This window comes from Triturus cristatus, chromosome 12, assembly GCF_964204655.1.
Source record: "Triturus cristatus chromosome 12, aTriCri1.1, whole genome shotgun sequence".
NCBI lineage: Eukaryota > Metazoa > Chordata > Amphibia > Caudata > Salamandridae > Triturus > Triturus cristatus.
Window position 1 is genome coordinate 614,704,168 of NC_140595.1, and position 288,358 is coordinate 614,992,525.

A 288,358-nucleotide genomic window follows, 5' to 3' on the forward strand; every position below is an offset into this window, starting at 1 on the left:
CCGATTAGCCAGCACCTTGGCGAGAATTTTCGGCTCCGCATTCAACAACGAGATAGGCCTATAAGACGTGACCCGATCCCGCGGCCTCCCCTCCTTGTGAATAACTACAATAGTGGCAAGACGCTGGTCCAGCGGGAGGGAACCCGCCGACCGGGCCGCGAGGAACATATCACGGAGATGCGGAGCCAGCGTGTCCGGTCGCAATTTGTACAATTCGATGGGCAGGCCATTGGGACCCATGGCCTTGCCAGAGGCGACCGAACGTATGGCGAGGGCTATCTCATCAGATGTCGGAGCCGCATCCAACAACAGTTTATCCTCCTCCGAGAGGGAAGGCAGCGCAATGTCTTTAAGCAGGTCATGGGAATCCTCTTCCGAGCGGGAAGATACCGGGGAATACACCCCCTGGAAATACTCAGCAAAACAAGCAACAATTTCCTCCGGCTCAGTGACACACACACCATCCAGTCTCTCAATCAGCGGGACCACGCGACTCGCTCTCTCCCTTTTATCCAACCACGCAATCAATTTACCAGCCTTATCACCCACATCATACAGCCGCCCCTGCTGCTCTCTACTCAAGCCCCTGGCCGCCTCCGTGACTAGGGCCCTGTAGTCCGCTAGCTTAAGGTCTGAGAGCATGCAATTTGTCGTCCGCGACCCCACACTCCAGATCCCCCTCCAACTCAGTTATCTCAGATTCGATACGGGTCACCTCCTCCTGCGCGCGCCTCCGGGAATGGGAGATGAGGGATAGGGCCTCCCCCCGGAGTACCGACTTGAAGGCCTCCCACAAAGAAACAGCAGACGACACAGATCCCACATTGTCTTCAAAATATCGCTCAAGAGATTTAACCAAATCTGCGCGAATTGTGGGGTCACGCAGGTACCAGGGGTTGATCGGGACCACCCTCCCCTCCCCCCTCGGGACAATGTCGAAGTGCAACAGGAGCGGGGAGTGATCTGAAATACCCCGAGCTAGGTGTCGCACCTCTCCAACCCTCCCCGCCTGTGCTGCTGGCATCAGGACATAATCAAGCCTTGAAAGACTGCCATGAGCCCCAGAATGAAAGGTGTATTGTCTCTGCGTGGGGTGTTTCAGCCGCCAACAATCCACCAGCCCCAGGGTATCCAAGAGGCCAGCCAACCAAGCTTGGGCGCGGGGGAGATCTCTGGGCGGGTGACGATCCTCAGTTCCAGAAACCACAGCGTTAAAGTACCCCCCAACCACCAGAATCCCCTCCGGCAGCCCAAGAAGAAGGCGCCCCAAGTCGGCGAAAGTAGTCGTCTGCAACCCTGGCGGGACATAAACAGAAACTAAAACAATTACTTTACCCTCCAGCCTACCCACCAGAGCCGTATATCGTCCCCTGTCATCATGGAGCACCTCATCAACCTCCAATGGGAGCGAGGCTTTAACCAAAATGCCCACACCCCTCGAACCAGATGTGAAGCCCGAGTGAGCTACAAGGCGGTAGCCCCGTCTGTTCATAGCGTGATAGGAATTTCCAATGAGGTGTGTTTCCTGCAGAAATACTATTGCGGGTGAAATCCGTTTTAAGAACTGCAGGACCACCCCCCGTTTTATCCTGTCCCCCAGTCCATTAACATTCCAGGATAAAAGGCTCAGTCCCCTACCCCCATCATAGTCAAAGCCAATCAGTCCCCCCCCCAGAGAGCACCCTGAGGATAACACAGCAACACTCCTGCCTTGTGGTACAAATAAACAACATCCAACCCCAACCCTGCAACCCAACCAAAACTCCCCCCTCCCTGCACCCCTGCATGAGCCCAAACAGCCCCCCCAACTTGCAGTGTGCCTGTCGCCCCGTTGCAAACTACGCTACAAAGACCCCCTAGAGGAGGAAAGAGAACCCCCGCGAGACACAGCACAACCTCCACTGGTGGGGGAACAAGACACACCAGTCAAAAGTCCCCAAGCGTGGCCAAGGCGTGGCATCATCAAGAATGTGCACCAGTGTCAATACCTCATACCCGGTCCGGTGGGCACTCCCCTCCCGCTGCCCCCGTCCCATCCCGATCGTGCCTCCCAGACAAAGTGTCCAACCAGTCCCCGGCCGGCTCAGGCTGGTCAAAAAAATGAGTGCGACCATCAACCTCCACCCGCAGCCTGGCCGGGAAAAGCATTGCGTATTTTAAGTTCATGTCTCGAAGCCGCCGCTTGACGCCCATAAAACTCAGTCTCTGTTTCTGGACCGCCTGCGTGAAGTCAGGATAAAAGTTCACCTCCGTGTTCTCCAACTTAAGCGGCCCGTGCAATCTGGAAGCTTGCAAAATCGCATCCCTGTCCCGAAAGTTGAAAATACGGGCAATAAGAGGCCGCGGGGGAGCTCCGACCTTCGGCCTGCCACCGGGAACTCTATGGGCCCTTTCCACCGCAAAGAATTTACTCAGTCCTCGAGGCTGGAGATGGTTACAAACCAGGTCCTCCACAAAGAGATCCGCTGCCGAATCCTCCCGTCCCTCAGGCACTCCGATAATGCGGACATTATTCCTCCGGGCCCTGCTCTCGGAATCCTCCAGGCGCCGATCCGTGAGTGCACTTGCCTGCCGGAGCCGGCGCACCTCCGTCTGGAGGGCCGCTACCTCAGTTGTGAGACCCGACGCAGTATGGGCCAAAGAGTCAACACGGTCATTTGTCTTGGAGAGATCAGCTCTCACAAGGTTGACATCGATGAGGACCGCGTCGAGTTTGTGCGCCAAAGTGTCGAATTGTTGGCCCACTGAGGTCTTCATCTCGGCAATGGCGCCCATGACGTCCTGCAAGGTCAGATCCGCAGGCGACTCCTGGGCATCCGGGAGGCACTCGGAAGACTTATGTGATCCGCCGGGAGACCCCTTCGGGAGGGTGTAGCGATCCATAACGTTGACTTGAAGTGCGGTGCCACGCCGGGTCGATTTGGCCTTCGACCGATCTCCATCCTGCTTCGTGGCCATTGTCGTATATCTCACACCCTCACCGGTCTCGCAGCGGAGAGCCAGCAATCAAGGCCGGAGGTCACCTCGGGAAGGCGGAGTGGGTCCCCGCAAACAGGCAGGCAGGGTCCCACAGCGAGGCCACCACCACACAAAGAAGCGCCGTAATCCCACTCGCGATGACGGCAAGGGGACTCAAAAGCGAAAGTGAAAGTGTGGGGTACGCGACTCGCCGGGCTCATCCTGCCGTTGTTATTCACTTCTCCACTGGGTCACCCCCAAACTCGAGTCCGGGGTCAGGAGAGAAGCAGGCCCCAAACTTCAGTCGGTGCTCATTCCGACACCCGAGGTCCGATGCAAAAACGGAGAATGGGTACCACCTCAGCTCAGGTTCACCGACACAGTCCCCTCAACCAATTCAGGATGAAGACAGGATAGACGTAGGAGGTTGCGGAGGTCCTCGGGAGCCTCGCACCTACGCAGCCATCTTGGATGCGCGCTAGGCTCCTCCCCCCGACACTGCCATTTTTAGCAATTTCCGTGAAGACCACCTGAGGCTAGGTTAGGATATAGAAAGCAAAAATGACCAACAAGACAAATAAGTGCCAAGTGGGACAGTCTCCTGTAGTCTACCTTGGGCAATAGATGGGCAATGGGACGATTCGCCTGTTGGATGCTGAGGTGTAGTCTGTGTTAGAGTGGGAGGTTCCAACAACCCATACTCAAGTGACAGCCTTTCTATGGCTCACTGGATATTATACAAACTTTGTGGCCATTTAAGGCACCATATTTGTGCCCATGGCAGGTCTCACATCCAAGAAGCAGCCTAAGAAAGTGATTTGGACTACGGAATGCCCAAAGTCCTTTGAGGACCCAGAGGTATTGCTATGAAATTTGCCTGTGTTGAAGGCTCTGGACCATGGTCAGCCCTTCATTGTACAGACTGACGTCTCGGATAAATGAGTTGGAGCAGCACCGTCTCAACTTTATGACAATGGCGGAGAGTGTCTAGCGGTGTTTATCAGCCAGAGACTGCTTCCTATGGAACAGAATTTGGTGGCAATTTAAAAAACTGTGGTTTGTATTAGTGTGGGCCCTGAGGAGGTGCCTGCCTTACTAGTTTGGTGCCAAGCTTGTGGTACAGAAAGATTATAGGCTACTCACGTGGTTGCAATAAAGGGTGAGAATTCCAAGCTGCTCTTTGCTGTGCTGCCCTTCAGGGCAGGGGCAAGTTGTACCCCGTCCACAGAACCATCCTTCTTACCACTGTGCAAAAGGTGAGGAAGTGGTTCTTTATCTTCCTCAACCGTCCCTGTCATTGCCATGATGTTTCCAGAACAATCTCTCTGGATTTATGGTTTAATTTGGTTCACACAGAATACCATATTTGATTCCTGTGTGGTACCTGTGTCTACCAAGTAGTTCTGTTCAGGAACTGTCTGCACTACCTTTGTGTGACTCACACCGCGCAGCTTCCAAAAATCTGCTTTAGCGCCACCACCTCCCAGTATCCAGTTAGCAGCGCTTTCTGGTCATTCACTTCTTCATTAGATTTTGGCTTGCCTGAAGTTTAGCCTTCGCCTAACTCATGTATTGTGCCATCAATCTCTTAAGGCCAATAGCATAGTCTTTTATTTTCTTTTGAGGTGACTCTGAAGTTGCTTCCCACCATTCACTAAATTAAGGTGAGTGAGTCACGCACTTGGTGCCCAAGCAGAAGTTCGAAGGGACTGTACCCAACTCCTTTCTGTACAATTTCTCTGCAGATGAACAAGAAACATGGTGGAAGAAAGTTATCCAGCAGAGTTCTCATCATACTCTTAAGGGTCTTGTTAAACCTTTCCACAGGCTTGCTTGTGACATACCATGGAGAAATAGATCACCATACCAGCTTCTTCCCACATCACTCTCATATAAGATGATATACAGTTTGTCCCCCTTTCAGATATCATTGTAGGTAATCCATAGCTAGAAAGAATCTCTAGGAGTACCATAGCTACTACCATCTTAATCATACTCTTCAGAGGTCCCAAATGTCGGCATCACAACAAGATATTCTTATTGCCTCATACAGAACGGGAGTCAGGTGGACCAGTAATGTGAATGCCCATCCATTTGAAAGGAGCACCTACTACTGGCAGGGGCAGTAATAGTGTCTTGGCCTTATCTTCCTATTTACTACTCAATTGACAAGTAGGACAGATTCTACTGAACCTCTCTATATCGCTGGACATCCCTTGCCAGTAGAACAAAGAGTTCAACCTATCTAGGTCCTTTGCATACTTTAATGTATCTCTCTAAGGACACCTTATTAGCCAATGAGATCAGAAAATTCAATTTTACTATTGGATTAACATCCCTTTTACTCATTCCTGGCTCAGGATTTGTGGCCTCACTATATAGCAGTCCATCATCCCAGGCAAGATAATGCTGCCCAACGACTTTCTTGCTGACCTATTCCTGGGCTTACTTCTGAAGTCCCAGACGGGTAAGCCCCTCATCTCGTGTCTGGTGCATTCCTTCATGGGTAAGTCCTCCAGCAACTAACGGAACTTGTAGCTCTGGTAGTAAAAAACCCTAACACATGGTCTGCTTCTGGTGTATCATCCTCCTCCTCTTCTGGAGCAGTGGTGATGGACGCCACAGGCTATGTCTTCTTGGAGTCCTTATGTATCTTGCTCACTACCTTTCTCTGCTCCTTGCAAATCTGGGATGGTACCAGTCTCTTCCTGATACTGGCCTGCAGCCTCTACTCGGATCAACACAGCTGATGTGAAACAAGCCACATTGCCATCTGGTCCTGGTACTAAATCAATCCAGCACGTTGCTTCTCTTTTTTTTTTGAGAGCGCAAGCAGTAGAAAAACTTACTGCATGTAGAATATTAATCTTATGACATATGGAAAATTAAATATTAAATAACCCCAGTGGACATAAAAATCATAATAGACATCATAGGTACTTAGCAATATTCCAATAAATCACTAAGCAGCAAACAATCAAAATAAGCAGAGTAAACAGCGATCGCTTAGTCTGCCGCTAAATAATCTCCTAAAATCCCCCAGATACGATAATACTTCACCATAGATCCTCTAACCTCTGCTGTCTGGCATCCCAACTCATATGCTTCCATTACCTCTTTCCGCCACTCCTCTTATTTGGGCGGGAAAACAGATTTCCAGTTCCTTGCAATATTTAACCTTGTCAGAGAAAGGACATAAAAAGCCCAGTAAGTAGTGCCTTTTCCCAACAACATCGTCTCATGAGTATTTATCAATCGACGAGTTTATATGACAGATATTTGTCGCTCGACTGAGGACCAGAATGATGAGAGTTTGGGGCTAGTAACGAACAGATGGGTAGTATCGGCTGCTCCGGCAGAGCAATGTGGGCAGCTATATAATCTATTGTACCATTTTGTCAGTTGGGAGAGGTTGATGTAAAAATCAAACAGTGTGCAATAGAGCTGGCCTCTCAGTCTGGTAGGAGTAATGACCTTACAGCATCGTCCTAAAATTCAAATGAGTTCTTGCTCTGTGACCGTCTGTCTTGCTTTACTCTCCCACATAAAAGAAATTCTGCACTCCCAAGAAGAGTCACTCTGTAAAATAAGAAAAAAAAACACCTGGAAAATGAGGCACATCAGTAGACAGTTTCAAAATAAAGCGTGGGGTTTTATTAATGTGACACTCTCCAACAGAAAGACTTTCCCAGATGTCAAATGAAACACGTAAAACAACATGCAGAAGTATATATATATGTTCACAAGCAAGTAATAATAAAACACTCAATATAAAACACAAGCAGATAATAATAATAGAACATTCACAAGTAAAATGCAAGGGAATAAAACACAAGCAGATAATAATGGACGTCCAATGCAAGAAATAGGAACTAACCAATGCAAGCAATCAAATACAAGAAACAGACACTATCAAATACAAGAAATAAGCACTGTTAAATGTAAGGAATGAGCAAAGAAAAATAAGTAACAATCAAGAACACAAATACATCACCAAATGCGATTACAGCATTCTGGTCAGCTCAACCGGGAAGCCCTTAATGGTCAGAAGTTTCAATAGGGACAGCAAAAATGTGTCTGTGATGCTGCGTCCGCCCCATGAATGAGCTTCTAATTCAGCACCAAGTGATCCTCTCTAAATACCTTTTACTAACACGGAGAGAGACTTCTAGAAGCACCCCCTCCCTTCATCTATTGTAAAACCAAAGCTGACCGTACCAGTCTGTTCCAAAGTCAAGACAGAAGCCGGACGAACCTCCGTGTTTTGACTGCGATACAGAGAAGTACATTCCGCACATCTCTCTCTCATGTTTTCAAACAAACATCGCACACATTCTGTTCCAGGTAAGACTGGTTTGTCCTGTGCCCTGTGCTGTGAAGAAAGTAAACAATCTACTCTGAGGCCGCAAGAAGACATGAAATTAAGCACACATTAAAACAGTAACTTAATAAAATCATGACACATTTTGCTATGAAATAACCACCTAAAATAATCCATATATATCCAGTAACAACTCAGCTACAGAAATAAATGTCTTATGAATACACAAATAAAATCAAACATGTTAACTTATTAATGCTCCTAGTGTTATAAATGGCTAATCCTCGACTTCTACTATTGAAGTGCCTAAGGTTGTATATTTTGTCTAAGACAATGAATGAATCTCAGAATAATAAAACACCATCTTCATCAAGCTGAACAGTTTCTCTTGTACTCTAGTTACATAAAGCTGGATTCAATGAAAGCATTATCCATCAGCCCCAATTGTGTGAATGTACTTGTCATTCAAAAGTATGCTTGGAATCACCACTTTTATCAAGCTGGACTTATATTTCACCTTCAGAATCTCATTTGAGCACATTGAATATAACCTGTAGAAAACAGTCTGTGCTATATCCTTATGTTGTTTTGGCAGAAGCATGAGTAAAAGGCATCAGTCTGTGCTGTCAGGTGGTCATTTCGGTGTTGGGAGCTCCCACACACTCACGGCCCCACTCAGACACAAGCACCCACATGCAGGGCAGGGTATCCAGGGCACCGACACTTCGCAGTATGCACTAGGAAACAAACAGGTATAACGCTACTTGTAAATGATGTTTTTCAGAAAGCACATGTTCTTTTGTAGGTCGAGCCTAGTGTTGCAGCGCATGCACTGTCTCTTTGCGAGGCATGCTGTATTAGGGTATGTTTTAGAAGTAGAGTGAAAGCCCCGTCCATATTTTTCATTGGCTGGCGTCATCATCCATTGTAAATGCTGGCTTCCAATTGATAATGAGGCTTCTTAGTCCCTCCTTGTTACTGCCCTGTCTCCTTTGGGGCCGCCCATCAGGACTGGATCATTTACTTGCGGCGATAGTCTGTCTCCTTCATTAGTCGGTAAGCACTCATTTTTTTGTTCATTCGACTTTGGCTTCACTGACCGCCATGTACATAACTTAAGTAGGCACAGGCACAGCACTCGCTTTATTTTTTGTCTACTGCTTTTTTTCTATTTATTTACTTTTTTCATGTTGGCGGCACACCCGCTTTACCTTTAGTCATGTTAAGCTAAAGCGCGGGTGCCGCGATTGTTGAAAAAGTAAAGAAATACATTTATTTTTCTATTTCTTTACTTTTGCAGCAATCGCGGCACCCGTGCTTTACTTTAACATGGTAAAGCGTGGGTGCCGTGATTGTAGCAAAAGTAAACAAATAGAAAAAAAGAGTGGCCCGCCATTTCTTTCTATTTGTTAACTCTTGTTTACAATGCCATTGGTTACAAACTCGCAATTACGACACCTATAGCATTGTGAACGCTTGTTATTGAAAGAGTTGCGTCTGTGCACTTCCTGTCTGCATGCGCACAGAATCAATGCCATCAGTGTAATGGCGCAATGTTTTTGCCAGGCCTGATTCAGAAATCCATTTGAGCACCTAAACTCTACATGGGATGCATGATTTTCAAATGTGTTTTAACATTTTATATTTACGAAAATATATTTTTTAACCCCTTCGGTGCTCATGACGAGCTGGGCTCGTCATGGCACACAGTCGCCGTGTGCTCATGACGAGCCCAGCTCGTCATGACACCCACCCACGGGGGAAGCGCTAGCGCTCCCCCTGTGGGCGGCCGATCGGGGTTTTTTTCCTGGGGAAGGCAGGGGAAGACCTTCCCCTGCCTCCCTCCGCTTCCCCCTCGCGTCATCAATGACGACAGCGCGCGAGGCGCACTGACGTCATTGTGGGTTCCCTTGGATCACCGACGCGCAGGAAGCCATTTGCTTCCTGCGCGTCGGTGAACTAAGAGGTGAGTTTGGGGGCTGGGGAGGAGGGGATTTTCTTAAAAGACACATCGAGGGAAAGGAAAGGGTTTTTCTTTCCCTCGATGCCTCTTTTGTGCATTCCTGCTGCACGATCGTGCGATCGTGCAGCAGGAGTGCCCACTAGATGCCAGGGATTTTTTTTTTTTAAATGTCCACGATTGTGTTGTTTGGCCATTTAACTTTGATGTAGTGGGGAGTGGCCCCTTGGGCAAGGGTCACTCCCCTTTGGGAGCCATTTTTTTTAAAAGTTATTTTTTTGGGGGGGGGGGGGGGAGCGGCCCCTTAGGCAAGGGTCGCTCCCCTTTTTGAGGGCAATGTAATTCAGGCTTTGTCTGCCCCCCTGGGGGGGGGGTGCAGATTTTCTTTATTTAAAAAAAAAAAAAAAATGCAGCAGAGGTCAGTTAAATACCAGAATCACTTCAGAATTCTCTAGTTTTCAGTCCGTTGAAATTGTCTTCCACGAGCACCCATAGACAATAATATTTTTTTTAAATCTTGTATTTTCAGTGATATGACCACCGAAGGCCCAGATTTTATATTAAAAACAGAGCTTTGGACTATACCATTTCACGCTGAAAGGCAATATTTCTCCCCGTGTGTTCCAATACTTGGCGTATCACGCAGTTTAGTGCTTGCTTTCCCTCCATGTCAAAGAACAGCAGATGTTTCAGGGCGCAGGCTAATGTGCTGCATAGCTAAGTACATATAAGGTCCCAAAGGCGAGAACGACTTGCATTGTAAATGCTTGTTTAATGTAGGGCCCACTAGGCCACCAGGGAGTTATTTGTGGAGAATGACCCCTTGGGCAAGGGTCACTCTCCTTTGGGGTCATTATTTGTGGCTGTGTCTGCCCCGCAGGGGGCCAGATCGCCATTTAAAAAAAAAAAATTGGGCCCACTAGACCACCAGGGATTTTTTGGTGGGGCTTGGCCCCTTGGGCAAGGGTTGCTCACATTTGGTAAGCATTAATTTGGCCTTTTCTGCCACCCTGAGGGGGCAGATCGGCTGATTTGTTTTTTTGTAGGGCCACTAGGCCACCCGGGTTTTTTTTTATGTTGGGGAGCGGCCCCTTGGACAAGGGTTGCTCCCTTTATGGGAGGATGATTGTGGTCATTTCTGCACTCTTTGGGTGGCAGAATAGCAGTATGTTTTTAGGCCCATCTGCCATCTAGGGGGGCAGAAGCCACTAGATACCTGTTTTTTAAAACAAATGTGTGTTTGGGAGTGGCCTCAAGGGCATGGGTTAATCCCCCTTTTATGGGGGTGAATATTTTATTTATACTCTTAGGCTCACCTACCCCTTAGCTTGGCTGGTGGATTGTGCGTGGACTGGTGCATTATTTGCATATGTGATTGTAATGTTTTATTCTCCTTTTCATTCTAGTGTATAGCTTTTGATTCCTGTTTGCGATTTCGACAGTGGTGTTCTGCAGTTTTGCGCAGTTGCATTTTTTTGGTAAGAAAAACATTTTTGTTGTATTTTCTCCAAATGAGTATATTTGTCATGTATGGGTGAATTTTTTTGTAAGTGGTGTCATAATAGCAGCTTATTTAGTTAGTGTTTTGTGCATGGAATTCTTTGCGATGTGTTTTGCATTGTCTTATGTGTAATTTTCTTTTCTCTTTCTTTTTTAGTTGGATATTGTTGATCCATACTGTGTCTGTGCAGAGTAGGTGGTGGTGAATTTAGCTGCTTCTGGCAAGTGAGTGGTATCATTTTGGAGTATATAGGTATTTCTGATAAAGGTGCATTTTGTTTATAACTTATTTTTCAAAGTGTTTGTTGTTGTTGACAAGTTACTTTTATTAGTAAGCAGTATGGCTAGCCGTAGAATGACTGCTCAGCAGGTGGTTGGTATGCTTCTTGAATTTTCCTCTGAGCAGGATTATGAGACTGACAGTGCGTCTGAGGGAGAGGAGGGAGGGGAAGATTCAGGCAGTGAGTTTTCTCTCCACATGGAATCATCGGATGATGAAGGCACTCTCATTGCAGATGAAGCTACTCTCAGTGCAGATGAAGCTACTCTCAGTGCGGATGAAGTGCCTGTTTTAGAGAAGGATACTGCTGTGCTGATGGTGCAAGAGGCATCTGGATTGCAGCCTGAGGTTGCTAGGCTTCCTACTGGATGTGCCGGACTCTTGGTTGATCCAAACATGGTGCAGCCGGTGTTGCCTGCCTTTAGTGGTGATGCAGGGTGTAGAGTGGATTGTGAACATTTTTTGCCTATACAGTTTTTTAAGTTGTTTATGGATGATGTATTTTTGGGTGAGATGGTTGAGCAGACTAATTTGTATGCTGAACAGTTTTTGAGAGACAACAGTGACAAACTTAGGCCCCACTCTAGAGCTATCCGGTGGACTCCCACAAATTTGGAAGAGATGTAGAAGTTTTTGGGTTTGACTTTATTGATGGGCTTGATAAGGAAGCCGTCCATGGCTTCATATTGGTCTACCAGTCCCTTGATGGCAACGGCCATATTTCCTGCAGTTATGACTCGTGATCGGTATTTACTTTTGCTACGGATGCTGCATTTTGTTGATAATTCTTTGGCGTTGCCACGAGATCACCCTGAATGTGACCGTCTTTTTAAGATTCGGCCTGTTCTTGATCACTTTGTAGATCGATTTTCAGAGATCTATACTCCAGGGAAAGAAATATCTATTGATGAGTCTTTGGTCTTGTTCAAGGGCCGTTTGGTTTTTAGGCAGTACATCCCTAGCAAGAGGGCATGCTATGGAATTAAGCTGTATATGTTGTCTGAGAGTAGGAAAGGATATGTTTTTAATTTCCGTGTGTACACTGGTAGTGATTCCACTATTGACCCCCCTGATTGTCCGTCCACTTTTGGAGTTTCTGAGAAAATTGTGTGGGATCTTGCTAAAGGACTGTTTAACAGAGGCCACCATTTGTACCTTGATAACTTCTACACTGCTGCGCAATTGTTTAAGGAATTGTTCAAAGTGGACACTTTTGCTTGTGGCACAATCCACTCTAACAGTAAAGGTTATCCAAAAGAACTTGTTTGCAGAAAACTTCGGAGGGGACAGTGCAGTTCCTTGCGTAGTGATGAACTACTAGCTGTGAAATTTGTGGACAGGAGGGATGTGTACATGCTGACTACCATCCATGATGAGAGTACTTCACCTGTGGCTGTTTGGGGTCAGATTTCTGAAGTGCGCAAACCTGTGTGCATTTTAGACTACAATAAGCACATGGGTGGTGTTGATAGAGTAGTTCAGAGGTTGGAACCTTACACTGCTATTCGTAAGGCTTACGTTTGGTATAAGAAGTTGCCCATCCATCTCTTTAATTTAGCAACTTTCAATGCTTTTGTTGTGTTCAAGGAGTGTTCTCCTGCATCAAAGTTGACTTTTGTTCAGTTTCAGCAATCTGTGATAGGCAGCCTTGTTGTTGTGGAACAGGCAAGTGTTCCTAGAGTTGGAGTGGTGGAGGATGTGGCTCGATTGAAAGATCGCCACTTTCCTGATTTCATTCCTCCCACATCCTCAAAAGACTTTCCCACTAGGAGATGTAGAGTCTTTTGGCAAAGAGGTACGCGTAAGGAGACTCGTATGTACTGCCCGAGTGTCCTTCTAACCCTGGGCTGTGTGTCCCTGCTTGTTTTAGAGCTTACCACACACAAAATAATTTTTGGGAGCATCCATGAGTGGTAAAGTGAACTGCCTGGTCTGTATTCTTTAAAAAATGTGATTCTGTTTCAAGGTTGGCATTAATGCAATGCATTTAGTTTCAGATTTTGTGTTAGTAGATTTGTATCTATTTGCAATTTGTTTGTGTTTTTATTTTGTCTAAAAAAAATCCTAAATGTGATGGTGGTGTACGTGGACTGGAGCTTGGCTGGCGGTGTGCGTGGACTGGTGCTTGGCTGGCGGTGTGCATGGACTGGTGCTTGGCTGGTGTTGTGGGTGGACTGGCGCTTGGCTGGCGGTGTGCGTGGACTGGTGCTTGGCTGGCGGTGTGTGTGGACTGGCGATTGACTGGCGGTGTGCGTGGACTGGCGATTGGCTGGCGGTGTGCGTGGACTGGCGCTTGGCTGGCGGTGTGCGTGGGCTGGCGCTTGGCTGGTGCTGCGCGTGGACTGGCGATTGGCTGGCGGTGTGCATGGACTGGCGCTTGACTGGTGGTGTGTGTGGACTGGCGCTAGGTTGGCGGTGTGTGATTAGTGACTTGCTGCTGGTCACTACACACACTGCTAGCTGAGTGCCACTCCACGCAATCCATCAGCTTGTGCGGTTGCTGTGTCAGGAATGTGGGCGTGTGAAAGTGATGGGCCCTTGAATGGCGCTGTCTGCTGGTGTAAGTGTTGTAATGTGATGGGCCCGCGGCTGGTGGTGTGAATGGTTTTGTATGTGTCACACATATGAAAGGTGTATGAATGGCCTGTAAAGAGGTTGGTGCCTTGTCGTGGCTTTACAGCTCACGAGCTTTGAGTCAATGGTTCAGTTTCTCGCCCTTTCAATTATTAACAGTGCATTTCATTTTTGTGAAATCACTTGCTAATACAATTGTATATACTGAACCATCAGTCACCCTCGCGCCAAATCCAACCAGTATGTGTGTGCTTGAGGATTAGATGGCTGTGCAGTTATATTTGTCTTTCTGAAGCAGGGTGTACCTTGTCCCTTTTTGTGAATGTTGTAATGTGTTGTTTTTGTGCCTGGTGGTGTGAATGGTCTTGTGTGTATCATGTATGAAAGGTGTGTGAATGGCCTGTAAAGCGGTTGGTGCCTTGCCGTGGCTTTACAGCTCACGAGCTGCGAGTCACTGGTTCGGTTTTTTGTCCATTTAACTATTGACAGTGCATTTCATTTTTGTGAAATCTCTTGTTAATAAAATTTTATATACTGAACCATCACTCGCCCTCGTGCCAAATCCAACCAGTATGTGTGTGTGTTTGAGGAATAGATGGCTGTGCAGGAATCTTTGTCTTTTTAGTTTCTCTGCCAAGGTGTACATTCCATCTAAGAATAACCTACCAACTGTAGAAATTGTCGTAAACCCATGGGAGTTCATGGTGATGTCTCTCTTGTGAATTCCAAAAAGTTATTTTATCCACAATGTCCTGCAAACCTCAACATGTCTGTCACATTTTCCTTGCAATGTTGTGCCGAAATTCTCACGCTGTAGAAGCAAACAACTAATAATTTAGGCCCTTGCGACAGGCAAGGGCCCAAAACATTTTTTGATAGGCAATGTTGATGTCGCCTCACTATGTTTTGGGCCCTTGCCTGTTGCGGGTCCTTGGGCCTCCCACACAAGTGAGGCACCATTTTCACCAGGAGACCTGGGGGAACGCTGGGTGGTGGTAAATTTGTGTGAGCCTGGTGATGCCACAGCTTCATGTGTGAAAAAAGTGATTTTTTTCAGCTAAGAATGAGGTTTGCAGGGGATTCTGGGTAAGGAAACGTTGGGGGATCCACGTAAGCCATACCTCCCTGGAAGCCCCCGGGTGTCTAGTTTTCAGAAATGTGTGGGTTTGGTAGGTTTCCCTAGATGGCCGCCGAGCACGGCATGCATTTTTCACTGCCAAATTAAAGTGTGACCACGTCGCAGACACTAGGCCGACCCACACAAGTGAGGTACCTTTTTTCTCGGAAGACTTTGGGGAATGCGGGGTGGGTGGAAAATTGTGGATCCACGCAGATTACAGAACTTTCCACCACAGAAATGTGGGGAAAACTTGGTTTTTTGGACAATTTTTAGGTTTGCAAGGGATTCTGGGTAACAGAACCTAGTGGGAAGCAGCTACGTCACCCCATCCTGAATTCCCCTGGGTGTCTAGTTTTCAAAAATGTATAGGTTTGCTAGGTTTCCCTAGGTCCCGGCAGACGTATGGTTAAGAAACAACAGCTAGGCACTTTGCCAAAAAAGGGTAATTTTTCTCTGCAAAATTGAGGTGTGTCCACGTTGTGTTTTGCACCGTTTCCTGTCGCGGGCACTAGGCAGAGCCACACAAGTGAGGTACCATTTTTCTCGGAAGACTTTGGGGAACGCGGGGTGGGTGGAAATTTGTGGATCCACACAGATTCCAGAACTTTCCACTACAGAAATGTGGGGAAAATGTGTTTTTTTGGACAATTTTTTAGGTTTGCAAGGGATTCTGGGTAACAGAACCTGGTGGTAGGCAGTCAAGTCACCCCTTCCTGGATTCCCCTGGGTGTGTAGTTTTCAAAAATATATAGGTTTGCTACGTTTCCCTAGGTGCCGGCAGAGCTAGTGTTCAATAACTACAGCTAGACACTTTGCAAAAAAAGGGTACATTTTCATTGTGAAAATGTGGTGTGTTCACGTTGGGTTTTGAGCCATTTCCTGTCGTGGGCACTATGCCTACCCACAAAAGTGAGGTATCATTTTTATTGGGAGACTTAGGGTAATTCAGATTTGTAAAGCAACTGTTATTACCTATTGATTTTTTATGCATTTTTGCCTTCCAAATGAAAGACATTGTGTAAAAAGAAGTCATTTTGAAAAATGTCAGATAATTCTCATGCTAGTATGAGTATTCCCAATTTCGAAAATGTGCAAATATGTACTGTTTCTAAACTCTATAATTTGTTCCCACAATGATTGCTATATACCCGGAACATAATAAAAAAACATTGCAAATTGCTGCTCAGTTTTTTACTCTGGGTTCGTCGGGTTCTTGGTGAACCTACAAGTCCTATATCTCCCAACAACCATGAAGGTCCAGCAGATGTAACGGTATATTGTTTACAAAGAGCTGTCATAATTAGAAGTTACAGGTAAAAATGTTGACACAAAAGGCTGTTTTTTTCAACTAATTTTCAATTTTTCCTATATTTAACTGTTAGTTTCTATAAAGAAACCTTGATGGATCTACACAAATGACCCCTTGCTGAATTCAGAATGTTATCTACTTTTCTAAAATGTATAGCTTTCAAAGATCCATTATTGCTTTCACACCCATTTCTACCATTAACTGGAAGGAGGTTGAAAGCACAAAAAATAGCAAAAAAAGGCAATGTCCCAGTAAAATGCCAAAACTGTGTAAAAAATGTTGGTTTTCTGAGAAAAGTCTGTCATTCCCTAAAAGCTGGGAAAATGGTGATTTCAGCCCCACAAACCCTTTTTTGATACCAGAGAAAAACCCAGACGCTTTCATTTGCAGCCCGTTTTTCCCATTCCCCCCCCAAAAAAATTGCTGTATTTTGGCTAATTTCTGGGATCCCTCCAGGGGAATCCACAGACCCTGTGTACCTTTAGAATCCCCATAATGTTGGAACAAAAGGACGCAAATTTGGCGTGGATACCTTTTATGGTCAAAAAGTTACAGGGGCCTAAGCGCGCATTACCCCAAATAGCCCAAAAAAGGCTTAGCACAGGGGGTGGAAAAGGCCTAGCAGCGAAGGGGTTAAAGTTACTCTGAAGAAAATAAGCTCTCTTGTGAGGGTAGGTGGGGGCGGTTAGGCATGCCACAGAAATGTGATGTTCATACAAAAACGTATGACTGAGGCACACCTCCAGTCTGGATAGGGTTGGAGTAAATCCATATACAGGGTGGGAATGAGGAAGGAACATCTCCATAACTAATGGGGATCTAGGGAAGGGCCAACTGTTTGTTTTTTAAATATAAATTGCAAAATATAAACCTTTAGTAAACACTAGCATAAACTTACAAAGTAGAATTATTATTGGGCTTTTTTGTTGTTAATTGCGCCCTGCATGAGGTTGTAAGACTAGCACACACTGCTACCTATAACAGCACTTGGACATCCGGAGAAAGGGAGATTGGAAAAGATAAATAGGGAGGTGGCATCCGCTCCCACTGCAGCCCGGGCCACACTCAGAGGAAGGAAGCTGAAAGCGGTTGTAATGTCTTCCTGAATCCTGAAAACTGTAGACAGAATCTCTTCCACAAAAAATATGGCAGGATTGGCACCCAAGGTGCACCCCTGTTTATTTCAATTTCTGCCCGAGAAAGAAGGCAAACCCTCCCAAACTCGAGGCTGGGCCTGCAGTGGGTTTCTGTCATGACAGCAGGCATCAGGTCCTCCGCTCTGGTCTGGAGTGATTTTATTTAACAGTCTGTAAGCAGCGTGATCCATAAATGGGCTGATTAGAACAGCTTTAAACAGTAATCTGATAAGGTAACAAGGAATCTGAAAAGAGTTAACAAGATTCCCACAGGCCCAACTGTGCGGCAGCAGGGAGGGGGCAGCCCCCATCTCCCCTGTGGACCGGGCATGCAGCTCAGGATAGCACCGCCTGCCCACATTTGTCCAGCTCAACCAGGGCCCATGGCGCTCAAACTAAATGGGCATAAAAAACAGAGTTTAGAGGATGGGGACACAAGGACAATAGAGGCAGGCTCGAAGACAGGGCCCCCGTCAAGGGAAAGGCGCACTCCTCGGCCCCTGTGGCGAGCTCGGCAGGATGGCCCTAAATAAATTATAGCAAACGCAGGCCTTTATCTGGAGGCGGTCCTAGGAGGGAAGCCCAACCGTATTAATATACTTGCTCACCACTGAGGTTCCTAAAATACATCGCCCCTTACTCAGGCTCAACATCAGCCAGCTCCAAAACAGAAATAAACACAAGACTTCATGTGTGGGGAGGAGGTGTGGGAGCTAAGACTGAGCTTATAGTCCCATGAAAGAGTACCTTGCCTCCCCACTACTCAAACACAGGACTGTGGACAGAAGAAAATAAACATTAACAGATGAATATGTAGGACGCATGGCCCATATACCCATAACCTACACGCTTACTACCCCTACACATTTTTCTTACGTAACAATTGTAATGTTAAAGTGATATTACATCTAAATCAGAGCTCCTTTGGGGAGCGGAAGAGGGCACAGCATGCACTGGGTACGGATTTCTGCTAATTCGACAATGGGTGTTATTTGCCGGTAGTAATGAGCATTAAATGGTGGGGTATAGAAAACAAACAGGATACCACTGAATGGGCAGGCAATTATAAAGAGTTCAGGGAGTATGATATCAGCAGGGTACTAGCGACCAGAAATAAGGTTAGAACTCCAGTGGGGCAGAATGCAAAACGGTGGGAACATTTCCCAAAAAAGACCGGTTGGTCTTTTTAGGTTGAGCCTGAGCCAGCGCACATGCGCTGCTCTACGAGACTTTTTGTAGTGTGCCTGCTTTCCAGTGTGGGTGACTATCTCTCCACTCCCCATGGAGCCCCCAACCTACACTGACTTCTTTGCAGAATCAATGAGCGATCCCCTCCTCCAAATCATGTGATGAAGCTGCATTATTAGCAGGTGCGCAGTTGCTGCGTACCTGTAGATATGCACCGGCTCTGGTCTCTGTACCCCCGTACACAGCAAGTTGGGTGACTGGGAACTGTAGCTAGAGCGAGAGCAGTGGAGATGCACCGGAGAGAAGAGAGGTCGTGCATCAGACAGAGAGTGGGGCCTTCCACAGGGAGAGAAGGAACTCTGTAGGGAGAAAGGGTGCAGCCTGCACAAGGGACGAGGAGAGACTGCATAGAACAAGCATTTGCAATGCAATAGGTCTCGAATTTACGCGAGTTTGCGCTATTGGCATTGTAAATGACCATGTCTTTTATATATGCTTTGGTTTTTAAAACATAAATAAAAGGCATAGTCAGTTACAATGCTAATAGCTTAAACTCTCGCAAATGCGAGACCTATTGCATTGCAAATGCTTGTCTGCTTTGGATCTGATGACAACGTTTTGTCTTTTCCTTCTGCAATGAGGTCTGTTGCTTCTGGGGAATGATTTGAGGATTCTACCTACACTTTGACCTCTGGGTTCTTGGTAGTGGAGTCAAATCCTCCTTTCCCTCGCAGAGTAAAAATGGCTGGGGCAGTCCCCTCCCTGACTATCTCTTCTTACACTGATGAATAAGCACACCCTAGATCATTTGGCATAAGCCCAATGTCTGGTAATTTTTCTCCCTCCAACTGGCCCATCACCACCTGTAGACTGGTCTGTGCTGTGCATAAAGACAAATAGGAATTAAAGTTCTAATCAGGGCTAGGTGAATCTGAATCTCTTCATTCTCTGCTCACCTGTCAGTGGCTTTCTATCCCGGGTATCCACATTTTTGGTGTGCCCACTTAGCCATTCCCACCAAATCAGAATCCTGTGTCACCACCTCTCCCTTCACAATTTTGTTTTTTTTTGTCTGCAAGCGAATTAAACCAGCATTCTAGTGAAGTGGTAGGACAGTGAGTGTCTACATGATACACGGCTACTGTGCTTTGCTGTAACATTTCCCAGATCGATTGCCACAACTCCTTACCCAAATTCACAGGGGACTCCTGTATCTCAGACACACCCTGGAACATCTCTGTAGTTTCCACTGGGATATTCACCACCTGCTCATGCAACACTGTACTTTTTGCCTGTATGTACCACTTCCATTTGATCACATTTGCTTCTTGTGCATGCCCTATTCTGTGTGACTCAGGGGAACTCATCACAAATTGCATTAGAGGAACTTCAAGTCTCAAAATCCCATTGTGCCCCATTGTAATATGCCCAGTATCTATCAGAGAACAATAACACAAAAGCAACTGTATCTACTCAGTGTCTATCAGAGCACAATAACACACAAGCAATGTTTTTTCAAATGGAGTATACCAGTCTCCAGCATCTGACAATATTTTAGTCCAAAAGCCCAGGAGCACCCTCTTCTTTCCTTGTTTTTGCCACATACACCAATTGGCATACTTCCCCTGGACTGTCACATGTAACTTAATGTCTCCTTCCTGTATTGTCCACACATCTAAAGCATATGTATAGCCTCTTTAACTGATTCAAAAATACAATATGGCTGCTTTCCCCACTCAGGATCATGTTTTCTAATATCATTTTTCATCATCACTTTCTTGTATAGCATCTCTCAATGTTTATCACTCACTGCCCAGGCTGACCTGTGACTGCACCCCGCAACTGCTAATTGTAATTGGCTGATTTGATTGTCTTCTCTGTAATTCCTAAATTGTTCTTGTGCAATAGGGTCAATGCTAAGTGCGCAAAACTTTGCTGCTATTTCTCGGCTTAGCATCACTTCAGAGGATCCTAAATCAAACAAATGCACTATCCATGTTCGCAAAGCCTCCCTGGGTTTCTGTTGAAATCTGTCTAAAATGCCATCAATGTCTTGATGAGTAAAGTCCGCCAGAAAAATTATTAAAAAATCCTGTGGGCATTGTGAATTAACCTGCAGCTTTTGTTGAACAACATCCCTTTCTCCCGACTCACTGTGGCTATCTGAAAAGTCTGGTAATTTACACTGCATCACACACGGCATCTCACTCTTGCGCTGTCTGGTAAGTCTGCAGTTTATCTTTTAATGATTTGTTTTCACACATCAACATATTAGAATTCTTTTGAACTTCAAGTAAATTCTGTTGTATTTGATCACTTTTTTTTCTAACTGCTCACTTATTTCATACATGCTACGAAAAGCATTCAAAAGAATCCAAACTTTTCTCCCTGAAGTTCTAAGCTCTTTTTCCTCTTCAAAGAAAACTTTCTGCAAACAGTTAAATATCTGTGTTTGCCCCACGTCTGTTATACATGCATAAGAGGCATCTTCCCACCCCAACATCTCAGTTTGCATCTGGGAATCTGCAACTGAAAACATTGTCAATCAATCAAAAACCACTTTATTCGATTATTTAAAATCATAAAAGTATGCAATACATGATAAAAAACAATTTAAGAACATTAAAACTATTTCATTGTTAAAAAGTAATTAATCACAGTCAATAAATTTATAAGAACTAATGAATTTCCTCCGGTATGGCTGCCTGTCTATTCCTCCTAGACCTAATAGATGCAACGAGGAAGCTGGCAACACCAAACATGGTTACAGGGGATTCCATTAATTGGGATTCAGTATTGGGAAAATAAACTTTTTCCGGCTTCATGATACAGGGGGCAAAAGAACATAAAATGCATGGTATCTTGGGGAGAGAAATCATCACATTTACAAGGAGCCACATCTTCCGGCCTAGACCAACCCTGTGAATCACTTAATACTAAGTGAATCTGATTAAAACGAAATTTTGTCAATAGCCATCTATGAAAAGAATTCATAACTGTGTACAGATAAGGATGTATGGCCAAGGACAAAATAAGCAATGAGTGAGCACTTACTGTAGGTTTACTTAACTCCTGGGATTCTCGCTCAACTTCGCAGTGCTTATTATAATTTATCTTAACCCACTTTAGATCGGCTTTACATAGGCCTTCAGGATTGGTGAAAATCTCTGGGCGCCCAATTTTCTTAGTTGACATTTTAATATAGGACAGCCACTGGATTTCCTTCGTATTGTCTAGTTTAATACAATCTTTCAGGATTCTATGATTCAATGTAAGATTCGGATTTGTCCAAATTCTGATCCATAACAGGATTGGGGCTATTTTTAATATGTCAGAGATATAACCTATCCCTAACTCAAGGTGGACCGAATGGGTCGCTGTAGATTGTGGGAGGCCGAGAAGAGCACGTAAAAATGTATTTTCTTCTCTTTGTATGGGATCCTATTTAATGTACCCCCAAATTGCGGCCCCATACCTAGCGATTGAAACAGTTTTAGCTTGATATATAGCTAAAATAGCCTCACAGGGCTTTCCTCCCAGTCTTTTCGCAAAACCCAGTATTGCAGCTGAGGAATTTCGTACAGCATTTACCTTTGTAGAGAGTTAGTAACAAATCGGTTGAGGCAGAATATAGGTATTAGTTAAACATATGTTTTATGTAATCAAAGTAGATAAAAATTTAAAGTCCACAAAAAGATCCAAGATGTTATTCGATTTTCATTATTTATTTTTCTTTCTTGTATTGTCCAAGTATCATTACAAAACATAACAGTGACACGTGTTTCGTCCATCTGGACTTTTTCAAGGCTGTGAACAAATAGATACAAATATACAAATTACAAAACACATAAAAACACTTATTGTGCAGCATTTAATGATTAAGAAGGCAATAATAACAATAAAATTCTCTTCCATAAGGACCGATTAACATAGATTTATATTATATCAATTTATTTTATCTTGACACTCAATTATCATGAGGGGCTAGTGTCACAATATTGGTTTAAAAAGGTTATAATCCTGATGAAAGGTTTGGCATTGAGAAGTAGAGAGCCACCACCAGAAAAAACATCTTGATCTTGTTGGGGTTCAAATATATTGCACAAATAAATAAAAACACCAAGTGTTCAAAAGGTCATAATCCACGACTAACCTTGCTGAAAAAACAGTGTTTCTCCACGTGTTTGTTGGATAAGAAGTACAGTCACTCCTTTTCTCACTAGTAAAGTCTTATTGTTAGGCAGGTCAAAATCCCATATATGATGGATATCTTTCTTGTAAGCTGAACGTTTCACTTAGTCGTAATCGGTTATTTAACGGACGAATTATCGCCGTTTCCAGCAGGTAATAATACACCTGTATATCGATAGAGAAGAACTACAAAATCCTTAAAGGGGTTTTACAGAACCACCAGTTATATATTAAGGAGAAAAAGATGCGCAAATTGAAGCGCGATGATAATGATTATCGGTCTGGCCGAGTATTTACCTATGCCAGCAAGTTTGACAATTTGAATGTAAATATTCAACAAGAGAGATCTATTAGACCTGAGACTGAAACTCTGAACAAGGGTACATCTAGTGATACTGATCTTTCCAGTATTACCAGCCTTACGAGTGAGGAGTCTAACTGCTCGGAAGGGCCATCAACTAGTACAAATAAGGGACAATCTAATTCCTTTTTTTTTAGAGATGGAGAGATTCAGGAAAGGGAATAGACAGAGAGTACAAAATGTAGGTCCAAACCCAAAAAGACAAGAAGAGGGCAAAAAAGAGGACAAAGGGGGAACCAAGGGAAAAGAAAGAATGACGACAAGATCTGCGTCCAGAACAGTGCAGAAATAAATGTTGTACAGAAGGATGGCAGTGAAAATGTTAATGTGATAAACCTTTCCGATCATGTGTTAAATGAAAATGAAATAAAGATCTTGAGCAGAGGATTGGGTTTTTGTCCTGCTTCCCTACCTGACTTTACTGAATATCACATTGGCTTATATAGATTTGTTAGAAATCTGAAACTTAAAAGGTTTTTTGCTAACAAAAATGAGAATGTGGTAGAACAACACCATGCTATAACACCATGTGAAATAACGGTGGGAGATGCAAAAAATATACAACTACTCCTATCTTTAGAACAAATGGAGACACCTGACCCTACAATCAGTGAGATATTATTGGATCTAGAGATGAACACACAAGCTGAGACAAATAGTGGACGTAGACCTAAATCACGATTTACACCACACTTATCTCCTGACAATGTAATTGATATTTTTTCAGATAGAGTCACACAGGAACTATACAAATTAGAGGATGAATATCAGAAAAAATTGAGGCATGTGAAACATAACATAAGTAAAGAAGAGAGGGAAGCTTTAGATGGAATTGCACAAAACCCTAACTTAGTGGTAAAGGAAGCTGATAAGGGCGGGAATATAGTCCTTATGAACAGAAAGGATTACATTGCAGAAATTGATAGACAATTGTTAGATTACATGTCCTATGAGGAGGTCGTTTCTAATCCGATGACCATGGTAACTAACTTGATTGAAAGTAAACTACGGTTTTGGAATACTCAAGGACAATTGTCGGACATGAAACAAAAATATCTGTTTAACCCTTTACCCACTGCAGCTTGTATATATATACTACCTAAAGTGCACAAAGGGGGTAGTTTTCCCCCAGGAAGACCTATCATAGCCGGCATTGGGTCTCCAACAGAAAAACTGTCGGAATTTATTGACATTTTTCTGCAGCCGTTGGTACAGTGCTTACCTGCTTTCCTTAAGGACACGAAGGATTTGCTATGCAAAGTCGAGGATTTTGAATGGACAAGTGGTCACTTTCTGGTCTCATTGGATGTCAGCTCTTTATATACATGTATACCTAGAGTAAAGGGCTTAGAAGCAATCCAACACTTCCTTGATACGAGAGCTGCCATTCTATATGAACACAACAACATGCTTATTGACCCAATATCCTTGGTTCTAGACAATAATTTTTTCTTACATGAGAACAAATGGTACAGACAAAAGATGGGTGTGGCAATGGGTGCAAAATTTTCACCCTCTTTTGCAAATCTATATATGGGTCTATATGAACTCAGACATATCTGGAGGGATTGCCCAAATAAATACAGTGAAAACATCATCCTGTGGACCAGATATATAGACGATGTTCTATTATTCTGGTCTGGAACTGAAAAATGCCTATTGGACTTCATCAATTATTTAAATGACAATACATTCAATGTACGATTCACTTATCAATATGATACTAATAGTATCAATTATTTGGACACCACACTATATGTAACAGAACAAAGAATTAGATCAAAGATTTTCCGAAAAGAGACAGCCTGCAATGCTGTGCTACACGCGACTAGCGCACATCCACCAGCACAGATCAAATCAATCCCCTACGGGGAGATGATTAGAACAAGAAGAAATTGTAGCATGGACAATGTTTTCTTGGAGGAACTTGACAAGTTGGAAAGGAGATTTAAAGACCGAGGTTATTCTAACCAGGTCTTGGCCGTAGCGAAAGAAAAAATAGTTAAGGTTAAAAGATCCAACCTACTAGTTAACACCCAACATAAACATAAAAAGCAAAAGGAAAAATGGGGCAGAAGACCAGCATTGGTAGTACCTTACAGTGCGGCCACACCAGATTTTTTCCGCATTCTTAACAAACACTGGCACATCCTTAAGATGGATAGTACCATAAAAGAGACTATTTCCCAAAAAGCCACCATTATTCACAGCAGGGGAAAGACGCTAAAACAAACTCTTTGCCACAGCTACCTCAAACCAATAACTACTACTACTTGGTTACCAACACCGCCTAGCGGTTTCCACAGATGTGGACAGTGTAGCATTTGCCACTTAGCCAAAAACAAATTGGTTCTCTTTAAATACAACACTTTAAAGACATATAAAATTCAGGACTTCATGACCTGTAATTCTAAGTATGTTGTCTACTGTATTGAATGCTGCTGCGGCAAAATATATATAGGCAGCACCATACGTCCTTTGAAGGAACGCATTCAGGAGCATGTTCGAGCGATTAGAAATAGAAATTTGGACTATCTGTTGGCAGTACACTATAATCAGACACACATGTTGGAAGGTAAAATCAATATTCAGTTCCATGGCATCGAAAGTTTAAAAACATCAAAGCGAGGTGGTAATCATACCCTATTGCTAAGACAGTTGGAGAGCAAATGGCTAATTAGATTAAGAGCCATTGAGTTGGGGTTGAACATCGATAAGGAACTGTATACTTTCTTATAGACAAATGAACCAAGAGATAACATGTCAGGTTATCTATCTTTTGATATATGGGAGCAACATTGGAGGAGCAGCATACGGGGGATATAACTTGGAGGAATGAAAGGTTACACCGTAGGAATATTTGTGTCATTGGGACTGAATGAACAAGCACAAACAACTAGCGATTCTATGTACTCCTTAGCTGGTCCATACACCCCTTTTTATGTTTGTTAGAAATCTATGGATAAATATGCTAAAAAATATCATCTATTTCCCTGGTTAACATCGGGCTAACATTACTATACTGTCAGGTTGGGACAGTGGAAATATTGGTGATCTTACCCCTAGGATAAGGGTGCACTTGGCATTATCTGTCCCCCTGACTATTGAATCGGGTCTGTTTGCCCGAAACTAGTACAGGATGGGAAATACTTTGTGAATACTATACATGAGGATGATGATAAAATAATACAAATTAGACTTACAATGAGTCCAACAATGATATATTCGGGCTGCTCTACTTTCGATTACATACTTTGTTACCTTCCCAAAATGGCGCGACCCTTAACAATAAGTATAGATGCTACAGTCCGCTTTCGCTTTCCATGTCTGCTCACGTCGTTACGCCGGTTCGTTTCTAGATACAAGTAGTGGGACAGAAGTGAATCCAATTGTCGGTGCGAGTTGGTCAAGTGTAGACGCGATTACAGATTCCGCCGTCAGGTACGTGGTTAGTGCTTAAATTGTGGTGACCTTAGTTGAATACCCTTCGGGCTCTTCGACGGGTCGATTGTTCCTCCTAAAAGCAGAGGGGGAACCTTGGTTTGAGAGCACTATAGGATTTTCAGGCGAAACTAGCATTCCTATAACTGATGGGAATGCCTAAATAGAAAACGTGTAATGTGGATGTGCATGTAATTTCTAGCTTACTGCTGCTTAGGTTCACGTGCGTCAAGGACCTTTGTAGAGAGTTGTGGTGCCCAGGTTCCTTTATCGTCAAAAACAGCTCCCAGGTAGGTAAACACTTTCACTCTGGTAATTACTTCTCCGCCACAGTAAAAGGTTTTGAGATGGTTTTTTCCCTTGCCTAAAGACATAATGTGTGATTTGCCATTATTAACCACAAGGTCCAACGATTTCATAAAATCCCCAAAAGAATCCAATAATCTTTGTAGCCCGAGAGGGGCCCGGGCCAGTAAAACTGCATCATCCGCGTAGAGGAGTACAGGAATGGGGGTACCTCCCATACGCGGAATATCAGGTGTGGCAGTTAACAAGTTATCTTCCAAGGAGTTTATGTACAATGTAAATAACATAGGAGCAAGGATACAACCTTGGCGCACCCCTCTTCCAGATTTAAAACTAGCAGTACATTTCCCCTCCTGTGTCATCCTTATTGAAACTCTCAGGTCTTTATGTAAATCGGCCAAGAAATACACAAGGGGCCTGTCGAGTCCCAGTTCCAAGAGCATAGACCATAGCCTTGACCTGTTAACCAGGTCAAAGGCCGTGGACAGGTCCATGAAACCTAGAAAAATCGATCCCCCTGCAGCTTTTGTGTATTTAGAGACAATTAAATGTAGATTAAGACATTGGTCCTCTGTGCCCCTCCCAGATCTGAATCTATACTGGGCATTAGTTATTATGCCTTTCTCTGAGGCCCAATTCGTTATCCTGGCTAAAATAACCTTCCCTAGGATTTTAATTGAAGAATCCAACAGGGATATGGGCCTGTAGCATCTGGGATCTCCCCTTTGACCCTTCTTAAACACGGGGATTATGATCGAACGGGACCATGACTTCGGAAAAGCTGTTACAGCCGCAGTGTTAAAAACATTCATCAATATTTTAGCCCAATACTTGGGGTTAGCCTTAAACATATCAGAGGGCACCCCATCTGGGCCTGGCGCCTTGCGCCCAGCCGTTCCCCCAATTGCTTTTTCCACCTCCTCTATGTTAAAGCTAACAGGAATCGTAGGAGGATTAGAGATTGGTACTTCAAAGATTTCCAGCTCTAGATTACTCCCATAGATTTTTTCAAAATGACCTAACCAGTCCTCCTCTGAGATGTTAAGTTCTAAAACGGAGTTCTGGGTGCCAGATAACAGGGGAGTATTGATGATTTCCCAAAATTTGGAACTATCTTTCAGGGTGGCGTTATCCATTAGAGCTGCCCATGCGTCTTGTTTAATTTCCTTTTTCCGTACCTGTACTGCTTGTGCGTACTCTTTCCTCAGCTGAATAACTAACCCTTTATTCCTAGGACTATCGTTAAGAGCCTTTTTAAGCAAATTATGTGCTTTAGTACAGTTATGGTTGAACCAACCAAATGCAGGTTTTTTAACAGCTCGACCCTTAACAGTAAGTTCCTTAGCCACTTGCGAGCAAATAGCTTCATATGACGTTATTACATCCCCACCATAATAAGGCGGGTCTGCACATGTGTTTAGGTCTGGGCCGACCTTTGAAATGATCGAGTAAAGAAAGTCTTCAGGGGTAACCTTGCTCCAGTTCAGTCTCCTCCCCTGATCTTTAGCTTTTACATCGACTAAAGCAAGTGGCGGAGCTGTTTTATTCATAAGGAAAAAATCATTAACTAATACAATTGCCACCGGATTATGATCACTGAAAGAGGAACGAATGGCATTATAAAAAATCACATATCTTAAAAGTCCTGAGGATAAAAATATATAATCTATTATGGATTCACAATCCCTAGCAGTATACGTGGGAACACGGTTACTCTTATCAAAAAACCCTGCTTCATATAATTCATTATTAGACAAGAGAGTCTCCAATGCTTCCCCCTTAGAATTATGTTCAAAATGTTGAGGGGATGTGAAATCTGGGCCATCATTATCTCTGTATTGGCAGTTTAGATTACATAAATGCACATTAAAATCACCCATCAGGATATAATGACAAAAAGTGGATTGATTTTCTTTATAGGATTCTAGAAAGTTTGACAACCAGTGAATATGCTCGTTTGGGAACTCTCCTTGCTGTGAATTATAACAATTGACAAGAATTAATTTAGTATTATTTGCCAAACATGCTTCCAATATAAGGCAATTATTGGAAGTACAAACAACCTTTTTGACTCTTCCTGTAATGTTTACTGAAACTAGAAACATGAGTCCTCCTCTGTCTCTCCCTGCTGTCGAACTCAGAGCTGGGACAAAATAGGATGTATAACCGTCAATCCAAAAGTCACAGACCTTATCCCATGTCTCTTGGAAAGCTACAATATCATATTGTTTTACAAAATTTAACCAACCGTTATCTTTCATTTTTGTCCGCAAGCCCGCAATATTCCAGCTTAACAGCTTTACCTTTTCCCCTATACTATTAGCGATGCTAGGAGAACTGGGTTGAGGGTTTCCATTACTCATTGTTGCTTGTACAAATTCCATATGTCCCAGTTCAACCGAGCTATCCCTTCCCTGTCCCTCAGGGTCCTCGCGTCAGTCACAGGCCTCCAGGCCCGAGAGTGCCCCAAATCTATTGTAGGTGATGATGTTAGATCCAAACCCACAATGATTATCAACATTATTGACTTGGGGGACTACAGGGGTCTGGGTCTCACTAAAAGTGAATGGTCTAAATCTCACGCGATTCGGGGGAGTTTTAATTAAATGCGTATAAAAATATCCCAGAGGGCGCGCACAAACACTATTTGTATCATAGACCAATGAAGCTGCACGTAACAGAACTGTAGCAACATGTTGGGGGTATTTAAAATTTACTATTATACAATCCCCACTACAGTTCTTTCGGGACGGGCCAACCCAGTTAATCCTTCTGGTAAATAAAATTTGATCTGAAAAATTTATCGGGAAGCCACATCTTCTATTAAGCCATGACACTGTTTTATTTTTTAGTGACTCCTGCGATTCCTCATGGGACTGTGCATGATGACTAACTAACGGAGGCACATTTGTTAAAACAACCACGTATGGTGCGCAATCAGGGGGAAGATTTAGCGGGCCATTATATCTTCCTTGTCTAAAGCTTGATGTTCCCTCTTGGCCTAAAGAGAATTGTTTAGATAGACCATTTAATGGTATAGGGTCGGGGGAGACAATTTCAGGTGTGATGGAATGCTGGGTAGGTTGCTGCAGAATATCGCGAGTTGTGCCCTGGGCGACACCAGCAGAACCCTTAACCATTGCCTTGTCTCTTTCAGTCATTGCCAAGTGAGTCTCTAGCAAATCTCCTAGCCTCTTAACTTCCGAGTTAACAATATCTAATTGGAGCACTAGGGATTGGGTATACTCAGCTAGCTTGGCCTCAAATATGGCTTCTAAAGTACATACCAATAAAGCAAACTGCTCCGGGGATAAATTGGTACAAGCTGTATTATTACCTTCCTGCAGGGCAATTCCGGGAACAGAGCTATTTTGAACTGAATGGGAAGCTTCCGCTCTTTTTTTAGTGTGCTTACCCCCCCCCCCGTTTACTTTGTTGTTTCCTACAGGCTCTCACTGGTCTGGGGATAGGCGGGGCCTCCTCTATTTCAACATTAGATATGTCAAGATGTTCCTCTTGAAACTCAGAGTGGACCTGTGCATCAACCATTGTGACCACCCGATTGCTCAGGCCGAGTGTATCATCTCTTAGGCTTTCGTCCAAAGAATTTAGGGTAATGTCGGAAGAGGCAGGTGGACTCCCTTTACCAAGTGAGGCTCTCCGGTCGTTGTTAATTTTATGAACAAATTTGAACAAGTAGTTATCAATTGTGCCTGCCCCAGCTATAAACTTGTCATGTTTGCCAATAGGCATGATCAATACGAAATGATAATGTCTAGCAGGAGAATTTAATCCAAATAGAAACAACAGCAAGATTGAGATATCCCAGCTTCGGGATTTAACGGTAAATAACTAATATATTACCTCTAACAGAACGTCAAACAAGGTCCACAATATAAAAAAGTCTCACTTACATGATGAGTCAGAAGTATATAGTCGTCGGGATCAGTGTACCAGGGTCTGTGGCCCTGCCCTGCCACGTCCTGCCCCGGACAGCCTCAGACGGCCCGCCCTTTGCCCGGGATTAGCCCGGCGCCGCCCGCGTGCGTCCCGCGACGCGGAGGGAGCCTCCTCGATTTAAGCGCCTCCGGGCGCAAAAATGGGTGTTGTCAGGGGGCCGTGACCTCGCCGGGAATTGTGGGAGATGAAGTCCGTTCCCTCCGATTAGCAACCGCAATGATTTCTGTGGCGGCGGGGGGAGGGAACAACGAGCCCGGACACAAGCGCCCAATCTGCCCGCTCTGTCAACAACCAGCGCGTCTCCTCTGCTCCCCCAAGTAAGCGCCAGGCACACAAATATATATTTTTAAAAAAAACATTTTTCCCTTTCCCTTTTAAAATCGTACCCCACTCCTGGTACCAAAATGTCTTGCCTTACACTCCCAACATTCAGCACTCTCCAGAAGAAGCACTCTGTGACAAGAAAAAGCACATGGAAAGAAGGTGCAGCACTCATAAAATGATGCACTTCAAAAGATAGTTTCAAAATAAAGCATGGGGTTTTATTTATGCAATATTCTCCAACAGAAAGTTTTTCCCAGAAACAGGTAAAACAACATGCAAATGTATAAGTATATGTGCATAAACAAGTAATACTAAAACACTCAAGCTAAAAACACAAGCAGAAAATAGTAATGGAACACTCACAAGTATAATGCAAGGGAATTAAACACAAACCGATAATAATGGATGTCCAATGCAATGAACAGGCACTGTCAAATGAAAACAAACAAATACAAGAAATAAACACTATCAAATATAGGAATTAAACACTGTTCTTGTCAAGAACTGACTTTGTCTTAAGTCTCACTTTTTTCAAGAACATTCTGCTTTCAAATTTGGTACAGCTAGTGTTAGAATCCTTCACGAATGAAATGGCATGAAGCCATCATGCGAATATGATTGGTCATACTGCTTCAATGATAGAGGCACCAGTCGTGGAGTGCCTATCCATTGTCTGTTATTGGAAGTTTTATACCTTTTAAAGACCTCCGCTCTTTCTTGCCTTTCCAAATAAACTTTGACACTGCAGAGTCAAGCATTTTCAAATACATATGAGGAACATAAAGAGGCAATGAACCAAAAAGATACAGTATTTTAGGAAGGATATTCATTTTAATTATGTTAATTTGCCCAATTAGGGAGATGGGTGAATGCATCCATCTGCCAACAGTAGCCTAATCTGCTTTAGCTGTGCAGTATAGTTATACTCAAAGCATTGCTTGAGGTGTCACCCTCTGATCACAGCTGGTTGCTCCCCCTGCTAGAATACGTTGGATTTTATGGGGATTTATTTTACATCCTGAAACGCAGGTTCTGAAGAGTGTGAGAATATTAATACATCATCTGCATAGACTGTCAGGGGGAAGCAAGCATCAAGGACGGATTGCTGGGGATTCTTCTACGTAAGAGCCTAATGTATGGCTCCATATATTGAGCATAGAGAGCAGGAGAGCCGGCAACCTTGTAGAGTGCTGCGCAAAATAGGAATAGAAGCTGTTAGCTCCTAATTTATGTTGATCTCAGCTCTCTGGACCATATAAATAGCCTTAACCATATTGTTAAATCTGGTGCTAAAATGGAACTTGGCAAGTAGTTCCCAGAGAAATTTCCAGGAAACCCAGTCAAATGCTTTCTCTGCATGGAGTAGCATAATATTCAGAGGTTCCTGGAGAGTCTCGGCATGTTCTATTAGTGCAGTAATTAAGTTAGTATGAGGGGTAGTATCCACCCCTGGAGTTAAGCCATGTTATTCGGGTGATACCAGCTGAGAGATCATCTTATTAACCCAATTTTCTAAAAGCTTAGTCGATTTATTTGAATTTGCGTTGAGAAGTGAGATTGGCCTATATGACCTACACTCTGTAGGGTCTTTGTCTTTTTTTAAAGAAATATTGTGATAACAGCTTCATTCTAGGAGGATGGAGCCCCACCAATATTACAAATCTCTTTTTAGCACTTCCAAAAGAAGTGAGATGATTGTAGGTGCTAGATTTTTATATACTTCCGATGGACTTCAGTCCAGTCCTGGTGCTTTTCCTGATAGTAAAATGGTGATAACCTGTTTAAGGTCATTCATTGAGAATTACATATCCAACATTGCTTTATCACTTATAGCTAGTTCAGACAAGTCTAAAGGGGCCAGATAATCTTTAATATTGGCAGTACTACACCCCAGATCCTCATGGTACAGCTTAGAATGTTAAGCCATTAAGATAGAAGATATCTCAGAGTGACGAGAGCAAACCTTGCCTCCGGGGTCCTGAATTCGTTCAATCACAGTTCTTGGCGTGTCGACCCGACATAGGGAGGCCACCAATTTCCCTGATTTCTCTCCCAATTCACAATTCCTGGCTTGCGCTCGAAAGGCCTATTTGTTTGTATGAGCCATTATTAAGGCAGAAATGCGGCCTGGCAGGCTTGTAATTTGTAGGTGTGTCACTTGAGCGGCTGCTGGGCGGGCTGAGACCTGTACCATAATTAACTTGGTTAAATCACTCAATTGGCCCCTAAGAGCGTTCTCCTCTTCACTATCTGCTATAGAGATCGGCATAATAAATGACTGGGAGATTACCCTAATATAAGCTTTCAGGGTGTCCCAGACCACAAAGGGATGAGCTGTTACTTGATGAATCATCAAATACCTGCGTATAAAGGTGTAGATGCTCGATATAATCAGAGTGATCTAACATATGCCTAGATAAAAAGGAGCAGCATGTATTGATATTAGGACAGCATTTGCCAAAACCATTATAGTTTAATCGCACAGTAGTCCAAGGTGAGGCAGATGTAAAATCTCAGCCTTACAGCTCAAGGAGCTTGAAGCACTGGTCAGAGTCAGAAATCAATATGTGAGTATTGTCTATGAGGCCTAGAATAGAAGGTATCATTTCGATGATTGGGGTTATTCTCTTTTCAAATATCAAGCAAATTCAGATTATCCATCATATCTAGAATGCTTGTTCTGGTCCTACCCAGCCAAGCTATGTGAGACGTATTAGTCACGTCAAGCAATGTGTTCAGAATACAATTTAAATCACCAATTAAAATGATGTGTAGATGAACATCACTGAATTCAATCATCATATTAGTGAAGAAACCTGGATCCCGGTGATTGGGTGCATATATGTTTACCAAAAAAATGACTTTTGCTTTGCTGATCAACTATTTCCACTCTAGCCAATCTACCCCCATGATCTACTTCAGGTTGTAGGGTCTTAAAAGTCTTATTGAAGATAAGGACTCCCCGTTGACCTGAACAGTATGTGGCATTAGCTAGTTCGTATATTCTAGGAGCAGTATACCCTTGGCAACAATTTGATATACAACAAACATCAGTTTCTATTTTGGTGAGATATGTTTCTTGAAGGACTAAGATATCCGGTTTCAAACGGCTGGCTTCCAAAAATATCTTAGCCTTCTTCGTTCCCCCTTTTAAACCATTAACATTCCATGATATAATATTAAGTATCGTTTGTTTCTAAACCTTCTGTTCCTCCTATCTACAATCTCAAAAATAAAATATGCGTGCGCACTCTATTTTTTTTCTTACCCATACCCCTTTATCCCCACCCCTCTCCTCCCATTCCTATCCCTTCCCTTTCCCTCCTTAATTCCCCATCTTCCCCACAGCCTTCACCTTCCTTTCCCATCTCTTCTTCTGACCTCCCTGCACCCTTCTATTTCCAGAATACCCCAAGCCCGGCATGGCCTGGAGGGGGAAGCCTTACCTGTTCTTGGGATGTCACACTAGATATTCAGGAGTAATCTCCCCTCTTCAACAAATCAATAGCATTCAAATGTCTAACTTTCACCCACCAAGTTAATTGAGATCCCCATTAACATATATCAGTGGCAGAATAGTCAAAGTAACCAGGGTGCTTTACATTCAATATCAAGGAAGCATGCTGTGGTTCTGAAAAAATAACAGAGGACCCTTTCCAATTAATCTTCAGGGAGGAGCCCCTACAAAGGAGATTGGAACAGACAAAGCCTTCAACCTAGGAATGAGGTCCCTCATCTTCCGCATCCTGGAGGCGTGTCTCTCAAGCCAGGTCCAGAAAGATAGAAAAATGGTGGCCCTCAGCAAAGAATCTCCTACGCTCCTTGGCACTCAAGAGTATTTTGTCTTAAACGTTAAAGTCTTGTAAATAGGCAATGATGGTACACGGCCTACTGCCTGATTTGTATGGTCCCGTTGGTACCCTATGTGCACATGCTGGAGCAGAGTTTTCTGTTGAAAATTTATTGTGTTTTAAGCTCCAGTTGCGTTTATATGGTTTAACTAATATTATTAATTTAAAATCACTAATTCATAGTTTGTTTTGTCAAAGTCGGATTAACCAACACTACTAATGAGAGAAAACTACACGTGGGGATGCATATATGTTGCTTAATAATAATGTGCAGTTTTAATTAAATGAATGTTGCAAAGTGCTATTTGTTTGGAGCACAAAACGCTTTTGAATAACGTGTATTAATGCTTTATTGTGATGCAAGAGGCTAGATAATTACATACACATAAGGGTATTAGTGGGAATTAACACTGTTCTATCATTATGCTGTGGTAACGTTGTTTTGTGTTTCTTTTAATTAAGATGGTCCGTTTTGGCCTAAACCAAGATGGCTGCCTTTTACAGCCTGCGCTCGAGTGAGTGAATTTTGATGGGAGGCCTTGCTGAATATGGTCGAGTCACCTGACCGCAGCTTTTGCCTGGTTAGAAAATCTTCCGTGAGGATGGCAGCTCCGGGCGTGATTCCAGCTGGCCTTGGACAAGGATAAAAGTACAATGAACATTGTCCAGATTGTGGTGACTCTGCTAAGTTATCAAGGTAGAACATTTATGAAAGTAACATTTGCAAACTCGACTTTCCTTCTTCCGTCTTTTTATTTTTGTGATTTTTCCTGAGCGGAGGTTTTCTAAATGTAACCGAGAGACTTCCTTTCCTGTTCGCTCTGCTCAGCGGCTCAACGGATATCTAATTTTTGTTTGTTACTTTCGTTTGCAACATAACCTATAAAAATGTTAGACTAGAGAGGGTCCATGTTCGTTCGTCCATTCATTCTTTCCTGGTGGTCATCGCGTTTGGTCGTTATCCATGCTGAGGACGGCAGCTCGAGAGACTTTACTGAGAGACCTGTTCTGACCCTTTTAGCTAGAATAGGTAACTATGAGAATGATCATTTTACTAATGATTGACTTTCATTTGAATTAATTTAGATAAACAAGAATTGTTTGAATATTAGTGTCGGATGTTTATTCTTTGTCATTTATTGAGTTTCCAAATGTATTTCCTATGTTTTAAATCATGACTCAAGGCAATATCATTCAGGTCGCATTGACCTCATTGTAGATGCAGATTGGTTTAGGTTTTCTCTTCTATATTCAGTGTGGATAGAGTAATAGCGTGAGTTTAGTGTGATGGGCCCTAGCGTATGATGTATGTATGTGCGTGTGACTGTAGATTTACTCTGTCCGTGGAAGCAGGGAGATTTTATATGCGCCGATCTGCAGCAGTTTCCTGGTAGCAGTATGATGGTTTGATTATTGTCTTGATCAGATTAGATTGCATGTACATTGGCTTTTTGATTTATTGATTGATGTTGGTATATGTACTAATACTATATGTTGAAGTCGTCGTATTGAGTTTTATGTAGTGCTTCTGGAACTTGGGAGCTGGTAACAGTTCCGTAGTAGGGCAGAGGGAAGTGTGTTCTGCTCTCGGGAAAAACGGGATTGTTGGAATTACCTGTACGTATGCAGGAAAACCGTGTGACAATTGAAGTTGCGCGTCACATTGTCTGGGTTTGGAATCAGTGACATCGTTGTGTGTTACTATTAGATATATTTTCGGTATAAAAGGAGTGCGTATGGTAGCGAAGGTTATCTGTGAAACTCTGGTCTTAAGTCCCAGGGATCCGTAAGGTTTGCCGTTAAAGCTTATTGCGGGAGGAGTAATAGGTATTCTCTGAACTTGTCTGAGGGACTGGGCAGAGGTAAGCGCTGCTTGGTTAACGTGTGTTATAATTCTGTAGTGGGACAGACTGTTCGCCGTTCTCGGGAAAGGCAGGATTCTGTGTGGTTGTGCTACATTTTCTGGTGTGAAAGTGCGTGAATGAATGAGCATTTAGTTGATTGTAAGACTCTTTGGAGCAGTCCTAAGAGGAAACAGTTAATGGATGCATGTTAGAAGGGCAGAGTAGAGGGATGTGCTACTGTGTCAACGAAAGTAATTATTCCGTAGTGGAACAGAGGTAAGCGCTGTTCTAGAGAGAAGCGGGATTCTTGTGTGAATTTTCTTTACTATTCTGTGGTTAGCGAAACAGACAATGGAGATGTTTATATGTTGTAACTAATAGATTTTGTGGAATCTGAAACGAAGTCTACTGAAAAAGGTTTTGTAAAGGAGGGGTAGACGAGTGACAGGAGACAGAGCAGAAACAACTGCAGCGACTGCTGACGTCATACGGACCGCGCTCTGATTGGGTAGTGAATCAGAACAGTGCTCGCGCTAGGATTGGTGCGTTAGTGTGAGTCGCGCAGGGATTGGAAGAAGTTCAGGGTGACGTAGACGCTTCAGGATTGGTGCGTTGGTGTGAGTCGCGCTGTTATTGGACAAAATATCGTAATTGTACGGAAGGGATTAGAGAATATTGGTAAACATTAAAATGTATTACCAACCGGAGGAAAAGAAGAAGAAATCCTTGTTCGGTAAAATAAATAAGTGGTTCGACAAGGATAAGAGCATAATAACCAGAGAGGGTGAATTGCTACCTCCGACGAAAACTCCTGCATCCTTCATGGTTGCGAAATATGGGTATCATACCTGTATTTGGTTAGAGAACTGGGCTAAGTATACTAAGGAAGATGGTGTCTTAGCGTTTCCGGTACATGGTTCATTTAATTTGGCTGTGTTGAGAAATTTACGGGAGAAAATGATGTGTCTAGAGCCTAGACCAAGGCCGACACAGTTCGAGGCATTGGTGGAATGGGAAGATGAGGTGCATGAGCGAGAAAAGCAGAGGAGTGGAAATAATTATAGATACTTTTTTGGGAGAAAATATGATCGTGAAACTCATCATGATCGAATGAGGAGATGGCGAGATGCTAGTATGTCAGAGGGATTATATCCTATGAGGACAGTTGAAGAAGCGGAAGGAAGGAAAGATGCAGAAAAGGTGCCTGATGCAGAAGTGAGAAGGTATGGAGCTAATGATTACGAGGATGAGGTCTTGGATGACATGATTTACAAGAGACCACCTCCGTATAGACCGGAACCAGAAGAGAGTCTGTCAGCTGCTACTCCTGTAAGGGATACTTTGCGGATTATTAAAACTGAGGTTGTGACACCACCTGATTTGAAAAGTGGTAGCTCTTTCGCGGAAAGGGAAAGAGAGAGAGAGCGAGAGAGAGAGCATCGAGTTAGTGACGAGAAAACAAGAGAATTAGCCAGAACCACAACTGAGCTGACTGAGAAAATTAGGGAGCTAACGAAAAATCTTGAAGCAGTTACAGTGCCTGTAACTATAGGTCCGGCTGTGCCTATTTTTGATAAACAAAGAATGGGTGAAAATGGTTTGACAGTTCCCTATGTTGGAAATGGTTTGGTGGGTACGTGTTCTTTGGAGGAATCAGGAATGAGAACGGGAGGAAATAACTTGAGTCAATTGAGACATGACACCTATAGTGGAGGATTAGACGTACAGCCTAATTCAGGATTGAATACTGGTTGTTTGGGAGGAACAATTCTGGAACCACAGAGGGTGACAGAACAAGTGGGTGCAGTGAAAAGGTCTACTGAAATAACAGCTGAAGATTTAAATGATTGGTTGAAGGTTCTTCAAAAGAAGGATAAAGATTCACAAGCAATTGATGTGGCCAGGTTGCACATGGAGTTAGAGGAGCTTATTGCAGGGACAATTCCTACAGATATACTGAAAACCCATCATGATGGGGAGTTGTTATTTATGTGTAAAAACATCACCTGGAGGGCTAAAAGTACACATGACAGGTTGAGAGCAATAGCGAATGAACAAGGAGTTGATATGGATAAAGTGAAGGTGTTACAGAGGTTCTACAGGATGGATTTTACAGACAAAGATATTGAAAATCTAAATGGTGCTGGTAGAACAGGGCAGATTAAGGAAATGATTGCCTTATTGCGAAGATGGGGTGATGTAGAAAAGTGGAAGGATAGGTGGTACAAGAAAAGGGAAGATTCAGTGGACAGGACTTATTCAGCTTTTCCTATGAGAGAAAAAGAGAAAACAGTGGATGCTTATCCTATGAGAGAGATTCCTGGAGGTGGATATGTACATGTCCCATGGACTAGACAGGATATTTTATCATTTACGAATGATTTCCCTCGACTGAGAGAAAAGCCCGTCGAGTGGTATAGGCAGGTAGACAGGTTTGTGAAATTGTCAAAAGTGCTGTGGATTGACCTGAATAGTTTGTTTGATATAATTGTTCCGGCAGACTTGTGGGTTGAGTGTAAAATAGTTGTAGATTGGCCTGCTAAGGAGTATCCAAGAGATCAGAAAACAGGAGCACCAGATCCAGAGGTTATGAGAAAGTATGATCAGGTTATTGTGTTCCTGAAAAATAAAGTACCCCCAAAAGAGACAGACTGGGTCAAGATAGATCGAACACATCAGGAAACAAAAGAATCAGTTCATGCTTTTTATGAAAGGCTGATACTGGCTTTCAAACAGTTTAGTGGAGATGAACACTTGGGTGACAAGGATTTGAGTCATTTTGTATACAGATTTGTATATGGCCTGAGACCTGAGATAAGTGAAAAGATACGTGAGCATACAGTGGATTGGCAGAGTAAAAAGATTGATGAAATCCTGAGACATGCAAAGTACTTCAGTGATGAGATTGAAGCTAAACAGAGGAAGCTGAAAGAAAAGGCAATGTGGGCACAGGTGAAAGTTGCTGAGAGACAAGAAGCACAGTTGATGGAGCAGGCAAATAATCCAAATAATCCAGGAAATAGACCCAGATATGCGGGAAAGGGAAAAGGGAATTTAGAGGAGGCCAAGAAGAAGTTCCCTTGTCACAACTGTGGACAATTGGGGCATTGGAGATCCGAGTGTACCAATCCACCATTAGTGAGTAATGAAAATAAACCCTTAAATCAACAGGTGCAGAACGAGGGGTGTAATCAACAGCAGCAACAACAGAAGGTTGTCAGACAGCAGAGTCAAGAGCCAAAACCGCCCTTGCCGCAGAATAGAGGGTCCCAAAAGTATAACCAGGACTCAGGATTCTACAATGATGAGCAGGTAAACAAACCGAGACGTTCTAATCTGGTACAACAGTACTGGTTAAAGAATGAGGGGAGTGAGTCTGAAGGGGACTATTGACGGTGCCGAAGAGAGGAGGAAGAGTGCATACTTGGTGCAACTCTAGAAATAGACCAGGCAGGACCATTTGTAGATGGGAAAATAAATGGGGAGAGTGTTACTTTTTTGGTAGACACAGGAGCGACGAGATCAACTGTCAGGTCAGTAGATATTAGAAATCTTCCTCTCTCGGACGAAGCAATCCAAGTAGTTGGTGTAGCTAATACACAGATTAAGACTCGTCTTACTGAACCAGTTAGGGTGAGTTTAGGGAAATTTTCAGACATGCACAGATTTGTTGTCTGTGACACTAGTCCAGTGAACTTGCTAGGTAGGGACTTATTGTGCAAGATGAATTGTACAATTTTCTGTACTCCGGATGGAATAGCTTTTGAGACACCAGATGAAGATGTTTTGTACCGGATGACTCTAGACGATAGAGAGAGTGAGATTGTTGGTACATATGCTGTGTTTAATCCAGATGATTTGCCTCAGGAGTTGAGACACACAGTGAAAACAGCAGTTTGGGATTTTACTGGAGAAGATGTGGGATTGATGAATAATGTAGATCCAGTAAAGATTTCCGTGAAAGAAGGGATTGTTTATCCTAATATTCCTCAGTACAGATTGACACCAGAAATAATTGAGGGGATAACACCTATAATTGACAAAATGATTCAACAGGGTGTTCTGAGAGAAATACTGAGTAGCCCGTGTAATTCACCAATAATGGGGCTGAAGAAACCTAATGGGAAGTTCAGGATTGTACAGGATTTGAGAAAAGTGAACAAAATTGTGGTGGCATGTTGTCCCATTGTGCCAAATCCTTCAGTGATTTTGTATCAGATTCCTCATGATGCTGAGTGGTACACGGTAATTGATTTGTGTCATGCTTTCTTTTCAATTCCATTGCATCATGACAGCCAGCCGATTTTTGCATTCCGGTTTGGCCAGCGTATTTTAGCATGGTGTCGTATCCCACAGGGGTATACAGAGAGTCCTTCAATATTCAATCAGTTATTGAAAAAATCATTGGAGAGTTTGATCATGCCTGAAAGTTCAGTGCTAGTGCAGTATATCGATGACTTACTTGTGGCATCGAAGACACGTGAAGCTTGTGAAGTAGATACCATAGCTTTACTGAATCATCTGGCAGATGGAGGGTTAAAAGGTATCTCCAGCCAAATTGCAGTTTTGCAAGAAAGAGGTGCATTATCTTGGACATAATATTGAGAAGGGTCTGAGAAAGGTGACCGATGACAGGATCAAAATTATCAGAGGAATGAGAGCCCCAATGACCCAGAGAGAAGTGAGGATGTTTCTGGGGATGGTGGGTTATTGTCGTCAGTGGATAAGTAATTTCTCGCTGATAGCAAAGCCACTGATTAAGTTGACCAAAAGTGAGGTGAGAGACCCATTGGAACTGGATGGAGAACAAATGGCAGCATTTGAAGAGCTGAAGAGCAGAATGTGTGAAGCCCCTGCTTTGGGAATGCCAGACTATGAGAAAGAGTTTGAGTTGTACTGCAGTGAGAGAAATGGTTGTGCACTTTCAGTGTTAATTCAGAAGCATGGATAACTGAGAAGGCCGGTTGCGTACTTCTCATCGACACTTGACCCCGTAGCTGTGGGTTTGCCAGGTTGTCTGAAAGCAGTAGCTGCTACATGCAGAAGCTTGGAACAGAGTGAGGGTATAATAATGGGATATCCTGTAAGGGTATTCGTACCTCATGATGTGGCTATTCTTTTGACAAGAAGCAGAACTCAGTACATGTCACATAGTCGGTTGACTAAATAGTTGAAAATTATTTTGGGAGCTTCAAATGTGACTCTTGAGAGATGTGTGAATGTGAATCCAGCGACACTTCTACCAGATGCTGAGAATGTGAATGTGGGAGATGATGGTGATCATGATTGTTTGGATGTGCTTGATTACTGCACAAAACCAAGACCAGACATAAGAGATTTACCATTGCCTGAGAGTGATCATGTGCTGTTTGTGGATGGATCATGTTTGAGGACAGATGATGGTGTGCTGAGTGCAGCATATGCAGTGTGCAAGGTTTCAGAAGTTATGGAAGCTTCGCTTTTGAAAGGAGTGAGATCTGCTCAAGTGGCTGAATTGGTGGCATTGACAAAGGCTTGCAAAATTGGGAAGAATCTGAGAGTTACTGTGATGACTGATAGTCAGTACGGATTTGGAGTCGTTCATGACTTTGGCCAGCTTTGGCTACAGAGAGGTTTCTTGACGTCGAGTGGGACTCCAATAAAGAATGCTGAGGTGATTGGAAAATTGCTTGAGGCGATACAGCTGCCTAAAGAACTAGCAGTTGTGAAGTGTGCTGCTCATGGACAAGGAGATGATTTTGTTACTCTTGGTAATAGATTTGCCAATGACATAGCGCAGTATTGTGCGAAAACAAATCAATCGATCAATAGGGCACGAGAAAGGGAAATGTCTTTTTGTTCTGTGATGTTTACTAATGTCCTAGAAACGTGGGATGAAGTGAAACAGTTGCAGGATGAAGCAGGAGATGAGGAAATGAAAGATTGGATCAAGGCAGGTTGTGCCCCAAGAGAGACAGATCATGTTTGGATGTATAGAGATGGTAGACCAGTCATGCCAAACTCAATGCTGTCGACAATGGCAAGAATGTATCATGGTCAGGGACATTTGGGAAGGGATGCGATGATCAGGTCTTTTAAACAGACTTGGTACAATGCAAAGTTCAGGTTGATTGCAGAAAGTATCTGTCAGAGATGTTTGATTTGTCAGCAGTTAAATACTGGGAAAAAGACAGTGGTGAGTTTGGGAACAATAGGCAGAGAAGGAGGTCCTTTTACCAGAATGCAAATAGATTTCATTGAAATGCCCCAAGTGAACAAATTGAGGTATGTTCTAGTGGTAGTCTCTTTGTTCTCAAGATGGGTGGAGGCCTATCCGACTAGGAGAAATGATGGAATAACAGTTGCAAAGTTACTGTTAAGAGAGCTGATTCCTAGGTACGGGTTCCCAGTGACAATCAAGTCTGATAGAGGTGGACACTTCTATAATGAACTCATGGGTTTGATTTGTGAAGCATTGAGCATACAGCAGAAGCTACATTGTGCATACAGACCAGAGGCTTCTGGTGTCATTGAGCAGATGAACGGCACAATAAAAAACAGAATTGGTAAGATGTGTTTAGCCACTGGAATGAAATGGCCTGATGTCTTGCCTCTAGTGCTGATGACCATTAGGTCTACTCCAGATAGGACCACAGGTTTGAGTCCGCACGAAATCTTAATGGGACGTGCGATGAGACATGCATTTGTGCCTGTCAACAAGTTGATGACAATAACTGATGACATGATTTTGGATTACTGTAAAGGCCTGGCTGACGCAGTTCATTCTGTGTTTCACCAGGTTGGAGGAGACGCTACCACACTTGAGAAGAAGCAAGCCCATGATCTGAGTCCAGGGGACTGGGTGAGGATTAAGGTGCACAGAAGAAGAAATTGCTTGGTTCCAAGGTGGGGAAGGCCAAGACAAGTAATTTTGACTACCACAACTGCAGTAAAGTGTGCTGGTGTGAAAAACTGGGTACATGCGAGTCATACTCTAAGAGTTCCAAATCCAAAAGAAGGAACTGGTAAGGAGTATTTTGAAGAGTCAGATTCGAGTGATGATGAAGAAACTGAGCCTGTGAGAAGAAAGAGGAATCCTGAAAGAGCTGAAGGAGACAGAGAGTCAGGTGATTCTTTCTTTCCAGGAGAGGCTTCAAGAGAAACATTGAAAGTTTCAGGGGAAAGATCAGATTCTGTAAGAGTGCCTGAAGTTTTAACAAACAGTGGAGAAAACAGAAGAGAAAAGAGAAATTCCACAGAGACTATTCTTGAATCAGATGAAGAGGTTGAAATTCCACTTGAGATTATACCTGAAGAAGCAGGGTCAGAAGAAGATAGAGAGGGACAGATTGTGGAAGACCCCCGAGGAGGTGTAGGGAACATTTCTGTTGAGCTAGGTCAAGGGACAAGTAGACAGCAAGAAGATTGCGTGTCGGAGACCCGAGGAGGGACAGAAATAGGGAAATCTCAATCAGTGGTGGAAAAGACTGTGGAGCGAAAGAAAATTGTTGAAGAACAAGAGGCAAATGAGACAGAATCAGATGAGAGTGAAAGTGAGAATTCAGAGGGTCGAGTTCTGAGAAAGAGAACTTGGATTGGAGAAAGGAATAATAAAGAAGTGAGACCGAAGAGAGTTGTAAGAGGAGATCTTTGGCCTAACAACAGGATAAAGAGGCTGAGATATAGACTGACACGAGTAAATTCATCGAAAGCTGAACAGGTGAACGAAGTGTCGAGTCAGAATCAAGCAAAAGGTGAAAAACAGAAGGTCACAAAAGAACCAGAGGAAATCAGAAAACCTAACCAGAAGTATAGGTCACCGGAATGGACGTATGTGGCACTGTCTGAAGGTGAAGAGGCAGAAAGTCAAGGAAATCCAGAGGGGACCATACGTAAAGTAGTTGAGGAGAAAACTGTTGGAATCCTGAAAGTAATCTTGACTGACATTGGAGAAGAGTCAGATGCACAAGATGTTGTTGATGATCTAATACAATTTGATGTTGCTGAAGAAGAAGTGAAAAGTGATGAGAATCCAAACTGAGTAAACTAAAGGAGTCACTTGGAGAAGTGAAAAGAGAAAATCTGAAATTAGCTGTTTGAAATAATCTAGTGTTTTAAATCCCGGTAGTGGAGTAGAAGAGGCTAAGTCAAAAGACACTGCCGAAGTAGTAAAATGGCTAACACAGAGAATAATCAAAGTAGATGTGCCTTTTTGAAAAGATGGTGTAGAATGTGCTGCTGCTGTACTGGATTATTAATGCTATTATGGGGTGTATTAGCTTTATTAGTTACTTTTAGAGTTACAATAGGTACGTTTGGAATACATATTGAGAATGTGACTAATGTAGAGAAAAATTCACAAAAAGTAGTTCCAACTAGAATTAGTAACATTTACATACATAAAGATAGGTCAATTAATGATTTTTCTTGCAATGTTTTTTCAAAGTTGTTATACGAATACGTAAAGACAATGGAATTTAGGGATTGCTACGTCTGCATGCAATTACCTGCATCCGTTTCAGAGGGTGTTACTTATCACCATTTACCAGCTACATATGGAATTTCATGTAGTGTGTTGAGTAGTGTTTTTTATTTGTTAGGGAAAATAGATTATGAGATGTCTAACAGAGATAGTATTTTTGGGCAATTGCTTATGAACGAAAAGCTGAATCCAGCTAAAGAAGCTAACATTTTTGCTGAGATTTTTATTGAGAAAGAAGAATTAACATTAGATTACATTTTTAAGAACAATTTAACTTGTAGTTTGAAAGAGGAGGAGAAGGCTTTCCTAAATATGGTAGAGGAAAGGAGAATGAGCATGCATGAGAAGGCAGGGAAATACAAAGTGAGTGAGACAATTTGGGATATTGAAATGGGAAAGGAGTTGAAGAATGGAGCTAGTCCAACTTTAGCTTTAGATGCACCACAGAAGGGTAAATTATGCATTACCAGAAAGAGGTCTCAATATGATACATATTTTGTTGGGACTAGTGGGTGTCATGATACATACTTCATTGCAACCGGATGGGGTTTTAAAGGTGGAGAAGATCCAGTTTTCCCAGGAGTGTATTATGTTTGTGGGAACAAGGCTTATTACAAGTTGCCTGACCATTGGTATGGCACATGTTATGTGGGCCTGGTCTTTCCAAAGATTTTTCATATAGATAGAATAGAAGATGTAGAACATATTAATTTACTAACACGTTTTAAGAGAGAAACTTGGTCAGAAATAGTTGGTGATATATTTGGAGCTTTAATTCCAGCAGTGGGAATTTCTTTAAATGCATATGGGATTCGAAAACTGTCAACAGTGGTGGATCGCTTATCGACAAGTACCGCTGGAGGGTTTCTTTTGGTGAATACGGAGATGATTGCCGTACGTGCCATGTCTATGCAAAATCGACTTGCCCTTGATATTTTATTGGCCAAATGAGGGTGGAGTTTGTGGAATGCAGAAAGTTCAACATTGTTGCACTTACATTCCTGATGAAAGCAAAGACCTAAAGGTCTACATCAAAAATATTAGTGATTTGCATGAAGAATTAGTACCACTGGAAGCTGAAAGTGTTTGGACTAAAATAGCTAATAAGATAATTGCTGTTAAGAGTTTTATTGCTAAGATAGGTAGTACATTTATTGGCAAAATATTGTTTCCTTTGACATGTGTAATTGTTTCTTTATTGTTACTAAAATTGGGGTGTTTGTGTTGTAAAAACAGGGGAGGGAAAAAGAGATTAATTAGAGAAAAGGCAGAAAAGAAACAAAAAAGATCAAGGAGAGATCCACAAGAAATAGAATTAGAAGAATTAAGAGAGAGTGTTTACTTGGAGACAAAGAGGGATGATGTGAGGGAGTCTGGTGTTTAATGTTGTGTTGAAAAAGACATTTCCGATTTCTCCTAAAATTGGGACTTAAATGTGTTTTTTGGGTTAGTTTTTTGTGGTTTTTGTGGTGATAAGATATCACCAAAGGGGGGATTGCTGGAGCAGAGTTTTCTGTTGAAAATTTATCGTGTTTTAAGCTCCAGTTGCGATTATATGGTTTAACTAATATTATTAATTTAAAATCACTAATTCATAGTTTGTTTTGTCAAAGTCGGATTAACCAACACTACTAATGAGAGAAAACTACACGTGGGGATGCATATATGTTGCTTAATAATAATGTGCAGTTTTAATTAAATGAATGTTGCAAAGTGCTATTTGTTTGGAGCACAAAACGCTTTTGAATAACGTGTATTAATGCTTTATTGTGTTGCAAGAGGCTAGATAATTACATACACATAAGGGTATTAGTGGGAATTAACACTGTTCTATCATTATGCTGTGGTAACGTTGTTTTGTGTTTCTTTTAATTAAGATTGTCCGTTTTGGCCTAAACCAAGATGGCTGCCTTTTACAGCCTGCGCTCGAGTGAGTGAATTTTGATGGGAGGCCTTGCTGAATATGGTCGAGAGTCACCTGACCGCAGCTTTTGCCTGGTTAGAAAATCTTCCGTGAGGATGGCAGCTCCGGGTGTGATTCCAGCTGGCCTTGGACAAGGATAAAAGTACAATGAACATTGTCCAGATTGTGGTGACTCTGCTAAGTTATCAAGGAAGAACATTTATGAAAGTAACATTTGCAAACTCGAGTTTCCTTCTTCCGTCTTTTTATTTTTGTGATTTTTCCTGAGCGGAGGTTTTCTAAATGTAACCGAGAGACTTCCTTTCCTGTTCGCTCTGCTCAGCGGCTCAACGGATATCTAATTTTTGTTTGTTACTTTCGTTTGCAACATAACCTATAAAAATGTTAGACTAGAGAGGGTCCATGTTCGTTCGTCCATTCATTCTTTCCTGGTGGTCATCGCGTTTGGTCGTTATCCATGCTGAGGACGGCAGCTCGAGAGACTTTACTGAGAGACCGGTTCTGACCCTTTTAGCTAGAATAGGTAACTATGAGAATGATAATTTTACTAATGATTGACTTTCATTTCAATTAATTTAGATAAACAAGCATTGTTTGAATATTAGTGTCGGGTGTTTATTCTTTGTCATTTATTGAGTTTCCAAATGTATTTCCTATGTTTTAAATCATGACTCAAGGCAATATCATTCAGGTCGCATTGACCTCATTGTAGATGCAGATTGGTTTAGGTTTTCTCTCCTATATTCAGTGTGGATAGAGTAATAGCGTGAGTTTAGTGTGATGGGCCCTAGCGTATGATGTATGTATGTGCGTGTGACTGTAGATTTACTCGGTCCGTGGAAGAAGGGAGATTTTATATGCGCCGATCTGCAGCACACACACAATAGAGAGTAGATCTGTAGGGCTCTGTTCACTGTCACAGTGACTGCCCAGAACATGCATCAAAATATATTTGGCATTCCATCTAATCATTGTCGCCCCTGAGTGATCAGCACTGCATGCCATTTCAAGACCCTCTGGTACTCCTAGAATGCACAAATTGAATCTATGAGAATGATTCACTAGGTCCACACATTTCCATTTGAGGGTCTTACTCGGATCAGACATAGTTTCTTTTTTCCTTTCCACTTGAGTTGCCATGCCCTCCAAATGCTGAATCTTGGTTTTGATTATTTTATAAGTATACACAAATTTACTGAACTATTGCTCGATAGACAATACTTTCAGTGAAAGATTTTTAAACTTATCAGCTTGCGCTGCCTGGTTACTTTTAACTGCCCATATTTCTTTTAATACGGTTTTGAGCATGGATTTTGTAGGTGTGGGAGTGGCAGTTGAGGAATGGGTTGAAATCTCCTCTGATTCCTCGATCTTAGATATGTAAGGAGTCAGAATATTGTCATGAGACATGCTGGGGTGTACAGCATTGTCTGAATTGGTAGGTGCTCCTTTACTCTCTTAGAAAGGACACAGGCGGGCTCCGATGGTGGCTGGCCACTTGCACCACTGGGTACAGGGAACGCTGATTTGAATGGGAAGCAAGCATATTTTACAGAAAGATTTGAATTCAATTAAGCCTCTTTTTGATGACGGCTTTGAATCTCTGCTTCCTAAGCTTTAGACAGAATATATAGCGCCCTTTGCGTCTTTGGATTACAGTTCTCTAGTTCTTTCAAGCCATGGCTCACAATATTGAGTAGACTTCATTTAGCGAAAAGGGAAGAAGAGTTCTGTTGCCCTTAGGCAGTTGAAGATTGGCAGTATATGATTGTTCTAGACCCACTACCAGCATCTGCTTCTCTCCCTGAGATGGTTGGGGTGGCAGCTTGCTCTCTACGGCAGATACACTGATTACCGATCTGGGAAGAGGTTCACTATTGACCAAGGCAGCTAATTCAAGAGACATGATAGCTATTGCTGCCAGCATCCCATTCTTGGTGATGCTCTGGGGGGTGGAGGGGATCATCCTAGAGTGAGTTGCAGTCCCTTGAGGGGCTATTTATATAGGAGCATGAGGTTCAGCTTCAGTTTTGACAGTACTAGTGGGGCTGCTCCCGTGGCTGAGCAGCAAACAAGATACTGACAGGGAACTGAAGTCTGCAGCTTTAGGAGCTAAACAAGAATCTAAGAGTAGAGAAGAGTCATCAGGGGCAAAACCAAATTGCCTTTGTTGACCAAGGAATTAGTGTCTGCACAGAAATGAGGTGCCACAAGCACATTCTGCCGGGATACAAAGCTGACATCATCTTCTCCCCACTCTTTAACTCTTAGGCTTGCCTTATTTGAGAGGACCCCCTCCCCCCACAGCTGATTGGCACTATTTTCAACACCAGAAAGGCGCCTCTCATGATTCAGCGAGCTGGGGCAAGTAGAGTCCAGTATAGAAAGTAGGGGAAAGTCCCATGTCCAGTTGCCAGCATTAGCCCTCTAGGGCTAACCCTATGTTTTCCATGTCACCCTACCTCTGCAATTGCTCAGTGTATGGGCCTTGGTCTTGAACATCACTACCAATAAGAGCAAATATGCTGCAGCTGAGGCCTCTCCCCCTTCCAATAAGCAGCAGCAGAGTATAAAGTCGTTAATGAGCCCTAGAGTACTCAACTTACAATGTTAAGGCTGAGAAAAGTACGGGAAAGTTATGTACAGACTTGGAGAGTTCTTTCAATCGCAATACCGTACAAAAAGTCACAAAGATGCAGCTTCTCCTGCTATAAAGCATATAAGCAGCGTGACAGAGAACACAAACGGGATTCAAACTTAAAAAATATTGTCACCATTGAAGGCCAATGGAAACAGTTGAAGACAGCGGTGTGACTCAATAACTTCTTGTGTCCTCTCAATGCTGATCTCAGCTCACTGAAAAAACGCAAAGTGGCTCTATGATTAGCCAAGCCTTCCACATCCTCCTACCCCCACTTGGCTCACTCCACCACACTCAGACCACTGCAGATCCGCAGCCTGGTGCAGTGCTCATGCCATTCACAGCGCCTACTTCCGCGGGATGCACCACACCCTGCATCTGGATGGAAGCATGCCCTGCTCTAGACCCAGCTCAACGAGGAAAATAAAATGATAATAGGCTGTTTTATTATAATTTTATTTTCCATGATTTCACTGCTGAGAGAGCAGGGGGTGACACTCCTCTGGCTTAAAGGAGGAGCTGCTGCTGAACATACTAGAGTAGTGTGAAGCCAGTGCCAAACAAAAAGTCAGGATACCAGTTTCATGTACAGTTGTGCAACATTGAGCAACTGAGTGCATGGACAGATGGATGAGTAACTACAGGAATGGGAGCATCCAGGGACTATTGGGTTTGCCAATGCCTATTACATTTTATCCTTTGAAAAATATAAAGTCAAATAAGCATCATATGCATCACTAGTTAAGTAACTTAGTGATGTTTTGCTGATATACAGAATTTTTTCTTTCTTTTCACAGTAAAGCTCATTTGCAGGTATACTAACTTGAAATGAAACAGTGCAAGATTGATATATAACAAGGCAATAACACAATGTATGTTAACTGGTATTAAATATTTAAGACGGTTATTTCACAATACATTTTTCCTTTCAGTAAGTTAGACTCCTATTTAGCATTGTGTGGCATTCTCCAATATACACTCCTAAACCATTGTATCTTAAACACAAATTATTAGATACACCATCAGTAATAATAAGCACTTACTCTGTATTATAAATGCAGTCAGTTGCTGTTATAGAATGTACAACCTTACATATTAGTTAAGAGATAAGCAACACATTTTTATCTTAAGAATTATTTATGCTGTATTTACATACATACACAGGATAGTGGCAGCAGCAGAACTTAACCTTTAACCTTAGTGACCTTAAACCTTTAGTCCACAAGTCATACTGATATTCAAAGTTATTGCTAAATTAAACATTTTGTAACATCTACTAGTACCGACCGAATAACTGAACACATACTTAGGTGCCGATCACGATCCGTTAAAAACCGCGTACGAACCGTCGGTCGGAGCGAATTCCCCGTCCGACTCGTACCCGGTTGTAAAACTTTACAAACATGGAATTACGATTCGCACGGAAACACCATTTCTGTACGAATCGTAAAAAACACCGACCGACGAAAATATACATACGAATGTGATCCGGGAATGCTGCGACGTGACGTCGAGACGCTTTCAGGCAGCGTTTCACGAACCAGGAATTACGATTCGAACCGACAGCAGTCCGGACGGCAATATTTTCACGGCACCCAAAAAGTGCCGCAAAAGCGAAGTACGGCGCGAATCGACCAGAGTAGGTGGCCCGGTACGCGCCGACCCCCCCCCAGCCCCCGTAGGTACGCGCCGACCCCCCCCCCCAGCCCCCGTAGGTACGTGCCGACCCCTCCTGTGTGTACACCCGTGTACGGTGCGTACCCCCCGTGTACGCTCGAGTCGAACCCCCCCGTGTACGCTCGAGTCGGACCCCCCCGTGTACGCTCGAGTCGAACCCCCCCCGTGTATGTACGGTGCGTACCCCCCCGTGTACGCTCGAGTCGGACCCCCCCGTGTACGCTCGAGTCGAACCCCCCCGTGTACGCTTGAGTCGGACCCCCCCGTGTACGCTCGAGTCGAACCCCCCCGTGTACGCTCGAGTCGGACCCCCCTGTGTACGCTCGAGTCGAACCCCCCCCGTGTATGTACGGTGCGTACCCCCCGTGTACGCTCGAGTCGAACCCCCCCGTGTACGCTCGAGTCGGACCCCCCCGTGTACGCTCGAGTCGAACCCCCCCGTGTATGTACAGTGCGTACCCCCCCGTGTACGCTCGAGTCGGACCCCCCCGTGTACGCTCGAGTCGAACCCCCCCGTGTACGCTCGAGTCGAACCCCCCCGTGTACGCTCGAGTCGAACCCCCCCGTGTACGCTCGAGTCGGACCCCCCCGTGTACGCTCGAGTCGAACCCCCCCGTGTACGCTCGAGTCGAACCCCCCCGTGTACGCTCGAGTCGGACCCCCCCGTGTACGTTCGAGTCGTACCCCCCCCCGTGTATGTACGGTGCGTACCCCCCCGTGTACGCTCGAGTCGAACCCCCCCGTGTACGCTCGAGTCGAACCCCCCCGTGTACGCTCGAGTCGGACCCCCCCGTGTACGCTCGAGTCGAACCCCCCCGTGTACGCTCGAGTCGAACCCCCCCGTGTACGCTCGAGTCGGACCCCCCGTGTACGCTCGAGTCGAACCCCCCCGTGTACGCTCGAGTCGAACCCCCCCGTGTACGCTCGAGTCGGACCCCCCCGTGTACGTTCGAGTCGTACCCCCCCCGTGTATGTACGGTGCGTACCCCCCCGTGTACGCTCGAGTCGAACCCCCCCGTGTACGCTCGAGTCGAACCCCCCCGTGTACGCTCGAGTCGGACCCCCCCGTGTACGCTCGAGTCGAACCCCCCCGTGTACGCTCGAGTCGAACCCCTCCGTGTACGCTCGAGTCGAACCCCCCGTGTACGCTCGAGTCGGACCCCCCCGTGTACGTTCGAGTCGTACCCCCACCCGTGTATGTACGGTGCGTACCCCCAGCGCTACACGGGTGGGGGTACGACTCGAACGTACACGGGGGGGTCCGACTCGAGCGTACACGGGGGGGTTCGACTCGAGCGTACACGGGGGGGTACGCACCGTACATACACGGGGGGGGTTCGACTCGAGCGTACACGGGGGGGTTCGACTCGAGCGTACACGGGGGGTACGCACCGTACACGGGTGTACACACAGGGGTGGTCGGCGCGTACCTACGGGGGCTGGGGGGGGGTCGGCGCGTACCTACGGGGGCTGGGGGGGGGGGTCGGCGCGTACCTACGGGGGCCGGGGGGGGGTCGGCGCGTACCTACGGGGGCTGGGGGGGGGGGTCGGCGCTTACCTACGGGGGCTGGGGGGGGGGTCGGCGCGTACCTACGGGGGCTGGGGGGGGTCGGCGCGTACCTACGGGGGCTGGGGGGGGGTCGGCGCGTACCTACAGGGGCTGGGGGGGGTACGGCACGTACCGGGCACCTGTTTGGACGTCTCCATGGTTGTTATGGGAGTTCGGTGCGGACGGTCTTTTCACCATACGGTTGTACATTCGGACGCCCGGGATGGATCGTGATTCCCCGGTCGGAGTTCACCTTTCACGTTTGTACGGTGAATCGTCCGAGGACGTGTCGGACACATTTTCCGACCCGAGGACGTGTGGGGAAATATTCCCAGTGCGGTTCGTATGGACTTTTTACCATGCGAATCATGATTGCCAGTTCGTACGGCACTTGTACGATTCGTACGGTAAAAAGACCCGATACGAGTCGTACGGGGACATTTTTTACCGGATCGTGATCGGCACCTTATTGTAATAACATTGCTGGCTTTAAGTCTAATCAAAGGGAAATGCAAACATGTATGGTTACACAGATACAAATAACAAATATTGTTACCACATGTTTGAAGCATCAAGACAATGCTCAATCTAAAATTAAACATAACTAACGTAATTCACTACCTACATCTAGAAACATACAAAATTGTAATAGCACGAAACATTTCACTACTAACCCCAAAACAGCAACAAAGGAAAGAAATATATTTAAAATAACAATACAGGCTTCATGTACAGCAAACAAAGAACGCCAAAAGATGTTTCTATTTGCTAAGTGAAATTAATTTTTCATTGATTGCCATGTTTGTGTGCGCGTGTTATGTTAAATTAATTTAGATAGCGCTACATATACCCGAGGGTGTCTTGGCGCTAATAGATAAGAATAGTACAGGAGCATGATGTGAGAGATAATTTACAGGTTAAAAAGCCAGGTTTTGAGAAACCTTCTAAAAGCCAGCAGAGAGGATGAAGATCTAATATGGGGGGGCAGGGGGAATAGAGTATTCCAAAGTCTGGTGGCTCCTGCGTGGAAGCTACTGTCGCCCCATCTTGTTTTCTTTAAATCTAGATGGTGTAACTGTATAGGCACCCAGAGATCTAAAGTTCCTGTTAGAAATATACCATTAAATCGAGTTTCTCAAAAATTCTGCACCTGTGCCATGTAGGCCTTAAAAGTAAGACAGAAAGTTTTGAATTTGATGCAATTACTGACCGTCAGCCAGTGTAGTTCTTTAATGGCTGAAGTGACAGACTGATGTTTTGGAAGGTTGAGCATCACTCTGGCAGCTGAGTTCTGCAAAACACGCAATTTATTTAGATATTGTTTCTGCAGATTGGTGTATTGGCCATTACAATATAACATTTTCGATAAAATGAGAGAGTAGATAAAAAAAATTCTTGTACTAGCTGGAATATAATGAGGAATCTTTCTGATGATTCTTAACGTATTTTAGGAGGTTGATATGATGGAATTAACTGAAATTGAGTTTGTTGTACAGAATCACTTCCAGGCTTTTAAGCTTGGTAGATGAAGTAGGAAGCGGGCCCATCTCTAGTAGCCAGCAGTCAGGAGTCCAAAAGCAAGGATCATTTCCGGAGAACATCACTAAAGTCTTCTCTGAATTCAGCTTGAAGCGATGCCTGTCCATCCAGGTTCAGATTTCTTTCATGCAACTGTGAATCTGAGCTCTCGTATTATTGGCATTATGTGCCACGGAGACCACGATTTTTGTGTCATCTGCGTAGGAGGTGAGTGAAAGACCAAAAGATTGAATCAGTGGGACAAGCTCTGCCACATAAAGATTGAATAAAGAGAGGCTGAGTGAGGACCCCTGCGGCACTCCACATGGAAGTGAGAAGGTTTTTGATCTGAACTTGTCTAGCGTCACAGTATTTTTCCTATTAATTTGGAATGATCTATATAGGTCAAGGGCTGCTCCATTAACATTCAAGGTCTCAAGACGAAGGCAAAGTGTCGAGTGATCCACCATATCAAAGGCTGAGGATAGATCCAACAGGATCAAAGCTGCCTTTCCTCCATCATCAAGAGTATTTTTAAGTTTGTCTGTAGCTTTGATCAGTGCTGTCTCAGTGCTATGTTCTGATCATTCTAAAGCCAGATTGAGTTGGGTCTAGCAAGAAATGTTCCTTCATAAATTGGGTGAGTTGGGAGTTCGTGATATTTTCAATGAGCTTAACTGGGAAAGGGAGTCTAGAAATAGGTTGATAATTAGATGGAGTGTCAGGGTTGAGGTTACACTTTTTTAGGAGTGGAAAAATTAATTTCTTCTTCAATGCAGTGGGAAAGATGCCTGATAGGAACATAGAATTAAAGATGTTGACTAGGCACTTTGCTATAGGCTCATGAATTTGTTTGAGCACTGAGGGACAGCATGGATCACTCAGGGATCCTGTTTTAGTACTCAGCATAAGATGTTCTACTCGCGTTGTAGAGACTGGACTGAAACCGAACATGTCTGAATGGGATGTATTGTTTACTAAGGTTTGCTGCGACGTAGGGTAAGGATTCCCTGATGCGCTGACTGTATTATAAATATGCTTAACGTTATTCGTAAAATGAAGCACGACACCATCACAAAAACTTTGATTACTGGTACATCCTTTGGCTACTGAGACTTTAGTGAGTATTGATCTCTTTAAAAAGTTCCCTGGGTGAATTGTTTGACAAATCTATTTGAACTGTAAAATAACTTGTTTTTTCCTTGACTAATAGATTTTTATATTTGGCCAGGGAGCGTTTGTATAATTCTTTTTCCTGAGTTTCATAATTAAGCCTCCATCTTCTCTACTTTTGTCTACAATTTTGTTTTTCTAGTCGGAGAACCTCTGAGTACCAGGGCTCCAAGGGCTTAGTTCTCTTACTTTGTTAGGTTTCCAAAGGGTGATATTGTGAGAGGTCACAATTAAGCCAGGTTGAATAGTCCTGGGTAGCCGTTTCGGGATCAGATAACGAGGGTAGGTACTCAGATAGTTGGGATTGAAGTTGACTAAAGTTTATGCTCTTCCATGCTTGGTAGAGGGTTGGACCGTCTAGCGAGTTGGTAGTTGGGATTACCGTGGTATCTCTAAGCTCAAAGATAATGGCATAGTGATCAGACCAAGGGAGAGCTAATGCCTCTGGACTATCGACCAAATCAAATGCTAGGAATTACCAATAATATGCCATCAGAAACAGTATACCAGGGCTAGGTACCACTATCCCTACAAAATATAAAGTATAAAAACTATTTTGCCAGTACAAACATTACTCCGAAGTGGACATCATTAGTCCATGGTTGCCAATAGTATGTCAAGAATTACCGACATTATGCCACAACAGCTTGTGCTCATGGTGGTCATGAATATCGTGGTGATGGCCATAGTCAGTCACGAATACCCCCCTCCATTGTGGCTAGAATGGACACTATAATGCCAAGGCAGTATTAAGTGAAGGGGTGTGCTTTTGCCAAGCAGAGCGGGAAGTTCTGAAAAAACTCGGCCAACCCCTGCGTGACCGAGTTTACTGGAGCCCCACTGAAGAGCTGTTGTTTTTTGCACTCCAACTTGGCCCCCGCTCGGATATTTTTATGGTACAATCCGTGCAGTCTTGTCTTTTCCTCTATATGGTATAATCAATAGACTGCTGAAGGTTACTCATTGGACAGTGGGGGGCTGAGAGTTGACTAATAAGCATGAGAACACCAAATAAGCGTGCTCTCTCCCCACGCATTACGAACCAAAAGACAAGTGCTTTGTAGGAGGGCAGTGTTTACAATGGACTGATTGTTCATCTGTCTGTCAGCTGCATCTATCTCCTTGGTGTGCCCGTTCTATGGCCTCCTCCCTATCACACTCCAGGGCTCTGGAGCCAGACTCCAACTTCCGCACCATGTTGCCCTTTCCACCAGTGGGCCTGTGTCAAAAACGAAAACCACGAATACAGCAGGGTGACTGAGGCAAAGTCCCAGCATAGATAGGAGGAAGGAAGACGGTAGCTGTTCAACTTGCCCCTCTCCATGCTAGCAGTGTATTTCTGTTTAGTAGTGCTCCTAAGGGACATGGTTTGTAAATAATGCTGTCTTCTGCGCCGTAATATTATGCCCTATGCTGCAATATGAGGATCTGCGCCACCCTTTAATGCATAGATCTGTGGTGTGATACAATAGCCTTTGCGTTAATATTTGGGTATTGTTGACAGCTACTACTAGACACACAGATGGCCCCATTTCCTGTCACAGGAGCCCCTCACGCTGAGCGGTACTCAAACATTAAGTTACAGGCCTAGCCTCGAGCTGCTCATTAGCTCTGGTATGAACAGAAACACTGGAGCGGTGAGCCCTGTCCTCACTCCTCATCACCATGCACATGCTGCTGAGAGCACCTCAATGTGCCCTGGCTTACTGCCTTCTCTATGATGCCAAGCCTGTGCTATTTTCTTTGCTTCAAGTACAGGTAAATTACTGCCAACCTCTTGAATATTTACTCTTCTGTTCGGTGTGCATGACTTGTTCTTGTTCCCCACCCAAGGCCCAGCTATAGATACATTTGTCGTACCATGCCCTCTGTACTTTTGCAAACTGCTCTGCATCTAATGGAGGGGGGCCTTTCCATGCTAATGCAGTTGTGTATCTGAGCTGATTAGGAATGTGTTTCAAAGACCATAAAGCGGACTGCTGCGTGTCTTTTTTGTTTATATTTTTGTATTTGTTAAATTCCCTGCTTAGTTGTGCATTCCAAAATCCTGCAAAGTGTTGTGCTAAGCTGTCAAAACAAGACTTCATAACTAGGCAGACATAATTGGGTGTGTGGAATATTAGTGCCTGTGTATTTCTGTATGGGGTGGCTAGTTGTTGAACTTGCACATTTTTACATATATGCATGACAAATGTATTATTATTTAGACACTAGTGGTAACAGAAGTTACTATATATGGTCAGACAGTATGAACGTTCCTGTATACCAAACTCAGGAAACTAAAATAGTTAACTGATGGCAAATGAATGAGCTTGTTTCATCACCATCATCATCATCAATCTTTATTTCGCCATGTAGTCATAAAAGTAACCATACAATTATCAATACAAATACAATACAATAGGTAAAGATATACGGCACAGTGTAAGATAAAGAATCAATAATAAAATGGATATACCAGTTGATACAACAGGTAATTGACATCGCCCATGGAACATGCCAATATTAATAGTCGATGCAAGGTGACTCCATACAGTCTAGAATATTAAAGTCCATTCTCAAAGCATCTAGGGTACTAGTGTGGGGGTATGGTTACAGGCAGGATTGTCACAAGTCCTTCTTATCCTCCACATGGCTGAGAGAAAAGATGAGACAGCAAAGACTATTATAATAGTTACGTCTGTTTTAAAAACTCGTTAGGCGTGCATACAATGCGTGAACCCCAGATTTTTACAGACGGGGACAATCCAAGACTTTCTGATCTTATTATATGCAGGACAAACAAATAATATATGCAGCTCAGTTTCCTGGTCTGCATCGCAACCAGGACAATTTTTTGGAGCGAACGGAGACCATTTACTCGTAAAGGCTCTTATAGGTAAGCAGCCGTATCTCCACTGCAAATACAATTTCCTTGCAAGGTGAGGTCTAATAACATTCAGAACACCCTCAAAATGGTAAAAATCTTTAGAGATTAAAAAAGTTTGTGTTAAAATGGAAGATTGAGATTTTAGAATTAAAACAGTGAATTTAGATTCATAATACAAATTAGCCAGGTGCTTTCGTGAGTCAGTGGTGCATGCTGTCACCGGGTCAGTCCACAGCTGTGGAAGGTCTATTTTCACCAATTCCTCCTTAACATACCTCAACCAGGGATGTTTCCCTGCGTTGGGTAATCCCAGGACTTCCATAAATTCTTTCCTATAGTCCTGGAGCTCTGGAGTAATCCAGATCCTCCGCCAGAATGTTAAAGGTTTGAGACCCAGTTCTTCATCTATGGATCTGAGACCCAAATCGAGTCTCAAAGGCAATAGAGGAGTACTGGGAGGGAGGGCCAAGAGATGCCTTAGAAATGTACTTTCTGTAACTGTAATCTCTGAGCGGCAAATACAACCCCAAAGTTCTCCTCCATAAACAGCTCCACCCCTTGCCTGCGATTTATATATTTCAAGGGGTGGACCAGTTGGTTTAACACATGATTTATTTAGGAGTTTTATAATCCCCCCTGCTGCGTGAGCTAATTTCAGTTGGGCTTTGATTTGATGAGGCGCCCATGTCATTGTTTCTTTTAAAATGAGCCCCAGGTACTCAAAGGTCTGGACCCTTTCCAGGGTAATTCTCCCTATACTTGGGTTAGAACGTGTCATTGTTGGTGAATTAAAAATCATGTATTTAGTTTTGAGGGTGTTTATTTCTAAACCCCGATCCACACAAAACATCTCAAAACCATCCAACACTCGTTGTAAGCCCATAGGTGACTTCGAAAGTAATAAGGTATCATCTGCGAACATAATCGCAGAGACCCGGGAGCCGGCAAGTTTAGGGGCATCGCTGTTAATAACCTCGTTCAGATGTGCGAAGACTCCGTTGACGTAGAGGCAGAATAGGGTGGGAGCCAAGACACACCCCTGTCTGACTCCCCTGTCAACGGGGAATCTAGATGTTAATACTCCGTTTTTCCCACACCTGACTTGAGCGACGTTTCCCTTATGCAGTTGAATTATCATATTCAATAAGGGTTCATGAATGCCCAGTTGTTGTAAGACAGACCACAATTTGGCCCTGGAAACCAGGTCGAACGCCGCACGTAAATCCACAAAAACAGTATACAACGAGCCACCCTCAACTTTAACAGTTTTCCAAAATAGCATAGTCAAGCGGAAAATCTGGTCGATAGTAGACACGTTCTTCCTGAACCCTGCCTGGTAAGGGCTCAGGATGGAGAATTTTTCTGCCCAGTCCCTAAGGCGATCTAAAATTAGCCTTGCAAAAAAATTTTGGGGTACGTCAATAAGGCTGATAGGCCTATAGTTGGTTGGGAGTAGAGGCGAGCCTTTCTTGAAAATTGGGACTATCTCGGCTCCCAGCCACGTACTAGGTATCGCCATACCCTTCTGGACTGCATTAAATAAAGCTGTTAGGTAGGGAGCCCAAATCTTAGGTTCATGTTTAAAGAGGTCACCGGGGAGTTTATCCAGCCCAGGTGCTTTACCGGCTGGAAGTTTGGATAATATAACAAGGACCTCTTGCTCCATGAACTCATCCCCATATTGATCAATAGCAGATTTAAACAGTGGTACCCCCTGCTCCTTTTCATTAATAGAATGTTCGGCACCATAAAGGGAGGAAAAATGGTCTTCCCAAACAGTGGCGGCAATATTGGGTGCAATCGCCAATGAAGGATCAGACGACCCCGTGTTAACAATTTGCCAGAACTTCCGTGAGTCTTTTGTTTTTAATGCTAAAATCAAATTATCCCAATTGTTGTTGTTTCACTCCATCTTGGCATGATGAATTAATTGCTTATATTCTGATCTTTTTTGTCTTATTAGCGCCTTATTGTTGTTGGACTTCACAGCCTTGAGGAGTTCTGTTTTTGACTTCCTACAGGCAGTATTATACCAAGTGGGTTTTATGCCACTCCTTCTCACTTCGGGCGCTATAGGATTAAAAACATCAGCCAAAATGGTAATTAATTCCTGATTTAAAACCTCGAATTTTTAAAATGTTTCAGGGGTGAGGCAATGAAGTTGTAGAGAACCGACAGCTTTCAATACCGGGATTACCTGCTCATAGAGTTCTGCCAATGACGATGGATGAATAACCAATTTTTCCCACCTAACCCTACGCCTATTGGTAGATAGGTGGTACCTATCATCTGGATCTTCATTTAAGTTGGATAAGGCATCGGAATTGCCTGGGGCTAACAATTCTAGGATTAATGGGTCATGATCACTATCACCCCTAGTCTCTATCCTAAAATCAATGATCTTATCCCAATCACAACTCTCTACAAGTATATAGTCAAGACGTGACTCTTGGCCAGGCTTGTTGAAAGTGCACTTAGCAGGGACATCTGTTTTAAAACGGCCATTGCATGCCCTGATTGAATGCTTCAAAGTTAGGGCCATAATTTGAACAGCCAGAGGCGTCCATGACCTGGGTGAAGGGCCCACTGCTGGAGGGATTGACCAGTAGTGGTCCTCCTCTGCGATATCAGTATCCATCAAACCCGGAAGCGGCTCAAAATGACAATTGAAGTCACCCCCTATCAAAAGGGTAGTACCCTGGGCAATCGTATTTAAAAATGTAGAGAGTGCTTCAATAGTACCGGATTCAGACGTAATACTCACAGGTCTTGAGTACACATTAATCAAGGCCAGCCTAAATTAATTCGGCCATTCTAGGATCACGCACTGTAAGTCCTCTGATGTCGTATTCAAGACCTTGGCTCGACAACCCAAATGGGTGCGAACCCAGATTATTAAGCCCCCAGACGGTCTGCCCTTGCCCCCCCATCTGGCCGGAACTGAGAATGAAGCAAATCCGCTCCGATGATATTCCTCCCTAGCCCAAGTTTCCTGGAAAAGGCAAATGTCATTCTTATCTATGAACAAGCCCCACTCGGGACACATTATTTTATTTCCTATTCCAGCTAGATTCCACGAAAGGTTTGTCAGTGGGGCCGAAGTAGGTCCAGATTCGACATTTGGTTCCAGATTAGCCTCTGTAATCGTTATATTCTCCACCACCCGTCCACCTTCTGTAATAACGCTTCGATCATCAGGAAAGTTAATATCAGACGAGACTTCTGGCTAAACACTCTGAGCGGTAGGTATTCCCCCTACTCCACCCTTGGTCGTACTTATGAGTGGTCGGTCAATCTGAGTGATTTTGTTAATACTAGTAAGACTCGTCCTCTGGTGACTCGATGGGTTAGGGTTACTGGGTAGTCAATCCACCTCATTTAGGCAACTGAATCGATTGTGATCCAAATAATTCGATGACCTGGTTGGGTAGTATAAGTTATTCCTATTCCCTCTAGTATGACTTCTGCAACCCACCCTTGTCCAGCCTTCTTCCCATCCCTTCTCAGAAAGACTAGCTTGGGGTGGATAGAAAAAAGGTACAGGAAGAGTCCGGATTAAGGACTCCTCCTCATGGGACGGGCCGCTAAGAATATAGGAAACTATCCCTGGGTCCCTGAAATTAACCAAAATACAATCGCCGCTAATATTTTTCTTAGTTGGTCCCAACCATGAGACCCTTCTAACCATCAGAATTTCGCTATAGGTCTGTAGGGGGAGGGGCTATGCTTATTTAGCCAACTTGCAACTTTATTTTTCAGAGAAGCAAATGACTCAGCTCTTGAATTGGTGAGTTCGGGGACTCCAGCTAGGACAACTACCAGAGGGGCGGCTTCCGGAGGTAGATTTACTATCTGATCCTTCCTCGAACTATTCACCTCCGGGTTTTCACTCTCAGTATTGGGAATAGGCTTTTTCACCGTTGGCCCGGGACAAGAGGGGGGGAAAGATTAATATTCCTTTCTGGGATGGCCTGAGCTTGAGCTTGGGAGGAGGCGTTAACCGAGACTGAAGAAGATGTTAAGAGAAGAGAGTTAGGCAAATGTGTGTCTCTTGGGTTAACGTCTCTCCTCCTATCTATACCACCCTCCCTTTGTAGAGGATCTGTCCTATGCTCAGATGCCCTTTCTATATTTGACAGTCTAAGGTCTATTTGATCAAGTCTGTCAATCAAGGGCTTCAAAAGAGATTTCAAGATACTTTCAAGGTGTAGGGTTTGAGGAGCAGGCCTTGCCCACGTGTTATTACTATTTAAGGTGATGGAGGGCTGTACTGCAGAGGGACTCTGAGCAAGAGAGTTAATGGGATCGTTAGTTACAGAAGAAATCGACTTAACTTTTGGCCGCCCTTTAGTTTTAGTATTAATTACAGAATTAGATAGCCTTGCCTTCTTTGCACCCCCAGCCTGTATGCCCCGCTTTCTTTTTGGGAGAGCCCCCTCCCTAACACCTCGTGATTGAAGAGAATTAACCACTACTACATTAGCGGGCGCTACAATAACAGTAGGGGGAGAAACAATGGTAGTGTCAATAGAGGGCAATGGGGGATCTATGGTTTGGCCGGAACGGCGGCCAAAATCAGGTAGCGTATTTAGTTCTAAAGAGTCGCAATTAGGTACAGAGTTTAGTACAGTGGTGGACCTATCAGGTGTTCTTACATTTGCTATATGGCCAAGAGACGATCTTTTGGCATTATCAATGCCCTGCGACAGACGGCGTTCCAAGATAGTAATCTCGTTCGATATTAGAGAGTGAGCTCTAAGCAGAAAACAGTCCAGAGTGCCCGCCATCATTGTACTGGACGAGTGAGCTTTGCTTCTAGTCTCCCTGGCCGTCATTCTCGACATGTATAGCAATAGAGAAGACCTTTAATTGGCCGACAAAATAACAATACAAACAAGTACCTCGCATACAATAAGACCAAGAGGGATGACCCGGTCCGGTCTTACACGGTCTGTAACGGGCTAGAACAGGCCCGCCCTTGGCCCGGGCTTCGCCCGCGCGCGTCCCGCGCTGCGTCAATGCGGAAACAATATATACGTCCAGGCAAGGGGGGCGGGGTCTCGGAGGAAGAGGCTGCAGCTGCGATGTAATGGGCTGCTGGTCCTCGCAGTCCTTCGTATTCAGATGGCCCCAAAGACAACACCGGCAACAAGGCTCCCACGAGCGGCTCCCGCGAAGCGGGGGCCGTGAGCCGTAAATAGTGTCCAGGCAGGGGGCGGGGTCTCGGAGGAAGAGGCTGCAGCTGCGATGTAATGGGCTGCTGGTCCTCGCAGTCCTTCGTATTCAGATGGCCCCAAAGACAACACCAGCAACAAGGCTCCCACGAGCGGCTCCCGCGAAGCGGGGGCCGCAAGCCGTAAATAGTGTCCAGGCAGGGGGCGGGGTCTCAGAGGAAGAGGCTGCAGCTGCGATGTAATGGGCTGCTGGTCCTCACAGTCCTTCGTATTCAGATGGCCCCAAAGACAACACCAGCAACAAGGCTCCCACGAGCGGCTTGTTTCAAATTGTGCTTTTGAATAGGGGTGGGCAGAACTCCGTGGAATCTCGCTGAGTTTTTATGTAACTCTGGGGAATTCCATAAAATAAAATTCCACAAGTTCTGCCCACCCCTAATTAAGTTCCATAATTTCATGACTGTCCACAGTATGTAAAGAACTCGAAGTGCATTACACTATGGATGGTAAAGGAGAGTGATCCAGTTGAGGACAATGGGGGCTAGGATCAATTCATAATGTATCATGAAAAGTTACACCCAGAAACCATCAACCAGATGTTGCCTAACTTGAAAAAAAAACATGTTTTTCTCCAAACATCAGTGACTTGACTTATTCTGACTCAAGAAATTCTTCAAAGTTGTTCACTAAAATAGATTGTGCCAAAATAATTGATCTTAACAGTGATCTTAAACTAAATAAATGGGAATAAGCAAGGAGTACTGTTTCTTAATTTGTTCCTTTTTTGAGCCACTTATAAACAGAACAAACATCATACATGTAATGGTTTACACACCTTAAAAAGGTATACACTTATAACAACAAGAAATTGAAACAAAACATGTATGGACCAAAAACAATACATAACATTAGTCATTGGACATACAAAAAAAAATAATCATGAAACATAAACAAAGAAACAAACACATTTAAGTGTCTAGTGTCCTACACTGTCAAATTACTGGGGCATGTCTCAATTTACACCCTCTTGTTTGCAGTCCAAAACGGTACTACTTGGCCATATCTAAAAAAGTGGTCAGAGCGTGGAATATTATACAAATGAGATCATTAATTCATCCTTAGTAATACACAGCTAAGTGTGCAGATTATACATATAATGATAGCTCTTGTCCACATTCATAAGTACGCCGACGTGTTTCAACCTTCACGATGGGCCTGTGATGTTTTTCAAAGGAGGTCTTCCTCAGGGCTGTGAACTTTGTGAACACGTAAAGGCAACTGGTTCCTGCTATTTTTCCAGGTGGTCTAAAAGCTTTCTCGGTAGATAGGTCACTCTGTATCTTATTTCAGTGTGTGGCCCTTTTTCTGGTACCAGACTATAGCATTGGTGACTTTGGATGCCATTTATTCCTCGACGCTCATGCGGGCTTCATTTTAGGCTCTTCTAGTGCCATTCTTGTCTCTTACCTATGAGATCCAAGTTTAGCCCGAAGCAAGGTGTTTTGTAGGTTTCAAAGGCTCTAGGCATAGTCATACCACGAGGTGTTTGCTGAAACCTCTGTTTCCTGGAAGGCTGGCTTGGCTGTGCTCTTGGAGATGAGTGGGGCTATCTGAGTGGGGGCTCCCCTGTCTTAGCACTCGCACCACCAAATAACTTTATCTAGAGCAGGCGATCAAAGCCAGAGCGACGGCATCTGAAGACTTACGAATGCTGCATGCGTCAGACAGGGGTACACAGGAACTACTGCTACGAGCGGCCTTTTACACGAAAGTAGAAGTTTCCACCAAGCGTGGAGTCCATGTGCTGGGCAATATTGGAGCCTGCAGCGTAGGTGGGGGTCGTCCTGACAGTCACCTCGACAATAGCAGTGGACCATCCTTCACCGCTGTGTCAATCATATCATTTTAAGCACTAATCTAGTGAACTTTACGGCTGCGCTGAGCTGTTGTTACAACATTTGAGACATTATCTTCATTTGTTTTAAGGAATTCATCACGTGTTACCTCGATTATATTTTCTACACGTATCCCTAAGCACTATCCGGAGTCACTACCAGTCATAATTATCCATTTATGAAATCGTCCTTCGCAACTACATGAGGAGTCCATTCTTACGTCCGTTGGCCACCCAAGCACGGATCTTGTGAATTCTACAGCCACATTAAACTGTAACCATAAAATTCTGGGTTATTGTTTCTATTTTGAAGGAATACATCGCGATTTGCCGTGCTTATATTCTTTATATGCCCCTCAAGCATCATCCTAACCCCTCTACAGAAATCCTCATCTATTTATGAGATGGCCTTTCTCAAATACATAAGAAGCCAACGATAAATGTATTGGTATTATCAGCCCCGACTCCACACTTCTTAGTTAGAAGCTATTTTACATCTTACAAGACTCATATGGCTACCTGATGAAGGCGTACCGCCGAAACGCGAGTAGACTCAAATTATGTTAGCCATAACCATATTGTTTGGTTGTTTGTAAAAATGATGTATTGATTGATCTATTCTGAATTTAATCCATTGTATTTATCTATGTTTCTTTAGCAAAAAATGTTTTTGCCTTTTGTCTTTGATTGATTTTGAAAACAAATTATATTACACCAACAAGCCATGTATGATTAGATAAATATGTGTGAACTATGCCAACAATTATCTATATATTTCATGTGTACCACATGCATAGGCGAAAAGAAATATTGCATGCCTATTTGACTTTGTCGATTATGCTATGCTTTATCTATCTTTCATTATCTCTTTAATTTAATAGTGAAAGCATTTAATATATTTTTGATATCAATAATAAATAAAATAATATATTTTTGAATATTACATCTTTTCTGGTCACATATTGTCTTTGTTTAGTAAAGGTCCACTTCTTATCCGTTTCTTAAATGGTTATTTACAAATAAAATTGAAGCTTCAGAGTAGGTCATTCTCAACAGTAAGTGGAGGGAGATTGGGGCAGAGGATTTGGGGGCGACTGTGACCTCCCCCCCAATTTGTATAACATATCACCCATCTGCTTGTTTTCCTAACTTGCTCTGCGTTTGGAACCAGTTCTTTGTAGTTCACAATGTGTCAGAAGCAAGCTCTTCTCTTATATTATATGTACTTGTAAAGCGTACTATGACAGGCGAGGCAGGGGTGTGGGGAACCCGCCCCCACTTAAGAGGCTTAAGCAGGGGCTGCCACTAGGACCATAAAGAGTTGATTAGTCATTCAATCAAAATTTCTTTATTCGGATATTGAAACATCCAAGAAAAGAACAATACATTTACACACATCACAATACAATAATATGGGCAACTAATTTTAAAATAATTAAAATAAATCATTTCTACAGAGTCTGTCCAGGACCTTAATAACAGGGTTACACTGGGACTTATGAAAGGCTGCAAATTCATAGCATTTTTAAAGTGCAGAGTGCTAACAGCTATAAGGTACGAGATACCAACACAGTAAAATTAATTAAAATGCATGATCATAGCCAATTTAAAACAATGCTTTAAAAATAGGCTGTGGCATATTAAAAATACCATAAAACATCCCACATACACTATGCCATACAATTCATAGTTTACATACATCCTCGGTGATGTCTACAGTTGTATACCGGACATATACAACTTTAATTAAATCACCCAACCATTGGTGCCCAGCAAGCAAAGTTGCTTACACCTCACGTCTAGACTTCCTTAGTTTTGCAGCTAGTCTTAAAAAATTCACGGTGCAAAACAAGGTAAGGGGTTCCGAGGAGAGTTTTAAGTATAAGAGTGCTACCCTAACTTGAGTAAATTTATTCACTCTTAGGATGGTTTTTAAGAAAACAGCCCGCGGGTATTCATAAAATGGACAAAAGAATACAAAATGGAGGGTGTCCTGCGGAGGTCCCAGATTGCAGCCGCAAGGACCCTTTGATCCAATATCTCTTGTGAACCCCGCGGGAACAGCTAAGATGTGATGTAAAAGATCCAGTCTGAATCTGGTCATTAAAAATCTGTCATTTTTATTATATATCTGCGCCAGGTAAGGTTCTAGACCTACGACAGATTTCGTTAATATGTGTGATCGCACTGACCCTTTCAGTATTTCACTGTCTTCCCGGGCACAGGCTAGGCGCCTGAAATATTCTGCTTTTATATCTACTTTTAACTGGGGGGTCAGAGATGTGGGTTCCTCAAAACAGTTTACAAAGCCCAACCACTTCAACGTGTTGGTTAGTCATTTGTGGGCCTCTTTCGTCTGCAGACAAAATGATAATAAAAAAGTTATGGAATACCATTACAGATGGATGTGGATCAGGAGCAGATATCCATAGCTAAGGGAACAGAAATTGAAACAATGAAATGAAGAAAATAGGGGATAAGACAGAGAGGGGAGAAATAGGAAAAGTGCGCCTGAGAGAAAATTTAGAAAGAAAAAAAGGATGAGAGGCAAAAGATAGATCGAAAGCAGAAAGAAAGAATCTAGGGTAATAGGAAGAATGGAACTGTGAAAGGAAAGGTGAGATGTAGGAGGGAAGGGTAAACGAATGAATGAAGTGATAGTGTGAAAGGATCGAGTGAAAGGGTGAAAAGATAGATTAAAGGGCAGAAGGATGGATGGAAGATTGAAAGGATAGATGACATGGTGAATGAATGGAAGGGAAAACAACGGACAAATAGGGAAAATTGAAGAGGATATGAAAAGGTGAAACGATGGAGGGATGTAAGGGTGGAGGGGTGAGGGGATGGAAATGTGTATTGATGGAGAGGTGGATGAATAGATACTCGGGTGAACGTATGGTGGGAATGGTGAAGGAGCTGACGGATGAATGGATGAATAGCCACAAGGGTGCAAGGATTTATGGACGCATGGATGTGAGGAGGATGAAAGGGTAAAGAGTAGTCTTCTAAGTATGGTCAGGTTTTTCCATTCTGCCTTCTCGGTGTGGTTTAGAGGTATGGTTCAAATGGAGGGTATTTTCATTTTCTGGCCACTCCCTTGCTGTAGGGTATCCTTGGCTCTTGCAAGTCTAACTTTTCTCGGGATATAGGCGACCCAGGAAAACCCTACCTTTACTTGGTTTCTGTTTAATCTGCTGTCCGAGGGTGTAGAAAACATTTTTAAGAACAGTTGTGTCTTTCTCTCTGGTGCAGTAAAAAGGCCTAAAAGTCAATTTGTAACTTGTCAACTGCAATTTCAGCAGGGGTGCAAATACAATTGGACAAGGCCCTAAGCCCAATAATACATACAGTAGTAGTCAGCAGGCGCGCAACACCCATTGGGCTCACCGGGCTTCAGCCCCCCCCCCCCCCCCCCCCGTCATGTGTGTCAGCCCGGCTGAGACAGTCTCGCGGGCTGGCGTCCGTCTAATTGCAACCCGAGTACTTCACAGGTCTTTAAAAGGCCATTTACTCGTTAATGAGGCTTTTGTTGTGTTTTCACCCCTTCTTACAGCCACTCTGCCTATGGCTGGAAGACTTAGCCCCCCCGAAATCTTTTTCAGCCCCCCCCCCCCCCCGAAATTTGGCTCTAGTTGCCCGCCTGGCAGTCAGACACACCAAACGTGAACAATGCTCGCCTTGGTGCATGTGTGATAAAGAAATGCAGGCCTTCAACTGCATTTCTTTTAGAAATCTCCGAAAACATTACTTACGAAATGTAGGTTTGTGGTGACACTCTGCAAAAAAAATAATGGTTGCGCAAACATTTGTCACCGTTTTTGGAAAAAACAAAACCCTTATAATATCATATTTGTAAACCTGCCATCTCAGACACAGGTTGTGCTCGAAAGATGGTTTCCGAGCCTCAGAGAACAGAACGAGGCAAGGGCGGGGGTGGAGGCTTCCGTTGCGGGCAGCGCTGCAGCTCTCGAAAGTTTCAGACCGCATCTCGCGACCTTGTGTCAGCGGAGAGGAAGATGGCTCGACTGGACGTCACTGAGACCTTCGCTGGCGTCAACTTCCCCGGGCATCTCCACACGCGCCAGTCCCTGGAGCATGCCCGGAACTTCGACTTCCAGGTCAACGACATCGTCATCGCCACCTACCCCAAGTCAGGTAAGTGTCCTCGCGCACCGAGGAAAGGCGGGGATGCTGCGCGCGTGACGGAGCGAAGACGCGTTGTACTGGTTTGCATTACTACGAACCCTTGACCTTTAGTCAGACATATCTTTGTTTCTTGTATAGCTCACATATGATGGCCGAGGGGTTTGGAGCGCTGTAGAGTGCAGCACTCACATTATTTAGCCCATTATATAGATGTTCAAAGTACCAGTAACAATTTAAGTCGTACATTTCTGGTGGTGGTAACAGTTTTAAAATTGTAGCCGCTTCACGGGTTACACTGTAGATTGTAGTTAAGATTATTTGGAGAAGAGAGGATGCAGTGAAAGTCTAGGGTACCACCCTGATTAGTGAGGTTACTTAGATGCACCGGAAACAACTGGTTTGCGGCCAACAACTGGGTAGAGGAAAGAAAGGGGTCACTAAACTGACATTGCAACAACAACAAAAAAATAAGGTTGCAGCACAGCAGTACTTGTCTCTTCCACATTACAGGGTGCCCAGCACCACGCACACCTTTGCACCATAGTGCGAGTGCATGAGGCCTAGCATAGATTTTGTACTGGACAATAAGTTTTAAGCACAAAATACCTCACTTAGGCATACTTTAAAACTTTTCCCACATTGTGCGTATGCCGTACAGTGCAGCACACTTGCAATGTGTGAAAAGTTAGGAGAATTAAAAACATTTCTTTCTGTCAGCATCTGCCAGGGCTTTAAGTGGGTGAAAAAACTGGGGGAGTCTCTCAAATGGGCGTGACCAATGTAATTAAGGGCGTGTCTTAAAAGCACCTAAGCTGAACATCTGTGCTTAGCATAGTGTGCCACACGACTGGTATTTTGCTACTTCTGTCATTACATCCAGATATACAATACAGCAAGTAGCATTACACTTACAAAAAGCCAGAACTATTGGCTTTGTCAATGGGTGTTAGTTGCATAACATGAATATCATCATTTGATCTTTATTTCAAAATGTTTTCAGTCATAAAAGATTACAGTTAAAACAGTTAAAACATATATAAAACCACAGGAGATAAATAAACATTTCATAAAATCAGATTATCAAGGAGGGTATGCAATCATGATATACAATCACCCCTGGATGCCGCTGTAATGAGAGAACATCTCTTGGACCACATAGCTAGCAGGAACTTTGAGAGTGCGAAAACTATGTGCGGTGAGGTGTCAGTTTTAAGGACTCTCATTGCAACAAGACATTTATCAAAGCCCATGTTCTTGCACAAGGGTACCAACCAGTACTTTCTGGCTTTACTGTAAGCAGGGCAAAAAAAGAGCATGTGTAGTTCATCTTCCTTAATCGCACCGCATCCAGGGCAAAAATTGCTCGTTGGTGTAGACCACTTACTTGTGAATGTCCTTAGTGGTAGTGTTGCGAATCTCCATTGGATATATAACTTCCTAGCTCCAACTGGATAAATAAAATTCAAAACTCCTCAAAAGCATATGAGTGTTTAAGTGTTAAAAAGGTCGTTGTCAGAGGGCCAGCTTTGGAGTCATGCAGCCATATATTTTGTTTGTAGTCCATAAAGGACTTCGCAAGCATTTTGCATGAAACCCCCCTGCATGCCCGTTCTGGCTCATACCAAAGGTCCGATAGTCCCATTTTCCCCAGTTTCTTTTTCACAAATGCAAGCCAGGGGATTTTCGCTGCACTACCATGGTTCAGCACATCCTTTAATTCAAGCCTATAATTGGACAGTTCTGGAGTTATCCATAGCCTGCGCCAAAACCTAAGAGGTTTCAGAGCTAGCTCATCCTGGATAAAACTCAGTCCTAAATCCAATCTCAGCGTAAGGAGGGGTGTGCTTTGGGGGAGTGCAAGTAGCTGCCTCATAAACTTGTTCTCTACATTAAGAATTTCGGGCCTACAGGTGTACCCCCAGAGTTCCCCACCATAAAGAGCCGATGCCCTCGCCTTCACTTTGTAAATCTCCAGTGCGGGGCCCACTGGCTTGATTGAAGATGTATTAGACATTTTGAGGATGCCGCCCACTAATTGGGAGAGTTTAAGTTGTGATTTCGCCTGTTGGGGGCCCCAGGAAAGATTTTCATTGATCGTTACCCCTAAATATTGGAAAGTCTGTACCCTCTCCAGTCTAACCGAACCCAGGGTCGGTGTTGGGCGGGTCGATGCCGGGGGGCTGAAAATCATAAATTTGGTCTTATCAGCATTGATTTCCAGTCCGCGGCATCGGAAAAAGTCTGTAAAGCCATCCAACACTCGTTGGATCCCCTTGGAAAGCAGGAGGGTGTCATCGGCAAACATTATCGCCGGCACACTCCTGCCTGCCAATCTGGGTGCATCGTTATTGGGAACCGCGTCCAGATGCGATATAACGCCATTCACATAGAGGCAGAACAGGGTTGGTGCCAGAACGCACCCCTGCCTGACCCCCCTGCAAACTGGAAACCGGGACGACAGCACCCTCTCCCTCCCACATCTGACCTGTGCGTAGTTTTGTGCATGCAACTTAATCAGCACCGTCAGTATTGCGTTGGGAACTCCCATTTCCAAGAGCACCGCCCACAGTTTGGCCCTTGGTACTAGATCGAACGCGGACCGGAGGTCCACAAAGACCATGTAGAGGCTGCCACCCTCTAGTGTTACCATCTTCCAGAATAACATTATAAGACGGAATATCTGGTCCATGGTCGATGTGTTCCTCCTAAATCCGGCCTGATAAGGACTGAGGATATCATACTCCTCAATCCACTCCTGTAAGCGGTCCAGGATTAGTCGGGAGAAGATTTTTTGGGGAACGTCAATGAGGCTAATGGGCCTGTAGTTGGTTGGAAGCAGAGGTGAGCTCTTCTTGAAGATTGGGACAATCTCTGCTCCCAACCAAGTACCCGGTACCTCCATGCCTCGCAGAATTGCGTTGAAAAGGGCACATAGGTAGGGGGCCCAGATCGCCGGTTGATCCCTAAATAAATCACCGGGGAGTCTATCTAGGCCGGGAGCCTTACCCGTTGTCAACTTCCCTATGGCAATGTAGACCTCCTCCACTGTACACTCATGATCATTTTGTACCCCCGGTCTAGGTGTAAGTGCCAGTGGACTTTCTAGACCTGTAGCTGCCTCATATAAGGTCTTAAAATGGAGCTCCCAGACCCCCGCCTCAATATTGGGTTCTATTGCAGATCTAGGCTCTCCTGTCCTGACCCCGTGCTAACTATTGCCCAGAATCTGCGTGCATCTCTCGTTTCCAATGCGGAGGAAAGGTTGGACCATTTCTCCAGATCCCACTCCTCCCTAGCGAGGTTCATTGTTTCTTTATATTGTGATCTCAGGGTGCGAATTTTTAGTTTGTCTCTCCCATCTTTAAGGGCCACAATAAGCTCTGATTTTGCCTTCCTGCATGAGGCATTATACCATGTGGATACAGGCACCCTGCGCCTCCTATTAGAGCCAGGGGGGTTACAAAATTCCGCTAAACAGGCTACTAGGTCCTGATGCACGCACTGCATGTTATCATTAAAATCAAGTGCCAAAGGCTGGGAGATTAGGGAGCCCACCTTCGTAAAATAGGGTAAAATTGCGCTATATAATTTAGGCAGAGCATCTCGTGATACCACCAGTTTCTCCCACTTGACTCTACGTCTATTATTCGTTATGGTCAGCCCTTCGATCACGTCCGGGCCAAATTCCTTTTCATTCTCTATAGACCGTGGGCACTCTATCCTCAGGCTTAGTGCATTATGGTCGCTGTCCACCCTAGGCATTACCTCGAAGTCAACAACCTTCGACCATAAGCATGTCTCCACCATAATGTAATCTAGTCTTGATTCGTGTCCCCTCTTATTGAAGGTACACTTTGACGGGGTATCAGATGGCGTCCGACCGTTACAGGCCCTAATAGAGTTGTTCAAAGTTAGGGTCGTGAGCTGGATGGCCAGTGGGGACCAGGACTTCGGATATGGGGACTGGCATGGCGGAATTCCCCAGTATTATAACATGAATAAGTAGCAACCTTGGCTTGCAGAATAGCATATTGAAAATGCTTCAGTCCCGAAATGGTGTGACTAGCAAAGAACTACCCTTCACTTTGAAGTTACATTAGAGGCAGCAAAGTGTGGTACTGCTGCAAAGTTAAGATTGATTTTTTTCAGCCAGAGGGCAAAAATGGAGCGCGTCATAGGGACCCGTCTCAGCACCTGCTGTTTAGAACTGCAAGACCTTGCCCACTTAAAGCCTTGGCATCTTCATTGCAAATGTGTTATTTTTGGCAGAAAGGCCTGTATACCATTTAGCAGAAAGGGCTTTTCATCCAAAGCCGTTAGTGGTAGCATGGGAACAGCTGTCTACCACACTTGGGATGAACCTTAATGCAAAGTAGCGTACTCCTTTCCAGTGCAAACAAGCATTGGCATAGCCAATAGGTTTCTCCTTTGGGACCTTGTAAGTGTTTAATCAGAGCTACTGGCTTTGCCTATGTGTTTAAGCTATGTTGTAGAGCATTGTGTGTGCTGTGCAGAATGTTGAAAGTAATAATAAAAAAGTGTTACTTCTGAGAATGAAGGAAATGCGTGGCATTTAGATTTTTAAATAACTTTACCCTTGTAGTGACCTTGCCAAGCACTGACCGCCATCCAATAACTGGTCTCACACCGTTGCGTCAAAGCAACAGATATGTGATATTTCGAAATATGAAACAGACTCTCAGTTTAGAAACTGGTCACAGCAGCATGCACACCATCAGCGCAGAAATTAGAGCTGTTCAGTCAGTCTTCAGCCATCTACCTGTGAACATACATCAAAGAAAACTAAAAGTAACAAGCATTGGCATAGCCAATAGGTCTCGCCTTTGGGACCTTATAAGTGTTTAGCCATACAACAGTTGATATTGTTGCACCAAGGATATTGTGCTGCATAACTAAATACTTATAAGGTCCCAAAAGCGAGACCGATTGGCTATGCCAATGCTTGTTTGTACATGCTTCTAGAGAAAGGATCTTTAATCAATCATGGGTTAACAACTTTGTTCAGGATCAGTTATGAAAATGCCCTCACTCTCTTCAACTTTCGCAAACTTCTATGCTTAGAAAGTGATAGCAAAATAAATTATTTAAACATTTGTTGCATTTGTTTCACAGAAATTGGTAGCTTGAATTTTTCTCCATTCATGAATTACAGTATCACTTTCGACACATTTAATGGAATGCAACTCGTTGATGCAAACAAGCTGTATGTATAATTAATATTTTTTAAATAGTGTCTAGTAATTCAGTGTTAATGTTAGACAATGCTTGAAAGTGAGGTGTTACATTTTATAAATGTAATGGTGCTCAGCTCATCGATCGTATTAGAATGTAAGGTTGAGTCGGCCCTATCTCGATTCCAGCTGGGGATCCCCAGGTCAGATCAGACTGGGGCAGCTAGTTTACAAATGACATGCCTACAAGTGGACCCTTGTTGTGTGACATCATGAGTCAGCGCTGGCATTTTATTCAACAACACAGTGCAGGCAGGTTTTTTTTTTTATTGTGCAGCGCATCTAAAAACTGAAACTAGACGAACTACACGTCCCACAATGCAGTTTGCTGATGGCTGAAGAGCGCAGTCAGCTACAAGTGTCACACATGAGACGTGTCCTCCCAGCAGCTATGCTCTCACTGGACCATCTTGCCCGAAATGCAACACACGCTTTACAATTTGTCAGCTCGCTGCACCACGTCATTTCTGCTTTTCCTTCTAGGCATTATTGTTAAATCCCCGAACTTTAAGGTGTCTGATTACTACAGTAACCGTAGTCGTTGTAGAGGGAGCAGCACATGTGAGATTCGATATCTTTGTTCTAACTGCAATACAAGCCACCCTGGAACCTTTCAAAGGGAGGGGGAAGATGGTAGAAAGCAGTCAGTGCTGCACTTTTCACAAAGGAATGACGCAATGGCGAGATGGGATAACCACAAACATTTATGGCATAGGACAGTAATCGGATGGCAAGGAATGCTTTGAGGAACTGAGAGCATCAATTAGAGATCCAGTAAAAGAAAACATTTACCACTGCCAAGGGTGCAACGCAGTGGTCGGGATCTGAGGGGCACGAAGTGCCCATACTTTTTTAATTTAAGAAAAACAGTTCACCCAGCTTTTGTGAAAAGACACATTTTTAATTTAAGGTGTGCGTTATTTTTATAAGTAGTTAATTGAAAGTTGAAAGACTTAACAAGACTGAGGCGCAAATGTGAAAGCAGGCTGGCTGGCGAGTGGTGTGCGATGTGCGCGCACCATGACGAGAGAGGAAAGCCATATGGCGCCTCTGCTCGTCATTGTGCGCGTAACCGCACGCCCGTGGCCAGTGCACGCGCCAGTGGCCTGAAGCGCTTCCCCAAAAGTGGATTGCATGGCGGCACGATGCACGTGATTGTGCGCGTGCTCGCCATGCAATCCGCTTTTGGGAGCACTTTTGGGAGCCTCTTTACTAGAGTCTCGCTGGCGATCGCTTGCGCGATAGCCAGCGAGACCTAAAAAACTATCACCACTCTCCTTTTACCTTTTTCCTTTTGACTGAACAGTAGCTTTTATATATAGAAAACAAGCGAGGGAAAAACCTTCAGAGCTTCCAACTTCTGACCTGGGGAACCGGGTTTGAGTCTTGGCGTCGCTAAAACTGTGCCTAATTATAAAGTATATTTCTATATAACATGCATTTTAATTTAGGAATGTGGTATAGTGTCGACTTTAAAGTACATCATAGTGCTTACAAAGAGCATTTTTATCTAAGCAGAGACATCACAAGCATGCAGCGACAGCTCCTCCCCTATGGCAGAGGAGCGTCACCCCCTTCTGCTGCAGCCTCAAAACTTAAAAAACATAAAATGATAATTGTTGGATTCGGCCCTTTTTGCAGGGTCATCCCTAAACTTTTTGTCTTTCTCCTAGCCTTTTTTCAGACATGGTGTTGGTGTTTTTAGGACTCTGGGCACTTAGCACTGCTGTTCAGTGTGAAGTGTGTGTGCTCTCTGTGATAAATATGGTAAGATTGGTCTACACCTGTTTGGCATATTTAATTTACCTGTCAGTCCCTTATAAAGTGGTATCTCACATACCCAGGGGCTGGTAAATTAAATGTTACTGGTGGGCTTGCAGCGCTGATTGCGCCACCCACCAAAGTAGCCTTCCAAACCTATCCCAGGCCTCTGCCATTGCAGGCCCTGTGAGCGCAGTGTTACTGCCGCTGTGACTTGGCACCTAGAGTGTGTGCCATGTCTGTGACCCTCCTTTTACTACATGTCAGTCACCCCTAAGGTAGGCCCTAGCTAGCCCTATTGGCAGGGTGCATTGTAGGTAAAAGGTAGGACATGTACCTTAAGTATGTGACATGTCCTGGTAGTGAAAAACAGCCATTTTGGTTTCTCACTACTGTGAGGCTGCCCTCCCATAGGATTGCATTGTGGATTCCCTGATAAGTGTTTCAGTGGTAATTCCTGATACGAGAGGAGCAGCGTGGTCAAGCTTGGTATGTTTGGAATTGTAATAATAAATGCTATGCAATGGTGTGTGCAGATTTATTAGAACTATTTTAGAAATGCCACTTTTAGAAGTTGGAATTTCTGTGTGCTATGTGTCTGCCTGCCTGATGTGGATTGCATGTCTGGCTTTGGAGTGACAGGGCTAGTGAGGTGTGTGTGGCTCCAGGAGTGGCAGGGTGAGTCAGCGCTAGGCTGAATAGGGCATCTGCATTTGGAGTAGTGGGTGGAGTAGTCCCCTGACCCTGAATAGACCTGTGCCTGCCTATGTGAATGCTGGCTCCGCCCCCCTGTGGTGTGTCTGATGGCAGAGCCCCCATCTCACAAAGGAGGGTATGAGCACTGTACACAAAGTGCTCCACACTCCCCAGAACCAGTTAGAACTGGTTCCCCCCCAAGACCTGTGCCAGGGCAGACAAAGACAATGCTAGTATAAGTACTGGGGCTGTGACCCCATAAAAGGTGTGCTTGCTTGTGCTGCTGGGGGACTTGCTGCTGTTGGGCCCCAGGAGGAACCGTCACAAGGGCTTGCCTCCCTGCTGGAGGGCCCTGTGAGCTGGCCTGCTGGGCCCAGCCTTTGCCCTAGGAATTATTGGGGCCTTAGCGCCTCGTGGACGCTTTATCTTCTCTGCAAGGAAAGTGCTGGCGCTGTTGCAGCGGAGGAGCGGCGACAACTTCAGAGGGAATCCCGACGTGGGGATTCCCCCCCATTTATGCATCTGAAGCGGGTGCCTACTCCGCTGTTTCTGAGTGCTTTTGTTTGGAGCCCACTCGCATTTTGGATGTATCTGCAGGCGGGAGCCTATCCCGCGTTTTGAATGCCAGGAGTAGTGGGAGCCCACCCCGCATGCTGGTGCCTACAATTATGTAGCGGATGCCCACCCCACATGCTGGTGCCGTTATTTGTAGAGCGGGTGCCCACCCCGCATATGTGTGGTTTTTGGCCGGAGCCTACCCCGCAGATATGCTCAACTGAAAGCGGGAGCCCACCCCACATCTGCCGAGAAGGGGAGCCGCCGCCGCTACAAGCGGCAAGACCGGAAGTCAGGCAGCCTGCCTGGTTGTGGGTGGGGCAGAGGAGAAGAGGGCCCGGAAGAGAAGCGTTGGCCGAAAGACAGGCAGACTTGTGTCTGTGATCCAGGAAGCACTGAACGCTGGGACGTATGCCGAAGAAGACGGAGCCTTGATGGCTCCCAGTGCATAGACCTCCCCCCCACCCGCGAGAGAAGTCCTGGCTGAGGGCTGCGTGCCCCAGAAGGAGAGTCCAGTGAGTGAGGGCTGAGTTTGGTATTGCCTGTCACAGCTGCACTGCAGTTGCGGGCAGCTGCAATGTGAGGCAATCTGGTTCCCTGAGAGGGACCTCCCGAGGCACATTGTCGGTGCCTGGAGCCATGCGGGCGCTCCCGGAGGCACTGGTAGTGCAAGTGCTGACTACAGCGTGGGGCACATTGTTTTCAGGGCCCAGTGAGGGTCCAGGGGGCACAGTAGTGCCAGTGCTCATTTGGCCTGTTTTGGTTTGCCTCACAGCTGCGCCGCCGTCGCTGGCAGCTGCACCGTGCCGGCCAGTTTATTTCACTAGTCCAGAGTGGGACTCCAAAGGCATGATTAGTGCCAGGGCTCATTTTGCCGCAGCTGCCCCACCGGACAGTGTGCAGCTGCAATGTTTGGGGGCCATTTCTTTTATTAAGGAAGGGGTGAGTTGCACCCCACGCCCCAGCGCATCTGCGCACTGGGACTTCGCTGCATTAGCAGCTACGCCATGACTTTGCAGTACATAGGGCATTTGAGCCCCAGCGAAAGGCCAGTTGGTCTGAGGTCAGTTCAGTGTGGGCTAGGGTGCTGCGTGCACCTATTCAGTGTTACTGTGGTGCACTGTTTATGCCCAATGGGATGCTTACTGCATAATGTATTTTATGCCTAAGGTGATATACGTTGATGGTTGCCAAATGTGATTTATGCACCTTGATTTATGCATAATGTGTTTGTGCTAGTGAGGCCTATTGCGTAATGTGTTTTTGCATAGGAGGTTATTGCATAATGTGTTTATGCTGGTGGGGCCTATTGCGTAACATGCTTATGCTAATGAGGTTTGGGCCTAATGTGTTTAGGTCTAATGTGATAATGCTGAGGTCATTATGGTACCAGCAGTTACTGGTTGTTTAATTACTTGTACTATCTAATGGTTCTGATAGTGGTCTGATTGGCTGTCTTGTATATAATCCCCTGTGAATATTGCCCAGTGCCAGTTGGCACAGTGTATATGTGTAATTATGATTCTAATGTGTTTATGATAATACAAAGGCTATTTTTTACATAACCTTGTGTGGAGTTTCTTTTGTGGTGTGCCTAGTGTGTTGCTGGTGTGTGTGTTGCGCAAACGCTTTATACATTGCCTCTGGGATAGGCCTGACTGCTCGTGCCAAGCTACCAAGGGGATGAGCAGGGGTTATCTTCAGCGTGTAACTTCCTTGCCCTGACTAGAGTGATGGTTTTTGCCTGGCTGAGGCGCAAGCCCTAGCCAACCAGAAATCCCATTTCTAACATTAATGAAATTGGTTTATTATTTTATTTTTCTTTCCCGGGCCGAGTCTTGGGGGCAAGGCCTAATCAGTGACAAGCTGCAGGAGGAATGGTGCACACTGCTGTTAGTGAACATGTCAGTTTGACTAGCTGTCTAAGGACGGCCAAACTGACATGCGCACTTAGTGGTCTCACACCTGTGCTGCATTGCTGGATTGGAGACAGGAGGCACAGACTCCCAGTGTCTCTGATAGAGCAAATCCAGGGCACTCAGGCCAATACTGACACGGCTCTCATGCTGCCAACAGCATGAAAGCAGCATCTGGATTGGCCGCAGGGGAATCTGGGAGCCTGTGCTGCAGTAAACTGGAGCCAGAGAGGAGCAGAAGAGTGGCGACATGGCGGCCAGCAGATAAGTTCTTTTTTTGTGTTTGTATTTTTGTCGTCATCCCTCCCCCGCCACTCTGCCCTGAAACCAGCCGCTACTGCAAGCGTGGAGTGTTCCAATTAGAACCCTTTGCTATTTGTGTTGGGGTTTACGTTGTATAACTGAATCTGAGATCTGATGTGGCTGGGGGAGGGATGTAGTAATTCGGGCCTCACTGTACAAGCACCCATATTTATAGTTTTGGGCAGACGGACATCAGCCAGTATGCCCAGTATTTCATGCTTCAATTAGTGAAATGTTGAAGTTGGGATTCTAACCAATCTATGTAGACTTTTAGGTACAATCGTCTTGTGAAAGATATTTATGATCAGTACAGAATATACTGATATAAAACAGGCTACTGCCACCCTTCGGCCATATCTCACAAATGTCTACTATTATCACAATTTTAAACCACTGAATAAGTGTTCAAAATAGGTTCATGTGCTGTGTGATGTAGGTGTAGTTAGAACTACATAATTGCTAATTGCAGGTTTAAAGTGGGATTTTCATTAGAAAATCATTTTGAATGTATATGTTAATTTAGGAGACATGAAAATCCTACCTTGGCGTTTAAATTATCAACAGGTATACAACTGCATTTTTTTTAGAGCAATCAATTAAAAATCGGAAAAATTGGCAGGTCCTACCTCTGAGCCCCATACTGTACACCATGCAAAACGACCTTCACACATCACTACTTTTTGTTGGAGCAAAAAAGTGGGAGAGGTGTTATCTACAGACCAAAGGCAACTCTTCAGGCTCAGTAAATACTACGAGTTGTAATTGTATGTATATAGCGCTTACCACCCCTGACGAGGCATTGAAGCGCTAATCAGAGTTATCAACCAGAGTCTATGATATTGAATTTTAGCATTTGCATAGCAGATAGTCCCTCACAACCCTGGAGGGCCAGTAGCGCCCCCGAAAGGACCAGTGGGGAGGCTGCAAAGTCCTAAATATATGGGTGTGCGTATCTATCTATCCATCTATCTATCTATCTATCTATCTATCTATCTATCTATCTATCTATCTATCTATCTATCTATCTATCTATCTATCTATCTATGTATATATATATATATATATATATATATATATATATATGTATGTGTGTGTGTGTATAAGGCGAATAAATAGGAGTCAGGCTACAGCAGCGGCAGCAGACGAGTGCGCGTTTTAGGTTGAATAAGTAAAATGGAACCATTGCGATGGTAGTGTCAGCCAAAATATTCAATCATCCAACGCCCTGTGCAGTTTGACAACTCTTCCAATCGAAGCAATGAAAGAAACACAATATCAGGGGCATGTCCAGATTTTACTATGGATAATAAACACACGAAGCTCAGACAGTCAAGTATTCCTCTGAATGTTCAAGTGACAAAATTATTTCTAATAAATGGAATATGTGTGCAAAGAAAAATACATAATACGCAGAAAAGTGCAAAGAACAATGCATGATACGCAGAAAACTGCAAAACATGGATAAAGAAGCGATAAAGCTCGACAATAGGGCACTGTGTTACCCCGCGCTGGAAATGCTCGGTGTGATAAAGCGCAGCCCTTGTGAAACAGGTGCAGCGCTCAGATTTAAAGTATGTTCAAAATTAATAAAAATTGAGGTGGGGGAGCAGCGCCGCGCAGAACAAAAGAAAGTTGCCATACTTAAAGAAAAAGCGCAGCATGCTTCACGGTAAGTACTCGGTATCAATGTAAAAAAAAAAAAGTTAGAAAGACAGGACATACAATAGCCCAAGTGGAAGAGGACAAGTCCTGTGTGCGATCCATGGGAGTCAACAATTGAGAAAAAAGGTGGGACAAGCAGCAACCATTATCCGATTAGAAGCAACACTTCTTAAAAAACACTGACAAAAGCCAATCAGATGCTGGAGGCAAGCTGTAAGCCTATAGACTCAATACAGCATGTCAACAGAAAGCAGTATATCAAATTAAAACACAAGAAAAGTTCACATCTAGCCTGCTTATTAGCAGATTGTTCTCAAATATTAACCTGTAGGTTTTCAATATTGCATGGGTGCAGTTTTTTTAATTTTAGAAATTCTGATTACACCTGAGAACGTGTGACAGTGGCTTCCACATGTGCCCCTGGATTGGAAATATTTAGCAAAATCCAATTTTATTTAAAAATATACAAAATGTGCATATTTATGTGAAAAATTCACAGTGAAAAATGCAATACTTTTTCTTCTTTTATTCTACCCCTGTGCGCCCACAAACTGAGGATGTTCACTTTCCCTCTCACCATGGAAAACAATTTACTCACACCCTTGATGTGTAAATCTCTGGCCTTTTCCCAGGTCTTTAAGAGTCAGAAAACAGACATGAACATTTGTGGTTGTCACCACTGTAGTGGTGTGATACCAGACTATGCTGGACTAAATATCGTCTGACAAAAATAGTATGTCTTAAGTGCCATTTCAAACAAATATTGCCTCATCGCAGTTAACAATATAAAATCTAAACCAAGCGGAACGCTATTTTTGTAAGCGATACTTAGAACATTATATTTACTTCAGACAATATTTTTGTCAATGATATTTTGACATACACCCTCAAGAACTCACAATGTTTTTCTAACATCTGTAGGAAGTCTGTTTCAAACTTCCGATTCTGTGACCACAAATTCTCTTTCTAAAGTATTTGCCCTGCTGCTGTATTTTTTATGTCTTTAGCTTCGCTCCCCTTTTTCCACTCTCTTTGTCTCTTATTTGGGGTATGGTGCATGTTTGCATGTTGTAGAAGCCAAATGTTGGCAATGTCAAATTTGCATAATTGAGCTTGATTTTTGCGTTGCTGACACTCCTCATACGGCTGTATTATATGTAACTTAGTTCTGTACAATTGTGGAAAATGTTATGTTTATGCCACTTATGCTAACATGTTTTGTTTATATGGTGGCACAGTTAATATATGGCTAATTGCTGAGTGTAAATATGTATTGTACCGTGATCTTAAACCCCTGTGTGGTGGAATTTGTGACATATAAAACACCAAAAATCAGTGCTGATAGATCCATCCTGTAACCACTGGCTAATATTAAGCACTGAGCAGTGATAATTCTGAATGCGAATTTGTCAACCCACTATTACCATGGAACTCGCGCTCAACCCCTAAAAAGCAGCTAGCAACTTACTAACCGATGCAACGTGGGCAACCATTTACAGACCAAACAGAAACCGCACACAACTTTAGAAAACGTAATTCCTCTGTCCCTCGAGATGATTATTACACCAAACTCCCTCCTCACTAGATGTTGCACAGCTCTCATGAACACTAACTACCTTAAAAAATAACATTGTTCTCAATACTGAAAAACGCAAACTGTATTTGCACCCTTTTTCTGGCCCTATTTGTGCTAACCTAGATCTGGCAAAAATCAGACAAAGACTTGTGGGATGTGAATTTGTGCCCGATGTTAATACCAAGGGGTAGATTTATCAACACTTTGCACCAGTGCAAGGTCACGCATGTGATATAAACTGGTGCAAAATGTTGATAAAGTATTTACTTTCAAGCACAAGCCTTTTTAGGTCGAGCCTAGGCCATAGAAGATCCATACGACTCTCTCCAAGTGCTTCTTCGCGTCACAGTGGAACTTTACAATTTCCACTGAGGCTGGAGCCCTCACTCTAAAGGGCTATCGGATGCAATGAGGCAGCCAGTAAACAAAGGTCATCACAAAGGTTGTCCTTAGGTTAAAACGAGATTGAGCATCCAAGGATACATCCAGAGTTGTCTGCAAGAACCAACTGTGGTGTAAGTGGCAGCAGCCTGTTGGTCAGCATCTTTGCCAAAATTTACCATTAAAACTGATCAATGAAAAGCAGAAGGGACATTATACTCCAGGCCTCATGCATTTTCAAGGTCCCCCTTTCCTGCTGCAAAATTAATTTATAGATTTTAAAGCAAACCTAGTTGTTTTTTAATGATGACGCAGCCGTGCTAAAGAGTTACATTTTAGGGACCTTCCAGCATTCTGTACTTTGCTCTACATCCTGCTGACACATGACAGTGATCACAATAATCAAAGAAGGCTTTTTTTTTTTCATATCAAATAAACCATAATGGCGAGTGGGCATTTTTAGGAATTGTAGGTTTTGGTCTGCTTTGGTGATGCTTCTCGTTTTGAGCTTCCGGTCGGGTTTGAACTGTATTCAATGTAGAAAATGACCATTATATGGTTTTGAAACTCATGAAATGTCATTGATTCAATACGCAGGAAACTCAGTGGATTCGGGTGGGTAAACAACCCTGACCACGAAACCGTCACTCCGCATGTTGTTACAATGCGGTTGTTACAACGACCGCGTTGTAACAACGCTTTCCATAACCCCGCAAGTCGTAACAATGACTTGCAGAGGGGGGAGAAGGTGTTGAATTTAAAATCCAATACCTTCCCTACTCTTCCGCACAGACTGGAGTTGGAAAAGTAAATTATACTATTCCAACATCCAGCGCCCCCCTCCGCAAGTCGTTGTCAAGATTTGCGGGGTAATGGTATGCGTTGTTACAATGCGGTCATTGTAACGCCCGCGTTGTAACAACATGCGGGGTAACGGGCTGCAGAAAAAAGAGGCACATTCCAATAGAGAAATTTTAGGAAACGGTTTTGAGTAGCCCAGTCACAGCTTTATGGATGATATCCAGAGCTACGTGATGATTTAAAAACACAGATGCCTCTTTAGCTCCAGCTGCATTAGGGCTGTTTCCTTCTATAATCCAGGAAGATGCCCTCCCTGAGGATATTGTGACTTCTCCATGCACCCAAACGAATATGCCTCTTTTTTCCACAGCCCATTACCCTGCATAAAGCTGTGTCTAGGCTACTCAAAAACGTTTCCTAAGAATTGTCTATTGAACTGAATTTCTAGCACGGATAATGAATGTGGCCAAGCCTCGCTCATGAGTCTTTTTGGGTGCTCTCCAGTTCATTGGCTCATGCTATGTCCTTTCCAACAGGTTAAAGTTTGTTTTTGATCTTCATGTTACTATGGAGACAGCTGGATGGATTAGAAAAGCACAGCCGCCCCTAAGAGCAATAGTAACTCTTAGTGCCTCAATATAAGTGTTTGCGCCCAGTTCAGAATTCCGAGTAGTGATCAATTAGCAAACACCTGCCCCTTTTCTGAAACATATTTCATCAGAAAAAGCTGGCACAATTGCCTGAAGAACAAGCATTGGCAAAGCCTTTAGGTTTCACCAGTGGCGTAGCTCGGTCTTTTGCCGCCCGTGGTGGTCCCAGCCTTTGATGTCCAGCGGCGTCCGCAAGAGCAGGGGGGATGGGGGTGCTTGCAATCGATTCCTGCTATTGCTGCCCTGTGTGGCTGCAGGTCAGATGGGGGTAGAGGCTGCCAGCCCCAAAACTCATGCCACCTGGGGTGGAGCGCCCCCCCAAACCTCCTGTGCTACGCCACTGGGTTTCACCTATGCAAGGTGTATTGGCTTTGTCAATTTTTTTACAGGTTACAGAGCAACTAGACCTGCTGTGCAGCATGGCTTAAAGTAAAAAAAAAAAGCACTATCATGCAACCAGCAATGGCTGTTTCATAGTGCTTCCTTCCCTTTTAGACCGTGGTACTCATAGTACGGCCCGGCAAGGCCTTCCTTGGCGGCCTGCGGACCTTTCAGGTAATGTACCAATGGCCCCCGGAGAGAGAGAGAGGGTGGAGAGAGAGAGAGAGTGGAGAGAGAGTGCAGAGAGAGACTGACTGACTGAGATACTGACTGACTGAGAGAGAGACTGACAGAGAGAGACTGACTAAGAGAGAGAGACTGACAGAGAGAGAGAGACTGACAGAGAGAGAGAGAGACTGAGAGAGAGAGAGACTGACAGAGAGAGAGACTGACAGAGAGAGAGACTGACTGACTGACAGAGAGAGAGGCTGACTGACTGAGGGAGAGAGAGACTGACTGAGAGACAGAGACTGACAGAGATAGACAGAGACTGACTGACTGAGAGTGAGAGAGACTGGCTGAGAGTGAGAGAGACTGACAGAGAGAGAGACTGACAGAGAGAGAGACTGACTGAGTGAGAGAGACTGACTGAGTGAGAGAGACTGACTGACAGAGAGAGAGACTGACTGACAGAGAGAGAGACTGACTGACTAACTGAGAGAGACTGACTGACAGAAAGAGGGAGAGAGACTAAGAGAGAGACTGGCTGACAGAGACTTACAGAGAGGCTGACTGAGAGAGAGACTGAGTAACAGAGGGAGACTGACTGAGAGACTGACTGAGAGAGAGAGAGACTGACTGACTTAGAGAGAGAGAGAGAGACTGACTGACTGAGGGAGAGAGACTGACTGACTGAGGGAGAGAGACTGACAGAGAGAGAGAGGTTGACTGACTGACAGAGAGAGACTGACTGACAGAGAGAGGCTGACTGACAGAGAGAGGCTGACTGACAGAGAGAGAGAATGACTAACTGACAGAGAGAGAGACTGACAGACACTGGCTGACTAGGAGAGAGACTGACTGAGACTGACAGAGAGAGAGACTGACTGGCTAACAGAGAGACTGACAGAGAGAGACTGACTGATTGACAGAGAGAGACTGACTGAGAAACTGACAGAGAGAGACTGACAGAGAGAGAGAGAGACTGGCTGAGAGAGACTGACTTACAGAGAGAGAGAGAGAGCGTGTCTGGCTGACTGAGAGAGAGAGAGAGACTGACTGACAGAGAGAGAGAGAGAGAGACTGACTTACCCAGAGAGAGAGAGACTGTGATGAAATTGGTGTCAAAGTGTGTATGAAGCTATGCAATGCCCCTTAAGATGGCTATTGTCTGCTAATAAAAATGTATGATCAAAATGTGCTCTTTGTAGTTACATCTGATTTTCAAATACAGCATTGTCGTGTTGTCTAATGTTTTGAAACGGGCTTACTTTTTTTTTACTCTAGCTCCGCCCCCCCCACTTACCCCACCCCCCACTGACCCCACCCCTACTGGTGCGGCCCTAGGCCACAAACCATACTGTAATTTTGCCCCCGACAGAATGTTTGTGAGTAAAAATGCTTTAAGACCTGTTTCAAAGCAGCCGGAGTTGCTTTTCAATATGTCTAAAAACAGTGCAGGTGGGTTGAACAACACAAGGGAGAAGGGTGGGAAACAGCGGAGACCAGAAGAGGGTTTGTGTGAAACAAGGGAGCGCTGCACAATGATGTAATTGCAGTACTTTCTCATAATGCATTTCATTTTTGCAGTTCTATATAGCGCAAACTCATTTCAAAGGTATTGGAGTGCTTTACATGAGCACCAGTTACATTACAAAATAACACATTGATTTTCTTTTGATTGGCATAGGGAGATTAAGTGATTTGCCCAGAATCAAAGGATGTGGAGCAGAAGCCGAGACTCGAACCTGGTTCCCCAACTCCAAAGTCAGTAGTTCTAGCTGTTATGCTACATTCTCTCCTCTTGCTCTTTGCGCTATTGTCCATTCAGGAACAACTTATGGAGCATTTGCAGATACAGTGATTTCACACAGTACAAAACATAATGGACCGCGCAAAAATAAAAAAATACTTTGTAAAATGTTAATTTGCCAGTTTTAGCAAAATGGCACCAGCCGAATTGGGTGTCTAGATCTGGAGAAGGTGAAGAGAAGCCTGAAGGGGAGGGTTTTGTTGTCTCTTGCTTCGCTTGAGATAATGGACTTTCCATCCTCCACTGAAAGACGCGCTCACTTGCCGCTTCAAGCATGGAAATAGACATACAGTGTAGCAGGGTGTGTCTTCTGACAACATCTTGTCATGGTGTTGTGGCTTCCAGGCACAGCAGAGTGGTCTTTAAAGTTCTCTGGCACTCTGGAGTGATTAAAAAATTATAATTTTCTAAAAGAAACACAAAGACGCTGCTGGACGTGATTTTTGGAAGACATTTATGGAGTCTGAAAAACATTGGAGACCACAAGTAAGTATTTGCTAAATGGACAGAAATGGTCAGGAATGACAACACAACCCAGAGCGGGAGGAGGGTGTGGGTGAAGGAGAGGAACTGCATAGAGATGCACTCTAGGTGTGCATGTCGAAAAGTAGGAGAAACAAAAGAGTACCTGGAGGAGCCAGTGGAAGGACACTGGCCACAGGAAGCAGTACTGTTGGAGAAGAACACAAGGCGTAGCCCAAGGAGGAAGCATGAGAGGAGTGGTGCTGACCAATTCGGTAGCAAGGAAAGAAGAATGATGTTGAACCGAACCAGTGGTAAGTAATAGGTTGGCTCTAAGCCCGTTTTAACCTTTGTTTCATTTAGAAGAGATTTTGCAAGCACAGCGCAAGCGCTGTACAGGTGAATCCTAAAAATGGTCACAGTACGATAAGATATGCGTTTCTCTAGTGTGCATATTATGCCTCAATCTGACCTCACTATCTCAGAAACAATATGCAAATCGCACTTCTGCAAAATAACGCACCCGCAGTATCATTATTTAATGGGTATTCCATATCAGCACATAATAAATGAAAAATGGTGGTACATGCACTCCTTAGAAAGTACAGAAGAATATATTCAAGAAGGTAAATTAACTTTGAGCGTGGGATCAGGATATCACTTGCTGATCCAACAGCGAATTAGGAAGAAGAAGAGAGCTTCACCCCAGGGGTAACATCCCCTGATTGCATAGCCGAGATTCCAAAGGGAGAAGCAATCCAATGTTAATTCAAGAGTAGAAGCAAAAGCAAAACTCAAGTCACATGGTGATATTATTCATCACTGTGAATGTTAAAATTTTATGACTGTTAGACCCGGGATCCCTGGTTGGCTGAGGTAGGTACCTTAGGTAAAATAGAGACCCTCAGTTCCACGTCAAGGAAGGGACGGACACCTTCTGAGATAGCCCCCGCTCACCCCCTTGGTAGTTTGGCACGAGCAGCCAGGCTTATCTTCAAGGCAAATGTGTAAAGTATTTGCAACCACGCTCACAGCAACCCAATGATGACACCACAAATGGACTCCACACGAGTTTCATAAAACGAGTATACATTTTATATAAAAAGATATATGATAAGACCACACGAAATAAATCCAACATATGAGTATTTGTAATATTCCTCCTGGCCGGTTGTTATGCCAGCCAGCCCTTGCAAGTTCTGACGATATTAATGATCACTTCTAAACATTCCACTGTAGTCCAAACACAATGTTATGCAGTTCGTCATGCTAGAATCAGGCACTGTGCAATGTAAAAATAATGCAAGGCGTAACGCAACAATCAGGCACTTGGCAATGTAAGAATAATGAAATGCATAATACAACAACCAAGTACTTTGTTATGCAGAAATAATGCAATGCGTAATACACTAATCAGGTTGTTCGTTATGCAGGAATAATGCAATGCGTAACACACTAATAAGGTAGTTCCTTATGCAGAAATAATGCAATGTGTAATACGACAATTAGGTACTCTGTTATGCAGAAATAAGGTAATGCGTAATACACCCCAGCACCGATCACGGTGCCTCAGGTGGTCTCTCTGCCACTCGTGCTAACTCGCAGTCAGCCTCTGTCAACAGTTGCCCCCAACACTGGTATGGTGTAACAAAAAGTGCAGCTCCGCACTCCGGCCGTGGTACTGCCACTCCCTTGGCCAGTACAGGCCGCGATACGAGCCGAAGCAGAGGCTGGCACTGCCGGAATGAGAGAGGCCGAGAGCGTCTCCCTCCGAGCCTGCACCCCGCCCCAGGCGTTGACACACGTTACCTGGGGGATGCAACCTCACTCCCCTCTCCTCTTCCAGCGACTTGGGCCCCTGATGCAATTTTTGTGAAATCCGGGCAGTGGCACTCGGGCCCTCCCTCGACGAGGTTGGCTCAAGGTCCCGCACTGGCTACGGGGGGCTCAGGCTGGCGGCTCAGCTCCTCAGGGGCTGCCGGTCCGGGCCGCTACTGCTACGAAGATCACAGGCTGCAACAGGGCACAGGCACACAGCGCCGCTGAGACTCATTTGAGCTTCGGGTGCATGATCACAGAGCACCCCTCACGAAGGTCTCAGGCCGCACAAAGCACACGCACACAGCGTCGCTGATTCTCACTTGGACTCCGGGTGTGCACGTTAACAAGGCAATCCTCACAAAGGTCTCAGAGTGCACAAAGCACACGCACACAGCGTAGCTGAGACTCACTTGGACTCCTGGTGCACGATAACAAGACAATCCTCACAAAGGTCTCAGGCTGCACAAAGCACATGCACACAGCGTCACTGAGACTCGCTTGGACTCCAGATGCCCACGATCACAGGGCACTCCTTACAAGGGTCTCAGGCTGCAAAAAGCACACGCAAACAGTGGCGCTGAGACTCTCCTGGAAACCTTTGTGTTCCCGAGTTTCCGGAACAAGGAGCCAGCTCACCTCGGGCCCTTGGGAATAAGTTACTTCAGGACACAGCACAGCAAAGTTCTTTCAAGCAGGAGGACACAGCACAGTCCCTATAGCCTTTCCTTGGTTAAAACAGCAAACTACAGGCCAGCCCCAGAACCCACAGCAAGGGTCAGTCCTTTCCTTCAGTCTCTTCAGTCGTTTCTTCCCTGGCAAAGGTTCCTCTTGACCACTAAGTAGCTCCAGTCTTGTTCAATCTTGATCAAGCCATTCTCCAAATTTTAGGAGCTTTAGCTCTCATAGTTATACCCCTAAATGGCTTTGAAGTCTTTGTGTTCAGGGGGACACTGACCCCTGTTCAAACCAGTTCTGGGTGCCTCCCTGCCAGTGACACCTTTTTCCTTTGATTAGTGGGGGTCTGGACTCTCAATCACTCAGCAGGAGATGGGACCATTGTTTTATGGCAGCAACCCAGGCCTCTTCACCTCTAAGGGCTACTCCTCCCCTACACTCCAGATGTAGGTCAGCCTGTTGCTGTGTCACCTCCTCCCCTGGGTCAAGACATTCTCCAGATCCTATCACTTTCAAATCCAGACAGTCAATCCACCCACAACCAGGCAGAGACACACAGAAATGTTAGAGCACAAAAACCCAGTCACTTCTAAAGAGTGGCTTCTAGACACACAATGCAAATATCACCTTCATAAAAAGATGTGTTATTACATTGTGAGTTCAGGCATACTAAACTTCACCTCTCCATCTTACGCCTTTGGGAAGATAGGCTGGAAAACATATTACACAGCCTCCCCATTCTGTCCTATGGGCAAGATGGCCTTTCAACAGTGAAAAACGAAATGGAGATTATTTCACTGTCAGGACATGGGATACACCTTAGTACATGTCCTACCTTTCACATGCACTGCACCCTTCCCAGGGGGTACCTTGGGCCTACCATAGGGGTGTTTGATGTGCATAGAAAGGGAAGGGTAAGGTCTGGCAAGTAGGTGCACTTGTCAGAACAACATGGCAGTTTAACAAACTGCACGCAGGCACTGCAATGGCAGGCCTGAGGTCCCTCTTTAAGGCTACTGGTGTGGGTGGCACAATTAGTGCTGCAGATCCACTAGTAGCAATTGCATTACCAGCCCTGGCACACATAGTGCACTTTACTAGGGGACTTTACTTGTAAGGCAAACATACCAATCATGGACAACCAATTACCATTATACTTTATACAGGGAGGCACTTGCACTTTGACACTGATCAGCAGTGGCAAAGGGCCCAAAGCATCTAAGTTGGTAACACCATGTCAGAAAAAAGGTCTAGGGGGAAATCAAAAAGTTTAGGGAACTTAAGCCAAAAAGGGCCAAATCCTACAATGACGTTGCAAAAACAGCAACTTGAGTGAATCATGCTTATGCAAACCCAATGCAGTTCGGGCAAGCCCTTCATCAGGGGAAATTATATCGCCATGGTAAACAAACAGGATGTTGGTGTCCTTTTCAACTAGCATGGAAAGTTCCCAAAATGCATTGGGTTTGCGTAAGCATGATTCATCCAAGTTGCTGATTGGGTGACTCTGTCTTCTACTCTGAATTCATAATTACGCTCTAGTGTAGGAAAGTAGGATCTGCTTTTATTGTTACCCCCACTTTTTACCTGGTGCTAAGAAGGTATTGACTAGTTTGACTGGGATCTGCTGATCAGGAACCCAGTCTATCTGCTTTCTCCCTTATACTGGTATGTTCAGTACTTAGGTACATCCCAGATTGGATACTGGGGTACCCCTATCAGTCAGTAGTATATGGTACTATGGTACCCAGGGCATAGGTACCCCAGAGGTCCCCTATGGGCTGAAGCATGCATTATGTCACCCATGGGAGACCATTCAAAATAGAACTACAGGCCTGCCATTGCATCCTGTGTAAGCTGGTACTAACAGCACTTACTAAAGATATAGATTTCCTATATCTAGGGTCACTGCACTTAAAACCTATCAGTCACCCTATACCAGGCCTTAACAATCCTGAACGCAGGGTGCTTGGTTCTAAGGATGAGGGTGCCCCTGCATGAGCAGGACACCCTTACAGGCTCTGGAGTCCATTTTCCTGGGGTTTAAGTGAAGCAGCCATATACTATATAGAGGGGCACCACGTAATTACCCGATGATCATCTCTAAATCGGCTGCAACGAATCCTATCATGTTTGCTATCAAACATGTTGGAATCATACCCCCACACCATAAACGGTGTGGGAGGTATGATTCCAAGCACTGGAAGAGCCCTCTGTTAGTGTCTTAGTGTTCCCGGTAACAGCCTTCTAGAACCAGACAGCACAAAATTGTTGCTGCCGACCAGAGACACGATTCTGCCCTCCTGCTGCGGAGCCAAGCTCAAGCAGGATAAGGCAGAACAATAGGCATCCTTTCACAAGGTGGTGTGACCACCCCCCCAGACTCGATTTAGTGAATTGGGGCTGGGTTGGTGCACTTGCCAGCACCACTCAGTCTGTATGAGGGGCACATTTGGTATCCCCACGTATAGTCCAGTTCAAACCATCTCTAGGAGCCGTTGGTTCCTGCTCTGGTGCAAAACTGGACATAGGACATGGGAGTAACCTCCTCCCTGTCGAGACCCTCCCCTGGGAGGGTCCCCTGAATCGTCCCAACCTTTTCTTAAGGGTACTTAAGGGCTTACCTGTGAGTGGGTCCCTAGATTCGTTGTGGGACCAGATTCAGATCAGACAACACTTCTTTTTCTACCGTCTGGGCACTCTGGATTTTGCTGGACTTCGTTTGGGCTCGACTTCGTCTCCCTTCCAGTCTGCTGTATCGTCTGTGCCTGTGCACCATACAGGAACCTCCCAGGCCTGTGGGCATCAAAGACACCTGAAGGAATCTCCCATGAAAAGAAGGAGATACTTGCCTACATTCGCAGCCACCATAACTAAGTTGACCGGACTGCTGATCCTGAGCTCCTCCAGACTCCAAAAGGTTCTGTAACACAGGTGGTGATTCTCCACAGATCTCAAGGCCTGGCCTGCCTTCTCACCAAGTTTGAGGCCAGTATCCCTTGTGGGGGCTGCAATAACCGAACCCCTGTGCACCGCGTCAACTTGCAGTTGCAAAGGCTTGTTGGTTTCCTTCCAAGAAGATCTTCGGGCTCCAAGTAGCCCCAACCTCGAGCATCTCCAGTGATCAGAATCTCTGGCTACACCGCATCGTTTTGCATTGTGGCCTGCATCCTTTGGTGAGCTGCTTGAGGTCCTCTCTTGACTCCAGCGTCTCCAGCCTGTGGGTCCATTTGAGGGTCACCCTTGTTTCTTTTGGGCTCTTATTACTGCTTGGGGCCTGCCCTGACTCCCCTGCTTGTGGTGAGTCCCCTGGACCTTGCTGGTCCCGACATTGCACCTTCTTTGACTTCTGTGTGGGTTGCGTTTGCCAAGGGTTGTTGGTGCTCCCTCCAGACACTGACTCCTCAGCATTCGACATAGAACGTGGGACAACTCGTGTATGGATCCTAGTCCTCCTCAGTGTTGCCTGGTCCTCACAGCTGCAGAACCAAGGTCTTTGTCAACTCTCCTGCAACACTCGACATTGGTGGGCATTCGTCTTTCAGATCTCCTGGTCACTCCTGAGTGACATAGACTGTGTCCCCTCTGCTTGCGGGTACCTCCCAACTAGAATCCCACTTCAGATTCCACCATACAATTTCTCCTTCTTCAGCAGCAGCACTTTCCTGAAGTCCTCCATTGTGTTTGATGGCGGTTTCCGGCACCACTTCCACATATGCACCCGGCTTCCCTGGTGTAGGTAACATGGATACTAGGGTATCCACTGGTGGGGTGGCTCTCCAACCTTCTGTCTTCCACTGGGTTTCTTCATCTTTAAAAATCTAACCTCAACTTACATGTTGAGTTGTACGGAGCACGCGGTCTTGTACCCACCTCACACACACTCCACTGTGTATTCTGTGCTATTTACTGTATTTCTTTGCGAAGTCTTGTGTGCTTTGTGGTTATCTCTGGGTAGTAGATATCTAAACACGGTAGAGAGTATTACAAATACATATTTTTATAAATACCATGTGTGGTTCTTGTTCACTTAATCTACGCTATTAGATTGCATTCTGGTAAAACAAGTTGCTTTACATTCCTTCTGGACTAAGCCTGAAGGCTGCTCTCCACAGCTAACACTTAGAGGGATTTTTAAGGTTGTCTAAGAACTCTTAAATCACCATACGGGTTGTCTGGACTGGTGCAGGGTGCCCACTTACATTAGTGGACATCATATACCAGGCCAGCTTCTCACACTTTGGTTCTTCTTAGTCCAGACAACACTTCCAAGTCCACTCATTTATTGTATATATGCTTTTGGACTTTGGAACAGATATAGCTATATGTCTCATATTGTAAATGTAACCGGAGTGAAACTGGGTCACCACTACACCTTGGCTATATGCATTTGACAAAAAGGGAAATTATGTTGTGCAGGGTTGCTCCGATCCCCTTCTGAAGATGGAACTAGTATGAAGGAAAGTGTGGAAAGATTAGATGTATAGCAAGTAAATTGTACCAGCTCACTATTTGATATATCAAAAACAAGTTGGATTCTGCATACGTACCTAGTATCTCTGCCCCTGTTGCACATTTCTAATGGACTGTGGTCCCCTTGTCTACCGAAATCTTGAATTGATCTGGGCCCAGTACACTTGATGCTGACCTGAAATGGCACTACAAAATAAAAGTCACTGGCAAGAAAAACATGAAAAAATGAATTGTAATACATTTATATTTTGAAATGCAATTTCAAAGCACCAGATAACCAACCCCTACACCAGGAGTGCATCTAGAATAAACTAGGCTGGGGAGGACAGCCATGGCCCCCCTATTAGCTCTGCCACTGCTGAGCACAGCCTTTGGGCATGTACAGTGAAGAACCTGCATTCAACCATAACCTTAATGTTTTTCCATTATTAAGAAAAACAGAACAAGTTAGTTACTTTCAATCACACTCTGTCTGATGAATACTTCTAACCGCAGGTTCCTCACCTTGTCAATACTCCCAGGTGCCAGACTGGATCCGGAGTGTTCTTCTCAGCAATTCGCATGTGCGCTGGTAGATGGCGTCGTGCAACGCCACATTTGGTTTGTCCTACCCTGAAGTGACATTGGGGCCACATATAACTGCCACCCCTACTCATCTACATCAGCTTCTTTCTGATATCTGTCTATACAGTCAGATGTGCAGCCTTTCATGAATCAGATTTTACAGTGTGCAGATCTCTAAAATTGAGACCTATTTTGATGTTGAAAAGTGCTCAGTCTGCAAAATAGGGAAGTACGAGCATGGGTGAGGAATCTACAGTTTGATAAAGTATCCACTAGAAATGGGCGTTACCAAAGATAAGTAGCTTGTTATTCTGATGACTACATCTAACCTCAGATTCCTAACCTTGTGAATAGATACCAAAGCAGTGCCTACTGAAGTGGTGGGTCTGTGGAATGGCTCAGATGAAAAAAGTCCTGCAGGACCGAATGGGAAAAATATCTCTCCCGCCGGACCTGGCAATACAGACAGAAGTGCCTTGTGAACATGCGAACTGTCATTTATGTTAAAGTCTGGCAGATGTCCAAGAGAGAGATTCCGCTTGCCAGTGTGGTGGTAGCAGCCTTGGTAGAATGAGCCTGTTGGCCTTCCAGAAGCCGTTCCTTAGCCAATCCACACCAGATTTTGATGCAAAGCACAATCCATCTAGAAATGGGCAGGTTTTGCACTGCTTTGACTTTCTTTGTCCCGGAGACCCCCACAAAGACCTGTTCGTCCACCCAATGGTCCTTGATGCAATTGATATAAAGGCTCAGGGCTCTCTTTGGGTCTAAACTATGGAAACTCCCTTCATCCTTGGATGGGGAAGGTGGGGCAAGAAATGCCATCAGAATCCAACTGCTCGATATGGAAAGGTGCCACAACTCCTGGAAGAAATGGTGCCCTTGTCCTCGTACTAGTTTGTCCCGAAAAAAAGGTGGTATATGGTTGCTGGAGAGAAAATGCTTGTAATTTATTCATGCAATGAGCTGACTATGAGGAACACTGTCTTCAGGGTTAATAACCTTAGAGGGCAGCTGAGAATGTAAGTACAAAGTTCAGGTCCCACTAAGAAATGACAAAACGTATTGGTAGAAACATGCGAGTCAGCCTTTTAGAAAATGCACCACAATAGGTGAACTAAACACGGATGGCTGATCAGTAAATCGTAAAAAAAACAAAACTGATAAGGCTGACAAGGAACCCTTAACAGTAGCCACAGAAAAGCCTTGCTGGGTTAAGGATAGGGGAAAAAAGTAAAACATCAGACAACTGGGCTTTTAAGGGATGGACATTCGGAGAAGGACACTAAACAACAAACATCATATAGAGTCTACCATAGATGGTTTTGGTGAATGGATGCCTTGCTGCTAAATTTATGTTCGCCACCCAGGGAGGTAGATCGAAGGCAGTTAACTGCTGTTGCTCAGTCTCCAAGCATGCAGGTGTAAGGTGTGCTGGCCTGGGTGCAACACTCTGCTGCTGCAACAAGAGAACCTCCCAAATTTATAGCCGAATGTGCAGACATGCTCAAGGGCAGATGTTCTAGATACTACACTCTCCGGGCCAAATCCAGAGGCACTAGGATGACTTAGGCTCGGTCGTTCCTGATCTTCTTTAGAACTTTGGGCAGGAGAGGTAAAGGTGGGAAAGCCTACAGCAGTTCTCAGATCCAGAAGGGAAGAGGTGTGGTGCAGCGGCCAGGGCAGCTGACTCCGGAACATGTGGCTCACGGTTCGATCCCTGGTGCCAGCAGCAGGTTAGCCCAGCACCTTGTGACTCTGGGCAATAGCTCGCTTAATCTTACCGACGGCCCCCAGCGCCGGGACACCTTTCCGGAGGTAGCTGTGCACTTTACAAATGCTGGTATTTTATTTTTAAAAAAGGTTACAAGGGAACCCTACTCACAACGGAACCAGGGAATAAGTGTTATATGCAGAAACAATGGTTCCTATGGCAACCATGAGTGTATCAAAGAATATGATATTATTATGTGCAATCGCTATGAATTACAGGGTTAAAGTGACGTCAGAAGGAAAAGAACCGATGACAACTCAATATACGGTGAAGGTAACAATAGTTTATATAATCATAGTAAAAACAGTTATTCAATTGAATGGTGCATTGTGTCCCCAGTGACATGGAACCTATCAAAATTTGTGACAAATACATAAAACGGTTTCCAATAAAGTTTTAAAGTCGTCCCTCCAGAAAATTGTATGGTGGGAGTGGTTCGCTTTATTTTCGTCTACGGCGTTTCGACCCCTATATGGATGGAGGGCCATTTGCCTTTTTCAGCAGTAGTAATTCACTGGGGATCGGCAATCCAGGATTTACACACACACCAAACTAAGTTTGCAAACTTCACGGTTTCTCTGCTTCATGCATAAGCACTTTAAACATCTGCTGTCTGCCCTGGGGCCATTGGAATTATGCAGCAATAGAGGACAAAAATAAGTCACAGTGTTGACTAAAATATGCAGCAAAAAAACAGACTGCAGCGTAATGCAGTACATTTTATGATACCTTATTATTTTGACATTCTTATATATACTAACAGCCTCTGCAAAGATTTTGCCTCAATAGTACCTGTGTAATATACAAATGCAGTAGTGACAAAGGTGACCAGTCAACCTTTGCAAAGGGCCCTCCACTTCGCAGCAACATAAGTCACAATTTTTTTGTAATTTTTGATCCGTTTGAGCTACAAACAATTATTTTGTTGAAATCATTATATTATGCAGCAGATGATGTATTTTGCGGCAAATATAATACAGCCATAATTAAGTGGAAAACATTTATAAACTAGGATATTTTGCCATTTAGGTTTGAGCTGCTCTTGTGGAAAAAGGGAGAAGTGCAGATGACAGAAACTGCATAGCTCGGAGACAGATGGCTTGTGATTCCACTTTTAAGCTTATTTGTCATATTCTGTGATCTGAAGCATATCCCACTTTGTTAATGCATTTTAATGTCAATAACTCATATTAAACCTTAAATAAACATGTGTATTGGTTGAATTAAATAACGTAATACGCTGTAACTGGTCAGTGAAGTGGCAAACAAATACCAAAAATAGGAAAGTTTTGCTCTTTCTGGCCACACCTCTGACTGCGCCCACAGACCCAAATCTCAGGTTATTCTCGCCCTCTGATTCTACGACCACAGTTTTCCTACTTTTTTTCCCCCCACTTCGACCACTGCTTCCTGTTTCTTGTGTTTTGAATGTCGAGGCCTCATGAACTGAACTATTATTGTAGCCGACTGTGGGGTTAATCACAGCAGTTGCAGATCACAGTTGGCTCAGGTGGGAGCTGGGGCTTGAGATTAGGAATCACGAACTGCATAGGGCACTTTCCCTGTGCCTCCTTACTTCACTAATGAAGCCTAGTAAAAGTACCAGATGACATTGTTCTGTGTTAGGATTTTAACTTATAAACTGCAAGTAACAAAAGAATCTCTCAGACAAAAGCAGTAACCCACTGACCTATTTACATTATATGTACTTTGTGACCTGCATGGTGCTCGTTCTTTGCAGCAGGCATTTTAACCCACTGTGGCTACCTTACTATGAGTCAAAACTTCCACTACACAAACCTCCGATCTTTCCTAATGAAGAACATTAACCACTGGAGTTATCTTGACATTTTTATTGTTGCCTGAAAACCATAATGCAGTTGCAAACACCACGCCCCCAACCGAAGTCTGCGACCTTTGTTTGCTTGGTACATGAAGAAGCAAGATTCATGTGCATCTTTTTCAGATTTGGTCTAATTACTATGAATGTAAATAACAATAAAACATACTTGCAAACTGTGACTACATGCCTGATTTTCTCCACATTTCACTACAAACTTTGCAATTGTATTTGTTTACCAGGTTTACGGTCTCACACAACAGGCGATTTGTGTAGGGCCACTGGAAAGTCCACAAGGTTGTCCCTGTCCCCCCCAGAATTTTAGTGTCTCCTACGCCCCTGGCCATATCCCTCACTACTGCTACTGCTGCACTCCCTCTTATCCTTAACTCCCACACCCGCCATCACATGTGAAGGTGAAAATGAGAAGTCAATGTCAGATGAGTGAGTATGTTGATAACTGTGCAAAACATTTTGTGACTGTGTGGCAAAGTAGCAGAAGTGAGACTTAACAGAAATGTTGATTGAACAACTGTTTGGTTTTGTAGGCATTTCTTGTTTTTTTGTATAAAAGCATCTTCCATTGAGGACCGTCATGAGGTCTTATAGTACATCATAACATACTTCTTCTGTGCTAGAGCATGATAGCACTTTTGTTATTGTAGTGCGATGTTAGAATTTTTGATTCCATCCACGAATCATAATTAAAGATGTAATTCATGATATGGAGAATTACATAATGTTGTAGTTTATATATACAAATGTTTTGACATTGGTAAGAGTTTATGGATGGCATGGGAGTTAAGGTTACGTTGGTACAACCGTGGTGGGTGAAAAGATGGTTCTTTAGATGAATGTAATAACTTTTTAGGTTTTGCACTGTAGAAGTTATCAAAACTCCATTAACCTTAACTTCCCTTTAACTTTAGTTTTGGCATAGAATTTATTTGGCCAATGTATCTTAACAGTGCAGAATATATACACTTTTTAAACTTCTTAGGTTTTTTAATATGAGAAATCGTGACAATCTTAATTTGAAAATGTTTACCTGTATTTCAATTTTTCTCTCTAAATGTCAGAGATCAGTACACCAATGCTGTGCTAAGCAGTCACAGTCTTTAACACACTTTGTAGGTATGGGCACATTATACATTACCCCACTGTATCACTATAAAACCTTGTATGTATTTACCGCTCGTCCCAATAAGTGCAACGTAGCAGTACCAAACTGCTGTAAAGCAGCCAGTCTTTTAATATGCAATATTTTATAGCTTCTACACAGTGGCAATTCCCCAGCCTTATAATAGAAAATGCTAAGTTGCAGTTTTTTCATGAATCGATAAAGTCTCTGTGTTCATTTGCTTATTGTGTTATATAAACTCATTACAACTGCTTCCTTGTCACATAGGCACAACATGGATGCAGGAAGTCCTAACACTCATATACAGTAAGGGAGATGCAGATTTGGCCCAGACCATCCCAAACTGGGTGCGGGCTCCCTGGCTGGAACACACTTACTTCCAAGACGTGCTGACGTATGGTGGAGGTCCCCGTTTCATCACGAGTCACCTCCAGTACGAGATCTTGGGGCCTGCGCTGAAGCGGTCAAAGACAAAGGTGGGGGCAGCGTTAACCTTGAAGGTTGAATTTCTAGCGTGTCAATTATGTAATATCTTTGCTGGCCTTGATAGGTATGAGTGATATCCCACCCACATCTACTGAGCACACTCCTTTATGGACCTCAGACAAGAGAAGAGTATGAGGTTACTTGTCATAGAACAGTAAGACCTCTAGGAATGCCTCATTGACCCAGATTACTTTCAAAAGGAAGTACCATTCCTATAAATATTTTTTTAAAGGTGGAATTCAGTTCACACATCACATAGAATTCAGCCTTCTTGGAATGTATGGCCACTCAGGTTCCACTCATACTCTGAGCGTGTGTGTCTGCTTCCGTGACACCCTAGAATTTTCACAGCTGAGAATTTTAAGATTAGTTATGAAAAATCAATGATCATTTCCCACAGACCGTATCTGCAACTGTTGTGCAAACACCAGCCCTATCTAGGTTACATTGCTGAAGCTATACAAGTGCCATATATCTTTGCATGTATGTATTTGTTATATAACACAAACCTTGTAGGGAAAAATGGAGTGGTGAACACGGGCAATGTACAAGAGACAAGTTCTAAATATGCAGAGATAATTCTAGTCCTGAAGAAAGTGACTTCAGTGCCTATGGATTTGAGCAATTACCAGCCCTTCTCAGAAACCCATTTCCCATGTGAGATCACAGAAGGTGAGCTAGCATGCCCGTCCCAAGACCACACACAATCAACAATCTGCCTTCTGATGTCTAATGGGCACCAAACAGAAGTAGCCTGTATTAGGGGAGATCTCATCTCTGTGCTCTGCACAGAGCAATTAGAAAATGAATTCGAATATTTGGTCATCTTTCGTTCATCAGTGATCAATAAGACAATGAGTGACAACAGCTGCAGCCATTAGTGGGGTACCAACATCTAGGTCACGTGGGCACCAAATCATACATCGGCAATCAAGACCAGTGACAGGATGTGTGATGCTGTTAATAAAAAATATTTGAAGCATATTTGAACAAGCTAATTTAGAAATGTTTCCATTTGTCCATTGTTCCCATACAGCAAGGACTCCCACCGCACGTGGCCAAATTGTACGAATCTTTATGGCAGCCATTGGTTGGGTGGCAGGAGCACGGTGACACACTTTAAATTGGGAGAATGACTAAGAAATGTAGTTTAGCAAGGCATTTGTAATGCATACAACACAGTACATTTCAGTACTGGATTCATTTTTAAAGGTCTGTTTTCCTTACCCAACCAGTCTTGCTTTATCACTATTCCTCCAAACACACAATGTGTCTTTGACTTCCTTATTGTTTTTTGTGCACACTGTATATGAAGAATAGTTGATGGATGGCAGCGCTTTTCATCGATTAAGATATGTATAAGAACTAATACTTAATCATGACAGTGGTTCGCAAGTGGAATGGAGCTGCTAAATGTATCTAAACGTGCTTTAAAATATTTCCCCTTGGAAGGTTTTGTAGAAAATAGGGATTAAAGCTAAAATAGAGGATCTGTACCAATGCGGGTCCTGTAATTTTCAAAAGAATATGTGATTAAAAACAATCACACTTACTGTGCAATGGCAGAAGAAATACATTATGTTGGACAGTGCAATATTACTTTTGATAATGTGAATTCAGTTTACAGAGGGAGTTATTATGACTGATCATTAGTAATAATCACATAAGGAAGCAGCGATATTATATCACACAAACCTCATAGTCGCCCTGATGTGTCAGGTCAAAGCTTCAGATTTCAGGGGGCAACATTGATCCGGAAATGTTTGCCTACTAAAAGTGTGCCAGCAGGGATGCAGACTAAATGGTGGTTATACATGTACGGCTAAGGGCAAAGTTAAAGACATTTACACGCCCAAAATAGGCCCACGCCATCAGGAAGTAGCCTCTGAAAACACAGGTCTTAAGGTTCCTCATAAATGTGTCAACATTCATTTCCTATTCCCCAGCAGGCTCTCTGACCACAAAAGACATCATTTCGAAAGGTGTCTGGAGCAGAATATCGTGGGCAGCAGATGATAATGTTTTAGTCAGTAGATAAGGCAGCATTTTTATTTACAAATAAGCATGATCCATTGCCTGCTCTTGAAGATAGTCCAGTGGCATTTAAATTGTATCCTGAGCTGAACAGGCAAATAACGAGGTACAGCAGTCTTTGTAATACGAAATGTACGTGAGAATCCAAACACCATGCGCGTCATTGATAAGGCAAGGATTTGCATGGCTGATGCAATTGAAGGCTTTTAATGTTACATGGGGTGCATCAGACTGTGTTGAACCAAGGCTTCCCTGGGTGTCAGAAACATGGGCATCCCCTTAAATCACACAGATAATTCCTAAAGGCAGTCAGGTACAGGGATGGTCATTGCTGCAACCTGCAGAGAGTGCCACCTTGCTTTCAGAGCTCCTTATGGCATGTTGGAAAACGGGGAACCCTAGAGCCATCTCTGATGAAGGGGAGCAGGGATGCTTTTATGACTATCATACTCGGGTTCAAACGACTGAGCAGGAGTCACACAGCATTCCCAGGCTGTGTACCAGTTCCCATTAAGTTGAGTTCAGTGAAAGAGACATACATTATTGACACCAGATTCATTATGGGAGTAAGTTTCTTGGAAGCAGATTTTGGAAGTTTCTGTTTCTACTAGGTAATGTCTTCCACAGCCAGTCCCGCACCACCTTTAGGCGTTCAATATCTGAGACCCTGGTCCCAGATCACATAAGCCATTTCAAAATTGTGTTTGGTGAACAAAAACGACAGAGAGGTAGGCTTTGTGCGACCCCCTGTAACCAAAACTTCCATGACATAAAGATATGACGTGTTCACTGTTGCGAAATAGGAGGGAGTAATTTCAGGCTAAGTCTGTTCGCAAAGTGCTCGTGTGGTCCTGTAATACAGTGGTTCTTTTAAAAAAAAAAAAAAAAAAATTTTATTGAGGTTTCAGCTTCAATAACAAAATCTAAGTCTGGCACAAAACATGCAAAATAAAACAAGCACATTTTAGCTGTCCCAGTACAAGTATACTCTGAGGATTGTGCATAGACACTGAAAACACTATGAGCAGTGGCACACTCAAACACAGTGCCCCTAAAGCCAAGAAACATCCCTCCCCCTGCGAACTCAACATACAATGGCCTTGAAGGAGCTTATCTTATTGTCAATGGATCAGGGCCTAGACTGACAGGGTTCAACATGTATCCTCCGGTGGTCAACCCAGCCCTTCCATATCTTAAAGTGTTTACAAGGGTACCCCCAAGCCTGATATATCAGGTCCATACAGAAATCCATGCCCTTTGCTCACCCATCTCAAGTTGAGGTGTCTTCGTCGTCCCATGCTTTTGCAACATCTTGTTTAGCCATGAGCAGCCCCAGCCAGAGCAGCATTCTCTGACATCTATTGCCCTCCTCATCATCATCTGCAATAAGCAGCAAGATCAGTTTCGGCTCCCTGGGAATCCTCCAACCCAGCATCATCCCTGGTGTCCCCAGCACCCTCGCCCAGAAATGTGGAAGTCTTGAGCGGCCCCAAAAGGTGTGTAGTAAATCTCCAGTGGCATCACCACAGCACAGGCAACACCGCGGAGTCAATCAGCCCCAATCTGAACAGCAGTGTCCTTGTGAGATGCGGGCGGTGCAGTATTTTGAGTTGGATAAGTCAGAACTGAGCTGCCACCAAAGCTTGTCTTGGGGCGGCCACCGCCTCCCTCCAATCCTTGTCCTGAAGCTGACCAAGGTCCTGTAACCATGCCTCCTTCAATAATGGGTCTGGTTGTTGATATAGCAGTGTTTGATAAAGTGCAGACAGTTTATGTGTTTTAAAATCAGTTAGTAAGAGTTTCTCCTCCAGGGGTGAGTAGGCCGGAATTTCGGTGTTTAATGGCAAGTATGTGGTGAGCGCATGTCGGAGCTGGAGATATCAAAATAACTGGGTACGGTGCAATGGGTATTCCTCCTGCAGCTCTGGAAAGGACTTAAGAAAGAGTCTGTGAGCTCGACTCCGAGTGCCATGATGTCTATCATGTCCCACATGCAAAGCCGCAGAGTGCAGCCACTTGCAGGAGTCTAGACCCTTTCCACAACAGGGTCTCCAAAATCAGACAGCTCATCCCGTGGCTTTCATTGCCTCTCTCCATGCGGTCAGCATCACCGTGTGGAGGTGAGAGTAAGACAGTGGTTCTTAAGCTGTGGGCCGGGACCCATGGGATCCATGACACCCATCCAAAGGGTCCGTGACTGCTTAGAAAATGACATAATAATTAACAGATAAATCAAGTGCATGTAAATCGAGAAGAAAATATAAACTTAGAAACTTTAAAACGTCAAGTAAATGTGAAGAAGTTTTCAACTGAAGGCTAAAAGTTAAGCTGGTGTCCTGAGAGTGATTTGTGCATCAAACAGAATGAAGTATTGATAATAGGTGTCCTCAGGTGAATATAGAAAAAACATAACTTTCCCATTAAAATGTAAAATGCAAATTTTTTACATTTGTACGTGAATTACATAAAATAGTCCATCATTTGTGTATTTGCTTGATTCTATGATTTTATGAATTGTTTTGAGGTTCAAAACACCGAAATAGCTTAAGCTGGGCTTCCTGACTCCCAGTAAAGACTCCATGGGGGTTCTTGGATTCCAATAATGATTCATTGGGGATCCCCGGATTCCAGTAATGATTAAGTGGGGGTCCACAGAAGTCAAAAGTTTAAGAACCAGTGCTGTAAGTTTTATTAGCAATAAGAATGCAAACCAATTACATTTCACAGAAAATGTGTATATTTTACAACAGCTAGGTACTCACTCTCCTTTCCACATGAATGATTGTTGCTCCTGAGCAAATACCCGAGTGGCTTTGGTACCTCATGTATGTCTGAAATCCCTCTGACAATGTGCCACAGAACTGTCAATCTCCAATTCGCGTTACACGTTTACACTGGGTAGTGTTGCAGTCAGCTCCTCCTCCAGCATAAACCTTACACTGTGTGAAGGTATACAATCTTTAAAAAAAATACAAGACATTATTAAAGCACAAATGCACTTTTGCAACAAAAGAGCATCTGAGTAGTAATTGATAATGCCAAAAATAGCAGGTCTGATGATCCTACAGCTTTTGAGTTCTTTGGGTGGGGAGTTTAAATACCACTGCCCTGGGGAATGGGAGTTGTGGTTCTAGATAACAGAATCGCATCCACAAGAGTAGTATGGACAAGGGCCTTGATGAGATGGGGAAGCAGATGGAGTTGTACAGAAGGATTCAAGAGGTTCTAGGGGCTGAGAAAAACCCTGAGAAAACGTAAAAACAACAGGTCTTCTGATATACACTCACATGAAACAAATCCATAAACACACACTACTAACCTGGAAACTAAGGGGAATGTGCAATAACACTATGCGTTTTCAAATGCATTCCTTTGTAAAGTGTAGGACACACAAATTGCGTTTCTTCATGAGACCTACCTTACGAATCACAAAATACACAAGCTCTAATACGGATAGAGATGTCAAAATGTAATAATATGTACTTGTCCTATGGAAATGATGTGTTGATATAGGTTATATATGGCACTCTATTCAAACCATATGACATCTGTCTAGATCAGGAAGGGCTAGGCGCTAGCATTGTCTGTCTAGATGGTATAGATATAACATTGGGACATATATATGCACCAACTTCAGATCAGCCCACCTTCCTCATGGAGCTATCATCAAAACTAACACCCTGCGGGGGGAATTTAACACAACGTTTAACATTTTTAGATCATTTTCACCCTCCACACCAAGACATATTGGTGGAGAGAACTGGATGAACCTGACAACAGTGGGCATCACAATGGAACGTAGTCGACAGCTGGTGTCGATTGATCCTGAACGCGCAAAAGTTTGCATTCAGTTCGCCAGTTTATGAATTACATGTACGACTGCACACAAGGCATTCAACAAGGCATCAGAAGTGCTGAGTACTTAGCAAGGATCATTTTGGAACATAGGGCCAGATGTACGAAATCCTAATTATGCATTCCCTAAATAGCGATTCCTTAGGAATCGTTATTTAGGAAATGCTAAATGGTATGTACAAAATTTACGATTTCCTAATAGTGATTCCTACAGATTAGGAATCACTATTAGAAAAACACAAATAGGGTCTCGACGCCGCACAAGATGGCCACCTAGGGGGTTTGCTCCGCAGTCCCGGGACCTACTTGTGGCCTTCCGATGCCCTTTCTGCCTTTCTCCGTGAGGTCCGCTGCCTGTTTCTGGCGTCGGAATATGCTGTCGACTTGGTGAGCTATCTTCCTGTCCTATTCTCAAGTGAGATGCGCTTCATTTCGACATCGCGCCTGTTTCCTCACAGCGGCCGCCATTTTGGGTGCGCGCCTCGCTGCTGGCGCTCCTCAACTTTTGGTGAATTTATGCTTGCACTTGGAGGAATGCAGTCTTCACTCGCCTCACTTTGTTCCCCAACCAATGTGTTGTTATTGGAGCCCTGTTTGCTTCTGACCCAAGGCATTTTTTGATTTTCGTTGTTTCTATGCCTGTGTGCTTCCGTCTCCCCTGCTGGCGCCAGCCCATGGCACTTCCTTCTCTCCGCACGGAGTATGGTCGAGGAGCTGGTCCTGGGATTAGCGTATATTTTTTCTTACTGGATACAGAGGCTGGTCGGGGTCCTCTCTTCATTTTCATCTTCCTGAGGGAGGCTGCGTTGGAGGGGGCTTGTAGGCGACTGTCCAGGGAGCGGATGGAGTGCACAAATTGATGTATTTTTCCCTATCGGCATTGATGGTCTTATACCAAATTTTCTTGGAGATGTGAGCACCGGCTTTAGAGATGGATCCCCAGAGTGATGCGGCTACGACTTCGTGATGGACGACTGTTTGAAGATTTTGCCGTGCCTTACCAGAGCCGCTTAAGGCTGCAATTTTTTCTGTGTTGGCTTGTGCTGTTCTCCTGGTGTGCCGCTTCTCAACTCTAACCACTGAACGCGAAAGTGCATCATCTTCCTTCGGCTTTGGTGGTCGCTTATGGGTCGATTACGCAAACCGAAATATGTTTTTGTGCCTTCAGCGATTACATCTCAAGCCTCTGTGGCGTCTGCACCAAATTCTTCTCAAATGGCTGGAGTAACCACTGGTCGCTCTTCTTCCTCTTCTTCCCAATCTACTCCAGCTAAATCTTCTCCACCTGTTTCTTCGACTAAGCGTTTGAAACAAGATCCTCCTTCTCCAGACAAAGCACCTTCTTCCGTCTCTATGGAACTATTGTTGGAGGAGATTTGTGCGTTGCGTCCGTTTGTTGAGGAAATAAACAATAAAATGCAGTTTCTTGAGGAGAAATGATCTACCATGGATGGCAGAGTGTCTTCATTGGAACAACAAGTATCGGAGGTGCAGGCTAATTCCCAGAGGATCTCCTCTTTAGAGAAAACAGTCCGCAGTCTCCAACAGCACACTGAGGATTTGGAAAATAGAAATAGAAGGAATAACATTCGTATTTATGGTTTGCCAGAATCCCTCGAAGGTGCTGATCCCGTGTCATTTTTTTCTTCTTTTCTTCCGAAGCTCCTTGAGATGCCTTCAACAACATCTCTCAGCATCCAAAGGGCTCACAGATTGGGTCCTCGCCTTTCCTCTTCTTCAGCTCCAGCGAAGCCTCTAGGAGTTATCATCCTCTTCTTGAAATTTACAGATCTTCTTTCAGTCCTTTCGGCTGCCAGGTCTAAACGTCAGCTTTCCTGGTTAGGTCAGAAGGTATTCCTTTCTCAAGATGTTTCTAATGCTACTGCCTCCAGAAGGAAGGAATTTCTCAATCTTCGTGCTCCTCTTCGTTCACTTGGTGCTAGATATGGTTTATTCCATCCATGTCTTTTCAAGGTAACATTCCAAAATCAAACCTGGTCTTTTCAGGATCCTGCAGAGCTTAAGAATTTTATCCTTATTCACACCAACCACTAGTTCTCCTAATGGTTGATTTTTTAACCCTTTTTTCTTTTCCTTGCAGGTTTTTTGTTGATATTTTGCAGTTTTTCTTCATTATCTGTATGCAATGCTCTGTTTTTGAAATTTAACTGTGGTTTGTTTGGCCGTGGCTGTCCCTGTGGGGTTGCAGCTTTGCCTTTGTTGTTTTTTGAGTGTTTTAATATGCTCTTTTGTTGTACTCTTTCATTTGCCTCCTTGCTTCTCCTGATGTTCTTTTTTCCCTCATTTATTTGCATAGATTGCTTCGCGCTTATTCCCTCGTCTCCTATGGCTCCCCTGCTATTTTTTCCACGTCCTGGTTCGGTCTGGATTCCCTTGGGCGGCTCGTTGTCTTGTTGAGTGTCGCCACTGCCCTGTTGTCCTTTTTGTGTTCCCTTCAGGTATGTTTTCATCAGTCATCCTGTTTGGATATGTACTGTCTCTTCTTTTGTTCCCCTTTTTCTTCCTTCCCCTTCACCCCTTTTTGTTTTCCCTTTTCCTATTTTGTTCATCTCTTACTTCTCGGTTTTTTGCTGCATGTTAGTATTTTTTGTGTTTCTTGTATTCTATTGATATTGATTTTCTACTTTGTGTAAATTCAAAGTTGTTTCTTGGAATGTAAAAGGTTTTTTTAATCCAACTAAAAGGCAGAGAGTCCTTTCCCATTTAGCCTCCTATAATCCTGACATAGTTCTTTTACAGGAGACCCACCTTACGGATGTTGAATCTCTCAAATTGAAGAGGAGTTGGGTGGGTACTGTCTTATTTTCACCTGCCAATGACAAAAAGAATGGAGTTGCCATTTTATGTCATAAGAAACTAAAATGTAATGTTTTATCACAAGAAAAGGACAATGATGGTCGATGGACATTAGCTAAGTTATTAATTAATTCTATTCCATTGACTGTCTTCAATGTTTATGGTCCTACATAACCAGATTGTTCCTTCTGGCCTTCAATTACAAACAAATGTATCCAGTATAAGGATGAATCTTTTATTTTAGGTGGAGATTGTAACCAGATTGTTGACCCATTCCTCGATCGTAAATCTACAGTCCGCTTCATACCTCATAAACCTCACAAACAGTTTCTTGACACTATTTTGCAATCACGCTTTATTGACTCTTGGCGACTAACGCATCCTGATACTTTGGACTACTCCTTTTTCTCTCCTCCTCACTCATCTTTTTCTCGTCTTGACTATATTTTTCTTTCTCAACCTCTATCTCAAAACTTATTGTCTTCCTCTATTGAGCCCATAGTTATTTCGGACCATGCCCCGATTGTAACGGTCCTTGACTTGCTTCCGCCGTGCCCCAAATCCTCCCGTTGGCGCTTCAATAGTGCACTTCTCACAGATCCCAACTTCTCTTCTTCTTTTCGTTCCTTCACTAAGGAATTCTTTTTATTTAACTCCAACCCTAGTACACCTCCTCACATCCTTTGGGATTCCTTTAAACAATGGCAAGAGGGTTTATTATCGATTTCGTCTCTAGGAAAAAGAAGCAATTTCTTCAAAAACGGAAATCCTCTCTTGCGCTCATAAAATCTTTGGAACATAAATGTTATACCTCTTCAGATAAAGTTATCCCACCAGATCTTTTACGTTCAAAGTTAGAGTTTAATAAAGTGACCACTGACAACGCCTCTTCAATTCTTCTCCGTAGCAGTGCTCGTTATTATGGAGGCCGTAATAAGTCAGGGAAACTTTTAGCCAACTACCTTAAATCCCGTAAGGAACATACCCTTATAGAATCTATTTATTCCTCTGATAATACTCTTCTTTATAAAGATAAAGAAATACTTGACCAATTTCAATTGTTTTATCAACATCTTTATACTCCAGAATCTCCTCCTACTCCCTCTCTCATTCAGAATTATTTTGAGTCACTTCCTAAACCTTCTAACTCTCATCTCAATTTTCCGGATCTTGAAATTGAACTCTCATTACACGAACTCTCCACCGCTTTGACATCCCTTTCGAAAGGTAAAACACCTGGACCTGATGGTTTTCCTGTTGAATTCTATTTGCATTTTTCTGATCTTTTGTTGCCCAATCTTCTGACTCTCTTTCAGTCTTTTTACTCATCTGGTAAGGCGGAAGGCACTTTTCAGGATGCCACCATTTGTCTTATTTCGAAAGAAGGTCGTGATCCCCAACTATGTAAAAACTATCATCCGATCTCTTTAGTCAATGTGGACTATAAATTGTTTGCCAAGATACTTGCATTGCGTTTAGACCCCTTTATGCCACATCTCATTGGCAAGGAGCAATGTGGCTTTGTTAAAGGTAGGCTAACATCTGATAATTCGCGTCTTCTTCTTAATGTTTTAAATAAAGCATCATCTCTTTCAACCCCTTTAGCCGCTATCTAAGTTGATGCGGAAAAGGCTTTTGACAGAGTCGATTGGTCTTTCCTGTTTGCTTCATTACGTTGGCATGGTTTTGGTCCCAATTTTATTTCGCTTATTTCACTGCTATATTCTTCGCCCAAGGCCTCGGTACTTGTCAACGGTCAGCTCTCTTCGCCCTTTAATCTTCGGCGTGGTGTCCGTCAGGGCTGTCCTTTATCCCCTCTTCTTTTTGTCCTAGCTCTTGAACCGTTTTTGTCCTCTATACGTAACAATACTTCTATTTCTGGTTTTCCTTATGGTAACAATCAATTGAAGCTTTCTGCATACGCAGATGACATTCTCTTGTTTATTTCCGATCCAGATGTATCTGTTCCCCCTTTATTATCTGCATTCGACTCATTCTCCCTAGTTTCAGGATATAAGATTAATTCTGATAAAACTGAAATTCTCCCTCTCACCAAAACCTGTCTTCCTCATTTCTTCTCTTCTACTGGCTTTGCTTGGAATAGCTCAAAGATTAAATATCTAGGTATTTGGTTCTCTAATTCTATTCCCTCTTCAATTAAATTAAACGTGTTGGCAGTTATATCCAGAATTGAACAACTTTTCAATACCTGGAATCCTCTTTTTCTTTCTTGGTGGGGTCGACTGGATTCAATTAAGATGATGATAGCTCCTATTCTAATTTATATTTTTTCCATGTTGCCCGTCCACGTTCCTGCGCTCTATTTTAAACGTATCGATTCACTCCTTTCAAAATTTCTCTGGAAAAATAAAAAATCTAGTATTTCTCTGGTAAATTTTCGTAAGTCCAAACCTAATGGTGGTGTTAATTTTCCAGATTTCCGTCTTTATCATAAGTCTTTTTCTTTACGTCAAGCCTCGAGATGGCTTTCATCAAATTCTTCCCCTTTTACTCCTCTTTGGCTCCTTGTTGAACAAACATTATTATTGCCATTCTCCTTTGGTGAAGTGGTACTTTTCTCTGCCAAGTCTCCCTATTCCCTATTTCCCTTATTCAAGCATACGTCATCTCTTTTAAAACCCTTGGTTCACCTTTCTACTGTTACGCGTGCCTCCTTTCTAAACACCCCTATTTGGTATAATTCATTGATTCTTCTAAATAATAGACCTGTATTTTGGAACTCTTGGAGACAAAAAGGTGTTATATGGGTTAACCAACTCTTTGATGGATCGTTACCTTGCTCCTTTCCCCAATTTCAAGTCTTGTTCCATTGTCCCCGTTCCTTTTTGCAGAAGTTTACTACTCTCATGGCAATAATTCTTGATCGTTATTTTTCTCTTCCCTCTTCATTATCATCAGCTCCTCCATCTCCTCTTCTTAACATTCTCACTGCCCTTCCTAAGGCTTCGCTTTTTTATAAATTTTTCGTCTCTCCTGACCCAGAACGCTCCAAAACTAAAGTGGAGCTTTCCTGGGAAACAGATTTTGGGTGCACTTGGTCTGTTGCTCTCTGGGATAAGCTCTGGTCTAGATCCTTAAAAATCTCTCGCTCTGCCTCTCTTACTCAATCTCGATTTTACCTATGTCACAGACTTTACCTCTCTCCTCTTTCCTTATCTCGTTTTATACCCTCTTCTGACTCTAAATGCTGGACTTGTGGTAGTCTGAATGCTGATCTTCTCCATCTGTTCTTTTTCTGTCCTGTTGTCTCTGCTTTCTGGAGGAAGGTTTGGTTGTACCTCTCTTGCATTTTTGCATTTTCTATTCCTTTCTCAATAACTGTCCTCTTTCTGGGTAGTCTTTCTGATTCTTTAGATATACCTGCACACTCACATGGTCTTTTTGACCTCATGCTTGCCCTTGCATTTCAGCACATATCATCTAACTGGAAGATTCTCACAAATATCTCCATACAAGGCTGGTGGAACACTGTATGTCATTTTCACAGACTTGATGTTGCCTTTGCTTCCTCTTGCAAAGCAACGCGCAATGTTGACTTTTTCTGGCTACCCCTTACTACATACCTCGATTGTCTGGCTTTAAAGAAATCTACATATGACAACTCAGAAAATTTTAAACCCCCTTGAAGGATTTCAACTCTCTCCTTCTTGTTATTTCTTGTTATTTTTTATTGATTTTCCTGTTATAACAGTTTTTATGCTGATCATTTTGCTCATTGTTCTCATATATCATCTGACCATATGCCGTAATTTGCTTTTAGTGTTACATTTGGTCATAATGTTTTTCCTCCCCCTCCTTTCTCTTTCCCTTCTCTTTCCTCTTTCTTTTCCTCCCCTTATCTTTAAAATCCTTATTCAATGCTTTTGTTTCTCTAACACTGATATTAGCATTGTTCTTCATTTATACATTGTTTGATTGTATTTCTTGTTTATGCTAATGTCTTTAATTGTTACCAATTTCTTCAATAAAGCTTTTTAAACATAAAAAAGAAAAACACAAATAGGAAATGCTAATGCACTCCCACCTATGGGCAAAATAGAAAATGGTTTGCATTTCCTAAATTGCAATTTCCTAATAGGAAATCGCAATTTTGGAAATCCCAACCCAAGGGTGCTTGGAGGCACCCGAAATACGTAGGGCACATATACCCACGGCGCTTATGTGCGCTTCATGTCATATTAAAAAATGCATTTTTAAATGTGTTTTTTAATTTTGCACACAGTGGTTACCATCGACTTTGAGTTAATGGTAATAGCATTTCCTAAATGCCCAATTCACATTTAGTAAATGTTTGTACGTGTGCTTTAGGAATCGCAAATAGGTAATCCTTATTTGTGTTTCCTTAATTTCACGATCGTAATTTGCAATTTCCACCGCGTAGATAACACAATTTGCCTTTGTACATATGAAAAGGCTGTTTTGCTTTTCTTTATGGACGAGATTGCGATTCGACCCATTAAGAACTGCAAAAGGCTCTCATACATCCGGCCCATAATCCCTTACTACAAACACTGTGCTTGGGTAGGTAATGTTCTGCCATACCTGTGTGGAGAATCCAAGAAAGCATGCTTGAGAATAGAGCTGTTAGGGAAATGCTCGGAGACACAATCAAATACTACATCATTGAAACGGAACACAGCATCTGGTGCACTAATAGAATGGTAGCAATTGAAAGAAATATTCAGCACACCCTTAAATTTATCAAAACAGTCCAAGTTTAGGTATAGGACAATTCAGTGGCTTGATGAGTAACAAACCAATAATCATGCACTGATTGATTGACAATGATAAGTTTTCAAATTCTTAAGTTCTACTCGAAAAGCAGAGTCCACATCACTGGGTTTTCTTCACAGACGTAATTCTTTTTTCTTTTTCTTTGATGATACACCCCAAAACAAAACAACCAACACGCGTTTCATCTCCCCTTAGACTTTGTCAATGCAAAAAGCGAACTGTTTCTTGACCATACAGTGCATCCCCTAGGCAGTTGAGAATTTCTCTCACACTACTGCCACAATATTCACCACAAATCTCAAAATGATGTGTGATGAATTAGGTTAGCGTTCGTGACAACAATTATCTGAACCTTGATAAGTTCCAACCTAAAATGAAGCTATCGAACAGGAGGACGTAACGGGATACAGACATTGAAGAAGGTGAATGGTCCAGATATCTTGTTTTACTAGGGCCTTTGTATTGCATACTCTCAAATAAATCCACAATATAGTTCAGTACAAGGTTTATTTTTAATGTCATGTTCCTCTCCCACACAGGCACGCTTTATCACTATTCTTGCAAAAACAGGGTGTTATTTAATTCCTTATTAACTTACTTTTTTGCATTTTCGAAATGAAGAACAGTTGATAGGTGGGTGCACTTTTCCTAAGTCAGGATAACTGTAACAAGTAATTGACAGACATCCCGGGAAAACTGGATTTCACGTGAAGAAATAGAGAGCTTTTCTGGAGTTGATTTCTGTGAATTAGACCAGACCAAAAATAAGGTGACTATGGATGGGAGAAAAATCATTAAACTAATGAAGATCCTTAAATATACTGGGTGGAAAACACTCGCAGATTTTTAGCTCCTCATTAGCGCTTGATCATGAGAGTGGTTGGACAAAGGAACAGAACTGCTAACTTTACCCTCTGGTACACTAAAATAGCTCCTTTTTGAAGGCTTTGTAGGGACAAAAGATCAAAGTTACGATAGAGGGTCTGTATCAATGCTGGCCTGTGATGTTCAAAAGAATATGCTATTAAGAATATTTATATTGTCTATGCAATAGCAAAATAAATAAGTTATGCTTGATAGTGGGAAATCATTTTTAATATGAATTCAGTTCAAAATTGAGTAATTATAACTGATCATTATCTCTGAACATGTTCACACAAAAAACAGCGATTTCGCGCCAACCTCATTCTCCCCTGATGGGCTATGAACAAATCTTCAGATGGTAGCCTCCAATGTTTTTCTGGGAATCTGTGCCTTCTAGCAGTCTGACAGCAGCGCTGCAGAATAATGAGTCTATTCACAAAGGTAACAAACTTATGAGTAATTTACACATGTAATTTGCTCTTACACTTTTAAGCAACTTTACTGCTTTCGGCTATTCACAAAATCTGAGTGTAAATCTAGTTAAAACTGTAGGTACAGTTATTCAAAGGTATAGGATTGCATGCCTCCACCCCCTGAAAAAGTGGGTGGAGCCAAATATATGAGTGTAAGTTACTACTGGCAAAAAAAAAATACTAAGTCGAGCAACACACATTACCAGCCATTGTTACTGCAACACCCTCCCATTGAATATAATGGAGAAAGGGACTTAGATTAAAAGCCCACAGGAAATGATTACATTATTTAAAATAGTTTTAGATACAAAGTTAATTTAATGTTCTAAGAAATCTAAAAAAAACATTAGTTTAACAAAATATTTTAACAACTTTTTGAATTTATAAATTAATCTAACATCTATTTTTATTAAAATATCATTAAACTACTTTTAATTAATTTTATACATCACTTAATTATTAATGCTTACAAAAACAATGTATTTTTGACTATATGTAGGGATTTATTTTTTATTTTGAACTTCTGAATTATTTTCCTAATTTGATATTTAAATTCAGGATCAAATTAAAGCAATGCAGGAGCATTATTTTTTTCTACTTTGAAATAAATAAAATGAATGTTCAATAATATTGTACATACAAATAGCTTTACTAATTTATGAAAGTTTAATAAAACTTTCTTAATTTCCCCTAATACTTTACTATAAAGAGAGCCTAAGTATAGGAAAAAAAACATTATAAAAATATATTTGTATCAAACAACAATAATAAAGTAAATCAATTGCATGTATTTATTTTAAATGTAGAACACAATAAAAATATTGCTCACTATTAAATCAGTTTCAAATTAAAGGTTTGATTTAAATATATAAAAGCAAATTAATATTATTTTCCTGATGTTTAAATTATTAAAACAAATTCTCACCTAAGATTAAAATTGATGTATAGAAATGATTGAAAGCAATGTCATTATGTTTTAATAAATACAAATGCTACATTAATTTAAATATTATAATCATTCTGTTTAAATATGTAATAATTTTCGATTTTTTAAAACATGAATTTATATTTATTCATACTTTTAGCTATTTTAAATCATTGAATTTAACATTATTTCCTATGAGGCTTCGTTTTAACTCCCTATGTCCATTATTGTCTATAGGAGAGTGTTGCAGTACAAAAGGTTGGCCATGTATGCTGCTAGATTGAATCCAGGCTCTGAGCTGGAATAATTTTGTTCTGTGTTCCTTTTTGACTGTAGTAAATTTAGAAGTGCAGTTTAGCAATTGACTTAATCCACATTTTTTGTTAAGCGCGAACAATCACCCGTAAGGGTCTCTAGGCGCTGGGGGCCGTCGGGAAGATTAAGCAAGCTATTGCCCAGAGTCACATGGTGCTGGGCTAATCTGCCGCCGGTGCTGGGGATCGAACCGTGATCCCAAGATTTCGAAGTCAGTCACCCTGGCCGCGGCGCCACACCTCTTCCCTTACGTGTTTGTGGGTGGGTGCATGTCTTTCCCTAAATCCCTCCCAGTTAATAGCATGCATGCCCCTTTTTCCAGTCACTTCCCATGGTCCCACCTACATTTACTGCTTAGGGGCCAATTCCGATCTCGCTAGGAAAGCCCTCTGTATGACTCAGATCAGAAGGCTTTCCAAGCGAATCGTGCTGTGAGTGTCCGACTGAACGAGTGCGATGCATCCGTATGTTGACGGACTAGGTTCTCCAGGACTCCCATTGAACTCTATTGGAGCCTGTATACTGATCGCGTACACAGGCTCCCATAGCAAATAGGGGTGGGTGGGTAAAGCATACATAAGGGTGTGCAGAATGGCACTGTTGGCTTGCTGCTTTTTTTTTTTTTAATCCACTGAATGTATATTAGATTCACTCATCCAAAATGGCATACAGGATCTGCTAGGTGTCATGGTTCTTTAGGATCTGCAATTCTGCGTTTGAAACCGTAGATCCCATAGTAGACTTGTTTTTTATTTTTAAGTAGAAACTTTTCATTTTCTTCATCTCACATTCTCTCTTGCACTGAGAAATGTTAATTTAGCCCCTTATAGCCCCATCCACATTCATTTTTCTGCCTTATTGGATCCACAGATGTGTCTTCGAATGCACAGTTTTAGAAAATGGCACCTGCAAACTTTAGAGGTTTTTTAGGCAGATCCATGGATAAAGCTGTGAAACTTTTTTTGCAATTTTTTAGGGTATTATTCGTCCTTCAGGCACCTCCACATGGGATCGACAAAAGTGATCTGGATCGATAAAAGTGTCTGGATCTATTGCATTATCTAATGGAAGCTGTTACAAAAATACTGAGTAATGGTCAGTAAATCAGATCACCTGGATCTGTGGATTATTGTAGGTGCCACAGATTCTGCAAAAGGCAAAGGGAAATAAAACCCACTTCTTCAATCAGATTTGTTTATTTTTTATGCTTAGGGGCCAATTCCGATCTCGCTAGGAAAGCCCTCTGTATGACTCAGATCAGAAGGCTTTCCAAGCGAATCGTGCTGTGAGATTCCGACTGAACGAGTACGATGCATCCGTATGTTGACGGACTAGGTTCTCCAGGACTCCCATTGAACTCTATTGGAGCCTGTATACTGATCGCGTACACAGGCTCCCATAGCAAAGAGGGGTGGGTGGGTAAAGCATACATCCTGTGGCGGACACCCCATGGTGACCGCCACACTGTGCATGCTTGGATCGGGGGACCCATGGGCACTCCCCGCGACTGATTCGGAAGTACCTGGGTGAAGGGGGCCTGCTACAGCCCTGAAGTCCAATTCTGACAGCCGTTTCATCTCACTGAGACCGAGTCGATACTGCTGTCTGAATCGTGCATCGTACTCTCTCGTTCGGAAGCCGGGTCCATTGCGTGGCACGATTCGGCTCCGAATGAGTCGGACTTACAGGTTCGGGTTCGGAAATGATTTGGTCGACACTGACGAGATCCCCGTATCGTACTTGGTAGTTTGGAACGGGGGACGATTCGGTCGGAAACATAGGCTCTGAATTGGTTTAGGCAATGCCAAATCCGATTCGGAGCCCTTCCGACCGGGATCGGAATCGACCCCTAAGTAGTGAACTAATATGTGTGGGGATCTCCTCTTAGAAAAGATAGGAGAGGTGGAGATTTACACTGCAGTTCGTTAACAGCATTTTGGAGTACTTTTGTAGTACTACTATACCTACTACAAAATGCAGTTTGTGAATAGACCACTAAATGTTGGTTATACATGTACAGTTAAAGGCAAGTTAAAGACGTTTACACAGCCCTTTTTAATAGGCACCACGTGGGAAGGCCAAAGGACTGCCTGCCAGACCTTTAATCATAATCTGGCTGGTGGGTGGCGGTTCAGTTTGGCGCTCCTGGATCGGTGATGCTGGTGTGGCAGCCTGCTCCAGGACTGCCAAACTTTTAATCAGGCCCATAGTCAGTAGATAAGGCTGCATTTTTATTTGCAAGTCTCTTAAAGAAAATACAGAAGCAATTGAATTGTATCTTAAGCTGTCAAAAAATAACGAGGTATATGTAATATGAAATGTACACAGGAGTCTAAAAACCAAGTGAACCAGGTGAGTCATCAATAAGGCAAAGGCCGTCATGAATGATACAATTCAAGGATTTTAATTCTACATGGAGTGCATCAGATTGTGGTGAACAAAGGCTTCTCTGGCTGTCAGAAACATTATCATCAACTTAAACAGCAAAAGTAATTTTTAAAGACAAAGTTACATTGATAGCCATTGCGGCAAATTTCTTCGAATGTCGCCTCACTCATCAGCTATTTATGCCATGTTGGAAAATGGAATATCCTATGGACATCTAATGAAGGGAAGCAGGACTACTTTTATGACTTTATCAAACTCAGGATTGAAATCTCAGGTCTGAGTTAAACAGCACTCTCAGACTGTGTACTGGTTCCAATGCAGTTGAGTTGAGTGAAAGAGATGTAAATTACGGTTACCAGATTCATGCATGAGTAAGTTTCCTGGAAGCTGATTTTTTTGTTATTACTTTTTAACACAGGGTAATTTCTTGCACATCACGTGCATGACCACCAATAAGCTTTCGAGACCCTAGCTCTTGTCTTCTTATGCAACGCATGGAAGTTCAGGGTATTGCCTGTGTGCATCTGAAAATGAAGACTAGAGAATGGGATGATATGAGTTAGATCACAATTTTGTTTGGTGAAACAAAAGCGGCAGATATTTAAGCTTTAAGGAACTCCTTGTAGTCCAATCCTCTGTGATTTAAACATGTGACCTGTTCATTTCTGCTAAATAGGAGAACGCAGATTCAGGTTAAATCTGTTCCCCTAAGTCCCTTGTGATCCTGTAAATGATCGATAAGCACTGAGTAAGTTAATGCAGGTTCTCACTTTCCTTTCCACATGAATGATAGCCGCACACAAGTACATATGCGGGTGGCTTTGGTAACTCATGTATGTCTAAAATCCCACTGGCAGTGTGCCAAAGAATGGTTAAACTCGAACATGTGTTGCAAGTTTGCATTAGCAGTGTTGTGATTAGCTCGTCCTCTTGCATACATCTTACAAACATTGTAAGTGACAATTACAACACAAATGTACTTTTACAGCAGATCACTTAAGATCTCAATAATAACTTATACCTAATGGACGAGTGTTTTGCAAAGTTATAGTAGTGTGCTTCCACTGAAATAGTCATACGATACTGAGGCAAAACTGCAAAATTAAGTATGTAACTGTGACACAAGGGTGTCCAATCTTTGCTTAGAGTGCACCAGAACTTGCACAATCCGTTAAAGGCTCTGGGATTTTGCTACATCTTCTGTGCATTTTTTGTAGCTACCAAATCAGCTGTGCACTGTCTTTGTACACATGCAGAAACAGATTTAGAGACGCCGTTGCGTTTCGCATAAGGGTGTGCAGAATGGCACTGTTGGCTTGCTGCTTTTTTAATCCACTGAATGTATATTAGATTCACTCATCCAAAATGGCATACAGGATCTGCTAGGTGTCATGGTTCATTAGGATCTGCAATTCTGCGTTTGAAACCGTAGATCCCATAGTAGACTTGTTTTTTATTTTTAAGTAGAAACTTTTCATTTTCTTCATCTCACATTCTCTCTTGCACTGAGAAATGTTAGTTTAGCCCCTTATAGCCCCATCCACATTCATTTTTCTGCCTTATTGGATCCACAGATGTGTCTTCGAATGCACAGTTTTAGAAAATGGCACCTGCAAACGTTAGAGGTTTTTTAGGCAGATCTATGGATAAAACTGTGAAACTTTTTTTTGCAATTTTTTAGGGTATTATTTGTCCTTCAGGCACCTCCACATGAGATCGACAAAAGTGATCTGGATCGACAAAAGTGTCTGGATCTATTGCATTATCTAATGGTAGCTGTTACAAAAATACTGAGTAAAGGTCAGTAAATCAGATAACCTGGATCTGTGGATCATTGTAGGAGCCACAAATTCTGCAATGGGCAAAGGGAAATAAAACCCACTTCTTCAATCAGATTTGTTTATTTTTTAAATGTTTCACCCTTGAATCAAGGTCTACAAATAACTCACCAGTTAACAATCTAGATATACGTAAAAAGAATCCTCCTGAGTACAAGTGATACATTGTTAGCTAAATATCTCAAAAACACTACTGAACCGATTTGCATGAAATCAAAATAGGGCCAATCCAGAGGACGGTTTGATTTTCATGGCAACTTCGTTGTAATTCCATTTACAGATGTTGTTGTATTGGAGAGCATAATGTTGATGTAAAAATTAAAATACCCATTTAAGTTCTGCTATTTGATGGAGCTACATGAAATTTGACTTGATAGAACACAGAAGAATGTGCTAATTGTCTGGCAAATTATGTGGAGATCTGTCAAATGGTGTAAAAGTGTTTAATACATCAAAACTTTTTTGACCCACACATTTAGCTCTCCCCTTCTTTGCCAGATCTCAATGCAAAACTTGTTATAACAAAACTAAGCTGAACACGCTCATTGTCTGCCAAATTCTGTTAGTCAAACTGGGTCAACGCTATCAAACAATGTTTTTTAATAAAACCTGCAGCTTAATTCTATCATCTGCATACTTAAAAATCAACATTGTATTGCAATTTTTAAGCCTGATAATTGGTACTATCATGCTTTGAAACTAAATTCTCCATTCTTTTGGAAACTGTCTCCCACAAAGTTAAATACTCCTCATGCGCCACAGAGTTTTCTATATTGCAAAAATTTAGATTTCGATCAAAAATTGTGATTTGATGATGACAGAAAAACATAAAAGTGAAGACTTTTACCAACCAAGTACATTTGTTAATGGTTAAGTTCTTGTCAGAAGGTACAATTTCAAATCACAATTTTAATTGTTTGAAATAGTTACAGCTTTCTGACCCATAGTTTTTTTATTTTGTTTTCACAAACACTGCTGGATTGCTAATTGGACTGCTCGATCGTAGCCAGATTTGGTGAAAACCGGTCAAGACCACACTTCATGTAATGGAGGCTGTACATTTATTTTTAATTGTGGTCAGCCAGTCTGAGAGCTTCAGGTCCAAGGATCCATATTTGCGTTCTTGGACCCTTAATGGATGACAGAAGAAAAATCTCCTTTATCCAATCGGATTCAAATATTGTTTTTTAAGTTTGGGCTTGTGGGCCACCCACAGACAAGCAGTCCAGCTGTCCCTGTTTTCCAATTTGTCTTTAAGTTTGATTGACAGGTGGGCTCAATTAAAAGCCTACAACAACAATATTCCTAATAATACTTTCCTGAATAATACTGAACAGATTTACAGCAATCAAAGGCACTTCCTTGAGGAATGTTGAACTTTAATTCCAAGTTTGGTGTAATTTCCTTTGTTATAGGGTTCCCACTAAAATGGTAGAACTGCATATTAGGACCAAATAACTTTAGAATGTAGGGACAGTCCATTTACACCATCAGAAACTGTCTGCCCGATTTTTACCTAGCTCACACACCCTTACCCTAACCCCTAACTTTCCTGGGGTGGCAGGTGATTTTGGCAACCTCAAACATGACACTCTGCTCCCCAAGGGAATTGTGGAAACAAATCATACCCTTTCATTGTTTAGTTATGCATGCCCAGTGCAAACACAAGAAGGATACGATATGAACAGCAGTTGGGTGACTAATTCTCTGGGTTCACTATGGCGCTCCTTATTCTCGGGATAGTCTACCACAGAATCTGGAATTTGGACTGGTGCTTCAAGGGAAAGAGGAATCACCCTACCTCTTTACATATAGACCACAAGGATCATCATAATCAATACCCTAAGCACACAACAAATTATAACACAATTCATGAAATTATCCACAAGCACATACTTTTCTTCCGTGTTCTTTTATTTCTTAAACTTCATTAACCCAGCCAACATGTGTTTCATCATAATGGTGAGTTCCCCAAGACTTCTTCAGGGCTGTCTATAAAATATAACAAACAGGTGGTTGTAGTTTGCATACTACATCCACACTGCATCACACCCATACATTTAGTGCTTAATATTCTTAGTTTATCTTTAATCGTGTATTATGTGACTTGGGTTGAAACCCAACATCTTCATTGTGTCTATTCTGTAAATCTTAGCACAGTACTTTACTTGTTACATTCACATATTTTCAAAAGTGCATGGTCATCATTGTCTATTTCTTCATAAGTTCACCAATCGTGATAATGGGACGCGGTGCAGCCTGATCGATGCATCAAAGTGTCATGATTGTCACCACATTATATTTGGTCAAGACCCCTCACACAAAAGTGTGCCCCAGGTGCAACAAAATGCAGGGCACATACCTGTCTTACTATCTTTCCTCACCGATGAAATTCATCTAAATAGTAATTGTCCCAGTCAGTCAGAACCTAATCATGCTATCAAATGAATTTCATATCTTTCATAATACCCATCTGTATAAATCCTACCTGGTGCCCGCTTCTAATGCCGCCCCAGTATAGGATTTCTGTATTCCCTCAAAGACATCCATCCGTGTGCCAAAAGGAATACATGAGCACCTTTCTTTCATTACAAAATCCACTCATATGTCTAATCATTGTTAAACTCATCCCTATTCACCGGTATTAATCCAACTGATTTATTCACATCACAATATCCAATATATTGGGTCCATTACCCTTCTCACTGTTGAGATTTCCAGTAATTTGCTCCAGAAACATTTACATTGCTGTCAGTTATCAGCATTAATGCCCATTTCATGCGTTCAGCTCCTCTGTATGTTGCACCCACCTATTTTGTGAGTATGCTATTCCATACAATTCTTCCGCCCAGTCTGCTTCGTTTTGTGTGCGAGCACCAGCAGGAAGCAGTCTCGTTAACCTTCTCTGACTACCGGTTTCTGCTCAACTGACGTGTTTTCCCTTAGCGATGCAATAAAAACCCCTAACGGTCGCTATATTGGATGAGTGTAATTCATTTGAAAATGTTTATTTTTTATTGCCTGCGTCTACATTATATATCAAGTAATAACTCAATCATCATTACAGAAACTGTCCATATGAATTTCCAACTTTCTAATGTATTCTTCTACTGTGCCATGCCTGCTGTCAGACAGATCATGTCCCAAAATATGGAAACACCAATTGCAAAAAGCTGTGACTAAAGATTATCCAATCGCATAATAAATCAAATCACTTCATTGTACTCAAACCACATCACGTACCACTCTAAATTATACATTATTCATCATTAACAATTTGTAACTATGCATTCTCCCCCAGGTTAGCATCATTGCTATTGGACCATTTCATGAATTATGTTATAATCTTTTGTGTACAAGAAGGATACAAATAAAGTTTTCAATACATTTATTGAAGCAATGAGTCTTGCATAGAAAGAATGAGCTGCAATGTTTAGGCACATAAAACAAAGCAATGTAACCAGCCTTATAAACATGGTGAAAAGAATAAACAGTCCAACCACGGAAGTCTGATTTCTGTATATATATGTACCCATCACTACCCTTACTCTGAGAGCATAGTGAGAGTACCCCTCTGCCTGATCTCTTAGGTTAGCTTGAGCCCCCAAACCTGGATAACTAGGCCAAGAAATTGGCCTGAAGTGGAATTGGCAATCCTTTTTATGCAGGATGGACGATCAGCGTCAGCAGAGCTGCATGTCGAACACAGGATTTGTTCCAGGACAGTAGTGGCCGTAATGCTCCTCTGATCCATAAAGAGCAGTGCATTCTTTATATATTAAGAACCGGACTGTGTTAGAGGCAAAGCTCTGATGCAATGATATGTCTAGATTTTAGAATCTGTGTCCGAACGGGCAAAGCAAGCACTAGGATATCTTGTCTGTGCTTGAAAGGAGTGTACAGATGTCAATCGTATGGGTCAGAAGCGCAAGGAGGATTCCAATTCTGTTCCCTGGTGCCCGAGGGTGGAGATCACTGAAACTTCTCTTCTAATTTTACACCCGATTACGGAAAGTCAGGCAAAAGGAACCAGGACTGATAGCCTGCTAACGCTTCCTGAGTGTGGAAGCCTATGGGGAAAAAATAACCAAACATTTTTGAAGATTGGGGCTCGATTTTTGCTCCAATTGGGGGGTTGGCAGCGGAAGAGTTTCCGCTGCCACCCCCGAGCCCCCCCCACGCTTCCCCATGACGTCAGCGCGCACACAGCGCACGCCGACGTCATCAGGAAGCACTGGACGCGCTGGAAATCATTTCTTTCCATCGCGTCCAGCAAGGAGGTAGGTGTTTTGCCTCTGGGGGGCGGCATTTTAGGATGCCTTGAGGCATCGGGGAAGAGGAAAGAATATTTCCTCTTCCCTGATGTCTCAATGCAGGGCTATCCTGCTTCACGATCGTGCACAGCGTCGCGATCGTGGAGCAGGAATGCCCCACTAGACACCAGGGTTGGTTTTTTTTGGAAAAGGAAGCGACCCCTTGGGCAAGGGTCGCTTCCTAGGGGGCCCTTTAAAAAATAAGACTTTTCTGCCCCCCATGGGGGCAAATTGGGCATTTCTTCGGCCATTTCTGGTCCCAGGGGGGGCAGAAAAGCCCACTAGACCCAGGGATTGATAGTGAATTGTAAGGGAAGCGACCCCTTGGGCAAGGGTCGCTTCGCGGGGGCAATTTTGTTTATTTTGATATTCTGCCTTCCCTGGGGACAGATTGCCTAGTTTATTTGGCTTTTCTACCCCCGGAGGGGGGGGGGGGAGAAACCCCCGCTAGACACCAGGGTATATTTTAAAAATATGATGGAAGTGACAAGGGTCACTTCCGGGGGCCTTTTTATTTTTTAATGTGTATTCTGCCCCCCTGGGGGCAGATCGGCATTTTCATTGGGCCTTTTGCCCCCAGGGGGGGCAGAAAACCCCACTAGACACCAGGGACTCATTCATAAAAATGAAATGGGAGTGACCCCTTGGGCAACGGTCGCTGCTAGGGGGCATATTGTTTTTGTATGCGTTTCCTGCCCCCCCCCCCCCCTCCGGGAACAGATTAGCCTGTTTTCTTTTGCCTTTCTGTCCGGGGGGGGGGGAGCTGAAAACCCCACTAGACACCAGGGACTTCTTTTAAATTAAAATGGGAGCAACCCCTTGGCCAAGGGTCACTTCCAGGGGGCAGATTTTTTTATATGTGTATTCTGGCCCCTCTGGCAGATAGGTGGCAGATCAATCTATTTTTGTGCCCTTTCTGTCCCCGGGAGGGGCACAAAAAAACCCCACTAGGCTCCAGGGATTTTCTTTTGTGAGTAATGGAAGCAACATGGTTGCTTCCTGGGGACAGATCTGTCCCTTTTTTGGCCTTTCTGCCCTAGGCAGGAGGGGGGAGGCAGAAAACCCTACTAGGCACTAGGGATTTATTACTTTTGCAAGGGGGCAAATTTCTGTCTGCTGTTTTCTGCCCCACCTGGCAGACAACCCGATTGACCATTTGGGTAGTAACATTGCGTGTTATAATGTTAATTGTTTTTTTTTTGTGAACTGCAATTGTAATGCAATTTGTTTTTCTTTTTTGTTCTAGGTGAAGACTTTTGCTCTTTTGACTCTTCCAGTTTGCGGTTACGTTACTGGTGGTACTGCTGTTTGTGTAGTTGCATGCGTTTTATAAGAGACTTTTTTTTGTACAATGTAAATGAGTTTCATTTCTCTGCATGAATTGTTTTTTGCAAATGGTGTAATAATCGCAGTATGTTTGGTTTTTGAGTGTCAAAAACTTTTTGCATTTGTGCTCGATGTGTATTTTGTTGTCTTGTGAGTAATTTGTTTTTTTCTTTCTTTCTAGTGGGATATTGTTGGTTTTTGCTGTGTCTCTGCAGAGTAGGTGCTGGTGAGTGTAGCTGTCTCTTGTAAGTGAATTGTATAGTTTTTGAGTATATAGATCTTTGTGATAAAGGTACACATTTCTTTACTTACTTGTTTTGCCCAGTGTTGGTTGTTGTTGACTTGTTCGTGCAGTCTCCTTTCTTAGTAAGGATAATGGCTAGCCGCAGGATTACTGCTAAGCAGGTTGTAGGTTTGCTTTTTGAGTCTTCCTCTGACCATGGTTCAGAGACTTACTCTGCATCTGAGGCAGACGAGGCAGGGGACGATTCTGGCAGTGAGTTTTCTTTCCATATGGGATCATCGGATGATGAAAATACTCTTAGTGCGGATGAAGTGCCTGTATTAGAGGAGGAGATTGATGTGCAGATAGTGTGGCAAGAGGCATCTGGGCTGCAGCCTGGGGCTGCAAGGCTTCCCGTTGGTGTAGTGTGGCAAGAGGCATCTGGGCTGCAGCCTGCGGCTGCAAGGCTTCCCGTTGGTGTAGTGCGGCAAGAGGCATCTGGGTCGGCAAGGCTTCCCGTTGGTGTAATGCGGCAAGAGGCATCTGGGCTGCAGGCTGGGGCTGCAAGGCTTCCCATTGAAAGTGATGACCTCTGGGTTGCCCCTGGCATGGTGCAGCCGGCATTGCCAGACTTTACTGGTGTTCCAGGGTGTAGAGTGAATACTGAAAACTTTTTGCCGATACATTTTTTCAGTTGTTTATGGACGATGTGTTTTTGGCAGAGATTGTTGAGCAGACTAATTTGTATTCCCAACAGCTTTTGAGGGGCAACAGTGCCAGTCTTAAGCCACACTAGAGCTACCCGGTGGACTCCCACAAATCTTGAAGAGATGAAGAAGTTCTTGGGTTTAGCTTTTTTGATGGGCTTGCTAAGGAAGCCATCAATGTCTTCATATTGGTCTACTAGTCCCTTGATGGCAACTGCTATTTTTCCAGCAGTCATGAGTCGTGACAGGTATTTGCTTCTGCTTCGGATGATGCATTTTGGGCCCTTGCCTGTCGCGGGTTTTGAGAAATGTATGGGTTTGGTAGGTTTCCCTAGATGGCTGCCGAGCACCGGGCCAAAAACCCAAGTGACCCCCCTTGCAAAACCAGGTTTTGGGCCCTTGCCTGTTGCGGGTACTTGGGCCACCCACACAAGTGAGGCACCATTTTTACCGGGAGACCCGGGGGAAAGCTGGGTGGTGGGAAATTTAAGTGAGCCCGGTGATGCCACAACTTTCCCACACAAAAATGTGTGAAAAAATGTGATTTTTTCCAGCTAAAATTGAGGTTTGCAGGGGATTCTGGGTAAGGAAACTTTGGGGAATCCACTCAAGCCATACCTCCCTGGAAGCCCCTGGGTGTCTAGTTTTCAGAAATGTATGGGTTTGGTAGGTTTCCCAAGATGGCCGCCGAGCACCGGGCCAAGAACCCAAGTGACCACCCCTGCAAAACCAGGGGGTTTTGAGATAGGCAATTTTGATGTCGCCTCACTACGTTTTGGGCCCTTGCCTGTCGCGGGTACTTGGGCCTCCCACACAAGTGAGGCACCATTTTTACTGGGAGACCTGGGGGAACGCTGGGTGGTGGGAAATTTGTGTGAGCCCGGTGATGCCACAACTTTCCCACACAAAAATGTGTAAATTTTTATTTTTTTTTTCAGCTAAAATTGAGGTTTGCAGGGGATTCTGGGTAAGGAAACATTGGGGGATCCATGCAAGCCATACCTCCCAGGAAGCCCACGGGTGTCTAGTTTTCAGAAATGTATATGTTTGCTAGGTTTCCCAAGGTGCCCGCAGAGCTAGGGATCAAAAACTACAGTTAGGCACATTGCCAAAAAAGGCAAAAAAGGGTAATTTTTCACTGCGAAATTGAGGTGTGACCACGTTGCATTTTGCGCCGTTTCCTGTCGCGGGCACTAGGCCAACCTGCACAAGTGAGGTACCATTTTTCTCGTAAGACTTTGGGGAACGCGGGTGGGTGGAAATTTGTGGATCCACGCAGATTCCGGAACTTTCCACCACAGAAATGTGGGGAAAATGTGTTTTTTTGGACAATTTTTTAGGTTTGCAAGGGATTCTGGGTAACAGACCCTTTTGGAGGCAGTCAAGTCACCCCATCCTGGATTCCCCTGGGTGTTTAGTTTTCAAAAATGTATAGGTTTGCTAGGTTTCCCAAGGTCCCTGCAGAGCTAGGGTTAAAAAACTACAGCCAGGCACTTTGCCAAAAAAGGGCCATTCCTCACTGCGAAATTGAGTTGTGACCACGTTGCGTTTTGCACCATTTTCTGTCACGGGCTCTAGGCCGACTCGCACAAGTGAGGTACCATTTTTCTCGTAAGACTTTGGGGAACGCAGGGTGGGTGGAAATTTGTGGATCCACGCAGATTCCGGAACTTTCCACCACCGAAATGTGGGGAAAATGTGGTTTTTTGACAATTTTTTTAGGTTTGCAAGGGATTCTGGGTAACAGACCCTGGTGGGAGACAGTCAAGTCACCCCATCCTGGATTCCCCTGGGTGTCTAGTTTTAAAAAATGTATAGGTTTGCAACATTTTACTAGGTGCCGGCAGAGCTAGTGTTCAAAAACCACCGCTAGACACTTTGCAAAAAAAGGGTAAATTTTCATTGTGAAAATGTGGTGTGTTCACGTTGGGTTTTGAGCCATTTCCTGTTTCTAAACTCTATAATTTGTTCCCATTTCAGAAATACATAGGTGTCTTTCATACCGATTTTTCCATGTATACATTTTCCCACAATAATTGCTATATACCCGGAACATAATAAAAACCCATTGCAAATTGCTGCTCAGTTTTTGACTCTGGGTTCGTCCGGTTCTTGGTGAACCTACAAGTCCTATATATCCCCAGAACTAGGAAGGTCCAGCGGTATATTGCTTTCAAAGAGCTGTCATAATTAGAAGAAGTTACAGGTAAAAATGTTGACACAAAAGGCTGTTTTTTTCAATTAATTTTCATTTTTTCCTATATTTAACAGTTAGTTTCTATAAAGAAACCTCGATGGATCTACACAAATGACCCCTTGCTGAATTCAGAATTTTGTCTACTTTTCAAAAATGTATAGCTTTCCAGGATCCATTATTGCTTTCAGACCCATTTCTACCATTAACCTGAAGGAGGTTGAAAGCACAAAAAATAGCAAAATAGGCTATGTCCCAGAAAAATGTCAAAACTTTGTAAAAAATGTTGGTTTTCTGACAAAAGTCTGTCATTCCCTAAAGCTGTGAAAATGGTGATTTCAGCCCCACAAACCCTTTTTTGATACCATTTGCATAGAAAAACCAAGACGCTTTCATTTGCAGCCTGTTTTTCCCATTTTTCCCCCCCAAATTTTTTTTGCTGTATTTTGCCTAATTTCTGGGACCCCTCCAGGGGAATCCACAAACCCTGTGTACCTTTAGAATCCCCATGATGTTGCAAGAAAAGGACACAAATTTGGTGTGGCTACCTCATGTGGTCAAAAAGTTACAGGGGCCTAAGCGTGCACTACCTCAAATAGCCCAAAAAAGGCTTAGCACAGGGGGGGGGGGAAAGGCCTAGCAGCGAAGGGGCTAAATCCATTTATAATTAGCCATGCTGATTTCTTTTTACAAGCATATCTTTATCCTTTATCAAGGATAGGTGGTTGGTAAGTTTTTTTTAAGCTTTCCTGCTCAATTGTATTATTCCTAATCAATGTTATGCCATATTCCTCTATCGCTGTGTTTAGATAGGACCAAGCGTGTAATTTTCTGTTATCTTTCACTTATTGCCACAACAGACGAGACATTTGGTTATCTTGATCATTTTTTATTCTATTCCATACTTTAAGTGCTTGTCCTTTCCTTGCATATTGCTGATTATTTAACCAAAATTCCAGTCTCACCTGTGCTTGTGAAGCATTCTTTGGCAGGGAGAATAAAATTTGATAGGTTTTTGCATCCGCACTATTAATGACCATTCATTGCCTCACTACCATACGTTAAAGTTGGTAGTAGTTTTGCAGCGATTACTTTTAAAAAGGGACGATAAGACAAGTCACTTATAGCTTTCTGAATAGTCATAAATGCCGCAACCAGGGTATTTGCTTTCCTTGTAATATCAAGTTTTTTGTGGTAAGAAGTTTCCATTGTCATTTAAAAATAACACCCAAATATTTATAGGAAACAACTTGTTCCAATTTGTTGCCTTCCAAAAACCATTTATATTTAAGTCGCATGTTTTTAGTAATAACCATTACCTTGGTCTTAGCTTAATTTATTATCATACCATTTTCCTTTGAAAAATTTAATATACAATTGATTAATTGTTGCAATCCAATTTTAGTGTGACTTTAGAGTATAACGTCATCTTCTGCATACAACAAGTTGGATATTTGTTTGTCTGCTAGCTTCGGTGGATGTGCATTCATTTCATTCAAAGTCGTAGAAAGATCAGCTAAAAATAAATTGAAAAGTAGGGGGGCCATGACGCACCCTTGGTTTAGTCCTCTAGACGCGGGGATTTCTTTTGTTAGTGTGCTTCCATCACCAATCCTCACCCTGCTCCAAGTATCAGAGTGCAGAAGCTTAATCATTTTTAACAATGTATCAGGGATTCCTTGTTATTCAAGTTTTGTCCACAGAAGTTGTCTATCAACACAATCAAAAGCAGATTTAAAATCCACAAAACAGAAATATAAAGGTTGTTTCGCTAAGATTGCCTTATCCATTAGCACGGATAATATTAATATATTTGTGGAGGTTCCCAGACCCTTAATAAAGCCTGTTTGATTCGGGGGCAGCACTGGCTTTTCCTTTGCCCAATCTGTTAAAATCATCAATAGAATCCCAGCAAACAATTTTGCATCAGTATCTTGAAGGGTCATGTTATGCTAATTTCCTTTCTTAAAGATAGGAGATCTTAGTGACCCTCTCCACGATTTCAGAATTAATCCACTCTGAACCACTTCATTAAAGACAGCAGTTAGATATGCGGACCAAAATTCTGGATCGTCTTAATATACCGCAACCAGAATACCGTTGGGGCCGGGTGCCCCATCCTTTTGTTTCTTTATCAGTTTGGCCACTTGTAATTGAGTTATATTAATTTCATATTCACATTCTAAGTCAAATTTATCCATCTTTTTCTGTATCTTGCCTTCAATATTTGGTGAAGACTCTGGGTTTAGGTGTTTTATAAGAAACGTAGACCATTCGTCTTCAGTTAGGGCAGATCCTACAGCAGATTTATTCGGTCGGGCCAGACCGTTAATCAGTCTCCAGAATTCCCTTGAGTTTGTTTGAGTGCTTGCGTGGAAGATTTTGTCCACAATTCTTGTCTAACTTTATTTTGCTCATTCCAAATTAAATTCCTCAGGTTATAATTAGTATTTCTTAATTGTACCCTTATATCTTCATTTAACGGAAACCTAGTTAGCTGTTTCCTAAGTCTGTTGCGGGTGCGTCTAATTTTTGTCACAGTATACGGGAGAATGATGTTACTTTCTCATATTTCAGTCCGGGTCACTTGTTTTGTTTGTACACATACAGTTTTTTCATTAGACTTTACTATTTTCTGTATAAAATGTTCCCATTGCTCTATTACTGTTGTCATCGCAGTTTCTTTAAAACACTCATTAACTAGGTTTTGTGTTTTTTCCTTTATATCATCCGCATTATTTGGCTTCCATATGAGTTTCCTATAATTGATGCTACCGGTCTGGCCTTGCGTTGTCAAATACTTTTGAGGTTTTGAACAGGATAGTTTTATCATCATTATTTGTTGACTGTGGTCACTGTCCGGCACTTCGTTCAGTTAGTAGGAAATCACTTTATTGAAAGATATATAATGAAGCCATTGTGTAATCAATTCGTGAATTACCATTCTGCGAATGAAATGTCCAAGCAGGTGGGATATCCATTGGGAATCTAACGTTCAATATTCTTAATCCCAACGCCTCCATGTCCATCAGAAAGTTTCTCCCCATTCTATTTTGATTAATATTTGTTCGAGGATCAGTTATTTGTTCAGGGATTTCCCATTGTTGGTTCTGGGACTGGACAAAGTTGTCCCGTAGATAAGGTATTAACAAGTTTATATTAAAATCACCTGATACGATATAATCTGCCAAAGGCTCTTCCAAAATATGCCCCAGAAGAAAACTATTTAAAACAGCTTTCTTTCCTAGAGCTCTGTTTTGGTGGAATATATATGTTGATCAAAATTATGATTTTTTTAATCTTACCTGGGGCACAAAACCCCACTAGGCTCCAGGGATTTTCTTTTGTGAGTAATGGAAGCAACATGGTTGCTTCCTGGGGACAGATCTGTCCCTTTTTTGGCCTTTCTGCCCTAGGCAGGAGGGGGGAGGCAGAAAACCCTACTAGGCACTAGGGATTTATTACTTTTGCAAGGGGGCAAATTTCTGTCTGCTGTTTTCTGCCCCACCTGGCAGACAACCCGATTGACCATTTGGGTAGTAACATTGCGTGTTATAATGTTAATTGTTTTTTTTTTGTGAACTGCAATTGTAATGCAATTTGTTTTTCTTTTTTGTTCTAGGTGAAGACTTTTGCTCTTTTGACTCTTCCAGTTTGCGGTTACGTTACTGGTGGTACTGCTGTTTGTGTAGTTGCATGCGTTTTATAAGAGACTTTTTTTTGTACAATGTAAATGAGTTTCATTTCTCTGCATGAATTGTTTTTTGCAAATGGTGTAATAATCGCAGTATGTTTGGTTTTTGAGTGTCAAAAACTTTTTGCATTTGTGCTCGATGTGTATTTTGTTGTCTTGTGAGTAATTTGTTTTTTTCTTTCTTTCTAGTGGGATATTGTTGGTTTTTGCTGTGTCTCTGCAGAGTAGGTGCTGGTGAGTGTAGCTGTCTCTTGTAAGTGAATTGTATAGTTTTTGAGTATATAGATCTTTGTGATAAAGGTACACATTTCTTTACTTACTTGTTTTGCCCAGTGTTGGTTGTTGTTGACTTGTTCGTGCAGTCTCCTTTCTTAGTAAGGATAATGGCTAGCCGCAGGATTACTGCTAAGCAGGTTGTAGGTTTGCTTTTTGAGTCTTCCTCTGACCATGGTTCAGAGACTTACTCTGCATCTGAGGCAGACGAGGCAGGGGACGATTCTGGCAGTGAGTTTTCTTTCCATATGGGATCATCGGATGATGAAAATACTCTTAGTGCGGATGAAGTGCCTGTATTAGAGGAGGAGATTGATGTGCAGATAGTGTGGCAAGAGGCATCTGGGCTGCAGCCTGGGGCTGCAAGGCTTCCCGTTGGTGTAGTGCGGCAAGAGGCATCTGGGTCGGCAAGGCTTCCCGTTGGTGTAATGCGGCAAGAGGCATCTGGGCTGCAGGCTGGGGCTGCAAGGCTTCCCGTTGAAAGTGATGACCTCTGGGTTGCCCCTGGCATGGTGCAGCCGGCATTGCCAGACTTTACTGGTGTTCCAGGGTGTAGAGTGAATACTGAAAACTTTTTGCCGATACATTTTTTCAGTTGTTTATGGACGATGTGTTTTTGGCAGAGATTGTTGAGCAGACTAATTTGTATTCCCAACAGCTTTTGAGGGGCAACAGTGCCAGTCTTAAGCCACACTAGAGCTACCCGGTGGACTCCCACAAATCTTGAAGAGATGAAGAAGTTCTTGGGTTTAGCTTTTTTGATGGGCTTGCTAAGGAAGCCATCAATGTCTTCATATTGGTCTACTAGTCCCTTGATGGCAACTGCTATTTTTCCAGCAGTCATGAGTCGTGACAGGTATTTGCTTCTGCTTCGGATGATGCATTTTGGGCCCTTGCCTGTCGCGGGTTTTGAGAAATGTATGGGTTTGGTAGGTTTCCCTAGATGGCTGCCGAGCACCGGGCCAAAAACCCAAGTGACCCCCCTTGCAAAACCAGGTTTTGGGCCCTTGCCTGTTGCGGGTACTTGGGCCACCCACACAAGTGAGGCACCATTTTTACCGGGAGACCCGGGGGAAAGCTGGGTGGTGGGAAATTTAAGTGAGCCCGGTGATGCCACAACTTTCCCACACAAAAATGTGTGAAAAAATGTGATTTTTTCCAGCTAAAATTGAGGTTTGCAGGGGATTCTGGGTAAGGAAACTTTGGGGAATCCACTCAAGCCATACCTCCCTGGAAGCCCCTGGGTGTCTAGTTTTCAGAAATGTATGGGTTTGGTAGGTTTCCCAAGATGGCCGCCGAGCACCGGGCCAAGAACCCAAGTGACCACCCCTGCAAAACCAGGGGGTTTTGAGATAGGCAATTTTGATGTCGCCTCACTACGTTTTGGGCCCTTGCCTGTCGCGGGTACTTGGGCCTCCCACACAAGTGAGGCACCATTTTTACTGGGAGACCTGGGGGAACGCTGGGTGGTGGGAAATTTGTGTGAGCCCGGTGATGCCACAACTTTCCCACACAAAAATGTGTAAATTTTTATTTTTTTTTTCAGCTAAAATTGAGGTTTGCAGGGGATTCTGGGTAAGGAAACATTGGGGGATCCATGCAAGCCATACCTCCCAGGAAGCCCACGGGTGTCTAGTTTTCAGAAATGTATATGTTTGCTAGGTTTCCCAAGGTGCCCGCAGAGCTAGGGATCAAAAACTACAGTTAGGCACATTGCCAAAAAAGGCAAAAAAGGGTAATTTTTCACTGCGAAATTGAGGTGTGACCACGTTGCATTTTGCGCCGTTTCCTGTCGCGGGCACTAGGCCAACCTGCACAAGTGAGGTACCATTTTTCTCGTAAGACTTTGGGGAACGCGGGTGGGTGGAAATTTGTGGATCCACGCAGATTCCGGAACTTTCCACCACAGAAATGTGGGGAAAATGTGTTTTTTTGGACAATTTTTTAGGTTTGCAAGGGATTCTGGGTAACAGACCCTTTTGGAGGCAGTCAAGTCACCCCATCCTGGATTCCCCTGGGTGTTTAGTTTTCAAAAATGTATAGGTTTGCTAGGTTTCCCAAGGTCCCTGCAGAGCTAGGGTTAAAAAACTACAGCCAGGCACTTTGCCAAAAAAGGGCCATTCCTCACTGCGAAATTGAGTTGTGACCACGTTGCGTTTTGCACCATTTTCTGTCACGGGCTCTAGGCCGACTCGCACAAGTGAGGTACCATTTTTCTCGTAAGACTTTGGGGAACGCAGGGTGGGTGGAAATTTGTGGATCCACGCAGATTCCGGAACTTTCCACCACCGAAATGTGGGGAAAATGTGGTTTTTTGACAATTTTTTTAGGTTTGCAAGGGATTCTGGGTAACAGACCCTGGTGGGAGACAGTCAAGTCACCCCATCCTGGATTCCCCTGGGTGTCTAGTTTTAAAAAATGTATAGGTTTGCAACATTTTACTAGGTGCCGGCAGAGCTAGTGTTCAAAAACCACCGCTAGACACTTTGCAAAAAAAGGGTAAATTTTCATTGTGAAAATGTGGTGTGTTCACGTTGGGTTTTGAGCCATTTCCTGTTTCTAAACTCTATAATTTGTTCCCATTTCAGAAATACATAGGTGTCTTTCATACCGATTTTTCCATGTATACATTTTCCCACAATAATTGCTATATACCCGGAACATAATAAAAACCCATTGCAAATTGCTGCTCAGTTTTTGACTCTGGGTTCGTCCGGTTCTTGGTGAACCTACAAGTCCTATATATCCCCAGAACTAGGAAGGTCCAGCGGTATATTGCTTTCAAAGAGCTGTCATAATTAGAAGAAGTTACAGGTAAAAATGTTGACACAAAAGGCTGTTTTTTTCAATTAATTTTCATTTTTTCCTATATTTAACAGTTAGTTTCTATAAAGAAACCTCGATGGATCTACACAAATGACCCCTTGCTGAATTCAGAATTTTGTCTACTTTTCAAAAATGTATAGCTTTCCAGGATCCATTATTGCTTTCAGACCCATTTCTACCATTAACCTGAAGGAGGTTGAAAGCACAAAAAATAGCAAAATAGGCTATGTCCCAGAAAAATGTCAAAACTTTGTAAAAAATGTTGGTTTTCTGACAAAAGTCTGTCATTCCCTAAAGCTGTGAAAATGGTGATTTCAGCCCCACAAACCCTTTTTTGATACCATTTGCATAGAAAAACCAAGACGCTTTCATTTGCAGCCTGTTTTTCCCATTTTTCCCCCCCAAATTTTTTTTGCTGTATTTTGCCTAATTTCTGGGACCCCTCCAGGGGAATCCACAAACCCTGTGTACCTTTAGAATCCCCATGATGTTGCAAGAAAAGGACACAAATTTGGTGTGGCTACCTCATGTGGTCAAAAAGTTACAGGGGCCTAAGCGTGCACTACCTCAAATAGCCCAAAAAAGGCTTAGCACAGGGGGGGGGGAAAGGCCTAGCAGCGAAGGGGCTAAATCCATTTATAATTAGCCATGCTGATTTCTTTTTACAAGCATATCTTTATCCTTTATCAAGGATAGGTGGTTGGTAAGTTTTTTTTAAGCTTTCCTGCTCAATTGTATTATTCCTAATCAATGTTATGCCATATTCCTCTATCGCTGTGTTTAGATAGGACCAAGCGTGTAATTTTCTGTTATCTTTCACTTATTGCCACAACAGACGAGACATTTGGTTATCTTGATCATTTTTTATTCTATTCCATACTTTAAGTGCTTGTCCTTTCCTTGCATATTGCTGATTATTTAACCAAAATTCCAGTCTCACCTGTGCTTGTGAAGCATTCTTTGGCAGGGAGAATAAAATTTGATAGGTTTTTGCATCCGCACTATTAATGACCATTCATTGCCTCACTACCATACGTTAAAGTTGGTAGTAGTTTTGCAGCGATTACTTTTAAAAAGGGACGATAAGACAAGTCACTTATAGCTTTCTGAATAGTCATAAATGCCGCAACCAGGGTATTTGCTTTCCTTGTAATATCAAGTTTTTTGTGGTAAGAAGTTTCCATTGTCATTAAAAATAACACCCAAATATTTATAGGAAACAACTTGTTCCAATTTGTTGCCTTCCAAAAACCATTTATATTTAAGTCGCGTGTTTTTAGTAATAACCATTACCTTGGTCTTAGCTTAATTTATTATCATACCATTTTCCTTTGAAAAATTTAATATACAATTGATTAATTGTTGCAATCCAATTTTAGTGTGACTTTAGAGTATAACGTCATCTGCATACAACAAGTTGGATATTTGTTTGTCTGCTAGCTTCGGTGGATGTGCATTCATTTCATTCAAAGTCGTAGAAAGATCAGCTAAAAATAAATTGAAAAGTAGGGGGGCCATGACGCACCCTTGGTTTAGTCCTCTAGACGCGGGGATTTCTTTTGTTAGTGTGCTTCCATCACCAATCCTCACCCTGCTCCAAGTATCAGAGTGCAGAAGCTTAATCATTTTTAACAATGTATCAGGGATTCCTTGTTATTCAAGTTTTGTCCACAGAAGTTGTCTATCAACACAATCAAAAGCAGATTTAAAATCCACAAAACAGAAATATAAAGGTTGTTTCGCTAAGATTGCCTTATCCATTAGCACGGATAATATTAATATATTTGTGGAGGTTCCCAGACCCTTAATAAAGCCTGTTTGATTCGGGGGCAGCACTGGCTTTTCCTTTGCCCAATCTGTTAAAATCATCAATAGAATCCCAGCAAACAATTTTGCATCAGTATCTTGAAGGGTCATGTTATGCTAATTTCCTTTCTTAAAGATAGGAGATCTTAGTGACCCTCTCCACGATTTCAGAATTAATCCACTCTGAACCACTTCATTAAAGACAGCAGTTAGATATGCGGACCAAAATTCTGGATCGTCTTAATATACCGCAACCAGAATACCGTTGGGGCCGGGTGCCCCATCCTTTTGTTTCTTTATCAGTTTGGCCACTTGTAATTGAGTTATATTAATTTCATATTCACATTCTAAGTCAAATTTATCCATCTTTTTCTGTATCTTGCCTTCAATATTTGGTGAAGACTCTGGGTTTAGGTGTTTTATAAGAAACGTAGACCATTCGTCTTCAGTTAGGGCAGATCCTACAGCAGATTTATTCGGTCGGGCCAGACCGTTAATCAGTCTCCAGAATTCCCTTGAGTTTGTTTGAGTGCTTGCGTGGAAGATTTTGTCCACAATTCTTGTCTAACTTTATTTTGCTCATTCCAAATTAAATTCCTCAGGTTATAATTAGTATTTCTTAATTGTACCCTTATATCTTCATTTAACGGAAACCTAGTTAGCTGTTTCCTAAGTCTGTTGCGGGTGCGTCTAATTTTTGTCACAGTATACGGGAGAATGATGTTACTTTCTCATATTTCAGTCCGGGTCACTTGTTTTGTTTGTACACATACAGTTTTTTCATTAGACTTTACTATTTTCTGTATAAAATGTTCCCATTGCTCTATTACTGTTGTCATCGCAGTTTCTTTAAAACACTCATTAACTAGGTTTTGTGTTTTTTCCTTTATATCATCCGCATTATTTGGCTTCCATATGAGTTTCCTATAATTGATGCTACCGGTCTGGCCTTGCGTTGTCAAATACTTTTGAGGTTTTGAACAGGATAGTTTTATCATCATTATTTGTTGACTGTGGTCACTGTCCGGCACTTCGTTCAGTTAGTAGGAAATCACTTTATTGAAGATATATAATGAAGCCATTGTGTAATCAATTCGTGAATTACCATTCTGCGAATGAAATGTCCAAGCAGGTGGGATATCCATTGGGAATCTAACGTTCAATATTCTTAATCCCAACGCCTCCATGTCCATCAGAAAGTTTCTCCCCATTCTATTTTGATTAATATTTGTTCGAGGATCAGTTATTTGTTCAGGGATTTCCCATTGTTGGTTCTGGGACTGGACAAAGTTGTCCCGTAGATAAGGTATTAACAAGTTTATATTAAAATCACCTGATACGATATAATCTGCCAAAGGCTCTTCCAAAATATGCCCCAGAAGAAAACTATTTAAAACAGCTTTCTTTCCTAGAGCTCTGTTTTGGTGGAATATATATGTTGATCAAAATTATGATTTTTTTAATCTTACCTGGGGCACAAAACCCCACTAGGCTCCAGGGATTTTCTTTTGTGAGTAATGGAAGCAACATGGTTGCTTCCTGGGGACAGATCTGTCCCTTTTTTGGCCTTTCTGCCCTAGGCAGGAGGGGGGAGGCAGAAAACCCTACTAGGCACTAGGGATTTATTACTTTTGCAAGGGGGCAAATTTCTGTCTGCTGTTTTCTGCCCCACCTGGCAGACAACCCGATTGACCATTTGGGTAGTAACATTGCGTGTTATAATGTTAATTGTTTTTTTTTTGTGAACTGCAATTGTAATGCAATTTGTTTTTCTTTTTTGTTCTAGGTGAAGACTTTTGCTCTTTTGACTCTTCCAGTTTGCGGTTACGTTACTGGTGGTACTGCTGTTTGTGTAGTTGCATGCGTTTTATAAGAGACTTTTTTTTGTACAATGTAAATGAGTTTCATTTCTCTGCATGAATTGTTTTTTGCAAATGGTGTAATAATCGCAGTATGTTTGGTTTTTGAGTGTCAAAAACTTTTTGCATTTGTGCTCGATGTGTATTTTGTTGTCTTGTGAGTAATTTGTTTTTTTCTTTCTTTCTAGTGGGATATTGTTGGTTTTTGCTGTGTCTCTGCAGAGTAGGTGCTGGTGAGTGTAGCTGTCTCTTGTAAGTGAATTGTATAGTTTTTGAGTATATAGATCTTTGTGATAAAGGTACACATTTCTTTACTTACTTGTTTTGCCCAGTGTTGGTTGTTGTTGACTTGTTCGTGCAGTCTCCTTTCTTAGTAAGGATAATGGCTAGCCGCAGGATTACTGCTAAGCAGGTTGTAGGTTTGCTTTTTGAGTCTTCCTCTGACCATGGTTCAGAGACTTACTCTGCATCTGAGGCAGACGAGGCAGGGGACGATTCTGGCAGTGAGTTTTCTTTCCATATGGGATCATCGGATGATGAAAATACTCTTAGTGCGGATGAAGTGCCTGTATTAGAGGAGGAGATTGATGTGCAGATAGTGTGGCAAGAGGCATCTGGGCTGCAGCCTGGGGCTGCAAGGCTTCCCGTTGGTGTAGTGTGGCAAGAGGCATCTGGGCTGCAGCCTGCGGCTGCAAGGCTTCCCGTTGGTGTAGTGCGGCAAGAGGCATCTGGGTCGGCAAGGCTTCCCGTTGGTGTAATGCGGCAAGAGGCATCTGGGCTGCAGGCTGGGGCTGCAAGGCTTCCCGTTGAAAGTGATGACCTCTGGGTTGCCCCTGGCATGGTGCAGCCGGCATTGCCAGACTTTACTGGTGTTCCAGGGTGTAGAGTGAATACTGAAAACTTTTTGCCGATAAATTTTTTCAGTTGTTTATGGACGATGTGTTTTTGGCAGAGATTGTTGAGCAGACTAATTTGTATTCCCAACAGCTTTTGAGGGGCAACAGTGCCAGTCTTAAGCCACACTAGAGCTACCCGGTGGACTCCCACAAATCTTGAAGAGATGAAGAAGTTCTTGGGTTTAGCTTTTTTGATGGGCTTGCTAAGGAAGCCATCAATGTCTTCATATTGGTCTACTAGTCCCTTGATGGCAACTGCTATTTTTCCAGCAGTCATGAGTCGTGACAGGTATTTGCTTCTGCTTCGGATGATGCATTTTGGGCCCTTGCCTGTCGCGGGTTTTGAGAAATGTATGGGTTTGGTAGGTTTCCCTAGATGGCTGCCGAGCACCGGGCCAAAAACCCAAGTGACCCCCCTTGCAAAACCAGGTTTTGGGCCCTTGCCTGTTGCGGGTACTTGGGCCACCCACACAAGTGAGGCACCATTTTTACCGGGAGACCCGGGGGAAAGCTGGGTGGTGGGAAATTTAAGTGAGCCCGGTGATGCCACAACTTTCCCACACAAAAATGTGTGAAAAAATGTGATTTTTTCCAGCTAAAATTGAGGTTTGCAGGGGATTCTGGGTAAGGAAACTTTGGGGAATCCACTCAAGCCATACCTCCCTGGAAGCCCCTGGGTGTCTAGTTTTCAGAAATGTATGGGTTTGGTAGGTTTCCCAAGATGGCCGCCGAGCACCGGGCCAAGAACCCAAGTGACCACCCCTGCAAAACCAGGGGGTTTTGAGATAGGCAATTTTGATGTCGCCTCACTACGTTTTGGGCCCTTGCCTGTCGCGGGTACTTGGGCCTCCCACACAAGTGAGGCACCATTTTTACTGGGAGACCTGGGGGAACGCTGGGTGGTGGGAAATTTGTGTGAGCCCGGTGATGCCACAACTTTCCCACACAAAAATGTGTAAATTTTTATTTTTTTTTTCAGCTAAAATTGAGGTTTGCAGGGGATTCTGGGTAAGGAAACATTGGGGGATCCATGCAAGCCATACCTCCCAGGAAGCCCACGGGTGTCTAGTTTTCAGAAATGTATATGTTTGCTAGGTTTCCCAAGGTGCCCGCAGAGCTAGGGATCAAAAACTACAGTTAGGCACATTGCCAAAAAAGGCAAAAAAGGGTAATTTTTCACTGCGAAATTGAGGTGTGACCACGTTGCATTTTGCGCCGTTTCCTGTCGCGGGCACTAGGCCAACCTGCACAAGTGAGGTACCATTTTTCTCGTAAGACTTTGGGGAACGCGGGTGGGTGGAAATTTGTGGATCCACGCAGATTCCGGAACTTTCCACCACAGAAATGTGGGGAAAATGTGTTTTTTTGGACAATTTTTTAGGTTTGCAAGGGATTCTGGGTAACAGACCCTTTTGGAGGCAGTCAAGTCACCCCATCCTGGATTCCCCTGGGTGTTTAGTTTTCAAAAATGTATAGGTTTGCTAGGTTTCCCAAGGTCCCTGCAGAGCTAGGATTAAAAAACTACAGCCAGGCACTTTGCCAAAAAAGGGCCATTCCTCACTGCGAAATTGAGTTGTGACCACGTTGCGTTTTGCACCATTTTCTGTCACGGGCTCTAGGCCGACTCGCACAAGTGAGGTACCATTTTTCTCGTAAGACTTTGGGGAACGCAGGGTGGGTGGAAATTTGTGGATCCACGCAGATTCCGGAACTTTCCACCACCGAAATGTGGGGAAAATGTGGTTTTTTGACAATTTTTTTAGGTTTGCAAGGGATTCTGGGTAACAGACCCTGGTGGGAGACAGTCAAGTCACCCCATCCTGGATTCCCCTGGGTGTCTAGTTTTAAAAAATGTATAGGTTTGCAACATTTTACTAGGTGCCGGCAGAGCTAGTGTTCAAAAACCACCGCTAGACACTTTGCAAAAAAAGGGTAAATTTTCATTGTGAAAATGTGGTGTGTTCACGTTGGGTTTTGAGCCATTTCCTGTTTCTAAACTCTATAATTTGTTCCCATTTCAGAAATACATAGGTGTCTTTCATACCGATTTTTCCATGTATACATTTTCCCACAATAATTGCTATATACCCGGAACATAATAAAAACCCATTGCAAATTGCTGCTCAGTTTTTGACTCTGGGTTCGTCCGGTTCTTGGTGAACCTACAAGTCCTATATATCCCCAGAACTAGGAAGGTCCAGCGGTATATTGCTTTCAAAGAGCTGTCATAATTAGAAGAAGTTACAGGTAAAAATGTTGACACAAAAGGCTGTTTTTTTCAATTAATTTTCATTTTTTCCTATATTTAACAGTTAGTTTCTATAAAGAAACCTCGATGGATCTACACAAATGACCCCTTGCTGAATTCAGAATTTTGTCTACTTTTCAAAAATGTATAGCTTTCCAGGATCCATTATTGCTTTCAGACCCATTTCTACCATTAACCTGAAGGAGGTTGAAAGCACAAAAAATAGCAAAATAGGCTATGTCCCAGAAAAATGTCAAAACTTTGTAAAAAATGTTGGTTTTCTGACAAAAGTCTGTCATTCCCTAAAGCTGTGAAAATGGTGATTTCAGCCCCACAAACCCTTTTTTTATACCATTTGCATAGAAAAACCAAGACGCTTTCATTTGCAGCCTGTTTTTCCCATTTTCCCCCCCCAAATTTTTTTTTTTGCTGTATTTTGCCTAATTTCTGGGACCCCTCCAGGGGAATCCACAAACCCTGTGTACCTTTAGAATCCCCATGATGTTGCAAGAAAAGGACACAAATTTGGTGTGGCTACCTCATGTGGTCAAAAAGTTACAGGGGCCTAAGCGTGCACTACCTCAAATAGCCCAAAAAAGGCTTAGCACAGGGGGGGGGGAAAGGCCTAGCAGCGAAGGGGCTAAATCCATTTATAATTAGCCATGCTGATTTCTTTTTACAAGCATATCTTTATCCTTTATCAAGGATAGGTGGTTGGTAAGTTTTTTTTAAGCTTTCCTGCTCAATTGTATTATTCCTAATCAATGTTATGCCATATTCCTCTATCGCTGTGTTTAGATAGGACCAAGCGTGTAATTTTCTGTTATCTTTCACTTATTGCCACAACAGACGAGACATTTGGTTATCTTGATCATTTTTTATTCTATTCCATACTTTAAGTGCTTGTCCTTTCCTTGCATATTGCTGATTATTTAACCAAAATTCCAGTCTCACCTGTGCTTGTGAAGCATTCTTTGGCAGGGAGAATAAAATTTGATAGGTTTTTGCATCCGCACTATTAATGACCATTCATTGCCTCACTACCATACGTTAAAGTTGGTAGTAGTTTTGCAGCGATTACTTTTAAAAATGGACGATAAGACAAGTCACTTATAGCTTTCTGAATAGTCATAAATGCCGCAACCAGGGTATTTGCTTTCCTTGTAATATCAAGTTTTTTGTGGTAAGAAGTTTCCATTGTCATTAAAAATAACACCCAAATATTTATAGGAAACAACTTGTTCCAATTTGTTGTCTTCCAAAAACCATTTATATTTAAGTCGCGTGTTTTTAGTAATAACCATTACCTTGGTCTTAGCTTAATTTATTATCATACCATTTTCCTTTGAAAAATTTAATATACAATTGATTAATTGTTGCAATCCAATTTTAGTGTGACTTTAGAGTATAACGTCATCTGCATACAACAAGTTGGATATTTGTTTGTCTGCTAGCTTCGGTGGATGTGCATTCATTTCATTCAAAGTCGTAGAAAGATCAGCTAAAAATAAATTGAAAAGTAGGGGGGCCATGACGCACCCTTGGTTTAGTCCTCTAGACGCGGGGATTTCTTTTGTTAGTGTGCTTCCATCACCAATCCTCACCCTGCTCCAAGTATCAGAGTGCAGAAGCTTAATCATTTTTAACAATGTATCAGGGATTCCTTGTTATTCAAGTTTTGTCCACAGAAGTTGTCTATCAACACAATCAAAAGCAGATTTAAAATCCACAAAACAGAAATATAAAGGTTGTTTCGCTAAGATTGCCTTATCCATTAGCACGGATAATATTAATATATTTGTGGAGGTTCCCAGACCCTTAATAAAGCCTGTTTGATTCGGGGGCAGCACTGGCTTTTCCTTTGCCCAATCTGTTAAAATCATCAATAGAATCCCAGCAAACAATTTTGCATCAGTATCTTGAAGGGTCATGTTATGCTAATTTCCTTTCTTAAAGATAGGAGATCTTAGTGACCCTCTCCACGATTTCAGAATTAATCCACTCTGAACCACTTCATTAAAGACAGCAGTTAGATATGCGGACCAAAATTCTGGATCGTCTTAATATACCGCAACCAGAATACCGTTGGGGCCGGGTGCCCCATCCTTTTGTTTCTTTATCAGTTTGGCCACTTGTAATTGAGTTATATTAATTTCATATTCACATTCTAAGTCAAATTTATCCATCTTTTTCTGTATCTTGCCTTCAATATTTGGTGAAGACTCTGGGTTTAGGTGTTTTATAAGAAACGTAGACCATTCGTCTTCAGTTAGGGCAGATCCTACAGCAGATTTATTCGGTCGGGCCAGACCGTTAATCAGTCTCCAGAATTCCCTTGAGTTTGTTTGAGTGCTTGCGTGGAAGATTTTGTCCACAATTCTTGTCTAACTTTATTTTGCTCATTCCAAATTAAATTCCTCAGGTTATAATTAGTATTTCTTAATTGTACCCTTATATCTTCATTTAACGGAAACCTAGTTAGCTGTTTCCTAAGTCTGTTGCGGGTGCGTCTAATTTTTGTCACAGTATACGGGAGAATGATGTTACTTTCTCATATTTCAGTCCGGGTCACTTGTTTTGTTTGTACACATACAGTTTTTTCATTAGACTTTACTATTTTCTGTATAAAATGTTCCCATTGCTCTATTACTGTTGTCATCGCAGTTTCTTTAAAACACTCATTAACTAGGTTTTGTGTTTTTTCCTTTATATCATCCGCATTATTTGGCTTCCATATGAGTTTCCTATAATTGATGCTACCGGTCTGGCCTTGCGTTGTCAAATACTTTTGAGGTTTTGAACAGGATAGTTTTATCATCATTATTTGTTGACTGTGGTCACTGTCCGGCACTTCGTTCAGTTAGTAGGAAATCACTTTATTGAAGATATATAATGAAGCCATTGTGTAATCAATTCGTGAATTACCATTCTGCGAATGAAATGTCCAAGCAGGTGGGATATCCATTGGGAATCTAACGTTCAATATTCTTAATCCCAACGCCTCCATGTCCATCAGAAAGTTTCTCCCCATTCTATTTTGATTAATATTTGTTCGAGGATCAGTTATTTGTTCAGGGATTTCCCATTGTTGGTTCTGGGACTGGACAAAGTTGTCCCGTAGATAAGGTATTAACAAGTTTATATTAAAATCACCTGATACGATATAATCTGCCAAAGGCTCTTCCAAAATATGCCCCAGAAGAAAACTATTTAGAACAGCTTTCTTTCCTAGAGCTCTGTTTTGGTGGAATATATATGTTGATCAAAATTATGATTTTTTTAATCTTACCTTTGCCAGATGTGTATCTCAACTTTACAGCAAGAAGATTAGAGTTATTTGTAACTATGCGCTCATGATTTATTTTTAAATCAGTCAATATAAATATTGCAAGCCCCCCACATGGACGACCAAATTTGTGATTTTTGATTGCAGGTTCAAAATATCCTTTATATTGATGTAACATAAATGGGTCCATTGCCCATGTTTCCTGCAACAGTATAACATGACTAGAACTTGGTAATACATCTATTTGGGCATCTTTTAGTTTTTTACATATCCCATTTATATTCCATGAGCACATTCTTATTATAAAACTGTCCCTATTCTGCTCTACTAATACTTCCTGTGTTGAGTTTTGTCAATGTTCCCCGTCACCACGTAGAGCTGTCACAATCCATTTTTCATTTATACTATTCATGTGTTCTACTTTTGTTTTTTTAGAAGGGTTTTTTTCTTCACGACATGTTTTTCCAAGGGGATTTTTTAATATGGAAAAAACTGAATTATTTTTTTCGGGCTTTGGCTTTTTTGTCGGGCTTTCTGTTTTTAAAAAGGGTGTTGGATAGACCTTTGGAGTCGGTTGACTAATTAATATCCCCCAGTTTTGAAAGGTTCCTTGCTCTTGCATAATTAAGTCTGCTGTAAACACAGAGACCACTGTTAAGAGCGTTAGGGGATGTTTGCCTTCAGGATCAGGTAAAAACCCTACACAATGAATATCTTCAGATGTTACTTTTTCCAATGTTCTTATTGTTTTAAATAGCCAAAGGATATTTTCTCTATTCAAAATGTCGTGTTTGCCCCGTGAGTCATATAATGGTGTGAAAATAATTTCAGCAGACTTTAAGAGGCCTACTTCTCTTTTTTGTTCTTCAATTCTTCCCTGTTCCTCATATATAATTTGCTGATTTTGACCACTTCTTTTAATCACTAGGTTATCCCATGTTTTTTTTGTCTCATTTCCTCTATTGTTTCTTTGACTTCCAAAGAATTAATCGTTGTTTTATCAACCCACAGTTCATTCCTTGCTTGATTATCTTTTTGTTGGTTCATGTTCCCACCTAAACTTAGTGCAGTTTTTTGGTTGTGATATATTGTCTTCTGGATCAATTGCCCCATATAATTTTGCTCATCATTCTGATTGTGCACTACAGTTTTAGGTTCAAGAAGATTTGAGGGCCTCATGACTTGAGTCATTTTTATTGTTTGTTCATTTTGAATATCACAAGAAGTGACCTCTTATTACACAACCATTTCCATTGAGTTTGCATAATGCTTCTTTTTCTTGGTCCCTATTCACTTCAAATTTTGGAGAACAAGGCCTTTGGCTAGTTCTATCTGCTAGTGTAATTGTATTTGTAGCGACGGAATTTTGTTTGCCAAAATTGTTCCCAGACTTCATAAAGATATCATAATATTTTTCTTTTTTCCCAAGGTTTTTGCAGATTTCATCTCAGTTACATTACAGTCTTGATTTTCTAATGATTTTTTCCTTAATTGTCCTCCTACGTCAGCTAGATTAGAGGATGCGTCTAATTTGATGTCTATTTTTTTGCTGCACTTCCCTTTTTTAATGGTGTATCCATATTATTATCTGTTTTTGCTGCACTTTCCCTTTTCGCCTTATTTCTGGCTTTATGTAGTTTTTTTTCTTTGTCTTTTTGTTATTTCAAAGGTTTTTGAATCCTCGTCATTTTCTCCACCTTCCTTCAGGTTGTGTGAGGAATCAGACAGTGTTTCAATACCTTTTTTCTTGTTAAATCTTGTTTTTTACTCAGTATTATTGCTGTGCTTGGTATAGTAGAGGCTCGGTATCTATTTTTTCACCCGATTGCTCCATTTTCTTTTCCTCTATCAAAGCAGATACATTTTTATCTGAGTAACACCAATTCTCCTTACGATATTCCTTTTTTTTGCAGACAATATCTTTGACATCCTCTAAGATTGTATTCACAACGTCTGGAATAGTTACTAATTTGTTAATTAAGGGAGCGCATGTACATTCAAAATAATTTGAAGCTGCTTCCCTTTGGTCTTTAATTATGAGATTATTCAGTTCGGCCAATTTGTGCTCAATCCCAGCGACTGCATTTGCCATAACTCCGAGTATATCAATTTGAGTATCCATTTAATTTGATTGTATTGTTAGAGCTTCAAGAGTTAATACTGATGTTTGATAAAATATATCCCATATGGATCCTACTTCTTGGTTGTCTTTATTTTTTGTTTTGTTGTCCACATCTGTTTCCTAAACACACATTGAAATTTTTGTGTCATCATGTCCACTTTCTTTATTTGTTGTTGCTGATACATTTTTTGGCGTAGCCATACTATTATTATTAGTAGGATATTTATTTGTAGATACCGGTTGATCGTTGCTTCCAAGAATTTTATTTATAATTGCTGGTGTTTTTGGTTGATTTATGGACGCCTGTTCTTGGCTTTCAGAACTCTGTTCCTTATTCTTTTTCTCCCCGCAAGCATTATTTTGCATAGTAGGCCCCCATACAGGATTAATTATACCTGTGGTGCATTTTTGTTGGTTTCCTGATTTAATGCTCAGTGTATATTCATTGACTAAATCCTCATTTTTTTTCCTTATGTCAACCTTTACTTCTATTGGCCACGGAGCTCCTGCGGTGGGCTTATTCTTGGTCTTATCGATTTGTATAAAATCCTTTGTTGGCTTTTCCGTCCTATTTTTATCCGTCTCTCTATTTCCGGTTTGTGAAGATAATGTTTGGTATTCTGGATGTAATAAATGTAATGGATCCACATCCTCTGTTTGCTCTTTTATTTGTCCTTCACGATCTTTAGTTTGCTGTTTGTTTACCTGGTCCGATTCCCAGTTCACATCAAATAAATCTATGTTCTCTTTCAAGTTATTTGTTGGCTTGATTGGGGTCTGTAGACTTTTTGTTTCTTCTTCTAAATGCACTGACATAAGTGCGGTTGTTGGATCACGCATAAAATCAAATTTCTGTGAGATTTTAGTAGATTTTTCAAACATCCTAGCTATTGCCGAAATTAACGTTTGGCTTGCCCCCTTAATTTGATCTTTAATATTTCTTAGCACTTTTGGTGCTTGAGTTTTTCGGGCACGTCTTTTTGGAGTACCCACAATTCTTTCTTTGCCTGAGCGCATTTCAAAGAACAGCCTTATTTACCCCCCCCACAAAATATATAAATACTTGTTCTACCAATAATGCGTGTTTACTTGTGTGCCACAGTATATGCCACAATATACGCCACAGATTAGGCTATGCAGGCAATGCAGGACAATTAAAAAAAATATAAAAAATTCACAAACTCGTTTTCCGATGAGGGTGCTCATGCAGTTTTTACAGCTCCTGTTCTCCGTTGGGTATCGTGGATATCCTGTAGCAATCCCGGAGAGAGCACTCTCACACCCCCGCGAGTCCCGCAATCGCAGACACAATCGCAGTTATAGCGCAATTTTAGGGTCATAGACAACTCCTGCAAGGCTCGATGTCAGAACAACTTCTTGACTCCTGAACATCGGTGCTACAACGTGTCAGTGTGCCAGCAGTTCTCCCACTACTGCTTCCGCACTGCTCACACTTAATTTTTTTCCCAAGTGCTCACTTTTCCCTAGCACTTATGTATTTAACAAAGACAAAGGCCACCTATAACCTCCCTGAGCCTGGCGTTATAGAGGCTCTAAAGGCTTTAAAAGGCGTTGTAGGCACAGAGGGCGCTTAGAGGCACTAAAGGCGTTTGGAGGCTTCCGCTCACCTCAGCCCACCGGCATTCACTATCCCTCGCGGCTCACCAGCTGGTCACGCGGCACGCCTCGGCTCTGCTGGCTCCACTGGCTCCGCTGGCATGCAGATCATTCGCACTTCACCGGTAGAGGGGTGTCGCTCCTCAGAGGTACCTTCAGCCGCCAGGGCTCAGGGCTCAGGGTTTGGGGTTCGCCGTTCCGGAGCTCACACTACCCAGCCCATCTCCGCCATGCATACAGCTCCGCACAGCTCCTCCCACTCGCCTCACCTCTCCACGCCTTCCGTAAAAGCTAATAGAGATGAAACAGGCAGTTGTTTGGACTACGCTAGACAGCCAAAATCCAGACAAGGTAAACTCCAAGAGTTGGTCCGCACTAATCTGGGAAAGAATCAAATAAAGCAAAAAACGTTTTACAACAAAGGGAGAAAACGTTGTTATTTACAAGTGAATGATTGGGTACTTGTACGTTTGCCCCATATGACAAGAAAATTGAATTGGGGTTAGAATAGAAAGAGCCCCATAAAATCGTGGCTAAAATAGACAATCGTTTCTGGGACAGATAGCTCAGTGTGTTGTGATGGATGGCCTTATGCGTCATGCAGGCGATTTTTTATTGAATTTGTGCTTCGAAGGGTAGCCAATTGAGCGCTTTGAAGTCAGGGGAGATGTGGCTATTTCTTTTAGGGCCTGTGATGAGCCTGGCCCCTGAGTTGAGTGATGCGCTTAGGGAGGCAGTTGTAGATCTAGGTAGTCCACAAAGAGTTGCACTACCATATTCTAGTCTGGGAATTACTAGTGCTTGGACTGCCATCTTGAAGTCGTTTACTGGGAGGAAGAGTGCTCATCTGAAAGTTTGCTCCTTTTGCTGCGGCACCAATGTGTTTTTGCATGTTTAAGTTACCGTCCAGAGTTACTCCCAGAGACTTTGCTGAATCAATTATAAGAGGTTGGCAGTTGAACGCTGTAAGTTGTTTAAGCCATTCGTGTATGTTGGATGGTTGATTAGGTGGGCTGATTAGTAAGAATTCAGTTTTCAGGGCGTTTAGTTTGAGGTGGTTTTCAGTCAACCATGACTGAGTATTTTGTAAAGTTAGATTGAGAGATTTGATGTCGTCTGGAGAATTTATCTTTAAGTATAGTTGCGTGTCATCTGCGTACATGTGAAAGTGGATGTTTGACGGTGTCAAAGGCCGAGGATAAGTCAAGCAGGATAAGTAGGCAGGTTTCGTTCTGGTGTAGGATTCTTAGTGTGCCATCTACTATGTGGGTCATAGCCGATTCAGTACTATGTCCTGCCCGGAAACCAGATTGGAATTTATTGAGCAGGTGGAAGTTAGTGATGTGGTTATCTAACTGGCTGAGAACACATTTTTCTAGGAGTTTAGCCAGAGTTGGGATGATGGAAATTGGTCGGTAGTTATTTAGGTCCGTGGGGTCAGCTGTTGTTTTTTTTAGGATGGGGGAAACTTGTCCCGCTTTGAGAATTTCAGGAATAGTTCCTTGGACTAAGGAGGCATTGATAATCTTTGTCCAAAGTGGCAGTAGCGCCGGTATGAGATCTTTGAGGTAGTTTGCAGGAAGGGTGTCTGAGAAGTGGTTGGAGGGGTTCAAGGACGTGAGTGTATTTAGAATAGCTTCTTCGCTATAGGTTGTGAAGGTGGCCCAGGAGGCGTTATTTTTGAGGGCGAGCTTAGATGAGCCGTTGATTGGGGTTGCTAGAATATGAGATGACGAGTCCTTCGGAGTGATAGATTGAGCCAATGAGGCTTTAAGGAGATCCGTTTTCAGGAGTTCCGTTTTATTCGTGAAGAAGGAGGAAAATTCTTCAGAGCTGGGTAGCGTGCCTTGACCAACTTGGGTAGGACGAGCTAAGCCTCTAGATTGAGATTTGACTAGTTCAAATAGTTTTTTGGGTCGGTTCTTGGCTTGATCTAGTTGACTTTTGAAAAACTTTGCTTTTGAGTGTCTGATCTTTCTATAGTACGAGTTTCTGGTGGATCGGAGCAGATTGAGATGAGCCGTGGAAGGCGATGACCTCCAGCGCCTTTCGGCTAATCTCAGGGTTCGTCTGTCCTCGTTGAGTCTGCCGTCATACCAGGGTTTGGAATCTTTTGTGGAGATACCCTCTTCAGTTGTAAAGGTGCAGTTGTGTCTAAGATCGAGGACATGGAGTTAAAGTAGTGTTGTGTCAAAGCTTGAACATCCGTTAGGCCTTCCGGGGGGAGCAGGATGTTGACGCTGGCAGATGTGGAAAGGTCTGTATGGGGTTTTTTCAGAATCCTCTTCCATATTTTAGGTCTCGAAGGTTGTAGTGAGCGTAGTTTGACTGATTCCTTGATGAAGAAGGTGATGGCATGATGATCGGATCAATCACATGGGAGGATTGTGCTACGCTGGATAGCTTCTGGTTTGGCAATGACCAAGTCAAGGGTAGAACCTTTGACATGTGTGGGGCTATTGCAGATTTGGGTGAGGTCAAGGGCGGAAAGGAATGTTTTGAGGCTATTTGCTGCCGGGTCGTTAGGGTCGTTCCAGTGCAGATTGAAATCGCCAAGGAATATTTGGGTATTATGCTGACCAGTGTGAGTGGTCACAATATCCATAAATTGCTCGATGAAGGTGATGTTATCGCCTGGAGGGTGGTAGAATATGTGCAATGAGCAAATTGGTTTGTTATTACTTGTGATATCTAAGCAGAGGTATTCACAAGAGGATAGATCCGGTGAGGGTGAGCTGTTCACTGAAAGACTGTTCCGGTGAATGCAGGCAATACCGCCTCCTAGTCTATCAGGTCTATCTAGTCTGGTGATGTCATGATCTGGGGGAACCAGAATATCTAGGATCGGCGTGGAAAACTCATTTAGCCATGTTTCAGTTAGGAATAGGAGGTCAGGATCATGAGTGAGTATTAGGTCAGCTATGTCAGCTGCGTGTTTTGAGGCTGATCTGCAGTTTAGTAGAATGCATTTGAGACACGGCTTCGTGGTGGAAGGAGGTTCCAGTGTTAATGGAACTTGCAACAGATTCTCCAGGGTTATCCCTCTGTTGTTGTGAGTAGGACCTCTATGTGTCGTGTGATGGATGGTTTCGATTTGGGAGGTTTTAATCGGATTGAACGGGTCAGCTGTGGGTTGGCTGGGTTTGGGGGGATCCTAAGAAAGGAGTAGGGAGTGTATATCATTAGCAGTTAGAGTATTTATCATGCGGAGCAGTCGGATAGTGGAATTGCGGTTAGGTACTGTTCTCCATCTTAGAGGTGGATGCTTAGGGGATCGTAGATGCCTCTGATGTTAGAGTGTGGGGCTGTTGCTGTGAGGGTTCCAGATCTTATCATCGGCATGTTGTCTACTCTTGTGTTGTTGCCCGATCAGGCTCCGTAGCTTTTGGAGGTCATCCTTAATAAATTGTAGTGAGAGAAGGATTACATCGAGTCTAGGGTCAGGTGCAGGAGGCGTGTTAATTGTTTGGTCTAGGGGGAGGGTAGGGGTGGATGGGTTTGTGGTGTAGATTGGAGGGTGACAGATCTGAGGCTGCGTGGCGGGGTCTGCAAGTAAGACTGTCTGGGGAGGGGGGAATAGCCAAAGGGGGAGGGGGAGAGGTATGTGTCAGAGGGGTGTCCGTCGAGATTAGTGGCGTGGATGGGTTTGGGATGTAGATGGGAGGGTTGCATTGATCTGAGTCTTCGTAGTGCGATCTAGCTGTAAGGCTGTCCGGGGAGGAGGAGAGGGGAATAGCCAAAGGGGGAGAAGTATGTGTCAGAGGGGTGTGCGTCAGGATTAGGGGCATGGGCGGGTTCCTAATGTATGGGGATCCATTGTAAGGGATGTTAGTTGATTGGTTACTAGGATAGGATTTTTGTGTGTGATTCTCAAAAACTGGGCTGTCTCCTGGCGTTGAGGTGGGGGTATGGAAGGATAGGTTCGTAGGAAAATGCCCTGGGGGGTTATCGGCGTGGACATGGGGGGCATGATTGGCATGGGAGGAGTTAAGGAAATAGGGGTGTCTGTGGCGGGGGAGAGGGATTAAGGACTTTATCTTTGATGAGAGGAAAGATGTTGTCGAGTAGGATTAGGTTTCGGTCAGATGATTGCATAAGGATGGTCCCATTATGATAAATGGTGATTGTGGCTGATGCATTGGTAAAGCGGGGAGGGGCTGATAGCGATCTTGAGACCGTGTGCTGTTTTCCTGGATGAGGAAACAGAGAGCAGGGCATAAAAGGCTTTCCTCCATTGAGGAAATAATGTCATTGGATAAAGTGCCTTTATTTGTAGAATAGTAGGGGTGTGATATTGGGGTTTTGGGGTATGTTTTTAGCAGCGAATGTTTGAAACGTTTGGCTGCTTTTTTCGAGAGGTTAGAGGGGTATTTGATATTATAAGTATGTTGACCTGCATGCTCCATCGTACTATTGGCGCTTAAATGACGGGTAGATAGGTAGGGGGAGTGCACTAATAGTGGAGGGGTGATGTGCAGCGTAAGGGGGGGATAATGAGGGGTCGTATGATGTGTCTAGTGACGGAGCCGGTCCTGTGCGGTTAGGCATGCGAGAGGATAAGTACCATGTTAGGGAGAGAGGAGACGGGAAAGGGAGAAGGGTGAGAGGAAGAGGGAACGGGGGGAAAGCGTGAGGTGGGCGGTCGCGCCTATTAGTTGAACCGGATGTAATTAGATAGGGTGCTGTAGTGAATTTTATTAGTTTTCCAAGGATTAATCCAGTGTCTGCTCGTGAATAGCCCAATCCTATGGACATTAAAGCCAGTACAAGATGGCCGCTGTATTTGTAGAGGATAACTGGAGGACTTTTATGTAGTCCTATCACTCTTACTGTGAATGAGGCAGTTTTGAGGGTGCAGTCCTATGTCTCTCTCTATGTGCACTGAATTGGGTTGGTCCTTTTTCCCTTTCCTTGGAGGGTCTTGAGGAGAAAAGTCCTTTCACTCTTTCTACGTGCCGTCTTGCCTGCGAGGGGATCTGGCGAGAGTCATTAATATGAGTTTCAAAATGGACACCCTGTAGTGCCCCCGTAAGAAAAGAAATGAGTGAGTGGCATTCCAAAAGTCCATAAATTGGGCGGAGCGGAAAAAAAAGGAACAATGGCGTCAAAGTTAGAATTGCGGGCAATGCAATCACTGCTGACAGGTTACGAGTGATGGGGGGTCGCAAAAATGGACTACGACCTCAAAACCGGGGGGCAGTATATGCAGGCTGACGTGCTCCGGTGCTGCTCTTTCGCGTGTGGGGCGGGTCCCGTCTTTCACGTCTGGGGCGGGTCCTCACAACCTTCGAGCCCCGACTAAAAGACTCCATGGGAATAAACGTAGTCGAGTGTTGGCGCCATGTGTAAGGGTAAACTGATTAGTGAGAGGGGGTCTGGTAATAAGGGCGCTCCCTCCGTGCTTGCCTCCCCTTCGAGTATAGAACTCACGGGAGATGTCCAGGACTGCTCAGTGCCAGTTAAAATGTTAATCTGTCTCTGGCGTATTCGAGTGATCATAGCCCTCCTCACCTCACAGCAGGACTGCTCCGGTCGCCCTGTTGCGTTAATCCATCTCTGGCGTTTTTTGAGCAATTGCAGCCCTCCTCACCTCACAGCTAGACTGCTCCGGTCGCCCTGTTCCGCAAGGAGAGGTCCGGGTCCAGTGATACCCGGGCTGCTCCGGGTTCGTGCAGCTCCTCCACCGTGATGGGACGGCTTTCCACGCGGGTGAGTGGTCCCGAACAGTCCGTTTTTGTACGGTTGTGTACAAGTCCGATTCAGTTCTTCCTGTTGTCTTCCTGTTGTCTGGGCTAGGCTGGGGGCTAATAGGGATATATGAACAATTTTCGATCCCTAGCCTCGGAGCTCGCGTTTCCGAGCTCCTCACCCGTCGGCCATCTTGACGATATGGAAGTATGGAGTATGGAAGCATATGGGGAGAAAATAACCAAAAAAAGTCAAGGAGCCCTTTAAAATCTCTGGGCTAGAGAATCATGTGACCACGACTTGATCCAATGAAAGAAACCCAGCTGATATACAGTGTTTTGTCACACCCGAGAAGGAAGGAGGAGAACCAAGCAAGGCAACGCCAAACCAGGAAGAAGAATGGGATTTCTACCAGACCAAAGAGCTCCAGTCCCTGGGAAGGAGACAGAAGAAATGTGAGAGGCCATTGTTCTCATGAGTCACCCTGACATGTTTCTGGCGGAATGTGGCTAGCCCAGGTACATGCTCATTGACAGGGGAGGCGGGAGGTTAGTGAGTTCCCGAATGCCTGGGTTATAGACATACAGGGATCACCAGTGTAAAAAGACAGAGACCTGTTAGAAATCCACAATTGGATGTAGTATAGAAAAACAACCTTAGAGTAATTCCCTAATTGTGTACCTATTATTTTATTACCTTTTCTCTTGGTATACATAACAAACACTGATTACCCTTCTGTCCTAGTTCTGCTAACTAGGAAGAAAAATGAAGGTTTAAAGATTCACTGGCACACCTGGCGGTAGACTAGTTGGGTTCCTTCCCACACGACCCTTACTCCATACATAATATTCAGTTAAAATGAGGGCACTTACCTGTGGCTTTCTTCTTCATTTGAGGGGTGTAATTCCATGATGGCCTTGGTTTCCTAGTTCCTGAAAGAAGCAGAATAGAAGATGATGTCAACACCTAGTTCGCTCAGACTAAAACTTGAAAAATAAAACGATCTATAAATATAAAGAATAACGTATCGAACCTGTTGTATCTCGCAAAATATTACAACAGATTACATAGCAAGAAATGCTGTCTTAAAAAAAAAACATGTACAACATCTTCTCAGAATAATATCGTGCAAGCATAAACATGTAAAACAATATTGCTATAATGAAGTCAGCCTAAAACGTGTAAAATGTAAAACTGAAATGGAGAACTACAGTGGGCCTAGAAGGCCTCCAGACACCTTCAGCCATTTTTTATGTAGCGCCGTCAAATAATTCCTATGGGAGTTACACTGGGAAATGTCACTTTTTTGTGTCCTCTTCCCCTCAAAATTTGATGGGTCTGCACAAAAGTTGCCATGCTAAACTCAACTCGCCCTTTGAGGACGTTTGGAAAGCACGTTAGAGTAACTCAGTTCGGTATTTGCACCATACAAATAACCCATTTTTATGTGGTATTATAAGCAATAATAAATCTTCACATATAACCACATCGGTCATATAGAGTCCATATAAGTGAAGTCATAATCTTCTGCAAGGCCTGCAAGGCCAATACTCGCACCAAGAACCTTGGGATCATCATTGACTACAAAGTGATATAACAGCCCAGAGGGAACGCTAAATGCTACCGACCCATATCCCTGCTCGATTTAAGATCTAAATTGAGGGGCAGAATCACGTTAGAAAGATTGGAAAACTGGGCAAATGAGAATAACATCTTAACCGATGCCCAGTATGGATTTAGAAGGGGTATAGGGACAGTAGAGCAGTGCGTAAACCTCGAGTTATTTATAGGGAAATATACCCTTCCCGGCGAAGGTCACCTTCATCTTTGTTTCGTTGACCTCACCAGCGCTTTCGATCTAATTAACCATGTTAAATTATAGCAGAAGTTGCAAGGATGGGTGTACCACACGATATCATAATTGACTTATCAGAAATGTGTACCCTTTTAACTTCAAGAGTTTGTTTTGGCCCAGAAGGCGAATGGACCTCTGATTTTAGAGTCACTTGTGGGATCAGACAAGGTTGCGTCATTGCACTCCTTTTAAATTAACAACGTTGACCTATTTCTGCAGAATTTAAATGTTGACGCCACTAGATTTGGTACATGTGTAACTTCAGTACTCTCATATGCAGACGATGCAGTTCTATTATCAAAGACTGCAAACGGACTTCAATGGTTTTTTTTTTACAACTCTTTTTATTTGGTACAGAACATCATTGATTTTAGCAAACATTGAGACCATGGATAACCATACGGTGAGAGCTTCAATGTTCAATAGAAAATTTCATGCAATTCATGACTGCAAAAGACTTCAAACTGAATCTTAGCAAAAGCTTCGTCATGACTTGTGGGAAAAGTAGAATAAATAGTAGGCAACACCAGTGGAAGGCGTACTTATCAAAAGAATAACATTCTCATATTTAGGACTCCTCTTTAATGGGAACGGTACTTGGGGTGCACATATTGACCTATGTAAGTTAAAAAATTTACAATTGAGTGAGGGTATTTTTAGATTTGCTACAAAAATTGGTAATAAGCCAGTGTGGGAAATCCTTACACTATATAGGGGTAAGTGTATCACAGGTACGCGCTATGGAGCAGCACTATGGGGTGGGCAAACACCACTTTGCTGTAAATCCTGGAAAATATATTTTTAAGAAGGATCTTAGCTGTCCCTAACTCAACTGCTTCATATATAACCCTGGGCGTCGTTTGAGAAGTAGTAGCGATACACGTAGCTACGCTAAGTGCACTTCTCAGTACGCAAGTTACGTGTAGCTACGCGAACTGCGTAGTGCACTGTGCAAAATGCTGTTTGCACTGATTGCACAGTGCCGGATGCTTGTCCGCACTGTGCAATCATTGCAAACGGCATCTTGCACAGTGCAAGCAGTCGTTTTCTGCCGCTCAAGTAGATTTGTACTCGAGTGGCAGCTTTCTCAACGCGGACTGGTAGTTTCTCATCGTGAGCGGTCGCGAGCATACGCGACCACTCGCAATGAGAAACCTGACCTCCCTGCGTTGAGAATCTCGACGGGAGGTTTATTTTCCACGCTCGTGATCGGGAACTTGATGTTGCTGATCGCGAACGAGGAAAAAGTCTCACCGGGATGTTATTTTGCTCGCTCGCGGTCGGCAACTTGACGTTGAGGGCCGCGAGCAAGCAAAAAATGCCCGCTACGCTACATGTTTTTGCACTGTGCTACGTGAAATTCGCGTAGCGCGTAGTTGCACAAACTACGCGAGCATAGCGTAGTCCTACGCCCAGGGTTATTCATATATAGTCCTCAAGGAGCTGTGTGTCCCTTATATCAGCGATTCCATTAGCATGGCAGCTCTCACTCTTTGGCATGAGATCTGGACTAAAGATGAGACTAAGTTCACCAAGGAAATAATTATGGATTGCTTAGCCCTTGATTACAGTAAAAACAATCTCCTGGGTACAGTATATTTTTAACCTTTTAAAAGAGTGTAAGGTGGAAATTGATTTTTACGACCCAAAGTCCATCCAGGATTACAGTAAAGGGGATTTAAAGATGAGGCTAGTAAACTCAAGGCAATTTGTAAGAGATGTAGGGATAAGCTCAAAGTAGAGTATTAGATCATTTTGTGAAGGCCCGCTCTTGATGGGTATCCAACCGTACCTCATCTCAATAAGAAATTTGCAACATAGATTTTATTTAACACGGTTAAGGATGGGTACCCTACATTACCAGATCGCATTTCCTAGAATGGGCAAGTGGAGCCATAACCTCCCAAACTGTCCCTGTGATGGAAAGTTTTCACAAACTACATTGCACTTTATACTCTTTTGTAGTTTTTATCGGGACATTAGGAAATCTTTTTTTTTTTTTAAATGTATTTGAAAGGTTTTATATAGCACTGGCTAGACCTGTGGGTATCAGAGCGCTTTACAGAAACAGACGCAGTACAGGAAATAAAAACATTGGCTCTGGGCAAAGCATAAACAATCAATTACAACACCACAATTGAATTAGAAATAAAAAAGGGACAGGGAGAAGAAATGTACACGAGAGGAGGGAATAAGGGTTAGACAGGGACAGTTAATTAAAACACAGCAATTGGATTATAAATAAAGCGGGACGGGTAAGAGCAATTTACATGAGAGGAGGGAATAAGGTAAAGCAATTTTACAAAGGTAATAAAAACACGCAGGTGGAGCTCAACCAGTTGAGTAAAGTGGGGGGAATAGAAAGAGGACATGGGGAGGGGGTAGGATGGGGACAGGTCGAAGTTAGGAGGGTAGATGTGGAATGTGGGGAGAAAGGAGAGAGCAAGGGGGAGCACAAAGGATCATCAGTAAAGGGGAGGTAGAGAGTAGGTTCAGAGGAGGGATTAAGGACCAAAGTATTTGTTGAGGTGGTGAGATTGAAGGTCTTTTTTTAAAGCTGAAGTAGGAGGGGTTACAGCGCATGTCCTTAGAGAGTGAGTTCTAGATGTTCGGGGCGTTCCCGGAGAAGGAGCGAGATTGGGTGGATTTCTTTTTAAACAGAGGGGGGACAAGGAGGAGAGCATTGGTGCTTCTCATCGGTCAGGAGCACCCATGCTTTGTTGCCTTTGTTTGTAAGGTAAGAAGGGGTTTGCTGGTGAAGAGCTTTGTGCGTAATGCATGCAGTCTTGTAGAGGCATCTTCCTTCAATGGGTAGTCAACGGAGGGCTTTGAGGGTCGGAGCGATGTGGTCAAATATTTTACAGTCAGTAATGAGCCTAGCCGCCAAGTGGAGTACAGCTCTAAGGGGGGCTCAGTGTACTTTAGGGGTTCCGGTGAAGATAGCCTTGCCATAGTCGAGTTTGGAGAGAACTAGAGATTGGACAATCCATTTGAAGTCATCTAATGGAATGAAGGGTTTGATTTTCTTGAGGTGTCAGAGAGAGACAATAGCTATTTTGGCCGAGTTTTTTATATGGTCATTGAGAGTAAGGTTTTTTATCAAGAGTGAAACCAAGTGATTTTTCCGAGTTGGATATGGAGAGCGAATAATTGAGGGCATTAAGGTCTGAGATCCAGCTTTGGATGGGGAGTCAGTTGTTTTTGGGTGAAAAGAGAATAATTTCTGTTTTTTTAGGGTTCAGTTTGAGAGTGTTAGAGAAAAACCAGCTTGGATCTTACTCAAGGTGTTATTGAGGTGAAGTATGTCTGCGTGGGATTTAATTGTGTAGTAGAGTTGGGTATCATCGGCACAAAGGTGGTAGTTGATGCCAGCTTCTTTCAAAAGGAGGGTAAGGAGTTTCATAAAGAGGTTAAAGAGGGAGGGGGAGAGAATAGAGCCCTGGGGGATGCCCAGGGAGACGGGTGTAAGATTGGAGAGGCAGTCTTTGATTTTGATTTGTTGCATTCTATGTTGAAAGAAAGAAGCAAACCAATTGAGGACCTGACCATTAAGGCCGAAGCAAGTTTTAAGTGAATTTAGTAAGGAAGAATGGTTAACAGTATCAAAGGCTGCAGAGAGGTCAAAGAGTAGAAGAAGGCAGGTGTCACTATTGTCGAGGGAACCTTGAATGTCATCAACAATGTTTAGCATCCAACACAACTTGGGCAACGGACTTATAACAAAGCACCTCACAGCTGTACTGCAATCCTATTAAAGCAAATGGTTCATACACACTTCTCAGCACCCGTTGCCCTTTGGTGCCACTGTTCACAGATTCAGAAGCTATATCACAAAGAGCAGTGCACCGAGAGAAAAAGTATTTTCAGTCTCTTTGTATTTTCTTTCAATCCTTTATTTATCAAATCCAAATGAAATTTCGCTCAACAGCAGTCAACGCGTATCGTTCTATTTGGCAACAAGACATGAGAACTTCTTCAGGGTTCTTTAATAGAACTACAAGGACTCAGAGATTAATATCCATAGACCGTTCGAAAAATGGAAGAATAAGTAACTTTAGGATGATGGTACACCGCTAGCTCGGCATCAAATATTAGAATCTGCACAGCATGCCGACCACCTTGTATTTAAACAATAGGGAGGATACCCTTGATCAGTAATACAGTCCGCCGTGATAAGCGGTCCACCACAACTCAAAAAACGGCATGCAACGAAAAAGGTCCTAGCGGTTTCTGTACTGTAGCCTTTTCTATTACCGAATTGAAGGGAGTCAAGTAAATTGAAATTACCGAAGTGCTTGTCCAATTGGAGCAATGCACATTTTCCAAGGGCTTTAGATAGAAGTGGGAGGTTAGATATAGGGCGTAGATTGTTGAGATTGTTGGGGTTGGCAGTGAGGTTTTTCAGAATGGGTGTGATTTGACCGAGTTGAAGGGAGTCGGGTACGCAGCCAGTGGCAAGGGAGAAGTTGATGATATTAGTCCAAACAGGGGCAGTGATGTGGTTAAGCTCGTGAACAAGGTTGGAAGGGGGAGAATATTTAGTATGCGAGGTGGCTTTTAGTTTAGAAATGACATTGAACACTTCGAATTCAGTCATAGGGCGAAAATTATGCCAGGAGGCATTGTTTTTCAGAGGTACGTTAGAAGGGTTGTCATCGGGAGAATTTGTGGTGGGTAGGTAAGTGGGAAGATTAAGTGGTTAAGGTGGAGTTAATGTGGGAAGCGTGTCATTGGTAATGTTAAGGGCATATGGGGGACTGGTTGGGACAAGAGGTAGCTGAAAGGATTGGTCAATTTTGTCGATTTTGTCTGAGAGGAAGTTAGCAATTTCCTCACATCTCTCAGTTGAGGCCAACCACTCAGGAGGGATGGATGACGTTTGTTTTCTAACAATGTTGGACAGTTCTCTGGGCCTATTTTTTGTACGCTCAAGTTGAGCTCAAGCAAAGGTACCATTTTCAGTGAAAATTTGTTTTTTATAGGTTGATCTAGCAGATTTGAGGAGGGCAAGATGAGAGGGGTGTCGTCTCCATGTTCTTTCTACCAGTCTAAGTTGTCATCTTTTATGGTTGCATTCCGGATTGAACCAAGATTTGGAATGAATTTTTCTTTGATGCTTCAGTTTAAGAGGGGCAATTTGATCCAGGACGTTGGTAATGGTCTTATTAAAATGCTCAGTGAGTTTATTAGCGTTATGAGGGGGGGGGGTTGAAGTTGTGCTTGGAGTTTAGCTTCAGGTACACCAGGGGGGATTTGTTTGAGGTTTCTGGTCCTCTTCAAGTGGTTTGTGTTTATAGTAGGGGGTAGTGGGGCATTGGAGGAAATCTTAAATAGGATGAGGTGATGATCCGATCAGTCGGTGGGGATGATGTTAGAAAGGAAGGTCAGGTCTGAGTTGGAAATGATGGCATCAAGTGTGGCCCCTTTGATGTGGGTTGGTTTGTAGCATAGTTGGTTCAGGTCATTAATCTCCAGAAGGTTGTTCAGGCGACTGACAGTGGGATCCTTGAGATTATTCCAGTGGATGTTGAAGTCTCCTAGGAAAAGATTTTTAGAGGAGTGTGAAAGAAGGTCGGAAAATTCATCAGCAAAGAGAAGAGGTTCGCCAGGAGGGTGGTAGATATTGCATAGTCTAATCGGGAGGGGGGGGGCCTGAATGGTAAGTTTAGCGACAATGTATTAAAAAATTGAATGATCAGAGTTTTTTAAAGTGGTGAGATGGATTTCATTTTTGTAGATTATAGCTAGTCCATACCCTTTTCTGTCTGGTCTGTCTTTCCTAATGATGGAGTAGCTGGGGAGAGGGGGGAGTGAGTAAGTCCAGGATAGCAGTTGAGTGTTCATTGAGCCAGGTTTCTGTAAGGAAAGCGATGTCAATAGCCTCACTGAGTATAGGTTCTGATATTTCCTTGGCATGTCGGATTGCCGAACGGCAATTAATGAGGAAGCAGGACAGGGGATTAGGGATAACAGGTTTGCAAGAGTGGATAGAGGTAAGTTGGGCTGGGGGTCGAGGAGAGATGGGAGAGGATGGGATTCTGTTAATGCCCATAATCACTGGTATGTTGGAGTAGGGCCGAGGGTAGAGTATCAAAAGCATATTGCGTACATACAGTAAAAGTCTCTCAGCAGTGCAGAGTAGGAAAACAGGAGTAATCGATGGTGCAGGCCACACGGCTCCATGCCCACAGTACGGTTCCATTTTCTTAAAGCGAAACAACACCAAAAAACCACACCCGCAAGGCAACCCGCAATCCAAAATGACAACACGTGCTCCATAAGTGGGGGATCAAAACCAGCAGCAAAACTCTGAAGAGGGGAATGGGAGTAGATCAGGGACTGGGGGACCGCGCGCCCGCGGCCGAGGGAGGGGGGCCGTCTAGGGAGACGGAGCAGGCGAGGCAGCCGGTAGGAGTGGCGGTTCACAAATACCCCCGCGGTAGGCGTTCCAGGGGCCCCAGAGTTTCACCCACGCCCCAGGCTTACCCCTCGCCACATACACCACCTTTTCGCGAAACATACACCAATCCATATGCTCTTTCCAGGCCGACACCGCAGGGGGCCTCTGGGATCCCCACAATTGAGCAATATCACGCTTAGCTATCATGTATCCCAGAGTCACCCACCGCGTCTGCGGGACCGAATAGTCATTTGGTTCCCAGACATTCAGCAAGCATCTCCTCACTTCAGGCAGCAGCGCGACACGCGTCACCACTCGCAGGACCTCATGCACACCACGCCAGAATCGCTCCACCTTCGGGCACTCCCACAGTATATGCATGAAAGTCGCCAATGCACCACAGCCACGCTTACACATTCCGTCACCAGCAAAACCCATACGCAAAAGCCTTGGCCCCGTCACGTAAACCCGGTGAAGGATCTTGAGCTGGACGAAACGAAGGCGAGCCGGGATGGCCACCTCTTTCGGAGAGGCCACCGCAGAAATCCAATCCTCGTCGTCCAGCTCCAGCCCGTCGGCAACCCAAGCCTCGCGGAGACTAGTCAGCAGGCACGATCTATCGTTGATCAGTTTTTTGTATATGAGGGAGATCGTGCTGTCCGGGACATGGCCATCTAGCACTCTGTCCTCCAGGGGGGAAGACTCCGGAATGGATGCGACATCCGGGAAGACGGAGCCCAGCGCATGGCGGACTTGTAGGTACCGAAAGTACTCACTGCCCTGCAGCTGAAACTCCGCCCGCAGCGTCTCAAAAGTTTTAAATCCCCCCCTCGTCCAGAGATCTCCCACCGTGCTGATTCCGATCGTGTCCCACTTCTCGAAGCCCTTCGACGTCCACAGGGAGCCCAACCTCTCAGACGCATACAGCGGTGACGCCCGGGTCAAACGGTCCTTCCACCCCATAGCTGCATTAGCCGCGTGCCAGACACGCACCATGACACGCGTCGGTCCCGTCAAACGGGAGTCGGGCGCGCCAGAGTAGAGCGCTCGATTATAATCGCCACCGGGCAGGAGCATCTTGTCCATCTCAAATGCCGGGTTCAAGGCGGGCCCGTAAAGGCCATGATTAATTGCAGCTAGTTGGGAGGCCCAGTAATACCGTTTAATGTCCGGGAGGGCGACCCCTCCATCGTACCACGGGAGCGTCAATTTAGCCAGAGCAATACGCGGCCTCCCGTCCCAGAACAGGCGCCGCTGGAGGCCCTCCACCTCACGGAAGTAGCGTGCCGGAACCAAGTCCATAGTATTCTGGAGGGCGTAGAGGAAGCGCGGCAGGGCCATCATTTTAAACAAGGCCGCTCGACCGAGCGGCGAAAGCGGCAGACGCCGCCAGCGAACCACGTCCTCCTTCAAACGCTGGAGGGGGGGCAGCAAATTCCGCTCATAGCGGGCCTCCGGGTCAAGAGTGATATATATACCCAGGTACCGAAAACCTTGGGAGGCAATCTGGATCGGACAGTCCCGTGGTAGGACCGGAGCCTCCCCGGAGAGCACATAGACACAAGATTTCGCCCAGTTGATGACGAGGCCTGAGTTGCGACCGAATGAGCACAAAACATCAACCAGGACGATCAGTGATTCACGCGGGGAGGCGAGATACAGAAGGATATAGTCAGCATAGAGGGACACACGGTCCTCATGCTCAGGGGTCCAGCGGAGACCACGGATAGAAGGGTGCCACCGCAGCCACTCCGCCAGGGGCTCCAGGGCCAGGGCAAACAGAAGAGGCGACAGGGGGCAACCCTGTCGCGTGCCCCGCCCCAGCGCGAATGGGGCCGAGACTCGCCCATTCACCACCACCTGCGCCAACGGGCCCGAATATAGCAATTTGACCCAGCTAATGAAACCCGGGCCAAACCCAAACTTCGCCAGCATCGCCCAGATGTATGGCCATTCAAGCGTATCAAACGCCATGGTGGCGTCCAAGGACGCCAAGATGGCCGGCTCCCGCACAAATGGGACACGCGCGAGCACCCCGTGTAAGCGCCGCAAATTGAGCGCCGTGTTGCGGTGAGGTATAAAGCCCGATTGGTCTTGGTGGACCAAATCGCCCACCACGCCAACCAACCGGTTGGCCAACACCTTGGCGAGGATTTTGGGCTCCGCGTTCAAAAGCGAAATCGGCCTATAGGATGTGACCCGTTCACGGGGCTTCCCCTCCTTGTGGATCACCACAATTGTGGCCAGACGCTGGTCCGGCGGGAGGGAACCCTGCGAGTGGGCCGCCAGGAACATCGCGCGCAGGTGGGGCGCCAACACATCCGGGCGTAGCTTGTATAGCTCAATGGGAATACCATTGGGGCCCATGGCCTTGCCGGATGCAACCGAGCGAATAGCCAAGGCAATTTCGTCCGAGGTGGGAGGGGCGTCCAGCGAGTCCCTGTCCTCCACCGTAAGGGAGGGCAGCGCGATGTCCCGAAGCAAGGCATGGGAATCTTCCTCCAAGCAGGGAGAAACCGGGGAGTAGACTTCGCGGAAATAATCCGCGAAGCAGGAGACAATGGCTTCCGGCTCAGTGACACACACACCATCCACACTCTCAATCAAAGGCACCACGCGGCTCGCTCTCTCCCTCTTATCCAACCACGCAATCAATTTGCCAGCCTTGTCACCCACATCATACAATCGCCCCTGTTGCTCTCTACTGAGGCCCCTGGCCGCCTCCGTGACGAGGGCCCGATAGGCCGCCTGCTTTAGGTGTAGAACATGCAACTTGGCGTCTGTTACCCCGCTCCCCAGGTCACCCTCCAGTTCTGCAATCTCGGCCTCAACCCGGGTCACCTCCTCCCGCTCGCGCCGCCGGGCATGGGAAATAAAGGAGAGGGCCTCCCCTCTAAGAACTACCTTGAAGGCCTCCCACAGGGAGATGGCCGACGGGACCGACCCCACATTCTCATCGAAATATCGCTGTAAGGATTTGATCAAATCGGCACGAATGGTGGGGTCGCGCAAATACCATGCATTGATCGGGGCCACCCCACCATCCCCCCTCGGGAAGACATCAAAATGCAACAATGGGGAGTGGTCTGAGATACCCCGCGCCAGATGGCGCACCTCCCCCACCCTCTCTGCATGGGCCGCCGGGACAAGGATATAATCAAGCCGCGAGAGGCTACCATGGGCACCCGAGTGGAAGGTGTACTGTTGCAATACGGGGTGCTTTAATCGCCAGCAATCCACCAGGCCCAGCGTGTCCAAAAAGCCGGGCAGCCACGCCTGTGCCCGGGGGAGGTCCCTAGGGGGATGGCGATCAATAGACCCAGAGGCCACCGCATTAAAGTCCCCTCCAACCACCAGCAGGCCACTCGGAAGGTCCAGAAGGAGGCGCCCCAGGTCCGCAAATGTGGTGGCTTGTAACCCAGGCGGGACGTACACTGATATAAAGATAAACACTCTACCCTCCATTCGTCCCACCAGGACAGTGTAGCGTCCCCTCTCATCATGGCGCACCTCGTCAATCTCCAACGGGAGCGAGTTCTTGATCATAATACCCACCCCCCGCGAGCCCGAGGTGAAGCCGGAATGGGCCGCCAAACGATATCCCCGCCGATTCATTGCGTGAAAGGTGTTACCTATAAGGTGCGTCTCCTGCAGAAAGACAACATCTGGTGAAATACGTTTTAGGTACTGCAGGACCACACCACGCTTAATCCTATCCCCCAGGCCGTTAACATTCCATGACAACACAGTCAAATCCCTACCCCCCATCATACGTCGAAACAATCGGTCGTCCCCCCCCGAGCATCTTAAAAACAACAACACAGTAGCGGGTTTGCCTTGCGGTGCTAACAAACAACACACCCCCCCCACCCCCCGGTCCCAACAAAACTCCCCCCTCCCTGCACCCCTGCATGAGCCCAGACAGCCCCCCCAAAGTGCAGTGTGCCTGTCGCCCCATAGCTAAATACTAACTAGTCCCCCAGAGGAGGAGGGAAGCCCCCAGCAGACCCCGCACGACCTCCACGGGAGGGGAACATACGCAATCAATATGTGGTGAAGGAACAACAGCCAGAGCAAGGCCTATACAGTCACCCCTCAATTCTGATCCGGCGGGCTCTCCTCGCCAGCCGCGCCCCCCCCGCCCCCCCGGCCCCGATCTCCAGGCAAAGTGTCCAACCAGTCCCCAGCCGCCTCGGGCCGGTCGAAGAAGTGCGTACGACCATCCACCTCCACCCTCAGCTTAGCCGGAAAGAGCATTGAGTACTTGAGGTTTAGGTCCCTTAGGCGACGTTTAACACCAAGAAAGCTCTGTCGCTGCTTCTGGACCGCCGGAGTAAAGTCTGGGTAGAAGTGTACTTCCATGTTTTCCAGCTTGACCGGTCCCTGTTGCCTGGAGGTCTGGAGGATGGCATCTCTGTCCCGAAAATTAAAAATCCGGGCAATAAGAGGCCGCGGCGGGGCACCGGTCTTAGGGCGGCCCCCGGGGACCCGGTGGGCACGCTCCACCGCAAAAAGCTTACTCAGCCCCCGGGGCTGGAGATGGGTCAGGATCAATTCTTCCACGAAGAGATCCGCCGCCTCCGCCTCTCGTCCCTCCGGCACACCAATAATACGAATATTATTCCTCCGGGCCCGACCCTCGGAATCCTCCAGTCGCCGGTCCATCAGGGCGCTCGCCTGGCCAAGCCGGCGCACCTCCTTCTGGAGGGCCACCACGTCCGTAGTGAGGCTCGTTGCGGTGTGGGCCAGGGAGTCGACTCGGTCGTTTGTTTTGGACAAGTCTGCCCTCACCAAGCTCACATCCACCAGGACCGAGTCAATTTTTTGCGCCAAGGTGTCGAAACGCTGGTCCACTGAGGCCTTCATCTCTGCGATGGCGCCCATGACGTCCCGGAGGGTCAGATCCGCCGGATGGGCAGATGCCTCCGTCGGGCCCACCGGGGAGGACCGCGATGTCTCCGGAGAACCCTTCTGGAGCGTGTAGCGGTCCATACTGTTGGCCTGGTGCGCCGTGCCACGGCGGGTTGTCTTCACCTTCGCCCGGTCGCCATCTTGCTTGGTGGCCATGCTGGCCCTTCCACCGTCGTGCCAAGATCTCCAAACGGGCCGCTACACCAAATCACGGGTGTCGGGGGGGGGGGCGGGGGCGACCGCCGAGCCGCGGGTCAACCCACCGCCGGCGGGTCAGCCGGGCACCTGGACAAGGCCGCACCACCGCACCCCGCTCCGCAGCCCAACCCCGCTTGAGAGCAAGGAGGGCGCAAAAGCGAAAGCGAAAGTGCGGGGCACGCGAGTCGCCCAGCCCCGCTCGCCGCTGTTATTCACTTTGTCCCCGGATCGCCCCACTACTCCAATCCGGGGGGCCGGCGAGGAGAAGGCCGCAACCTTCGATCGATGCTCCCACCGGTGTTCGGGGTCCGATTCGAGCCCAAAAAACGGGTGGCGCCTCAGCTCGGGTTCCCCGACACAGTCCCCTCAACAAGGACAGGATATCGCCAGGATTAATTCAGGAGGTCGCGGAGGTCGCGGAGGTCCTCGGGAGCCTCGCACCTACGCGGCCATCTTGGTTGCGCGCTAGGCTCCTCCTCGTTACTGTGATTATTAATTGTAAAATTACTTACAACAAAGGATAATTAGGCACTGCATTTTGTATTGTGACTAAGTTTACATAACTATTGTCTTTTAAGGTAGAGATGTTCTTCATATTCTTTTAGCTTGAGTATTATTATGCATTGAACCGTTTTTAATTTTACATTATTATTGTTCATATATTTACTTTGATTAATAATGGAGTAGTTATAAGTACAGAAAACGAAAGATGGAGTATTAATATGTTCATATTGTTTTTAATTAGTATAATAAGTACTGTGATTAATAATGAAGCTATTTTTATGATTAGAATGCTTTTATGGTTGTACATTATAAACAGAATAAAGCTTGATTGATTGATATAACAGCCCAAATCAACATCATCACTACCTCATGCATCCACACTTTGCAGAAACTGAGGAAGATTTTTAAATGGCTCTTAATCAACACCTGGAAAGGTGTCGCCCATGCCCTAATCACAAGGAAATGGGAATATCCTCTAAGTCAAGATCAACATCAGGGGCCATGATCACTCTCAACTTTCCGTGGCCCAAATACATCTTACCTCACTTCAAGGAGCTACACTGGCTACCCATACACAAATGAATACTTTTCAAATCTCTCACCCACACCTTCAAGGCACTACATAAATCTGTCTCCACAGACCTCAACAATCACATCTGCTTTCATACACTTTCCAGACACCTTCGCTCAGCTGGGCCGGACTCCTACTTGGACATATCCCATAAATTTAAAAAACAAATCCGACAGTGGAGCCTCCTTCTATATTACTTCTAATGCATGGAATACCCTTCCACTACACATTCTAGTCTCCTCCTTGCTTCTTGAATTCCGCTAGAAGCTTAAGACCTTGCTTTTCCAATAGTCACTTGTAGCATTAGGCTTGCTAGACTCACACCTGCTCAGTGTCAGGGTACCCTCCCAGTTGTTAGTGCTCTTTATAAATTACCACAACATCACATAGCCATTTTTCAGTTCACTAATGGCAGTGCCGTCAGGGTATAGAGGTTTTCTTGAATGGTTTAAGAACAATTCCTTTCATTAAATCTTCCTAAAACTTGTAAATTGTTACAAAAAAAAAGTACTTATTAAAAACATGTCTTTTTAGTTTGATCATATTGTTCACATGATGTTTGTTGCATGATTCATAAGTAAAATATGCTTATGGCTCAGGTTGTGCACCGGCTCTTACAGTCAGGTCCAGACCCCTGACGTGGCCTACACATTTGCTGGCTCGCACACCTCTAAATGAGAGTATCCGTTAGCATATGTCAACTTAAGCTCTTTAAAAGGACTTGAAGAAAATAAGTAGGCAAATCTGAATCAAGCTGCTTCTCCATTGACTACATTCAATTGTTTTCTTCTTTGTTTTCACAGGTCATTTATGTGACCAGGAACCCGAAAGACGTGGCAGTTTCTTTTTACCATTTCCATAAAATAGCGAAATTCCTTCCAGATCCCGGGTCGTTTGAGGAGTTTCTGAATAAATTCCTTGAGGGCACAGGTCAGTATCTCAGGTTCCTCTGGGCGTTCCGAGGGAGAGTTATGATTGTGGTCCATTCTGTCCAGTGAAATAGCCTGTGTATTATGGGTTATAGATCATGTAAGCAAGGAAAGGTCCCATGCTCACTGACACTGAATTCAAGTTAGCCTGTCTGATGAGGGGGGATACCCTTAAACCAGCCCCAGGATGCCGGTTTCCATTCCAGGGAGAACCTGGTCTGGCAGATCAGGCTGGACTGTTCCCATGAAGAGCTGAGTAAAGACTGATTTGCATATGGCTGGGTTCAAACTGGGATGGCGTGGTGAGCAAAAAATCATGGATTAAACCCAGATCTGTGACAGGGGGTGAACATTTGCATTGTTCGGCATTCCGTCCATCATCTGTTCTTTTTGCTTTTGTCGCCCTAAATGGTAAGGGTATGCCCAGATGTTGGTCCCGTGCTCACGTTGTCACTGGATTAAAGCTAGCCTGGATGAGGGGTGATGCACTAAAACCGGTCATTTAAAAAAAAATTGTTTTCACAGGTTTATACATAATACAATCTGCCAGCTTTATTATACAAAATCAGTACACTGACATTTACACATTTGACGCTTGGTGGTAAACCAGCCTATTCTTCATGATGGTGCCATTGGAATAAGGAAAACCATATCTAATCTTTTGTACATGTTTACGTATATTGTCCACTTTTTAAATCAGCAAATAGGAAACAACTGACTTTTCTCTTCGTTTTACCTCCATGCTTTCATACCAAACAATTCACAATAAACACAAACAATGCGATCTCAACTAACCCATATGTACTATGAGATTTGGGTCTGATAGGAGCTAGGGTGGCTGCTTATGTGTGTACTTTTCAGAGGACAGCGGAAGCAGTGAAGAGAAGGTAGAGGGTGAGGGGGGGGGGAGAGAGAGAGAGATAGAGAGAGAGAGAGAGGGGGGGGAAGGGGGCAGGATATTACACATAACACGCTTTCTCTTGTTCGCAAGAGCCAGATACCTTGTCTAGTTGAGCCGGACCTAGCCTGGCCAGGTGCCCTCCTTGCACACTGGTGTATGTTATTATGGTATTGCTAATGCCCCACATGGGAGACCCACTCATCCTAGGGGGAAACTAGGTGAATTCAATTTACCTTCCACAAATGACAAGCACTCCTGCCACTGCATGGGGTTGGTCTGTGGGGGGTCTAGGGGTTAAACACTATCATAAGATGAGGGACTAGGAGCGGTTAAAGAGAGGAGAAGAGAAAGGTCCTGTACCTGTGCTCCTAATGCAATATTCTGTAACAAGATGGTAACAGTTCCTAAAGGGAAGGTGTGGGTTCTGCGGCCAGGTAATGGTCCAGCGTGACTCCTCGATTTTCCAAGAAACAGATGAGAGTGTGCTTGTGGTGAGGGTAAACCTCCTGTGGTCTCTTGTGCCCTCACACACCCTTGCGAGTGTTAAGCATCATCATCGGGCGGTGCTCCTCATGGGGGTGGCGCTGCAGTCCCTCACGGGCCACACAAGAGCATTCTTTGATGGAGATCTTTTAATGGAGGGGCCGTGTTTGTGCATGTGGGTGTGTGGGCCAAGTGAGTGGGTGTGGATTAAAATTACCTCTTGGTACCCTAACAATTTTAATAAGGGGTCCTGGGGGTAAATTAAAAGGTTGGTAAGGTTTTGGAGACTGTCCTGCAAGCTAAATCAAGGACGGAACCAGTGTGTTACCACCGCTCTCAAACCATGAACAAGGTGTGTGGTGTACTAGAATTGGTGATGGTCAACATGTTTCACGCACTTTGTTGGTCCCTAGTGGATCCCCGTGCGCTTCATCAGGACCGGGTGTGAAGGAAAGTGAAATGGGGTAATCAGAGAAAAACACCCTATAGTCTCACGTTACCTAATGTTAGGTTAGGTTAGGTTGGACGTCTCCGCGTCCGAGACACGAAAACCCAAAACCCTCCCCACGTTATAGAAGGGCACGTCGGCGGGTAGTCAGGCCCCCGAGTGAGAAAGCGATATGTCCTCGTGGTGGTGCCTGTACACCTATCGCCTGATAAGGTGCCGCCGGGGTCTAGGGGTGCCTTCAGTGTTTGTGTCATGTCCTCTGCCACCAGCGCCTTACGAAGATCCAATAACCAGATGTGTATGTTGGGAGCTGTGCTCGATTTCCAAGACACAGCAATTCTTCATTTTGCTAATACTAAAGCTAGGTCTAAGAATTTATTGAGGTTTTTGGCAGTTCGCTTGGTAACACCCAGTAGGAAATGTAGGGCTTGTGCTGGAATTATAGTGTTGGTTGCTTCCCCTAGCGACGCCACAATCTCGCTCCGGTAGGCCCCCCAGGCAGGGGCACGACCAGACCATGTAAAGAAACTTTGCATCCCTCCCTGAGCAACGAGGGCATATGTTGACCGATGTATGATACATGCGGGCCAGTCTGTGCGGCTTTAAGTATGTGTGGTGCAAATAATTAAACTGCGCATATTTAAGCCCGGCATTTGTGGATATACTTTTGGATACCCTATACACTGTGCCCACTGCTTATCACTCATGGTGGTTGTTAACTCAGAATCCCAGTACTCACGAAGCTTTGCCAATAGGGGGCTTGGACCAGGCCTTAGGGAGTTATATACTGCTATCACCGCATGTCTGCCCTTTCTGCAGAACCTATGAAGTTTCCGGTTCTGTTTTGACATTCCCCCATGTTTGGTGGAATTGCCTCGCCAGTAGTGTGTAAAGCATAAAAGTACCTTGTGAGATACCGAAGTCCTCTACCAGCCCTTCCAGGCTCTGTAGCTTTGCATCCACAAACAAGTCGCCCCAGGTGTCCAACACTACCTCTACCCAGGTCTCCAATTCCGGGCAGCCATGACAAGCGAATGCCCCCAGCAACATCTCGAGCAGTAGCAGAGGTTCATATGGTGATACCTGGTTTTTAGGCATCCCATATCTTAGCCAACTACACCTGGCTGCCGTCATTAGTAGGTTGCCTTGCTTTTTTTGTATCGGAGTAGTGGCGCCCGATAGCCATTCTATTAAAGCTGTGTGTCTTAAGGGCATTGCCCAGCTAGACATCTCTGTCACCTGGGCACTTGCTAGCCATCTAATTGGCCACTGGAGCTGTGCGGCAGTGTAATAGTACTCATAGGTTGGTGCCCCCAATCCCCCGTCTGTGAGTGGCAGGTATGAGTCCAGAGGGGCACATGCAGCGGCTGCTTAGCAAAGAGTGCCATAGAAGCACATAAAATGGCCTCCATACCCTCAGGCTGTGTAGTACAAGACAGTCATTATTGGGGTGGAGTGGGACTACACCACTTTTGCCCTTAAAGCCATTGCTTCTCTTGTACTACTGATCACTGTGCACCTAACATGGAGGTGGGATATCAAAGAAGGGAGAGCACAGCCAATGAAGTACAGGCATGGCAGTTTTGTCCAGAGCACACCATCATGGAAGGTGAGGTGATGAAGTGGATAGGCTTATGGCAAAATATTCCCACAGCAGACTACAGAACTTGGTACTGAAGAGCAGGAAAATGGGGATGGGGCATGGAGGGCTGAGAAGTGTGCAATCCGGGTTCCAGAGGTTGGAAGAAGGAGAGATGGCTTGAGCGCCCACTTTCCAGACAAGGAATTATGATACGCCAACAGTGACTGCTCGCTGCAGTATGTTGAAGGGAGTTTTGGGATGCTCCCTTTGCCTAATGTAAAGAAGACAGGCAGGCTATGGTAGCTCCAAGCAAGGAATATAAATGGATCAAAAATAGCCGAGAGTGTAATGGCCTCAAAAGAGGTTTATGCAAGGGTACGAATATGACTGTAGCAAGGTGTGCTGAGAGGGTGCCCTTCACGAAATTCTAAAATCATCCACTCTAAGTTGCAAAGACAAACGGGGTGCATGAGACCACCAGGGAGGCCTGTGAGCATGACAGACATTGTAAGACAAGTTTGCAGAAGGATAATAGCTGGAGTAAAGAGTCAAGAAAGAGAGGGTAGCCTTCAGTCTTCAGGGATGATTTTAATGGAGGTGAGACCCCAGAGAAACATGGAGATCGCAAAGACATTGTAGAACAAGTCTGTTCGAAGATTAGACGAGGATCAAGGCGAGGGCTTAGAGCAGGTGCCTTTGAAAAAGTCCTAAGTGAAGCTATTCAAGGTGCTAAAGAATGGTGGGGATTCAGATTGAGGAGCTTCAGAACTAGAAGAGGCTGGGAGAAAGAGAAGTTCAATATAGAGCCGTATGTTCTTGCCAAGAAGAAGCTGGGGTCAGACAAGATGCCCAAGAGGCTATTAAAAGTGAGGTATGTCAGACAGCAGAGGGGACTGGGCCCTGCAAATAAAACAAGCATTAGTAATGCCAATCGGTTTACCCATATTGATGAGTTTAGTGCTGTAGTTTTTAAAAAAGAGCATGATTATAATACTAATCTATGCTAACCTGCCTACTTGGTCACATGAGACTTACTCCAGCTCTTTCTGCTCCACAAAAAGCATGCAACCTTTGATACAAACACAATAAGTGTAACTGCAGATTAAAAGAAGACTTGTCTATCAAAGAACAAACAAGCAGCAAGTTCCAATCTCTAGCACCCTGCAGGCACATAAGTCCTAAATAAAAGTCTACACCCATTGCCTAATTTGTAAAATATAAAGCGCTGGGGCTAAAAGCAAAACTTTAAAAATGACCAAAAACACGTCAAAAACGCGATGACAAAGTAGACTGTAAATACTTATTCCCTTTGAATGAATTGTCTTCAAACTATTTGCAATTAAATTACCAGACTTGCATATTAAAAATCAAACAAGCAACAAATGTCACGTTATACTCTCCAGCACTCTGCAGCCACATTGGTCCCAAATAAAGGCCTACACCCAGTGCTTAAATTGTAAAACCTGAAGTGCCGGGGCTAAAATCAAAACTCTAAAAGTGCCAATAAACACGTCAAAAAAACGCAATAAGAAACTACACTCAAGATACTCCAAATTATCTTCAAACTATTTGCAATGAAATAAGACGACTTGCTTGTGAAAAATCAAACAAACAGCAACTGCCATGTTTTACTCTCCAGCAGTCTGCAATCACAAAGTTCCCAAATAAAAGCCTACACAGCCAGAGCTTAATTTGTAAAACATGAAGTGCCGGAGCTAAATGCAATATTTTTAAAAATGCCCAAAAGCACGTCAAAAACGCGATGTCAAAGTAGAGTCTAAATACTCATTCCCTTAAATGAATTGTCTTCAAACTATTTGCAATTAAATTAAAAAGTACTCACTTCTATAGCAACAACCACAAAACTTGCCGATTTTGGTCAGATTAGACTTTCTCCTGCTCTATCTGCATAGATGCTTCCCGATAAGCATGCAACTTTTGATACAAACACAATATGTGTAAATGAAGATTAAGAGAAAAGGACCAAACCGGTCTTGCCTATTAAAGAACAACCAGCAAGCTTTAAGCTCTAGCACTCTGCAGCCATATAAATCCTAAATAAAAGCCTACACTACTGCTTAATTTGTAAAACGTGAAGTGCCAGGGCTAAAAGCAAAGAAGAAACTGCCACTCTGCAGCAGTCAGCAGCCACATAAGTCCCAAATAAAGGCCTACATCCACTGCTTAAATTGTAAAACATGAACTGCTGGAGCTAAAAGCAAAACTTTAAAAATGCCTAAAAGCATGTAAAAAATGTGATGAGAAACTACATTCTAAATACTCCATCCCTTAAATAAATTGTCTGAAAACTATTTGCTATTAAATAAACAAACTTGCCTATCAAAAATCAAACACGCAGCAACTACCACGTTTAACTTTCCAGCGCTCTGCAGCCACATAAACCCCAAATAAAGGCCTACACCCAATGCTTAATTTGTAAAACATGAAGAGCCAGGGCTAAAAGCAAACTTTTAAAAATGCCCAAAACACGTCAAAAAAGTGATAAAAAACTATACTCTAAATACTCCTTCTCTTGAATGAATTATCTCCAAACTATTTGCAATTCAATAAAAAATTACTCACATTTATAGCGACACAAACACAATTAGTGAAAAATTCAGCGTTAAAGAAAACCCCCAAACCAGACCTGCTTTTGCAAAACCAAACGAGCTGCAAGTTTCATGCTTCAATACTCTGCAGCTATATAAATCCCAAATAAAAGCCTACAATATGTAAAATATAAAGTGCCAGGGCTGAAAGCAAAATACAAATCAGAGACGTATATTAATTTGGTTCTATCTAAACTTAATAAGATACTAGTTTCAGCAATTCTCATGTATCTCACCAAGCTACAACTCGAGTAATTCATAAACAAATGTGTATGACCTTTGACACAAAGACCTACCACCCCTACATATTAAACAATGCCCAGAACTTAAGCACATTATATATAATTTTGAAATAGTAGTAATATAAAAGATATACAGTGTTAATATCACAAACTAAACTGCTTCATATGTACCACAAAAGCTACATTTAACAGAAAAGTATTTCCAATGCACAATGGAGGTTGTCCTAATTAAACAGAGATGACTGTAAAATAAACCAGGTATGGGAACACATGGAGATAGATATTGCCTTTCAGCGGGAAATGGTATAGCCCAAAGCTCTGTTTTTAATATAGAATCAGGGACTTAGGTCGTTATAACACCGAAAATACAAGATTTGAAAAAAATATTATTGGGTACTGGTGCTTGTGGAAGACAATTTCTATGGACTGGAATCTAGAGAATGCTAAAATGATTCTGGTATTTTACTGACCTCTGCTGGTCATTTTCTATCCAAAAATTTAAATAGAGGCAGTTGCCAGAAAATAAAAAAAATAGTCAACAATTCTAGTATTTTACTGACCTCTACTGGTCGTTTTCTATCAAGACAGTTAAATAGAGGCAGTTTAACATATAAAAAGTCCCTAAGCGGAAACAGACAAGTCCTAGGGCTGATCTCCAGAGCCCACAAAGTACATACACATATAAATATATAATAAAGTATATACAAGAGGTCTTGAATGCTCAACCTAAAAAAGTTAGTGAGGTGGGATGAAGAATGCAGACCAATGGTGAGTGATCAAAGAAGGATTGCTAGGAGAGAAATAAAGGGATCACCTGTGATATTTCAGGGAGGTATGGGAACCAAAAGAGGGAGCAACTAAAGAGCTCAGGCAGGAAAATAGATAAACATCAGAAAGAGTAGTGCCAGATTAGTAGTGAGTCTAGCGGATAAGCAAAGGAGAAAGGTTGAGTCAAATGCGGATAAAATAAGAGTTAACAGGGTAATTGGAACCTCTTAAGTTTCTATATGATATGGACGTGGGTGCTGTTGGTACAAGGAGAGGAGCCGGAAGGCGGATGGACTGATAGGTGCACATGAGTTCTTTCACATGGGGAAGTAAAGGCAAGAAATGTAAGCATTAGAAATACCCACCATGATAAAATTGCACAGTGACAAATGTGCATGTGAAATGTTTGATATGAACCAGTAAGCCTGTGTTAATACAGGAAGGCGAGCGATAGCTTGCATATAATTAAGAAGGTATATCATGCAGAGAGAGAACTAGGGTGTGTTTGAAAAAGGGACAAAAACATAAGGCCTTAAAGGCCCACATCTTCTTTTGGGTGGAATTAGAGAGAAAAAAGTGACCATGACCACTTACCCCTGAACTTGGTTGCCTAAACTGGGGTTGCAATGCCCATGCAACAATATCCAGCATGCAAGGAGCAGACCAGGCCTCCGGTAAAGAAGAGAGCATAGGGCAGGCAGGTTAGCACAAAACACATTTTTTATGGGTTTGGGGCAGCCTCTGAATTACAGAGTGTAGTTTACCGATTACAGGTCCTACTTTGTAGAGAGCGGGATAGGTTAGTACCATAGAGAGGAAGAAAAATGTGGATGGTGAAAGTAAAGATTCACAGATTCTGGGATCAGGAGACATGAGGGTGGAGCCGCCCATTACCCAAACGAATGGGTAAGCAGGGTTTTGGAGGGTTTTATGGTCAGTGATGGGGTGCCTTATTATGGAGAACAATTGGTTGTTGAAAGAATGGGATTGAAGGAAAGAGGCTTGGTGTTGGACGTTTGTTGCAATGTGTGATTCTTGAGGAGTTCACAAGTTCTTCTTTGGGCTTCGAATCCCTTTAGGCACAAAGACAGTGTGCAGGGGTAATTTTCCACCTCTATGTTTTTGAGGGGGTCGGCAGGGAAATAATACTTGGGCCATGACAACAGCTCTGCTGTTTTGCAACATAGACTGGGCTAAGGACGAGACTCAAGGTGCTAGAGGTTATTGAGTAGGCCTACTGAATATGAAGTTGCTTTCTGTTCTATTTGATTCTTACCCGCCCACCCGAAGATGTCTTACTTCTAATGGAACATAGGAGTAATTGTTTGTGGTCTTCGAAGGAGAAGTTCAATGAAGAGTTAGATTGAGGGTTACAATGTTGTATTTTTTTGTCCTGGTAGCAACTGAGGGTTTTTAAGGTGGAGATTCAGGAAAAGAACACATGGAAGAGGCACTCTAAAATACAGATTCAGGGAGTTATGATGGGGGTGGGGAAAATACATCTGGGGAGGGCTTTTACGAGTTAGTTTAAATTGCCAAGAGAAGGAAAGTTACATTATATTTTTTTAATGTTTTTTAGCAGTTGCACAAATACAGGGTTATCCATAGGGCAGCCCTGTGACCATGAACGGTAAGGATTGCTAAGGAAGAATAGTCCCTGGTGAGGAAAAGGATGGTAGGTGACAGGCAAACACTGATCCAGTGGGTGGGCGGGCATGCAGAGGTGAGGAAGGACCAGCTGAGGAAGGATTGATAGGGTGGCAAATAACAATGGTTCGATGTCGGAACATGCTTGCTGGTGCACCAAAGTCAGAAAACAACCAGTGGTTCATTAAGCAGCCTTGGTACAAGGAGTTAACCCGCTTAATGGAGAATATATTCTTTCAGTTAGTAAAGAACAGTACGTCATCAGTGATCCAGTGAGCAGGTAGGCTTGGAAGGAAAGCAGTTGGGACAAGAGATGGAAAGTGAGGTAGTTTAGTAGAAAGTAAGGAGTCAGCAGTCCTGGCAGGGGACAGGTATGTCCAGACAAGGAAGAATTCTGGCTGACTGTAGATACTGATCAGAAGAAGGGAGTTAGAAGCAAGGAATGACTTGATATGTTTATTGCTGGGCGAGCTAATAAAGACAAGGATGCATCAGGTGGATCCTCCAATATCATCCAAAACAAACACTTGTCTTAAACTTATCACTTTAGATGGACATTGTTTGTCAGAAAATGCAAGAAATCCTGAATAAAGCATGAAGAAAATATCTACCTTGTTCTTGGATAACCACCAGAAACAGTAGAGAAGGCTAAAAATGCCAGTGCCTAGTAAGAATACTGCAGCGCAAAGACAACACCTCCAACATACAAAACGTAGAAACACCAAAATCCAAGAATGCAGTTTTGGTAATTTTATGTTATTGTTTTCTTTAGTTTGGCAGCGCTGCTCAAACTTGGCATGAACTGTAGGGTACTTTGTGATGTAGTAACTGACTCGACACTTACCGGGTCTGTTTAATATATAATTTCCATCCTTTCCTGTTTCAGTGCATTTTGGCTCCTGGTTCGATCATGTGAAGGGCTGGTGGAGCCACAGGGAGGAAATAAAGCTGTTGCACATGAGCTACGAGGATATGAAGAAGGTAGGGAAATCACATACTTGCAGGGAAAAGAGAATGAAAAGTAATGAAACCGCGTAGGTATTGATAGGATGGTGTTTGATTTCCCATGTACAAATTCGCAAATCATCATTCTAATGCCTCTCCTTGGGGTTCTGCAGTTCAGTAAACAAAAAAGTATTGGGTAGGATGCTTGAATTAACCTCAGCCACTAATAATTACCCAAGCCGCATTCCACTCCATAATTGTTTTGTCCATCATGACAACTGAGATTAGAACCAGCCATATGCAAATCAGCCTTGATCCTGCTCCAACAGGAACAGCCCAACCAGAGCTGCCATACCAGGTCCTCTTTGAACCAGAACACAAACAACCCAAGACCATTTCCCCCTAGCTTGGGCTTTTCTGTCGGGTACAGCTTGCCTCCAGTTCACAGAAGATCTGGCCTGTCAATTTAGGCTAACTATTTCTATTGGAGAAGGGTCCATACTGATTTGTGTAAGGCTGGGTCCAAACCCAGGCAGCATAATGTGCAAAATAAAGGTGGATGGGTTGAGGCCAGGCATGAGTGTCATGCTCACTGTGCCACTGGAACCAAGTGGCACATGACTGAAGAGCCCCAATTAAGGTGAAAACAGTGTTGAGTTGCTTGTGTTTTGGTTCAGGCTGGACATGACCTAGCCTGGCCTGACCAATTACCAGTGGCCAAGATTAATTCAAGCATTACACTCATCACTTTTTTGAATACTTCAGTCGACTTGGAGCTTAGCAGTCAAAGAACTGCATACCTATTTCTCCCAATGAGGAGAGTAATAGCCAGTGAGTGGCAGATACCTTAATTAGTGGTTTCCATAAGAAGGCACAGCTCACACTACAGTATGAACAAGTGCAAGCATATGAAACTAAAATAAGAAGATAAAAGAAAACTTGCATCTTCTCCATGTGGAAGCCACATTCTTGTAATAAAAACCTGAAGAAATAAAATAGCCATCTGTTAGAAATGGGGGGTCTCTAATTGGCAGAGATAGGTATTGGCAGAGATAGGTACCTTTGTCCAAGTTGGGACCCTTGCTTCTAGTCAGGATAAGGGGGATACACACTTTAGATAACCCATGCTCAATCCCTTGGTAGCTTGGCACGAGCAGACAGGTTTATCCCAAGGCAATGTTTAAAGTATTTGGACTCAAAACACACAGTAGTACAGTGATAACACCACAAATGGACACCACACCAGTTTAGAAAAAGAAAGTGTCATTATCCAAACTCAACAAGATCAAAACGACAAAAATCCAACATACAGGTAGTAAAATAGCACTTAAAAGCAGTTATTTCCAAAATAAAGCATGTAGAAAACAAATAGTTCCACCTGGGGCTATTACGACATCGTGACAGCAATAAATCCAAAGTACGGCGTTGTCTGCGTGGTGCGAGGCAGTCGTTAGATCAAACTTACGGAAGTACCGGGCAGCTCCCAACCACACAATGAGCTCATCTGCTCTGAGGATAGGGTGCACATCAGTCCTGGTGACGGTATTGAGCCCACGGTAGTCCACACAGAACCGGAGTTCAGAAGTGGCACCGGGTGCAGCAGCTTTTGGAAGTAAGACCACTGGGTTAGCTGTTTAAGGGCTTTATCACCCCTACAACCAACCTTTTCGAAACCTCTTCCTTAATGCTGGCCCTGACTTTGTCAGTTACTCTGTACAGTTTGTGTTTTACAGGTAAGCTCTCTCCAGTGTCCACATCATGGACACACCTATTGGTGATTCCTGGACTCACGGAGAACAGGGAGGCAAAGTGTCTCAGCACCTGGTGAAAGTCACTTGGCTGCTCCGGGGTCAGGGTGGGAGAGAGGTTCACACCCTCCAATGACCCATCATGTTTCTAGGCAGACAGGAGGTCAGGAAGAGGCTTACTCTCCTCTTCCATCATCCGTGGCCAGGAGCATTGTCAATTCAGACCTCTCAATGTGAGGTTTGAAACAATTCACTTGCAGGACCCTCAAAGGGTTCCTGCGATTTTGCAAGTTCACCAAGTAGTTTACTTCACTCTTGCACTCCACCACCTCAAATGGACCAGTCCACTTGTCTTGGAGCGCACAAGGCTCCGCTGCTGCCATATCCCACACTTTTTGGTCAGGCTGAAACTCAATCAGAGTGGTATTCTGGTTGTACCATCATTTCCTGGCTAGCTTCCAGTTTCACCTGAGTGAGTTTCCTGAAGAGTTGAGACTGGTTCCTGAAGGCCAGCATGTAGCTGAACATTTCTTGGCGGGTTTTACCCGGAGTTTACTCCCTTCCCTCCTTCACCAGACTCAGAGGTCCTCTCACAGGGTGCCCGCACAGTATCTCAAAAGAACCAAACACTTGAGGATTTGTGTGGTACCTCCCTGTAGGCAAATAACAGGCATGGTAGGAAGATGTCCCACTTATGTCTCATGGGTTCTGCAAAACCGTTTATCATGCCTCAGTGTTCGGTTGAATCTCTCAACCAATCCATTTCCTTGGGAATGGTAAGAAGGGCGAATTTGTACATTACACTGCACTCTTCTGACAAAGACTTCATATGCCTAGATATGAAGTTTATACCACGGTTAGAAACCGCCTCTCTGGGGAACCCCACACAGGAAAAGATCCCTATCAATGCACGGCTCACCACAGAGGCCGTGATTGTCCTGAGAGGGACAGCTTCCGGGTACCGGGTGGCATGGTCCACCAAGACAAACTTGTTGCCTAAGGCTGTCTTGGGTTCCAATGGCCCCACAATGTTAATAACCACCTACTTGAAAGGGGGGCTCACCAGAGGAAAGGGTTGAAGGGCAGCCTTACACTTCCCTCCACTCTTGCCATTTACCTGGCAAGTCTGCCAAACTGACGTGTGCCAAATTGCTTTTGCATGTTGGGCCAGTAGAACGGAGAGACAAGCCTCTGATAGGTATTGTCACACCCCAAATGTCCTGCCAAAGGCACATCATGAGCCAGACCCTGTAGCACTCGGGTGCCACCAGCACACGGGCTGCCCTGGGCTCGGTAACCTTAGACTCACTGTATAGGAGACCATTCTCCCAATAAATCAAATGTGATCCAGACGGACCGCCTACTGCCTAGTCTTAAGCCTGTTGCCACAAACCAACAAGAGTAGGGCACTCCATCTGCACCTTGCAGAACTCGTCCAGGAAGGACCCCCTTCTTGCTGCCAATAGGTCCGCTCGGGATCCTATTGAGTTGGTGGGATTGGAATCTTGAATTGATTCAGATTTTGAGGAGCTGGTAGACCTACACCAGGAGGTTGTGGTCTGAGGAAATGATGTTATCTCAAACGTGCTCCACCAGCCTGTTGGAGACGGAATAAACAGTAATTTTGCCAACGCCGCCCTCAAGCGATCGTTACGATATGAAGAGATGGGACCTGTTCAGTCTGCTTCCGCTCCTGCAAGTACGTTATAAAAGTGGCATTTTCAAACACATAATTTAAAAAACATCTTTAGTAAAAGATATGTTATTAAATTCGGAGTTCGGAGAGCCTAGACTTTATTTCTCTAGCTTGTTCCAATGAGAAGTTATACTTCTAAGATGTTACAACCTACCTCCCATGTTATCCTATCAGGCAGATAGCCTTTCAATAGTAAAAACAAAATACCCTGTATTTCACTATAAGGATTTGTCACACAAACCAGTACATGTCCTACCTTTCACATACACTGCACCCTGCCCATGGGAGTACCTTGGGACTACTATAGGTGTGCCTTACATGTAAGAAAAGGGAAGGTTAGGGTGGGTGCACTTGACAGGTCGATATGGCAGTTTCAAACTGCGCACAGACACTGCAGTGGCAGGTCTGAGATACCTTTTCAGGGTTACTCATGTGGGTGGCACAATCAGTGCTGCAGGCCCACTAGTTGCATTTGATTTACTGGCCCTGGTAGACTAAGTGCACTTTACTAGGGACTTAACAGTAAATCAAATATGCCAATCAGGGAGAACCAATTGTAATAACAATTTACACAGGGAGCACTTGCACTTTGACACTGATCAGCAGTGGCAAAGTGTCCAAAGCATTTAAGCCAGGAAAAACGAAATCCAGCACAGCATCAAAAATACAGGAGGTAGAGGCAAAAAGTCAGGATAAACCATGTCAAAGATGCCAAGTCTAACAAAATTGCTTATAATTATAATAAAACAGAACTGGTACTTCCTAGTAAACAGGAGTACTTAGAAAAGATACTGAAACACTTTTAATTCACAGGACAGCAGTGCTTAGTTTGAGCTGGTGATTGCCGGTGCTCAGCACCAACAATTAATTGTCAACACCGGAGCTTGTGACAGTGTTCCACAAGGTGGCACTGTCTAGCTAATTTAGAGATGACCACAACAACAGTTAATTATTAATTTAATATACATTGAACATGACTATTTTCTGCCACCCAAGCCACTCTTAAAGCCACTCTTAAAGCCACTCTTATAGCAGAAATACTCCGAATTGTCATACTTGTTGAAGTGTGATGGTAGTAGCTGTGTTTTTACTATCATTGGAAGCATAGCAGAGGCAATGTGTGGTGCAAGCTGCAGAGGCCTCCTGACAGTGGCCTCCTGACTTAAGCACTGAATGACAGGATATTCTTATTGGAACAGAGGAAAGGTATACGAGAATAGCTGAAAAAAGAAAAAAGTATAAGGAAAGAAAAGAAACATTGACAAAATAAAGCACACCAGTTCTGGCACTGAAGTGCTCTTTTGCATATGTAATCAGGCAAAATATCGTCACCCATAGCCCCAAAACACCAAAGGCTGAAGTTTTAATTACATGGGGCTGACAAAACATCTAAGGCTGTCTCTAGTAAACTAGACCTAAAAGTAATACAGGGTGCTAAATATCCTTACCAGTGTAGAGGATTGAGGGTCTAGGGACTACTCATTAGCTCCTTTAGTTTGTTCTCATACTGGGTCACCCAGGCCATTCTAATTCATATTCTCTTTTCATTTTATTAATTTCATTCTACTATACATAATCAATCAAATGCATGTGGTTCATAATATATGAACTATTTAAATATCACACCAAGACAGTTAATACAGATTGCTTTTTTATTGTTTTAAAGTACCCAAATCAATCATTAAAAATACACTATTTCCTCAACATAAACCTGTTGTACTTGGTCCCCCAGACACACAACCAACCACAAGGCATGGGCCTTGAGCCTTCCTTGCCAGACCCTTCCCTGTGCGAAGGGGGGATGCCAAGATTCTTAAACCGTAATCTGTCCGGACTACAACTGGCTTATTGCCAGCACTAGAGGTCAAGCATTCACTGGGGGCCCTGTACCCAGACCCCACCCTCAGGGCTGGTGGCTTTATAGTGGTGACCCAGCATGTTTTCTCTACCTCAAGAGTCCCAAGTGGCCAATGTGAAAGACCATCCTTTCCTTCAGAGGGGTGGGGAAAAAAGGTATCCACATTGCAGCATCTGAGAGCGACTCAGGGTTAACCTATTGCACACACCCACCAGGGGTTCTTTTGGGCTTCCTGTTGGATCTTGCCCCAGTGATTAAGGAACCCCATAGGAGCAGCCTCCGCCCCCACCCAAGCAGTGCACACCCCTGCAGGTGCTAAGAACCACTTACCCTATCAGATTCCTCCTCTGGAGTCACTCCACCTTGACTGTCTCATTCTCCTGGAACATTCTAGATCAGTGGTTCTTAACCTGTGGCCCGAGGACCCCTGGGAGTCAGGGAGGCCTACTCAGGGGGCACGTGACTGTGTTACAAAATTAAATATTAAAATTCATACACTAAAGTTAATAAATTATTTACAAATACAGAAGCAACATCAAAAATGTGAAGCTTTGTCTATATTTGATTGTGAATTAAACACATTTCAATATTTGAGCATTTGTTTGATGTATACTTGTTTTTGTATTTGTGAATATTGCTTTAAAGTCCAAATCATAGAAATTGCTTAGACTGGGGGGGTCCCCAGCTTCCAATAATTACTAAGTGGAGGTCCCCGGAATCCAGTCATGATTCAGTGGGGGTCCACAGAAGTCAAAAGGTTAAGAACCACTGTTCTAGACCAAGCAGGTTTCAGTTACACCAATCCATCCACCTAGCTTCTCTTAATAGAAGAAAGCTTTCCCTCCCCGCTATGTGCAGCACTCCTGTCTGTGGAAGGCATTAGTAGCACCTACACAGCTCTTACTTCATGCAAATAATGTTATTCACTGTAGTGACTCAGGCAACTGCACTCACTCTGTATGGAGGCACAACTATATCCCTATTTATTATAAAATTAAACAATTTCCACAATTTACGGATTTGTGGGTAGGCTTGTCAGTAAGTAGTTTGCAGCAGACTTTACACCTTCTCCACCACAGTGAGCCATCAGCAGCTTCTGTTCAGATATAGACGTTGGTGCTCATTTAGAGTAGGGCGCTTAATCCAGGGCTCATACACCAGTTTTATGGTATACCGTATAATCACTGCTTTTTTCATGTGCAGAGACTTAGCAGCATACATTGCATTTTTTGAGAATTTCTGTGTTTGTGGGTTTTTCAGTGAATCATATCTTGCTGACCATATTACCTTTCTAAATCAGTGCCTTGGGTACAAATATCTGCTACATCGATTAATGCCCATATCTACTCTAACTACCTTATTATAAATGAGGGACTTCACCTGATCATGTACTCCCCCTTAAAACCATTATGACTTGCCCAAGCTCATATAGGTTTTGTTGCAGATTGTAGGTTTTGTAGTAGATTGGATGGGAATTTTATTTTGTTTAGTAAGAGGAAAATATCATGCCTGAATTCTGCAAAGTGACCAAAAAAATCAGCTGCACTACGGGGAGTTCCACAAGCGGCAGAGTGTGCTTGGTAATGACTGTTTACTTTGATTTTCAGTGCCGAGTGTTTGTCCTGCACTGGAAAATCAACACGAACAGCATCATGGCAGCGCAAGAGGGCGCTGCTGTTTTTCTGCCGCTCTAACAGATTTTCTACCTGAGCAGCAACGCAAACAGAATGCTTCTCAATGTGAGCCGTCATAACCACCCGCGACCACCCGCATTGGGAAATATGACCTCCTCCGTTGAGAAATCTCACTGGGAGGTGGATTTTTCTTGCTTGCGATCGCCAACGTGGCATTGGGGAGCCTGTGCGAGCAAAAATCTTGCCGGGAGGTGGATTTCCTCTCTCACGCTCGCCAACTTGATGTTGGGGAGTGCGAACAAGGAAAAAAACTCTGCCCCGATGAACAGAGTTTTTCGGAACTGCGCATGCTTTAACGGAGCGTGGAGTGCGCAAAACTCTGCAAACTCAGCGGGCGGAGTGTAGTTAGCCACCGGGGCTTAGAAAATACCTCTTGTTGAATTGAAATGTCAGGCCACCTATGCTCAGCATGTGCATTGTTGCCACCACTGGTAATTTTAACTTGAAACAAGATGTTGATGAATGGACTATCACTTCCCTCCAGCATCCTATGTTCTGAGCCTTGTCTCAAACAAAGATAGTAAGATATACATTTGACCTCTCTCTGCTTCCAGGATCTCCGGCACTCCATCGAGAGGGTATGCAAGTTTCTGGGCTGCCCGATGTATCAGGAGGAGTTGGAGGGCATTGAGAAGCAATGCATGTTCTCCACCATGAGCCAGAACAGTATGGTGAACTACACCCTACTACCCCATGAGATCTTGGATCACAACCAAGGAAAATTCATGAGGAAAGGTAAGCAACAGACAAAGCAGAAAACCCCTGTGGGGATCAGGGGAGGACCGGTGGTCTCTAGCGCACTGCGAGATGCCTCATGCAATCAGCGGGATGCAGTGCACAAGACTTCCTGGAAGCAGTTGTAGAAACACATTCTTACCTTTAGTGAACCCAATAAGGAGTGTGAACATACATAATGAAGCAACCATAAATGAACAGGGCATTGACAGAAAGGCCTTTTATGCCGATTTTACTTATTGGTAATAAAAGAGAATCCTAGCATAATCAGTGAAAAGAATAAGTAACCTATTGCTCCACTTTTGGCATCAAAATGCTTTCAGAATGGACATAATGAGTGTTGAGCTGGCTTGCATACACTGAAGTAGCCGAGCGATTCCAAGTGAAAAGTACTGCTGCACAGATACCATTCTTTATTTTACATGGGTCCCTTCCTTTTTATCCTAGTAATGTGCAGTCATTAAAGAAATGGAATCACACTGTTGTGATTCAGCAATCGACACTCATAACTTTGGGTCAATATCATCGACACTAGATAAGATGGCCAAGGGTAGCAGCTGCTGCTGGCCCCGGCTTGCTACTTGGAACCCAAAACACTGATTTCACTGGCCCTAGTTTTAGGGACATGAAGGCAGTGACCAGGTCAGAAAGTGTAACAGGCATTAAAACCCCAGTTTACTTTCTGTAGTTGCCACCTCTAGCATTAGTAAATAGACAAGGACAAGGGTCAACCATGTGCTATCATTTTGGATCATAGAGGATGTGCTGCCCCCTCCCCTTTTCAGTGAACAGACATCCATGGACGATATCCAAATCCCTTTGTTTTAGTTATTTGTTGATCACAAGATTAGCTTTGGAAAACAGGGTATTTTGCAAAGTTCTGGGCACTGTGAGGGACGGACAACAAGGTATTTGATGAGAGACTGAGGGCAAGCAGGGGTGGAGGGGCAGAAAGTAAACCCACGCTCTCTGTGCAGATCTTTAAAAGTAGGGAGCAAAGGCTCAAGAGGAGCAGTGACAGAGGTTATCCCTGAAGAGGTATCCCATGAGTTATTTTCTGAAATGTAGGAGGGAGTCTGATACTGATGGCTTTCCAAGAGTGAGGGCATAGATGGGCAAAAGTTGCCTTAAAAAAAGAAAATGTACGGCTAAGGCATATTAGTGGTCTTCAGCTTTTCTAAAGCACAACACAGAAGGCCATCTGTAGGATTTTATAGGCTTAGCAGTGAGTTTGTAAACAAACAATTTCAGATAACCCGAGTAGGGGCTGGAACATGATACACACCTGTGATGAGATCCATAGGTATTGAGAAGCCAGACAAGGCTTTTGCCTCCCGGTAGGAAGTTACCCACAGATTTCTATTCAGATTGTAAGGTGGGAGAGGTCTGTGTTGACATGTAGCTTATTTGTCCAATAGTGCAGGCCACAATAAATCATTTGCCAAGGAGATTCCAGTCATTGGGAAATCTTTGTTGCCAAGAAACTGAAATGCAGCCATCCCACTACAACTAAGGTAGATCCATTCATGTGGTAATGAACCTGTTTCCTATAGCTTAAATTAAGGCATGGTTATGTGTACTTGTGAATCTTTGTAAACATATCTACAAAAATGTCATTACTGTACCCTAGGAGTAAATTAACATAAAAGATGCTTAATGTTATTCAACTAAAATGTATTTATTTTATCGACCCTGTGATTGAAGTCCACTGGGCTGCATGGACTCCACTGGACTGAATGGATTCACTGGCTTTTCAATCTGTGACCATGTGGTAAAACAGATCCCTACAGTGGATGTATTACGTCACCAAGGCTACAAATCCAGACATAATTATGTCTATACTAGAAGCCCAGTTGGCAAAAAATGTATCAATTCATATTACACTCAATTTCTATGTGTAACATCAAACCTGGCTAAAGAGGGGGACTTAAGCAGATGTATGTATGAACAGGTACCATTTCTAAAGTATTAATAGTTTAGAAGAGTGTTGTGGTACTGGCGGCTGAATGGGATAGGTAACAGTTAGCTACAAAATAGCAGCAAAGATAGAGGCAACACCATAACAGAGTGTCCTCCCTTAGTTCTTTGCAGCACTGTCAAAATTGGAACAAGAAAGAAAGAAACACATCTCAGGCAGAGGAAGCCACACAACCGACGGAGTGTCTTGTATGAACTCTGGGGCTTTCACAACACTGGATCTAGCATCATAGAGACCACGTAGAAGTTCCTCTGCAATAAACTGGTTGCCAAATTTGAGTCCTCAAAAAGAGGAACCAGAATAAAACCTTCAGGCGCCTGTCAGTATTCAGACAACCGGGCTCAAGCACTAAAGATAGCACATCAGCAGATACTGGACCTAGTTGTATCATAATCTTCAGGCAATGTAGCGGTCACTGCAGAAATTCTAATATGTATTGTCACCCTAGAAGGATCTTTCTCAGAAGCATTAGGTAGTAGAAAGAAAAGGAGATATCCGGGGACTTTAAAGTTACCAAAAATCAATTTTAATGCCCAGAATTTTAAATTTTCTGCAGAAGAGACACACATATCCCACTCATGAGGTCAGTGCACAGCATACTAAATGTCCCTCTATCATCACATCAGCCTTCAGATTTGCATTTCATGCAATGCGGCTCATCCATTCCTTTTCCTCTCTCATCCACCTTTGCAAAAGAGAACTCCGAGGGATGGATGAGGTAACCCCAGAGGCTCAACGTAAATGATGATGAGGTAGAAACACAGATCAGTGCCCTCAGGAATCCACAAGTTAAGATGTGCAGGCCATATTAAACAAGCATTTGCAATACAATAGGTCTCGCATTTGCGAGAGTTTAAGCTATTGGCATTGGAAATGCCGATCCCTTTTATTTATCTGTTTTGAAAACCATCACATATATAAAAGGCCTTGTCATTTGCCAATAGCTCAAACTCTTGGAGATGCGAGACCCATTGCATTTCAAAGAAGTGGCCGCCATTGTCCCAGGCTGCTTAGAAAGTGAAACCGCGCATGGTGCGCTGAATGTTGCAGGAAAGCACGTCGTGCCTGCAGTAGTAAAAACTCATTAAAGAAAGTAGTGCTTCCAGACTAAATAAGACATACCGTGAACCAACCGGAGTAAATGGGCCAGTCCTCATGGGACGTTACAAATTAAGACAAGGCGGTATACGGAGGGACTAAGAAGCCTATCAACTAATCAGAAGTCAGCATTTACAAAGGACAATGACACGAACCAATAACAAATATGGGCAGAGAGTGGGCAGGGCTTCAAGTCCATACTCGAATACAGCATTGCTCGCAAAGCAGCGCATGCGCTGCCCATGCTCGACCTAAAAATGGAATGCATTGTCTGAAAAAATGGTGCAGACTTTTTCCCAAAAGTGTAAATATTACAAGAAGTAGTGTAACACATTCTGAAAAGGTGGGTAGAAATGTAAAAGGTGCACATTAGAAAAATGCATTGAAATTTTTGTGAGCATTGCATTTACCTGGTCTGTGGGGCCAAATGGTGCACTAGAGGGGACCAACGCCCTCCTAGAAAAACCCATTATGTCTCACATGAAGCCAGGCAGATCCACTCCTGGTGCCAAATACTCCGGGTAGATGGGGACTGCCACCGGCTGTGGCGGAGGAGGAGGTGGAGCTTGTGGTGGTGGAGATGGTGCCAGATTCGGAATCAATGGAGATGGCACAAGAGATACCTCCACCAACTCTGAATCTAGGGTATATGGAGCCAAGGATGCCGTACCTGCAATCTTAGAATGACAATGGTGAAAAAGAGAAAGACTTCTTCTTGGACAATCACTTCTTCTCCCTCACTGACTTGGTGGAGGGCAAAGACCTTGAAGAGGACCTGGAGTTTGCTCACAACCTCAATCGTGACCTGGCTGCTGATAATTCATATGACATTCTTCGTAGAAAGCAATAAAAAAACTTTTCATTGTTGAAAGAGGCTGTACGTCAATGTGAGGTGAGGCACCGTTGTACGGGTCTGTGATGAACATGTGTCCATCACATTGTTGACAACACTTGAAGCTCGAGAGCCTTGGTGGGGACATTATTCCTACTGAACCAAAAAAGAACAGTCTTCTCTGTGAGAAATAATTTGACAAGATAAAGAGCAGACCACATCGAATGGCGCAGAAAAAATAAATTGAACTGATGTCAGGCCACTGATTCGTTGCCATATGGCGTCATCACCACTCCACTTCTGATGTCAAAACAGAGTTAACACCACATGCTGGCACCAGAGAGCTGTTGCAGATGTTTTCTGGATCCAGTCTTATACCTTGTATATTAAAAGGTGAGGAATCAGCAAGCAGAAGTATCCTCCTGAATTTGCAGTTCACATAAAATTTAGAAAATATATTTACAGCAGATTGCAGCCAATTAAACTTTGCATTACTAGCGTGTAAGTAACTTGCTAGCAGATTCATGGTACTTTCTACATTGTAATGTACAATATTGTTAATGCAATGTTAATGTATTTTATTCCCTCTATATGGGAGCGGGCCTTCTGACGAAATAGATTAATGTACTTAGCAAGACAAAAACTGGTGATATTCACAAGTAAACAGTGTTCCTCTTTCATTACATGTATGCGGGTTCTGTGGAGAACAATACAGATGCATTTTTTAAACCATGTCCTTTACCTCAGAATTGTATACTTTTATATTTCTGTGGTGATATGTATTGTTTCAGCCACACCCGATTCACCCACCTGGTTTATAAAAAAGATTTCATATTTAGTGGCAAGTAGATGTATCGCAAGATGTGTGTGCTTTGTTAGTCCCCCTTATTGAACAGACCGGTGAGTGTTATGATTTACCTCTTGATAGACAGCTATGTGCATTGCATTGTAAAACCAGACACAGAATGAGGCAGCAACTATGGATGAATTGTAGAATGGGAGACCTAAACCTGGGCTGGACTTCTAACTTCCACTCTTTATGTGGAATGGTTTGATCAAGAATGACCACTTAATGGCTCCGCTCTGCGCTCCCTATGCATTGGTGGCTTGCCCACTTCTACCAGTGAATCAATACAGCTTAAACGCTGTCCTGTGAGGTGGCGCAAGATGGTGTTATTAAGTAGTGGTATCTGCGAAGCTTCTGCAGAGCGAAGCACTGAATGCCACAATGCCGTTTAGCGGAGTTCGTCGGTACATCTGCACGAAGTCAGGCTAAAGGAGCTATCGTCCATGCGCTTTGATCTTGTTAGCACTTTGACATATCCATGATTTTAAACATAACACAGAAATAATTATTTAACCTTACAACACGTCGTCCATCAGGGCCAAACTGGCCATAGCGGGCACCCAGCATTTCCCCGGTGGGCCGCCTGGGCGGGGACCGGTTTTGGGCCCAGGGGGGGGGGGGGTTGTTACCGGGGGCCGACAATAGCGCCCCCGTAACAAAATCGTGCAAACAGCTCGGCCGCACCCCCTCAGCCCCCCCAGCGGTGCGGCCGAGCTGTTTGCCAGGGCCGGTTTCAGTCCCCAGTCCGGCCCTGCGTCCATTGTCCATTGCTCTGTATAACATTAGAAGGTACTGTTAAATGGTAGCGGCAATTTCAGTCGATAACCCTTCAAGTATTGCCCGGCGGTAATCGCCTCTCATACCACTCGATAATTTACCAATGAAAGAGGCAGGCGCCGGAGACTGGAAGGCAGGAAACAAAGTTTTATTCCGTCGGAGCAGAACACATCAGATCAGACAGCAAGGTATCGTCACGAGGTGCTCTAACTGCATCTCTGAGGCCTGGCCTCTTATACACAGGTTTATTACTTTATTACACATGGTACATTCTTATTGAGACTTTGATGTACGGAAAGACATCCTTGGAACCCCCACTTCAAGCTCGTTCCCACACATATCTACAGTAGAAGTCCCCACCCCATCTACAGTAGGAGATGGCTATCACGCAGCTGGACATTCCGCCAATTCCCGGGGGTGTGTGCAACCGGCCGGGTCTCAGGGGGTAGGGGCTTTGATCCACTGTAATCCCTTTGATGTGGGGTGTTACCCTTACAGTAGGGGCAATAAACTGCATCCGCAGGGCTAGGTGATGGCCTGGGATCGGTTCGGACAATGGGGCGCAGAGGAAGGGGGTTATCAAAGAGAGGCATGACCATGTATGGGATGTCGGTCAGGCGTGGGATGTGGTTCCATGGCAGGGTCGCGCAGAATGAGAGGGTTTATGGCCCGTGTATGAGAGAGCGGGGGTGGCCGGCGCGCGGGGGATGCTCGCAGCGCCAGGGGAAAGCGCTGGCGATCGAGAATGAGCGGGGAGAGAGTGGGGTGCCTAAAATGGCGGCCGTGCATTCGCTGTGCGTGGCGCTGGGGAGAGGCAAGATGGCGCAGATAATGTTCAGTTACAAGCTAAATTTCCACAGTCCTCCCTTTTAACATATCTCGCCAGCTTGTCTAGTTCGGATCTATCCCCATAATACTTCGAATTTCCACCTCATACAGAGCTTTCATTCGCTCTGTTTCAAAGTCCAAAGTCTTAGGGCAGATGTAGTTCATAAAAAGCGAACATAAAGGTGGCAGACACGGAATCCCCAAGCAACATCCACATAGTATCACAATCGGTATTAGGATAAATGAAAACAGCCTCCATCCCCAACTTTTAATAGTGTCCCAAAACCAACTCCCCAGTGACCATTCTTCTTGCTTTGATGGACCTCTGCGGACAGCCTGTGGAGGTGTTCAATTGCTTTGTAGACTGAGGGTGAGTTATCCGGTACGTAGGTACAACAGCTGGACCCAATGATGCGGCATGCTCCTCCACGATCAGCCAGAACCACATCTAGAACGAGGCGGTTCTGAAGGGCCACTAAGCGGACGGCCTGGAGCTCGGAGGTGTTGTTGGCGAGGGCGCCAGCCGTAATGTTCATCGCCGTTTCGACTGCCTGGGTTAAGTGGCGGATGGCACGGCTGTTTGCCATTGGACCCCAGAGTGGAACAAGGCCTTTTACTGCGTCCATGAACTGTGCTCCGGCGGAGTCGGCTTGCACAATGTCTTTGGCCCGTTTCTGTCGGTGATGGTTTGCTGGAGCCACATATGTCGGAGGAAGGACAAAGGCGATGTAGCAGGTGCCTCCCCAACCTTTCGGAAGCCAGGTGTAGGCCTTAGTACCACAGACGAAGTACATATTCGGGGAGGCAACAAAGGAGGGTGGGTCAACTGAGTCCAATGTTCGGGTGATGAGGCAGGAGCTGTGGCCCACCAGCTGCGCCCCCAGGCCTTCGAGGCACACAAATCCAGTGATGTTGATGACGGACAGGGCCACTGTTAGGGTGGCGGCCGTCCGTTTCCGGAGGTAAGAGAAGGTGGGTCTGGCTGGGTTGTTGAACACTTGCATTTCAACTCGTTCTTTGGCAGGGATGTCCATGTGAAAGGAAGTGTTCGATCTCAGAGGGCAGAAGAGGGCAGAAGTTCTTCCAGTTTTGTTCAGCCAGAACCCATGGTAGAAGTGTGACATGGTTCTGCCGGAAGTGGCATTGTCCTTGTAGCTTTCTTGCAGGAGGATTAGCCAGGCGAGGCAGGAACCATGGACAGAAAAAGGTGAAGGGATGAAAGGGATAGAGTGTCCAGTGGCATGTGGTAGCAATCCACAGATCCAGCAATTAGTGGCGTTGGCAGCAAGATTGTGTTGGTGGAGCAACTGCACAAAAGAGTTATTCCAGAACTCCTTACGCCTTTCTCGGAGTTGGGGTGAAAGTGAGATCAGATGGTGTTCTTTCATGGTGGTAGGTTGAACGGTGGTCAGCAATGTCTTATGAGTGGGTGTGCTCTCCTCCATGATCCAGAAGGTGACCACGAGGAGAAGGCAAAAGAGAAGGGTAATGAAAAGTGCAATAGTCTTTAAGCTGTGCATTTGGTCAGTCTTTGGGTTTTTGTAGTGGATCTTCGGACGTCCGGTTGCTTCCATCATCTTCATGTCGGGCGCTTCCATCACCTTCAAGAGACTCGGTAGCGGGCAGAACCACAGACTTTGTTTAGTTTCTCTCCTGGTGGCCTTTGAGGTGACTAGGCTACCGCTCTGAGATTTCCACTTAGCCTGTGGTCTGCTTAGCCGAAGTTCTCTCCTTTCGTCGCAAGTTATACCCTTCCTTGGATGGCACGGTGGGATCAGGATATCTTACTAACTCGAGTGTCTCTGTATCTGGGCAGCGGCTCAGGGATGGTCGGTCTTTGTCCAGAAGTTCTTCTTGGGCGGTGATGTTGTCCGTGGTTGTCAGGGTCGGTGATACCTTCTTGCAGTGGTGTGCATGCAGCCAATTGCGTTTCCCCTCCACTCGAAGAGCTGTTCGGGTGGTGATCAGGACTTGCAGGGGGCCCGTCCACCGGGGCTCCAGACTCTTGGTGCGCTGGAAGTTACGCACTAAGACGAAGTCACCGGGTTGGATGTCGTGTCCGGGGCCCCTGGAAACATCGGGAATGGCGTGCAGCACCTGCTGATGGATGACAGACAACGTTTTAGTTAGGTTATACAAATAGTCAGACATGAGGACGTCCGGGACGTCGTGGATGGATGTTGGCTTTGGAGCAGCCCAAAGGTTCATGGGCCGCCCGAAAACGACCTCGTAGGGGGTTAAGTGGTGTTTAGTGGGGGTGGAACGCATTGATAGCAATGCTAGCGGGAGAGCGTCTGGCCATCTCAGTCCTGTGGTGGCGACTATTTTTGCTATCTTAAGCTTCAATGTGGCGTTGTGTCGCTCAACCAAGCCTGCAGATTGGGGATGGAAGACCGCATGGAATTTCTGTTTTACACCCAACCCTTTTAAGATGAGTTGGATAACTTCGGCTACGAAGTGGGGGCCGTTGTCGCTCCACAAAATTCGACAAAGGCCGTATCGGGGGAAGAATTCCTTCAGTAGTACTTTTGCGGTAGTCATAGCGGTGTTGTCATGGGTTGGGTAGGCTTCCACCCACTTGCTGAAGGCACACACAACGACAAGTACGTACTTCAAACCTTGGCACCTTTCTAACTGGACATAGTCCATTTGTAGGACTTCAAAGGGGTGGTTGGGGACCCCAAACCCTCCCCGGGGTACAGCAGTTCCTTTCCCAGGGTTGTGTTGGAGGCATACTAGGCATTGTTGGACCAGACGTTTGGCTGAGTCTGGGATTTTGTCGTTGTGCCAGACTTTGGAGATGAGCTCGATCATGGGGGCAGACCCTATGTGTGCGGGGGAGTGTGCCATGGTCAGCATGGGGATCAAGTATGAATCTGGTAGCAACCATTTTTTCAAGTCTTTAGTTCGCCAGCAACCGTCATCGTCCTTCAATCCCACCCGGGCCCATTCAGTTAATTCGTGTGGTGTGCTGGCTAGTTGGATATCCCCGATTGTTTCCCTAGCATCCTTCCATTTCTCAGTTTGTGACCTGGTCACGTACATAAGGGTCGTGGACCTATTCTCGGCTGTGGTTCGGGCAGTAATGTCAGCCAGTGCATTTCCCTGTCCTATAATGTCTGTCACCTTCTTGTGTGCCTGGCATTTGATCACAGCTAACCGTGTGGGGAGGAGGACTGCTTCGGTCAGGGCAGAGACTAGATCTCCATGCAGGATGGGTGTGCCATGAGAAGTCAAGAATCCCCTCTCTTTCCATAAGAGCCCAAAGTGGTGAACTACCCCGAAGGCGTACTGACTGTCTGTGTAAATGTTTGCGGTTGTCCCTGCTGCCAGGATGCAGGCTCGTGTGAGAGCAATTAGTTCCACCGCCTGTGCAGATCGCTGTGTGATGCGGGCTGTCTCAACAACTGTTCGGGCTGTGGTGACTGCATAGGCAGCTGAGGTGGTGCCATCGGGGAGCTTGATGCATGAGCCATCCACCCACAGTTCTCCGTCAGGGTCCGGGAAGGCAGTATCCCGGAGGTCAACCCTACTCTTGGTTTGTTCGTCGGTGAGGGTCACGCAATCATGTATAGGGGACGCATTGGGGTCAGCGCCAGGGAGAGGCAGTAGAGTAGCTGGATTCAGAGTGGTGCATCGTTTCAATGTGATGTGGGGTGCAAGCAGAGTCAGTTCATAACCAGTCAGTCGTGCGCTAGTCAGGTGTTGAGTCTTGGTTTGGTTCAGGAGGGTGTCAACCGCATGGGGTACCAATACTGTGAGGGGGTTTGAGAGCACGATCCCCTCGCTTTGCCGGATAGAGATAGCCGCGGCGGCTACTGCTCGAAGGCAGGCGGGCAAAGCTCTGGCTACAGGGTCAAGAGTGGCAGAGAAGTAGGCACAAGGGCGTTGTTTAGGGCCTATGGACTGGGTTAGGACAGACAACGCACATCCCTCCCTTTCGTGGGTGTAGAGGGAGAAAGGTTTAGTGTAGTCTGGGGTTCCTAGGACTGGGGCCGAACAGAGGGCGTCTCGTAATTCTTTGAAGGAGGATTGACATTCGGGTGTCCAGGGGAGGGGGAAGGGGACATCTTTAGCCAGCAGGGAAAGCAGAGGTTTTACGATAAGACTGAAGTTTGGCAACCATTGTCGACAAAAGGAGGTGAGGCCTACTAGGGACCGCACTTGCTTCTGAGTTTTGGGAACAGGGGTTTCTAGGATGGTCTGAATTCGGTCAGGGGTAAGTTTCCTCCCGTCTTTGGATAGTAGGTGGCCTAGATACGTTACTTGGGGCTGGCAGAATTGCAATTTCTTTCTGGAGACCTTGTGACCGTTCTCCGCAAGGAAGCGGAGGAGGTGAATGGTGGCTGTGACGGCAAGTGGAGTGGTGTCGGCCGCCAAAAGAATGTCATCGACGTACTGTATCAACACCACTCCATCGGGTAGTTGGACTGCATCTAGTTGCCTCTTGAGGGCTTGGCTATAAATACTGGGACTCTCAGTGTAGCCTTGGGGTGCCCTGCAGAATCTGTACGAACTGGCTTTTAAAGTGAAGCCGAACAGGTAGCGGCTGTCTGGGTGGATGGGGATGGAAAAGAATGCGTTCTTGAGATCAATAACAGTAAAGGTGGTGGCAGTGGATGGAATCAGGGTGAGGATGGTGGTGATGTCTGAGACCACGGGGTACTGGGGTATGACTACTTTGTTAACCTCTCGCAAATCAACAATGAAACGGTAGGCTTTCTCATCTCCCTCGCCTTGCTTCTTTACAATGGGTAGGATAGGGCTGTTGCAAACATTACTGACTACTTCTTCTACCACTCCTGCCTCGACTAGGGACTCGATGATTTCCACCAATGCCTTCTCGCCTTCGGGTGATATCCGGTACTGTGGAAGCTTTGGGAGCACTGCGTCCGGTCGGACGGTTATGTGTACCGGGTCGATCACCATGCGCCCTACATCTGAGTCGGTTTTAGCCCATAGATGTGAAGGTAATGTGTCGAGTAGGGACATGTCAGCATCGGTTATAGAGAGCATACGCCGTGTGTGACAGGGTCTGGACAGATCTGGGTTATCGTGTAGGATGACTCGAACTCCGTCTGGGGAGCATCTGATGGTAGCTCGAAAATGTTTTAGCAAATCAAGTCCCATAATCGCATCGGGGGTGTTGGAGGAGAGCAGAAAGGTCGTGTCAGTGGTGTTATCTTCTAAGTCAAAGGAGATTGGTGCTGATAAGGGGTTAGTGGAGGGCGTTCCATCGAAGCCTATTGAGGTTACATGTGAGCCAGACAAGGGTGCCCTAGGAATCAGTCGTTTGGATAACGCACTACGTGTCGCCCCAGTGTCTACCAGGAATGGAGATTTTGTGCCCAAGACCTTAGCAGTGACGTACGGACCTTGCTGGTCAACACGGAGTTCGACTGGATCCCTCCCTTGCCCCTGGCGGTCCTAAGCAAAGTCATGGGTGCTTTCATAGTCGGACTGTTGACACTGGTTTTGTCGGGGGCGATCAAAGGTGTTTGGTCTGCCTGGCCTGTCGTTGATGGCGTCGTTCGTGTACCCTCGTCCCTGTCCTCTATTTCTGGGGTCATATGCTGTGTCTCTGGGGTCCCTATTTTTGTTCATTTCCAGAAGGACCGGGCACTGGGATTTCCAGTGTCCGAACCCTCTACAGAACGCACATTGATTCCCATCTAAGTCTCTCCGTCCGTTGTAGGGTGCAGGGGTATGGTCTCTAGGGGGTAGCTTTCTAGGGGCGGTTGGTTGGTAATTCCCTTTCGGGGGTTCCCTTCCTATGGTCACCCCTTGCAACTGTGCTATCATTACCCTCTCCTTCAGTTCCTTTTTCTTCCTCTCTGACGCCCTATCGTTCTCATTCTTTTGGTTTTCGTAGTATTGGGCCATCTGGAGGATAGCTGCGGGTTTGGAGGTTGCCCAACTACTCTCGCTGGTCTGCAGCTTCTGGGAGACTTCTTGTGACAGACCCTTCACATAATTCTGGACAAAGAGGTGATGTCCGGTTGCAGTGGTCATGTCCTGGCCACTATAATCGGAAAACACAGTCTCGAACCGAGAGAAGTATTCAGACACATCCTCCTGGGGTTTCTGGCGACAAGCCGTCACTATTGACCAATCTACCTTTCTTTCTGGGATTAGAGTCTTCAACTTAAGTACAATCTTGTCTGGGAGCTCTAATATGGCTTTCGGGGGTTTCTGTCCCGGTTCTCGCTGTTTATCTATGGTATCGAGTTGTACCCAGGTATATCCGAACGGCTCAGCGTGGTCAACTTTCCGGATTTGTTTCCACACATCAGCCGGCAGACATAATCCGAAGAACAAGTCGATATCTGCTAAAGTCATTATTGTTGAGCCTAAGGCTGTACCTAGTTCGGTGTAGAAGGCAGTCGGGTTCTTTCTTAAGTCGGGTAGAGTTTTTCTAAAGGTCAAAATATCTTGTCGGTCCCATGGCTGGTAGACCCAATTATATACAACCCTCCCCTTCGCATCTTGGTGGTTGATGTCGTCATGTGTTCCCTGACCTCGTGGGGGGACCCAGTAGGGGGCGGCCTCTTTGATGGGCATCATGGTATCAGTCCTTCCTTCCTGGGGCTTAGCCGCTATGGGGGTTTCTGTTTTGGTTGTCTGCCTGTGTTCTTTAAGGTGTCGATAGACCTCGAGTGTACGAGTGAAGAGGTTCGTCACATCGCCCTCTCCTTCTTCCCCAATGTCTACCTTCCTATATAGGGCCGCTAAGCCTTCGGGACCTTTATCGTGGTACCTATCCTCATATGCATTCAGGGCGTGATAACAAAGTCGTACGACAAAGTGTCGTCTGCAGCTGTCGCATACGAGTTATACACGTCTGTTATATACTCCTCACTTTCCTTCCGCTCCACCAGTGTCCCTACTATCTTGTCAATTCCTGCTCGTTCATCCTTTGTTAATCGATTCATTCTGGTGGAATCTTTCTTTCTTATCTCAGGGTCATCCAACGTCGTTGCCGACGTTGTGTTCAGTACAAGAGGCTCGGCCGGCGCGGAGGCCGTGAGGACCGAGGCCCCTGTACTGCTTTCGCTCGTGTTTGGGGGTTGTGGGTGTTGCACTACCGATTGGGAGGGTGCGTATGGAGGGGGCATGTAAATGATTGGGGGACCTAATAGTAATTCGTCATTCGTTCGTTGCTTAGAGGACAACTCAGGGTAGAGCATAGAGGGGGTCCTAACAGCGTACTGGCCTGAGGTTTCGGGCTCCTGTCTTAGTTTAGTTTCCCTTCTCTCCTTTATTTCTTCTTCTAGCTTTCTAGCGGCAAGGTGAGCTGCCTTTCGTAATTCCTTTTCTGCTTTTACTTCGTCCCTCTTTTTCCGTTGCGTTGCTTCTTTGCGCCACATGCCGATACTGTCAAGCATAGTAGGCGTCGTCTTATTGCTACGCAGAGCCATTTCTAGCACTTCTATCTTATGGTCGTCGAAGGATCCCATCAGTGGCCACTGACTCTCGGGGTCCTTCCTTGTATATTTATGCCATAGCTTGCTATAAGCTACGGCGACTAGTCCATATTTAGTGAACATGTCCTTGTTAGGGGTGCCTTCCAGTGGAGCCGGATGGTCCACCTCTAATAAGCGGTCCGGGCAGAACCAACTACCAATCAGTGGGGAGAAGATAGGCATGACGGGTTTCAATGGGGACAAAAGTCAGCACGACCTATCTTTTCACTGCTTGCAAAGACTAGACAGAATATCTCTATTCCTCGTTATTTGTAAGCAGAGAATACCTCCAAAGAACCAATATCGAACAACTAGTGTTCGGACAATCAATCAATCAATCAATGGGGAGATAAAAATAGGCACGACGGGTTACAACGGGGACAAAAGTCTGCGTTACCTACCCTTCACTATTTGCAAAGACTAGACAGAATATTTCTATTCTACGTTATTTGCAAACAGAGAATATCTCAAAGAGCACTATTCTTCAAAACAATCAATGTTCGGACAATCAATCAGTGGGGAGATAAAGATAGGCACGACGGGTTTCAACGGGGACAAAAGTCTGCGTTACCTACCCTTCACTATCTGCAAAGGGAGAGAGAGAGAGTATTTCTACTCCTCCCCGTTTGTAGACAGCGAATATCTCAAAGAGAACAATCAATGAGCAATACTAGTATTTTCAAAACTTCAAACAATCAATCAATTATTTCGCAATTTGTCATGTATCACAACCTTACCCGGACCGCGTGGACAGTTTCTCGTCTTCCGCCTCCAGCGCCCGATCGTCCTCTACTCTCCGTTATTGCTGCGGCACTCCTGATGGTTCCCAGTCAGGACCGTAGATCACTCGAGAGAGGTCTGCTCGGAACCAGTGAAGTTCGGATGATCGGCTGCCAGACGAGGGTCTATTGGGCAGGAGCTCTCCCGATCGTTGCAGTCGTTCACTCTGTCGTCAGGACCTCTCCCACTGGATCCACGTGTCTCTGATGGGCCCCACGCTTGGGACGCCAATTGTTAAATGGTAGCGGCAATTTCAGTCGATAACCCTTCAAGTATTGCCCGGCGGTAATCGCCTCTCATACCACTCGATAATTTACCAATGAAAGAGGCAGGCGCCGGAGACTGGAAGGCAGGAAACAAAGTTTTATTCCGTCGGAGCAGAACACATCAGATCAGACAGCAAGGTATCGTCACGAGGTGCTCTAACTGCGTCTCTGAGGCCTGGCCTCTTATACACAGGTTTATTGCTTTATTACACATGGTACATTCTTATTGAGACTTTGATGTACGGAAAGACATCCTTGGAACCCCCACTTCAAGCTCGTTCCCACACATATCTACAGTAGAAGTCCCCACCCCATCTACAGTAGGAGATGGCTATCACGCAGCTGGACATTCCGCCAATTCCCCGGGGGTGTGTGCAACCGGCCGGGTCTCAGGGGGTAGGGGCTTTGATCCACTGTAATCCCTTTGATGTGGGGTGTTTCCCTTACAGTAGGGGCAATAAACTGCATCCGCAGGGCTAGGTGATGGCCTGGGATCGGTTCGGACAATGGGGTGCAGAGGAAGGGGGTTATCAAAGAGAGGCATGACCATGTATGGGATGTCGGTCAGGCGTGGGATGTGGTTCCATGGCAGGGTCGCGCAGAATGAGAGGGTTTATGGCCCGTGTATGAGAGAGCGGGGGTGGCCGGCGTGCGGGGGATGCTCGCAGCGCCAGGGGAAAGCGCTGGCGATCGAGAATGAGCGGGGAGAGAGTGGGGTGCCTAAAATGGCGGCCGTGCATTCGCTGTGCGTGGCGCTGGGGAGAGGCAAGATGGCGCAGATAATGTTCAGTTACAAGCTAAATTTCCACAGTACGGACAACAGGAGGGTGGGCGGGCCGGGGGGGGTGGTCAGGGGAGGAGAAGGCACCGACAAAAATGCATAAAGGCTAAGTGTGCATGAAGGAAATAGTACATGCCGGTGTAAAAACCAAGTAAAGGGGCCAGTAGCCATGGGAGGATACAAATAACGACATAGCTGTACTAAGGAGGGACTAACAAGCCTCATAATCAATCAGAAGCCAGCATTTACAAAGGACAAACACACAAGCTAATGAAAAATAAGGACGGGAGAGTGGACAAAGCTTGTCTCCGTACTTAACTTTCACAGCTCTTTGCAGAGCAGCGCTTGCACGCTGGCTTACGCTCAACCTAAAAAGAGGTATTGCCACCACCAGGGAGTGGTCTGTTAATATGGATCAAAAACACTGTTGGACCGAGGCCCCATACTGATGAACTAGAAATGGTTATGCAAGATGACATGGTCAAAGGTAACAAATGTCACTTTGGATCATAGAATCAAAACAGTGATCTGGCCTCCATCAGCTGGAGGTCCTCTAGCACAACCAACAGGAATGAATAAGTATACCAGAATGGTCTAAAATCCATCTAACCATCCACATGATTGTCACCCAAGAAGTTCACCTCATGTAACAGTCTTATGATCTTAGAAACTTTAAAGAAGAGAGCTTTGATGAAGGCTTTATGGATCCACTGACTCGGTGATGACTTTTTCGACATGATGGAATCCACCGCCTGCTTCAGTAGAAGGTGGAACCTCTCAAGAAACTGACTGTGCGGATTGTGATGTGCCTAATGTTTGTATCACTTAACCATACAAGAGACTGAGAAGGAACCCAATATCAAACTCATGATTCGATTACAAAGTGGAGTCTAAGGCAAAGCAAATCCACTAAAGGTAGGACTTGGCAAGATCACATACGGAAATCCTGAAGGTTTGCCTTGTGAAGAAACTGCTTTGCAGAACTTTAAGACTTATGACTCCAATAAAGTGGAGACAAGACCAACAGAGTTTAGGTACAAGTAAGACTAGAAGTCTTTGCCATAGATTTAGAAAGTTCTTCAACAATTCTTAAATTTTCTTTCTGCTTAGGGGATGGACATGCTAATACGATCATAATAATAATTTCGAGCCAGGCACAATTCTGATTTATACAATCTGAGTTGAGTATAATATTGTGCTCCAAATTCTGAGCCTACATTTTTTCTCAGAGGCATTTACCCAATTTTATCAAAGACCAGGCAGCCAGGCCGCAGGCAGAGGGCGAAGCTGCCATATTGCACTTCATAATGTGATTCAGCAAGGACTGCAGATTTTGCCACTTTTACAGCCATAGCCAAACTGGCAATGCGAGATTTTAATTTACAAACCAGATGAAACAATACTTTCACCTTCTATACACAAGTGGGGAAATTGTAGACAGACAAGGGAACTTCAAAGATTAAAAACAACATTTACCAGCCAAGTTTAAAGTTTATATCAAAAGGATAATGTGTGGACTTAGCACACTCCATAATGGATTACGTAAACACTATCATTTTCTCCGATTATTGAATAATTTCAAGGCATAAGCAATGCATTTTCCTTGTTTTATTGTAACTGATCATACGTGCTCATTCTAAAATCTAATTTTCTCACGCACACATACCAGACTATGCTATGACCTTCTTATTCAATTAATCTTACAGAGCCATTAACACCCTACATATCGCATCTTTGGAGTTCCATAAGTTAATGGTTTTGCTTGCAATCTGTAAACTTTGCGGAAACAGGACATCTCTTCTTCATAGACTTTCTAATATGGTATAGAAATCTGCTCAACATATAGCAGTGTTCCTTCATTCTAACAGAGCTAAAAAAGAAATGTGTAGCTATTTTTGGAAAAAAATGAAAGTGGACATTCCTGTCAATATATATAAACAAAAAAGGGGGGAATTGAGAGGATATGTGCTGGGGCCGTCCTACAGTCAGATTTACAGTTTGCATATAGAAATAAAAGACCCAGTCTTATTTCTAGCAAGAAAGGTAAATGTACTGGTCAATAGCCCGAACAACTCCACAGAGGGAAATGGAGATTCATTACATTTTGACTTTCTAAATGCCATTTCACTATTTTGAGTGGCCGATATCTACAAATTAATAATATAATGGTAGCTTTTGACCACATGGGGACAGTAGATCTACAGTTCATTCACAACCATGTTTTTCTACATCTTTAATTAATTAATTACATCTGCTGCACAATGCTGTGCTAAGCCATAATTCACAGAGAAGGGTCTACCCACTTTATTGTACCTCCACGTTGTACCTATGACTAATTTTGCTTTATCTTCATGATCTTTTTTTAAGTGCTGAAACTTTGTCTGTGTTGGCGAAGGGGTTCTGCACACTTTTTCTTTTCACCTAATTATAGGACAATTTGATATTTTCTTAAATGTTCCGTAGGGGTGGTACTTCTTTGAGGTGTGGCAGTAGAATGAAAGAAAATGTTCTTTGAGTACCATGTGATTATAACGAACAGGTGTAAATCTGGCTCCTGGCCTGAAAAGGGTCTTCCCTGTGCCTTTGAGTCTTAGCTGAAAGCATGGTAAAAAACTAATTTCATTTGGGGCTCATTAAAATTCTAAACACGTGGGTTCCAGCTTCTTTGTTCCTGTTATTAACTGCGTTTCCCTGATGCTCCCTCGCTCCTCTTGATTTCAACGAAATAATGAGATATTTATTACCCCAGATCCCTACCTGGTATGTGATCTATATTATACTGTTGATCAGGGATCATTGATGGTTGTTATCAATGTCCTAGGATGAATCACTCCTCTTATAGTGTAACATGACTATGCATTCTAAAATAACAAGTTACATCACATAAGAAATTATTGCAAATCCCGATTTCCCTCTGTTTTCACCAGGAACTCTGAGCAGGTACAACCTCCCCTGTTCTTGATGTTTTGTTATCATGAATGTTGTGTTCTGCATTCGATCAACTTTCTTTTTCCATATGAACCAGAGATCTGACCTGTAAGAATACACAAAAGTACAAAAAAGCATGTTAGGCACAGAAAACAGTTCACCACTTGTGATCTTACACTTGTGGAAAATGTCTGATTTGTCTAAGCGACAAATCAGCAGCCCCCCCCACTAAATAGACATCTTGTGGGATAATCATTTCCAGGAGAGGAGGTAATATTGGGAAGTGGATTGAAAATGAATGCTGATTGACAACTATGCACGAGGCTGGACTGCTCACTGCAGATATTGCTCTACATTAAACACGATATACCAGCATACCAAAAGCAGTGTAGGCACATTAGTAGTGTCTGGTAGCACCTTAAGACAGAGAGGGTTAGGATGGAGGAGTACAGGGCATAAGAGGATTGTGTGGGAGAGCTCTACATGATGTAGGTTGGTCATTTATTTCTGGATATGCTTTAAGGCCACAATTTAAGCCATAAATAGCACCCGGCTGGACAGCTGTACACTCACCTGTCTTGGCAAGCAGTACAAACAGTGATATTTCTAGACCAAGGAGATGGTGCCATTGTGGGCATAAATGAAATAGGAGAAAAACATTCTTCTGTGGTGCAAAAATTACCATCTTATGAAGTCACCTCTTATAGTAAATGTTTTGTGTGTTCATTTTTAGGTGATGTTGGAGACTGGAAGGAATACTTCACCTTAGAGCAGAATGCACATTTCGATAAGGTATATCAAGAAAAGCTGCAGGACCTGGGCCTCAGCTTTCAGTGGGAGTTGGACTAACGTTTTGACTGGGCCATGATTGTCACTGCAGACCACAGCAAGTCCAGAGGAAAGACATACACAGCGAATGAATTGCAAACTTACTTTATTATTATCTTTTGTCCCAGGCACTAAACATCACAGAAAGATGGTGCAATAATAAAAAAAACAGGAGTTCTCTCACATTTCCTACAAGTTACACAATACCCATCAACAGCAGAAATTCATAGGCAGGATGGTTGGTATATTTCAATACTGTCAAACATTAATGACTAGCTTCTTTGTAACGCATATAACCTTTAGTTAACTTCTTCTATTATTTCCAGTTATTATTTTTGTAATCATAAATGCATTGTCTACTGTTTAAGATGTGATTCAATAGGGTCTATTGCTGTCCTTTTTTGTTAAATATAACAGGCATGTCTCATTCCGTAACCTGTGTTTGCCCGCATCCCATTCCTTGTTTCTGACCTAATGCTGTTCCTTCAGCTTCCACCTATTTGGCAAGTTGCCTTTTTCATTGCATATCTGGTGTGCAATTTTCCCTGAGCAGGCAAATTGTTTTTTAGCCAGGATCAGGGCAAGAGAGACAAAGGTAGGTCATTCTTTCCATTTGGTTCTCTTCGCTAGATTGATGAAGCATGTTTTGAGGTTTGCCAGCTGTTCTGTGAAGCTAAGAGAGTGATGTTCCGGATGTCCCTAGGAGAGCAACGGGATGGGGATGATGACCACCGCATGTGTAGACGGTCAGTGTTGGCAGTTTTGCAACCTGGACGTGTGTCTGGTTCCGGGGGGCAAGTTTATGAAGACGACTGTGTGTGAGAAAATGAAGATGTGCTTTATATTATATTGGATTTTTTTACAAAATGAAAATGCACTCAGGAAACACAAGAAGGTACGTATCAGTTATAACATAAGACAAAAGTACAAAACACCGTAGGATGAACATTCAGAGTATATTTGATCTTTATTGGATCAGATTAAACCTAGTATTTCTTGGGATAAGCCTTCGGTAACCCACCACAGGTGGCCGTTCCCCCTTAGTCAGCTCCCTCATTTAGATCCCAAGCCCATGCAAATAACCTCGGTCCTGCACTATGTGAAAAGTCCAGCAAGACATGCACAACCTTAAGAAAATGTTGTTGTTTGAATGGGCAAAGGAGTGACATACCTGGGATTACCATTGACCCCCCCTACTCTGTGGAAGACCATGCAGGAAAAGTTTGGCCCGCTACTGCAAGAATGCAACAAGAACTTTGAACGTAGCAAGTGGATGGATTAGCTTGGTATAGGAGATTGACCAATAAACAACCTCAACAGTACAGGGATTGTAGGGACTAACTGATAACTTTGTATGGGCGGGGAAGAATGCATGACTACCGAAGACCCTCATGCAGAAGCAACCAAAGAAGGTCTGGGCCTACTGAAGGTTAAGCAATACCAGGTATTCTCAGGTATCAACATCCGGTGGGTCGGCTGCCCTACATACTGGAATAGGGACAAGCAGGAACAGTGAAAGTTTCCGAGCTACTAAGGAAACACAGGGCATGGGGGCTCTACTCCCCCTGATCACCAGAGCAACAGAGAAACAGAATACCAGGAGACTTTTCACTCTCTCAAAGTCTATTGAGAAATCGAGACTTTACCCTAGCTGTGGATGTTGGGAAGTTTGAATTATGGAGAAAAAACAGGGTTGTAGGATGCTATATCTGAGCATATCTCAGGCTCTGCTTAAGCAGCAGCTTGGTTACTGATGCATGTTCCTAAGCCCCGTTCTATCTCAGTCCATTTATCTGATCTGCATTGGCTCCCGTCTGCTAAGCGGGTCAAATTCAAAGTCCTTTGATTTGCCTATTGAGCTTTTGCTAAGACTGGCCCCATCTACCTCCAACATCTTATTAGGCTCTATATTCCTTCCAGTGCACTCAGGCATTCTGACCTTAGACTAGCCAAGGTCCCCAGAATAAGAAGAGCCAAACAGGGCAGATGGTCTTCCAGCTATCTAGCCCCAAAATTGCAGAACATTTTCCCGCTCCATCTAAGCACGTGTCCCAATTAGGCGCACTTTAGAAAACAACTTAAAGACAGGGCTGTTGTAGGATGAACTTTGGCTATAATGTCTGCTGGTGATGCTGCTTTGGTTCTTTAGCTCTGGGGTACCCTATTTTGGGCAGCCATGCACCTTTTAAACTGAACCTGTAGAAGAACACGAGAACTCTTCCATAAAGAGGGCATGCCAACTTTTGACAACTTGAAAAAAAGACTATGGCCTCCCTGAAACTGAACAATTTCATTACAAGCAAGCTCAGTACTGGGCAATGCACTTCACAATAAAGCGGATGACTTCCAGAAAGCTAACAGCTTTCAAGGGACGGCTTATCACAAAAGGGACAGAAAAAATGGTGTTCCCAGATCAATACAGACGCCTGTAGTACCTTGAGCTGACACACACAACACCAGTGCAGAGGAAGTAGAGAGAGATCCGTCGACAATGAATGGGGGTAGATTTTCATTTGTACACACACCACTGCACGAACATCTGTGGCACAATGAACTCAGTCGACACAGCTGTTTGGGTCACAGAAATAAGTAATCTATGGGAACGAAGTGCATGCAGATGAGAATGGGAGAGACAAACTATCCTTACCTTTTGACATGGAATAGAAACTCTGAACTAGTGAAGGGTTGAGGAGAGAGTAATAGAGTTTTTACAGGTTGGGGGTGGATATTCATTGTGGTCCGGTGGGTGTAGCTAAGTGTATGTGTAAAGTTGGGATAAAAAAACACTTGAACCTTAAAGATTAGAATTTAGAGCCAGGTGTTGTTCAAAATAGCCTGGACTGCTGCTAATCCCACTTCTTGTATTCTACAATATCTCTGCCACATCCCATCTACTACTCTCAACACCTTTCTCTTTACAGAAATTCTTAAAGGTTAAACAAGAGCTTTCTGACTGCTAAACAGCTGTCTTTGGCTAACTTTTATACTATGGCCACTTCTGCGACTGGTTCTCATTCCTGTTCTCCCTCAGCTATGCAGTTTACTCTCTAAAGTTAATAAAATGTGTATCCCATACAGCATGTATCTAATTTTGTGGCAAAAGTTCTGGCAGTGGTGCTGTTTAGTCAGATGGACACATTTTATTTTACAGTATTTAGAAAACTATTGTCCAAATTTAAAAAGGGATAAAGGTAAAGTACTGAAAGTCTCTGTTTGTGGACTTCTTCCAGTTGTAGAAAACTGATTCCTGTTTAAATTACGAAGACTCACAGTTTACCACAGTGGTAAATTCGCTGACAAATAAATAATGGTCACCCAAACAGCAAACCAGCAGCAGAAGCAGCACAAATCCAATTACATTTAATGAATATTTCTGCAGAATGTATTATGCAGAATACATGAAATACCAACACATTCCCCAGGTAAGTTATTGCAAATTAAAGATCTAAGTGTGACTTTTTATGTACACTATCTATAGGCTTGAAAAAACTCAAATAGTTGAAAACAGTAAAACTTTGATGAAACTTTTAAAATGTAGGTAGACAATGCTTTTGATAATCAGAATACAACAGAAATGCCTTTAAACCAGCCACCAAATAATTAAAATCACTCTCTCCATGTGATTTTGGCATTAAAGGATATACTAGGAATGAATGGAAAAAATGAAACAAGTACCGTGTTTTTCAAACTATATGCATCATTTGTAGATTTTTTTTCTAATAACACCAGGGCAATCAAACTCCTAAACCCTGGTATTAGGAAGGCCAAGTCTGACTGTAAAAACTGGTCCTGGATAGCAGCAGAATTGGCTACAAGCTACAGAGTGTCCCATAGAGGTGAGTTTGATTGAGTATGGAAGAGCCCGTCGTCCCTGACTGCTGCCCCAATCTCAAACAGGTTACTTAAAGCCAATGTAATGGAAAGCTCTGGCAATGAATCCTTGTATGTGTTATCCTGGAACATTGCGGGCTTGGCTGGCAAAATGGAGGACGAGGACTGGCAGACCAATTAGCTATATACTGCCTGCAGGAAACGTGGGCCCTCAATGGAATCAGTGCAAACGTATTCTTAGGTATTAACACTCTGGCTGCCCACTCCAAAAAGGGGTGGCCTTCGAGAGGATTTGCAATGTGGGTGTCTTGTAAACTGAGATGCAAGATAGACCAATTGGTGCGGAGGTAGCTCATTTGTCGTCTAATGTACAAAATGTGAGGGTCTGGCTCACGGGCCCTGAAATTAGTGTGTTCGATATTTTGAATGTATAGATTCCACCTAGGTGGCCCCTAGAGGTTTAGACGGTATTTTGTTTCCTATATTGAAAGTGTTAGGGAGGATGTAGCCGATTGTAGTTGATTGAGGAATGCAAAAAGGGGGGGGGGGGGGGGGAAAGAGTATTTGTTATTCATTTGTGGAGATTTTAATACACAACCATCTGATGCCATCAACAACAGTATGGTCCTAATGGCAGATGGTTGCCTAGGTATCCCTGAGCCAACTATGAGCTGTTTTAAATCAACCAAGAAGGGTGGTGCATTCTCTGATAAATTATCAGCTGCGTTTTATTAATGTCTGTACTGCCTTAGAAAGCACTGCTATGGTCACATTTGACAACGGCAGAAGTTTATCATTAATTAACTACATTATAGTCAATATGGAGGGTTGGGATTGTGTGCGTGATATGACCGTTATCAGAAGAGAGGAGAGCGACCACGATCTTGTGGTACTCAGCTTGAAGTTGTGTCCCAAGTGATGTGCTAGCACAAATGACCTGGTTGAGGGGAGTTATGGGCATGTGATCGTCCCATCCAACAGTAAGAGGAGAATAAGATGGAGTAGTGAGAAGTACCTACTTTAACTCCCACTGCTCGAGTGGATAGTGGCCAAGTATGGATCCATAATAATGAACACCTTGACCGATGATAGGCTGTTAAACTTTTTCCACTATGATGAATTTGTAAATGAGATGAAGGTTTTGTGGTCCAAGCATATTGGGCCTAAAGCCATTGGTCCTACTGGAGGGAGATGGATCGCTGGGGATGGCTGGTATGATGAAGAGAATGAAGAGAGGTGTCTCACATGCCCTAACACGGTGACACTGCAGCCCACAGAGTGAAGCATTATTGTGAAAATGTAGGGGCGAGTACAAACGCCTTCTGAAAGCTAAGAAATAGCTGCTTCAAATGGCATTATAGGCAGAAATGAGCAAGGCCTCGTATGACAATAACACTAGAAGATTCTGTGAACTTGCAACGCAGGTGGAGCAGGAGTAATGAAAATTCTAGAAACTCATACTGGCCCACCGCGTGAGTTTGTCATTTCAGTGCCTTATACAGTGCCAGAATCACAGGCCTGCCTGACTTCCCGTCGGTGTATGAGGATCTCTGCAAGGGTCCTTGTGCAATTGAGATCCTAGTAACAGAGGTGAAAAGAGCATTGAGTGCTAAGAAGAAGCATACAACACCAGGCCCTGACCTTTTGTCTATTTATCCAATGGATGGTTACAGTTCCTATAGTGTGAGAGAAAAGTGACTAGCTGCAGGTAAGCTGTCAATAAAGGGGAAAGTCTCCGAAGGTAGGGTGAGTGTGCAGAGTGAGGAGAGGGTACTCCTGGTGATGTTCCTGTGTGCCCTCACACACCCTCGCGGATGTATAGCATCATCATTGGGCACGGTTGCTCCTCGTGGGGGTGGCGCTGCAGTCCCTCACGGGCCCTTGGTTAGGGGCTCTCTGATGGAGTTCTTTTAAGGAGTTGCCGCATTTGTGAGTGAGGGTATGTGGGTAGAAATGTGCTAGTGAGTGCGAATTTTAAAAATGAAGCAGGGAACTAAAAACCTTTAATCATAAGTTCCCTGGTCCAACCTAAAAATACTCGGGGATGGAGATGCTCTGTAGTGCTGTTCAGAGAGGGGACAAGACCAAATAAAAGTCCCACTTCTCTCGACCCGATTGGTGTGTTAACAAAAGTGATTTAATGAAAAGGTCAACATGTTTCGCGCTATAAAACGGTCCCTAATGGATCCTAAAGCGCTTCGTCAGGACCGGGAAGGTGTATTAGAGAATGGGTTTCGGGTAAAGACTGCCCATAACCCCACTTACTACCTAGGTCTGGTATGCTTGACAGTTAGTGTCCAGGATCCGTCGTTATACGTCAATCCTGTTCACAGCCTACAAAGGGAGACAAAATAAGGGAGGGAGAGAGACAAAAAAAAAAAGAAAGAAAAAAAGGGGGGGGGGGAGAAACAAGGATAATACCTTAAATAAGATATATATTCTGTATATCTTGTGTGATCGGAGACACTGGTGCACAGTCAGTGCTGTGATGTCTCATGCAAGACGAGGACGTCGGCTGATGAGCGTGTCTATGTGGATCAATTAAAAACAACCGGGGAGAAGGGATCGTGTCCCCCGACGTTGAGTCAACATGGTGATGATCATGGGCTAGCTGGGCTCCAAGCTCATGTGGGTGACATACAGGGAGTGAGACTAAACGTCGTAACCTCTATGGTGACTACATATGGCGGTGGTAGGAAGGAGCATCCCGGTACGATGTAGAAGTGGGGATGTCGTGCTCATCATGCCTAGTGTCCGGACGATATTAACGGGGTTAGAGCCTAATATTGACGGGGTGACACGGAGTGAGGAGGTGATCACAACCACGGGAAAGCTTAGGTGGTGCGGTGACTCGAGGGTCACCCCGTGCACATATCCCGAAAAGAACAGTCTAAAACCAAACACATATTACATGGGTGCATCGCCAGCCTACCCTCTCCTCCTTGATCATGGGCTCCGTCAGCAATGCCGCTGAGTAAGGCTGAAAAAACGCATGTAAAATAGCTCTATGATGGAAGACAGAGATTGTATGAAAGTTGCTGAGGGTCCCGCAATCAAAGAGCAGTAAAGGAGAAGTACTTACATATCTGTACGCCTTACATCTCGGGGAACCTACCCGTGCGGTTGCACTGCCGGTTACACGGTTAGTGCGGCTGCAGAGTCGTTAAATAATGGAAACGGTGATGCCACGGGCCCTGTGTGATGACGTTGCGTCGATGCGCCCGGAGGGCTCGGGCGAAAGCGGCCGGGGTGGTGCGCGGCTGTCGCGGCCATCTTGGAGTGGAGTAAAGATAGCGGGAACGGGATTGTAAAGGCAGGATGCCTTTGGCCCCAAAGGTAGGGGACCGAGATCAAAGTAAAGCAAGGTGATGCTTCAAACAATAAGGACATGATCCATAATGCTGCACAAATGAATATGGTCATAGATCTGTGGTGTCATGGTCAGGTTCGTGCTAATTACACACCGAACCGGAGGTCTATGGTAGTCACAGGGGTGGAGTGCCCGTGGCCACAGTGAAGGGGGGAGATGTCAGCTGGAGGGAGATCGTATGACTAGTTGGTAAAAATGCTACGGGAATAAATTATATCTTTATCGATAATTAGATGGTCGTTAGTGTACTTATAACAATACAATATACACAGGACAGCTAGGTACCTACAGGTCCATGATGGAAAGACGGGTACTGTAACAATGTAAAAAAGATATTTATAAAAACAGTTTTAAAAAGTGATCTGTCCACTGAGACGTGAGGTGTGCATCGCATGTAACGTGATGTCTCTGTGTCAGTGAGGTTGATACTGTCCCTCTGTATCTTGCCATCTATGCGGAGCTCATATCGCTGTATTTTAAGGAAAGCAAGACAAAACAGAAAAACGGTAACGATGTTACCCACCCAGGTGTTGGGACGGTGGTTGTTGGTACGAATGATGAGCATGACATAAGCAAGACTCAGGGTGAGGTGGTCCATCTGGGAGGTGGTTTTTAGGCTGTAAGTGATTCCTGGTAAGTCTACCTTGGGATACTTAACAGCCTTGATCTCATTCTAATAGATTGTAAAATGTTGGTACAGGGTTGGACATATAGTTGTTGACATACGTTTGTAGGTATTCTACATATAGACCTATGTACTGAATACCAGGCTCTCTGTTCATGATAGGGAAGACTCTTAACAGACTCCCTCATGGTGTGTATTATCTGGAGAGTTCAATCCAGGGAATATCCTCATTAAGTCCCCTTTTATTGCTTTGTAGTTTGAACACCCATCGTTGCTCCTGTCTGAACAGTGTGGATGGTGACCAATGTGGGTTGGATTCAATTATGGTCCATCGTAAGCTATCGGGAGAGTGATTCTTTTCCAGAAAATGGCTTTGTAGTCTTGTCGCTGTGCGCTTGCACCGAATTGTACTTTTGTGTTCCCCAATTCGTGTTTTGATTGTTCTTGTGGTCATCCCAATGTATCGAGAACCGCAGGGACAGGTGATCATGTATACACAGTTTTTTGTGTTGCAGTTGGTGTGTCGTAACTGTTTCCATGGGCTTGATAACCCTAAGTCGATTTCCTTAGTACTGCTTGTCAGTGGACATGCTGTGCAGGACCCGCATGGGTAATGTCCCGTAACCGGAGGAAGGTTCCATAATGTCGGTTGCGTTTTTGTGATGTTCTTGGGTCGTGTGTGCACTAAAATATCCCTCAGGTTTTGTGTTCTCTTAAAGGCAAAGAGGGGTTTTGGTCCTGGTTGGAAATCACCCATCTCTAGGATCTTCCAATGCTTCTTTATTATCCTTTGGACTTTGTTCGAGTTAGGGGTGAAGGATGTAACACATGTTAATATGTCTGTGGTGCTCTTCTCTTTGATTTCTAGTAGAGCCCCTCTGTGATTGTTCCTTGCCCTTTTGCGTGCCTGTTTTACAATTTTCTTCGGATATTCTCTCCTTATCAGATTGTCTGTTAGAGTGTCTGCCTCCTTCTCAAATTCTCTGATGGTATTGCAATTGCGGCGTAAGCGGAGGAATTGTCCCACCGGTAAATTGTTTTTTAGAGATTTCGGATGGTGACTTTGGAATAGGAGGAGGCTGTTCCTATCCGTGGGCTTCTTATAGTTGGTGGTCATCAGGCACCCTTCTTTTAAGGATATCAGCAGGTCAAGGAATGGGATAGATTCAGATGACAATGTGCCCACAAATTGTAAATATGGATTGAGAGTATTAATCCAACTGAAGAATGTGCGGCACGTATCTTCATCCCCTTGCCAGAAAATGATGATGTCATCTATGTACCTACGCCATAGTAAGATGTTGTTAGTATATGGGTTGGTCTCTGTCAGGATGTGTTCCTCTTCAAAGTTGGCCATGTATAGGCATGCCAGGCTCGGCGCAAAGGTGCTCCCCATGCTCGTGCCCTGTATTTGATGATACAAATTATTCTCAAAGGCAAAGTAATTCTCTTTCAATGCTATCGTGGCACAGTCACAAATGAAAGTGATGGGGGTAGTCGATGGCCATGGGTCGATGTTGCGCAGGGCCTTGTCAAGGACCGTCAGAGTGGCATCTTGGGGAATGTTGGTGTACAATGATTCCACGTCTAGTGTGACTAAAAGGGTGATAGATTCTGGTGTCTCAAATCGTTCAATCAAGTTCAGTACCTCTGTAGTGTCTCTCAGATATGTTGGAGTTTTCATCACAAGGGGGCGTAGAAACACATCACAGAATTTGCTCAGAGGTTCTAGAAGGGAATCGATCCCGGACACAATGGGTCTGCCTGGTGGGGGGGTGATTCCCTTGTGGATTTTCGGGAGGCAGTAGAAGTATGGTGTGCGTGGACTCTTGTTCATAAGGAACTGGGCCTCCTCCTTCGAGATCCATTCCTCTGTCTCCGCTTCCGTGATGAGATGTTGTATCATGGTGGAGAGGCGCGCAGTGGGGTCCTCCTCAATGGGTTCGTAATACCCGGTGTTGGATAATTGTCGTGTACATTCACCCTCATAGATGTTCTTATCTTGGATGACAATGGCTCCTCCCTTGTCCGCGGGTTTCAGGATGATGGTTTCGTCCTCTGTCAGAGTTTTGAGGAGTATCCTTTCTTTTTTGGAAAGATTGTCGAACGGGCGGCCGGTAGTGATGTTGTTCACTTCCTTCAAGACTGCTTGTTCAAATGTTAGTACCTCATTAGAGGTCATGGCTGCGGTTGGAGTGAATTTTGATTTAATCTTAAGGCCTGTTCCTTTAGGTGGGATTTGAGGTTTATCTTGGAAGAAGGCTTTAAGGCGGACCTTTCGAAAAAATTGGTGCAGTTCTTGGTTCAGGATAAAGTCATCTTCCTTCGGTGTAGGTACAAATCCTAGTCCTTTTTCCAAAAGGTTGTTTTCACCTTCAGTTAGAGGTCTGGAGGATAGATTCACCACTAGGCACTAGGGTCTTGTTGATTTGCTGCGTAGAGTCATTGGTTCTGGATCCTGCCAGTGGACGCTCTTGGTTGTTCCTCTTCTTTTGCCTCTTCCTCTGCCCCTCTCTCTGTTGAGAAAAGGTGGGGTCTGATACTGGTGATAATTAGGTATAGGATTCTGTCCCATAGGGCCATTCCATATAGGTTGGGGACCCATCCATGGTCCTTGATACATGGGTGTTTGAAAGGGGTGGGAAGGAAACCTGTGGAACAGAGGAGGTTGGTGTCTGTATCCTCCTCTGGGTCTTGGTTGTCTGGTGTCATAGTTGGATTCACTCCCAGTCGAGTCTGACCTTCCTGAGCTGCGACTGCTTGCATCATCAGACGCGGTGTCTGTGTTGGAGAACACAATCGTCTTTGGTATAAGGATAGATCTTTTCCTTGTCAAACCGTTTGACGTCTTTTTGTAACTGGTTAATCTTCTGTTTTGTTAAATATTCTTTATGTTCATTCATTTCAAGATTGATTTCTGAGAGCTTAGATTGAATGCTGTAATAGAAATCCCCGTCTTCAGTCTATTCTCAGACAGATTGATTTGTACTAGTAATTCATCTGATAATCGTTTGGCTGTATTGATTATTAATATCAACCAATCACGGGTACATTTCCAGGATATTCTCGACCATTCGCGACGGAATGTCAGATCTTCCAAAAATATCCTTGGGGCCAGTGTAATTAGTAGACCATTAGGGGCGATGTTTGCTCTCAGATATTCTGTCATTATGGTCCCGTGTAAGGCTGTCTTAATCTGTAATTTCCGTAGGGTTTGGAGTGATCTCCAGTCATCATTACCACTCCCTGATGGTGCACTGCCATCTTCTGCTAGTAACGATGGTGCTCTCAAGATCTCTGCTACCATATCGTCATCAAAACTAAGGCCTGGGTTGTCCATTGTGTCTATAGTATGTCTAAATGAGTCATCATTGTACTGATCCACAAGAAGGGTGATTATGGCAGTCCTTCCAACTATCGCCCGATCTCCCTTCTGAATGGGGCAGACAAAGTTCTTGTTGAAGTCCTGCTCAACCATCTCCAGGGTGGATGTTCATAATATCATGACGGAAGTGCAAGCTGGCTTTTGGTCATGAATAGGTACCATTGATCTTTAACTATATAAGATTTCATATGAATTTACTGTTGTCAGAAAATCTTCACTGCATGTAATTTTTGTGGATGTGAAAGCCACCTTCGACTCCATCTGCAGCTCATTTAGAACATCCTGTGAATGGGACTACCATGTGCTCCCCCCACAGCCACTGCTGGAGGAAGTTCCTTACAGGGTTCTCAAGTATATCGCTGCCCTTGGGTTTCTTACCTAGTAGTATAAGTAACAAGGGAACCCGGTAGAGGTAGCTAAGGACCACGGGTACAAACTTATTTTGTTAACAAAAGTCCCTAGCTTAATTTAGTTAGGAAATAATGATTTTACATAGACTTCAATGAGACCTATGTGAGTTCCTCCTGTGTCCAGCCGGACAGAGGAGCATTTAATCTTAAATAATCAAAGAAATGTAAGTAAAAATTGAGAAGGCTGATGAAACAAGGGCACAGTCCTGTACCGAGTTTTCAACAGAGAGAGTAAAAGAAAGATCAAGAAGGGAGAGGCAATTACAAATTGGTAACAGGCAAACACATTTTGGAGCGATCATGGGGGCTTACAATACATTGAGCGACTTCAAGTAAGCTCTAGCCAATAGTATCCACGGTACATTTAAACAATTGCCATAATGTGGAACTATTATAACAAGTCGACGTAACGTTTCGATCCCTAGCTCCTAGTATACAGGGATCATCATCAGGACTAAAGGATTTGTCAACGAAGTAATGCCTGGTAGGATTATAACGCCTATGAATATTGAATAAAAGGAAGGAGAAAATAAAAATAAAAATATACAAAAAGTCAGCATTTGCATACTCAAAAGGACAACATGTCAATTGTCATTTAAGTGCTCAGGAGTGGAGCCGCATGCGACAATTGGTGATGGGAATAAACAAGTGATGAAATGGAAATATATGAAGAGACTTGGTGAAATAATTTGTTTGGCGACGCACTTGTGCTGGAGGTGGATGCTAGACAAGGTGCCAGGTGATGGGTAAGACCTGTGGCATAATTATTAAGAAAATGATAATAGTGCATGAGAAGAAACGGCAGTTGGTGCGCCAAACTGTCATGCGGTGCGAGACGACGGTGTCAAGAGGTAGTGATATCCGTGCAAAGCGTCAGAATGGACGGAAAGGATAATTACCAAGGGGAAGGGGCTGGGGTGGAATAGAGGAGGTATGCGGTTTATTGTATATGCAACTTCAAGGAAGTGATTTCCTTCTGGTTCAAGGACGATGCAGCTCAAGTGGTCAGCCGCGTGGTCAGCCGCGTTGTGAAATCTGAAAACAGCACAATGGTTAGGAATGAACTAAGTCGGTGGCCAGGAGGGAGTCTTGCAGGAGAGAGGATGGCCTGCTTACCGTACAAAAAGGAGACACGCTTAAAAGTCAGGGAATAAGGAGCGCGTCTTGGTGTTGGAACAGGGTGGCAGCTACTTGTGCTGTCCGTAGTATTGAAGCGCTGTTGGCGGGAGAAAAGGAATTTGAGTTGGCATACGGGAATTGGTAAACTGACCGCAACTCTCCTGACAGGGGGGGCTTCTGTGAGGGACAAGATAAGGGTGTGAGATAAGCTTACCGTGATTGAATTGATATTGACGACACGCGTGTATTCAGGGATGACTGATGAGGCGCGTCTATATCCGATATTCAGCCGGCAGCTACAATGGCTGTCCGCGTTCTGCTGAACGGAGGGGGAATCTCGTTAGTGGAGCGAAGATAGGGAGGGGGACACACGGTGTGAGCTAGGCAAGCGCTTACCTTGTCCGGGTCTTGCAGCCACAATGGGAAGTCCAAGACAGTCGACAATGGTGACTGGACTAGGACGAGTGAGGATTGGTTTATGTGAAAGCAACGATGGAAATGGAAGAAGGGCTGTGTCAATGCAATGCCAAGATCGGCGTGGATGCGGGGGCCATTTTGAATTGGGGAAGGAAGTGGTGTATGATTCAATAAAGTTACAACAGTCCCAGTGATTTGTGAGTGAAACAGGTCGTGACAACAAGTTAAAATGCATTACATTCAAAGAATTACGAACAATTTACATGTAAATTGTATATCTAGGCTTTTAAATAACTCAGATTCTGTTATTCAAGGAATATGTCAGAAGGAAAAGTCTTTTGGATAACATTTCAAAGGAGCGTTGTCCAATCTTCAGACCTATTTAGGCCTTTTCGGATTGAGTCATATGTGATAATTGCTTTCAGTTCCTCTTTGTTTAGAATCTGGGCCATGTTGCCTCCACGTGGTGGTAGTTTAAGCACTTTCAACACTGTCCAGCGAATGTCGTCCTCATTGTGATTGGCCTCTCCGAAGTGATCAACTAGTGGCGCATTTGGAGTCTTGCACCTGATTCGGCTTCTGTGCTGGCAGATTTTTGTTTTTACTTTCTGCGTAGTTTGGCCTATATAGATCTTTTGGCATGGACACATGATGAGGTAAATTACATTTGCAGTGTTGCAGTTGGAAAAGGAATTACTGATTGCTGTGATGTTGTTAAAGGTGAAACTTTTTCCTTCCATTGAAAACACACAAACATTACAATTTCTGCATTTGAAATGCCCTAGGATGGGCGGGAGGCCCCAAGTGCCCTCGAGAGTAGAAGTGTTGACAGTAGAGGGCAGAGCAGCGCGGATCAGGTGATCCTTTAGATTTTTGTTCTTTTTAAAGGCAAAAAGTGGTTTGTCTAGTGTCAGTGTTCCTGCATTCAAGATGGGCCAGTGAAGGAGTATCATTTTTCTCAGTTTGTTTGAGACTGGCGAGAAAGTGGTTACACAGGCTAATCGTTCAGTTTGTTTTTTTGGTTTGGGGGTTAACATAATTTCCCTCGGACAGTACCATGCGCGTTTGGAGGCATTTTTTTTTTTTTTTTAATTTTTTTTATTGTTTTGTAAAACAGTGAAAACAGTAGGACATTGAAACGAACCTTGTATACATATCCCTAGATAGAGCACCACCCCATTGCACAATCCCTCAACCAACCCAATTTCTATTGCAGTTCGAAAGACTCTGGCTCCCCACCGTCCCACCATCCCGCAGGTCCCCTTAACCATCTGAGTCAGAGGAGTCCTCATCTGAAAGAGGCGGTGGATCGCATATTTCTCCCCTGTACTTGTTCCATGCCCCCCAGACCTTGGCCCACTTGCGAGGGCATCCCCGTCTAATGAATACAGAACGCTCTGCAAACATGGCTGCGTCCATTTCTCTGCGCCACGTGGACAGCAGTGGCACCTCCTCTGCACCCCATTTTTGGGCTATATTCCTTTTGGCCGTCATGATGCCCAGCGTCACCCAGCCCTGCGTCTGACGATTGAGGTCATTGGGCTCCCACACATTTACCAAGCAGCGTCTGGGTTCCGGCAGCAGCGATATTCCACACGCCTGTGACATTGTACGCAGCACTCGTTTCCAAAAGTCTTGAATGATTGGGCAATCCCAGATAGTGTGGTAAAAGGTTCCCTCCTCCCCACAACCCCGCAAGCAGAAGGGATGCGGCGCCCTGCCCAGCTTGTGTAGTAAGCATCTGGTGTAGTAGGAGCGATGCAAGATACGAAGCTGCACCAGTCGCAGCCTCGAGGGTATACCCGCCTCGCGCGGCGAGGCCAGTGCCTCACGCCACTCTGGGTCATCAAAATCGCCGAGCTCGTCAGCCCACCGCTCCCGCAGGATCCCCATAGGGTCGGGTAGATTGTTGACCAGCTTGCGGTACGTGAAGGAAGTAGCCTTCTTTGGCATATATTCCGTCAGCAACCTGTCCTCCAGCGGGGACGCCTCCGGGACCTTCGCTCCAGGAGCCAGCTGCGACATTAAGGCATGCCTCATCTGGAGGTATCTGAACCATTCCGAGGGGGCCAGCTCGTACTGCTGCTGCAGGCGCGCGAACCGGACAACCTCCCCTTTTTGCCACACATCGCCGATCGTCGATATGCCAATGTTATCCCAAGCGTCGAAGCCCTTGCTGTCCCTCAGACGTCCCAGCTTCTTGGCATCCCACAGAGGTGTTAGCTGAGTCAAGACCCCTCGCCATCCCAACCTGGCCTGAGCAGCATGCCAGATGGTCAGAGTCTGCCGCAAAGGGCCGATCATCCTCGAGGCCAGTCGGGTATCATACAGTGGGGACAGCATACCCCTCTCACCCAGCACGTCCCTATCCGCCTTGAACGCCGGGTCAGATTGAGGCGCGTGGAGCCACTGGTTAATCACCTTCAGCTGCGCCGCCCAGTAATAAAGCTGGATATCCGGGAGTGCAATTCCCCCATCATACCACCCGCAAACCAGCTTAGACTGCGCTATGCGCGCCGGCCTGTTGCCCCAGAGCAGGCTGGACACCTGTGCCGCTATCGCACGGAAGTAGGCCGGAGGCACCTGGTATGGGGTATTCTCTAGTACATATAGAAACCGCGGCAGAGCCATCATCTTGAAGAGCGCCGCTCTCCCAACCAGGGTCAGGGGCAGCGCTCCCCAGTACTGCACGTCCCGCTTAAGGCGGTCCATCTGAGGGCTTAGATTGCGCTTGAAGAATTCCGTCTGATCCAGCGCGATGTGTATCCCCAGGTATTTGAACGACCCCTCCGCCACCCAGAGCGGGCAACTCGGCGGGAGCCGCGGGAGTGGGCCCCTTAGTACCAGGAGGACCGACTTCGACCAGTTGATCGTGTAGCCAGACGCCCGGCCAAAAATCTCGCAGATGTTCAATAGCGTTAAGATGGAACGCCTCGGGGAGGACAAATAGAGTAGTATGTCATCCGCGTAGAGTGAGACGCGGTCCTCCCAGTCGGCAGACCACCGGAGGCCCCGCATCATGGGCTCCCAGCAGATCCAAGCCGCCAGCGGCTCAAGCACTAGGGCGAAAAGCAGAGGCGACAGAGGGCATCCCTGTCTCGTGCCACGTGTCAATGGGAAGTCCTCCGACATGTGTCCGTTGGCCGTGACATGGGCTAGAGGTTTAGTATAGAGGAGCTGGACCCAGGCACAAAATCTCGGTCCGAACCCCAGATGCTGGAGTACCGCGAAAAGAAAGGGCCACTCCACCATGTCGAACGCCATTCGTGCGTCAAGGGAGAGAATAACAGCCGGCTCCTGCAACCGCTCCACTCGGGCCAGCACACCATGCAGCCGCCTCAGATTGTGAGACGTACTTCTGCCCGGCATAAAACCGGATTGATCCGGGTGTACACTGTCAGATAAGTGAGGTGTGAGCCGGGCGGCCAACACCTTTGCGAGGATCTTGGCCTCCGCGTTGATCAGCGAAATGGGACGGTATGAGGTACATCGGTCCATCGGCTTACCCGGCTTCGGAATTACCACAATGGTTGCCGTTCGCTGGTCCTCAGGGAGTTCTCCCACCTCGAGGCTATGTGTGAACATATTCAGCAGGTGCGGCGTTAACGTCTCGGAGAGCCGCTGGTAAAGCTCGATCGGGATGCCGTTCGGTCCGAGCGCCTTACCACGCTGCAGCGCGCCGATAGCCGCCTGGAGCTCCTCCACCGTGAGCTCAGCCTCGAGCGTCTCTCGAGCCTCAGGGGAGAGCTTGGGCATCTGCAGGTCTTTGACGTAAGTCAGTGCCATCTCCACCGTCATGGACGAGCTGGAGGAGTATACCTCGCGAAAGTGCTCAGCCAGAGTGCGCACTATTACTCGTGGGTCTGTTACTGCCAATCCCTCATCAGTGCTCAGCTGCGCAATCCCCCTGGCGCCGTTATCGCGCCTGTCAAGCCACGCCAGCAACCTACCAGTTTTGTCCCCCACATCATAAACTGTGTGCCTCGATGCCTCAAGGCGCTGCCTGACTCGCTCTGCAAGGTGCTCTTTATATTTCGTCTGAGCCACATGTAGGTCATGCGAGGTTGCACGGGAGGGAGCCGCGGCTTGGCGGACCTCCGCCGCCCGGAGCTCGAGCTCAGGCGACTGTAGTTCAGCTACCTGTTCGCGCTTGTGTTCCGAAACGGCGGCCATCGCCCGGCCCCGCACCACCGTTTTGTACGCCTCCCAGAGCACCGCAGGGGAGTCGACCAAAGTGGCATTTTCCTGGAAGTAGAATTTCGTCGCTTGCACTATGGATTTACTAATCTTTGGTAGGCGAATGTAGCTAGGGCGGAGCGGATAAACGCGACGGCGCATTAGGTGATAACTAGTGTATTGCAAGAGGATCGGGGAGTGATCAGAGATGCCTCTGGGTTGAATGTCTATACTGTCAACATTCTGGAGACAACCGGGGGAACCTAGAAAGTAATCAATGCGGGTGAGACTGTCATGCACCCCGGAGTGATACGTGTAATGCTTTGCCGTCGGATGATGCAGCCGCCATATGTCCGTTAATCCGATCGCCGTCGCGAAGCCCGCTAGGCGGGACACTCCCCCAATCTGTCCCCTAGGCGGAGACCGGTCAGTGAGATCGTCCATTACAGCATTAAAGTCGCCACCCAATAATACCTCCCCCTCCGGTAGTGCGAGCAGGAACTCACTGAGTGCCGGGAGCGCCGAAGCGTGCAGTCCAGGTGGGATATAGACAGACACTATGTTGAGGGGCCGGCCCTCCCATTGTGTGTGCGCTGCGGCGAAGCGCCCAGCCCCGTCCGTGTGTACACTAAGCACGATCAAGGGGGACCGACGCCGCAGCAGGATACCAACCCCCCGGGACCCAGAGGTGAATTCAGAGTGCGCCACCATCTTATACCCCCATCTGTCAAGCGCTTTAGTTGTGGAGCCGGTGAGGTGGGTCTCCTGGAGCAGGGCCACTGTCGGGGAGCATCGTTTGAGACTATGCAAGACCAGGCCCCGCTTAATTTTATCTCCCAAGCCCCGTACATTCCATGTGAGTATAGAGAGGGGTGGCGCCGGAGTCTGAGCGTTGGCAGGGGGTGGGTCATGCTGCACTTCGGGCATTACGGTGGTTGGGCAAATTGACGGAGCATGGTGCGGATAGCATGGCGTGATGCATGTGTCATGCAGTGAAAGCGCGGTGAGTTTAGATCAAAGGCCCGTATCCTACAGAACCTCAACATAACAACAAAACTGTAGAACATTCCCCACTCCCCCCCCCCCCTCCCTGCCTCCCTGCCACACGGACTCAGAACTGCCCGCCACCCCAACTCAGCAGAGTGCTCCATTCCCAAAACCCCAACCAGTACTTGCGCTGTAAGGAGCGTGGGGTCCGAGGAAGACCAAGACATCCCCTGTCCCCAGGTCCCATCGTTCACACCCTCTGGCAATAGGACGTAGGCCAGTCCAGCATCTGTGGGCACCAGATATTAATCTCCGGCTTCACGCCGCCGCCACGGCATCAGGCGGTGGGCTCCCCCTCAGTCTCCTCTGCGCGCCGGTCGCGGCCCTCAGAGTCCTCCTCACTCCCCATGCGTCTCGTCCTGCGGGCCGAGCGTCCACCACCCGCAGCCGGGCGCCATCCCTCCAGCCAGTCGTGAGCCTCCTCCGGTGTGTTGAAAAATACAGTTTTGCCATCCGCCACCACACGGAGTCGCGCCGGGAAGAGCATAGCGTAGGGAAGCTCTCGGGCCCTCCGCTTCTTTTTGACCTCCAGGAAGCTTCGGCGCTGCGCCGCCACCGCCGCCGTATAGTCCGGGAAGAAGGACACCGTGGAGTTCTGGAGACGGATGGGCGGCGCCACCCGCGCCGCCTGAAGAATGGCATCCCTGTCGCGGAAGTTGAACAGGCGGGCCAGGACAGGCCGCGGGGGCGCACCCACTCGCGGTCGGCCACCGGGCACCCTATGGGCGCGTTCCACCGAGAAGAAGGTTGACAGGCCCCGGGGCTGCAACTTGGACTTGATCAAGTCTTCAATGTAAAGGTCCATGGCTGGGTGCCCTTCGCTTTCGGGGATCCCTGTAATGCGCACGTTGTTGCGGCGAGAGCGCCCCTCTTGATCGTCCAGCCTGGCCGCCATGCGCTTGTTGTCCATCTCCAGCTGGGACACCTTTTGTAGGAGAGAACTCGAGTCTTTTGCCAGGGTCTCCGTCACCTGCTCAACATCCGCAACCCTGGCGGACATTTTCTGGAAGTCTGCTCGGAGAAGAGACACGTCCGCGGAGATTGACCCCACCGTCGTCTGTACTTGTGTCAAGGCAGCCATGATGTCTTCCAGCGTTACTTTAGGCGTCTCTTTGTCCGCCGCCATCTTCTCGGTGCGCCCGCCACGGTCAGGCGGTGCGGAGTCCTTGGTGTAAGCGAATTTTTCAAGTTTGCCCTGCGGATTCCCTTTGGGCCCCTTCCCGCTCATGGTCGCAGCAGGCGGCACTCTCTCTCCCGCTCGCCACTGGCGAACTGGTGAAATGAGCCTCCTCGACCGGGCAACGTCCAACTCAGGCAGCACTGCGAAGCACCCAGGTCTCGGCGAAATCCGGTACCAGGCGGGCGCACAGCCCTTAGTCCTCCCCTCCGGTCACAGTAAGTAGTAGGCGTCCCGGGGTACCTCACAGGTGCCAGGCAGCAGTGCTAGGAGTCGCGCTGCAGGCAGCCAGGGCGAGCCGCACCTCCTCTCCGTTACACTCGTCGGACCTCGCAGCCGGGGGCAGACCAGGATCTCCGGGCCCGATTATTACCTCTCCGCAGGGCCACTCGCTGCGGGATCGCTCGGGCCTCACCCCTCCACTCAGGCAACGGTTAGTCAGGGGCTGCAAACACCCCGCCTCCGCCTCAGAGACGGCCGCTCTCCGTCTGGGGCACCTCAGTCATTCAGGGCCCCGGCTGCCAGCGCCGATGCAGGCCGCAACTCACCGGACCTCGCTGTGCACGCTCTGGGCGTCCGGGAAACTCCGGATCGGATCAGCCGGCGTCGCGTCGTCTTCGCCTGTGATTGGAGGCATTTTTAATGATTCCCTTGGGGTAGCCTCTTGCTTTCAATTTTGAGGAGAGATAGTTTGCTTCTCTAAAAAATAGTCGGTCTTGCAAGAGCAATTTCTCCTTATTCTCAGGAACTGGGAATAGGGTAGTGAGTCTCTGAGGGCCCTAGGGTGGTTGCTTGTGTAATTCAGTAGAGTATTACGCTCTGTTGGTCTCCGGTACAATCGTGTTAGTAATTCCCCTTCACAGTGGAATATTGTAAGGTCTAAGAAGGCAATGGATTCTTTGTCAGTCGAGACAGTGAATGATAAACCTGAACAGTTATTATTCATCCAGTGTACAAAAGATGTTATGGATTCTGTGTTCTCCTGCCAGATTATAAAGATGTCATCTATATATCTGCGCCAAAGGCAAATGCATGGGAAGAAAGGGTTAGAATCAGTAAGAATGACATTGGATTCTAGTTGGTCCATAAACAGAACTGCCAGATTTGGGGCAAAAATTGCGCCCATTGAGGTTCCTTTGATCTGTTGGTAGTAGGTGTTGTCAAAAACAAAAAAGTTTCGTGTGAGGCAGATTTCTAGGAGTTGCAAAATAAACGTGGTAGGAACAGCATGGGGACGTGGTCTTGTGTCGAGAATCTTTTTAATTGCTAACAGGGCGGTTGTCTGTGGTATGTTGGTATATAGTGATTCAACGTCCATAGTACATAGTGTTTCATATGCTGGGTTGTATGGATGATGTTCAACGAGATTGATCATTGCCATTGAATCCCTCACGTAGCATTGTGTGTTAGGAACAAATTCTTTTATGAAGAAGTCTACATATGCACCTAATGGTTCTAGAATTGAGCCACAGGCTGAAACAATGGGACGGCCTGGGGGGTTGGTAATGTTTTTATGAATTTTGGGTAGTGTATATATGACTGGGGTTCGTGGAGTTTTCACATTCAAATAGATGAATTCTTTTTTGGAAAGAAACCCAGTGCGGAGACCATCTGTGGTTATTTTATGGATTATCTCCTGAATTTCTTTTGTGGGATTTTTTGCCAGTATCAAGTAATGATCTTTATTGTTCAACTGTCGTTGAATTTCAGCGACGTAGGCTGCCTTTTCTTGTAGGACTATGCCACCACCTTTGTCTGCGCTTTTAATGATTAGCGAGTCTTTCTCTTTGAGTTGACCGATAGCTAATTTTTCTTTCAATGTAAGATTGAAAGGAATGAAGTGTTTGTTGTTCTGGATAATGGCGAGATCTTTTAGAACCATTTTTTCAAAGGTGATTATTTCAGATGGGATCATTCCCGCTGAAGGTGAGAAATTAGATGGTGGTCGAAAAGGAGTGTTTTTGATTTGTTCAGGAGTGGGGTGCAGTTGGAAAAAGGCTTGGAGGCGAATTCGTCTAAAAAATCTGAGAAGTTCTGTATGGAGTTCCATAAAGTTGGGTGGCACAGTGGGGACAAATGATAAACCTTTTCTGAGGAGAGAAAGTTCATCTGCAGCGAGTAAATGGCTCGATAAGTTGAAGATGGGGATGGTGTCGATGTATTGGGTGGGAGAATGATCATTATTTACCATTGGTAGAAGTTGTTGCGTGTCCTGCGTTCTCCCGGAGGGTTGTACCATCTTTGGTTTCTCTTGCCCCTTCCTCGTTGTGGGGGTTCCTGGGGACCTCTGGCTAAAAAAGGCGGTTGTTGGGCGCCTCCACGTCTTGTGGTGCTGGTGCCCTCACCTGGGTCGGAATTATCGGATGATTCCGCTGATGTATCTGAAAATCCTACAAGATTTTGGCGTCTGTTGTATCTGCCCCAAGGGCGATTATTTTGGTAGGTGCCGTAAGATCTATTGGTATAGAAGTCTTTGTGTAAATAAGGATAGGTAGCCTCTGTGCTGTAAGATCTAAGATCTTTTTTAATTTTGTTTGACTTCTTATTTTGCTCTATTCTATGAAAGTCTGATACGGTTTTCTCGATCTGTTCTAATAATTTCTTGGCCTCTGAGGTGGGATTAGAATCTTGTATTTGTTTGTAGAGGTCTGAAATTTCTGTCTCCAAGGCTTTCAATGTTTCTGTAGCAATATCTATACCTAAAACTAACCAATGACGTGAGCATGTGGTTCCTATGTAACTGAAGTTTGTTATGTACTTAGGGTTATCGGTAAAGATCCCGGGAATATTCCGCACTTGTAGGCCAAGAGGAATGACTTCTGCTTTGAGATATTCAAAAAACAAACTGAACGATTAGCCTGTGTAACCACTTTCTCGCCAGTCTCAAACAAACTGAGAAAAATGTTACTCCTTCACTGGCCCATCTTGAATGCAGGAACACTGACACTAGACAAACCACTTTTTGCCTTTAAAAAGAACAAAAATCTAAAGGATCACCTGATCCGCGCTGCTCTGCCCTCTACTGTCAACACTTCTACTCTCGAGGGCACTTGGGGCCTCCCGCCCATCCTAGGGCATTTCAAATGCAGAAATTGTAATGTTTGTGTGTTTTCAATGGAAGGAAAAAGTTTCACCTTTAACAACATCACAGCAATCAGTAATTCCTTTTCCAACTGCAACACTGCAAACGTAATTTACCTCATCATGTGTCCATGCCAAAAGATCTATATAGGCCAAACTACGCAGAAAGTAAAAACAAGAATCTGCCAGCACAGAAGCCGAATCAGGTGCAAGACTCCGAATGCGCCACTAGTTGATCACTTCGGAGAGGCCAATCACAATGAGGACGACATTCGCTGGACAGTGTTGAAAGTGCTTAAACTACCACCACGTGGAGGCAACATGGCCCAGATTCTAAACAAAGAGGAACTGAAAGCAATTATCACATATGACTCAATCCGAAAAGGCCTAAATAGGTCTGAAGATTGGACAACGCTCCTTTGAAATGTTATCCAAAAGACTTTTCCTTCTGACATATTCCTTGAATAACAGAATCTGAGTTATTTAAAAGCCTAGATATACAATGTACATGTAAATTGTTCGTAATTCTTTGAATGTAATGCATTTTAACTTGTTGTCACGACCTGTTTCACTCACAAATCACTGGGACTGTTGTAACTTTATTGAATCATACACCACTTCCTTCCCCAATTCAAAATGGCCCCGCATCCACGCCGATCTTGGCATTGCATTGACACAGCCCTTCTTCCATTTCCATCGTTGCTTTCACATAAACCAATCCTCACTCGTCCTAGTCCAGTCACCATTGTCGACTGTCTTGGACTTCCCATTGTGGCTGCAAGACCCGGACAAGGTAAGCGCTTGCCTAGCTCACACCGTGTGTCCCCCTCCCTATCTTCGCTCCACTAACGAGATTCCCCCTCCGTTCAGCAGAACGCGGACAGCCATTGTAGCTGCCGGCTGAATATCGGATATAGACGCGCCTCATCAGTCATCCCTGAATACACGCGTGTCGTCAATATCAATTCAATCACGGTAAGCTTATCTCACACCCTTATCTTGTCCCTCACAGAAGCCCCCCCGGTCAGGAGAGTTGCGGTCAGTTTACCAATTCCCGTATGCCAACTCAAATTCCTTTTCTCCCGCCAACAGCGCTTCAATACTACGGACAGCACAAGTAGCTGCCACCCTGTTCCAACACCAAGACGCGCTCCTTATTCCCTGACTTTTAAGCGTGTCTCCTTTTTGTACGGTAAGCAGGCCATCCTCTCTCCTGCAAGACTCCCTCCTGGCCACCGACTTAGTTCATTCCTAACCATTGTGCCGTTTTCAGATTTCACAACGCGGCTGACCACGCGGCTGACCACTTGAGCTGCATCGTCCTTGAACCAGAAGGAAATCACTTCCTTGAAGTTGCATATACAATAAACCGCATACCTCCTCTATTCCACCCCAGCCCCTTCCCCTTGGTAATTATCCTTTCCGTCCATTCTGACGCTTTGCACGGATATCACTACCTCTTGACACTGTCGTCTCGCACCGCATGACAGTTTGGCGCACCAACTGCCGTTTCTTCTCATGCACTATTATCATTTTCTTAATAATTATGCCACAGGTCTTACCCATCACCTGGCACCTTGTCTAGCATCCACCTCCAGCACAAGTGCGTCGCCAAACAAATTATTTCACCAAGTCTCTTCATATATTTCCATTTCATCACTTGTTTATTCCCATCACCAATTGTCGCATGCGGCTCCACTCCTGAGCACTTAAATGACAATTGACATGTTGTCCTTTTGAGTATGCAAATGCTGACTTTTTGTATATTTTTATTTTTATTTTCTCCTTCCTTTTATTCAATATTCATAGGCGTTATAATCCTACCAGGCATTACTTCGTTGACAAATCCTTTAGTCCTGATGATGATCCCTGTATACTAGGAGCTAGGGATCGAAACGTTACGTCGACTTGTTATAATAGTTCCACATTATGGCAATTGTTTAAATGTACCGTGGATACTATTGGCTAGAGCTTACTTGAAGTCGCTCAATGTATTGTAAGCCCCCATGATCGCTCCAAAATGTGTTTGCCTGTTACCAATTTGTAATTGCCTCTCCCTTCTTGATCTTTCTTTTACTCTCTCTGTTGAAAACTCGGTACAGGACTGTGCCCTTGTTTCATCAGCCTTCTCAATTTTTACTTACATTTCTTTGATTATTTAAGATTAAATGCTCCTCTGTCCGGCTGGACACAGGAGGAACTCACATAGGTCTCATTGAAGTCTATGTAAAATCATTATTTCCTAACTAAATTAAGCTAGGGACTTTTGTTAACAAAATAAGTTTGTACCCGTGGTCCTTAGCTACCTCTACCGGGTTCCCTTGTTACTTATACTACTAGGTAAGAAACCCAAGGGCAGCGATATACTTGAGAACCCTGTAAGGAACTTCCTCCAGCAGTGGCTGGTGGGGGGAGCACATGGTAGTCCCATTCACAGGATGTTCTAAATGAGCTGCAGATGGAGTCCTTAAGGGTGGATCCCTGTAGAATAAGTCAGGATACTACAGATATGACCAAAGATCGATACCATGAGTGCATGCAGACAAGGAAGTATCTTGTGTTGAGGTCAGGATCTATCTCATAATTACTTCAACAAAGCTTATGGCCCTTTCTGTACTGGTTATCTGGATTTGATACATCCTGAGCTTAAATGAAAGCAGCATGTAAAATACAGACGTGGTACTCTGGCGACCAGGGACTATTTAATCTGCTTTCACAAATTCGCTGTTGGGTCTGACCACTGTGACTGTAGCTTTAGATGGACAGACAACTTAACTCAATTTATTCTGTTTTGAAAAAAATACGACTCTGCATGGCAGCGGTGGCTTTTTAAATTCTATGGGGTTAAATGTGTTAAATTAGCACTGGCACTTTGTGATAGGCCAGATGATATGTATGTCTTTAACTCCCTAGTGTCGCTTTTATGGGCTGCATGGCCTCGCCTGAGGGAAGCTGCCACCTCACTAGGTCTCAATCCAATCAGATAATCCATGTGGCGCTCTTTGTGTGTTTTATGTAAATCTCATTAGTCATTGAGTAATAAACTGTTGCCAGAATTGAATACTCTTGTAATGCGTCGCTGCACAAGCACCTCAACAAAGTCTTGTTCTGCAACAATGAATTTGTTGGTTATTTTTATTGGAATTTAATACAATGCTCAATACACAATATCACCCAGTTGATTGTATTGCACATGTTTTTTTTAAAGAAGTAAGCCCTTGTATTTCCCAGTTGTTTTTAATTACAGTTCTAACTATTGCAAGTCTGACAGCTGAAACAAATAATAAACAGAACGAAGCGTAATTGATAGATTTTCAGGTGGCCTTTCAGCCACAGTGCAGCGGAGGCCCTCATCTCTGCTCACCTGGTGGTGGACTAACCACCCAATCTAGAGATCCTTGGCAGCTTAGCAGGGATCATTTTGGCAAAAGGGAGCACTTTTGATTCCACTGTCATGGCTGCTGATCCGCATTTCTCTTATATTTCAGACACTAACACCCAGTAGGGGAGATTTCATTTAAATACAAACAAAATGTGTGGGTGCTGTGTTGTTATTACAGCTAATTCAAATATTAGGGGTAAAGCATAGTAGAATGTGCAACCTGCCTTGTGCTTCTGAAGTCTAATACATAATGATGTTACAGCCCATTGTTAAAAATAGTTGATTTTGTCAGAAATTACATGGTGGTGGCGTTGATTCCCATGGAAGCAATCATGTTTTGGGTAACACACAAAATACTCCAATCCTACAATAGGCTCCTCCTATACCCCAATCGCTGCTAGGCCTTTTCCCCCTAAAACACTATGCCCTTTTTTGGCTAATTGGGCTAGTTCACGCTTAGGCCTCCATAACATTTTTTCCACAAAGTATCCATGGCAAATTTGTGTCCTTTTTTCCTCCTACACCCTGGGGATTTGAAAAGGTACCCAGGGTTTGTGGATTTCCCTAAAGGGGACTATGAAAATAGCCAAAATATAGCAACATGTCATTTTTGGGGGAAAAATAGGAAAAAAATGCTTCACAAAAAAGCTTGTTTTTTTCCTAAAAATGCCATCAACTAAAGGTTTGCTGTGCTAGAATCACCATTTTCCCAGCTATCAGGAACATCCAGAGCGGAATCAAAAATATTTACCACAGTTTTGGCATTTTTCAAAGAGGTAGCCTGTTTTTCCTAATTGTTGTGCTTTCAGACTACTTCCAGTGTATGATGGAAACCAGCATGAAACCCATAGGTGATTTGGGAATGCTATACATTTCTGAAAAGTAGACCAAATACTAAATTCAGGAAGGCGTAATTTGTGTAGATCTCTCAAGTTTTTCCCAAAGAAATTAACTGTTGAAATAAAACAAAAATTGAAAATAAGTACAAAAGAAATGCTCATTTACCACATTTTCATTTGTAACTCTTTGTCCGGATGGCTGATTTACAAAATCAATAATCCATTACATCCGCTAGACTAGTTTGGTTACAGGGATATATAGGGTTTGTAGGTTTCCAAGAACCTGAGGTACCCAGAGCCAACAACTGAACTGCACTTTACAATGGTCTTCCATTGTGTACCGGGAATACAGCAATTCATATGGTAAAACATAAAGAGTGAAAAATGGGTATCAAATAAACCTATGCATTTCTAAAACAGATACCCGTTATAGAGTTTATGAGCAGTGGTTATTTGTACATCTCTGAATTTGTGGGTACCCATACTGCCGTGTGATTGAGAGGACATTCATCAAAATATCTTATTTCTTACACTCTGCTTTACATTTGGAAGGCATAAATACAGAGAAATACAATTGGCAATAAAAAATGTTCTACTATTCTATATTCCCACATGTCCCCTGATAAAAATGGTACCTCATGTGTTGGTACGCCATGTGACAGACAGGAAAGTGCCCTAAACACCACATGGCCACATCACATTTTTTACACTGAAAAATTGCCTTTTTTTCCAATGTGGGTAGCTGTGAATTGTGGACAATAGATCAGCAGGTACCAAGAGAAACCTAGCAAACCAGTACATTTTTGAAAACCAGACACCAAAGGAATCCAGGGTGGGGTGAATTGTGTGATCCAGTGCGAGACAGGGGTGGAAGAGCAAGATTATATATATATATATATATATATATACATACATATACATACACACACACTTATCCTCCCTGCATCGCAGACCCGTCACACTAAATCACTCATACACGCAGTCATTGGTGGGGCCCATAACAACAACACTTATACGTTTCTCTCACAATTCTGCACACAGGAGGGATGATAATTAAGCGCTGGACATGTGGGGGGGACCTTATAACCTATAGGGGAGAAAAAGTTATCTTACATAAATATACATTAGCACTCGCCACCTATAGATTCCTAATCCTAAACATCAAGGCACTCCACCACTTGGTCGACGGACCAATTCGTTGGATTGGTTGATGGTGATCTAAAACCAGCTAAAACACATTTAAGACTCAAAATCCTTTACTCTCTTCATTGAATAACCACAAACTCGTAATTTCTGTTAATCAATTATTTGTTTATCTCAATATTATTTCATTTAGTCTCAACATTTATAATTAATCAAAGTTTAGAGTTTTATTCATTTCGCATGACATTATATTTACCTATTCTTGCTATCTGGATTTTTCTCTAGTTCATTTGGCTCTGCATAACCGAATTTATCCATTAATTGTCCAACTAAAGCTGGCCAAAGCTCAAAGTCCGAAAGTTCTCTGCTCAGCACGTCACAGTCCCAAAGATCTCAAAAGGACCAGAAATCGTGCAAGCGTCTGTCATCGTCTGTGGGGTCGATAGGGTTTGTGGTCATCGAGAAAAAGGCAGCATTACAACCCTCACTAGTCTACTACCCTTTTATAATAAATTTCAGTATGACATGAAACAATTTTAGACCAAGAAAGTACGCTATTGGCTGAATGTAAACGTCCGATTTTGCATCATGAATGTTCACATGGATTTTGCTGGTTCACTTCCGTAGCGCTTGTTATTCCTTATGCTACAATGTTTAGGGTTTGCTTGTATGATCCAATTGTTCCTTTAAACCAGTTTTTACTGTTTGGAGTTTGGCAGTCCACCAAGTTCCTATCCTTGACTGAGGACATGGTGTGCAAAGGTTGTTAGGAAGTTCACGGAGCCATCCGAGTCTGCGCAGTAGACATCGCGCTCACGAGACGGTGGCCACTTCTGAACTCCATGTCGGGTGCCATTTTTCTAGGTAGGTCCAAATGCCAACTTAAGCGAAACAAACACAAAAGAATAATTAATACAAAGAAATGAAGATTCTAATGTTAACCCCTCACTAATCCCCTTATTTATTAGTATTTTCCTAGCATATAGCGACATTTAAAGCAATAATATTTACCTTTACGATCCTCCACGAGAATGCAAACATCAAAAAAGCAACATAAATCATGCGATTTCTATTACCACATGTACTACTATTAATATGCGTACAGATTTTAGTCGTTAGAGTTATTTTGCCATGCAAATAGCAGTTTCCCACGTGTAATATGTGTATGCAAATGGTTGAATTAATATAACACCCTGCACTCAGTAAATAAAATTATAGTTAGTAGATTATGTAATTAATGTTCTCATGCAAAATAGAGGCGGTATACAAAATTTTGCTCTACCTGCTTCATCAATCCCCACTTTGGTGATTTTTAACATCACCACACTACCTAAAATTTTGTAATTTTTGTAAAAGGAATTAATTCAATTCTCTTAATATTTTGTTAGATCACATTACTGTTTCACCTGGCTCTTCTGCTTTTGTCTTTCTAAACATATTCTCTTTCCACTCTTCTAATTCTACCTCTTCAAATTCCCTTTCTTTTCATTCCTTTTCTTTGTTTCTTACGGTTTCTCTTTTTATGTGTTTTCATAGTTTTCTTTTACATAAACATCCCAATCTTAGAATTAAAACTAAAAGTATCACACATGTTAGTGGAAATAAGATCTTACCTATAAAGGTACTACCTAATTTTAATAGAAAGTCTTTAACAGAAGAAAACCTTTTTTCAATCTTTTCCCAAATACCTTCAACCTCCAGTGGTGCAATCTCCTCATGCAAATCAGTTATATTCTTTATGTATGTCTTTAGATCTTGACTTTCATCAGGAATGTAAGTACAACAATGTTGGATCTTCAGCATTCCACAGACTCCACCCTCTTTTGCCAAAATTATATCAAGGGCAAGTCGATTTTGCATTACCATGGTTCGCATGGCAACCATTTCGGTATTTACCAATAAAAATCCTCCAGCAGTGCTTGTTGACAAGCGATCCACTACTGTTGATGATTCTCTAATTTTGTGTGCATTCAGAGATATTCCAACTGCTGGTATCAGTGCTCCAAAAATGTCTCCTACAATTTCTGACCAAGATTCTCTTCTTCTACGTGTTAGTGGTCTACCTATCTCATGTGCACCATCTTGTCCTTTTCCCACATGAAATATCTTTGGGAAAAACAGGCCTAGATAACAAGTGCCATACCAATGGTCTGGTAATCGATAATAAGCTTTGTTCCCGCAGATAAAATATAATCCAGGAAATACCGGATAATTTCCACCTTTAAATCCCCATCCACCCATGATTCTATAAGTATCATGGCAATCACTCGTACCTACAAAATAGTTGTCATATGCAGTTTGATTCCTTCTAATACACAACTTTCCTTTCTGAGGTCAATCTAAAGCCATGGTTGGAGTAGCTTCTCCTTTCAAATGTTTTTCTCTTTCAACATCCCAAACTGTCTTTTCTTCTTTTCCCTCAGGTATCTTCTTTTGAATTTTCAGTGTCTTTCCTCTACCATATCTAAGAAAGTCTTCTCCTCTCTTTTCAGACTACAAGTTAGATTATTTCTGAATATTGACTCTAATGTTAATTCTTTAGTTTCTAAGAAAAATTCACCTAACACTTTAGCAGGTTTTACTTTATTCAGTTTATTAACTACCGGTACTTGTGAAAATATGTTGTCTACATCTGAAAAATAATATTCTAGTCTCCCTATTTTGTAAAACAAACTTGCTAATACACTACATGTTATTCCATATGTCACTGGAAGGTAATGGTAAGTCACTCCCTCAGACACTGTTGCAGGCAACTGCATACATACGTAGCAGTCTCTCACATCCATTGTCTTAACATTCATATAATAATTTTGAGAAACAATTGCTAGTAAAATCAGTTATAGACCTATCTTTGTGTAAATAATTTTTATCTATTTTAGTCGAATATACTTTCTGAATCTTTTCTACATTAGTTTTATTCTCACTATGACCTTCTATTGTTTCTAATGTAACCTTAAATGAAACCATTAAAGCCAAAGCACTCCACAGAAGCATTAGTAATCCTGTACAACAACAACACATTTTGAACCATCTTCTAAGAAACACACATTTAGATTTTCTACTTTGTGTTTGCCATTTCGAAAAATGATCAGTGTGTTTTGACTTAGCCTCTTCCACTTCACAACTAGTTTTGTCTAACCTAAGGCTCTAAGCTCCTACTTGGTTCTACCCCAAGGCTCTAAGCACCTACTTGGCTCTTTTAGTTTTATGTCTTTTGCGGTAAATTTCAAGTTTCATCCTCTAGAACACTTTTGTCTCTTCAGTTTGGCAATTGATCATCTTTCACTTTCCTTTCGCAATCATGATTCAGAATTTCCTGAACATCCGTCTCTTCCGTCTCTTCCCCGATGTCAGACTCTCAGGATTTCCAATTCTTCGTCTTCCTCAACCACTCCTGGTACAGTCACCTTCAGATCACTTTGACTGTCGGCCTCTTCTCGTACTTCAGGAAGTGCCACATATGACCATTCTGGTGACTTATACTTCTGGTTTGGTTTTCTAGTCCTTTGGCTTCCCTCTGATGGCGTCGGTTCAATGTCTTTTGCTTTCACTTGGCTAGATACCTCATTCACTTGTTCAGCTCTTGATGAATTTACTCTCGTCAATCTGTATCTCAATCTCTTTATCTTGTTTGGCCAAATTTCATCCTTTGCTGGCCTTTTTTGCTTACTTCCCTTTTCATTTCTTTCAGTTCTCCATGCTCTTTTCCTCAGGACTCAACCTTCTGGTACTTCTTCGTCACTGTCATCCGATTCAGTTCGGACTTGGTTTTTACATTCAGTAGTCTTTCCTTCCACCACTTCTTTTCCCTTACCTACTTCTGTCCCTCCTCGTGGTTCTTCCACACAATCTTCCTGCTGACTAGCTGTCCCTTCTTCTACCTGGATGTATTGTTTCCCTACATCTCCTCTGGGGTCTTCCACGACAATCTTTCCCTTTCTCTCTGTATCTGATACCTTACCATCTACTTCTGTTATTTCAGGTGAAATTTCTCTTAACCTTTCATCCGGAACGTCTTTATCAAGAATTTCTTTGATTATCTCTTCATTGTTTTTATTTTCTCTCGTATGTGCTGGTTCAGTATCTGATTCTGAGCTGGTATCAGAAAACTGCAATTTTCTTCTTAATGGAAGATTCTCTGGTGCAATAGCCAAACTTGGTTCTGATTCATGGTCACTTTTTGGCATCTCGTGAAATGGGGTAGGGGGTGAATCGAGCCGTGTGCCAGTGAACCATGTAGCTCCTGAGCAGTGGGTTTCTCACTATAAGGCCCAGTTTGCAACTACAAACCCAACACAGGAACATTTTGAATTGCCATGTGTTAAACCTATTCTGTAGTTTACAAAGAAAGAGGTGGAAACATCATTAAAATCAGTCTCTAGAGGCAGGGCACTTGGGTTGGATTGCATCCCGGCGGATCTGTTCCTTCATGATATAATTAATTGGACATCCTACATTCAGCTCCTTGTGAATGCTATTGCCAGTGGAGCATCTATGCCCGATACATGGTCAGGAGCAGTAATTCTCCCCAATTTTTAAGAAAGGAGACCGCTCCAACCCAGGTAATTATAGGCCTATAAGTCTCATTGACTGCATACAGAAAGTTTCAGCGAGGATGGTACTAAGCCGAATCCAGGCCTGGATGGACGAATTTAATATTTTGTCACCACTTCAGGCAGGCTTCCGTTCCTGTACTAGTACTATTGACCATGTTTTTAGGTTTATCTTAGTTTATTGGCGTGTGGTAATTTTAGGCGGGGGCCCTATTTATGCTGCTTTTGTCGACCTTAAGTCGGCCTTTGACCTCGTCCCTCGCGCCAAAATGTGGAGAACCTTTTTGGAACTAGGTATGCCACTTGAAATATTGGCTTTTTTGTTTACCCTACATGATGCTAATTATGCGCTGGTACGTTGGGATATTCAGGGGAGTGTCAAAGGTTCCCTATAGAAAAGGGGGTTCGCCAGGGGTGCGTTCTGGCACCAACCCTCTTTTCATTGTATATCAACAAGGTAGTCCAGTATTTCCAGAACTATCCCACTGATGCTCCAACCTTAGCAGGTTTGAAGATCCCGTTGCTTATGTTCGCAGATGATACTTTGATACTCTCCAAGACACAGAAGGGTTTAAAGTCTGCCCTGGAGAGATTTGAGGAGTTCTGTCAGGAACACGATCTCCTAGTGAATGTAGAGAAAACGAAATTTATGGTCCTACATAAACACAAGGTTATTAATGATAGAGTTGAAATGAAGGAAGGTATCCTGGAACAGACTCAGAACTTTACGTACTTGGGGGTAACTATTGGTAGTAAACTTAGTTGGAAGCCTCAGATTAGATTATTGACTCTTAGGCATGCTCAACTGTCAGGTGCCCTGCTGAAGAAGTAGCGTCTCTCTTACACTAAACCTGTTGCTCCAGTCCTTAAAATATATAATACTAAAATTAGTGCCTCGGTCTTGTATGGGGCCAAATTGTGGGGCTTCGACAATCTAGCCCCCTTAGTAACAGCCCAAGATACATTTTGTTAGGGCATTGACTGGTCTTCCCCAGTCAACTCCCTTAGTGCCCCTATTTCTAGATCTTGGCTGTTATTCTATTGAAGATATGGCACAATTTAGACCGGTGGCGTATTGGAGAAGGCTCTGGGTTACCCCAGAGCTGTCTAGGTACGCACAAGCACTCTTGGAAGTTAGGGAGGCTGACAGCATGCATAACATTTTATGGCTGAGACGAGTAAAAATCACTCTCTGTGAGATGGGGATGAGTAGATTGTGGGTAAATCCCGTCGAAAATCCCTTTCCTGCAAAAAATGAATATAAGGCAGCATATTGGAATATGATTAAAATGAAGCATTTTTCAGCCTTAACAAGACCATCATTATCCAGGGATTACTTTGAACATAAGCATGAGGTGGAGTATGAACATTATTGGGACTTTATCACTTCTACTAGAGACAGGAAACTTTACCACTAATTTATGGTGGGATCACTTCCCACTAATTTATTTGTTAGTAAATGGCACACCCTGAACCACAGCAAACGTTCATTTTGTCCAACGCAGAATGAATCGTTGGCACACATTTTATTTGCCTGTCCAGCTTACAAAACTCCTAGGCACAGATGGTTAAAACCTATCTGTTTAAACCTGGGGACTAGGTTAAGCAGCGAAGCACTAAGGAGCTTAAAAACTGCTACTAATTAATCCATTGTGATTGCTGTTGCCAAGTTCTTAACCTGGATGTGGGTTACACGTACAAAGGAGAGGAGGCAATGATAATTGTCTCCTTGTATGCTGTTGGGGGCGAATAATATTTATCGTTCAGCTTTGATTATAATGTAATTATGATGATTATATATCCCATGGTGGGAGTCTTTTTTTTAGAGATTTTCAGTAATTTTATTTATTTATCTTTTCATTGTGGATCTGCTATCTTCTTGTATATCATCTTTTCTAATGTATAAACGTGCTCCCATTGATGTTTATGAAATTTACCATTATGTTTTTATGTCAAATAACTTGTTTACATTGATAGTTTGGATTTTTTATGGATTTGTCTTTCATGATTTTAAATCGAAATAAAGACTTAATGACTGACTGACTGACTGGTTCCGATTCCCCCCTTTCAGGAGTTTGTCTTGTTCTTGTTTCTTCGGAAACTGATTCGGAGCTTGTATAAGATTCTTCAAAGTATTCTCCTTCTTTGTTATCCACTGGATTTGGAATTCTCAGGGTATGACTAGCATGAATCCAGTTCTTCACTCCTGCACATTTTACAGCTGTCGTCGTAGTCAAAATCACCTTGCGTGGTTTACCCCAACGTGGGACCAAACAATTCCTTCTTCTATGCACTTTTATTCTCACACAATCACCTGGGCTCAGATCATGAGCTGGCTTCTTTTCAAGAGTGGTGGCATCCGATCCAACCTGATGAAACACAGAATGAACGGAATCAGCCAACCCCTTGCAATAATCCAACACCAAGTCATCAGATATAGGCAATAGCTTGTTGACTGGTATGAAAACATGTCTCATTGCTCTCCCCATCATGATTTCATGGGGGCTCAAGCCTGTATTTCTATCTGGAATAGATCCAATAGTCATGAGTACTAGAGGCGAGACATCTGGCCATTTCAAACCTGTGGCTAAACACATTTTTCCCAGTCTGTTTTTGATGGTGCCATTCACTTGTTCCACCAAACCAGAAGCCTCTGGGCGATAGGCACAATGTAGTTTTTGTTGTACATTCAATGCTTCACAAATTAATTTCATAATTTCATTATGAAAATGTTTTCCTCTATCTGACTAAATCATGACTGGAAAACCGAATCTAGGAATGAACTCTCTCAATAGTAGCTTGGCTACTACGATTCCATCACTTCTTCTAGTTGGATATGCTTCCACCCATTGAGAAAACAAACCATCACTAGAACATACCTCAACCTGTTGCAGGGGGGCATTTCAATGAAGTCAATCTGCATTCTGGTGAAAGGTCCTCCTTCTCGTCCTATCGTTCCCAGACTTACCACTGTCTTTCTTCCAGGATTGAACTGCTGACATATAAGGCCTCTCTGACAAAGGCTTTCAGCTGTAAGTCTGAATTTGGCATTATACCAGGTCTGTTTGAAAAGTCTGATCATAGCATCTCTCCCTACATGTGCTTGTCCATGATACATCCGTGCCATGGTAGAAACCATGCTATCAGGCATGACCGGTCTTCCATCCGGATAAACCCACACATGATCTGTTTCCCGTGGTGCACAACCTGCTTTTACCCACTGTCTCACTTCCTCATCTCCTGCTTCTTCTTGCAACTGTCTCACTTCTTCCCATGTATTCACGGTGTTAGTAAACAATAAGGGACATGAATTCATTTCTTTTTTTTTCCCTTGATTCACGGAGTTCTGATTGCGAGCATAATACTGAGCCATATCATTGGCAAATTGGTTGCCAACTGAGACATAGTTGTTAGATTTTGTATGTGCAGCACATTTCACCACAGCTAACTGTTTAGGCAGCTGTATCGCCTCAAGCAATTTTCCAACCACTTCAGCATTCCTTATAGGAGTTCCACTTGATGTCATAAACCCTCTTTGGGACCAGATTTGCCCAAAGTCATGCATTACACCGAAGCCATACTGACTATCGGTGATCACAGTCACTCTCACATTCTTTCCCAACTTGCATGCTCTGGTTAATGCAAACAGTTCAGCAACTTGGGCTGATTTTACTCCTTTCAGACAAGATGCTTCCAGTACAGCTGCTACCGTACATACTGCATACGCTGCACTCAGAATTCCCTCATCTGTTCTCAAGCATGATCCATCCACAAACATCACATAGTCACTTTCTGTCAAAGGTACATCTCTTATGTCAGGACGTGGTTTGGTACAGAAATCAAGCACTTCCAAACAGTCATGATCCACGTCATCTATGACTTCCACATTCTCAGCATCAGGTAACAATGTTGAAGGGTTCCCATTCAGACATCTCACAAGGCTCACATTTGTTGCACCTAGGATGACTTTCTCATATTTAGTCAGACGACTATGTGTCTTGAACTGAGTGCGGCTCCTCGTTAAAAGGATTGCCACATCATGAGGTACAAACTCTCTCACAGGATATCCCATCACAATTCCTTCACTCTGTTCCAGACTCTTACAAGTAGCTGCTACAGCTTTCAGACAACCAGGCAATGCTACAGCTACAGGGTCTAATATAGCTGAAAAATATGCAATCGGTCTCCGCAATTTTCCAAGTTTCTGTATTAACACAGAAAGTGCACATCCATTCCTTTCGCTGCAATAAAGTTCGAATTCTTTCTCATAGCCTGGAATGCCAAGTGCTGGTGCTTCACACAAACTATCTCTCAATTGTTTAAAAGCCTGCAACTCTTCTTTATTTAATTCAATGGGATCTTTTATATCACTCCTTGTCAAGCGTACCAAAGGTTTTGCAATCAAAGAAAAATTACTTATCCACTGACGACAATATCCGACCATTCCAAGAAATATTCTTACTTCCCTTTGGGTCATTGGGGCTCTCATTCCTTTTATTACCTTGATTCTTTCTGCAGTTACCTTTCTCAATCCTTTTTCAATTTTGTGGCCTAAATATTGTACTTCTTTCTGACAGAATTGCAATTTCGATGGGGATACTTTAAATCCTCCATCTACCAAAGGATTCAGCAATGCAATGGTATCCACTACACAAGCTTCTCGAGTTCTTGACGCCACAAGCAAGTCGTCAATATATTGGACCAGTACCAAACTTTCAGGCATTTTTAAATCTTCTAAGGACTTTTTCAATATCTGATTAAATATCGAGGGTCTCTCTGTATACCCCTGTGGGATTCGGCACCATGCCAAAATACATTCGCCAAACCGGAACGCAAAAATCTGTTGGCTGTCAGGGTGCAATGGAATGGAGAAGAAAGCATGACACAAATCAATCACTATGTACCATTCTGCGTCATGAGGAATCTGATATAAAATTACAGATGGATTTGGTACAATGGGACAACATGCTACAACGATTTTATTTATCTTTCTCAGGTCTTGTAGTATTCTAAAAGTTCTGTTAGGCTTTTTCAGACCCATAATTGGTGAATTACATGGACTGCTCATTAATTCTCTCAAAATACCTTGCTTAATCATTTTCTCTATTATAGGTGTGACTCCTGCAATTATCTCGGGTGTCAATTTATACTGTGGAATATTTGGGTAACTTACTCCTTTTACAGCAATTTTTACGGGATCTACATTTTTCATCAATCCCACATCTTTTCCTGTGAAATCCCATACCTCTGTTTTTACTGTCTTTTTCAATTCTTGAGGCAATTCCTCGGGGTCAAATACAGCAAATGCCTCGGTAATTTCAGGTTCCATATTAGCTATTGTCATTTTGTACAGTACATCCTCATCAGGAGTCTCAAAAGCTATTCCAACAGGAATACAGAATATTGTGCAATTCATTTTGCACAGCAAATCTCTCCCTAACAGATTTACAGGGCTTGAATCGCACACGACAAAGCGGTGCATTTCAGAAAATTTCCCTATGTTATCTTTGACTGGTTCAGTGAGATACGTTTTTATCTGTCTGTTGGATACTCCAACTACTTGGATTGTCTCATCCGAGAGAGAAAGATTTTTAACATCAGCTGACCTAACAGTTGAACGAGTAGCACCAGTATCTACTAGGAAAGTAATTTTTTTGTCATTTACCTTTCCATCCACAAAAGGGCCTGTCTGGTCTACTTCTAGAGTTGCGCCAAGTACGCAATCTTCTTCCTCCCTTCGGCACCGTCAATAGTTTTTTTCTGATTCACTCTCATCGCGTTGTAGCAAATACTGCGAAACAGTACTAGCGCGCGGCAGCTTAGTTACCTGTTCTTCGCTGTAGAATCCTGTTTTTCTGAGGATTTACGCTCTGTGGAAAATGTGGTTTTGGCACCTGACTCTGTTGGGCAACAACCTGCTGCTGTCGCTGCGGTTGACAGCTTACCTCATTCTGCACTTGTGGATTCAATTATGCATTACCACCATTAGCACTTGGGGGAAATTTACACTCGGTTCTCCAATGCCCTATTCTCCCGCAATTATGACATGGCCATTTCTTTTTAGCTTCATCTAGATTAATCTGTGCTTTCCCTTTCCCAAAGTTGGGTTTTTGTCTCATGTCCGTACCATTTGTTTGTTCAGTCAATTGAGCTTCCTGTCTCTGTCACTTTTACTTAAGCCCACATGGCTTTTTCTTTTAATTTACGCTGCTTTGCTTCAATCTAATCACTAAAATATTTTGCGTTTCTCAATACTTCATCTATCTTTTTATTTTGCCAATCTACAATATGCTGTTTAATCATTTCACTCACTTAAGGACACAATCCATACACAAAATGATCTACAAAATGACTAAAATCATTCTCACTTAAATTCTCATCACCACTGTACTGCTTAAAAGCCTGTATCAACCTCTCGTAATACGCGTGTTCGGACTCTTACTTCTTGATGAGTTCTATCGATTTTTACCCAATCAGTTTCTTTAGGAGGCACTTTATTTTTCAAAAAGATAACTACTTGCTCATATTTTCTCATTACCTCTGGATCAGGGGCACCTGTTTTTGGATCTCTAGGGTATTTTTGAGTAGGCCAACCTATCGTAATCTTACATTCTGTCCATAGGTCTGCTGGTACAATTATATCAAATAAACTATTTAAATCAATCCATAGTACTTTTGATAATTTTACAAATCTGTCTACCTGACTGTACCACTCCACTGGCTTCTCGCGCAGTAGAGGAAAGTCATTGGTGAATGATAAAATGTCTTGTCCTGTCCAGGGGACATGCACATAGCCTCCGCCTGGAATCTCCCTCATGGGACACTCAGTTACCACCTTTTCTTTTTCTCCTACTGGGAAAGCTGCAAACGTTTTGTCTGTTGCATCGTCTCGTTTCCGAAACCATCTACTTTTCCATTTGTCTACATTGCCCCATTTTCTCAGTAAAATGATTAAATCTTTAATCTGAATTGTTTGTCCTGCAGTATTCAAATTTTCAATGTCCTTTTCAGAAAAATATACCCTGTATGGTTTTTGTAATGATTTTACCTTTTCAAAGTCGATACCCATTTCACTTGCCTCTTCATCTAGTCTTTCATGTAAATTTCTTGCTCTCCATGTTATGCTTTCGCATAAAAACATTAATTCCTCATCCTGATAAGCTTTTAACTTTTCTGTGGGAATAGTTCCTACTATTAATTCTTCTAAAACTATTTTTAATTTGGACACATCTAAAGAGCAAGGTTCAGCATCTTTTTGCTGTAAATTACTTAACCATTCACTTAATTCATCAGAAGTAGGACCTACAGGATTCACTTCATTTTGTGTTGGTTCTAAACCTTTTGGTGACCCAGGTACTGATTCTGTCGTCATTATTGCTCTACTCACTAGACTCTGATTTACAGTCAAATTTTTAGGAGTACTTTGTTCGGAAATACCTACTACTTGTCCCCATTGATTTTTTTTGGAATCTCTTCTTTGTATTTCTTTTTCTTTATTACTGTTGTAAGGAATCGTCAGACAATGCTCACTATCCTTTTGTTTATCAAAAATGGGCATTACAGGTCCTATTGTTACAGGAACAGTTACAGCTTCCATGTTTTTAGTCAATTCCCAAATCTTTTCAGTTAATTCTAATGTAGTCCTTGCTAATTCTGCTGAATTCTCATTAGCCATTTTACCAGTTTGTATATTTTCTGATTCTCTGAAGGGATTATTTCTTCCTACGTCATGTGATATTGTCTCAAATTTCATATTCTGTGGTGATTCTTTTACTGGGGCACTTGGTGTCAATAATGTGGAATTTTGTTGGTACGGGGTGGATTTTTATAAAACAGGTCTTCAAGAACATCATCCTCCGACTCATGCACACCATACTTGCAACCTTCTGATCCTGTATTATTTCTTTTTTCTGTACATTTTCTACTACTGGTCTCCTCAGCACTTCATAGGAAACATACCATCAGTCATATTTGCACTTCGCCATCTCTTCATTCTATCATCATGATTCTCCCGTCCATATGATCTACCAAACATATATTTGTACCTTCCGCCACTCCGCTGCCGTTCTCTGTCATGCATCTCATCTTTCCATTCTGTCAATGTTTCAAACTGAGTAAGTTTAGGTCTCGGTTCTAGTTTCATCATTCTTTCTTCTCAATTTCCTTAATACTGCTAAATTGAATGAACCATGTTCGGGGAAAGCTAAAACTCCATCTTTTGTATACTTTGCCCAATTATCCAACCAAATACATGTATGATCTCCATATTTCGCAAGCATGAAGGATGCGGGCGATTTCGGTGGAGGAAGCAACTGTCCCTCTCTATTCACAATCGGTTTGTCCTTTTTAAATAAACTCTTGATCTTTCCAAACCAGGACTTTCTCTTTTTCTGGTGGATCGTAATACATCATTTTGTCTTTTCAGTATCACTAGATTTCCCTTACGACTATTCTGTTTTAACCAATCGTAGCGCGACTCACACCAATGCACCAATCCGGAGCGTCTTCGTCACCCTGTAATTCTCCACTCCTAGCGCGGCATACACAAACGCACCAATCAGGAGCATCTACGTTTCTTACTGACTGGCGCGGTCTTTCTGACGTCAGCTTTTTCTCGCTACTCCTGCTTCTGCTGACCCCTCCTCTACAAAATTTATTGGCAAACTTTCTTACGTTCTTTCCGACTCAAAAATCTGTTAGTAACGACATAAAAACACCACCATTATCTGTTTCGCTAATAAAAGCATAGTCTTGACCTTTTTTCACAAGAATTCCGTCTTTCCCGAGAGCAGTGCTACAATTTGCCCTACTACGGAATCGTTACATCCGTTGATAAAGTAGCACTTCCCTCTACCTTACCCTTCTAACAAGCATTAGCTAACCGTTTCTCTAGAATTAAGACACCTATTGGAGACGCTCTGCTCCTGAGAAATAAAACCAGAGTTTCACAATTAACCTGAATGATATTTCATCCACACACATTTATATGGAAAATTTAGTTCATTCACACAGAATTCTGTCTTTCCTGAGAGCAGCGCGGCAATCTGCTCTACTACAGAATTATTTAATTTGTTAATAAAGTAGCACTTCTCTCTACTTTATCCTTCTATCATGCTTAGGCAACACCTATTACCTTTCCAGTGATCAGCGTAATCCGAGTTCACTTGGACTCCTGGTACTCAAGACCAAAATTTCACAGGTGACCTTCGCTACCCATATACCTCTTACATACAGAAATGTCCCCAACAGTAACACACGATGATGTTACCAAATCGAACCCAGACAATGCATTGTGCAACTTCAATCGTTGCACGTTTTCCCCGTGTACCTACAGGGCACAATAATTCTGTCTTTCCTGAAAGCAGCGTTTACCTCTGCCCTACTACGGAATCATTACATTCGCCATAAGGCATCCGACTTCCTACATCCCAGAAGTCTTCAAAAACATAGAACTCAACGCGTCTCAACAAATAGTGTTTACATAAACCAATACTCATTAAAACATCCGCAATAAATAATCAATAAGCAAAAATGAGAAATCTATAAGCGGTACTCAAATCTATAAGCAATAATCACCAAACCAATGCAATAAAACCATCATTCTGCTACCAGAAAAACTGATCCAGCGCGAGACAGGGGTGGAAGAGCAAGATTATATATATATATATATATATATATATATATATATATATATATATATATATATGTGAAGTAAGTACTAAGGAGGTCAATTATTTGGACCTCACTGTGTATGTAAATGACGGACAGTTACAAACTAGAATCTATCGGAAAACCACTGCGGGGAGCTCCACCCTATTTGCCACTAGCAGCCATCCCAAAAAATTGGTTGACAGTATCCCATATGGGGAACTACTGAGGCTGAAAAGGAATAACACTATCAATAAGGAATTCAAAAAGGCAGCAGAATTGAGTATGCAACGCTTTAGAGTGAGAGGCTATAGCGAAGCAGTTTTGGGATGTGCCCTGGATAGAGTGAATAAGATCCCGAGAAGAGACTTACTTGCGGAGAAAGCTGTCAATAAGTCCAAAAATGGCGCTTTCCGCATGATCACTACTTTTTCTGAAAATGCTAACCAATTGAAGAGGATATTGCGTAAAAACTGGCATATCCTCCTCACCGATCATACCATTAAAGAGGATCTACCTACGAATCCTCTTGTTACGTTCAGAAAAGCTAGATCACTAAGAGATCACTTGGTCCATAGTTATCATGATGTAGAACCCAGCAAGATATCCTTTAAAACACTCAATGGCTTCTACCCATGTGGCAAGTGCAAAGCTTGTAAGAAAAGCAAACGCACTTTAACGTATGATGTACCTGGCCTCAGTACACCTAAAAAGATCACTAAGTTTCTTACATGCACCACTCCTTACGCTATTTACTGTTTATTGTGCCCTTGTGGGCTCCGTTATATCGGAAGCACAATTCATCCGGTTAAAATACGGATCCTTGAACATATGAGGGCAATAAACAATGTAGATGAATCATACCCAGTAGCGAGACATTTTAACAAGATGCATTGTCAGAATAAGGATCTCCTATCATACTTTTGTTTAGATCATGTACCACAAAGCCCCAGAGGGGGTGATAGGATACAGAAACTTAGACGTTTAGAATCACGCTATATCATAGACTTACAAAGTAAGAATCCACTGGGTTTGAATAGCAGTGAAGAACTTGCTGTGCATTTAGGATGAATTGATTCACATTGTCAAATTATGATGGCCCTTTTCCTTTAATTCTTGTATAAAGTTTGCATTTTGTATTTTCACTTTTCGGACATGAACTGCACTATGTGTATATATATGTGGTGTGGATTGATCATGTTTTATCGAGTCCGATTGTAGGAGGTAGAACACGGGCCCATCTGTGGGCATGATTTACGTATGACTCCTCATTGTGGGTATGTTCTACTTAGTTCGGGTGATATTTTTGAGGCAGAAAATTAATGCCCATTTGTGGGCGAGATCAAATCAAAAGTTTTTTCTATAAAGAATTGTTATATGGAATGTAGGATACATATTTATGTATTTACATGGAATTATTGCTTTATTTATTGCATTATTCTCCTTTCTATTTAGACATTCTAAGATGGCGTAATGATTTGTTGCCGACTTATGATTAGTCTGTTTTCTGTCTCTACACCGGAAATGTTGTATGTGCTTTAAAATGTGGAATGGCCGCCGCGTCTCATTGCAGAAATTGACGAAGGCTAAGTGCCGAAACGCGTCTTTGCCCAGAGTTCAAGTAATAAATCTTTTTGAACTCTCCCCCGTGAGTGCTGTCGTCCGTGATGGGTACGATTACCCGATGGAATCATGAGCTGTATATATATATATATATATATATATATATATATATACACATACAAACCAACTCCCAGCACTTCCTTCCGGCGAACTGACAGAAACGGACCACCAGGACAAATCAGTGGCAATATTCTTTTATTGTTCTTTATTCCTCATCTCCATGACGCGTTTCGGGCATCAAGTGCCCTTGATCACATAAGGAGACTGCAGTACGCCATCTTTTTTATGTATGCTTAGTGAAAACAACACCTGCGTAATAGTAAACAGTGAAGAAACACTCTTTGTTTCATGTTCGAGCTCAATAAAAGTGCATGAATGGCTGAAAACAGACTTTTCCTTATGGCACATCTTTTCATCATATATATTGAATTAAAATATATGTATACATTCACATTTATTATTGTGTGTATCTTAAATAACTATATTAAGATATATCTAATATTCAAAAATACATTTTTAAAATTAAATAGACATGTATAAATAATTTAAAATATAGACATTATCACACTTCAATAAATGTAAATATAAATAGCGAAACCATGTGCAAATGTCTGCCTTTAGAAAAACATAGCTGCTTCAATGCGTTTTATCTTTCCAAGTTTGATTACTACAATGTTTAAATCATGTTGCACATATTGTTTAAAGAGCGGATATTTATAAATAGAAAGTGCCTCGTGAGTTTATGTGCAAAAAATTCCTATGTGTTATTTATATATTAAAGTGCCTAGTGCACATCATTTTGATAAATAAATAACCCAAGGGATAAAAGTGTGATGATTTAACCATAGAAACATAGTTAAAAAGGTGTTTGTTTAAAAGGACGAGAAGCGTTTATAGATGATATTTGTATTTTCTCGTATCTGGATAAAGTGAACGAAAAATTATTGTGTGAACAAACCTTGATGTATAACATAGGATCATTATATGTTAAATTTTTAGGAGACTTCATCAAATTCACACCTATGACCGAGAGTTTCCATGGGTAAACACATCCAGTTACAATCTCTCACATAACCAGTGCCATTCATTAGAATATGACTCATTAAAATTTAAATTTTTAAATTTTTAAAATTTTAAAATATACAAAGTGAGAGATCATTTGCAAGGGGACCAGGTTACAAAGAAGTTTATAAACAGGTTTATAAAAATACATACATATCTATATGAAAATCACATGTCCATCTGTTCAAAATCACAGGAACACAGGTACAGACCACAACGTGATGATGCGCCACGACGCCTCAGGGCAGCAGTGCGCTTTACAAGACACAAACATTTACATTTATTGTATTCAGTGCAAATTTATTGCGGTTTAGTTTGGCATGACGCGTTTCGGTCGCGTTACCACGACCTTGATCACATGACACGCCCAGAACCAATTTTTGTTTAAATAGAAAGTGAAAAGGTGATGAAGAAAGCCCCTCCTGCAATTACAACCAATCATGGAAGACAGTAGATATAGACAGCAGACTGCAAATGAACTAGAGAACAGCGGTAACACTGAACGCGAACATTTCATCTTAAAACTTTATACATGATAAATTCATGAATAAAAAGTTCTTTGTGTGTTAAAAATACAAATAAAACCATAGTGGTTAAATAAATGTTCTCTTAGCATTCCAGCACATTTGTTGTTGATAAATCCTAAGTTGTGGTTTAGAATCACTAGACCCCTTCCACACAATACAGATGTCATCTATAAATCGCCACCAGGTATAACATGTGCTTCATACAGCTCCGCATGAGTGCTGGGAGAGAAGCACGCCCCCATAGCCACACCCCGTAGTTGCTGGAAGTACTCATTGTTGAACATAAAAAAATTATTGTGCAAACCAATGCTGATCATCTGTAATAACATCGAATTATGTTGATGGAAATTGATGTCTCTCTTATCAAGATAGAATTTGACTGCTTTAAGGCCATCGCTGTGTTTTATACTAGTGTAAAGTGAACATACATCCATGACAATGAATAGATATTCGTTTTGCCAAGTAACACTCTGCACCGTAGTTAAAAAATGGCCTGTATCTTTGATAAATGACGGTAAATCTTCTACAAATTCATGTAAGAAAAAATCTACATATTTGGATATTGCTTCACATATGCTTTTTTGAGCTGATATGATTGGCCTGCCCGGAATTGGTATTTCTGGTTTGTGGACCTTAGGGATAAAGTATGGGACCGCAGTAAAAGGGAAGTCTATCTTTAAGAAATTATACTCATTTTTATTCAATAAGCCATCTCTTCTCCATTGTCCAAATTCTTTATGGACTGCGTCTTTCAGTTGACGTATGTCTTGAGCAGTTGCTTTTTTATAGCATGATGCATCATTCAAATGGCGATATGCCTCCTGCAAATATTGGTCTTTGGGCCATAAAACAACATTTCCGCCTTTATCGGCCTTAGTTATAATTATGTCGGCATTGTCATTGAACTTTTTTTTTTTTTTTTTTTTTGAAATCGTTTATTGCAATCTCAAGAATATACAAGTATGGGCCTACAACCTTCCGGCCGGCCGCTAGAATGGCAGGAGCATATGACATACGTTCAAAAAACACTTGGCGTTGCAGAGAAGCAAAATCAGGAGGTATCAACGTCGTGGGCCACATCACTCTGACCCCACAATACGGTTTCATTTTATACAAACAACACAAAAAAACCACACCCGCAAGGCAACCCGCAATCGAAAGTAACAGCACGTGCTCCCCGAATGGGGGACCCCCGCCATCCACAGGAGTCTAAAGAGGGGAAGGGGAACAGATCGAGGACTGGGGGAACTCTGTGCCCGGGGCTAGGGAAAGGAGTCAACTAAGGGGACGGGGCTGGTGAGGCAGCAGTGGTGGCGCGCAGATACCGCGGTAGGCGTTCCAGGGGCCCCATACTTTCACCCATGCCCCAGGCTTACCCCTCGCCACATACACCACCTTTTCTCGGAACATGCACCAATCCATGTGTTCTTTCCAGGCCGGCACCGCCGGGGGCCTCTGGGATCCCCACAATTGAGCAATGTCACGCTTAGCTATCATATATCCCAGAGTCACCCATCGCGTCTGCGGAACCGAGTAGTCAGTTGGTTCCCACACATTCAGCAGGCATCTCCTCGCTTCAGGCAGCAGCGCGACATGCGTAACCACTCGCAGGACCTCATGCACACCACGCCAGAATCGCTCCACCTTCGGGCATTCCCACAAAATATGCAAAAAAGTCGCCAAAGCACCACACCCACGCTTACACAACCCATCCTCAGCATAGCCCATACGCAGAAGCCTTGGCCCCGTCATGTAAACCCGGTGGAGTACCTTAAGCTGGACGAAGCGAAGGCGAGCCGGTATGGCCACCTCCTTCGGAGAGGCCACCGCGGAAATCCAGTCCTCGTCGTCCAACTCCAGCCCATCGGCAACCCAAGCCTCGCGGAGGCCAGCCAGCAAGCCCGAGCGGTCATTAATCAATTTTTTGTAAATAAGGGAGATCGTGCTGTCCGGAACGTGGCCATCCAGCACTCTATCCTCCAGGGGGGAAGACTCCGGGATGGAGGCGACGTCTGAGAAGACGGAGCCCAGTGCGTGACGGACCTGCAAGTACCGAAAGTATTCACTGCCCTGCAGCTGAAACTCCGTCTGCAGCGTCTCGAATGTTTTAAAGCCCCCCCTCGTCCAGAGATCCCCCACTTTACTGATGCCTATCGTGTCCCACTTCTCGAAGCCCTTCGAGGTCCACAGGGAGCCCAATCGCTCAGACGCGTACAACGGTGATGCCCGGGTCAAACGGTCCTTCCACCCCATAGCTGCATTAGCCGCGTGCCATACTCGCACCATGACACGCGTAGGTCCCGTCAGGCGGGGGGGTCGGGCGCGCCAGAGTAGAGCGCTCGATTATAGTCGCCACCAGGCAGGAGCATCTTGTCCGTTTCAAATGCCGGGTTTAAGGCGGGCCCGTAAAGGCCATGATTAATTGCAGCTAGCTGGGAGGCCCAGTAATACCGTTTAATATCCGGGAGGGCAATCCCCCCGTCGTACCATGGGAGCGCCAACTTCGCCAGGGCAATACGCGGCCTCCCGTCCCAGAACAGGCGGCGCTGTAGACTCTCCACCTCACGAAAGTAGCGCGCCGGGACTAAATCCATAGTGTTCTGGAGAGCATACAGGAAGCGTGGCAACGACACCATCTTAAACAATGCCGCCCGGCCGAGCGGCGAAAGCGGCAGGCGCCGCCAGCGCGCGACGTCCTCCTTCAAGCGCTGGAGGGGGGGAAGCAAATTCCGCTCGTAGCGGGCCTCCGGGTCCAGAGTAATATAAACACCCAGATACCGAAACCCCTGAGAGGCAATCTGGATCGGGCAGCCCCGCGGGAGGACGGGAGCCTCCCCGGAAAGCACATACACACATGATTTAGCCCAGTTGATGACAAGGCCTGAGTTGCGGCCGAATGAGCGCAAAACATCAACCAGGACAATCAGTGATTTACGCGGGGAGGCTAGGTACAAAAGGATATCGTCAGCGTATAGGGACACGCGGTCCTCATACTCGGGGGTCCAACGGAGACCACGGATGGAAGGGTGCCACCGCAGCCACTCCGCCAGGGGTTCCAAGGTCAGCGCGAACAGGAGCGGCGACAAGGGGCAGCCCTGTCGTGTGCCCCGTCCCAGCTCGAATGGGACCGATACTCTTCCATTCACCACCACCTGCGCCAATGGGCCCGAATACAACAATTTGACCCAGCTGATGAACCCCGGGCCAAATCCAAACTTCGCCAGCATCGCCCAGATGTATGGCCACTCGAGCGTGTCAAACGCCATGGTGGCGTCTAAGGACGCCAATATGGCCGGCTCCCGCACAAACGGGACACGCGCGAGCACCCCGTGCAAGCGCCGCAGATTGAGGGCCGTGTTGCGATGGGGAATAAAGCCGGACTGGTCTTGGTGGACCAGATCGCCCACCACGCTGACCAGCCGGTTGGCTAGCACCTTGGCGAGGATTTTGGGCTCCGCATTCAAGAGCGAGATAGGCCGATAGGATGTAACCCGGTCTCGGGGTCTCCCTTCCTTGTGAATCACCACGATTGTAGCCAGACGCTGGTCCGGCGGGAGGGAGCCCAGCGAGTGGGCCGCCAGGAACATCGCGTGGAGGTGGGGTGCCAGTACATCCGGTCGCAGCTTATACAACTCGATAGGAATGCCGTTCGGGCCCATGGCCTTGCCTGATGCGACCGAGCGTATGGCGAGGGCAATTTCGTCGGAGGTAGGAGCGGCATCTAACGACACCCTGTCCTCCACCGAAAGGGACGGCAGCGCGATATCCCTAAGCAGGGCATGGGAATCCTCCTCCGAGCAAGGAGAAACCGGGGAATACACCTCGCGGAAATAATCCGCGAAACAAGAGACAATGTCTTCTGGCTCGGTGACACGCACACCATCCATCCTCTCAATCAGCGGGACCACACGACTCGCTCTCTCCTTTTTATCCAACCATGCAAGCAGTTTACCAGCCTTATCACCCACATCATACAGTCGCCCCTGTTGCTCTCTACAGAGGCCCCTGGCCGCCTCCGTGACGAGGGCCCTGTAGGCCGCCTGCTTAAGTTGTAGGACATGTAGTGCAGCATCCGTCACCCCACCCTCTAGAGCACCCTCCAATTCAGCGATTTCGGCCTCCACCCGGGTCACCTCCTCCTGCTCGCGCCTCCGGGCATGGGAGATAAAGGAGAGGGCTTCCCCTCTAAGAACTGTCTTGAAGGCTTCCCACAGGGAGATAGCCGAAGGGACGGACCCCACATTCTCATCGAAATACCGCTGCAAGGATTTAATCAAATCAGCGCGAATGGTGGGGTCGCGCAGGTACCAGGCATTGATTGGAGCCACCCTGCCCTCCCCCCTCGGGAAGACATCAACGTGCAACAGGAGCGGGGAATGATCTGAAATACCCCGCGCCAAATGGCGCACCTCTCCTACCCTCCCAACATAGGCCGCAGGGACAAGGACATAATCAAGCCGTGAGAGGCTACCATGGGCACCCGAGTGGAAAGTGTACTGCAGCTGCGTGGGATGTTTTAATCGCCAGCAGTCCACCAATCCCAGTGTATCTAAGAAGCCGGACAGCCACGCCTGCGCCCGGGGGAGGTCCCTAGGGGGGTGACGATCCACGGTCCCAGAAACCACCGCATTGAAGTCCCCCCCAACCACCAGAAGCCCCCCCGGAAGGTCAAGGAGGAGGCGCCCTAGGTCTGCAAAAGTGGTAGACTGTAACCCCGGTGGGACGTATACGGATACAAAGACAACTACTTTGCCCTCCATTCTCCCCACTAAGACAGTGTAGCGTCCCCTCTCATCATGGCGCACCTCGTCTATTTACAACGGGAGCGAGTTCTTCACCATGATGCCCACCCCCCGTGAGCCCGACGTGAAGCCCGAGTGGGCCACCAAGCGATAGCCACGCCGATTCATGGCACAAAAGGAATTACCAATAAGGTGTGTCTCCTGCAGAAAGACCACATCTGGCGAAAGTCGTTTCAAATACTGCAGGACCACACCTCGCTTGATCCTATCCCCCAGTCCATTAACGTTCCAGGACAATAAAGTCAGGTCCCTACCCCCCATCACCTACAGAAGCCATCATTCGTCCCCCCGAGAGCACCTTAAAAACACCAATACAATAAAGGGTTTGCCTTGCGGTAAAAACGAACAACACCCCACCCCAACCCACCCATCCCAACAGAACTCCCCCCTCCCTGCACCCCTGCATGAGCCCAAACAGCCCCCCCAAAGTGCAGTGTGCCTGTCGCCCCATGAATGATTAAACTAACTAGTCCCCCAGAGGAGGAGGGAGAGCCCCCAAGAGACCCCGTACCACCTCCACAGGAGGGGAACTTGACGAACAGTCAAAAGTGACGATAATGTTGTCCAGAGCGAGGCCTGCTATTAGTCCCTCAGTCCTGATCCGGCGAGCCCTCCCCTCCAACCGCGCCCCCCCCACCCCCCCGGCCCCGATCCCCGGGCAAGGAGTCCAACCAGTCCCCGGCCGCTTCGGGACGATCAAAAAAGTGCGTGCGGCCATCCACCTCCACCCGCAACTTAGCTGGAAAAAGCATCGCATACTTGAGGTTCAGGTCCCGTAGACGACGTTTGACTCCGATAAAGCTCAGTCTCTGCTTCTGGACCGCTGGGGTGAAATCAGGATAGAAGTTTACGTCCATATTGTCAAGTCTGACCGGTCCTTGTTGCCTAGAAGTCTGCAGGATAGCGTCTCTGTCCCGAAAGTTGAAAATCCGGGCAATGAGAGGCCTCGGAGGGGCTCCGGCCTTAGGTCTTCCTCCAGGAACCCTGTGGGCACGTTCCACCGCAAAGAATTTACTCAGCCCCCGGGGCTGGAGATGGGTGAGAATCAGGTCCTCCACAAACAGGTCCGCCGCCGCCTCCTCACGTCCCTCCGGCACCCCTACAATGCGGACATTGTTCCTCCGGGCCCGACCCTCGGAATCCTCCAGTCGACGATCCATCAGGGCACTCGCCTGGCCAAGCCGGCGCACCTCCTTTTGGAGGGCCGCCACGTCCGCTGTGAGGCCCGAGGTGGTGTGGGCCAAAGAATCGACCCGGTCATTGGTCTTGGATAAATCGGCCCTCACCAGGCCAACATCCACGTGGACCGAGTCAATCTTCTGCGCCAGTGTGTCAAAGCGCTGGTCCACCGAGGCCTTCATCTCGGCGATAGCGCCCATGACATCTCGCAGGGTCAGATCCGAGGGCAGAGCAGGAGCATCAGTCGGGCCCTCAGGGGACCTACGCGGCACCTCGGGAGATCCCTTCTGGAGGGTGTAGCTGTCCATGTTGTTGGACTGTTGGGCTGCGCCACGGCGGGTCGATTTCACCTTTGCCCGGTCGCCATCTTGTTTTGTGGACATGGTTTCAGTCCCCAAGTCGTGCCAATCACCTCGGAAAAGGCCGACAAACCAGTTCACGGGCTCCGGGGGGGGCAACCACAGGTCCGCAGGACGGATCACAGCCGGCGGGCCAGCAGGCCACCCCAACGAGGCCACACCACCGCACAACGCCCCGCAACCCAACCTCGCCTACGCAGCAAGGAGGGTGCAAAAGCGAAAGTGAAAGTGCGGGGTACGCGAGTCGCCCAGCCCTGCCCGCCGCTGTTGATCACTTTGTCTCCGGGTCGCCCCGCAACTCCAATCCGGGGGGCCGGCGTGGAGAAGGCCGCAAACCTCAATCGGTGCTCCCGCCGGTGTCCGAGGTCCAATTTGGAAGCGGAAAACGGGTGACACCTCAGCTCGGGCTCACCAACACAGTCCCCTCATCTAGGACAGGATATTTTCAGGATTTATGTAGGAGGTCACGGAGGTCCTCGGGAGCCTCGCACCTACGCGGCCATCTTGGTTGCGCGCTAGGCTCCTCCCCGTCATTGAACTTCTTAATCAAAGCCGAGTACTGTCTTTCGTGGAAAGATCGATTTTTCCTAGTTTTGTGTAACTTGCGATTTAAAATGTTCAAGTCATTGATAACACACTCGCTGAAAGTGTCAACAGCGTCCTTTGGCATAAGAGGAACAAACGTAGAAGCCGGCCGAAAGGGACTGGAAGCTGATACATTGCTATTGATGCCTAAACTAGACATTTGCTGTTGTGTAGATATATGGGTTTGTCATTAGTATCAGAATCATCTAATAGCGAGTGCATAATCTTTAGGTTGGATATGTTACTGACTTGAAGAATAGTACTGGGTTTATCAGCAACTATGATGTTGGTAGCAGTGGTGTTGGCTTTACTAAGTTTGAAATGCTTTAGTAGTTTAAGTTTTCTTATAAACTTAAATATGTCTTACCATTCCAGTACATTTGTTGTTGATAAATCCTAAGTTGCGGTTAAAGCAGGAGGCATTGAAAAAAAAACAAAGGGGAGAGAGTGAAAAACTTAATAGTGATATATAAAAATTATAAAGTTAGAAAATACAGCTCAAGTGAGCTGATACATTGAATTCGTATCTCATATGCACGGCCTCTATTACTATCATAGCCAGGCCAAAAAATTGTTCCAAAAGTGTAACCACTAAGTAAAGAAATTAAGAAAAAGGGAGAAAAGAAAAAACGAAAAGAAGAAGAAAGCAGATAAAAGAATAGAAAAGAGGGAAGAAATCATAGCGGATGACTAATACCTCAAGCAGTTTTGACATCTCTGCCATCTAGCGTGGAATGGAAGTAAAAGCCAAAACATTTAATCACATTTAAAGCAAAATTAGCATTGTAATAGCCGATGTAAAATGGCGATAAAACTAGATGACATAAAGGTACCAACACTATCATAAAGATATATTATAAGCCCGTTTTTTAAAATATATCAGAACCTTTAATAGAAAGTTCTAAAAGATGTATATATTAATAATATAAATACTCCAATGATTTATAAAGTGCATAGTGCAATAAATAACATCAATCTATGTAGATTAGAGTAAAATACATTAAAAAAACATTAAAAACCTGGGCAAAAAAAATATGGTTGGGATAAATATCGCATCAACAAACGCTAAAGTGCAAATGTAATAGTGCAAAAAACGCTTATAGCAGCATATATACATATTTACACTTATCCTCCCTGCGTCGCAGACCCGTCGTCACACTAAATCACTCATACGCGCAGGCATTGGTGGGGCCCATAACACCAACACTCATACGTTTCTCTCACGAGTCTGCACACAGGAGGGATGATAATTAAGCGCTGGACATGGGGGGGGGGGTACCTTATAACCTATAGGGGAGAAAAAGTTATTACAGAAAGATACATTAGCTCTCGCCACCTATAGATTTCTAATCCTAAACATCAAGGCACTCCACCACTTGGTCGACGGACCAATTAGTTGGATTGGTTGATGGTGATCTAGAACCAGCTAAAACATATTTAAGACTCAAAATCCTTAACTCTCTTCATTGAATAACCACAAACTCATAATTTCTGTTAATTATTTGTTTATCTAAATATTATTTCATTTAGTCTCAACATTTATAATTAATCAAAGTTTAGAGTTTTATTCATTTCGCATGACATTATATTTACCTATTCTTGCTATCTGGATTTTTCTCTAGTTCATTTGGCTCTGCATAACCGAATTTATCCGCTAATTGTCCAAATAAAGCAGGCCAAAGCTCAAAGTCCGAAAGTTCTCTGCTCAGTACGTCACAGTCCCAAACATCTCCAAAGGACCAGAAATCGTGCAAGCATCTGCCATCGTCTGTGGGGTCGATAGGGTTTGCGGTCATCGAGCAAAAGGCAGCATCACACCATCCTCACTAGTCTACTACTCTTTTATAATAAATTTCAGGATGACATGAAACAATTTTAGACCAAGAAAGTACGCTATTGGCTGATTGGAAACGTCTGATTTTGCATCATAAATGTTCACATGGATTTTGCTGGTTCACTTCCGTAGCGCCTGTTAGTCCTTATGCTACAATGTTTAGGGTTTGCTTGTATGATCCAATTGTTCCTTTAAACCAGTTTTTACTGTTTGGAGTTTGGCAGTCCACCAAGTTCCTATCCTTGACTGAGGACATGGTGTGCAAAGGTTGTTAGGAAGTTCACGGAGCCATATGAGTCTGCGCAGTAGACATCGCGCTCACGAGACGGTGGCCACTTCTGAACTCCATGTCGGGCGCCATTTTTCTCGGTAGGTCCAAATGCCTACTTAAGTGAAACAAACACTAAAGAATAATTACTACAAAGAAATGAAGATTCTAATGTTAACCCCTCACTAATCCCCTTATTATTTCTTAGCATATAGCGACATTTAAAGCAATAATATTTACCTTTACGATCCTCCACAAGAATGCAAACATCACAAAAGCAACATAAATCATGCGATTTCTATTACCACATGTACTACTATTAATATGCGTACAGATTTTAGCTATTAGAGTTATTTTGCCATGCAAATAGCAGTTTCCCACGTGTAATTGGTGTATGCAAATGGTTGAATTAATATAACACATTGCACTCAGTTAATAAAATTATAGTTAGTAGATTATGTAATTAATGTTCTCATGCAAAATAGAGGAGGTATACAAAATTTTGCTCTACCTGCTCCATCAGCTCTCAACAAGGTTTTCTTACATTTCTGTGAGAAAAACTGGAATCTGGATGGATCCACACATTTCCTATCACCCAGCATTACACCGAGTCTTCCAATAAAAAGGGTACCACACATATGAGGGTAGGGGCTACTATTCTATATTCCCACGTCTCTCAATAACAAGCATTGGCATAGCCAATAGGTCTTGCCTTTGGGACCTTATAAGTATTTAGTTATGCAGCACAATATCCTTGGTGCAACAACATTAACTGTTGCATGGCTAAACACTTATAAGGTCCCAAAGGCGAGACCTATTGGCTATGCCAATGCTTGTTAATAGTTGTAAGTTAAATATTTCCATTTACCGAATGAATACCTCAGCAAGCGGCTTTTCTTAACTGTTAGACACAAGGTGTAGAATTCGTTCTGTTTTGCTCTATAAAACTTTTTTTCTCAAGTGCTTTACTGGGCGCTAGGCATGAAGGCACAGGCAGGGAGGGAGCCATGCAAAGCTAGAGTGAGACTAAGCATGGCAGGCAGGGGAGTGAGGAACAGACAGGGAGGTGGGTCATGACAGTCGCAGAAAGGCCAGGAGGAGAGGTGTGAGATACGACCCTCAAGCGGGTGTGGGAGTCAGAGTGAGGGCTGAGGGGGTGAGCCAGCAGAGAAGAGAAAGGGAAGGGCATGCTCGTGAGAGGCAGAGGGTGAACACTGTCAGGCACAGAAGCAATATTTTGTTTTTTCTAGTGGTCAAATAGGAAGCCTCTTTAGGGCATCAATAAAACAAAACATGATCACAATACTCTTTCTTGTACATGATTTATAAATGAAAGTAGGCACAGTAAATGTATATTTAATGCAGATATAATACACATTGCTAAGATTTTATCTCATCGATTACTGTAATAGAGGGCGCAATAAGGTTGGGACAGTCCTCCTTAAGATGAAGTGGCAGTGATGCACATTGCCAATGCTAATTTTTCCCTCATCTATTTTTAGGACTTGGTCCCTGTTTTTGGCGTTCTGGAGCACTGGTTGTCTGGCACAACACAAAATTGATAAATACATTGTTTATTTATGAATCTTGATTTGGGGCGAGATCCTTCATTGCACAGGCTTTTCCATGCACCATCATGCTTGCGTGTAAAGATATTGGGTGAGGCACGCTTATCATTTCGTCTTCACATGGAACTGCTCATATGAACTGGGGCCCCACCACAAATTTGGGTATTGTGGCTCCTGTGGAGCACAGGAAACACCCTGAACAAAGATCAACTACATTCACTGAATGCAGGTGGTCTTGATGAAATAATCTGTTCACATGAGACAGGCTGTGACCCACAATGTTTTGGGACAGCTAGGTGTACCCAAAGGTTGAGATCCCAGGTGCTCGCTGAGAACAACAACTTTCCCCAAGTACAAAGCAGTTCTAAAGGAGTAATGTTTCCCGGGAGTAAGACTGTGGATCTGCTGCGTGCAGTGAGTTTGTGTGGACCTCAAAGGGGAATAACTCCTCTGATGTTAGGTTTGGACTGAAAAACACGTGGTCCCCAAAATCCCCGAAGGGCAACCTATTCCAAGGACATAGACTGAATTCAAGTAACTTTTTCACATAGGAGATCCTCAACGAATAATAAAAACACAAATAAACCGGCTGAGATCCAAAACATTTTCATAAACGTGGACCCTAAATAGTAACCTGTTTCTCTGCTACAGAGCGACAATCACAAATGTACCAGTGAAAGGGAGTCCAGGCAGACGTCGACGAGACTGCAGGAGCACAGAGCGAGAGAGAGTGCAGGAGCGCAGAGCGAGAGAGAGTGCGGAGAGAAGAGAGAGAGAGTGAAGGAGCAGAGAGAGAGAGTGAAGGAGCAGAGAGAGAGAGTGAAGGAGCAGAGAGAGAGAGTGAAGGAGCAGAGAGAGATAGAGAGAGAGAGTGAAGGAGCGCAGAGAGAGTGAAGGAGGGCAGAGAGAGTGAAGGAGGGCAGAGAGTGAAGGAGCGCAGAGAGAGTGAAGGAGCGCAGAGAGAGTGAAGGAGCGCAGAGAGAGTGAAGGAGCGCAGAGAGAGTGAAGGAGCGCAGAGAGAGAGAGAGAGAGTGAAGGAGCGCAGAGAGAGAGTGAAGGAGCACAGAGAGAGAGAGAGAGAGAGTGAAGGAGCTCAGAGAGAGAGTGAAGGAGCGCAGAGAGAGAGAGTGAAGGAGCACAGAACGAGAGACTGCAGCAACACAGAGCGAGAGACTGCAGGAGCGCAAAGTGAGAGAGAGTACAGCAGCACAGAGAGAGAAAGAGAGAGACTGCAAGAGCATAGAGCAAAAGACTGCCGGAGCACAGCGCGAGTGTGTGTGCAGGAGCACAGAGCGAGAGACTACAAGGATAATATTGAGATCACAGAAAAGGGTGTGTACGAAGAAGACAAGTGCTTGCAAAAAATCGCAGTCAGTGCGTTACCTGCGAAGGGAGGCCAAACATAGGAAACATGATGACAGCAAAGTCTACTAGGAATAGAGTTTTTTTTAAACACAAGGTGCATAACTGCTAAGAGAGCAAAGACCAGGAAAAGTCGGGGAACATAAAAACTTCTCTCAAAGATGTCAGACAGGAAAAACAGATGCTGAGCCTTAACTGCTAACAAAGAAACACAGGGAGAATGAGTAAGGCGACCTCAGAGCTGTCCAGGGAAGCACAATGAGTGTTGTAACTGCTGTAAGAACGGCAGACAGTAGCTAGGTAGTGAGTATTAGCGGTGCGATCAAAGAGGACAAACATTAAAACAAGCCCGGGAGTGGTGCGTACGTGCGAGAGCCCGGGAGTGGTGCGTGCATGCGTAGTATTCTCTTTTTGGAAGCGCTGCACTCGTGCTTGTGGTGCACCCCTGCGCGCTCCAACAAGCTGGATGCCGCCACAAGCACGAGCGTGTGCTTCCAAAAAGAGCAGAGCGACGGCTAAAGGTCCTCCTATGGAGCGCACGCGCGCTGCGTAGGCATACCTAAAAATATGGGAACCGTGAATCTGAGTAGATTGGGGGCGGGGTCAGCAAGTGTGGGGGCAGTGCCTAGAGATACCTGCAGATGAAATATAACGCACTCACCTGGTTTGGAAAATACATGCAACTTAAATTTAACTGTGCAAAATATATTTTGTCTGTAAGAAAGGTCGGTTGATTAACTTCAGATATCTGTGGTTGTAACCAGATGGTAACTGATTTGAATAGTGATGGGTGCATTTGGGGTAGAGTGACATGTTTTATAATGCTAAGAGGTCCACGTGAATGACAGAAAGCACAGTGAATATGTAAGTCACTAGGGAAATAACTGGAAAACACATGTACTCCTGTGGAGTGTTTAAGATAAAAGTAGTTTCCTAAAAGCGAGCAGTGGAAGGACACAGATTGTCAATGTTCGAGGGGAGGGCCATGCACAAAATGGACAAGGCAAGCTATTTGATGATAAGCAGGCAAATGTGAGTGACAGTAAAGCCAACAAATGGAAAGCAAACGGTGGGCTGCGACCCTCTAGAAGCTCTTGGTAAGCCCACAATTTGTCTTATGCATCCAGAGAGTTGTCTGGTAGGTTCAACCCAAAGTTAGCATGATAATGGTATTAATGACGTGTTTTTGGATGGTTAGTATAACAACGTTTTTGGGCTCCTGGGGCAGTCAGTGGTTAATGGATAGTGCTGGGACATCAACAATAATGTGCACCTCTTCAATAACGAAGTTACTCACTTAGGGGACTTGACTACCTTGGGAAAGTCAAAGTCTAGAATCCTAGCCTTACCGTAGCCAACGTTTGGGATTAAATACTCCGATACAATAAATAATGCCCAATTGACACAATGTCTAATCAGTGCTGCTCATCAACAACTACATTTAAAAAAAACAGTCAAAAATAGGATTAAAAATACAACAGACAGTGCTTGCACCTTCAAGGCAGCTATATTGGCTCATGTTTTTATAGGCCTTACACCATACGTTTTCTAGAACTTTAGTCATATGGTGAACATTATCCTATGAGGCAGCTGGGAAAACTTTGTAACTCGTCAGGTCTTCTATGTTGTTCAAAAACAGTCTTAAATGGAGAAAAGGTAGCAGAAAAAATATATACCATGGAGCAACCTTGTACATGTATCTAGGCCACTGCTTCAGTGGCTTTAGCTTTAGAAAAAAGAATGCACAACACAGGGGGTTGAAACCTCAACTGTTTTTACCAAGTCACCGAAAATGGCAAAGATCCCTGGATTCACCAGACAAACAACGCCAGCATCCACAATGATGCCCCCTGGTGGAACTTGCCTTTAGAAGCCTGCATCTTTAAAATTACCTATTGTGGTGTAGGGAATTGTGGCACCCACTTCATCAGTTCCTAATGGAATGAGGACTTTAAGTGCTAGGGATCAATCATGAATAAAACTGGCACTCACTGAGCTAATTATTCTTGTATTTTCTGGGACTGGTTGTTGTTGTCATTCATTAGTGTTCCACTCATTATCCCTTTGTGGGTTGCCCTTGTTAATATAACTGAGCTATTATGCCAGAGTAACAATACCATGCACTGCGTACCACTTCACTTTGACACATAACAGTATGCCACCTTTAGACACACCGGAGTGCCATTTATCCTCGTATCATATCGCCCTCTGAACCATGTTTTCTCACACACACACACATACGCTCACACACCACCCCCGAAATTAGCTGGACCTGTAGGCTATATGGTTTGATCAGGCTATTTTTCCTTGCTGGTAACCCTGTCCCTTCTGCTGGAGGCAGATCTTGCGTCCATGCAGGATCCTATAACCCTCTTCAAGTTGGGCGGCTTCTGGCACAGACCCCTCCAGCAGCATAACAATTGTGACCCTAGCAGGTGGGCCAGTGTGAACCCGCGTACATCACCGCACCTGTGTGCCCCTTAAGAGCCTTTAGGTGTAACCATGAACTTTGGCATGAGAGTCCGTGTACCTCTGTGATTCAGCTGCTGTATCTGAGAAATGCCTGCAAGCGACCCTAGCTTCTAAAGAAGGGCAAATGTGCCTCAGCACACTTGTTGGCCCCCCATGGCGAAGCCTGGATGCAACCAGAAAGCCTATAAGAAGCCTGCCTTTGCTCACAAATCATCCTACCTATGCCCCCAATTCATCGGCATTAGAGTCTAGCCTGAGTAGCGTCGCACGACTTGATGCACATGTGCCTAAACCCCAGCAGCATCTCTTTCCAAGTTCAAACAGCCTGAGTGCCTTCTTTCACAGGGTTTGCAAGTATTCTTCAGATTGTGACTGCAGTTGTGTAAGCCATTTCGGAAAAGCAAGGCCCGTCTGCTGCTGAAAGAGATGATGCGTGGGTTGAGTGACGCAATGGCTTTCAAGGCAGCACCTATCATAAATGCTAAGAACATCCCAGCACGACCGGAGTAAAATATCTGACTGTGCAGTCGACACTGCAATTTGGCCACAGCTTACAATATCCCTTGTAGCTGAACTCTGGTCTTCCAACAAGAGCAAAACCTCAGAAACACAGACTTTGCTAATCTACAGTATAACTGCTATGCTTACCAGAGTAACACATGTGAAATAAAACCGGTTTAAATTACAAATGAAGTTTTATTAATATAATTTTTAAAAAGTTCATATTTTTTCTAAAAAACTAACACTGCTTGGACAATATATTTATTGAGAGCGAGAGAGAGAGAGATGTGGCAGCTTAGTTAAGCGAGCTGTACCACCCTCCAAAATTTAGCCTTTACATTTCAACATTGCTAGTTCCAGAAAGTCAAAGTGCAAAGAAGTAATTGACAATTCACTGAGTTCGCAGTAACATCCATTTCCTGAGGCTTCCAAGGAAAGCAGAAATACTTGTCATAAGGATTGCCTAACTGTCCTCGATTCATACAGATGCAAGAAACTAACCTGATACTCACCATTCATCCATGTTACTGTGAAACATTCATGCACAAAATGCACAACGCGCATTGCACCTCCTGCATGTGTCCGATACATAAGAGCAAGCATGAGAGGTTACCACACAAAACTCTACTAGGGAGAGCCAGGAGGCAGTCTCCCCATAGGGACTACATTTGTACTACAACCAGAGCTGGACATGTCATAGTCCAGGATGAGGCATTAGTAGCCAATTTGACTCAGTTAGGAAGTTTACTTCTGGTTACCCCTAAACAACAACATAATACAAACATGGAAGACCTCCAGTGTACCCAGAGACTGCTGGGTTTACATAACAAAAAATATAGTGCATGCCAGAAATATCTACTATGCAGGGCATCAAAAGGTTTGCGTTTCTAAGCCGTGTAGAAGAGTTCTCTTTAGGCCTGGGCAAAAATTTCGTTCCGTTCGCGGAAATTGCGATAATTTGACATTTTTGCGTTCCGCGGAGAGCGCGAAAATGTCAAAAATTCCGGTTTCCGCAGCTTGGCGATAATTTGTTTCTTGCTCGCGCTGTAAAATGATACATTCGCGCGCGCGCGCGATCGCCTTACCTGAATCCCTGCGTTCGCCGACAAGTTTTCTTGATCCGGTCGCGTTCTCCATGAGATGTTGTATTGTTTTTAGCCATTTGCGCTGTCTCGCGACAGTTCGCGCCCGCAGTGACGTCATGCGTCGCGCGATCACGTCTTTCTTCTCGCGATCATGCACCGCGAGAACAACTCAAAACAAGATGGCCGCGCCCGCAAGCAACCACATGGGTAAGTTGGCGACCCGCAACCATGCAGAAAATCTCGCGAACATGCCGGAAAAAAACTTCCGCATCTTCGCGATATTTCTGCTTGTTTGCGATAATTTTAAACATTCTCGCGATAATTTGCGAAGGTTAATTCCGCAAATTCCGCCCAGCCCTAGTTCTCTTCCGATCGCAATGAAACAGTTGCATGAATGTTAACAAGAGCATTTTTAATGTAAGCAAATCACAGCGCTCATGTGCAACTCCTAGCCGCTTCAGGATTGCTCTTCACCACTTGTCGGGTTCTCTAGATCCTTGTTTCTGCACAACTGCCACAGTGCAATACAAAATGCTCTCCTTTTTGATTGCCACCAAACTGAGTAGCCAAACTATTAAGAGCAGCTCAAGACAATGAAGTTCCTAATGGCCATGACATACAGGGGCATGAAGCAGGCCACTGCAACTCTTGTGGCACAGAGGCCTCTCAACACTTCAGGGCCCCCACAACCTTTCAGAGGGACCCCCATTCAGAACATGACCAATGAATATATGCGAGCTCTGAGAGTCTCAGGGGTCATTCATTTTCGGCAGGAGGGCCCAAACATTTTGTTACGCCACTGATGACTTAATAACAATAAATAAAATAATATTTGGATACCAAGCTGTGTGCATGTATGCGACTTACATCACACAAACACCTCAAATGCTGCAGAAAGCTGTTAAAGGATTTTACAATAGGAAGCAAAGGTGGGGACACAGCATCAAGGCTGGGATGAAAGGGCTGTGAAGCATACAGGGCTCTAGAGACAGTGGGAGGTGAAGTTATATGGGGTGCTCAGCATCAGGCTATTGGTTTGTTTGCAAGCCACCTACTCAATAACAAGTACTGACATTGACACGCTTCTTCTAGGTAAGCACTTGGAGATGCTCAGTCTTTTCATATGGTCATGTATTTTTCAGGAGATGTGCTGCCTAAGCAGGATCCAGCCCATTAAACCCTTGCCGGGTTCTGGGCGCCTTATTTTAGGATGAGCAGGTATCATACAGTAACACTGTAATCCAGGGCAGCACTGCCATATTACCGTATCCTCTTGTGATCTGACTTGTAGTGTGTTTAAAGCACCTTAATTAGGCCTCGCCGCACACAATGAACTGTCTGCTCGGATTCGGTAAGGAAGCCCTGTGAGATACGTAAACATTACAGCAATCTGCTGTCCCCTGCTTTCTGTTAAAAACTCAACAGCCATCGTGAATTAAGAGGATCAAAAGCACCCGACAGCAGATCAGAGAAGGTACGAACAGCAGACCATGTGATCGCTCAGCTGAGCTCTTCAAGTGGCAGAGAACATGTAATAGGGGAAGATTTGGCCTGAAAGAAAGCCACAGCAAATTCATTAATTAGCCCGCTCCAAAAAATATAACATAAATCAATGCTAGCAACCAGCCAGGAGGCAGGAGGCAGAAGCAATAGACATAACCATGTTTTTGACTACACAGCATTTAAAGCCTTCATAATATTTCAGGTGCACGACAAATGTTTTAAAACTCATCCGCTATCAGGTATTTAAAATTCCACTTCTCCAGCAGTTGCACTTTTGCTATAATCGCGACACCTGCGTTTTACTTTTCAACATTAAAAGTGAAGCGCGGGTGCCGCGATTATAGCATAAGTAAAGAAATAGATGTTTTTGTCCATCTCTTTACTTTTGCTATAATAGCGGCACCCGCGCTTTACTTTTTAACATTAAAAGTGAAGTGCGGGTGCTGCGATTATAGCAAAAGTAAAGATATGGACATGGACAGGGGGGAGCGAGTGGGCGTGCGGCTGCAAAAGTGAAAGCAGCTGCAGCGTCCACACGCTTAATGACCCGGCTGCGCGCGTGCACGCTCACGTGAACGCAAGCACTAGGCCAGCCATGGCAGCATTTTTTGAAGCCCTCACTAAAAGTCTTGCCAGGTCAGCGCATGCGCTGGGTCAGGCGAGACCTAAAAATGGTACTTCACTTGTGTGGATACGCCTAGTGCCTTAGATAGGAAAAGTCCCAAAACGCAACATGGTGACATCACATTTTTCAAATTAAAATGGACCATATTTTGTACAATGCTGTGTTAAAATCTAAATCTTTCATGAAAACTGACCTCAGTTAGCTTTGAAGAAAATGTGCCTGACATTAGAAAATGTGTTCAACTTTATCTTAACCGTAGAAAAACCTAGAGAATGCTTCTTAAAAGAACTTGATTGACAAATAATGCAGCTTTAAACCGTAGAAGATGATTTCTTTTGTTCTCACAATGGGATACTGTCAACAGCTAACAGAATAGGCCTTTAAAGGTTTTCTTGCGAACCTTCCCTCATGTATCTAGTGCAAGACATATTAGAAACGTTTAGCTAACTGCTCACTGGCGTGAATGTTTACCATGAAAAATGGGAGGAGAAACGACAGACCATCGAAAGATCAGTTTCCATTCGACAAAAATGACTTAACCCTGCTGAATGTTGCAAATGTTTTATGTTTTCATATATGTCAGTTCCTAGTTAGAGAGGCATCACATTTTACTCCATTTCAATCCATTCTAGGTTTTCTTACACTCTTTACTTTATGCATTATTCTCCCATATTTTTTGTGATATTCTTGCATGGATTGCAGTGTGCTACTGCTAACGGTAATTTCCCTTTTTACTCTGATCTTTTTATGAGGAGACTTTCGCCTCATGTTGATCATAGCTACTGCTGTGGTTAATTTGCTTTTGATCTAATAACAGTTGCTACTGCTACTTGTTGGGGAACTCGGCTGAGTTTCTGGAACTACTCTATTTGGGGAGCTCATTCTTTGACTAACTAGAAGCTCCAGAATCTTGCTCTTTTCAGAAAGATCTCTTCATGGGTTCCTTTTCTAGGTTAAGACTCAGACAGGGACTATTTCCTGTCTGGAACTCGCTGTCTATTTTATGTCTGGAAACACGCTGTATATTTTATGCTGACTAACAAAATCTTATTTGATATTTCTGTAATTTGACTAATCTGAATAAAAATGGCAAAACCAATACTAATCTCTTAATGAGAAATAAAGATTTGAAACATTTCAACCTCTCATTATTGACTGAACGTTGATGATTCTATTGGAGCTGAAATTTATTACAGCTCTATTGTATCTTGGTGGCAAAGATCAATTTGCCTGAAGATGGAGGGATGCCAAAAATAGGAGGCAGTTGTTGAAAGTACTTTGGGTTTGCACTGGTCATCAATTGGCCCCTCAAATTTTGGGCACAGACAGTGGCTAGCTGTGGATTTTGGGCCCTAGCTCACCGGCATACAGGGAAACCCAGCAAAGCTGTAAATTTTTTAGAAATAGGTACGCAGGGAAATCCAGGGTGGAGTGACTTGTGTGGCTCTGAAAGGTTTTCTTACCCAGAAGCCCTTGCAAACTTTGAGTAAAAAAACAATTTTCCTCACATTTCTGTGATGGAAAGATCTTGACTCTGCAGGGAGCCGCAAATTTCCTACCACCCACCATTCCCTCAAGTTTCGATAAAAATGGTATATCACTTGTATGGGCAGGCCTAGTGCTTTCAATAGGAAACATCCCAAGATACAATGTGGAGACATCAACATTTCCTGCCCTAAAAGTGATTTGATTTGCCAAATCGTGTAGCGGTGTTTTTTTGGCCGGGGATTGACATCCATCCAGGGAAACCTACCAAACCCAGACATTTCTGAAAACTAGACTTCAAGGGGAGGCCAGGGTGGTATACCTTGGGTGAATTACAAGATCCCAAAACGTTTTCTTACCCACAATGCCCTGCAAACCATTGCACATTTTCCTTGCATTTCTGTAAGGAAACCCCCCGGAATCAGCAGGAATCCACAAAAATACTACCACGCAGCGTTCTCCCCCTTGTCCCAATAAAAATGCTACCTCACTTGTGTGGCTGGGCCTAGTGCATGCGACAGGCAAGCATCAAACCAAGGTCAATAGGAGTCTTGTGGAAACTTCCATTGACCCTGGTTTGAAAGAGAACAAAGGTGGATTAATACATTGTCCACCCATATCAGGGGTCTCAATTAAATTCCATGGTGGAATATTTTACAAAAACACACATGGGCTTGGGCTGACTTGACAGATACCTACTGCAGATGCGATCACGTGATTGGGGAACACTTTGGTCACGTGACTTCACCTGCCGAGCCCTTTTAAATGCCATTAATCGGGAGGCAAACCAAGAAGCAGGGTTGCATGGATAGATGCAGGTCACGTCATGGACGCGAACCTGTGACAACGTAATTGCCTTAACTACTGTATTTGCGTGCTCAGCAGGAGCATTCCACAGACCCTACTGCTAAGCAAACTACTTGCTTTTCTTTTCCCAGCGGTTGACTACCTTATTAATATAGAGGCTATATAGGTAGACTGTCATTATCACCTCTGTGTGTGTGCATGCTGTACACCATCAGCTTTAAGTTTGGTTTAAATTTTATTTCTTCATTCATCTTTTGTGCCTGACAATTGTAAATATTTGTGACTTTGAGAAATCAGATGACACATTGAGGGGTGACTCACATGTATGCGCTTGCTTTACCACACTTTAGAGGGATATTGTGCTCCAGTGAGAAGATATTCAAAATGGAATGTCTAAGACACATTCTTCGACCATTTGAAGGAAAGTATGATCTGTATTTTTGTGTGCATGCTTCCTTGCAATTGGGGAGAGGATGTGGTCACACGGCTAGACTGCCGACTTTGGAGCTGGGAAACCAAGGTTCGAGCCTCAGGGTGAACTCCTCCTCCTGTGATTCGGGGCAAATCACTTAATCTCCCCGTGCCTACCAAAAAAAAAGAAAAAAAAAAAAAAGGTGTCCTTGTGTAACGTAACCGGTGTTCATGTAAAGCACTCCAATACCTTCGGGTCGAATTCGCGCTTTATAAATCTGCAATACAAAACTAAATAAAAAAGTGTTATGAATGTTTTAAAATGGTTTAAAAGCTCAACCACACCATGCAGGGGTTTAAAATAGAACAATAATGTGGTCCAGAAGAAAGCCGATTGACCCCTAGGGGCAGTGATACGGCTGAAACATGTCGACCTTTTGAAGTCAAGGACAATTCGATCCTAATAACATCTCACGGTTTTTAATCTTGCCCAAACCTTATTCATTAAATCATAGTTTAACGATTTATGAGGCAATTTTAAGTCACTCACAAAATCCCTTGCCTTTCACCTTCTAAGTGCTCTGCTTACATATGGATAGGGCAGAGTCACTCACATTAAGTGATGTTGGTGTGGGTCCAATGATGAAGTAAGCAACAGGTGGTACCTTTGGGTGAGGACCATACAAATTTATCCAAGAAATGTGGCAAGAGCACTCATTTACCTGGGTTCTTACCGCACACTTGCTTGAGATATTTGAAAGGTCACACATACAACCGGGTACAAGACAGGATTTAAGAGATTTGGGTCAACCGTACTTTGTGTATATTCATGATGCTTTTATCTACTGCTAAATTCATTCCGACAAGACATATTTAGACCTTTGAGTTACTTACTTAGAGAATTGGGATCTCAGCGGTACGTTACGAATATGTGACTGGAAATGTATCAGAGGTTGTGGAAAAATAGGTTTTCTTCTATGGAAGATATACATGTGTCATATTCTTGTAGAAGGGGACACTTATTAATAAACCCCACCAAAAAGTGTCAACAAATTACTCTGACCCAACCTACTGACAATGGACATTCTTACATGATCAAAATCAAAGTCAAGGATGCTCCGTGATATGGATGGTAGAGATGTACATGTTCACTGCTCCAGTAATTCAAGTGTAACAAGCTCAGGGCATAGGAGCTACACTCTATGGGGCAGAGCTATTTGGCCACAATGTAGGTGTCATAGTGAAAACTGAAAACTAATTTATGAAATCAGTTTGAGCGCTCACAGAATGCCCAGAATGCCCCACTGACACCGATGCGCCTGGACCTGTGTCTAAAGAATGTTGCTTATGTGACTGCTTTTAGGCCCTTTGCTTACTGTATCCGTATCTGATCAAACACACAGCTGCCTATGAAAGAATAACTACTAGATGTACTATCACTCGACACTAGAGTGAGTATACAGTGGCTCAACTTTATCAAGGGCTGGTTGGACAGACTGGGTATGAGCGATCTCTGGACTAATCCCAGTAGCATTAAAAAAAGAATCTTGCCCAACCTTAAAAAGAGATATTGGCTGTACGTAAAGAACACATGGTTAAACAAAGGAACTGCAGGGGAGCTGACGAGCAGTTTTTTGAGTTTTACAGATAACATGCACCAAGAAGAATTTCTGAACCGCATAGAACCCCTGTTAGCTAAATCATCCTATCAGTCAACAGTTTTTGTAGTAACTGGAAGGGTGCTAATATCTCGCCCAGCTGTCCTGCATGTAAGGGTGAACAGGAAACTGAAGAACTTTTTTTATTGTTTCGTCCCAAGTACATGCAGATTAGAAGAACTTGGTAAATTTGTCGGATCTTAGCCAGAAATCGATTGAAAGAGGTCACTAGGATCTTAAAAAGTGTCTGTACAGAGTTTTTAACTTTCACTGTGTCTAGGTATCTGTTATATGCTTGGAAACTAAGAACTTGGAATGATTATCACACTTTTATGATTTCTACTTAAAACCTTTAGTACAAGGCACCCCAACATAGCTTAAGGACACAAGGACCTGTGATGGCAGCAGTGGCGTAGGAAGGGGGGTGCGGTGGGTGCGGGCCGCCCCGGGTGTCATTACTGAGGGGGGTGACAAATTGGCAAAAATAGTGTGCTTTAAACACATATTTTTGCCATTTTGTCATGCTGGGGTGACAAGAAATTTTCCGCACCAAGTACCACCTGACCTTGCTACAGCACTGGATGGCAGCAAATCCTAGTGGGTTACAAATTGCAACCCACCCTAATAATATTTATGAGGCAGGTCAAATTGAGACCTACTACGAATTGGTCATTTGCAAAACGACCAATTGGTACACAAGTCGTGTTGCAAATTACCACACTGGTCGCAAAAATTCTGGCAGCAAGTTGAGAGCAGTATTTTGTGACCAGTTATATGTACATCTATCCCTTAGTTCTGCAAACCTTGACTACTGAAGCATTTCCAGGAGACACTTATGAACATTCCTGTTACTACAAATAATGTGGTGCACCAGGTCTGTCCTACCAGGAGTTTCCAGCAGAACAAGAATTTCCTACTTTAGAGTCACTCACTCTGTTCATGCCAGGACACCCATCTGGCTGATGAATCTATCAATCCAATGACAGAATTCTTACTGGTCTCAGAACCCTTCTAGACACTATATGCTAATTCTTTAGCACCACTCAGTTTGACTGAATTCTGTGTCCCCTTAATGCATGCAAACTTACAAACTACATAATTGTTATTTTCACAGTTGTTACTTACTACAAATGTATATATTTTACCTGCCTTATTCTGATACTGTTATTCTCAACAAAATGTTAAATCTGTCTAATTCAACTGTTAATATCTTTTAAATCCCCAGCTGGTGATGCATACCAAAAAAATATAATTTGGTCTCATTGGTCACACCACAGTACAAATTATCTCTTGCACCTGTTGATGATGTAGCTCTTTTTATTCTCATTATGTCAACAGTCACAACTGCTGCAACTGCGATCTACCTTGTTTGGGATATGGGGACATCAAGGTACTTGGGGTGTTGGTGGTCAGGAAATTAGGCTTCCCAGCCCCGGATCCGATGCTTCCATATTTAGCAAACTGGATCTCCGTGCATTCAAGTTCACCCTTTCTTCTGTTTGGTGCTGTGGGTTCGCCCATTCGTGTCTCCAAAAGTGCCTTGGGTTCGCAATGATGCACTATATTTTCAGGCCTTATTTGGTGGTGCAGCTGGGCATTCTGTAGCATTGCATAGAGGATTTCTGAGTAAGAGGAAATGAAAGGCTTGGTTAGGAGTCGGGGCCTAGTTCCTGTCGCACATGTTTCTCAGATTTGAGTCAACCCAGGCTCAAGCCAATCCTAGTCCTGACCCAGTGCTTCTAGCCAATAAATACATAAAGTCCAATTACATAGTGGGTTAGACCAATGCAAGATAGCAGTCATTTAATATTTCATTTTCTGTTTCACCCTTCTAAGTGATTCTCCCTTGACATCACAAAAACAGTTGGTAGGCTGAACCCAGGGTGTGGCAATATGTCATGGTTGATCTTCTTGACTGCACAAGTGTCTTGGCTTCTTTCTTGCACAGACTCAAAAGAGAAACAGACTGGAAATCCCAGTAAAGTTGTGCACAGAGGGATAGGGAGTGGGGGGCTAGAGACCTGGAAACCAGAAAAAACCTCCAAGATTTAGACAGGCCAACTGTGCCCAGGAGCTGAAGAATGAGTAGAATGTGGAAAAGTAGTTCAGCAACCTTTACCTGCCGATAGCTTGTAGCTTACACCCAATGCATGAGCACTTGTTCTTGTATTAAATCTTTGTTGTACTGTGCTCTGCTATTCTTTGGGATGTAGCAGTACTATTATCAAAAACTTTAAATCAATAAAAAGTGAATTAAGCCCTTGCTAAAGAAACCTAACTTGCCATCAGTTTGCGTACACTCTCAATTTGTAATGTTTACATAATGCCAAAGCCCTCTATAGCAGTGGTTCTCAAACTTTTGACTCCCGAGGACATAATTGGGTCACTTCTGGAAGTCGGGGACCCCCAAGCAATGTGTACAATTTAAATTTCAAACATTAAAACAGTAATTTACAAAAGATACACAAACTACTGCACACCCAAAAAAAATCTTACATTACTATTTTATATTAGAAAAATTAGCAGAAATCAAATAATTTTAATGGGACGTTTGGTGTTGCATCTCAGCAACTAACTTTTTAATGCTTGATTTTATTTTACAGAACAAGGCTCCTGCCAGCGTCGCACTGAGAACCCAAAGCAGCCCTGGCAAATGTTTTCAGATCAGTCCCCGTATAATGCACACCAAGTGAGCTCGACCACTATAAAAGGGGGCTTTGTGGAGCTCTCCATTCTAGTAAATCTTGGAAAAAATTGTGCATTATACAACACATTTGTCATTATATATTGAATTGTATTAGCTTTTAAAGCATAGTAAATGATGACCTCACTGTGCACCAGGATACAACAATCATTGTTGGGGCTATCAATGATTCCCTCACTATCACCCTCCAACAGTGCCTCTCATCTCTCCATAGCCCCTCTGTTACACGCATTTCATTTTTTATAGCACCTCTCATACCAGTGTAAGGTGTCAAAGCTCTTCACATCACACACATACAGAGACAATGAACCATACATCAGTGCATACAAAATGTTACCTAAGGCAAAGGGGACTACAAGGTGCAGGATTCACATGTCATCTATAGTGGTAGGCATTTTATAAGAGTGCTTGGTCTGGAGAAGCACAAACTCAGGATTCAGAACATAACAGTTGTTAGCATTGACTTTAATAATATTAATTTATTTCTAGCCAAACAAAACATTTTTAACACCATCAGGATAATGCTGGAAAAAACATAACTTTCTATCTCGTACCATGTAGTTTGCATGCAGCTCTTTGATGGCAGTTCAAAGCACACTGTGCTAGATTACAAGTTTAGCTTACAAATTGCACAGTAACAAAAGAATCTCTATGACAAAAGCAGTGACCTACTGAGCATGTACATAAAATACAGTGTTTTTAAAAGCATGGTACACGTTCTTTGCAGCAGGCACATTAACCCTCTGCGCTACCCTAGAAGAGTTAACGCTGCCACTGGACAAAACTCCCATTTCACTCCAGCAGGTACATTAATCACTGTAGTTATCTCGACGCTTTTATACTTACCTGACAACTGCTGATCATACGAGGAACTTTGGCGTGCTTTTAAAACTGCTGCCTGGGGACCCCCTGGGTATGTGTCACGGACCCATGGGGGTCCGCGGACCACCGTTTGGAAATAAGTGCTCTATGGTAACATTCCTGTATATTTAAGGAATCTAGTAAATGCCTAAACCCCACTCAAAGTGCTTCAGTAATCAAAGCATAGAGCTAAATTTGGTCCTGCCAGCAGGTGTAATTCCTACAAGAGAATTGCATTTGTAATATAGGGTTTGAAGGCATTGAGTTACATGTTGCTTTTCCTGTTGCAAATCGAACAGATCATTCCAATAAGAAAGGCACCGAAGACTTTGTGGTTTAGGAAGTCACTGGGAGATCCCTAATCTTTAGGTTCCATTTCTTTCCTGGTAGCACTTACTGGCTCAACCATTATGAGACACCATGAGACTTGGATCAGAGGCTGTCCTGGGGCCATCCAGGAATCCAATATAAAGAGAAATCAAATACTTTTCTTTGCTTCTCTAGAGCATATCCGTGGAGATGAAGGTTGAAGACATTTCTTTTCCTGGGTCTCATGAGTTAAGGGATCCATAGCACATATAGGATGACGCAGAGGTCTAGACTACACATAACATCCCCCTAATCCTCCCCGTGGTCTCCTGTGCAATGAGCCAAACCCTCCTTTGTACTTCGGATTATTCTCCCCTTTGATAACCACACATTTGGCAGTTCACAGCTGGCAGAAAATACTCCGTCTCAAAGAAGCAGGAATGGTGGTAACTAACTAGGGAGTCACGCCGCCGCCCGAGTCAAGTTTTGCTTACTTCGACATTTTAGACAGAAATGCAAGGTCACTATTCCCCACGAGGTCTTCTATTGAAGATTGGATCAAAGAGCGTTGGGAGGGGCTGTGAGCAGCTATCACTGTTTCCAGCCCCCCCTTATCTATCCTCACACCTTCATTATAATTTCTTCCTGTGATGTATAGTGGTAGGATAATGGCTGGACAGCCCCTCCCAACTCAGACTCTAGCAAAGAAAAAGCATGGTCAGGATGTTGAACACTGTTGGCAGTCCCCAATCTGTACACATGACTGCCATTATCAACACAGATGCCAGCTTCGGTTCACACAGCCTGACACTTTCCAACGTATGCAGGGCCTTCCTTCCCCGCAGATTCCTACGACATTCCACTGTAATGGCTATTGAGAAAGCGGCATGCTCCTCACCAGACGATTTCTCTACCCCAAAGGTCCATCAACAACAATGCAGGGAAGAGAAGTGAGCTTCCTGCCCTTTCTTTAAAGGTCTCACTTAGATGAAGGGAGGGTCAGAGATTTATACAAAAGATACTGAAGTAACATTTAACAACCACTTTACAACTTTATCAACTATGGCCGAAACTACCAGCTGAATTCAAGGTGGGGCTTTTTGTTGCTTGATTGCTGACAGTATTTTGGCTCAGACAGTGCTAACAGTTTGAACACAATCTTTGAAGGAATTTCAGGGTGTTTCAAGTTTAATGACAAAATTGGATTCCACTTGTCTGCTGTGTTTAGGGAACGTTATTGTGAATCTCAGCCCCCAACACCAGAGTCCAGTGCTTAATTTGTAAAATATTAAGTGCCAGGGCTCTGACCAGGAGGCCACGGCAGCTTGCACCACCCATCCCCCGCCATCTCTGCCAAAACTACTACTAACCATTGCTCTTGCATGTAAATGCGACAGTTCAGATTATTCCAGGTCCCCAAAGTTAAAGGAATGGCTGGGGAGGAAGGTATTAGTAATTTTTTAATGTATATTGTTTCCCTAAACAACTATTATACTGCTCATCTCTAAATGACATGAGCAGCGCCACCTTGTGGCAGACTGCCCTAAGTGTGGTGTTGACAATTGGGTGCCGGGCCGAGCCCTGGAACCAATTAAGTGCCGGTGCTCAGCACCGGAAAGCTCCGGCTCAAATTAAGCACTGTCAGAGTCCATATGAAGGCCTTTCTTCCCCACTCCCAGACGTGCACCAATAAGGGTAATGGTGCTTCGCAAGACCTACATACATGTGATGATCTTTGGAAGTTTATCTGCAGCCATGCTACTCTTATGGTGCCTTGCATCTTTAGTGGGATGGTTTATAGTAATCCTCCATTCTTTTGATTGCTTATGTAAAGTGACAGTGCCTTATTTACTTTTCACAGTGTCAGGGAAGATCCTGTATTTACTTTGACTTGCTTTGTAAATTACACTGTAATTGTTTTAGCAGCACCTGAATGCCTTGTTGAACCCTCCAATCCACACATCTGAAGAACTTCAAGTTTCAAGTAACTTTCAACTCAAAACAAGTATTGTATCTCCAAAATTTACATTTTCTTTTAGATAGTTGCATTTACATGCCTCTCCGTTGCTATGGAGGTGTTCAGCATTTATCTGTGCACAGTGGTGGCCAGCATGGCTCGCGGGTGGTGGATCGCGCATGGTAAAAATCTAAAATAAATAAACTTACCTTGCCACCAGTCCTGTGTCTCTGCTCCTGCTCTCCTCATCTTGAAACAGGAAGCACAGCCAGACCCCACTGACCAATCACAATTCTGTAATGCAGCATTGTGATTGGTCTGAGAGCCGTGACACGGCACTCAGCCAGGGGCTTGAGGGGTGGGCATGGAGAACAGGGAAAGTGCGCATGACTGGTTTGAGCGGCCCGAGAGGACTGACCAAACAGTCACTGTGCACTTTGGAGTGGGCAAACCACTCTTCCCCTGCCCGGCTCTGAGAGCAGAGCAGCCCCGCCCACTCACAAAGCAGCAAGAAGCATACAATAATAATAACTCAGTTATTATAATTTTATACTTTGCACTGCTTAAAAGCAGTGGGGTGACGCTCCTCCGCCATAGCGGAGGAGCCACCACTGCTACACAGTAACTAAAGGGTCTTTGACTGAAGCAGTAACCCACTGAGCTACGCACATAAAATACCGTTCTGTGATCTGCATGGTAGACACTCTTGGCAGCAGGCATATTAACCACCTGCTTTAACTTGGATAAGTCAAAGCTGCCACTAGACAAAACTCCGACCTCTCTCCGGCAGGTACATTTTTCACCAGAGTTATCGTGGCATGTTTATTGTTGTCTGAAAACGGTTGGATATACAATGAACTCTGCCACGCTTTAAACTGCTATAGAAGCGGCCCCCAGTAACAAAAGCGGTCCCCACGCTTCTAGCCTTCCGGGGGAACACCCAATGCCCGGCACGGCCAGTCCAGTCTTGCAAGTGCCCGTGGTGCTTGCTCCAGTAGAACAGTCCAGGAGGAACTGCCAAGTCAGATCCGCTCTGACCTCGAAGTTCAGAAGGGACCAGAAAATAAAGAAAAAGAAACAAACTTAGCCCTTGAAAAACAAGTGCACAGGCCATAATGCCATTAAAAACAATTTTGGACACCAACATTCTTCTTTTTCAGTTTAGTTCACAGGTAAAGATTTTTGGAAACATTTACAACACACTCTCTGAAAAACGCTTGAAACTTTATTTTTCATTCCAATTTATTTACAACGTACAAATGTATAAATATATATTTGAACTTTTTTTTCATTTTACAATTTTATTATTTTTTAAATACTTATGGCTAGCATTTAGTATTTGTGCTGGGCGGGGACAAAATAAATACAAACTCAGGAATTACATCAATCTAAAAAAACATAAAAAGTGCATTGAAACGGTACTTTGTGTTGACAAACACATTGCATTTACTTTAAAGTCAGACAAGCTTCTTCCTTGTATATACAAGTAAATAGTCCAGTTTTATTGATGTCTCTAGCCCAAAAACTATATTTTATCAAATGCTTTGTCTTTTTTTAAATCTATTTATCTAACGGAAATGTTTAATTTTCAAACATCGGGAGTAAAGGGGATGGGAGAAAGAGGTGAATAGTTTTGAATAACAAAATAAATGAAAAACCTATATTGATAATATCTAAGCGAGTGGAAAAGATTCAGCAACTGGGCATTACTTCCATCACATTCTAACCACAATGTTGCCTTCTGGGCTCTTATGAATCCCCACCCCTTGTTACTTTTATAAACGGTAGTTATGACAAAGATTGCCAAGAGAAAGCAGTACCCGTTTATTTAATGGGAGGTGTGCCAAAGTTTCACGATTTCAGAAAGCATTTTGGAGTAACAATGTATCATCTTTAACCCCTTGAGTGCCCATGACGAGATAGTCTCGTCATGGGCCGCGGTTGCGCTGTGCCCATGACGAGACTATCTCGTCATGAACCCCGCCCGCTAATTCAACACCCGGCACAGGGCGGGGAAAGGGCGGGGCACACAAGGGGTTAAAGCTAAATTGTTTTCCTTCCCGCCTGTAAATTGGCTCAAACTCCCATGCACACAAAAGGAACAGAAATACAATCTCTCCATTTCACACTCCAAATGTTGCTAGTTTGAGAGTTCAAATGCTGGTCGGTGTTTTACTGCATTGTCGAGTAGGAATTTGCTACTTTGCTTCCTGATGGCTTACCACAGAAATAGAATATTATGAATGGAATTGCTCTCTGAAATAGTCAAAAAGACACAAAGTGGCTCCTTGCAGGTAGGTTAAGAGTAAATTAGACAGAATTAATGTCTTCCGAGCTAGGGTCTTGCATTCTCAAATGGTGGTTACTACAGTGTGACAAAGGACACCGTACATAGGCTGTAAACATATGCGTAGAACAGAAGTAAAACCATATATAAAAATACTTAAGATTCAGAAACGAGATGCCGCTGAGTAAAATGAATTGGTTTAAAACCGTAATAATTAGCAGACCCGGTTATCATTTTTGCATCTTTAAGTATATAAATCTTTTCTCATTTAAAACTATATATTTCTATACAGTGAACACTTGCTCACTGCAAGAAAATTGCTCATATAGGTTTATGCGTCGATAATTCCGACAGCATCTTAAGAAGCTTAAGGGAGAGAGTAAAAGGGCCTGAAGGGAGAGGGTAATGTGTGAAAAACATTGGTGAAAATTAGTTAGGCCAGGCTTGGAATGTGAAAAACTTCAGTTACAGTAAAGATAACATTAGAGCATTTTAGTCCAGAAAATTGAGAATTTGCTTTAGTTCTACAGATGCACCTCTCAGCCACTATCAGTTTTAACTGGCTAACCCAACAGGTGGTCAATTTATGGTCCATAATGTGAATAGAAATACACCTCAAATTAATTCAGCTGTCACCTACTATGTTGAATATCTGCACATTCATGTCCTGGGTCGATCTTTGATAAATGCGTGTTGCGAGGGATCGGGCAGGGAATTGGTGGTCATGCTGGTGAATACCAGACTGGTTTTGATAATGGGTCAAAAGGATTCAACTGTTCGGTTCTAAAGGAAGCCCACGATGGACAGACGATTACCTGTTCATACATAAATGAAGGGTCTGTGCCATTGCTATGTTACGCCATTATAATGCATCCATGACCTTATACAGCTCAAGACTGGAAAAGTGCATTATTTGAGACAGTCACTGTTAAATTGACAAAATCTATTATTTTACATTGGCTAGTCTTTAGAGTTCTAGAGTCAATACTATAGTAGGATTAGCTGGTCTCACAACATCGGTAATTTTGGAGGAACTGTAGCAATCTCATATTTAGCAGCAAATCCAGAAGCTGTGCGGTGAACAGTGTTGTAGCAATGCCTATGGGAAAATCCAGAGGCAGACCGAGTTTCTGTGCAATGAAGTATGCAAGGTACATGTAGTAGTAACCCATGTGGTAAAAGTACCTTAGTGCTTTGAGACTGTCACAGGGACAAAATGGAGGACCTCTTCTGACTGACCAAACAGTTTGGCGTTTCGGACACAGCATCATAAAATTGTTCAGGGGCATGAGACAACAATATGCATGCAGATGAAACACTGCATGACCGCTCAGTAAGATCTTTAATAGCCATGCAGTCCACCATCAAACTGATTGTGGGGGTCCTCACTCGACCTTTGCAGTCCTGCTGATGGGAAGAGAGGCACTTCCATGGGCAGAGTTTCTGTCCTAGTTGTTGGAATTTGAGACGGAAGCTTCGGTTGATCCAGAAATATACAAAGCAGTTGAGGAAACCATTGCCACTTGGTAACCACAGAGCAACAAATTCTACCCATTCTGCAACTCTTTCTTGAGCAATTGCTATAAAAGAAACAAAAAAATGAAATTGATCAGTTATACTAATGTACAGAAGGAAACTGACATTGTTTCATCTTTTCTGCTGTAAAGTTCACAAATTGCATATCAGTAACCAAAACTTACGTTAGGCGTGTTTGTGCAACACAGGATCATGAGCACACACTTAACTACATGAAGGTCAGACTGCGGTTTTGAGGTGGAAATAAACATGTATATTTATACACTGGAATTCCTGCGCACAGTAACAGCAAAAAATAGTTTTATTTGTAACTACACATCTTTTTGATTTTGTTTACCTTTGTACTTTAACAGGTTTCTTAGCAATAGTTTAGGTTCAGCCATTTTGTAGTGGCACATAATGATAAAAAGATAACTCTCACATGAAGCATAAAAATCAGATATTGGTAAAAATTGAAATGTTCAATGGTGCAGCGTAACTCAAAACAAGCACTGTCAAAGCCAAAATGTAAGGCTTTTTGTTAAGGGAAGTTTGTATTAATAGTTGGGAGACTATTGTGGTGTTCACAACTCTTCTAGAAAGGAAATCTCAAATAAACAACCTTATGGACTAAACAATAATGATAATACTTTACTGTATACCAATAAAGATTACTACAATTAGCATAAAACTATGACAGCATGAATGCCAAAGAACAGTTTGTATAAGAAGTTGATAGAATCAAAGAAGGATGCGATTTAAACCAATTAACTCCAACATAAGTTCATATATCTCCCAGCTACTGGATCGTACGATCTAAGAATTTTTCCAAGCAACAAATCAAAACGTCATCTGTGCCTTGATCGCATAGCTCATGCAATGAAGTATAGGACAGAATATGGCTTCTTCTTTTTACTTCATGGTGTGGGGTAACTGCAGATCAACAGACTTAAGGATTCATATTTCAGCCTGATTTGCTCGATAACGATGCTGGTGCTGAAATACCAAGGTGCCCTCAATACTAATATTGGCAGCAATAGAAACCGAAATTGAAGAGATTTTGATCTCATGCCGGTTTTCAAATTAGCACAGAGAAAATTGAGTCTCCAATAATTCATAAGGGTCAACAATAGTTTTTGTTTGTAATACAACATTTGTTTATAATTATTACCAAATGATTTTAGTGAGACTTTCTTCCACATGTGCTTTGAAATATGCACGGTTTCTATTGTTTTGCTTTTCTTCTTTGATATTGAACTGCATTAAAAATTTTCAAGTTTGCTAACCTTTTTTTTTTTTTCTTCAATCTGAATGGGTGTCATTAATTCCAGCAGTAGTGGATACATTGAGCATCAATACTATAATAATTACTTTAGAATTTGGTTTCTCCATGTTGGAGTTGGGGGAGGAAGGAAATATCGGAGAGCTTTATTCCAGACTTTTTTCAAATTATTTCTAAAGCGTAAAGTGTCATACATTACTGCTGGAATGAATTGGCTGAAAAGAAAGGAATGGTAAGGCCAAATAACTCTAATTTGTGATAAAGCCTTCTTAATTTGTATTCTAAGTAGGTAGCTTCAGTGAGTTAAAGTGTGTTTTAGACCCTGCCATACTTATATTTTGAGAAGCTATTTCCATGTACAATTTCTCTCCTCCCCCCCCCAAACATGGCGATTTTAGTTGTGAAACACTGACTATTAAGTTGTTCTTTTAGTTGTATCCATTTAACACATGCAGGGACTGCTGGAGTCAAACTGTGTTTCACCCAGAACTACAGCATCGTTCATACAGTGTATTGTTGGTATATGTTATGAACCCAACTTTGGTGGAAAGATGCTTTGGATTTGTAAACCTTTACTTTATTTCACAGTTGGATTTTTTGTTGCAAGCCTCAATTCCACCTCAATTTAAATATGGCTCCACATATTCCAGTGTAACATTTGGAGGGATCGTTCTTAGTAGGGAGTCCGGAATGCACCAGGTAGTCGGGAACATCTTGGGCTACAAAAATAAGTAAGCTGAAAGGAGGGCTATTTGGTGATCAGACTGCATTAGAGGAGGGAAGATGACAGGACAGCGTTATAAGAAACTGGGTTGTTGGTTGATTAGGGTGTGAGCCCTGGTCAAGCAGCAGCAATCCTTGTCAGGGTAAGGCACAAGCCAAACCTAAATTAACCTGTGCTCAACCCACTGGTAGCTTGGCACAGAGCAGTCAAGTTTAACTTGGAGGCAATGTTTAAAGTATTTGTACAACTCTTCAAACAGTAATAAAGTGAGAAACATCACACAAAAAGTATCCGCCGCAAGTTACGAAAATAGAGTTATTATTAATTGATAAATAAAACAAGACCAAAACAACAATAATGCAATTAGTCAAACCGGAGATATGCAATATCAAAGTTTTCAGTGAAAATAGTGCCAAAAAGCACAAAGCGCCAACTGGATATCTGGTCATGCCAGACCGAGGCAAAGTCACAAGAACAGGCTGACTACAATAGAGCGCGGGCAAGCTACACGTACCCATTCAGGCCTACTGAACAAG

General features: G+C 44.0%; 2 protein-coding genes across 2 annotated transcripts in view; one reads left to right on the forward strand and one right to left on the reverse strand.

Moving 5' to 3' along the window:
• The first annotated feature begins 69,375 nt into the window (after positions 1-69,375).
• LOC146776401 (sulfotransferase 2A1-like) lies at positions 69,376-211,341 on the forward strand. Its single transcript, XM_085639273.1, has 6 exons — positions 69,376-69,659; positions 100,574-100,782; positions 171,377-171,503; positions 181,069-181,163; positions 188,678-188,858; positions 208,170-211,341. The coding sequence occupies exons 1-6, from the start codon at positions 69,395-69,397 to the stop codon at positions 208,283-208,285; spliced, it is 993 nt and encodes a 330-aa protein (XP_085495399.1). The 5' UTR covers positions 69,376-69,394; the 3' UTR covers positions 208,286-211,341.
• A 71,880-nt stretch (positions 211,342-283,221) lies between these two features.
• Positions 283,222-288,358, reverse strand: part of LOC146776402 (melatonin receptor type 1B-B-like) — a 165,637-nt gene continuing 160,500 nt past the window's right edge. Inside the window, exon 2 of the mRNA XM_085638182.1 lies at positions 283,222-285,881. Within this exon, the coding sequence (XP_085494308.1) occupies positions 285,505-285,881 (377 nt within the window). The 3' untranslated portion in view covers positions 283,222-285,504. The remainder of the gene's footprint in view (positions 285,882-288,358) is intronic.

What these genes read in the sequence shown, in the direction of transcription:
- LOC146776401 (XM_085639273.1), top strand. Translation starts at nt 69,395, where the DNA reads ATGGTTTCCGAGCCTCAGAGAACAGAACGAGGCAAGGGCGGGGGTGGA. An exon ending in TGAAGCGGTCAAAGACAAAG is followed by an intron (nt 100,783 to 171,376) that starts GTGGGGGCAGCG and finishes TTGTTTTCACAG; the next exon opens with GTCATTTATGTGACCAGGAA. An exon ending in GCTACGAGGATATGAAGAAG is followed by an intron (nt 181,164 to 188,677) that starts GTAGGGAAATCA and finishes CTCTGCTTCCAG; the next exon opens with GATCTCCGGCACTCCATCGA.